Genomic DNA, 288,358 nt, shown 5'->3' with positions numbered 1-288,358 from the left:
GGGAAGCATGTAACTCACTCACTAACGGACAAGTAGTCATTTTGATTGTACCTGACAATGCTCCTCTATATAGCATGCTGTGGGATGTGGTGTTTATTTCTGCCCTTGTATTTTGTATCAGTAATAGAGATGAGCGAACGTACTCGGTAAAGCACTACTCGTCCGAGTAATGTGCTTTATCCGAGTACCTCCCCGCTCTTCCTGAAAGATTCGGGGAGCGCCGCGGAGCGGGGAGCTGCAGGGGAGAGCGGGGAGGAACGGAGGGGAGATCTCTCTCTCCTTCTCTCCCGCCCGCTCTCCCCTGCTCCCCACCGCAACTCACCTGTCAGCAGCGGCGCTCCCCGAATCTTTCAGGACGAGCGGGGAGGTACTTGGCTAAAGCACATTACTCGGACGAGTAGTGCTTTACCGAGTACGTTCGCTCATCTCTAATCAGTAAGTATTAATACTTTCTGTGATTGTGACTTGATATGTCCTTTTTTAAACTTAGATGCAGATTCACAAATAAATCACAGAAAACACATTTCAGAAGTTCATGTTCATAAAAACAGCTGAGGGCTTAATGCTAGCTTATCTGGTGGTCAAACTAATGGATGGCCCAATGCTATCTTCTTTGTTAGACTCTGCCCCCCATCCTGTGTCCTCTGGATAGGTCATGAATATTAGATTGGTTGGCGTCCATTGCTCTGAGCCCCTGCCCATCATCTGTCTGAAGTGGCCATGGTGCTTGGGTACGTGCCACAGCCACTTCACTGCATATAAGACACACCATCATAGATTTCATCACAACTGTGGCTGGTATAGTAGCTCAATCCATTCCCTTGAATCGGGTGTGCTGCTCTTAGGCGATTGAACCAATGAACATGACTTCGCAGGTCTGAGTAGAGACCACAGTGTTCACCTGAGCAATGCCTCTATTCCTTGTGGTCTAGGGCAGCAGTAAAATTAATATCTGTCTCCCAGGTGGTCTAGGCCATTCTCTGCTTTACTAGTTGTCTAGGGAAGCTTGGGGATGTAAAACCTCGTGTCAAGCAATGGCTTAGATTCTAGGATGATGTATAGCTGTTCTTGCTAAATTGCAGTGTGTGTTTTATACTTCTTTATGTGCATTTATATTTTCTGATGGTTTCTCTTCCTGTTTTTATAAGATCAGATAATTGAGACGTGAGGTATTAGAGAATATGACTGCTATGTGGCTTTTCAGTTAGACATTCAATCTGCAAGGCAATTGCTCAATCTTCAATTGCATAAGATTTGTAGGTCTTTCACAAAATACAGACATTTGTTTTAGCACTTATAAAACTTTCAGTCCTTTTTGCAAAAAGACAATCAAACAAGAACAATTTAAATAGCCAAATTCAAGACAAAGTGCCACTTTCAATGAGGATTACAGTCTTAGAATTATTCAACCCCATGAATAAAATCGTTTGGAAGAGCCAACAATTGCAAATCAGGTGTTATTTCAAACACACCTGACACAACTAATCAAAGGCTTCATTAGTTGCATCAGGTGTGCTTGAGATAAAGCACATTAAATACCTGGACTGGTTAGGGCTTTGTTGACTGGGACAGTTGAATGAATGTTGGAAATATGGTTAAAGGTATCTTCACACAAGGTGATTATCGCCTGAATTATCACTGGAAATAGCAAATTCATATAATAGTAGTCCTATGTAAACGCAAATACTGGACCGTGTAAATAGAAGCCACTCAATGTTTGCGTGACTCCTATTTACTATGAATGGAGGCGGACGGGTTGGCCCGCTCCGCCACCATCCACTTGAGGAACTATCCCTCTTGTGTAAACACAGGATGTTACGCCTGTCAGCTCATAGTTAATTTTGCCAGAACACCTTGTTCTGTCCAAAGGAGCCAGGGATAACATCTCCTGTGCCTTCTAGTCAGGTTAATTACCCTGCTATGTGTTTGAGAAGTGTGCTGGTGATTGACAGGTCTATCTACCTATTGGCTTCTCCAGCCTCCCTATATTATCCAGCTCCTGCTGCCTGGGAGTGATCGATTATTTTTCAGTTTGCTAGCCAGTCTGCTGAGTAGTCCAGCTGCTCTGTCCAGCTGGTAATCTGGCCCTGGTACCTTGTGCCTTTCCCTCAATGTACTAGCCAGTCTGCCTTTGTTTGTATCCTGCTTCTGTCAGCTTGTCCGTTAGACCTTGCTATTGTCTGCTTTACTTTCTGTTTTCAGCCAGGCTAGCCAGTCTGCCTTTGTTTGTATCCTGGTTTGCTGAGTAGCCCTGCTACTCTGACCTGCTGGTAATCTGGCCCTGGTACTTTGCGCCATTCCCTCAGTCTGCTAGCTTGTCTGCCTTATTTGGTATCCTGCTTCTGTCAGCTTGTCCGCTAGACCTCGCTGTTAACAGCCAGGGTTTTCCAGTCTACCTCTGTTTGTATGCTACTTCTGTCAGCTTGTCCGCTAGACATCGCTGTTATCAGCCAGGGTTTTCCAGCCTGTCTCTGTTTGTATCCTGCTTCTGTCAGCTTGTCTGCTAGGCCTCGCTGTTGTCAGCCAGGCTTACCATCTGCCTCTATCCTGTTTGTATTGTTCATGTTGGTTTTGTCTTCTGCCTTTCCTGTCAGTGCTAGTGGGTAGTATTCTCTTGCATAGGTACTGCCATCCCTGCCTGTCCCCTCTAGGAAGCGTAGGGTCTGAGTTGGTGGCCTGGACTTGTCCACCATCAGGGCTATCTCCAGGAAGGGACAGTGGTGTGGGTGTAGATCAGGGAGCCCCGCACCATGCGTACCTAAGCACCCCACTAGTTCCATAACACAGGAGCGATAGCCGGGCGGGTTGTCTGTGGGACGGCATAAGCGCCCAAGGTAATCCTGTGTAATGAGCATAAGGGCTCATTCACATGATTGTGATTTCGGCACATATTGCGGCTGCGATGCATGGCCACGTGCATGGAGTCAATGAAAGTAAACAGACTTTTATTAATCTATTCGTATTAGCGTGTAAACACCTTGTGTAGGTATCCACAAGGAAAAGATCGCAGCATGCTCCACATGCCATTTCTTCACATACCACGCAATGTGAGCCCTATTCTTTTCTATGTGCAGCATATGCAATGCTGTCCATACGCAATACATTGCATATGGGCGGCGATTCATATGAAACAGAGTGAGGAAATTGAAAAAAAGACAGAGTCACACTGCTCATGACTACAAGTGTGAGATACGCGGTCATGATCAGTATACTCGCTGCCACGTGCAGTGTCTGCCAGCATCACACAGACCAGTAAAACGCTGTGGGTGTCCCGCAGCATTTTACGGATACGGTCACATGTATGAGCCTTAAGTCAAGAGAGTGCTTTAGAAGGTTAAGGCAGGGTTCCCATGGGATGTAAATCCCGCAGAAATCTCGCAATTTGGCCGCACCGAAAAAACAAAAATGTTTTTGCTGGAACTATCTTTCCAGCCGGAATACGTCGGCCTCTGCATGGGCTCCTATGGGAGCTTAAGACAGCGGCCGGAGAAGGGAGGTGGGAGGGAGTTTAGCAGCGTGTCTACTAAACTCCTTCCCTCTTCTCTCCTCCTCTCTCCTTCCCTCTGGCTGTTTGCACGGGGAGGGGACGGGACAGGGGTGAAGCTAAGCTCTGCCCCGCTCCACCCCCTCCCATTGCTGGCTGCGGACAAGGAGCGGGTGCTTAGCTCTGCCCCCATCCCACCGATTCCCATTGCAAACAGCCGAAGGGAAGAAAAGAGGAGGTGAGCCAGTGACGGAGTGGGAAGTGGAGGCAATGGCATTGCTGCCTCAGCGTATATTCTCCTGGGCCCGTGCTATCTGAATGGGCGCACAAATGTTAGATTTGTGCACCCGTTCACGCGTTTTTACGGTGCCAGCTGGCGCACATAATAATGCCTTCGGTCGTGTGTAAAAGGTCTTAATGATACAGGATGTAAGTTTACATGCTGGCTGCCTGGTTCTTAAGGTGACAGGATGTAAATTGAGGTCCTGTGGATGGCACAGGCTCAGAAGCTGAGCCCCTTCCATCTGCAGCAGGAGCCAACTGTGACCAATAGCAGGCCTCACGCTGTTAAAGGGGTTGTCCCGAGGCAGCAAGTGGGTCTGTACACTTCTGCATGGCCATAATAATGCACTTTGTAATGTACATTGTGCATTAATTATGAGCCATGCAGAAGTTATAAAAAGTTTTATACTTACCTGTTCCGTTGCTGGCGTCCTCGTCTCCATGGTGCCGACTAATTTTCGCCCTCCGATGGCCAAATTAGCCGCGCTTGCGCAGTCCGGGTCTTCTGCAGTCTTCTATGGGGCTCCGTGTAGCTCCGTGTAGCTCCGCCCCGTCACGTGCCGATTCCAGCCAATCAGGAGGCTGGAATCGGCAGTGGACCGCACAGAAGAGCTGCGGTCCACGGAGGAAGAGGCCATCTTCAGCGGTGAGTAGAGAAGTCACCGGAGCGCGGGGATTCAGGTAAGCGCTCCGGTGAGCTTTCTTTACCTCCCTGCATCGGGGTTGTCTCGCGCCGAACGGGGGGGGGGTTGAAAAAAAAAAAAACCCGTTTCGGCGCGGGACAACCCCTTTAACCCCTTATATCTTGTGATCAATGTTGATTAGTGCATGTAAAGGGTTCACAGAGGGAGTGTAGTCCCTCTGTGATGTCATCGGCCCACCTCTATCATTGCAGAGGGTCGATATATTGCGATGGCAACCATGACATATGATTGCAAGCTATAATACAATGCAGCACAGATATACTGCAGGGTATTATCATTGCCATTAAGCGATTGTGTATTCCAGTGCCCTAAAGGGACATAAAAAGTGTGTAAAAGAAAATATTTTAAAAAAAACTGTAGTATGAGAAAACCTTTTGCACATTTTCCTTACTTTAAAATATACATAAATAAAAAATGCACATTTTGTATAGTCACATCCGCAACAACCTGTACAATAAATTGAATATACTATTTTGCCTGCATGGCAAAGACCATTTTGTTCATGTTGCTTTGCTAAAAAAGCAATAAAAGTAGTCCAAAAAGTTGTACGTACCCCAAAATGGTACCAATAAAAGCTATAGCTTGCCACACGAAAAACAAGCCCTCATACAACTCCATCAATGGAAAAATAAAAAAGTTATGGGACTTTGAATGTAGCCATGCAAAAAAATATATTTTATTGTGCAAAAGTGGAAAAGCCTAAAAAAATTTTTTTTTTTAATTTGGTATTGTCCTAATTGTACCAATATGCAGAAAAAAACTATCATGTCCCTTAAGCTGCATGATTATTGCTGTAGAAAAACTGCAAAAATTAATTGAGGCGTTTTTTCTCCCCCCACCCCTCCCCCCCAAAAAAATGTAATAAAAATATAGTACCAATAAAAACTACAAGTTGTCACACTAAAAACAAGGCCTCGTATGTTCATGTCGAGGTAAAGATAAAAAGTTATGGCTTTTTACAATTGAGGATGAAAAGCTTTATTCACACAAGTGTATATACGTGACTATTTAGCCATGTTTTCATACCCGGCCAATATATGCTACCATCTGAGGCATTGCTTTCAAATGCATTCGTTCACATGGGCCAATTATGTGGCGCGTAAAAACGTTGCACTGTAAAAAAAAAATGGAAAATACGTGACTGAAATCTGCGCCAGCTGGGTAAAAAGATAGTTCTGGATCTATTTCTTGACCGATATACGCTGGCGGCTCCCATAGACTCCTATGGGAGCTGGAAAAAAAGGGAGCTGGAGGCAGTTTAGCAGTATCTAATGCCGCGAAAAGCTTACAGGTGCCTCTATGTAGGCTTTTGGAGTCATTCCGAGGATTTAAGCCGAGCGAGGGTTTTCCGAGAGGCAATGTATTTTTTTGCCTAAACGTCTCGCCCGGTCATATGAATGGACGAGACAATGCTAATAATCTTTGTCCATCATCACTGAAAATTGTCCATCCATGTTAATTTATGGTGTGTACGTGCAAACATAAAAATGCATATGCGCCTTTAAAGAGGCCCTCAAGCCCAAAATAGGCCATGTCCCTAAGGCTTCATTCCCACGAGCGTATATCGGCCCGCTGTTTTCACAGCCGGCTGATATACGCTGTGATCTGATGCATTAAATTCCAATGCATCAGATCACATGGCCGTATTCCCATGATGTAAAACCGCCCGGCAAAGCTAATATAGCACTGTGTGTTTTTACGTCTGGCCCAAAAGATAGTCATGGAACTATCTTTTGGGCTTAAATATGTCTGCCTATGGGAGCCAATAACAGCGGCCAGAGATGGGAGGGAGTTTAGCAGCGTGGCTGCTAAACTCGCTTTCTCTGCTCTCCTCCCCCCTGTGCAGGCTCACCTCTTGTCTTCTCCCTGCTCATTCTGTACAATGGAAGGGGGAGGGGCGAGGCTAAGTGCCATCCCACCTCCTTTCATTGATGGCTATAGACAAGGGGTGGGACATGGATGGAGCTAAGCTCCCTCGCCCTCCTCACCCCTTGTCCATAGCCACCAATTGGAGGAAGTGGGGCTTAGCACTTAGCTTCGCCCCCTCCCATTGCAAAGAACGAGCGGGGAGGAGAGAAGAGGTGAACCTGCGATGGGGAGGGAGGGAAAACGGGCGACGCATATGCACAAGGCCCAATGCCGTGTAAACCGGCGCACAAACGTTAGATTTGTGCTCCCATTTATGAGCTTCTACGCTTCTATGCCCCAGATGGAAGCGCATATGTGCTCGTATGAAAGAACCCTAAGCGGTTAAAAAAAAGAACACATAGAAAATTGATGGCAGGAAATATCCTTAAAAAAACATTCCACCCTTGTCAATAATAATCCATAGAAACACATATAGGCACAAAAACCAGCCGGTGAACCACATATATATATATTTATACTGTATGCAGTCCATGTAAAGTCAAGCTGGCACTCAGGATTACGTTTAATGTAAAGTGTAGGTTTTGAACCACACATAGAGATAGAGAACTAAGAACTATTCATTATTCAGGCATTCTTGCAATCAACTAATTTTCCTTCTTTTTTTTTTTTTTTTGGTTTCTTGCAATTCTCTATAGCAAAAAGGAACACTTTACCTGAAATATTGCTCCATGAAGAAGCAAAAATAAGACGTTAGCACCCCCTTGTGGCTAAACCAGTGCTCAATAACAAATGACGATACAGATGTTGATCTAGCACCGTTCCTGGAACACTCATCAGTTGGTTTCTTGCTGGTTTATTTTTTAATTAAATTAACAATTACAGATTTTCTCGTCTCTAAAGAAATATGCAAGACATGTGTTGTAAACTGTTGAGAAAATTACATTCATAATTAAACAACCTGCTCAAAAGAAGAAGTGCGACTAATTCTCCATACTATAAATGCACATGCTAATGTAAGCCATAATTGCAGCTGCAGGCTATATTAACTTTCTATTTATGTTTTTCTCCAATGAAAACCTGGCAAAAGTTTAATAAGTACTTTTAAAGAAAGCGTTTTCTTCCATATAGAACACAATCGCTGTACTAATATATGTAGAAGCGTGTGATCACGTCCCCTTAGCTGGCATGAACCCTCGGAGGACTACAGTACAGTGACTGTATGTGTGGCGCAATCAGAATCTGCCACGCTGACCGGGATATTGCGTTACAGAAGAGGTCGTGTTCTGTCAGTGGGCTTTTTTTTTCCATTACTGTGCAGTATTATTAACAATCTGATTATAGTGTTGGCTCTAATTTATCATTTTTTAAATAATTCTAAGAATCCCTTTAGGGTAATTTATTTCTAGCGCTAATTAATCACAGGGTACACCGAGAATAACCTTGCCCTCAGGATTTGCAGGGCTAATGCATTTTCTCCTTAATAAAACAGGGGGTGCTCAGAGTCAAAGAAATGGAACATTAAGCCAAGAGCAGAAGGCAGGCTCTTTACCATTATTATTTATTAGTACATACAACAAATCCTAATAATTCCACAGTGATTAATGATTTACACTTGGAGCCTGTGGACTTGGAGCCTCCAGTAGGCTTCTTTCCCATGAGCGTATATTGGCCAGCCGTTTTCATGGTTGGCCAATGTACGCTGTGATCTGATGCATTGGATTCCAATGCATCAGATCACATGGTCGTATTGCCGCGATGTAAAAGTGCCCAGCCAGCTAATATAGTGCCGGGCATTTTTACGTCAGGCCCAACAGATAGTCCTAGGCCGGAAATACGTTGGCCACTGCATGGGTTCCTATGGGAGCCAATGACAGCGGCCAGAGAAGAAAGGTGGGAGGGAGTTAGGCAATGTGACTGCTAAACTCCATCACTCTTCTCTCCCTTCGGCTGATTCCAATGAGAGGGGGCAGGCGGCAGTGCAGAGCTAAGGTTCCACCCCTGGTCCACAGCCAGCAATGGGAGGAGGCAGGATGGGGCGGTGCTTAGCTCAACCCCGTCCCGCCCACTCCCATTGCAATCAGCCAATGGGGAGAAGAGAGGAGGTGAGGCTCAACGGCATGGCAGCCTCGGCGCAAATGCGCCTGGGCCATTGCTGTTTGAATGGGCACACAAACGTTAGATTTGTGCACCCGTTCACGAGTTTTTACAGTGCACATCATAAAATATATATCGGCCGGCCGTGAAAACAGCGGCCAATATATCCTCATGGGAATAAAGCCTTATGAAGTAGTTATGGCAATGAAGCAACTGGTGTTGCCAGTACCAGTGAAAACCATCGCAGCACTGTGCCAGGCAGTAATTGATCCAACTACAGAACAATTGCCCTCATTCCACATGCAAGCAAGATCCTTCTCAAAATTATACAGGAAAGACAGAGATCAGTAGTTGAAGCGGCGCTCCCCGATGCGCAGGCAGGATTCGGGTTAGGACGCGGCACCAGTGACCTGGTTGCAAATAAATTACTCGAAAACACTGCAGAATACGTTATCGCTATACAAATAGCAAGATTTATTTATTGTATTCTCAAGAGTTGAAAGATGAGACCCTCACTTGGTCCGACCGTGCTGTGATCTCACTGACTCCAGCAGAACAATATAACCAAACACCAACATACTTATGGTGGAACAATGCTCTTCTGCTACCACGGGTGGGGCATGCGGAATCCAGGTCGCCCGTGTGCACCCGGCCCTAATGTTTCTCCTGATATCAACCCTCATGTTCTGTGGAACGCCCATAAGACGTACAAAAGAGGCTCTTTTAATAGAGTGGGACACAAAAAAAGAAGGGACTAAAATTCTAAATCAGCTACTTGATAAAATTAAAGCTCTCGAAATCCAAAATAAACAAAAAACAATCCAAAAAAGAGCTTTTTCAATCTAGAGACAAACTGCAAAGATGCTTTCTCCAAAATTATGAGAGGAAATTAAAAAGAATCATTCAAGACCCAATATTACTCACAAAATAATAAATCTGGGAAACTTTTGGCTTCTCGCCTTAAAGCCCAACCCTGAGATTGTGGATCCTGTACTTGCTAGGTTGACATAATACATGGAATCTTACGAACCCTATAGACATAGCAAACAGTGTAAGGGGCTATTACTCAGCATTAGATCATTTAAAAGATGATCACTTTATGTTTCCAAGTGCAACACGGCAGATGAAAGAATTTCTGCAAAATATTAACCTCCCCTCTCTTTCTGATTCTTGATGCCCCATCTACAGTAGCAGAAGTGCTCAGAGACATCAACTCCCTACCAACTGGCAAATCACCTGGATGGACTTACAAATGCTTACTGCAAAACCTTTTGGGATACTCTATCTTCTCATATGTGCAAAGCCTTCCAACTACCGATTACCGAAGGCTCTTTTCCCAAAGAAAATCAACAAGCATTAATAGTCACCCTTCCTAAACCGGGAAAACACTCATATATCCCCCAAAATGTTCGGCCTATATCCTTACTAAATTACCGACATTAAAATTTATGCAAAATTACTGTCTTCCAGATTAGCACCTATTCTACCTTCTCTGATCAGGGATGACCCTAGTAGGATTCGAGAAAGGTAGAAGGCTCCAGAAAACACTAGAAGAATCTTAAATCTGGCTGTTTTTCTTGCTCTGTACACTGAAAAGGCATTTGACCGTATAAATTGGGCATGTGTTTTTGCTGCCTTAGCTAAAAAGGGGTTTAGGTACAACTTCTTTAAATCTATATACGCACCATACTCAACCCCCTTGGGGCGAATACAGCCTTATCATTCAAATTCGATATAACAAATGGTATTTGGTAAGGTTGCCCACTGTCCCCATTGATCTTCATGCAGCGTCCCGTAGGGTGACCCCGGATGCAGGGCATATGTTGAGGAGCTGGGAGGGCAAGATGGACACTGGTCACGGTGGCACTTACCATGCTCCCGGTAGGACGTAGCCGTAGATGTCTGCGCACTGGATCCATCTCACCAGGGCAACGATTGATGAAGGTCTGATTCAAGGAGTCTGCAGCCACAGGTAACTCCTCCCCTTGGGGGCTGTCTTGGGAATTGTACCAAATACTGTTGATGGGGGTAGTCCTCCCCCTACTTTGGGCACAGCCTAGGCGCAGGCCCTTTGGCGACAAACGTCTGGTGACAAAGCTTTGGTGGGAACAAGTGAGAGAGATGGGAGCAATAGCAGTTGGGTGCCATTTTGAGCAGTTTTGACAGGAACAGGTGGTGCCAACATTTAGAAATTCATGGAACTGTTGTATAACTTTGCACACTCTTCTTTTCTTTAGTACCTCTGCATTATTACAGGCAAACTGGTGTGGCACAGAGGATTCTACCCTTTTCGGGAAGCCAATTAGAAGTAGGCTGCTGCAGCGTCCCGTAGGTTGACCATGGACGCAGGGTATACGTTGAGGAACTGGGACAGCAAGATGGACACTGGTCACAGTGGAACTTACCACACACCCTCCCGGAGGGTCACACATAGCCTCATCCAGGGCAGCGCTGGGCCTCTTCCGGACATGCCTTGGAAAGGGATGCCCAATAAACTTGCAAATAGGTATAGAGGTTGTCACAGGTGATGCCACCATTCCGTTATCCACCGGAAAGACCCTCAGGGTTAAATAATTGAGCTGCAGACTGAAGTAACGTACCTCAGGTCCCTAAGAATGGTCAGGGCCTGGCAAAACTTTACTTCATATAGACACTGGGTGAAAGGAACAGTTTACACAGCACAGACATGCAGGCAAACAACATTATTATAGTACCTCTACACTGTGATCCCAAGACACATGACAGCTGTGTAAAAACAGTAGGATTAAAGTACCTCTACTCGGTGATCCCGAGACGCAGGATGGCCGCATAGGACCAGCAAGATTAAAGTACCTTTGCATGAGGATTTGGCCTTGACTCACCACCAACACGCTCATGCTCTCTCTCTCTTTTGGGGGTCACCACTCCACAGTCACTGACATACGGATATTCGAGAACCACTCTGCCTCCTCCATTCTTCACCACATGGGAGTTGAAGGTACCCCCATGCGGCTGGCACTCTCAATGGAACTCTCCAACTCGATGAACCAAAAGCTCAAAAAGCTCTCAGCACACCCAAAGAACTCATATTTATATCTTTACTCACACCATATGACGAGACAAATTGATACATTGCAAACATCTCCCAGTCTCTTGCAAACACTTACTCCTAATTAACTGCAGCTGTGCAATACACATAACAGAATGACAAGACACTTTTGCGCAGCGCACCAACACAAGACATTACATGTATGACCCTTTGGAGGAACCAGCAACATAGACTTCTAGCCTCTACGTTCATGCCATCCCTAGAACCACTGGTTTAATCAAAGGAATACAGATTAGAGATCACTCATTTAATATCGCTGTATGCAGGTGATATTATTTTGGTGCTAACAAACTCCTTATCTTCTCTAGAAAAACCCTTGGAGGTAATAAAAAAAGTTTAGACAAATCTCCTATTACGAGAAAAACACACAGAAATCTTAAATCTTGCCTGTGAATATATCAGTAATGACATATTACATTATCTACAAAGCAAGCACTTTTTTGATCAACAACACGAAGGTATATTTTACTTGAGCATAACTATATCCATTTATACAAAAAACTCTCTGAATATAATTTTGAACCAATGCTAAAAATATTACAGCGAGAATCCCACAGATTATCTAAATTTGAAATTTCGTGGGTGGAAAGAATAGCTTCTTTTAAAATGCTTCTGTTGCCAAAATTACTATATCTATTTCACACTCTCCCTATCGAACTACCACAGCTTTTCTTTAACCCTTTCCAATCCAATTTCCCGGCCACCAGGTGGGAAAGCATATTGTGAATTCCTTGGAATTACTCAACAGCAACACATAAAAATTAACTGTCATGCTAATTTTATTAGCAATTTTTTGAAAGTTAAAGCCCAATTAGACACAAGGATTATCACTCAAAATTCGCTCAAAAGACATCTTTTGAGCGGTAATCATTGTGTGCATTTACACGGGAAGGTGATCGTTCAACATTTGCTCAAAGATCAGTTTGAGTGACAGTTTTGAGCGTTCACTTTGTATAAGAGTGTAAATGAAGGCTCACGCTGTATGCAGAAGACAAGCGGGATAGCTATCTTCTGCATACAGCTGTTGTCTTCTCAGAGCGGTCAGCTGGTATACAAGTGAGCGTTCCGAGCAGGGTATGTAGGACACAGCTGGAGCGCTGTCTTCTGCATACTTCTGCTGTGTTCCCGGAGCACTCAGCTGGCATACAGCTGAGTGCTCCGAGCGGGGTATACAGGAGACAGCTGGACCGTCTGTCTCCTGCATACTTCTGCTGTGTTCTCTGAGTGAGATACCAGCTGAAACAAGTGGTATCCAGCTGAGAACTCAACGCGCGGTCCCGATAAGAGTCATCGTTGTCTGTCAGCTTGCTAAAAGACAACAATGAGCAAATCGTTAACAAAAACTGCACGATATCTGTGCATTAAGACTCAACGATTCTCGCTCAAAAGATGTCTAAATGGGCCCTTAAACATGAGGCAATATGTATAGATAGATAGATAGATAGATAGATAGTATTATGTATGTATATTACAGTATGCAGAGGAGAACTCCGATGTCAGACCTCTTTCCTTCATAGTGTAATATACATGTGCAAAAGAGAACTCTGATGAGGTACCTCTCTTTTTAGCTTAGTGTTAAAAACATGTGTCGGACCTCGCCCAACGTTGGAACAATGCAGGGAAATTTTAATGTCGGACGAGGTCCAACACTGGATTGGAAAGGGTTAAAAATATGAAATAGTTTATCTCAATTTATCTAGGAACAACACAGACCTCTTGTGGCTAGTACAGTACTCTCTAAAGATATATGGGTGGGAGGTCTTGACCTCCCAGACATTCAGGACTATCTAGCCACACGTATCTCAACTAGCTCCATGGTGGAGGTCTGATACCCAGAAACACTGGATCCATATAGAGCATTATGTAGGCTCTCTTGTCTTACTCTTAACCAAGACTCTGCTTGTAATCCCATTATGAAATTTGCCTCTATCGTCCTAGCTTTCCACATTGACTCAAATATCCCTGAAGGCATGGAAAAAATATCATGATTATGAGAAACCCTGGAGTGCACTTCTGAATGTTTCCATTTCTTTGGATTTGCTCCAATTTGCCACCCCCGTACTTGAATATATTGAAATTGAACTCAATGGGTATCTCCAACCTAGCACATTTATCAACTCTCATATCCCATTCGAACAACTAAAGGCCTATTTACACTGGATGAATGTCAGGCAAGCGATGCCCGACACTTTTCCCCCCACATACTCGCTCCCGTGCTGCTGCACAAGAGAGAGTATCGCTGGCTCGCTCACAGAAAAATACAAAAAATTGGGAAGTAAAGTGCTTGCATTATCAAATGTAGTCATACTGAGACACTGACAAATGTTGGGACATGTATATAGCCTCTTGTGGTGCAGAGTGCTAAGTTCTCGCTCATGACCTGAAGGTTGCCAACTCAAGGTCTACTCAGCCTTCCATCCTTCCGAAGTCAGGAAAATGATTACCCATTACTTGAAGGCGCTGTGGAATAAGTTGGCGCTATACAAATAGCAAGATTTAGTTTTATTATATATACACTGTATATATAGAAATGCTTGTGGGTAATACCCTTACACTCTTGAAGTTTCACTATATCTGGAAAGCATGTTCACCCTGTAACCACTATATAGCAAGCCGAGTACAAAACCTTCCTATCATTATTTAGTCAGTAAGTATTAGGAGCTATGACTGTAATATATTTTCTTTACCTGGAAATTATTTGCTTACCTCCCTATTTACAGCTGTATCTTTATTATTGTTTCATATGTAAAATTGTTTACATTTCTCTTTATAACATAATCCAGATAATATACAATATTTGTAATATTTGGATTACTATAATTGGCACTTATATCGTACTCGTTAATCCGCTACTTATATGCTGTATTTTATTGTGAAAATGAAAAAAAGGCAAATAAGGATTATTGAAACAAAAACTATTGATGGCTTATTCTTCCGCTAATTCCCAAGACAGTATTAGTTGGGTCCGTGTGCTGTCCGAGTCTACAACCGACTAGATTCTGATAGCACATAGATCCACAGTAGTCAATATGCCATTTCACACATTTGTTTTTTCACATGGACACACAGTTTGTATTAAAAAAAAATGGAGCAGGAACTATTCTGATTCAATTTGCAGACAAGACTAGAGATGAGCGAGCGTACTCGGCCACGCCCCTTTTTCGCCCGAGCACCGTGATTTTCGAGTACTTCCGTACTTGGGTGAAAAGATTCGGGGGGCGCCGTAGGTGAGTGGGGGGTTGCAGCGGGGAGTGGGGGGGGAGAGGGAGAGAGAGAGGGCTCCCCCCTGTTCCCCGCTGCTACCCCCCGCGCCGCCACACCTACCCCGCCCCCCGGCGCCCCCCGAATCTTTTCACCCGAGTACTGAAGTACTAGAAAATCGCGGTGCTCGATCGAGTAAATACTCGAAACGAGTACGTTCGCTCATCTCTAGACATGACTTGTCCATTCAAAGGAAATGGTACCATAGGGATGCCATCCATGTGCTTTCCGTATTTCACAGATCAATTACTTAGAGATGCAGGAAAATAATTAATTAGGGTTTGTTTCAATCAAGTAAAAAATGGATACACATATTGCATGGGAATGGCATACAGCACTGCACTTTGACGTGGGTCCAATAGGTGGCGCTGCAGAGGTATTGATCTATCTTCCTTATTTGCATATATTTCCCAGAGGAGCTTGCATGACCTTCTACATCTTCTCACTCACCTCCTAGGTGCTCTCGGTATTATTGTATCTTGAGGTCACCAACAAGTGCTGGTGGCGTCAAGATTGACAGGGGGGTGACGACCCCTGTATCTTTTTGGTTGCCCAGCTGGCAAGGCTATAGGTCCTGGAAGGCCACTGTACATGTGCTTAAAAGCCATACAGCGGCCCCTGCTGCAGCAACTGCTGCAAGGGGCTTACCGAGGCAGACGGCAGAACCCCACTCACAGTTTTACTAGAGTGCAGGCTACAAAGAATCACCGTGAAGGGTCTTTGCCCACAAGCGGAACCCTCCTCCCCCCACCCCCTCCGCATGTCACCTTCAGATCGTGGCCACAGGACGGAGGGCACAGCAGAGGGGGAAACCAATGTGTAAGCCGGCCGGTCCCACAGTACAGCAGTATGACAGCATGGATCCCAGTGTGGCACGGGACAGCAGCAGAAGCGTCTGTGGCACCGCCAGGACATGGGTAGTAAGTATGTGCGGGGAACTGCCGTAATGGAGCACTATGGCGGCAGCCTGCTCGGAGCAGGCAGCCAGTGACACAAAGGCAACACACTGCTGCAAAGCGTCACTGAGCCCTCATCCCGTGGCCGGCTGGGAGCCATCCCCCACACAGAGGGGAAGCCTGTGCATTGCTTGTTGCTGTCCCTGGTGGCTTAGGGTGAGGGTTTGCTTTCTTACAGCTCATAATGTAAGCCTAAATGGAAAAATTATCCTCACCCTAAGCCACCACAGCCGACAACAAGCAATGCACACTGTGCTGCTAGGACCCTCCAGGCTTGACCCAATCGAAAGCTAGGGGTGGGAGAGGGGCATTCCTCCTGTCAAACCCCTAGCTTCCGGTGGCATCAAGATACAATACTACCGGTGCTCTCCATAAGCAAAGATGATACCTCCATGTTACAGGCCTCTCACTAGCCAAGCCAAAAACCTACTGCACACTGATGAGGGCCAATCACCCCGAAAAAGCTGTCTGTGTATGGTTTTCTGGGTTTTGGTCAATTCCCAATCATTGCTATAAAGAGCTGTATAAAAAGGTCTGACATTGATTTGCAGGAATTCTGCCATCCAATAGGTGGCGCTGCAGAGGTATTGTTCCATCTTCCTTATTTGCATCAATTTGTTTTTATATGCTGTTTTTATTTTTAGCTTGTCTTGTGGTTTTATAATGCTCTCTGGATGTTTGAATAATTTGTCTTCCAGGCTTAATGATGTCTTTTGAAGTTTGGACTTTGATGAGTCTTCAGACTTTATCTGTGATCTGTTGTCCCGTTTTGCATATTGTTTTTTTTTTGTCCTTCACAGTATTTGGAGAAATGTTCTGTCCCTTAACACATATCTTATGATGGTCTCATGTCTTTTTCATGTCTTCATTGAAGTTAATGCAGAGTTTGGTTTGCCTTTCTTTGTTCCTTGTGTAATCATTTTATGTATATATAGTGTTATGTTTAATTATTATGTTGTATTAGACTTTTTTAATGTATACACTGTCACTTTAAGTACTTAAAGGGGTTGTCCCGCGGCAGCAAGTGGGGTTATACACTTCTGTATGGCCATATTAATGCACTTTGTAATATACATCGTGCATTAAATATGAGCCATACAGAAGTTATTCACTTACCTGCTCCGTTGCTAGCGTCCCCGTCGCCATGGTGCCATATAATTTCAGTGTCTAATCTCCCGATTAGACGCGCTTGCGCAGAAGGGTCTTCTCCCTTCTCTTGGGTCTCGGCACGAGCGGCGTTCTGGCTCCGCCCCCTTCTACGCGTCATCGCGTAGCTCCGCCCCGTCACGTGTGCCGGTTCCAGCCAATCAGGAGGCTGGAATCGGCAATGGACCGCACAGAGCTCACGGTGCACCATGGGAGAAGACCCACGGTACATCGTGGGTGAAGATCCCGGCGGCCATCTTGGCTGCAAAGAAGAAAGAAGCTACAGAGACGGGATTCGGGTAAGTAAAATTTTTTTTTTTTTTTTTATCACGTCCCTTGGGTTTGTCCCGCACTGAACGGGGGGTCTATGAAAAAAAAAAAAAGCCGTTTCGGCGCGGGACAACCCCTTTAAGTGATACGTATGATTGCAGTTGCACTTGCTCTGGCGCTGTAGGGATCTTATTTTAGTAGTTGCCTATTTGCTTATTATTTTTGTATTAGCAACGCGGCTTTTTGTATTTAGATTTTTGGCATGAATTTGTATGTATAACATTATCTTGTAGCATATCGCCGTGTTAGTGCTTAAGGGCTCCTGCCCACGGCTGGGTCAGATTCCGCCTGTCAAATATCGCAGTGGAATCAGACCCTGCGCCCCCCAGAGAGCCTATACTTACCTGTCCAAATCTCCGCAAGTGTCTCGTCCGGCGAGCATGCGCCGGCGCTGGGCAGTGACATGGATTCCTGCTATACTTTCGCTGTGCTCACAGTGGAAGTATCGCGGTACGGATGGCTTCCATTGACTACAATGGAAGCCGTCCGTGCGGTTTTCCGTACAGAATAGAACTTGTTGCAATTCTCCCCCGCAAGCGGAAAACCGCAGTTGATTTCCGCAAGTGGGCAGGGGAGAATCATTTAACATAGCAGGTCTATGGACGGACATTGCTGCAAAATTCGCGGTGGGTGTCTGGCCGCGATTTCTGCAGCGATAATCTGTCCGTGGCCATCAGCCCTAAGTGTTGATCTTGTTCTAAGTTATATGGCTGCCTACTGTACACACGTCGCTCCTGGCCTCATTATGTGGACTGCACATCCACAGGACCCAGTACTTCTACTTTGCGTGTGCCTGTTGTCATTTGAATGCCTGGGGTTGACGTAGGCACCCTGCCTGGACACGGGCCACATGTGCTATTAATGCAGAAGCGTCATCTTGATGGAAGTCTCAACATGTGGAACACTGTATAAGTTGGAAGCAAAGTTTTTGCGAAAAAATACGTTGCACCCTGGAAAACTATCGCTCAGCATAAATCTTCGGGATGCCTTCAAATTTCTAAACTGACTCCCCTTCTGTTTTTTTCCAGCTCCCATAGGAGTCTATGGGAGCCGCCACCGTATATTGTCAAAAGATAGTTATACTTTTACCCACCATATATTCGTCGCCACCGTATTTCGCTGTTTATGTTCCATTTTTTACTGTGCGACCTTTTTACGCGCTGTATATTCGCCCATGTGAAGGAATGCATTGGAAACCAATGCCTCAGATGGTGGTGTATATCGGTCGGCCAGAAAAACGTGCCGTATATGTCCTCGTGTGAATGAAGCCTGAGGAAGATATATGAAACGCACATTGAGGTGATATAGTACTCAGTCTTGTGGGTACGTGCGGGAATGTGGTTACTGTGTATTGACTTATAAATTATTATTTGGGTATTATGGCAAGTGTATTTTGGTGATTAATTCCCTCTCTGATTTGGCTGGTGTGAATGTATATTCTGTTATCCTTCTCAGGGCTCTTTCCCACGAGTGTAGGCATTTTTACGTGCACCCGCCGGCTCTGTAAACCACGTGAATGGGTGCACAAATCTATCGTTTGTGCACCCGTTCAGACAGCACGGGCCCGGGCGCCAACTCACCTCCTCTCTCCTTCCCTCCAGCTGTTTGCAATGGAACTGGGTGGGATGGGGGCAGAGCTAAGCCCCCACCCCTTGTCTGCAGCCAGCGATGGTAGGGGACATGGCTTGGTTCCGCCCCTGTCCTGCCCCCTCCCATTGCAAACAGCCAGAGGGGAGGTGAGAGGAGGAGAGAAGGGGGAGGGAGTTTAGCAGTCAGCTGTTATTGGCTCCAGTAGGAGCCTATGCAACGGCCGACGTATCCAGGACTATCTTTGCTGCCTGGCGTAGAAGCGCCCAGATCTATATTTCCCAGGCGCTTTTACGCCGCGTGAATATGTCTGTGTGATCTGATGCATTGGAATCCAACGCATTAGATGGTAGCGTATATCGGCCGGCTGTGAAAACGGCGGTCGATATATGCTCATGTGAATAAGCCCTTATTCTGTTGTGTTATTATTATGATTTGTGATTTCACTAAACCTTATTGTATGTGTGTTTGGTATAGTTCTTGCTCCTATCTCTATATGTCAATTTTTTATGTTAAAAATTGGAAAGTTTTTTGTAAGCTTTTTAATATTTAATTTTTGTTGTCATTAAAGGGGTTCTATCACTAAAAAAGAAAAATGCTATACTTATCTATTCCTCCCCCATCAGTCTACTTACCAGATCTACACCTCCCCCATGTTCTCCTGTCTCCTGCAGTCCAGGGGCTCACTTCAGCTCCAGCTGCCTGATTCTTCTCCTTCCTGTGAGGTTAAGTACATTAGGTTGGCAGTCTGCCAATATACGTTACATCACAGCTCACAGGCCAGCAGGGGGACTGCCTTTCTTCTTCAGAGATTGCTCATGCGAGCTGTCTCTGAATTAGATTACAATTCCTTCCTAGGCAGTGAAGCTACAGCACAGGGTTGTGACCTTCACTGACCCAGCAGGAAGGAGTTTGTGATAACCAGCCTTCATAACAAGCTGGTCCCAGCCTGCAGTGAGCTGACCTGGGGCACTGGAGAAGCACAACTGGGAGAAGATGTGATAAGGAGACAGACAGGGAAGGGATAGGTAAGTTTAGATAATTTTTCTTTTAATGACAAAACCCGTTTAAAAAAGCTTTATTCTATTTTTTTTTAGTCCCCATAGCGGACTTGAACTAACAATCATGTCATTGCTTATACAATATACTGCAATACATCAGTATTGCAGCATGTTGTACTTCTGTAGTCATTCTATTAAGGTGTGCCTGTGTCATGTAGCTAGAATTTTAAGACTCTGAAAGATATATTTATGGGTAAGCCTTCACTAAAACACAATTAGAATATGTATCATAAGTATAGAATTGGTATCTGTACTGTGTAACTTTCATGCAATAGAGGCTGCATTATAAGGGTTACTGAAATCATGAATAATATACTATTTGGCAGCTGTACATGATTGTTAAACAGGATCTGTCATGTCAGCAGGGCCGGCTGTATAGCTGTTTATCCTTTGTAAAGAGGTTGTCCCACTTAAAAAAAATGAAACAGCTAGCCATTACCTAAAACAACAAAAAGAAACAATATTGATCTCTTTTCTCTGTAAGCAGCGCTATGGCTCCCGCAGCTGCCACTATCAGTTTTGCTTCTTTTGTTGTGTTAGGTCATGGCCAACTGTTGAAACTTCTGAGGCTTCTTTCCTACGAGTGTATATCAGCCAACCGTTATCACGGCCGGCTGATATATGCTGTGATCTGATGCATTGGATTCCAATGCATCAGATCACATGGCTGTATTCCTGAGACGTAAAAGCGCCCGGCCAGGCCAATATAGCGCTGGGTGGTTTTACGTCGGGCACAAAAGATAGTCTTGGAACTATCTTTTGGTCCGGAATACGTCGGCCGCTGCATGAGCCCATGGCAGCGGTTGCAGGTGGCAGGGAGTTTAGCAGCGTGGCTGCTAAACTCCCTCCCTCTGCTCTCCTCCCACCCATTCAGGCTCAGCTCTGCTCTACTCTCTGTTGGCTCTCTGCAATGAGAGGGGGCAGGATGGGGGCAGACCTAAGTGTCAGCCTGTCCCACCTCCTCCCATTGCTGGCTGTGGACAAGGGGTGGGACGTGGGTGGAGCTAAGCTCCCATCCTCTCCCTGCCCCTTGTCCATAGCCATCAATGGGAGGAGGCGGAACGGGATGGCACTTAGCTCCGCCCCAGTCCTGCCCCCTCCCATTGTAAAAAGCGAGAGGGGAGGAGAGGACAGTTGAGCCTGCGATAGGGAGGGAGGAAAAAGGGGCAAAGGCATGGTAGTCTTGGCGTATATGCGCTGGGACCTATTCCGTCTGAACGGGTGCACAAACACTTGATTTGTGCGCCCGTTCCCCAGTTTTAGCTCTCCCAACATAGCGTATGCCAGCCGTGAAAACGATATACGCTTGTGGGAAAGAAGCCTAAAGTGGTACAACCGCTTTAACTCAATAAACTGATTACAGATTTCTCTTATTTCCTAAACTCACAAAGTAATATTTTGCTAGTCACAAGTAAATATGTTAGTAAATATAAGTAGTAAGTAACCAAAGATGAAATATTTGTATCTGTTCAGCTGAGTAGGTATCATTGCCAAGCATATGAATAAACCATAAATTAACATTTAACAAGTGCCTGTAAGTTACCCCAGAATCATTCCACTGTAGATTGTTTTAAAAGCACAGATCAAAACTAATTAAGGGGCTTTGTCTCACTGAACGACATAGCACACTCTACGCTTTCATAGGAAAAGAACAATTAAAGAAACAATTGAAAAGTAATTAAGAATAATGATTACATTAATTGCAGAACTCTTTACATAACAGAGTCCAAATGAGCTTATACACATTATAATGCACAGTCAGTGCCAGGCGAACGCTTTGAAAAAAATCTGTTAGATGTGTTGCTAGAAATTAAGGGAGTTAGCAAGCGAGTACATATTGTTCCTGAATGAATTTCTGCAGATCATGGTAGTAAGGAAAATTCCTTGCAGCTGAGAAATTTGCAATCTATCAATTTTATCAGTGCTGTCAGATGCCAGGCTACTTCTGCCTACCGCAACAGTGTTTTAAGCTTGAGAGAAATGAGAAGTGCAAGGTACCTGATGTAGCACCCCCCTATATGATGCTGGTAACATGCATGCAATATCTATAAATATCCCAACTAAATCTAATTGAAGCATTATTATGCATTTTAGTCAATGCTGCCGAAAATGTTTGGTCTGAGTTTACTATTATTTTATAAATCCCACAGCAGATAGATAATACATGCCACAGGGGCACACTCGGGGGGGAGGAATTAAAAATGCAGTAAAGTCTTTCTGTCACTACTTGGCAGCATTCACTATGTATGAGTTAATTTTTGAGTTCATTGACAGCTGTAAAAACTCCTTGTGAGCTCCCCCTAGTGGCAGCTGCATGAAGACAGAATTTTATCATGCTAGCAGATGTGAAGAAAACTGTCACAGCGTGCTACCACTGCAACTCACCACTCACTGAAGCCGTGGGTAGTCGCAAGTGTTCTCTCCAGCATGTATGCTGTTTCTCTCCCTGCTGCTGTGCCTCCTCTCTGCATGCTCCCCATAGGATCCTCACGCTCTAAGGCCTCTTTCACACGGGCGCTGCAATTTTCGTCAGCCCGCACCGCAGCCGAAAATTGTATGAATGAGAGGTAGCTGCGACCAAGTCATGACTGCATCTCCCAGTTTCTTGCCCATTCAGATGGTCAAGCTGCAGCCCAGAAAACTGTTAGCCGGAGGGAGACAGTTCAGCTCTGCTAAACTCCCTCACCCTTTCCTCCCTCTGTCCGGCAAGGGGAGGGTGGGACGGGGCGAGAGCTTAGCACAGCTGGTTGTGCTAAACTCGCTCCCCCTCCCTCACCAGCCTATGGGAGTTGCAGGCAAAGGAACGAGGAGGGACTTTGGCAAGACGAGCTGCTGCTGAACTCCCTCCCTCTTCCCTTTTCTGATGGCTCTCATGGGCTCCCATAAGAGTATATGGCAACAGCTGGTGTATTCCTGCAAAAGATGGGTAAGTCCCATCTTTTCCTGTTGCGCGTAAAAGCGGCCGGACGGAATGTGCTATCTTTTCCAGCTGTCCAATTTTACATACTGGAAAATCGCCCATCTGAATTGATGCGTTGGAATCCAATGCTTGAGGTAGTCGCGATTTTCGGCTGACATTTTATCTCGGCAAAATAGCCATGATAAAACACTCATGGGAAAGAGGCCTAACTCTGCCACTTAAATAGACAGTGCTGCTTTCTCTTAAATTAGGCACCCTCTTCCCATAGAGGATGCCTAACCCTTAAGGATCAAGAGCAGTAAATATACTAAGCAGCGTTTGGTTCTGGGCTTTAATCCCGACCGATAGCAGAAGTACAGCATACACAGCGAGGACCCAGAGGAGAAGGGAGAAGCAGCTTTAAACTGCTTCTGCCTTCTCCTTTCCAAGCTACATTATTTCCAATATGCGATCCGGCAATCACATGCCCACTGGGTGCCCTCTGTCACAAAAGAGCAGCAGGGTCCTAGCAGACTATTTTCACTACAGGGGGATGCTTTCTCCTGTAACTTGGGCTCCCAAGGATGCCCCAGCTACAGTGAAATTGAAAAAAAAAACATGTGAATGTCCACCAGAGGTCGTATATAACGTCATGGGGGTCATTGATGATAAAAAAAAAAATAGATACAAAGATGAGTTTAAAATAAATTTACAGAATAAACTAAACAAAAAACATACATATATATATATATATATATATATATATATATATATATATATATATATATATATATATATATATATATATATATATAAAAGAAAATGACTCACCGCCGACGCCAACCAAAACCATCGCTATATGTGCCCTGTAATCCAAAACTATACCAATTTTATACCAAAACGTCGGGAAAAAAAAAAGAGGAACCCATTCCCATACTTTATTTTAGTGTAAATATACTGATTTTAAAAATAAACAACTATTTTTCAGCTTTTTAACCCAAATAAAACTAAAAAGTGGAAAACAAAGTCAGTTAAATTTACCTAATTGCAATAAATGGTTAAGCGTAAAGACCAAAGACCTCCAGTGATATTAGATGTTAACCCATAGCTAGCATGTACTGTATGTCAAAATCACTTCTTAACCTTAGATTACCAGATGTAATAGGCATTAATACTTTTATAAAGTGGGAGAATAAAGTAAAATTAAGGCCTTGTTCAGACGAACGTGGTTTTGGCACACGATTAAGCTTGAGACTCAATAGCTGTAAATCATCCGTTCACGCTATTTTTAGTGCAGTATAGCCACCGGTGGCCCTTCCTGGTCACTCCGGCCTCCCAGTCACATTCTGTCTAAGCATATTACCACTGCAGCCCAACCCTTATAATGCTAAGGCCAGGAATTGGACACAACACTCATGTGCTGAGCCTGCGGTAGTAAAATTTCATACGTACCCTTCCTTACTCCCCCATTGTTGCTGTTTCACCCAGTTCTGGTCTTCACTTCTGGGTTCAGGGAAACGGATGGATCATGGACGGATCATGTGACGGATGCAGCGAATCATGACTCGCTTTAGCCGCTGAATAGCCTCACATGACCAAGTGTCATGTCATCATCACTCCCCTCCCAGAGGTGACGATCATCAGGGATCAGGTGTCGGCAAAACAGCAACAATAGAAGAGCAAGGAAGGGTGCGTATGTGCTCTGTTATTTTACTACTGCAAGCTCAGCAAGGTTTTGATAAAACGTATTTCCCTGGACAACCCCTTTGGGGGGGGACTTGTTATTTGTATAGCGCCAACTTATTCCGCAGTGCTTTGAGGTAATTTATTTATTAACCACCCCCCCCCCCCCTTCAGCAAGCAGGGTACTCATTTTACCGACCTCGGAAGGATGGAAGGCTGAGTCAACCTTGAGCCGGCCACTTGAACCACGCAGGGATTGAGCCTGCAACCTTCAGAGAGCTTAACACTAGAGTTGAGTGAACGTACTCTGCCGAGCTTGATGCTGATTTGAGTATTAGCGTACTCGATGGTGCTCGTTACTCGAACGAGCATCAAGCCGTGTTCAACCCCGCCTCAGTTCTTGGCTCCTCCCCATTGTGACGTGCCTGTTTTGGCCCCTCCCCGCCGCGATGCAGCGCGCGTCATTGGCTAATTTTTTGTCTGGCAGGCAGGGGAGAGAGAGAGAGAGAGAGACGAACCGAGAAAGAAAAAAAAAACCTCGGCACCTGGCGTCCCACATACAAAAATGCTCGCGTTTCCTATTGTAGTCAATGGGGTTCGTTACTCGAGTAGAGCTCTCGAATTTTACGAGAAGCTCGACTCGAATAACGCGGACTTGAGCATTTGGGTGCTCGCTCATCTCTATTTAACACTTTGCGCCACACCCTTTAAACCTGAAACCTCCGCCATGCAAAAGTGTATAATGTAGTATAAATTATGTAGAAATCTGGCATGGTGTGTGAAATCAGAGAAATGATGCTGTCTCTGTTATGAGCACCAAGACAATGAGAAACCCTTTCTTTACAAACCCTGCAGTGGCCACTTGTATCCCAAGCCATAAATTCTCGGAAACTCTGGAGACTTCTAATATTATTAATAACTTATAAAAGCAGGCACTTGATTCCTTATAGATTCCTCAACTGCTGCAGAGTGGGGCTCATGTCAATCACTGTCAGGTGCTACCCCATAAAGTGCCAGCCACAGTACCTCCATAGCAGCACATGTTACAGGGCCCCCATAACAGATCAATAACGTTGGTCTCAGGTGTTTTAATCGCTTAGATGCTGTGGTCATAGTATACCCCGTCAGACAATCATGGAGGGCCAATGCTTTACTATGGCAGCTGGGGCTCCAACAAAGATTCCCACGTCTGCCATAAGAATTTACCTATTAGGCTATTACGAAAGCAATAGCGCTTTGAAATGTTTCTTTACCAAATAGTAAATTGTGAGCAAAAAACACAAAAACAATAGCAGAACTGTAGGTTTTTTACTCTACCATCCAAAAAAAATTCTAAAAGCTAATCAAACAATTACATATACCCCAAAAAGAACCAATAAACAGTTCTACACTTCCTGCAAAAAAAACAAGCCCTCATAAAGTTATGGCTCTTAGAATGCAGCAACATAAATACAACTCTTACCCCCAAAAATTGTTTTTATTGTGCCACAGTACTAGAAATGTGAAGAAAAAAACATATACCTATTTATTGCTACATTCTTGCAGTATTGCTGCATTCTTAGTGACCCGTAAAGTTAACTTTAGATTTACTGCATGGTAAAACAGCCATAAAAGAGAAACAAAATATAATGGTGTCCTTGCTGTTTAACTTGTACTACCCCCAAAAATAAAATCTATAAAAGCTAAGCAATAAATTATTTGCACTACAGCTCATACTACCAAAAACAAGTCCGAACACAGAAAATAATGGGAGCAGCGGTGTAACTATAGAGGGTGCAGCGGATGCGGTTGCACTCGGGCCAGGAGCCTCTCTTCTCCATATAGGGAGCCCACTACTATGAATAAAGCATTATATTTGGGAGTCCTGTTACAGGTTTTGCATTGGGATCCGGGAGCTTCAAGTTACACCTCTGCATTAAGAGAAGTTGGGGGCCCCAAGATAAACTTCTGCACCCAGGCCCACGAGTTTCAAGTTATGCCTCTGCGTTAAGGGATCAAGAAAAGTTGGTGGTCCCAAAGATAAAATTCTGCACCCAGGCCCAGGAGCTTCAAGTTATGCCTCTGTGTTAAATTGTTACGAGAAATTGGGGGGCCTGAGGATAAACTTATGCACCCGTAGCCTTTAGCTACTCTCTTGAATGGGAGATATACCTTCTATAGCACTTGTACCTCCGACCCAATTGCTGACAGAGCCGTCAACATCCAGCCCACTGCAGTGAATGCAGGGGCTGTGATTAGGTGATCTATGGGGTTCACAAGTGGCGGACCCCATTGATCAACTCCTTATGACCTATCATGAGGATAGGTCATCAGTACTACAAGGGGTTATATATACGGAATACCCCTTTAAGCATAAGTTAAATAAAAATTGAAAACCCATTGTAAAGTATTGTTCCACCACTGATCCATCGATATGCGGACGCATTTGGTTAGATATTACATTTTAATATTAACAGAAAAATGTGACTGTTTCGCCCATGACATAAATTTTCTGACTTATCTTTGTAAAGTTTACATAAAATGAGGCTGTGTTTCTCATTTCCAATTTTTCCCTAACTAATCCTTGAACTAATGTCTCACATTTCTTTTCATGGCACGTTCCAGGCTGCTTATATTCATTAGGTCATTGCCACATGATTCCATCTTAATGACACTAAATGGCATCTCTAAGTAGTTTCCCTTTCACCTTAAACCATCCAAGACTCTAAATTGTATAGATTAAAAGGGTAACTGCTTAAAATGATCAGATGAGCAGACAAACACCAGCGCAATTAGATATGCTCTGTTTTCACAAAACACGACACAAAGGTAGTTTGAGTTTAAAATGTGTGACATATGCAAAGTCAGGAGAAGAAGAACTAAAAACTGTTCAAGTCGACTCTCCTACCACATGTCCCTGTGCTTATTTTCCTGACTTCTTCTTTGCCATTTAAAAATGTCCTCGTTTAAATTATTGCCTCTAATTTCATTCATTTTATAATGTTTAAAGCCAATTAAGAATGATGAAGATGCCGTTTTATCAGTAGGCTATACCCAAACGGAAAAGAAAAAAATCAGCCTGCTCATCTCAGCCGTGTTAGGACCCAAAACCTCCAAGGAATACAGAAACAAAAAAGGGAATTCAGCATGATGTGTAGATAAAACCGAGGACTACAAAACAAACAACTGCTGGTTCGGTCCAACGCTCCAGAAGCAATCAAATGCTTAAAAGGATTAACTGTTTCCAATCCACTGTCTGACGTCTTAAGACATTATGATTTAAGGCTGTACAGCTTGAATGTTGGAAGACGTCCGTCGGGGTTCTCTTACTGTATATTGCCAGCCTCTCTGCTGTCGGAGCCTATCCAATGTGACACCTCATGCAGTACTGGCTTTAGCCAGCAGATTGCACAGAAAGAGAGTAAGCCCCCTAGGCAAACCAGGATACAAATTGGATTGGAAAGGGTTAGATTCAAACTCCTATATTTGGCAATATATGCAACCAGCATTTGAAACACAATGGATGTTTCCCGACTTCCTCTTTTCCATACATGAGGTCCTTTTTTTTCTAATATGAGTTCTTGTATGTCCACAATAAAAATCAGTCGGGCCATTTACACCCAAAAGAAAATAAAGTCGTCACATTCACAAAGAATCCATCTGTGTTATTTTCTTCATTGGTGCTAGCCATATTCTTTAAAGGGTTTGGCAACACCAAAGACGGAGCGAAACAATTCAAACAAAGCAGAACTGCGGGAATATTTTTGGCAATTTTCTAGAAAGCATTGCTGTAAGAATTCAACTTAATCTATTAATGTACCCAATCCACCTTCAGATTTGTATTCATTGTCAAGGGTATCATTATTCTTATTCAGTCTTTATGCTTTAGTGCATTCCACATTTTGTGTGTATTTCAGTGCATAATACATATGTCAAAATAAAACAATACTGACTTTAACATGAACCACGGCACATTTCCATATTTGAAAGGAATGAACAGCAAGGAACATTGCATCAATCTTTAATGGATTGTACTGCTAGGATGCTTTACTCCCACTGACTTTTTCCTACCTGCCTGAGGCTGACTATTAACCCCTTCCCAACTCTCAGCATAAAATTGATACATATCATAAACCATAAATGTTTTAGCTATTGAGGCAGTGCCATAGCTTTCAAAGGTCAACTTATGTATGACGACTCATTTCTACTGCAGGTCTTTCATATTGTGTTTATTGTCAAGTGTTGAAGAACATTGGTGCACTTGAAATGCCCCTAAATAGTGGCATACCTGCTCACTGTCCCTTTTTTAAAATTCTAAGTACCCTTATGTGTCTAAGGGCTCACTAGACCATAGCTCAGAAGTAATTCTTTTTTCATTACCTAGTACATCTCTTTTGGGCTCCTTTGTTCCTTGCTGCCAGGACTGGCTGTGAGTGGAGATGCCAATGTGAAGGACTACAGTTCCCATAATTCCTCTCCCCTCTCACAGACGTTGCTTCTATTTACAGCTGCCTGCAGTGCTGTAATTACGCCATGTCTATCCTGCTGTATGTCTCGCTGATTCTGCATTATCTGCTGCCCAGCATGTGAAACACCATTGCTCTAAAGGCAGGGAGGGAGAAGGGAGAGCAAGAGCCAGGGGAGATGAGAGGTGAGCTATATGTGACATCCAATACGAGGGAGATAACCAAGTGTTCAGAGTACAGGAGTGTCACATTGTGATAGTAATTTTGTTACTTTTGTTGGCCATTAAAAGGTATCATATCTACAGGATTACTTGGTTTCTCTTACTGAGAACAATAACACTTTGCTCTACTGGTTAACACCTGACCAAAACCTTTTTTTTTTATTGTAATAGTTTGTGCTCCTGGGCAGGAGTGTGGATAAAGGTTCATGGGCCAGGGTGCAAAAGTTTATCTTGGAGCCCCCCAACTTCTCTTAGGTACTGGTGTATGTTGTCAACACTGGATGTCAGGGTTTGCCAGTCCTCAGTCGAAGGCAACTCCCCCAGTGGCTGATTGGCTTCCGCAGATGTGCCCTCCTGAGCTCTGGCTGCTGCCTCATACTCCCGGGACTGAAGCTGTGGCTGCAACTTCAACAGTGCCCTGCCAGTGTAAATCCAACAAATCAGCTTGCCGTGGGAGTTCCCTGTCACTGACAGCGGCCAACCCATGTCTCCACCCATACATCCTGTGGAGACAAGATACACCAGTACCCTTCTCTTAACCCCTTAAAGGGGTTGTCCCGCGAAAGCAAGTGGGGTTCAGCACTTCTGTATGGCCATATTAATGCACTTTGTAATGTACATCGTGCATTAATTATGAGCCATACAGAAGTTATTCACTTACCTGTTCCGTTGCTAGCGTCCCCGTCGCCATGGTGCCGTCTAATTTCAGCGTCTAATCGCCCGATTAGACGCGCTTGCGCAGTCCGGTCTTCTCCCTGGTGAATGGGGCCGCTCGTGCCGGAGAGCTGGTCCTCGTAGCTCCGCCCCGTCACATGTGCCGATACCAGCCAATCAGGAGGCTGGAATCGGCAATGGACCGCACAGAGCCCACGGTGCACCATGGGAGAAGACCCGCGGTGCATCGTGGGTGAAGATCCCAGCGGCCATCTTAGTAAGGTAAGGAAGAAGTCGCCGCAGCGCGGGGATTCGGGTAAGTACTAAACTTTTTTTTTTTAACACATGCATTGGGTTTGTCTCGCGCCGAACGGGGGGCCTATTGAATTTAAATAAAAACCCGTTTCAGCGCGGGACAACCCCTTTAATCCTGGGTCTTGTAATACTAAGCACTTTTTGGAGCACATCTCTGCAGGTGGGGCTGATTTGGCAGGCTGTTGTGTGGATTGCTCCAGCCAGCCAATCACCTGGGGTGCACATAAATACCAGCCCTGCCTGCTAGAGGGTGCTGGTCATTATTCACTTTTACTTCTATTAACTAAACCCGGGTGTTAGGATGCATGCTGTGCAGATGTTTGTTCTCTTGTGTCTTGCTCTGTCCATCTGGTTTGTGGTCTGCAATCATGTGTTCCTGTTTGGTTTATGTCTGGATTCCCCTCGTCTGTAGGGTGCAGACGCTCGGTCTGAACTATGTCCTGTCTGGTTTATGTCTGAATACCCTCCATTCTGCGGTGTGAGAACAAATGAATTCTCTTCCTCCTTCCTAAGGAGGAAGAGAATTCTCTATGGGAAAAACTGCCTGAAAAAAAAAATACATGTAAAAAATGTCTATATAAAAGGACACTACCTAAAAAGCACTTGTACAGAATGCAATGAAATCATGGTATTATTTACAAGGGTTTTTTATACCATGGCCAACCCTATTGCAAATACTGGGTGCCTCATATAAAGGTTTTAATGCTGATTTGCAGTGGAATTGCTAAGAATCTGGATGTTTGCAAATTTAGACATGTTGATTTTGTGCCAGATTAGTTTTTGGCGCTTTTTCATGCCACATGTGAGTCCACCGTAAAGATTTGCACAGCTGCTATTCATTTCGATCCGTTCTTTCAAAGTAAGTTCTGACTAATGCAACATGCAAATTAAAATGTATTTTTTCAAAATTACTTACCCAAGTCCAGTGGACCTCGAGTTACAATGGGCTCAGGATACAACATTTTCAATATACTATACACTGATCTTTCCTGGGTTATTGTGGCTTGAAACTAAATTCAACATACAAAATCACAGTCACTCCAAATTTGTCACGCATGCATTTTGCTGAAACATCCAGGCAATCGGCATGAATGCTTCACCAGTATGACGCACCGATCGGCGGTCTAGGAGACCCTCTCCACTCGATGACTGGCTCCTTTTGAATACTAGACAAGGACGGCTTCATTTTATATTTCTAGTATGCTATATATACTGTACCCTACCCTGGAGAAGCTCCTGTCAGTTATATAGAAAGTGATTTACATCTTCCTGACTTTTATGAGTCAAGGACTTGCTTTATCTGTGTTACTTACCTGCTTATTTTTCTGATCTCGTTATTTTATACTACTTTTGGTTGACATTTTTTTTAGTTATATTTTTATTACTGCAAATCGAACTATTGTCCCTAGAGTTATGGTCTTGACATCCCAATTAATATTGTTTGTGGAGGGGCGATTGTAAAACCTTTTACCTGTGATGGGAACAGATAACAAAATTATTAAAGGGGTTCTGTTACTAAAAAAGAAAAATTCTATACTTATCTATTCCTCCCCCATCAGTCTACTTACCAGATCTTCAGCTCCCCCACCTTCTCCTGTCTCCTGCAGTTCGGTGGCTCACTTCACCTCCAGCTGCCTGATTCTTCTCCTTCCTGTGAGGTTACGTACATTTGGTTGGCAGTCTTCTGCCTGCCCACCAATGTATTTTACGTCACAGCTCACAGGCCAGAAGGGGGAGTGCCTATCTTCTTCAGAGATTGCTCATGTGAGCTGTCTCTGAAATAGATTACAATTCCTTCCTAGGCAGTGAAGCTACAGCACAGGGACGTGACCTTCACTGACCCGGCCGGAAGTAATTAGAGGAATGCAGCCTTCATAACAAGCTTGACCCAGCGTGCGGTGAGCTGACCCGGGGGCACTGCAGAAGCTCAGCAAGGAGAAGATGTGTTAAGGAAACTGACAGGAAAGTAATAGGTAAGGGTAGATTTTTTTTTTCTTCTTATGACAAAACCCCTTTAATAATAATTATTAGTACTAGTAGTATTTTGGTGAGCAAACAGAATGTTCTAGCTAATTCATGCCAATGAGCAAAAGAACAAGAAAACAGTGATAAGAGAAGTAATGGTTCATTGCAGAGATTTCAAATGTGTCATCCACATTCACTGCAAGTGCTCATGGTGCATATCAATAGCTCATCAACACTTGGGTTTTCTGTGCCAATATATCATTGGCACAATTTTATTTTCAAAATTCATGCAAAATAGTCCTTCAGAATGTAGAAAGAACACTCAATTGTGTCACCTAGAAGTGGTTACTATGAAAGTCAATCTTTGACCCCTTGAAAAGCCTTGAACCAGACTCGGCCATCAGCCAAACCACTGACATCCATCTGTAGGCAAGACTGTTTTCACGTTGTTATTCCTTGCCAGTACTTAGTAAGGATTGGGTTCGCTGTGCGAGAGGCCTTGAGTATCGCCACTCAAAGTCCTTCTTCACACAAGCGTATTTGAAGAATCAGAAAAATCTTGTTCACAACACGCGGAGAATAGAGCCCATTGATTTCAATAGGTCCATTCTCATTTGTCTTTTTCTCGCCCACAGTTCTTATGGACACAAAAAAGTAGGACATGCTCTATTTTGTGCGCATTTACCCACCAAAGACCCCATAGAGTTATTTGCACAGGCCCATGTGAACTAGTGGTGCCTATGCACATATGTACAGTATTGTGCACTGGCACGAGCGCAAAGTATCCGCATTCACTGCACAAAAAAAATTGGATTTTGCAATATGCCCATGTGAAGCCGCCCTAATGGTGCACAGTCTCCTTGCAGAGATTCAGGGAGCATAGCATTAAAGATTGGCTGGAGCTATGCAAGGAGAAGGAGTACTTTCTGAGAGTCTTTGAAATTCAGTAACACATACTATATAGTACATAACATCTAAAACTTGTATGACTGTCAAAATCTGTGTAAAAAAACTCATTGTATGGCAGGTTACTATAAAATATTTTAGATTTTTTTTTTTGCTTTTTAGCCATATAGCTTAATCTCTCAATAATAAAAAAGGCAAGGATGTGCTTGAAAGACTTCTGCAACGGACAAATGCCCAAAGGATCTGAGAAGGCAATTCTTCATGTCAGTTTCTGTCAAAACAGTCACCATTCACAGATCTAAGGAAAGTCAGACATTTTCACAACCTTTTCTGTGTAAATCACACGGACTCAAATGGAATAAAGCATGAAGGAGTGTGATTTACTGCCTCATAAGTGTAACCCCCAGATGGGAAGCAAGGTGCTGGAGCAGCAGTGAATAACTTTCCGTAAGCCTAAAAGCCGTAACGTCTTATTCCTTAGAGATTTCCCTGGAAAATGTAAAAGCTGCCTAACACTGCAGGATGCAAAGAATACATTACAATACTAGAGGCTTCCTAAATAGCTTTGGGGGTTTAACTGGCTAGAAAGGGCATTTTCTATCTTCTGTTCACTTGGAGCTCAGCATTAGTAGGAGAACATTTCACCTAGATGTTGAAGATGATTAACTGTATGAGATATTACTAATGGAGGGATGAGAAGACGCTGTTCAAGGTAAAGAACATTTCCGCCAAGATACAAACTTTTCAAAAAAAAATTCTAGAAATGACCTTAAATAAATCCATAATGCAAGTGAATGTAGTCATCAAAGCGCCATATTAGAGAATAAGTCCAAAGCATGCTCTGGGCTGCTGTGAAAAGGTGGGAGAATTCTTTCCACCCTCGCCATACCAAAAGTTGTAACAAACATCAGAAGAAATAACCAATGCAGAAGAAAGAAGATCTGGACGGGGATGCAGAAGACCCGGACAGCTAAATAATTGTCCTCTGCTGCAGCCAGGGTGGGAGGCGGAATCCGACCCGCCCATGGACATTCAGCCTAAGGGTGGTTTCACATCGGCAAGAAAATCGCACGATTTTCACCTTATGCGAGAGTCAATAAAAAAGCAGGTTATGGAACCAATGATTTACAATGGTTTCCTTCCCATTAGCAATGTTATCACCCATGCGATGTTGTGAGAGCAAAAATTACCGACATGCTCTATCTCTCTGTGATTTTTTACATCTCCCATGTTTTCTTATGGAGCCTCCTTTTTATCGCAACGCAGCAAACTTGCGTTGCGATGCGATTTTAACATTAGAAAGTCCTATTGACTTTCACAAAAAATCATGGTAAAATCGCGATCAACAGCAATGAAGAGCAGCACTGACTCAATCCAAAATCACGATTGCCTGTGTGAAGCTAGCCTAATGTGTAGGACTCACCTGGTCTACTGGAAGGGGCTCCACTAGAAGGAAACACATACATCCCACCGTAACATCTGCGGGTCCAAGTAAGCCATTCGGTAACCACAACGTGGAATATTACCCTGCCTACATGGCATCCACTCTTGGAACAGCGTGGGGAGCTTCCAAGAATCCACCGGATCTCGGTGGATTTGTGTGTAATGGCTAAAACAGACGGACACATGCCCAAATACGTTCGCCGCTATGGAGCGTATTAGCCCATGAACCAGTCACAATTCTTATTTTTTACCGTTCAAATTTCACACAAATTTCACTAGAGCCCTAATGGAACAGCCTCCGACATTGGAGCTCTGTCCTGCATACTGTAACATACATATACAGAACAGCCTCCAACATCGGAGCTCTGTCCTGCATACTGTAACATACATATGCAGAACAGCTTCTGACATCGGAGCTCTGTCCTGCATACTGTAACATACATATGCAGAACAGCCTCCAACATCGAAGCTTTGTCCTGCATACTGTAATATACATATGCAGAACAGCCTCCGACAATGGAGCTCTGTCCTGCATACTGTAACATACATATGCAGAACAGCCTCCAACATCAGAGCTCTGTCCTGCATACTGTAACATACATATTCAGAACAGCCCCTGACATCGGAGCTCTGTCCTGCATACTGTAACATACACATGCAGAACAGCCTCCAACATCGGAGCACTGTCCTGCATACTGTTAGAAACATGTATCGGTCCTCGTCTGATGTCAGAGCTATGCAGGGAAATCTTAATGTCGGATGAGGACCGACATTGGATTGGAAAGGGTAAAGTCGAAATTCTGTAAGAGGTATTTGAAAATGGGTTTTCTAAACCAGACAACCCCTTTAAACCTTTGCAATCCAATTTTGGATTCAGGATTTCCTAGGGTTTTTTTTCTTTCTGCCATTATACAATGGCGCCACCTGCTGACTAGAGCCAGTACTGCGGTATTGGACATGTTGGAGAGGCCCCTGACAACAGAGCGGCCAGTAAGAATACCCTGCCGGACATCTTCCGACATTGGAGGCTGTACAGCCCTCAATCAGAATGTCTTTAGACGTCAGACAGTGGATTGGAAAGGGTTAAATAAATTCTAATAGCTTCTAAGCATGAATGGCTCCTGGTGAAACTGGGGCCATTGTTTGATTTGATTTTTCAGGCTTGGTTTCAACAAGATTCTTGTGATCAGTGAGATTCCGGCATGTTGTGTATAACATTCAGGATATTACTGTAGCCACTGCACTGTAAATCTTTTCATGTCTGCATTGTGGTAAAAGGGGATTAGTGCAAGAGCAGCAACCATGATCTCATTCTCATCAGCTTGTCACAATGAGTAAGACAACACAAGCGAGGATTGCTGGCAAGAAATAGGTTGGTCCGCTCTCAGTAGGTCATGGAAATGACTCAGATTAGTATCAGGACTCACCACAGTGTTGTAAGGAGAGATCAGAGGAATTTCTGCTGCAAGTGTAATTGGTGTTTTTTTTCCCTTTATTTGAATTATCTTCTTCTTTTGGAAGATTTGCTGGAATGAGGCTTATCAAGCGGTGTTCTCTCACATAATGAAGGATTTTAATTGACCCTGTTAAGGCTTTTCTACTTTTTTTTTTTTTACATTCACATTTTTTACTTTTCGTTTATCCCCGACTGCGATGTAACACAAGGGAGATTTGCTGCAGAAAAATCAGTTGGAATTCTGGAATGAAATGCACAAAGAATCAGATTTTGATGTGGATTTTGAAGCACATTTGACTGTAGATCTTACGTTTTGTAATCACAAGAGTGAGAAAATAGCTTATTCTGCACTCAGGGTAATCAACACGGAAAATACTTGGGTTCTTATAACAAGGGACTTACATGGTGCAATTTGTACAACCTCCTTTCCAGGAGCAATTGGTATAACAAACTGCTCAGTTGTAAGCCTTGAAAAAGGGATTGTCGTGAGTGAGTGTAACCGTATACTGATAAAGGGCAAATACCCTGAAACAGCTGTCTGTACATGCAGTCTGCCTTTGCTTTTAATTTCCAGTCATTGTTACAAGGCTTGTATAAAGAGTCTAACTTTGGCTTGAAGGAATGCTGCCTTCCAATAGGTGGCGCTGTGGAGGTATTATTCCATCTCCCTTATTTGTAAATTTTGAAACATGCACTCCAGCTTTGTTCCATCCTTGTTATCTCCTAATAAATTAATGGCTCTGGTTGTGAGCGCGGTCTGAATAATTCACATCTGAGCAGTATGTCATACCAAGCTCACATAGAAACATGGTTGTGAATAGAAAATTGCACTGCTCCATTAGATCACGTAAAGGCTCTTTTAGACGGAGCAACTATATTAAGAAAAACTTTCAGACGAGCGCAAGTGATAATTCTTCAGTCTAAGGGCTCCTTCACGAGCCGAAAATCGTGACTATCTGAAGCATTGGATCCCAATGCACTTGTGCATATGGGCGATTTTCCGGTGAAAGATAGCGCACATGGTGCACATTCTGGCCAGCCGCTTTTACACTGACCAGAAAAGATATGTCTGGACTAGAGATGAGCGAACGTGCTCGGCCACGCCCCTTTTTCGCCCGAATACCGCGATTTCCGAGTACTTCCGTACTCGGGCGAAAAAATTCGGGGGGCGCCGTGGCGGCACGGGGGGTAGCAGTGGGGAGTGGGGGGGAGAGGGAGAGAGAGAGGGCTCCCCCCAGTTCCCCCGCTGCTACCCCCCGCACCGCCACGCTTCTCCCTGCCCCCCGGCGCCCCCCGAATCTTTTCACCCGAGTACTGAAGTACTCGAAAATGGCGGTACTCGGGTGCGTAAGTACTCGAAACGAGTACATTCGCTCATCTCTAGTCTGGACCTATTTTCCCGCTACTTTTGTCAAACTCTTGCACCATGGTGCGCAGTTTGAACGGCCGGTGAGGAAAAAAACAAACCTCGTTAATGCCCAACTAACTCCATACCGGTGAGCATAGTTGCGCATACCGCCGTCTGAAGCTGCCCTTATACAGTGAATGTGAATGACTGAACGATTTCTAAATGAAGGAGGCAACAATGTATCTGTCTATATAAACCGGCTGCCCGAGTGAACTCGGACATTGTTTGTTCAAATGATATATTGTTTGGCATAAAAGGACCATATGGGCACCTTCATAGGGCATATGCCCAAATGCGCAACGTATTTGCGTGTGTGTCTGTGCATTGTAATGTACTTTTTTGTGTACACACACAGGGCCTGTTCATATGCGCATGCAACACCTCATCCCGTTTTAAATGGCTATATAGCCTAATGAGGACCAGATGTGTTCTTTTCTCTAAGGTTTTGCACTGTGTTTTGCGGATCCCTTTGCACCTTGCTTGTACCTTTGCTCACCTCCCATAGACTTCTATGAGGCCATTTGATGAGCAAATGCACACAAAATAGAGCACTTCTATTTTTTTGTGCCCGAGGGAAATGTGCATGCAAAAAAAGGAAATGTGAATGAATCCATTGAAAACTATGGATTCTATTCTCCACCTCCGTGTGGAGATTAATATATATTACAAAAGATCTACATAGTAATGAAGACAATAAGCACATCAAACCATCATGGACTAGCCGAGTACAAGAAGAGACGTGGCAGGCTGCGATTCATTAGCTAGTAGTCTGTCACAGCCTATGCTTTGTTAATAACCCTGTGTAACATATATTGATTGCTTAATTACATCAGTTTTCAGCTTAGTTTTCATCATGTTATTAAACAAAATGAAAATTGGCACGGTGCGATAATTAATGCTAAACCCTGCGCTGTGATTTATAGCGCCGAACACCAGCAGGTATAAAACAGAAAGCAGCGCAGAACGTCTAGCAATAAACTTACTGTCAATGTCTCATTCAGTCTCAGCGGCCCAATAGGTGTCAGGTAGAAGTGGTACGACCAGCATTCCAGAATTAGTTTGCGCTTCGTGGTAGATCTAGGCTCTGGATCCCAAGTGATCTATTGGGAGAGTGGGGAGGGGTGTGTAATGTCCGATGGTCCAGTAGAGGAGTGCTGTAATCCCTTGTCCTTTTTTTGTGCATCTGTGGCAAGTGTGTAATCCTTGTCCTCCAATGGGATTAAGAGGGGTGTCATCTCTCCTTAAGGAGAGCACCCAAAAAGTGTGTGCACACACCCAGGTGGTGAGTGAATTGGAGGATAGCATCGTTTCTCCTCAAGGAGAGCACCCAGAAGGGGTGTGAGAAGATACTTGAGAGGTGAGTGAGGAGACTTATATGGCCATGGATTCTCCTCTGGGTAATTTATGCAAATAAGGAAGATGGGAAAATATCTCTGCAGCGCCCCCTATTGGATGGCAGAATTCCTTCAAATCAATGTACGACTCTTTAACAAGTCTGTAAACCAATGATTGGGAATAGGAAACCAAGTCAGAAAACCATACGCAGACAACTGTCATCCAATAGGTGGCGCTGCAGAGCTTCCATCTTCCTTATTTGTATCAATGGGGATGGCATAATTTTATTTTTTGTGTGCGAAGGCAATGATTCTCCCTATAGATTAGTAGTGTTTTTAACATGGTGATACCACATTGGCAGGAGAGAGGTGCTGGCTTCTTTAAAGTTTCTAAAAAAGTTAAGTCAGAGTAGCTTGTAGACCTCTTTCTAATTCTACACGCTTTTCCACAGTGCCTCTTTTGTTCCAGCACCGCTGAATAGCCTCCGCGCCTGCTGCCATCATCCCCGTCCTTGTATTTACATGCATAAGAAGGTTGGATGCTTTGTTTCTAATTCGGAGGACTTGCTGAGAGGCATCAATTTGAAGCATCCATTGTCTGGCCCACTCGGCTCCTATTTGCAACACCTACCTTCCCAGTCTTTAACCTTGTCCATTGTTCTGTAGTTCTACAGAGAAGCTAATACAGAACATCTTGAAACCTGTTGCCAGCAAGAGTTCTCCTCGGGAAAGGAGTAACCTTGCTGATGCCGGATGACATTGTGTCTTGTCACTGGATAATAAGCCTACAAATACATCAACACCTCGTTATTCCGCCTTCATACAATTATACACCAGCACGGCCTTCTCGCTCCCCTCCTCTCTCCTTCTCTATTAATATTGTGCATTTACTTACCTAGTGACAATGTGGGACCTTCTGAGCCAACTTGGATTAGAGCATTGCTAAAGGGAATGATCGCATGGCAACCTTTATGACCATGGAATCATGTGTAATAGACATGTGCACTTTGTCCTCCGTTCAGCCGCTGTGCCATCTGCCTCTAATAGTGCGAATAATATCTCTAAAGAAGGTGGAAGACCAATAAGATCCTAAATAATAAAATGTGTGATGCTCAGCTTCCTTGGATCCCACTTTGTACTTAAAGGGGTTGTCCCGCGGCAGCAAGTGCATTAATTATGAGCCATACAGAAGTTATAAAAAGTTCTTTACTTACCTGCTCCGTTGCTGGCGTCCTCGTTCCCATGGAGCCGACTAATTTTCGCCCTCCGATGGCCAAATTAGCCGCGTTTGCGCAGTCCGGGTCTTCTGCAGTCTTCTATGGGGCCGCTCGTGTAGAATGCCGGCTCCGTGTAGCTCCGCCCCGTCACGTGCCGATTCCAGCCAATCAGGAGGCTGGAATCGGCAATGGACCGCACAGAAGCCCTGCGGTCCACGGAGACAGAGGATCCCGGCGGCCATCTTCAGCAGGTAAGTATGAAGACGCCGGACCGCCGGGATTCAGGTAAGCGCTGTGCGGGTTGTTTTTTTAACCCCTGCATCGGGGTTGTCTCGCGCCAAACGGGGGGGGAGTTAAAAAAAAAAAAAAAACGTTTCGGCGCGGGACAACCCCTTTAATTCTAAATATCCTCCGACCCTTCACTGAATTTCTGCAAGACGCACCTAAGGACTCACATAGAGATACAGCTTAATTTGCTACTGCAGATGTCTGCGCTATAACCCACATGTATATATGTGGATTTTGGTGCAGAATTTTGTGCGTCTTGCAGAAATATTACGCCCATGTGAAAGGTTCCTGAGGGTGATTTCACACAGGTGAGAAAATCACGCGAGTTTCGCCTGATGCGATAGTCAGTAAAAAAAGCAGATTATGAAACCAATGATTTCCAATGGTTTCCTTCCCATTAGCGATGTTTTCATTGGAAGACGCAGCTTAGTCTGCAGTTGCGGAGTTTTGCTTCAATACCCACACGTCTACATGCAAAGTTTGGTGCAAAATTTCCAGCACCTTTCAGTTCATGATGTGGAAATATTCTTCTCATCTGAGACCACCCTTAAGGTTGATTTCACATGTGCTGGAATTACCCGCATGATGTACCCAAATCTGCATCTTAATCCACTGCTGCATATTCCATGCCAAGACTCACAAGTCTCATTGCAGATTTTGATGCGGAATTGCCAGCAGAATGAAGCTTTTTAAAATACCACATCAAATCCCCAGAGGGCTGTACAGATTTTGGTGCTGGATTTACTGTGGCTTGCGGTGCGTCCTGCTGTTGCAGCACTCCAGCCACAGTCAGGAAGTGGAGCAGGGTTGGCGCCACAACATAAGCCCGGCCCACATGATTGCACCTTTGGCAGATGCCCTATGTCACTTGGCACTCGGCGCCAATGAGTGCATCTTTCCTGTCACTACAGAAGTTCTGAGAAGGGCTTGAGAAAGGCTTCAGGCGAAGCTGAAACGTCGCCAGTCTTTTTGCTATGGAGGAATAAAAAGTCTTCTTTATTGAAATACATCAGATGCTTCCTGGCTCTATTTCATATGCTGTGGGCGGTCCGTCCGTTCACCTCAGAAGTGGCTGACTGATGGAGCAGAGGGGTTATCGGTCATTTTGACCGCTCCTGCTCTGCTTCTACAAGCCACAGAAGAAGATGTCCTACGGAGGGGTCATGCCTGGCGATCGGTCCTGGCCAGGCAAGGTAAGTAAAAAAAAATGTTTTCATGTCAGAACCCCTTTAATGTTCCCTTCTTCCACTCCCTGCTACAATATCTCTTTTGGTGTATGAACTGATTAGTCGACAGGGAGCTGTCTCCCCTAGCCAGCCAATCAGCCATAATGGAAGTATATTTATTCTGGACCCGCCACCTTACCTTGTTTGGCAGCAGTTGTCTGCAGCTAATTACCAGTTGTGATACCTTTACTGTGAGGTTTATTCACCTTTGCCTAGCTGTTATATATACCAAGTTTTTCCATCTACTATATATCCTTCTTTCCTGTCCTCCAACTAGGGACAGCCTAGGTCCCCTAGATTTGAGATGTGGGGCTGTCCCTATCAGGATGTGTCAGGACCTGCGGCTTGTTAATGAGAACAAACCCATTTACATTAATCGGTTCTATTCTCTGAATATTGCGCACACTTTTTCCATGCGCACAATGAGTGGCGCAAATATGTCCGTCAGAAGCCACCCTTGTACACAGATGACAAACAGAACTTAGAAAAACGGACGCACGTAAGGCATACAAATAGAACGCAGACAGAGATATGGATTTAAAATTAGTTCGTTTTTCACGGACAGTAATTGGACACACTTGTCTGAACAACGCCTAATACAGACACGTCATAAGAGCCGACAGGTCCTCCTTAACTATGGGGTATGATATTTCAGAAAAATCGGGCGTGGGGAAGGAATCCCGCTTCCTTTAATTGCCTATGTGTGCCTTTCCATTTGATTGCCCGCTGTACTATATCGCACAGCCCTGCGTATGACAGATAGTAACAATGGCTGCAGATTCCAGTCGGTTTACGTTTTTGTTCTCTGCGCACTTTTTATGTGTGTTGTTCTCTAGACTTGGCACAGCGGACTTAACAGGTGTGAAAGAAATGCAGATTACAGTACACAGCATTCAGTTCTGCTGGATCTCCCCCCGCTGTGAATTATTGTCCATTGAATTGATTTGATGAGTAGGATGTTAAAATCCCATTTGAATTATGATTTCTAAGCAGATTGGTTTTATTGCCCTTGACAAAATAAAGAGAAACTATGATAGAGTGCACTTACCATTCAAATGTAAATCTCTGCTATGATTTAATGTGGATGTGGCAGACTCAGAATACTACATATCTTTTACATCAATCACCTTTTTTTTCCATTTTTGTCTTTTTGCCAATGGAGGGATTTACAGAAATGATTGATGAATTTGCTAGTAAATAAATTATTGTGGAGTATTGCCCGTTTTTTTACTCATCAAAATATGTTTGATTCCTCCATTAAATTAAGAAAAGCCGTAGATGGACAGGTTGGATTTAGGGAAAGCTATTGAAGCCCTTCCTAAAGTATTCAGCTGTCAGTATAATAGAAGTTCTCATTATATATTGAAGGTTTTTAATAAAAAAACAATTAGTAAATTAATGAAACGTAACCCTTTTTATTTATTTTTTCATACACTGTGAAGTCAAGATCTGAACAGCTGAGGATCCCGACATGAAGGTTGTGAGTTCAATCCCCGCTTGGTTCAGGTAGCCGCCTCAAGGTTGACTCAGCCTTCCATCCTTCTGAGGTTGGTAAAATGAGTATCCAGCTTGGTGGGGGGTAATTAGTAAAAAAATTACCTGAAAGCGCTGCTGAATAAGTTGGCGCTATACAAATAACAAGATTTATTTTTATTTTTAACACCCCCCAGCATGGCTTCTGGGCAGCAGTGGTGCAGCTAAAAAAGTATGCTGCACACCACTTCGACACAGCTAGTTAATTGACTGTTGCTGGCTGTGCGGTTTTGTTGCTGTTTACCTGCAAAATTGTGCAGACATTTGAAAATCAATTTGACATCATGCCAAACAATACCCCAGTATGGTTCTCGGCTGTACAAGTCCCTCTGTGGCCCTACTCTAAGGGATGTAGCTAAAGGCTCACAGACCCTGGTGCAAAAATTCAGTCTGTGGCCCCTCTGTACAACTTGTTTTCATGCCTGCTGGTGACATTCGATATGAGACTTTTCACTGCATTGCTGACTGTCGTAGGCTGCACACATGAAGTAAATTTCAATGAAAATCCACATAAAAAAAATCTGTGCAGCTTTCTGACACAGATTTTCATTTGTATAAAGTCACTGATCTGCCTTTAGATTTAGCCAAAAATGCATCGCTCATAATGAAACCAAAAATAAACCAGCTCACGTCAGAATGCACAAACTTGACTCTGTAGTCCCCTACCTTCTCCTTGTCCACTATTCACTCTGCAGTCCCATTCCCTTCTCCCTGTTCACTATTCACTCTGCAGTCCCATTCCCTTCTCCTTGTCCACTATTCACTCTGCAGTCCCATTCCCTTCTCCCTGTTCACTATTCACTCTGCAGTCCCACTCCCTTCTCCCTGTCCCCTATTCATTCTGCAGTCCCACTCCTTTCTCCTAGTCCACTATTCACTTTCCAGTCCTACTCCATTCTCCCTAATCACTATTCACTCTGCAGTCCCACTCCCTTCTCCTAGTCCACTATTCACTTTCCAGTCCTACTCCATTCTCCCTAATCACTATTCACTCTGCAGTCCCACTCCCTTCTCCCTGTCCACTATTCACTGTGCAGCCCCACTCCGTTCTCCCTGATCACTATTCACTGTGCAGTGCCAATCCCTTGTCCCTGCCCACTTCATTTAACAGTCCTACTCCTTTCTCCTTGTCCACTATTCACTCTGCAGTCCCATTCCCTTCTCCCTGTCCCCTATTCATTCTGCAGTCCCACTCCCTTCTCCTTGTCCTCTATTCACTCTGATATTCTAGAATCTAGACCATGAGTTCTGAAACTCATGTCACTAATGACTTCTTCCCATTGCACTTTTTACATCTATGTGCTGTCTGTGTGTACAACAGATAACAGGCAGTCCCAGAACAGGCTATTCACACATGCGACTTTGGTAACCTATCCTTAGTATAAGACCTTAATATTTGATACGTTGGGGACTCTAGATAGCATCACCGATCAGCTATGCGTTTACACATGGCAGAACTGAATGGGAACTTTGCTTGTAATACCAAGCCTGGCCACTGCAGAACGGAGCTGCTACCTGCAATACAGGGTCCTAATATGGACATTGCTGTTCGTATACCCTTATAAGTCATATGAACATTATAAAGTAGGGTGCCTTTTTTGGGATGCTACTCTATGACCAAGAACGTTCTGGCAGACTTTGTGCAATCCTTATTATACAGGACAACCATAAATCTGAATAGCTGTCCTGTAATACTACATTTCACCTGCAGTGCATGCTGAAATGGAAATGTCTGATTGTTCACCTTCTCCTCAGTTAAATTAGCTGTTTGTGGAGTGTCTGGAGTGGGATTGGGGCGATCAGCCAAGCACATCATTCTCAAAGTCCTGATTTGGTGTCAAAGGCTATTTATATACAAAAAACATTCATGGAAATGTGTATATTTTTTGAAAATGTTTAATAGAATTGGAGAATGTGAATGTATCAAGCAGATGCATGCTAGAGAACTGTATGATTTTTGTAGGAACCACTTTGGAATTGTCCACTTCCTCAATGCCAGCATCACTACTTTACAACTTTACTTCCTAAATAATAATGCACATAGTCAGCCACCGAGATCAGGCCTACACGAGTGTTTCTCATCCCCTGAAAGTTACTATTGGCAGTGAAAGTTATGAGGATTAGTGAAGAGAAGACGTTGGACAAGAGTGCAGTTTTCTGTGCCACTACATGGATCTGTAGAGATGCAACATGGCAGTGCAGATGCTGTACAATTGCTCAGAATACAGAGATTTATAGGCAGATTTTTTACAACTCCAAACTTTAAAGGAGTTTTCCAGGACTTGAAAAAATTGACAGGCTTAGAATTGTGAAAAAGAAAGAAAACAGACATATTCATCTACTCCAGCGGCTCCCTGTCCAGTGCCGGAGCCCTGATGGAACTTGGAAGTAGGCTCTTAATGGCTTCACCACTGAGGTCTGTGATTGCTTAGCAGTCACATGCACAATGTAAGACAGCCTGATGTTCCAGGTTCCGAGTGGCAGGCATCAGGGCTCCAGAACTGCACTGGCAGTATGCCTTTTTTTAAAAATTTTTAAGCTCCAAAACACACTTTATTTTGACAAAAACTGTAAAAACAACATTTAATTTTGCCTACAAACTTTAGATAGCTGTCATTCAACCAAAAGCTACTGCTCCTGACTCCCCCATATAAATGCATGCTCAACTTCCACTGGTTTCCATAATTTGCGAAAAAAGACGGAATAATAGTTGACTACATAATTGTGTTCTCCAATCAAGACAGAAATTAACAGAAACCAGGTCAAGCCGCGACCACCTCTGGACACTGTTTGCCTCATTAAAGTGACCCGCCGGTTTTGGAACACTTTTTTGTGCCTGGACCGGAAGAGGAGGGAAAATTACCTCCTGTTCTCTGTCATCCCTATCATCCGCTGGTTCGTTCAAAGTGGCAGTTGCAAGTTTCTAGCTAGCTAATGCACACTGTGTACTGCTCTCTGATAGGCCAGCACTGATCACATGAGCAGTTCCAGCCAATCACAGAGCAGGTATAGTGCATCGGCAGACTAACACCGTGAGGTTTAGGTAGTCTGAAAATTACGTTGGCCATCTTGGATGGCTGCAAACAGGACCCGGAAGCCAAAGATCAGAGAGACATCAGCACTGAGTCCCAACAGCAGGTAGTATAACCGCCTCCTCTAATTCTAGAATAAAATTTTGTCCCGAAACTGGAGTGTCACTTTAAAGTCAATGGTTTTGTTCTGGGTTCTGCTTGTATACTGTTTGCAAGTATTCAAATAGAACCCGCTGCTGAAAAGCTCAGCAGAGAGCTATAGCACAGACTGAACCTTGTTTTTTGCTTTCTGATGAACAGTTTATCCTGCTGGAAAATGCCTCTTGGAAGCCGCCATGAAAGACAACACATGTGGCTGCAGGATGTCCTGAACATATCGCTGAGCTGTCATTGTCCCTCGTACCACTCCTAGGTGTGAGCGACTGTCATATGCAATGGTCCTCCAGACCATCACATCAGCAGGGGGCAGTGTACTGCTCTACAGCAAAGGCAGGATTGAGGCGCTTACCTCTAGGTCTCCAGACACAAACACGGCTGTTGTCAGTGCCCAAACTAAAACTGAATTCATCACTGAAGACAACCTGGATCCACTCCATAGTAGTATAGTTTCTTCGTTCACGACACCACTGCAAACGGAGATGACAGTGGGTGGGTATCAAAGGCAGTTCATGTAATGGATGCTATGAGACCAAATGTCCTTCAGCCAAGTGCCTGGAAATAGTTCCGAGAGACACAGGGCCTGTCTGTGGATGGTGGACAATGAAATAGTTGGAACTGCTCGTGCTTGTTGGACGATCAGATGATCCTCTCTAATGGTGGTCTGTTGAGGGCATCCTGAGCCCAATCATCGTGTGTGCATGCCCTCACGCATCCACTAGTCCGAAAACCTCCTCACAAACCGGTCAGAACGGCCGGTGGTGACCATCCAGCTTTTCACATTCCCATAATGCGCCCATCTCAGACTCTATTACTTGGGCGAAATCTCTTGGATTTCATCATAGAGTTGTCAATAAGCTCTACACAAGCGGAAGAAGAGGTCACTACATACAAGTAGCCTCTGAGAACCTTTTATAGGCCGAGGGTGGAAACACTCTTAGGGCCTCAGGTGACAAGACCGTTCATCTAATCACACCACAACTCTAATCATTTGCATATCTGCCTGAGATGTAAACGCATGCCGAATTTTGCGATAAAACGACAAATCATCTATAGACAAAGGCAGCTCTACCGGTAGGACATTAACTCATGCTCTGTTAAAATACTGAAAAATCCAGGGACAAGAGCAAATGTCAGTTTAACCATAAATCCTTCTGAGAGCTCATACGTGAAAATAAGACACTACAAGGAATGGTCACGGAAAAGATTTATATATTAAATAACATAGATAGATAGATAGATAGATAGATAGATACATAGATATGTGATAGATAGGTAGATAGATAGATAGATAGATATGTGATAGATAGATAGATAGATAGATAGATAGATAGATAGATAGATAGATAGATAGATAGATAGATATGAGATAGATAGATAGATAGATAGATAGATAGATAGATAGATAGACAGATACATAGATATGTGATAGATAGGTAGATAGATAGATAGATTAGATAGATAGATAGATATGAGATAGATAGATAGATGGGATAGATAGATGAGGTAGATATGTGATAGATAGGTAGATAGATATGTGATAGATAGGTAGATAGATATGTGATAGATAGATAGATAGATAGATGAGATAGATAGATAGATAGATAGATAGATGAGATAGATAGATGGGATAGATAGATGAGATAGATATGTGATAGATAGATAGATAGATAGATAGATAGATAGATAGATAGATAGATAGATAGATAGATAGATAGATAGATAGATAGATAGATGGGATAGATAGATGAGATAGATATGTGATAGATAGGTAGATAGATATGTGATAGATAGGTAGATAGATAGATGAGATAGATAGATAGATAGATAGATGATAGATAGGTAGATAGATAGACATGTGATAGATAGGTAGATAGATATGTGATAGATAGATAGATAGATAGATAGATAGATAGATATGTGATAAATAGGTAGATAGAAAGATTAGATAGATAAATAGATAGATGAGATAGATGGGATAGATAGATAAGATAGATAAATAGATTAGATAGATTAGATAGATAAGATAGATAGATAAGATAGATAAATAGATTAGATAGATTATATAGATAGATAGATAGAAAGATAGATAGATAGAAAGATAGATGGGATAGATGGATAAGATAGATAAATAGATTAGATAGATAGATAGATAGATAGATAGATAGATAGATAGATAGATAGATATGAGATGGATAGATAGATATGAGATAGATGTGTGATAGGTAGATAGATATGTGATGGATAGGTAGATAGATATGTGATAGGTAGATAGATGAGATAGATAGATAGATAGATAGATAGATAGATAGATAGATAGATAGATATGTGATAGATAGGTAGATAGATGAGATAGATAAATAGATAGATGAGATAGATAGATAGATGGGATAGATAGATAGATAAGATAGATAGATAGATTAGATAGATATGTGATAGATAGGTAGATATGTGATAGATAAATAGATATGAGATAGATAGATAGATAGATAGATAGATAGATAGATAGATATGTGATAGATAGGTAGATAGATATGTGATAGATAGGTAGATGGATGAGATAGATAGATGAGATAAATAGATTAGATAGATAGATAGATAGATAGATAAATAGATAGATATGAGATAGATAGATATGTGATAGATAGATGAGATGAGATAGATAGATAAATAGATAGATATGAGATAGATAGATAGATAGATGAGGTAGATAGATATATAGATAGATAGATAATAGATAGGTAGATAGATATGTGATAGATAGGTAGATAGATATGTGATAGATAGGTAGATAGATATGTGATAGATAGATAGATAGATGAGATGAGATGAGATGAGATGAGATAGATAGATAGATAGATAGATAGATGAGAGAGACATGACTTTGTCCAGTTCTGAACAGGTGGAGACGCACATCTGAGACCAGAAGAAATGATACATTGTCTCTTCATCCAACAATACAGTAAGTAGATGGGGACAGGAGAATAGAGTCTGCATGGAGGGGGAGGAGGTGCATTGTGCTGTATTGTGACGTGAAATACAGTATCATACATAGGATATAGGTTTAGTAATATATTTTATTTGAACTCAAAACTATCAATTACCTGATATTTTTACTCTTTATGGAAAATAGGCGTCCTAATAACAATCCTATGCAGATAGTAAGTGTGAGATATATATATATATATATATATATATATATCAAGTATACATAGTTGTGTACACCTTTAGGTAATCAATGTAATCTACATATAAAAATGTAGGAAAATGTAGTTGCATGACATAGAGGTATTTCCTTATAAATCTTGAGTTGTTTATGTTGCCATAGTAACATCAGAAGGTGACCACCAATAGGATTACTGGTCGTTATTTTGAAAGTTGTCAGTTGTGTGCAGTCAGTTATATAATATACAGTATAATAATAACAAAAGCATCTCTCCCATGAGTTAGGCTGCCTTTACATCTGCGGTGGCGGTTCTGTTTTCCTGCTCCATTATGGGAGCAGGAAAGGGGAATCCCCTGACCGACCAGATCGGTCTTATGACGAAACCGAACAATGCCGAATGGACGCCATTGACTACAATGAGGTATGCTTCTATATCCTGTTAATGTTTCTGTGTACTGCATTAGCACATCAATATCTGCATGTATGATTGATGCCCACAAATGTATTCATGTTATATATTTAATGTTTGTTTGCATTGGTAATGTGTATACTTATATGAATATGTGTTAATGGTAATGTCCCTGTATTTCTGTACATTGTGTGTATAATGTATTTTTAATTGCTTGAGATAATAGTGTTATGTTCAGTCTAAGCTTTTTACTGTATCCCATTAATTTTTATGTGAATTTATTATGTGATAAGTAGATAGTTCTGACCCTGATGTGACTGACCGTACAGAAGAAGCAGAGTACAGGACAAGCTGCAATGGGAAAGCCTTTCAATTACACTCAGCATTGTCACTAAATAAGCAGAGAAGGATGTAAATGACATTTCTCTTCCCATCTGGCCTTCCAGGGCTCCCTATATTAACCCTTTACAATCCAATTTTGGATTCAGGGTTTCCTAGGGGGCTTTCTCTTTCTGCCATTATACGATGGCGCCATCTGCTGGCTAGAGCCAGTACTTCAGTATGGGACATGCTGGAGAGACCCCCCGACAATAGAGTGGCCAGTAATATACAGTAAGAATACCATGCCGGACGTCTCCCGACATCTGAGCTGTACAGCCTTCAATCAGAATGTCTTCAGACGTCAGACAGTGGATTGGAAAGGGTTAATGCTGTATATGTAGAACAGGAGATCTCCAGTGTAATTGGTCGGCTTTATAGGGCTTCTCTGGTTATATGTAAGTAGCATTTATATAGCAGATACATAACTGATCACTACATGCGCTCTAACCTTCTTATATCCTCATTGTTACCCTACAGACCCCTGAGTGCTGATCTCTGGATTTGGCCTGCAGGGGGCGCACAGTGTAAAGATGCTTCTAAGGATAGTTGAGGATGTTAGAAGTTTAGAACAGATCTAGTGACGGGTTATTTAGATATTCCTGGGGAAACACTTTACCTTGCAGTGTGATTTTACCCTTTACCTGTATAGTCACTCACATCAGTATTATCTGTCCATTGGTGTTATCATATAAGGTAGCATCCAGCAAGACTCCTACTGGAATGACGTACATAGTGTAGAATACAAGCCACCCACAAGTAAATAGATACAATGTGTGCAATGTAACAACTTTAGTTATTAGAAGGTTCTGCATCAGATTGATACATTATAGTGGACAATGTGACTCTGTGCTCTGACAGAGGATGACATGAGCCACATGGAGAAGTGACACATGCTACATCTGTATATCTCCTCTTCTACAAATCTAGTCTTAGTGTAGGGACCCATCTGAATGAGGTCGCCGTGACGGGGCAAGATGGGCTCGCACAATTTGATTAAAATGTGCGCCAAGAACCTCACATTTATACCTCTAGTCATTAATATGTAAACTGTATGGGGAAAAGTTTATCATTGGGATCTCTGCTCATATCAGAGTTATAAACTCACTTGGATGGAAACGTTGCCGGCAATACAACCCCAGGCCACTGCCATGTTGTGTATCTCAGGTGGAAGAACCTTGCGGATCAATAGTTTAGGCCTGAAAAACCTCTTAAAGTATTGACCTGTTTGTTCTTCCAGAACAAGTCTCCAACTAAGATGATAAAGCAGCAACATTTTCTAGTCATGTTACAAGCAGAAAAAAAATGAGTTTTTAATTCACAGGTTATGATATTTTGGCTCATAACATCTTGATAAAGTCTTAAGATATTGTTGACATGTCGTTGGAAGTTTAGGTGACGGTCCCTGTAAATGAATTATTATCATAAATCAAAAAGGCCACATGATCAGCTAGCTATGTCAGAAGTAAATAGCTAGTACTCATTTCTTCTGCTTCTGGGGAAATGAAGCATTATATGGTGCCCGTCCTGTTTGAAAGGTCCTTGAAAGTGCTCAAAAACTCAGATACCTTTATAACATGCTTTCTTTCTGTAGTAGCCACTAGGGGCAGCTTCTTATACATGAATGTATACAGCCAAGGGCATACATACCATAGAGAAAGACCATGTGTGCTATGGGGCCCTTGGACAGAGGGGACTTAAGCTCTGTTTATACTATTCTTTTTGCTAAACGCCATCGCCCTGACCAGAAAAGGTAGACAGAACTGTGCTCTCCGCTCCCCAGGCACCCAGTGCGGACACCCCTGCTTGCCATTGGCCTGCTGAGACCCGCCTCCATCTCCTGGTCTGGTCACCACCCAGAGCACCCCAGCTCTGTCTCACATCCCACAATGGCCTACCTGACCTCAGCACTCCCTGCCTCGATTTGCTCCCGTCTGGATGCGGCCCTAAAGCCCCGACCCGCGGCGAAAGACCAAATACCCACACCCTCTGCCCTGAGTCGATACCACGCTGTCGAGGCTTTGCAGACACCTCTATACTCACCGTCAACACCCAACACTTTCCCGACACCTTACAGTCTTCCCTGTTCCCCATCTCTCTCTACACATGCCCCAATCTGGCTGCCGCACAGTACCACAGCACCCTCAGACATGCCTTGGAAGAAGCAGCACCCCCGCGCGACCAGAGCTTTCTGATTTAGACCGCAGTAACCCTGGCATAGGTGTGCTGAATGGCTGTGGAGAAAGTCAAAACAGCCCGCAGACTTCCTCCACTTCAAATTTATGCTCAAAACCTACAACCTCGCCCTCCACCATGCCAAACGAGTTTATTTCATCTCCCTCGTCTAATTACTATTCCACAACCACAAACTATTTTTTGACACCTTCCACTCTCTTCTCAACCCCAAAGAACAGGCCCCCATGAAGGATCTCAGTGCGGGAGAGCTAGCCACCCACTTCAAAGAAAAAAATCTACATTTTTCGTAATGAAATCACCGCACACTACACGACTCCCCCAGTCTCTTCAGCGCTGCATCCATCACTCGTTCACTATTTGTACTTGAAGCAGCAACAGAGGAAGAAGTCTCCAGACTGCTTAGTGCTGCTCGCCCCACAACCTGTGCCAGCAACCCTCTCTCCTCACACCCCCTCTCCCCAGCTATGATTACCCATCTCAATACCATCTTCAACCTCTCCCTAACCTCTGGCATCTTCCCTTCCTCACTTAAACACTCAATTATATCACCTCTGCTAAAAAGAAACGGACCCTCGACCCGACTAACACTCACAACTACTGACCCATCTCAAACCTGCCCTTTATTTCCAAACTACTCGAACGCCTGGTTCTGGTCTGGTCACCACCCACAGCACCCCAGCTCTGTCTTTCATCTATTTCTGCCTCACACACTTTTTCTCTGAAAACTCTCTCCTCGACCCCCTCCACTCGACCGAAACTACCCTCACAAAAGTATCAAACGACTTCAAGATGGCCAAGTTGAGGGGTGACTACTCCCTACTAATCCTCCTTGACCTCTCCGCAGCATTTGACACTCTTGACCATGACCTCCTCCTCGCAATGCTTCGCTTCATCGACCTAAAGCACTCTACTTTTTCCTGGTTCTGCTCCTACCTCTCTGACTGCTCTTTCAGCGTCTCCTTCCCTGGCTCTACCTCCTCTCCGCTTCCCCTCGCTGCTGGGGCCCCCCAGGGTTCAGTCCTTTGCCCCCTCCTCTTCTCTATCTACACAGCCCCAATCGGACGAACCATCCGCAGATTTGCCTGTTAATACCACCTCTACACTGATGACACCCAGTTATACACCTCTTCCCACGAAATCTCAGCACCATTCCTCCAAAAAGTCACTGACTGTCCGTTTGCCGTCTCCTCCCTTTTTCTCACACTTAACCTCTCAAAAACCGACCTTCTTTCCACCCTCAGCAAGCCGACCTCACCCCAACATTTCAATACCAGTATCTTGCCCGTCATAATCCCCAGACAGAACGCCCGCTGCCTTGGGGTCTCACTGGACTCCGACCTCTCCTTCACCCCCTACATCCAATCTCTGGCCCAAACATGTCATCTGCACCTCAAGAACATCACAAGAATCCAGCCGTTCCTCACCATGGACACGCTAAAAACACTCGTTGTCACCCTCATGAACTATCGGCTCAACTACTGCAACTCACTGCTCATCAGCCTTCCCCGCACCAGACTCTCCCCTCTCCAATCCATATTAAATGCAGCAGCCAGACTTATCTTCTTATGTAGACATTTCTCAGGCGTCTCTGCAGTATGCCAGTCACTGCACTGGCTGCCCATACACTACAGAACTCAATTCAAACTCATGACGCTCACCCACAAAGCTCTATATGGCATTGTGCCACCGTACATCGCTTCTCTTCTGTCCGTACATCACCCAGCCTGTGCTCTCCGTTTCACTAACACATTCAGACTAAACGCCCCCCTAATCCTAACCTCACATTCTTGCCTCCAGGAGTTCTCCAGAGCAGCACTGGTCCTCTCGAACACTCTACCCCAAAACATTCGGACAATCCCATACGCATGGAACTTCAAATGCGCCTTAAAAACGCAGCTCTTCAAAGCATACCAAGTCTCCTGAACTAATCCCCCCCCCCCATACCACCTACAATATGCCCCCACCCCTTCCACTTTACACCTGGACTATGGTCCATCTATGACACCTCACATTTCTCCACTTTGCCTACCGTGTACATCTCCTACCCCTGTACCTCCTGCATCACCTTCTCATTGTGGTGTTTAAGCTAGTTGGTGCAGGCCCCTCACCCCTTCTGTTCCTAATAATTCAATACTACATGTACGGGCTCCTACCCACTTGCAGTTTTTTTTAATGCTGCGTTAAGGGCGAGCACCCACTGGCGTTTGCGTTTTCCGCGGGAAAAAAACGCAGCGTTTTCGCCGCGTTCCCCGCTTTTTTTCCGCCCGTTTTCCGCGGCGTTTTTCGCGGCGTTTTCGCGGCTTTTCCATTAATTTCCATGGAGAAAAATAAGGACACATATGCAACTGACAGCTCCTATGTTAAAAACGCAAACGCAACGCAAAAAAAACGCCAGTGGACAGGAACACATGTTATCTCTATGCCTGTGCAGGAAAAACGCAAAACGCAAAACGCAGGTAAAAAAACGCCAGTGGGTGCTCGCCCTAACGCTGCGTTTTTTAACGCGAATGTCAATGGGACTTTAAAATGTTAGAAACTCATCGCACAAAAATAGCAAAGCGCAAACTTGCTATACGTTTTTAACATTAGAAAGTCCCATTGACATTTCTGTTAAAAAACGCAAGTGGGTAGGAGCCTTAACTGTTTTATTGTAGCCCCAGTAGTACTAGTGACCCCCCACAGTAACCCCATTAGTAATAGTGATCCCCCACCAGTAGCCCAGTAGTATTAGTGACTCCCCCACAGTAACCCCAGTAGTAATAGTGACCCCCCTCACAGTAGCGCCAATAGTGATAGTGTCCCTCACAGTGGCTCCAGTACTAATAGTGTCCCCCACAGTAGCCCCAGTAGTAATAGTGACCCCCACAGTGGCTCCAGTAGTAATAGTGACCCCCCCCCCACAGTTGCCTCAGTAGTAATAGTGAACCCCCACAGTAGCCCCAGTAGTAATAGTGTCCCCCACAGTAGCCCTAGTAGTAATAGTGTACCACACAGTAGCCCCAGTAGTAATAGTGTCTCCCACAGTAGCCCCAGTAGTTGTAGTGTCCCCCTACAATGGCTCCAGTACTAAGAGTGTCCCCCACAGTAGCCCCAGTAGTAATAGTGTCCCTCACAGTAGCCCCAGTAGTAATAGTGTCCCCAACAGTAGTTCCAGTAGTAAAAGTGACCCCCACAGTGGTCTCAGTAATAACACTGTCCCCCACACTAGCCCCAGTAGTAATAGTGTCTCCCACAGTAGCCCCAGTAGTAATAGTGTCCCTCACAGTGGCTCCAGTACTAATAGTGTCCACCACAGTAGCCTTAGTGGTAATAGTGACCCCCACAGTGGCTCCAGTAGTAATAGTGACCCCCCACAGTTGCCTCAGTAGTAACAGTGAACCCCCACAGTAGCCCCAGTAGTAATAGTGTCTCCCACAGTAGCCCCAGTAGTTATAGTGTCCCCCTACAGTGGTTTCAGTACTAATAGTGTCCCCCATAGTAGCCCCAGTAGTAAGTGTCCCCCACAGTAGCCCCAGTAGTAATAGTGTCCCCAACAGTAATTCCAGTAGTAAAAGTGACCCCCACAGCGGTCTCAGTAGTAATACTGCCCCCCACAGTAGCCTCAGTAGTAATAGTGAACCCGCACAGTAGCCCCAGTAGTAATAGTGTCCCCCACAGTAGCCCTAGTAGTAACAGTATACTCCACAGTAGCCCCAGTAGTAATAGTGACCCCCACAGTAGCCCCAGTAGTAATAGTGTACCCCACAGTAGCCCCAGTAGTAATAGTGTCCCCCACAGTAGCCCCAGTTGTAATAGTGTCCCTCACAGTGGCTCCAGTACTAATAGTGTCCCCCACAGTAGCCCCAGTAGTAATAGTGACCCCCACAGTGGCTCCAGTAGTAATAGTGACCCCCCCCCCCCACAGTTGCCTCAGTAGTAATAGTGAACCCCCACAGTAGCCCCAGTAGTAATAGTGTCCCCCACAGTAGCCCTAGTAGTAATAGTGTACCACACAGTAGCCCCAGTAGTAATAGTGTCTCCCACAGTAGCCCCAGTAGTTGTAGTGTCCCCCTACAATGGCTCCAGTACTAAGAGTGTCCCCCACAGTAGCCCCAGTAGTAATAGTGTCCCTCACAGTAGCCCCAGTAGTAATAGTGTCCCCAACAGTAGTTCCAGTAGTAAAAGTGACCCCCACAGTGGTCTCAGTAGTAACACTGTCCCCCACACTAGCCCCAGTAGTAATAGTGTCTCCCACAGTAGCCCCAGTAGTAATAGTGTCCCTCACAGTGGCTCCAGTACTAATAGTGTCCACCACAGTAGCCTTAGTGGTAATAGTGACCCCCACAGTGGCTCCAGTAGTAATAGTGACCCCCCCACAGTTGCCTCAGTAGTAACAGTGAACCCCCACAGTAGCCCCAGTAGTAATAGTGTCCCCCACAGTAGCCCTAGTAGTAATAGTCTACCACACAGTAGCCCCAGTAGTAATAGTGTCCCCCACAGTAGCCCTAGTAGTAATAGTCTACCACACAGTTACCCCAGTAGTAATAGTGTCTCCCACAGTAGCCCCAGTAGTTATAGTGTCCCCCTACAGTGGCTCCAGTATTAATAGTGTCCCCCACAGTAGCCCTAGTAGTAATAGTGTACCCCACAGTAGCCCCAATAATAATAGTGTCTCCCACAGTAGCCCTAGTAGTAATAGTGTACCCCACAGTAGCCCCAGTAATAATAGTGTCCCCCACAGTAGCCCTACTAGTAATAGTGTACCCCACAGTAGCCCCAGTAATAATAGTGTCTCCCACAGTAGCCCCAGTAGTAATAGTGTCCCTCACAGTGGCTCCAGTACTAATAGTGTCCCCCACAGTAGCCCCAGTAGTAATAGTGACCGCCACAGTGGCTCCAGTAGTAATAGTGACCCCCCCCCCACAGTTGTCTCAGTAGTAATAGTGAACCCCCACAGTAGCCCCAGTAGTAATAGTGTCCACCACAGTAGCCGTAGTAATAATAGTGTACCCCACAGTAGCCCCAGTAGTAATAGTGTCCCCCACAGTAGTTCCAGTAGTAAAAGTGACCCCCACAGTGGTCTCAGTAGTAACACTGTCCCCCACACTAGCCCCAGTAGTAATAGTGTCTCCCACAGTAGCCCCAGTAGTAATAGTGTCCCTCACAGTGGCTCCAGTACTAATAGTGTCCACCACAGTAGCCTTAGTGGTAATAGTGACCCCCACAGTGGCTCCAGTAGTAATAGTGACCCCCCCACAGTTGCCTCAGTAGTAACAGTGAACCCCCACAGTAGCCCCAGTAGTAATAGTGTCTCCCACAGTAGCCCCAGTAGTTATAGTGTCCCCCTACAGTGGTTTCAGTACTAATAGTGTCCCCCATAGTAGCCCCAGTAGTAAGTGTCCCCCACAGTAGCCCCAGTAGTAATAGTGTCCCCAACAGTAATTCCAGTAGTAAAAGTGACCCCCACAGCGGTCTCAGTAGTAATACTGCCCCCCACAGTAGCCTCAGTAGTAATAGTGAACCCGCACAGTAGCCCCAGTAGTAATAGTGTCCCCCACAGTAGCCCTAGTAGTAACAGTATACTCCACAGTAGCCCCAGTAGTAATAGTGACCCCCACAGTAGCCCCAGTAGTAATAGTGTCCCCCACAGTAGCCCCAGTTGTAATAGTGTCCCTCACAGTGGCTCCAGTACTAATAGTGTCCCCCCACAGTAGCCCCAGTAGTAATAGTGACCCCCACAGTGGCTCCAGTAGTAATAGTGACCCCCCACAGTTGCCTCAGTAGTAACAGTGAACCCCCACAGTAGCCCCAGTAGTAATAGTGTCCCCCACAGTAGCCCTAGTAGTAATAGTCTACCACACAGTAGCCCCAGTAGTAATAGTGTCTCCCACAGTAGCCCCAGTAGTTATAGTGTCCCCCTACAGTGGCTCCAGTATTAATAGTGTCCCCCACAGTAGCCCTAGTAGTAATAGTGTACCCCACAGTAGCCCCAGTAATAATAGTGTCTCCCACAGTAGCCCTAGTAGTAATAGTGTACCCCACAGTAGCCCCAGTAATAATAGTGTCCCCCACAGTAGCCCTACTAGTAATAGTGTACCCCACAGTAGCCCCAGTAATAATAGTGTCTCCCACAGTAGCCCCAGTAGTAATAGTGTCCCTCACAGTGGCTCCAGTACTAATAGTGTCCCCCACAGTAGCCCCAGTAGTAATAGTGACCGCCACAGTGGCTCCAGTAGTAATAGTGACCCCCCCCCACAGTTGTCTCAGTAGTAATAGTGAACCCCCACAGTAGCCCCAGTAGTAATAGTGTCCACCACAGTAGCCGTAGTAATAATAGTGTACCCCACAGTAGCCCCAGTAGTAATAGTGTCCCCCACAGTAGCCCCAGTAGTAATAGTGTCCCCCACAGTAGCCCCAGCAGTAATAGTGTCCCCAACTGTAGTTCCAGTAGTAATAGTGTCTCCCACAGTAGCCCCAGTAGTAATAGTGTCCCCAACAGTAGTTCCAGTAGCAATAGTGACCCCCACAGTGGTCTCAGTAGTAATACTGTCCCCCACAGTAGCCTCAGTAGCAATAGTGAACCCGCACAGTAGCCCCAGTAGTAATAGTGTCCCCCACAGTAGCCCTAGTAGTAATAGTGTACTCCACAGTAGCCCCATAAGTAATAGTGTCTCCAACAGTTGCCCCAGTAGTAATAGTGACCCCCCACAGCGGCTCTAGTAGTAATCGTGACCTCCCCACAGTGGCGCCAGTAGTAATAGTGACCCCCACAGTGGCTCCAGTAGTAATAGTGTCCCCCACAGTAGCCCAATAGTAATAGTGACCCCCCCCCCCCACAGTAGCCCCAGTAGTAATAGTGACCCCCCCACAGTAGCCCCAGTAGTCACAATGACCTCCTGAGAATCATATACTTAGCTCCTCCTTGTCCCTTCTCTGCCGCGGGACGCACACATTGACGGCACTGTGTGCATCTGAACTCCTCCTCCCTTCTCTTCTCCTCCTGCAGAACTAAGGAAGAGAGGTCAGGGGAGGAAGATCCCGCGTGCACATACTGAAGTCTGTATGTGCACCTATAGCAGCGCCACTGAGTGATTACCAGCCCCGGAGCCGCAGCACACTGGCCGGTAATCACTATCGTGGCGAGCAGCCATCGGCGGGCGTGCCATGGGTTCGCCACCATGGATCTACAGGCTTTTATTTCTACAAAGTGTATATATATATATATATATTAGGTCTACTAAGAATGTATGTATATATGTAGAGAAGGAGAAGCTGTAGGTCTACAAAAAATCGTGAAAAGGTAAAATACAGGTTCTTGTGACTAGTTAGTAACCGAGACGCCATCCATCCGTCCAGCTCTCCTCCCTCACTCTTGTACTGTGGGGTCTCCTACATGCAGCACGTCCCCCCCAGCTCAATGCATCGCTCACACGACGCATGCGCCGGGAACTCTCGCGTCGCCAGTAATTACTGGAGAAGCGAGACTTCCCTGCGCATGCGCGGTTCGCTGCTGGGGATGCGCCGGGAAGTGTCGAGTCCCCAGCAGCGATCGGCGGTGAGCACGGTGAGTTCCCGAGAGGCGCTGGGACTTATGGTCCCCCCGGTCCCCGTGCAGCAGGACGGAGCTGTAGGCGGCTGTGCGGGGACACCCTGGGACAGGCCGAGGGGATTGTCATGGCCGGTCTGTGTGGGGGATCCATCAATGTCACGCTGGACAGGTCGGCACGGAGCCGGGACCCCCGCGGCGCGGCATTGTACGGGCTATGCCGCCTCCCCTGCTGGCAGCTGACCCCCGGGGTGCGATGTTCTGCAGCGGCCGCTGCTCCCATAATCCTCCCGGGGGCTGCAGACTATTCCTGCTTGCTTCCATAATCCGGTGTATTGGGCTGCGCTGGCCGGTCCTCGCAGACCCCTAAACCCGCTTCACGCCGGCGGAACCCGCACAGCATAAAACCGGCGGATCTCAATGGGTTCGTTCGCATTTTTGTATTTTGCGCATGTGAAAAAAAAAATAGAACGCGCTCTATAGTGCGCAAATACGCAGAAAATATCCAATGGGGGTGTGCGTCCGGAGAGGCGGGGGAACTGCGCAGGGAAATGATCACATCTGGAACTCGTTAGCCATTTTAATCGGCGCGTCTTTGTTTGCCGCACGCAAATGAGCGTGCCGCGTGCAGAAAAATACCGCCGCAATAAGGCGTCATTCCGCAAAAAGGCTGCGCTGAGGCGTACTCAAAACGCTCGTGCGAAGCCGGTCTGAGGGCGGATTCAGACTGACGCATGTGAAAATATGTCCGCCGCTGCGCAGCGTAATCGTGCATCGACCAATGATCCTTTTTTTTTTCCTGACTATGAAATCCGCGCTGTTGTGCGCAATTTTGAAAAAAGAAAAACCGTGAAGATCCGCCCGCCCTTCTCTCGCCTGAGAATCCCGCCGGCGAAAACGAAACCATTGAAATCAACGGTTTCGTTTCATCCCGTTTTGCGGCTGGGATGTTCACGGCCGCGAAACGGGACAAAATCCTGATTATGTGGTCAAGCCATTACGGCTTTCTTGCATGACCATGCTGTAGGCTGCCATGTTGCCGCGCGAAACGTGCGTGCAAGAAAGATCGCAATGTGTTCCACCTTGGCGTGTTTTGCGCACGAATACACGCCGGGATGGTACATGGCGATCGGTGGTTTGCAGCAAGTAGGACTCAATATGAGCGTACGCGCCTCAACATTTTTTGCGCACAAATTGGCGCATTCTACTGTACGTTTTGTCGCCCGCCGGGCAGGTTAATCTGCGCGCCGAAACGAGGCAGTGATTTGTAATGGCTGATTTAGTCTAATGAGCTTCCGATGTGCGTTCTAGCTGAGCTGCGGCGCGTATTACGCATCTAGCGCAGGCTTTTGCGCGGCCAACGTTAACTTCAACGGGGACCTTTGATGCGCAACAAAGTAGAGCTTGCTGGGTTTTTTTTAAGTTTTGCGCGCTCAAAATACGGAAATGTGACCGAACCCATTGAAATAAATGGCTAATATTCTCTGCGTATCGCGCTCGTAAATCCGCCCGTGTGGCGGAGCGCTGTTTTTAATCTAGAAAAAAACTTCGCTTATGATTGGCGCGAAAACGGATTTTCTCTCCTCTTAACCGCTTCCGCAACGGAGCAGCGATGAGAACCCGGATGTAAACTGGCCTTAAGCCTATGTCATACCAACGTATTTGCGCAGAAAGATTTTGCACGTGCAATATACGGAAAAGATGGCCGTGTATAAACCGCTGGCGCGGTATGAGCGAGTCGTGACGCCAGTTATCCGAGTTGTCAGTAGCTTTTATTCATCCAACCGAACTTGGTTTTGAATGATAAGACGCCGTGGATATGGCAGAGCCTGTATGGTGACCCTGCGGCGCTGTACTACGCAGGCACGCTCTGTGCCGCAGGATGGTGCCTTTACGTTAAACACCTTGGGTGTGCCTTTTTGTAACGCAGCATGCAGTGTAACAAGATGCCATTATTTTACGATCCTGAGAAAGAAGAGGCCACATTGTTGGCTTAGTTCTGTAACGTCTTCTCTGTGCTTCCCACGTAGCGCTGCTCCCGGCCTCCCGCTGCGCAGTGAACGCTAGCCGGGCCTCATCACACTCGGAGAAGCAGTTCCCTACATAGACTAGGCGGAAGCGCCACGGTGCAGAGAAAACATTTAGGGGAGCAAAGGGTTAAATCAGCATTAATTTTGGAGATCAGTGGGGATCCTAGAAATCGGACCCCTACTGATCGCAAAGTGATGTCATATTTTTGCCGTATGACATCACTTCATGAGATTGGATTAACCCTTAATAGTTATCCAGACAGAATAAAAAGGCTAAACGAGGTCAGAGTTCCGCGCAAACATAAAAGAAGCCGCACTCCCCTCACCGCTCCTGTTGTCCTGCTGGTTGTAGCATAGATGATAGCTCAGAACAGGGTCATGTGACCATGGCAGCTAATCGCGGTCTGAAATGAGCTAGTGATAACCTGCAGTGTCCCATCTCCCTGGTGTCAGTGACGTCATCGCTGGCTCACTGCAGCGAAGGGTTGGGCGAGGGCAGTATGGCCTCATATATATATACTCTGCTTGGATATCCCCTTTAAAATGTGCCTCCTATTATAAACCAATTCCCATAAGTCAGTAGTCTAAGAGATAAGAAACATTATAATATGTTATTACAGAACAAGGCCTCTTTCTCCACTCAACAGACTCTTCTCTTCCTCCCTCTGCCTCTTGCACGGATCGCTCTGTCTGAATGCGCTGATAGCAGAGAAGAGCTTCACTGAGGGATCAGGTTACAGGTGCAGCCCATAAATGTCTGTGGAAAGCAGGAGGAAGAGACTAGCTGCTACAAAGTCACTCATACCAGAGGCGTAACCTGAAGCTTCTGGGTCCCAATGCAAAATCTGTAACAGGGCCCCCAACTATAGTTCTTTATTCATAGTACTGGGCTCTATACGTGGAGAAGAGAGGCCTTATAGACCCCCTAAGGCTCGTGCTCCCCATTTCAATAGCACACTCTCAGAAGCAGACTTTTCTACATAGACTTCTGTGGGCAGCTCTAAACTGATCTCTCGGTGAAGTTGAAAATCCATCTCTGCCTTGTGTATAGAAGTTCCCAGTGACTTGAGAATGAGTGGAGTGTGCTGGGGGGCAGGAGGACATGAGTCTGATGAGTGGAGTGTGCTGGGGGGGAGGAGGACATGAGTCTGATGAGTGGAGTGTGCTGGGGGGGAGGAGGACTTGCGTTTGAGTGGAGTGTGCAGGGGAGGACGTGTGTCTGATGAGTGGAGTGTGCAGGGGGGGACATGAGCCTGATGAGTGGAATATGCAGGGGGGGACATGAGCCTGATGAGTGGAGTATGCAGGGGGGGACATGAGCCTGATGAGTGGAGTATGCAGGGGGGGGGACATGAGTCTGATGAGTGGAGTGTGCAGGGGGGGACATGAGTCTGATGAGTGGAGTGTGCAGGGGGGGACATGAGTCTGATGAGTGGAGTGTGCAGGGGGGGACATGAGTCTGATGAGTGGAGTGTGCAGGGGGGGACATGAGTCTGATGAGTGAGGTGTGCAGGGGGGGACATGAGTCTGATGAGTGGAGTGTGCCGGGGGGAGGAGGATATGCGCCTGATGAGTGGAGTGCGCAGGGGAGGTTATGTGTCTGATGAGTGGAGTGCGCAGGGGAGGACGTGCATCTGATAAGTGGAGTGTGCAGGGCGGAATAGGACATGAGCCTGATGAGTGAAGTATGCAGTCGGGAACATAAGTCTGATGAGTGGACTATGCAGGAGGAGACACGTGTCTGATGAGTGGAGTGTGCAGGGAGGGAATGAGTGATGGGTGTAGTGTGTAGGGGAGTGCATGAGTCTGATGAGTGGAGTGTGGGGGGGGGGGGGCATGAGTCTGATGAACGGAGTGTGCAGGGGGGACATGAGTCTGATGAGTGGAGTGTGCAGCGAGGGAATGAGTGATGGGTATAGTGTGAAAGGGAGGGCATGAGTCTGATGAGTGGAGTGTGCAGTGGGAGACATGAGTCTGATGAGCTGAGTGTGCAGGGGGGGCTCATGAATGATCAGTGCAGGGGAGGACATAAGTCTGATGAATAGAGTGCAGGGGGGGGACATGAGTCTGAGTGGAGTGTGCAGGGGAGGACATGAGTTTGATGAGTGGAGTGTGCAGAGGGGTTATGACTCTGATGATTCGAGTGTGCAAGGGGGGCGGACATGAGTTGAGTGGAGTGTGCAGAGGGGTCATGAGTCTGATGAGTGAAGTGTGCAGGGGGGGACATGAGTCTGATCTGTGAAGTGTGCAAGGGCAGGGGGTCATGAGTCTGATCTGTGGATTGTGCAGGGGGGGTCATGAGTCTGATCTGTGGATTGTGCAGGGGGGGTCATGAGTCTGATCTGTGGATTGTGCATGGGGGATCATGAGTCTGATCAGTGGATTGTGCAGGGGGGTCATGAGTCTGATGAGTGAAGTGTGCAGGGGGGGACATGAGTCTGATGAGTGAAGTGTGCAGGGGGGGACATGAGTCTGATCTGTGAAGTGTGCAAGGGCAGGGGGTCATGAGTCTGATCTGTGGATTGTGCAGGGGGGGTCATGATTCTGATCTGTGGATTGTGCATTGGGGATCATGAGTCTGATCAGTGGATTGTGCAGGGGGGTCAGGAGTCTGATGAGTGAAGTGTGCAGGGGGGACATTAGGGGGGTATTATGGGCTTTTATCCTCAGGATAGGCCATCAATAGTGAATCGGCTGGGGTCTGCTGACTGGGATACCCGCCGATCAGCTCATCCTCTGGCCATCTGTCAGTGCTGCAAGGCCGAATGTCATCATTGATGGTCAGGGCAAGAAGTGTAATAGATGGCTTTACTCCCATGATGCCTTCTATTGGACTTCAAGCTCCTCATTGCGGTCAGAACTGGAAATATAAGGGTAGGTCATCAATAGTAAGAGGCTGAAATACCTGTTTATGTGCACCCCCAACCCTACTAAAAGCACCCCCAAATGATACCCAGAAGGGCCCAGTTTGGGGCACATTTATATAATCCATGATTTTGTTTGACTGACATGACATCTGGGATAATTGGGTGTAGACAGCTGCTCTTTCTACCTGAGGGCCCTTAACACGGGCGTATTGCCGGGATCAACATTTGAGTGCACAATATGCAGAACATAGAGCGCATTCATTTCCACGGCTTCATTCGCGAGCGCGTATATAGCTGCACAAAGAAAATGCAGCGCGCTCAGCAGGAGAAGAACTCAGCGGGCACAAATAAAACAATGTGGCCATTTCAATGGCTGGAAGCCTCACTGCTTAGGTTTTTGCACCCGTAAGAAGTATAGTGAAAAAACGCAGGTGCATGCACAAATAATAGCATTCCGCAAAAAGCTACGCAAAAACGCTTGCAAATACGCTTACATTCGTGTGAAGGGTCCTAAGATAGACATATCCATCATGGCTGCAGTAAATTGCGCTGTGATCATGTCGGTAGGGAGAGGGGACGTGGCATCCCGAGTAGCACCTCTACTTTAGGAGCCTGCTTAGGGAATTGCACTGCATGCAGTTGTCTAGTATACGGACATTAGTGTTTTTAAGGCTGGAACAGTAAGAGATGTTTTCTTCCACTGTTCATGAGTTGCAGTCTGCATCCTGCAAGGAGGTCGTAGTCATCTTGCTCCTCCACAGGCCACATGCAGTAGTCCTCTCGCTTCTCTGGCAGGCTACGTGCAGCCGTCCTCTCGCTCCTCCGGCAGGCCACGTGCAGTCCCCTCGCTCCTCCGGCAGGCCACGTGCAGTCCCCTCGCTCCTCCGGCAGGCCACGTGCAGTCCCCTCGCTCCTCCGGCAGGCCACGTGCAGTCCCCTCGCTCCTCCGGCAAGCCACGTGCAGTCCCCTCGCTCCTCCGGCAGGCCACGTGCAGTCCCCTCGCTCCTCCGGCAGGCCACGTGCAGTCCCCTCGCTCCTCCGGCAGGCCACGTGCAGTCCCCTCGCTCCTCCGGCAGGCCCGTGCAGTCCCCTCGCTCCTCCGGCAGGCCACGTGCAGTCCCCTCGCTCCTCCGGCAGGCCACGTGCAGTCCCTCGCTCCTCCGTCAGGCCACGTGCAGTCCCCTCGCTCCTCCGGCAGGCCACGTGCAGTCCCCTCGCTCCTCCGGCAGGCCACGTGCAGTCCCCTCGCTCCTCGTGCAGTCCCCTCGCTCCTCCGGCAGGCCACGTGCAGTCCTCTCGCTCCTCCGGCAGGCCACGTGCTGTCCCCTCGCTCCTCCGGCAGGCCACGTGCAGCTGTCCTCTTGTTTCTCCGCAGGCCATGTGCAGCCGTCCTATTGCTCCTCCGGCAGGCTACATGCAGGCGTCGTCTTGCTCCTCTGCAGGCCATGTGCAGCCGTCCTCTTGCTCCTTCGCAGGCCATGTGCAGCCGTCCTCCCGCTCCTCCGGCAGCCGTCCTCCCGCTCCTCCTGCAGGCCATGTGCAGCCGTCCTCTCGCTCCACCGGCAGGCCACGTGCAGCCGTCCTCTTGTTCCTTTGCAGGCCACGTGCAGCCGTCCTCTCGCTCCTCCGGCAGCCATCCTCTCGCTCCTCCGGCAGGCCACGTGCAGCCGTTTTCTCGCTCTTCTGCAGGCCATGTACAGCCGTCCTTTTGTTCTTCTGCAGGCCACATGCAGCCACCCTCCCGCTCCTCCGGCAGGCCACGTGCAGCCGTCCCCCAGCTGCTCCGGCAGGCCACGTGCAGCCGTCCCCCAGCTGCTCCGGCAGGCCACGTGCAGCCGTCCCCCAGCTGCTCCGGCAGGCCACGTGCAGCCGTCCCCCAGCTGCTCCGGCAGGCCACGTGCAGCCGTCCCCCAGCTGCTCCGGCAGGCCACGTGCAGCCGTCCCCCAGCTGCTCCGGCAGGCCACGTGCAGCCGTCCCCCAGCTGCTCCGGCAGGCCACGTGCAGCCGTCCCCCAGCTGCTCCGGCAGGCCACGTGCAGCCGTCCCCCAGCTGCTCCGGCAGGCCACGTGCAGCCGTCCCCCAGCTGCTCCGGCAGGCCACGTGCAGCCGTCCCCCAGCTGCTCCGGCAGGCCACGTGCAGCCATCCCCCAGCTGCTCCGGCAGGCCAAGTGCAGCCGTCCCCCAGCTGCTCCGGCAGGCCAAGTGCAGCCGTCCCCCAGCTGCTCCGGGAAGGCCACCTGCAGCCGTCCCCCAGCTGCTTTGGGAAGGCCACCTGCAGCCGCCCCCCAGCTGCTCCGGCAGGCCACGTGCAGCCGTCCCCCCGCTGCTCTGGCAGGCCATGTGCAGCCGACCTCCCGCTGCTCCGGCGGGCCACATGCAGCCGTCCTTTAACTCCTCCGGCAGGCCACGTGCAGCCGTCCTTTAGCTCTTCCGGCAGGCCCTGTGCAGCCGTCCTTTAGCTCCTCCGGCAGGTCCTGTGCAGCCGTCCTTTAGCTCTTCCGGCAGGCCACGTGCAGCCGTCCTTTAGCTCTTCCGGCAGGCCCTGTGCAGCCGTCCTTTAGCTCCTCCGGTAGGCCCTGTGCAGCCGTCCTTTAGCTCCTCCGGTAGGCCCTGTGCAGCCGTCCTTTAGCTCCTCCGGCAGGCCACGTGCAGCCGTCCTTTAGCTCCTCCGGTAGGCCCTGTGCAGCCGTCCTTTAGCTCCTCCGGTAGGCCCTGTGCAGCCGTCCTTTAGCTCCTCCGGTAGGCCCTGTGCAGCCGTCCTTTAGCTCCTCCGGTAGGCCCTGTGCAGCCGTCCTTTAGCTCCTCCGGTAGGCCCTGTGCAGCCGTCCTTTAGCTCCTCCGGTAGGCCCTGTGCAGCCGTCCTTTAGCTCCTCCGGTATGCCCTGTGCAGCCGTCCTTTAGCTCCTCCGGTAGGCCCTGTGCAGCCGTCCTTTAGCTCCTCCGGCAGGCCAAGTGCAGCCGTCCTTTCGCTCCTCTGGCTGGCCACGTGCAGCCGTCCTTTAGCTCCTCCGCAGGCCCTGTGCAGCCGTCCTCTCGCTCCTCCGCAGGCCCTGTGCAGCCGTCCTCTCGCTCCTCCGCAGGCCCTGTGCAGCCGTCCTCTCGCTCCTCCGCAGGCCCTGTGCAGCCGTCCTCTCGCTCCTCCGCAGGCCCTGTGCAGCCGTCCTCTCGCTCCTCCGCAGGCCCTGTGCAGCCGTCCTCTCGCTCCTCCGCAGGCCCTGTGCAGCCGTCCTCGCTCCTCCGCAGGCCCTGTGCAGCTGTCCTCTCGCTCCTCCGCAGGCCCTGTGCAGCCGTCCTCTCGCTCCTCCGCAGGCCCTGTGCAGCCGTCCTCTCGCTCCTCCGCAGGCCCTGTGCAGCCGTCCTCTCGCTCCTCCGCAGGCCATGTGCAGCCGTCCTCTCGCTCCTCTGGCTGGCCATGTGCAGCCGTCCTCTCGCTCCTCCGCAGGCCATGTGCAGCCGTCCTCTCGCTCCTCCGCAGGCCATGTGCAGCCGTCCTCTCGCTCCTCTGGCTGGCCATGTGCAGCCGTCCTCTCGCTCCTCCGCAGGCCCTGTGCAGCCGTCCTCTCGCTCCTCTGGCTGGCCATGTGCAGCCGTCCTCTCGCTCCTCCGCAGGCCATGTGCAGCCGTCCTCACATCTCCTCTTCTCAATGCCGGATGCTGAAATCAGAACTATTTACAACATTAGAAACATTTTAAGTGCCCTTTCTGTAGACTCTCCAGACTGATGGGGAAGTGGTTGTGATCTTTCCCCTTGTAATGTGAGATATTAGACTGTGGTGCGAGTGAATGCAATCCATTGTTCTCTGGAAGCAGCCACCATTACTGCCAGGAAGTCCAGGAAAATATCTGCCACCGTGATCGCTACTTTATGTCCCAAGTCTCCCGTCCGTGTGCGTGTATCTCCAAATATGTCAGTGGCGTTAGCAGTTCTTTGTATAAAAAGACTCTGTCAACTTTATACAAGCTAATGCTTATAGCCAGAAAGTAAGTGACCCACTGATTCTGGGAATGTAAGGGTTATACTTACCTCCCCCATGTGTGTCAGCGCTGAAAGCCGCCGCTGAATGCATTGAGCGGCGCTGCTAAGTAGTCCATCCGTTTTAATTTTAAAATGGGCGGACTACTTAGCGCTGATCAATGTATTCAGCGGCGCTGCTCAGGGAGGTGATGGGGAGTCGGGGAATGTACTTTTATACTCGCTTGTTCCTGCTGTGTTTGAAGTCGGCGCCGTCTGGTAATCTGGTTCTTTTTATACCGCTGTGTACACGCATTTACATATTGTAGTCTATGCTGCAGTCTGGAGGTGACGGGGGTCCTTTAAGTACCCTTCCAGCCGTATATTCGGACTATGTGCTATCCGTGTATTCCCCATTATAGCCTATGAGGTATTCATAAGATCGGTCATTCGCATGGAGTGATGGTCCGTGTGAAAAATTTTGCTGCATGTCCAATTCTTGACCATTTCCAGGGACCAGAATAAGACTCGCGGTGTCCATACGGATTGGGCGTCCGCAGGCTGCCTGAAGGGTGTTGTGCCCAACTTTTTCAAGTACAACTTGCATCCACTCATGTGAGGCCAACTTTAAAAAGAACTTGTTACCAGTCCTGAGGAGGGCAAAACACTGGCAGACACAGGGCAGAGGAGAGTTTATTCCCACGCTGTATGCTAGTAGTTCGCAGACGGTCCGGTGAACGAGCCAGACCATCTCTGCTGCCCTCACTGCGCTGCATAACCCCGCTCCTGTCTCGGATCAGTGATGTGGATGATTTCTCCTATTATCCGCAATTATGTTCGGTCCAAATCTTGCGCATGCACCATACAACAGGCGCATGTGCAGAAGAGTCCCTCGAACCTGGATTAAGGGATCTGTGCATGCGCCAGTCTATAGCTGTGGTGTACACATGAGGTTCGGACCGTTCCGCCGATAAAGGCGAAGACCCACGTCGCTGATTGAGGGAGGGTCCAGATTACGCAGCACATTGAGGGCTGTAGAGGTGGTCCGGGTAGCCCACCAGGACCTATTAGCATGGGGTGCGGAAAACTTTAAAAGTTTATTCTACAAGACATGCTGTGTAGTATACTTAAATGGGCTTTGGAATAAGCTCTCCTTTGTTCCTCTGCGGCTTCGCAGGGTTTACTCTCCTCGGAACGGGTGACGGGTTTCCTTTAAGGAGCAGCTGGAGAGAGAATTTATAAGACACACATAGATGCACACAACTACCGACATGCTGCTTGGTTACATGGGTTTGATCACTGACCGGATAATGGACTTTAAAATTAAGGCTAATTAATCTCTATGACAACTGGATGGAGTCTGCCTTCTGATAGTACATCTTTATGTTTATGCTGTGTGCACTATTACTTTATAGTTGCGCTTGTGTTTGTTGCCTCCTACTGCTGGGCGCATCAGAGCCGGTGGTGGCGTGTGAGGCTACTGCGGCCAATTACATGGCCAGTAATGGTCACGATTTGCTTGGTTTCCAGCTGGACTGTCTAAATCAGCCATAATAAGATATGTCAACCACAGTTAACCTACTAAGGCCGCCTGCACACGAGCGTTCCGGATTCCGCTAGCGGATTTTCACGCGCGTATGGTACCTAAATGTGCTTGCGGATAGGTGCGGATGCGTGAAAAATCATGCGCGGATATACGCGGATGTGTTGCGGAAAAAAACGCGCAGAAAAACCAGCAGACACCCCTTATTGTAAACCCAACCCCTAGAGAACTGCCCATTCCTTGGAAAACAGCTTAAGGCCGGCTTCACACGAGCGTGACTGGCTCCGCCGCGGAATATTCCGCGAGGAAGCCCGTCACGGCGCCCCCCAGAGACCCCATACTTACCAGCGGAAGATAGCGTGAAGACGCTTCCCCGCCCGCCGCCGCCGCGTCATGTGACACGTCCACCGCGTCACATGACGCGACTGGCCGTGTCACGTGACGCGCCGACCGCGTCATTTGACGCGGCGGCGGTAGGCGGGAAAGCGTTTTCACGCTATCTTCCGCTGTGTTACAGCGGGAGATAGCGTGAACGGACGGCTTCCATTGACTGCAATGGAAGCCGTCAGCGCATACACCCACGGCAAATAGAGCATGCTGCGGGTGAGGACGGGAGATTTCACGGTGCGAAATTCCGCGGTGGAATTCCGCATCGTGAGCATTGTGCTATTAGATTCAATAGAACCTAATAGCAGCGGGCAACGCAGCGGATTTTTGCCGCGAATTACGTGGCGTAAATCCGTTCGTGGGAAGGAGGCCTTAAAACCAACACCCAGACTCCGTTTTGTCCCTCTTGCTTGTGCGAGCACTGTTAAATTATTCTGGCAACATGCTTTCACCCGGTGAGCAGATGTCTTTGTGGGCATGGTTGATCCATGTAACTTTTTTCGGGCGCTTCTCCAGCGTGACTTTATTTCAGTCACTGCAAAAAAATTCACAAGAGGAATTCATTACTACAGATTTTGCATTCTTACATCCTGCATTGGCAAGAAATACTACCTATCTCCCTCTACAAATGTGCCTGTGAAGCTCTGCTGTGTGTTGGGACGCCTCCTACCACGCCTACTTCCTGTAGTCATAGCAACCAGTGACTCTATCTGCAGCTGCACTGCGGATGTACTGCGTGAAAAAACGCACCCATTCACTTGTATTGGAGGCTTCACGCGCAGAATCCGACCCAAATTAGAACAGGTTGCAGATTTTTTCACGCGCGTGAAAAAACGCGATGCAAATCCGTCCGTCTGGGGACAACTGCGGATCCTCATAGGAGTATATTGGCTGCGGTCTGGGGCAGATAATGTGCCTAAAATAACGCGCTGGAAATTCCGTTCGTGTGCAGGCACCCTTACTGACAGTTTCCAGGTAGCAATAGAATTTTTTTTAGACCGCAGACAGCAACGTAACATTGTAATAACATGTAAATATGTAGTAAAAATAATGCTGAATGTGATGTTTATAACTATACATCAAGGAGGGGGTCATTACTAGACACTTTAAAAGCCAATTCGATGTTTCCAGAAGCCAAATTGATTTGTTTAGTAGCCAAGCAATTTAGGAATTTTTGTGGAAATCCATAGAAACCAACTTGTGCAGTTAAAAATTAACACATTTCTAGACATTAGGGTAAATTTATTAACGTCATCGTGCCTAGATCTTGTAAAATATGCCAAAATTCGGTGCATTTTTAGTGTATAGGGACTCATTACGTTTTAGGCCTGTTTATGAAGCAAATGCTCCAAAAAGTTGTGATCCAGTGTGTCTAGTCTGACAAGGGGAGTGGCTTAGTGAACAGAGGTGTGGCTTAAACTGAACCATATGCGCTAAAGCCTTAATGTAAACTAAAGCCCCATTTACACGCAAAGATGATCGCTCAAAATTCGCTGACAAGACAGATTGTATGACCGTTTTGCATAGCTACTAATGGGCATTAATGCCTATTGGTAGATTATTAGCTTCATTTGCATGTAAATAAAGCTCCCTTAGCTGTATGCAGATAACAGCAGGTGGTCTGTTATCTTCATACAACTCCAGTGTTCTCCTGCAGGACTGCAGCTGAAAACAATGTTATCAGCGCTCCCGTGGAGAACTCAGCGTGCGGTCCCTGCTATTAGCTGACTGGCCAAATGATGGTTTTTATGCTGAACTAATAATCAGCGTTTGGCCGAAAAGCTAGCAATGGTAGCATTTACACGCAACGATTATCGCTCAAATGACATCGTTTGAAGGAATTTTGAGCAATAATTGTTGCGTGTAAATGGGCCTTAAGGCAAGCCATAGATGGTATGAAGTTATATAATACCATCTGAAGATATCAGCTTTATCATCCAATATTAGTGACTATGATTTAATTTGGCACATTTTTAGGCTGCCTGTGTATATTACATGGGATTAGTAAATCTGCCCTTACTCCAGTCTGCTTTAACCCTTACATCCCCTTACTCAGTGGGTCACCTACTTTCAGCCCGTAACTTTAGCTTATAGGACTAAAAGTGGGTAAGAGAGTCTCTATAAATGCATGGATTTTTGGACTGGCAGTCCTTTTTACAGTAGGGGTTTTATTACTTCAATGAAATGTTGCCCCATTGGTTTTCTGCAGCTTCTGCATATCACTGTACATAGAAGCTGCATTCTGAGGGCACTTTTCTACGGGACTGCTGCAGATTCCCCGACAGTTGTCCCAATGACTATCACTCCGTGCATTCGTAGATCAGCGATAGTTGCTCAGCCGATGGAGGTGGAGGGGGCCAGAGATCTCTTCCGGTAAAACGACTGCATTCGCTTTGAGCAGGCATTTGTACCAAGATGAACGGATTCCCTGTTCACACTGAGCGAGAAGTCCCTCAGTAGTTGTTTCGTGTCAGTGAGCGACTAATGCGCAATTTCTTGCTCAGTACCCTGCGGGCTCCCACTTTGAATGGTTTTTGGGTTAATAGGGGACCTGTGTAAAAGTACCAATAGGAGATCTGTCCGTGTGCTGGACGGACAGCTTATGCCGCGTTTAGACCGAACGATTATCATTCAGACGAGTGAAACGGAAGGGCAATTGTTCAGTGTAAGCGCGAGTCGATGACTGAGCGATGAACGAGAGGCGTGCGGTTTTCAATGAACGTTCAGTTTCAGTCGGAATACAGATTAGCGCCGGCTTGTTCACTCATCGGGCGGTTTAAATGCTGATCGTTCAGTGATTCACGTGGGAATGTAGCGCACCTAACGATCAGTGATCGAGAATCATGCAGTGTAACAGGCTGCCCGCGGGCGGACCGAGCTGGTGATGTCACCTGCTTGTTCACCCGGGCAAACGAGAGTGGTGGTAACGAGAGTGGTGGTAACGAGAGTGGTGGTAACGAGAGTGGTGGTATTCTCGGCCTGGTAGTTTTCAGCCCTTATCTCTCCTCTTCTGGAACTTCTTATCAGCTCATTTATGACCACAAAAAAAGTTAATCTTTTTTGCAGTCATTCATTAGCTGATAAAAAGGATCGGACAGATAAGGGCTGAAAGGTAAGAGCCCCTTTACATGGATCACTTTATCACTGGACTGGATCCGAAATGGAATGCTAATCATTCAGTGTAAATACTGACTGAATGACAAATGATAACTCATTCGCTTATCACGCCTTGTTCAGTTTAGGCAGGCATAAAAGTCAAACATTGATCAACCTGTGTAAACAGGCAGTCCTTCATTTCTGTATGAAGTTCTTCAGTGAATGAAGGCTGAGCGCACTAGCGATCTCTTCCAGCTGCCTTCTTCCATTCACAGTAAACAGGCAGTAGTTCATCTATGAATGAAGTTCTTCAGTGAATGAAGGCTGAACACACTAGTGATCTCTTCCAGCCACCCACCTCCATTCACAGTAAACAGGCAGTCTTTCATCTTTGAATGAAGTTCTTCAGTAAATGGAGCGCACTAGGGATCTCTTCCATTCACAGTAAACAAGCAGTTGTTCATCTATGAATGAAGTTCTTCAGTGAATGAAGGCTGAGCGCACTAGTGATCACCTCCAGCCGCCTGTCTCCATTCACAGTAAATAGACAGTCATTCATCTATGAACCACTGGCTGTTTACTGTGAATGGAAGTGGGCAGCTGGAAGCGATCACCAGCGTGCTCCGCCTACATTCATGAATGACTATCACTACTGAAGGAAAACACAGCAGTGCTAATTGTTGGGATGACTGTAAACCGTGAAGTGCCTGACAGTTGCCCCGTGTATAAACGAAAAAAAAACCCCTAAGCTGGCACACTGAAGGATTTCCTATTGAAACTCTGACTGCGGTGTCTACATACAGTGATAGGTAGAAGCTGCAGAAGACAAATGGTGTAAATTTTCTCATAAAACTCCTGCAAAAATGATTATCAGCACACATTACAGTGAAAAAAAATGCCTGCCAAAGGTGATCATTGCCTTTAAATGATTGATGTTTCCTGTTATGTAATCTTTTAGTATTTTTAAGCATGTCCAGCCCTTATTGACCGTGATTCTTAAAGACTCGGGGAAACCTCTATAACACAATAGCAGCCGTGTCAGATTACATCCCCCTGTTAAAACATTTAAAAAGGGTTTTTTGAGAAATATAAAATCCAGCTCTACCTGCTATAAAACAAGTAGTAGTCATTTACTCCCCGCACCACTGCTCAGTCCTGCTCTCCAGTGTTTGTTAGCAGGCTACAGTTCAGCCAGCTTTACAGAACTTCACAGGCACCTTAGCCAATGGCGATGGAGCTTAGCTCTTGATCACTGAGCTCTGTCATTGGCTGCAGTGCCTGTGACATCCCATAAGCAGACTGGGGTATGTGACTGATGTTTATGGCCAAGAAGCTGGGTTTTATATGAAAAAAGATCTCCACAAACCCCTTTCAGCTATCGGGATGCTGGGATATTCTCTTTACTGCTATGTGGAGTCTTTTGTCCCATTGCGCTCCGCAGAGCGAGTCATTGTCTGCTGATTGCTCATTTATTACCGTCATTCGCACATCATGTACCGCAGTCATGACTTTGTCACTCTCTGATGATTTGCTTATCAGATTGTAAATCACTCTTGTCAAACGTCTTTAGAAATCCCTCATTTATGAATGGAAATTGTGCGCAGAAGAAATTTTTGGGGATGTTTCGTATTGACATGTTCTACCTGATAGACTTCTAGAACAAGGATTCACCTGACAGCCATTACAATAGTATCACCGCCTTAAACACAAATACGCCGTAACGCAGATAGGCTTCATTACAATGCCGTGCGCTGGGAACACATTTAGTCTGTATATGTGTTAGTAGGGTGGATGCGGGGAAATGGGATTCTTCAGATTAATGGAAAACAAAGATATTCCCCAAGGGCTCGTTCACACGGACGTATTTGCGCTCACAATCCATTGATTTCAGTGGGTTTGTTCACATCTCCCTATTTTGCGCACTTTTGTATTTCTGTAGCGGAAAATCAAAAACGCAGCATGCTCTACTTTTCTACGCATACGCACACCAAAGATACCCCTAGAAGTCAGTGGGTGGAGGGCGCAGAGATGTGTGATAAGTTACGTAATACCGCAGGAAAAAGAACACATCAGGAACTCATTAGACAAATTAGCCATTTCATGCTAATGAGATGGGCATGCCTTGCGGGGGAAAAAAGTACAGTAAAATACTCGGATGCGCACGTAAAAAAGTGCATCATTCCGCAAAAATACTAAGCTCATGCACGCACAAATACGCAGATCTCGTGTGAATCAGGCCTAAGGACTCGTTCACAATGCAGATTTTTTCATGCAATGTGCGAATGTGTGAGAAAATACGCAAAATGACCTCTTTTGTGCACATTTGCGCACCGCAAGAGCAATGGGCTTGCGTAAATGCGCAAGACATACGCAGGTAACCTGCATATTTGCTGCACATATACGCCCAAAGTCAATGTGATTTTGTGTGTATTTTTTTTGCGCGCAAACATGCGGACATTTGCGCACACAAATACGCACAGAAGTGGGCGAAATGCGCTTACGCCCGTGTGAGCCCGGCCTCATTTGAAGTTACTAAACTCTATATGTAATTGCTTGAATAGCAGTTCCACAACATTGGGCTGCTGTCTTATTTGTTCCAGTGTTACCTATTTTCCTGGGAAAGAAGGAATTTTGAATTTCCGACTTTTGTGGTGTCAATTTTGTAAGCGAGCAGCAGTACTGCTTTATCAATACCGGTTCAGGTTTGTTCCTCGGAGCAGATCCACTGCGGATCTTGGTGTGAAAACGCTACAGATTTGACTTTTTGGATAGCAAAACATTCCGGCGCCAGCAATTGACATGCTGCGAATTTAAAATCCGTACCGCATGTAAGTCCCACTGCGGATTTCCCACAGATTGTTTCTGCGCCATGTCGGTGAGAGTTGTTAAGAGTTTATACACGAGGCTTTGGGTGGTTTTACACGGGTCGAATGTCGAGCGCTTCGGCGCCACACCGCTGTCCCTGATTTTTTCTGTAATGCAAATTTCAAATTTGTGCATGGAAACATTTGTGCCGTATGAACTATGGGGCGGATTTCTATGCTGATGCGCACTCAAAGAAGCAGCATTCTTTCCGCAAAAATACGGCACTCATGTGCGCTCAAATACGCATACACTCATGTGAAGCTGGCCTGAGAGATACAGCTTTGTCTAGGCATTTGGGAAATTTTCTGATGATGACGCACTGAAAAACCCACAAAAAAACCTCATCACAACCTGTATTCTAAGGGTTACTTAACACTGGCATTCGCAAGAAAATTGTGGCAAAATCACATTTTTTCCTATAATTTTTGAGTGCCAATGCTGCTTTTCTCGCAAAAACATCGCTGCCACTTGCAATTTTCTTGCACTTTTTTTTTTATTCGCAACCTCGCATGAGCGAAAACCTCACAAATGTGAAGGCAACCATTGAAAATCAATGGTTTCATAATTCTGCGTTTTCTCACTCTCGCATCGCGACAAAATCGCACGTTTTTATCACCAGTGTGAAGGCGCCCTAAGGTAGATAAATTGTAGGATGTGCTTGTAAAAGAATGCTGTAGAAATAAAGCTGATTTGGGTATTAGTGTATCTTGACGCCACCAGGAATTCCTGGTGGAGTCAAGATTGACAGGGTGTGACGCCCCCTGTCTCTGATTGGCTGGACAGCTTTCTCGGCTGCAGGTCCTGGAACGCCAGTTAAGAATGTGATAGAAAAGGCATACAGCGGGGGCCGCAGCTGTGCACCTCTAGCAGTCAGTGGGTTCCCTGGCAGGGCGGACCAGAAGCCGGAACATCCCCCCCTCGCCTTGACTGCACAAGCGCAGCGCGCCTTAGGCAGCAGGGAAGCGCAAGGCAAGTTACTTTGGCGGGAGGGTCTGTGAGCGAGCAGTAATGCGGGCGGCGAAACGGAGTGGAGACCTGGCGGCTGGGCACGGAAAGGGGTGACCCGGCTGCCTATGACCCTATGGCTGAAATGGCGGCCAGGACCAAGCACACACGCTGCAGCGTGTGGATTTATTAGTGGCAGCGCTGCAGGCTTACGCAGAGGATTACTATTTTGCTTAGCCTTACCGCTGTAACATGGCAGCATTTACATGTCATCATGTAAGGCTAAGCAGAATAGTAACTCTCAGCGTAAGCCTTTAGCGCTGCCACTAATAAACCCACACTGTGGACTAGGGCCTTCGTGCCTTCACCCTAGCAGAAGCTAGGGGTGTGAGAGGAGCGTTCCTCCTGTCTAACCCCTAGCTTCTGGTGGTGTCAAGGTACACTAATACCGCTGATTTGTTCATATATGAATCGACACACAACAGCCAGAATAACAAGAAAAGATAGAAGAACTCTTCAAGTTTTTATTGCACCTTACAGATCTTCAATGCGGGCGCCGTTGGTGACTCGGAAAATGTCAAGTTGGTAGTTCAGTTCTGCCCAGACGTGTCCCAGCATATGCTCCATTATCAATTCCATTGTAGGGCAGATGCATTATTTTAGGTCATCAACGGCGCCCACATAGAATATCTGTAAGGTGCAATAAAAACTGGAAGAGTTCTTCTATCTTTTCATGTTATCCCGGCTGTTGTTTGTCAATTTATGTATGAATAAATCAGCTGTACTTTTGCACCATTCCTGTATTTCCTCCATGAACTGCTGGCATCATCCTCTGCTGTCCTGATAGTTTGTTACAATGTATCAGAGGACTGTCTAGACTCGAGACTCGGCTGTCATCCGAGCTAGGTCTGGAAGGCTTTTAGCTTCTGGTTATTAAGGCATTTCTATTTACTGCCAGCAAAAACAAATCCTGAAAATGGTGAAGAATTACATGATTCCTCAGTTCACGGCGATTATGACTTATGTAACCCCTTTCATGGATGGAATTAAGTACGGATACACATTTGTAAATGCCATTTATTATCTTCATTGAGCCGTTATTGACGATGACGTTTTTGAATATGAAGTCAATTACTTGGTAACACTACAGCTAGCCATGCATGGCGGTGGGATCTATTTATTGCATTAGCGACGCCTCGCGGCTCTTAGAAAGTACCAGAAGACCCAAGATCAGTTGGGCGAGCGGGAACTGATTCTTACAAATACATCTTGATGTAATGTATATGTTTTACATTATTAGTATTTGACAACCCGTTTTAGATTACTGTCCGAATGTAGTGGTTCGTCCTATAAATCGTACCTGAATGAGCCAAGAACGCGCTCCCCTTCCCCTCCGATGAACTTCAAGGGACTTTAAAAATACATCATGTATTTTTAGATAAAAAGGAACCTGTAAATCAGCGGTGATCCTTCTACATAAGCGGTGATAATATATCATTACTAGTACGTCAGTAATGCCTCGCTGCACCGCATGTCAACTCATTCGATTGCTTTAAGAGCAAGATTTGGGATATTTTACCATTTCGAATCAGTTCTTAAAATAGCTTATAAATCTCACTTGTATCATTAGGCTGCTTTTATTACATGTGTCATACTCAATGGGCTTAGACAATGACTGTGTTTGTGGTACAGGCTGTTTAAAAAGATTTTTATTCTCTTTCAAAAATGTAATATATGATAATATAATATGTAATAAAAATCTGATAATGTGTGGCAGAACCTGAACTGAGCGCATGGAGTCCCTGCCGCTTCATACTGTGGAGCTATAGGCACTCCGCTGTCTGCGCCTCTGTGTGACTTTGTATCATAGATCTTTTCTCGGTGCTGTTGCATTCAAAGGGGCTGACGGAAATAGCCGAGTATTAGCGGTCGGCTATCGCCGGTAGTCCCGTTGAAGATGAATGGAGCGGCACTGCGTATGCTCAACGGCTGCGCCATTCAATCCCCTCCTCACTGCAGGGGGTGCAGCGAAGAGGAGAGAGGATGGTACAGGACTACCGTTTTCAGGATCGGTGCGGGTCCCAGCTGTGGGACCCCCAGCGGTCAGAGTTTTTTTAATCACCTATACTATGAAGAGGTAATAAAAAACGATTTTTGGAATACCTGTTTAAATATATATAGCGTCATGGAAAGTTTAACCCCTTAAGGACCAGGCTGTTTTGTACCTTAACCCCTTCCCGCTCCAGGACGTACCGTTACGTCCCGGGAGCCTGGTACTTCCCGCAAAAGGACGTACCGGTACGTCCTGGAGATAGCACTGGATCACATAAGATCCCGCGCTATCCCGCAGCGGGAGCCGGCTGTCAGTCATAGCCGGCGTCCCGCTCCAACAGCGGGGGGACATCGGAGATGCGCCCGCCGCTGTTAACCCCTTCCCTGCCGCGATCTAAGTAGATCGCGGCAGGGAAGGAGTTCACAGAGGGATCGCGATCCCTGTGTGTCTCCGGCCGGCTCTCGCGATGTCATCGCGAGAGCCCGGCCTGTCACTGGCGTCCTGTATTGCCTGTGCCTATAATCGCTGTACAAGCGATAAGGCATGGCAGAGCAGTAGCTCTGCCATGCCTTATGACAGCGATCATAGGCACAGTGATGTAAGTCCCTCAGAGGGACTCAAATAGTATAAAAAAAAGAAAAGTGTAAAAAAAAGAAAAATGTAAAAAAAAAATGTAAAAAAACCCCTTTTTTATGCTTTTTCTAATATTAGCATAAAAAAAGGGAAAAAAAACTAAACCCCACATATTGGATATTGACGCGTCCGTAACGACGTGTACAAAAAGTTGAACACGCTTTTTATTTTGTACGACAAAAAGCGTAAAAAAAAACGCTAAAAAACAGAGGCAAAATGCTAATTTTTAGCATTTTGCCTCACAAAAAATGCAATAAAAGTGATCAAAAAAGCCGTACATTTCCCAAAATGGTACCAATAAAAACTACAGCTCGTCTCGCAAAAAATAAGCCCTTAAAGAGCTCCGTACATAGAAAAATAAAAAAGTTACATGACTTTGAATGCAGCTATAGAGAAAAAAAAAAGATTTCCAAAAAAAAGGGTGTTTTATTGCAAAAAAGTGTAAAAACCTAAAAAAAAATAACAATTTTGGTATCGTTGTAACCGTACCGACCCGCAGAAAAAATTTAGTGTGTCATTTATGCTGCATGATTAACGCTGTAAAAAAAAAAAAAATCTATGGCAGAATTGATGCGTTTTCTCTCCCTGTTATCATTAAAAAAAAAATAAAAATTTTTTTACGATATTGTCTATATACCCAAAAGTGGCACCGATAAAAACTACAGATCGCCACGCAAAAAACAAGCCCTTATACGGCCGCGTCCACGGAAAAATAAAAAAGTTACGGCTTTTGAAAAATGGAGATGGAAAAATACCAAAAAATCGCTTGGTCCTCAACGCCAAAATAGGCCGTGTCATTAAGGGGTTAAAGGGGTTGTCTCGCGAAAGCAAGTGGGGTTCAGCACTTCTGTATGGCCATATTAATGCACTTTGTAATATACATCGTGCATTAAATATGAGCCATACAGAAGTTATTCACTTACCTGCTCCGTTGCTGGCGTCCCCGTCTCCATGGCTCCGTCTAATTTCGGTGTCTTCTTGCTTTTTTAGACGCGCTTGCGCAGATGGGTCTTCTCCCTTCGGCTCCGCTCGGCAGCAGCGGCGTTTTGGCTCCGCCCCCTTGTGCGCGTCATCGCGTAGCTCCGCCCCCGTCACATGTGCCGATTCCAGCCTCCTGATTTTTTTTAAACTTTTTTTTTTAACTTATGTATGCAATTATTCTTTTTAATGACTGTGTCCTATATGACGTCATATAAGACCTCTGCGGGATATTCACATGTTTTTGTCCTTTTTCTTGTTTGACATTTTTCCACTGTAGCTGGGGCATCCATAGGAGCCTCAGTTACAGGGAGAAACCTCCCCTGTAGTGATATTAGTCACTGGGAGAGCTGATCAGGGTATTATGGGACCCTTTAGCTCTGCTGTGCCAGAGGTCACCCAACGGTCACGTGACCCCCGGGCTCGTGTAGTGAAAGAAAGATTTCCAGTTTCACTTTTTTAGTACACAGCACTCATTGAGCACTGTGTACTAAAGAAAGGAGGAGGCATAAGGGGTTAAAACCCACTTCCTCCTCCTCCTCCAGCTTATCAGCTGTGACTAATAGCTGACAAGTAGAGATGAGCGAGCACCGCGTTATTCGAGTCGAGCTTTTCGTAAAATATGAGAGTTCTACTCGAGTAACGAACCCCATTGACCACAATGGGAGACTTGAGCATTTTTGTATGTGGGACGCCGGGTGCCGAGCTTTTTTTTTTCTCCTAGGTTCGTTTTTCTCTCTCTCTCTCAAAAGATTTGCCAATGACGCGCGCTAGGGAGGGGCCAAAAACTGGGGCGGGGCCGAACACGGGTTGATGCTCGTTCGAGTAACGAGCATCATCGAGTATGCTAATACTTGAACGAGCATCAAGCTCGGCAGAGTATGTTTGCTCAACTCTACTGACAAGCCATCCTGCTTCCGATTGATTACAGAAGCAGGAGGCTTTAATCCCCGCCGTAATTTTACATACGTCTGGGCTTTAAGCCCAGGACCAAGCGCCGTAAATTTACAGTGCTTGGTCCTTTTAATGGGTTAAAGGAAAATCACAAAAATGTAAAAAATTATGTTTAACAAAGACTCATTTTCTTATTACATTCCCTTTACTATGACGTTTCTCGAATCTCCCATGTGTTGAGGAGGAGAGTTATCCGGTCTTTGTCAGTTGCTGTGTAGACAGATAATCTGCCCATGTAGACAGATAATCTGCCCATGTAGACAGATAATCTGCCCGTGTAGATGAGCACTGACCGACATGCTTATTATGGGACAGCACTTGTTACTATGGGCAGATTATCTACCCGTGTAAACCCCCCCCCCATCCCTACAGGCATCCACTGTCACAGTGCTAACTAGCTACTGTAGTAGTAAACGATGCGAGATAACAGCGCTGCAAGTAAAGGCTGTCGGGGATGAGTTCACTGAGAACAAACATCCTGTAGCAAAGCGAGCTTCATTCAGAGGCTTTGTTCTCATTAGTCAGGGTAACATAATGTCACATTAAGTTTAGAATACTTTTTCCAAACTGTTAAACTTTATACCCACTATCTAAATTCTTCACCAACTTCGGCAACTTGCTTTCCTTAGCAATCCGCATCTTCCTTTAAAGTTATATTACCCAGAAACATTCTAATGAGGTTCTTTAGCATGCCGTAGAACATCGCTGCTGTAAACTGTAAGTGCGGAATAAAATGTCAGCCATACGGCTTCTTGTTCCAGACCCATTGATTTATATTTCATGATCTAACGCTGCAGTTCATGTTAAACACCACAAAGCAGCTAATCTCTTCCAAAAATGGGCTTTCTGTATAAAAGTAATATTCCATTTTTTTTATTCTCCACTTCCACGACTTTCAGATATCTGATCACAAGAGCGGATTTCTTTTAACAAACCCCTCCATGTTATAGTAACTTATAACGCCCGCGTCTTTTTAGAGACTGTGATTTTATTTACTTATTTTATGAGGCAACGTCAATGATGTGTGACCGGCGGCAAATAAAATCTTCATAGATGCCAACGGAATAGTCGAATCAGAAGACAACCGTAATGGAAAAGACAAATACTGTAAAGTCTATTGCCTGGTAGATAATAAAAGCTGGTACTTGCTGGTGGATTTCAGTGCTCTTAGAGGGCTGCTAAACTGTGTTATGGGGCTAAAGCTGAGGAGTTCGGGAGCTGCTTTTTAGATTTATCGGGTTCTCCGTTCCAGTGCTGTGCCCCCTAGAAATTGGTGAACACGCACAGAAGACTGATGGAAGAGCACATACGTATAGCCTTGTGAAAAGACTCAAGCTATATGATTGCACTGATTTCTGGGGGCACAGCGCTGGAACAGGGGGCCCGGTGTGAAAGGCAGCTATCCAGGTCCTCCGTTGCCTCACCTTTGAGCTCCATAATGTAACGATGCCCTTTAACGTCATGATCCGAGGTCGATAAACGTATCATTCTAGTTTACTCCTCACACAATTTTGTAAAAAAAAATCTTGTTATTTGTGTAGCGCAAACTTATTCCGCAGCGCTTTTAGGTAATTTATTTATTACCCCCCAGCAAGCTGGGTACTCATTTTACCGACCTTGGAAGGATGGAAGGTTGAGTCAACCTTGAGCCGGGTACCTGCACCATGCGGGGATTGAACTTGCAAGATACATACATACTAATCAGAAAGAGACGTGGGTGGGAAATTTAGGACATCACTTTTCTCTATACTGGGTTTGTACTTGATAAGCAAGTCAAGGGCAGCAGAGCCGGATCAGGAGTTGTCTGGAATGTAGAAGAGCTGAAGAAAGTCTTGTGCGGCGGTTAGGAGAGCTGGAGAAGTGGTTGCGTTACATACAGAAGAAAGAGTTTGCAGGATATAGACAGACGAGTCTGGTGTAGTGAACTATGAGTGTAGTCAGCTATGTGACTGTCGTGGCCAAAAGTTTTGAGATTGACACAAATTTTGGTTTTCACGAAGTTTGCTTCTTCGGTGGTTTTAGATCTGTGAGGGTTGGTTGCATCAAACTTTTGATCTGAGAACAACAAGACTTGATCAAGTAGAAAAACGTTGCACCGACACGACTTAGACAGGGATCTTGGTTCAAGTTGATCCCGCAAATTTTGGTGGATCAAACTAGTTGAACTTAGTGTAGTAGCCGAAATCCAAGATGACGGACTTGACTGATAGCTTGAAAGGCTTTTCCTGGGTCGTGAAATCACATACAGATTTGCTGCTGGTAGCGGTTAAAGGGGTTGTCCCGCGCCGAAACGGGTTTTTTTTTTTTTTAAAACCCCCCCCCCCCCCGTTCGGCGCGAGACAACCCCGATGCAGGGGTTAAAAAAACAACCCGCACAGCGCTTACCTGAATCCCGGCGGTCCGGCGTCTTCATACTCACCTGCTGAAGATGGCCGCCGGGATCCTCTGTCTCCATGGACCGCAGGGCTTCTGTGCGGTCCATTGCCGATTCCAGCCTCCTGATTGGCTGGAATCGGCACGTGACGGGGCGGAGCTACACGGAGCCCCATTCAGAAAAGAAGAAGACCCGGACTGCGCAAGCGCGGCTAATTTGGCCATCGGAGGGCGAAAATTAGTCGGCACCATGGAGACGAGGACGCCAGCAACGGAGCAGGTAAGTATAAAACTTTTTATAACTTCTGTATGGCTCATAATTAATGCACAATGTACATTACAAAGTGCATTAATATGGCCATACAGAAGTGTATAGACCCACTTGCTGCCGCGGGACAACCCCTTTAAGGTTTCACTATCGTTATGAATGCTGGGAAGATCACCTGACCACAGTCACCCAATCGCCATGCACAATACATTTCTTCTAGGCTCAACCTTTGAATGCAGATCAAGTGAACTTTGTTTTGCAAATCTTAGATCAAAAAGGGCCCGTGCAACACTTTACCTTACACCAAAGTCTACAGCTAATTGCATTTTAACTCAACAGGGATTAACGGCCCTAGAGATCGAAAAACACTGAAGCAGCAAACTTCGTAAAAACCAAAATTTGTGTCGGTCTCAGAACAGTTGGCTACCCATCATTCTGTGCTGCAAAATGAATGGAAGGGAATTGACACCGGGTCAAACGTTGGCATTAGAGATGAGCGAGCGTACTCGCTAAGGGCAATTACTTGAGTGAGTATTGCCTTTTGCGAGTACCTGCCCGCTCGTCTCAAAAGATTCAGGTGGCGGCGGGGGAGAGCGGGAAGGAACGGAGGGGGGGGGGGAGATCTCTCTCCCTCTCTCCTCCCCGCTCACCCCTGCTCACTCCCGCAACTCACCGCTCACACCCCGCCGGCACCCGAATCTATTAAGCAAAAGGCAATACTCGCTCGAGTAATTGCCCTTAGCGAGTACGCTCGCTCATCTCTAGTTGGCATCTTTGACTCCGCTTGACTAAATATAATCAGGGGTTCCATATAGGGTTCTGGCTGAGTGCCATTTTGGGCGATACATATGGATCCCCGGGATGGAAAGGCTGGGACACACTAATGTAGCATGAGTATCGGAGGGCTGGACAATGTAATAGTCATGTAGAGCGCCCCGGTGTATTCCCGTAACTACTACTCAATCAATGTACATTAAAGTCAACGGTGGTATGCTTCAGCTAACGCCACTCGTTAGTGGTAATTTGCTGGCGTTTTGCCATTTAAACTGTGTATAATCTGTGGCGTAACTGGTAGGGACATCCCAGGGACTAGAATTCCCCTGACTTTCCTGTTTTCTTATTAGACTTCTCTCTTTCTAAGGGACCAGAGAGGAAACAGCAATTTAAGATGATCGTTATACATTAGTAAGAGTTCTTAAAGGTGAAGCCGCATTTAACATCTTTGCATCTACAAAGTAAACTTACAACCCAGTTAATTCTGCTTATATAGAGTAAGTGTGTTCTGAGACACAAACATGGGGCCTATGTTGAACCACCTAAAAGTAGTTGTGTGGGACTTGAATTCAATGTGAGCTGTGCCTGTAGTGCCAATGTGGGCTGCTACAATGTTGACGGCACTGTTTCCGACTCTGTCTACACTGGCAGTGGGCCCAGCTGTCAGCTGATTGGTGGAGAGCCTGAGCCACGGACCCCAGCCAATTAACTATTAATGACTATTCGGGGGATTACGTCATCAGTAGTAAAAGCACCCCTTTAAAGGTTGATTATGTAGCAGATGGAATATGCCCTCCATTCCTCCCTCTTGATCTAATGACGTTGGAGTTCATCCCGGCCGGGGGATATGTTTGTGCATAGTGAGCCAGAGATACTGATTGCAGTACATGCACTAGGTGCTCTTTTTTATTGGGAGGGGGTAAGGGTGCTGAGCAAAAATGTTTCACTGTCTAATTATACAGGTGCAATAAAAAGTAACCTACATGATCCATTAACCTCTACATGTAAGCATTTTAGCGTGTGTGTTACAATTACATAGAGGGGCTTATTTACTATTCAAAACACGGCCGTTTTCTGGTGCAATTTACTCCAGAATGCTCTCTTACATGCTTGCTGCACATTTATTATGTGTTTTTAGACAGGACAGGTTTTTTTGCTTTGACTGAAAAAGGTCAGTGGCCTAAATTGTGCAAAAAATTGCCTCAAATTTTGCAAAAATTTTGGCACAATTTTTGGTGGAAACTAAGTCAACCAATAAGTGGTCTAAACTTGGGCTAGACAGTCTTAAAATAGACAGATTTATCATTCTGGGATTGCATTTTAAGACTGTCTAGTTTAAGTTTGAACTGTCTAAGTCCTCTATCACACAGGCACTGCAGACATGCATTTGATCGTGACACTGGACGGCGATTTTCTAGCGCTGTCTGCTCTATCTTTGGCCGTTCAGCGCACCTTATCACCCATCACAATGAAGGGATGTGCTAAAACCTGCTGTCAGCTGCAGGGAGCTGTGGACAAAAAGGAAAGTAAAGTCACGGCAAAGCAACGCAATTCCCACGTCTGTGTTTGAGAAAGGCCTTACTCTTAGACAGTTTTAGTAAATAAGCCCCGTTGAGTATAACGATATTGACAATTATATCTGCTCATAAAGCTGCCGGTACACTTCAGACAGCTATTCTTCCCAGCTTTGTCAGCAATACGTATGCTTGGCTTTCCAAAATTCTCGTACACTTCAATGAAGGGAAAGTCGCATAAGAGCTGCCACCTCTCCACTGAAGTATTTGGGGAACTCGGCATCCAGCAGTTGGCAGGCGGGTCATCAGACCACTGTTTTCCCAATAGATGAGAGTACTGGTGGTGGGCATTGCTCTGAATATACCCTAAGGCCTCATGTCCACAGGGAAAATCAGGCCCGCCACGGATTCTTCATGCAGAATTCCGCAGCAGTTCCCTCCTTTCCCGCGGACATGAGGCTAAAAAGTAAGCATTACTTACCTGTCCGGACGCTGCGGATCTGCCCTCCGTCGCGGCCGGATCCGCCGAGCAGACAATCTTCTATACCTCATATTAGCAAATTGCTTGAAATCATATGTAATCTTTTTGACCCCAGTTGAATAATGTTGTATAAGCCCCCCTGTCCACAGGCGATTTTTCACTGCGTCTTCCGCGGCAATAATTCGTCCACGGGGAACGCAGTGAACACTTTCCATAGACTACTATGGAAAGCGCAGCCCCCTGTCCACAAGCGGAGAATCATAGTGATTCTCCACTCGCGGGATTTAAATCGCAGCATGCTAAGATTTGCCGCGATTCTCTGTGGTGAACCTATCTGTCAGATAAGCTCAGCGCGGAGAGCTGTCAGCGGCAGCTCCTGTGGCGGAGATCTGCTGCGGGATATCACTACGCCCGTGGACTGATCTGAAAGGGGCTGAGCTACATGTAAAACGTATTCCCTATCCACAGTGTAAGTATCTGATCGGTGGGGGGCTACTGCCCCAATCATGAGAACGAGGGTCCCATGTCACTTGGTTTGAATAGAGCCACGATCATGCATATCTGTTGGTTCATTCATCTCTATCGGGCGGTTGGCGATACCAGAGCGCTGTATTCGGCCATCTCTGGTCGTCTCACAGAGATGAATGGAACGGCGGCGGATATGCACAAACAAATGGGGGGCACGCTGCTCCTCTTATTGTGACCACCAGTCAGATCCCCATCGATCTGATACTTGTCACCTATCCTGGATGAGTTTAAAACTTGGCACAACCACTAAGTTACAATACAGAGCTGCATTCACTATTTATTTTGCTTCAGAGCTGAAATTTCCCAGCATTTATTTTTGTCTTAGCATTATAAAATAAGATCTAAGCTGTTAGGGATCCATAAAGCTTGTTGACTGTTTCCAGCGGCAATCGGCAAAAAGTAATGCAGTTTATATTGTTTTATGTAGATGTCATACCTTCATTGGTTGCCCACTAGAGATGAGCGAACGTACTCGGATAGGCACTACTCGTCCGAGTAATGTGCTTTATCCGAGTACCGCTGTGCTCGTGCTGTAAGATTCAGGACGCGCTGCGGAGCGGGGAGCTGCAGGGGAGAGCGGGGAGGAACGGAGGGGAGATCTTTCTCTCCTTCTCTCCCGGCCGCTCTGCCCCGCTCCCCGCTGCGACTCACCTGTCAGCAGCGGAGCGTCCCGAATCTTTGAGCACGAACACAGCGGTACTCGGATAAGGCACATTACTCGGACGAGTAGTGCTTATCCGAGTACGTTTGCTCATCTCTATTGCCCACTCCTTGTGTTGATCATCATACTTTCATTGTTATCTCCTGCCCATGCTAAAGATAAAGAACCGATATTAAAAAAAAAAAACTAAATTAAAAAACAAAACCAAATCAGATTTTTCTAAGAATATTTTTGGTTGTTAACGTTTAATGTACTTTACCTTGTAGAACCTCAAAATGTCAACTGAAGGTCAAAGGGTAGACGATAGTCCCAGCACTAGTGGAGGGAGCTCCGACGGAGACCAACGAGAGGGCGTTCAGAATGAGCAAGAGCGGGAAAAGGTGCAACCTAAGAAGAAAGAAGGGAAGATATCCAGCAAAACCGCGGCCAAGCTGTCCACGAGTGCCAAGAGGTAGAGTACTCCCCATTAACCCTTCGAGGGAAAGAACCCTCCCGAAAATGTCCCTTTTTTTAAATTGTAGAATTTGAATTTATGTCTCGTAAGTATATTTCACGCAAAACTCAGTAGTCTTAAGTGCATTTTTAACCCCTTAGTGGCCTAACTAATTTTAGCCCTAAGGGCTCATTCACACGGACATATTTGTGCCGCGTATTATGTGCGCAATTTGCAATGAAGAAAACCCATTGATTTCAATGGGTTCCCTCACATGGGTGTATTTTTTCACAAGATGTTCGCATGAAAAAATATGCAGCATGTCCTTGGTGCGTATTATACACCACAATACACCATTGCAGTGAATGGGCCAGCCCAAATACACAGTTAGTACCTGCATATTCACTGCCTGTTTGCACAGCCAATACATGGGCCCTTCTGCGTACTTTTTTGAGCGCGAATATGCGCCCTGTAGTTGCGTACATGAAAACCCACAGGAGCGGGCGTAAGTGATATTCAGATGTGTAAATACGCCTACCTGTGTGAATGAGCTCTGATAGCAAGTAAATCGTAACCCGTTTTGTGTTCCAGTTTTATTTTTTGTCAGTGTAGCTGTAGGACATCTTGTTTTTTGCGGGATGAATTCTGGTTTTTATAGGAACCAATTTCTCGTACGTATAATGTATTAAATGACTTTTATTACGTTTTTTGCTGCAAGATATTGGAAAAAAAACATTGCCTTTTTGGATTCATATTTATGGCTTTCCCCATGTGGTATAAATATTACGTTAACTTCCTTCTATGGGTTATTAGGACTTTAACACCAAATTGCTAGAGATTTTATTATGTTTCGCTACTTTTGTACAATACAATTTTTTTCAGCCAACAAAGCTGTATGAGGGTTTGTTGTTTGCGTACAACTTGTAGTTTTTATCAATTCCATTTTGAGGTATATATGACTTTGACATTATAATTTATTTCTGTTTTGAGGAAACAAGATGAACAGAAAACTGCAATTTCGCCACTTTTTTTAAAGAGTTTATCGTGCTGAATAATGAATGTAATATTTTATAGTACGTGTTGTTAAGGATGTGGTGCTAACAATTATGTATAGTTCCTATGTTCTTTTTTAAAAATATTTAAAGCTTTACATAAGGGGAAAAAAGTTTTTTTTTTTTTTTTAAATTTTTTTGCTGACAAAACATTAAGAAGCCGCAGTCAGCAATAACTGCATCATCGGTGGGATTAAATGGTGTAATAGAGTGATTAAATGAGCAAGTCCTTACCATTTCATACCTTTTCTGAGAAAAAAGACCCCCGTATGTGATAGTCAGAGAGCAAATATACTCTCTGATTGATGGCGGGTGATAGCATGAAACTTCTATGTCACCCCTCCCTTGGGACAGGGAGAAATACAGGCACATCATAGATCCACTCTGTGGCAGTCTCATCCTCACTCCCCCTCAGTTTTACATAAAGGGGAAAAAAAGTTTTTTTACAATTTTTTTCCTGACAAAACATTAAGAAGCCGCAGTCAGCAATAACTGCAGCATCGGTGGGATTAAATGGTGTAATCGAGTGATTAGATGAGCAAGTTCTCACCATTTTATTCCTTTACAAATATACTCTCTCATTGATCGCGGTTGATAACATGAAACCTCTACGTCACCCCTCCCTTGGGAGAGGGAGAAATACAGACACATCATAGATCCACTCTGTAGCAGCCTCATCCTCCCTCCCCCTCAACTCTGCATACACTGACAAAAACATAAGAGCTGTAAATTCAATATTCCCGACCCCACTTCAAACAGCTGTAGCTCCGTTTATGTAAGGACTATTGACATGTTGTTGGTGTAATTTCCCAGCAAGCCAAGAATCTTAGCTTTAAAGGAACACCTGAAGCATGTTGATAGACCTGATAAAACTGTGATTGGTTACTATGGGCAACAAGGACCTTCTTATGGTAGACAATTTTGATAAATTTAGCTAAATAAATTTTTTACGTTTCTGTTTCCATTTATTTCAAATTTCTGTATCTGAGTGTCATTAAACAGGAGTTATGAGGGTTTCACATCAGGAAGATCATTTGTAATAACCCTGTATTAGTGAATGAGTAGTTAGAGCGGAAGGTAAAGTTCTGTTATTCTCAGCATTATGTATCAATAGCAGTTTTATCGTCATTTGTTAAGAAGTTAATTACAACATAATAATCAATATGGCTGCTCTTCCTGTTGGCATTTCTTTAGAAATGACGGCCAAAAATGAATACAAAAATTCAGATATCTTATGATTGTTGAAAAGAAACAATATTATCCAACCTTGGATACTAAATCTATTTACTATTCTATTGTGAAGGTAAGCTTCAGGCGGATATTCCCCTTTAAACATCATTGACCGACGCTGTTTTTTTTCCCCTAAAGTATATATATTTTATTACAGATAAAGCTGCGGTTGTGTCCTCGGAAGCACATAGGTACAGCTGACCTGGGAGGCGAGTAGTCTGGCGCTTGGCATGGGCGACCTTGTAGCTTCTTGTACTGTCATCTGTCTCTTGTCACTCCTCAGTGGTATAGGATAGAATTGGCCTGTCCACAGGAACCCCTTCTGTGCGCCGCACACTGCAGTAATGGGCAGACTGTCATGTATATTTATGGTTTGCTTGCATTTTAATGTCTGAGGTGACTGCAGTTTTCGAAACCGCTTGTGACAAGTGTGACGGGTGATCAGAATGCTTTCCGATGCAGTGGCGTATATGCTGTCAGGGAACCTTTTCTTCACATTCTGTATACTATTCTCACTTTGTTATTGGGCATGCTTTAGAGCAGCTAAACCTATGGGCTGACAGTAGGTGACCCTCTGAGTCCGGTGTTATACTTACCTCCCCTGTCGTTCCCCTGGTGTGAGTGCTGAAAGCCATCGCTCAATGCATTGAGCAGCGTGCTAAGTAGTCCGCCCGTTCCAATTTTGTATGGGCGGACTACCTAGTGCTGCTTAATGCATCGATCGGCGGCTTTCAGTACTGACACTGGGGGAACACTTACCTCCCCGGACTCAGTGACTTAACTACTTTTTAGCCCAGAAGCTCAGCTAATAGGACTAAAAAAGGTAGGTGACAGAGTCTCTTTAACTGGTGACTCGGGGGCAGCTGACTCACCTCTGTTTCTATTTCCAGCTGTGAAAGTGATGCAAAGTAGCAAAAAGGAAAGAGTAGCGTACTGTAGGCATGAGATACTCTTAACGTGCATGTGTTGAGTGTCCTAACCATGTTGGGTTCATGGGCAATGCAACGTTATAAGTTTGTGTTGCTACAATGTAATGATAAACACAAATAGATGATATATTTACATCCTAAAGACCTCCTCTTTGAGAAGACCACCCCCTTATCCAGATCAGATTTTCTGTAACACAATTTCAGTTAAGCCATACCATACAGACCAACAAGACCACCACCATAAGAGACCACTTTTCAATCTCACGAGATTTTACTTGAGGAGATTTGGCCCTGTCAATTGCGCATGCGCCAGCCGGCCACCTCCTGAGATTTCAGCCGTCCTGTGGATGACATCCACTTCAGTCTGGTAGAGGGGGCTAAGTTTCAGAAAGAGATGCAACGGTCTGGCCCGCCCATCGGACTAGTGGGTCCTCATTAACATACAGCACGGGAACTTTTTAAAGTTATTTTCCAGGGTCTGGCGCCTTTTTTTGTTATACAAGCAGAGGATTTGGAGGCGGGGAGATTTCACCTTCATGTTGGATTGGACGGTTTTACATGCTAAGAACTGCTGACACGGTCCCTTTAAGAACAGAATCCAAAGGGATCCTGTGTTTTGTAAATGGCAACAGGATAGGTAAGCTGTTGTATTCTGAAGATGGCAACATGGGATGTCTTTTCTGTAGCTGGAAACCCATGCTGATGGATGGATTTTGGTCATGGATTTTGCTGTGGATTTCACCCTGTGCATTAGGGCTAGGCAATTAAATCAAATTAATATGTTTAAGTTGTTGATTAAATGCCATACAATTTCGATTTTCCTCTGAATCGTGAAATGGATATTAGCTCTGCCTCTGTGGGCAGGGCTAATATTGGGCCAAGGGGAAGTGGCAGTGGGATGCGGAGTACAACCAGTGGTGAAGGCCAGGTGAGCAGTGCAGTGTGTCACTGATGATCCAGGGAGTGATACTGCAACTAAGCATAGAGCTGATATGCATGACATCTCTGCACCTTTCCTCCAAAACATCACCGACTGTCTGTCCGCTGTCTCTAACACTATGTCCTCTCTCTACCTAAAACTAAACCTCTCTAAAACTGACTTACTGGTGTTTCCACCCTCCACTAACCGACCTCATCCTCACATCTCCATCTCTGTGTGTGGCGCCACCATAACTCCTAGACAACATGCCCGCTGCCTTGGGGTCATATTCGATTCTGATCTCTCTTTTACCCCCTACATCCAATCTCTCGCCCAAACATGTCAGCTGCACCTCAAGAACATCCCAAGAATCCGCTCTTTTCTCACTGTGAACACGCTAAAAACGCTCACTGTTGCCATCATCCACTTTTGGCTCAATTATTGCAACTCGTTGCTGATCGGCCTCCCCTGCACCAGACTCTACCCCCTCCAATCCATCCTGAATGCGGCAGCCAGGCTCATCTTCCTCTCCCGCCGCTACTCGGACACCTCTGCCCTGTGCCAGTCACTGCACTGGCTGCCCGTTAAATACAGAATTCAATTTAAACTCCCTACCTTCATCCACAAAGCCCTCCACAGTGCAGCGCCCCCCTATATCGCCTCCCTCATCTCAATACATCACCCAGCCCGGGCTCTACGCTCTGCTAACGAAACCAGACTAAGCGCCCCTTTAATTCGAACTTCTCATTCCCGCCTCCAAGACTTCTGCAGAGCAGCACCGGTCCTCTGAAATGCACTACCAAAGGCTACCAGAGCAACCCAGGACTCGCAGAACTTCAGGCGTGCTCTAAAAACACCTCTTCAGGGAGGCATACTGCATTCTTTAAACAAACCCCTCTATACTCCACCTGATAACATGCTCCCTGACCTACTGACTGCAATCCCTGCTAGCCATGATAAACCGCTCCTGCAGTCATACTGTTTCTGCCGTCACATGGCTAAATGTCTGACAATTGTCTGTGTATAGTATCCCTTACTCCCCACCCGCCATACCGTGCACATCTCCAGCCCCTTTACCTTCTGTATCACCATGGGGTAATGGTACTTGTAGTATGTAAGCTCGTTGGAGCAGGACCCGCAACCCCTACTGTTTCCATCAACTGATTACTATGTAACCGTGGTTCTGTAATTTTTGTACTTTTGTCTTTCTGTATCCCCCCTGTCTATGTAAGCGCTGCGGAATATGTTGGCGCTATACAAATAAAGATTATTATTATTAATATATGGCAGTTGTGATGGGGTGTGTGTATAGTACATGGGGTCTGGGATGACTGAGGGGTTTGCATAGTACATGGGGGCTTGGATGATTGGGGGGTTGAATAGTACACGGGGACTGGGATGACTGGAGGGGTGTATAGTATATGGGGCTGGGATGACTGGGGTGTGTGTATAGCACATAGTCGATGGGATGACTGGAGTGTGTGTATAGTACATAGGGGCTGGTATGACTGCGGTTTGCATAAAACATGGGGGCTTGGATGATTGGGGGGTTTGCATAGTACATGGGGGCTTGGATAATTGGGGGGCGGTTGCATAGTACATGGGCGCTGGGATGATTGGGGGAAATGTATAGTACATGGGGGATGGGATGACTGGGGGTGTGTATAGTACATGGGGGGTGGGATGACTGGGGGTGTGTATAGTACATGGGGCTGCGTTGACTGAGGGGTTTGCATAGTACATGGGGGCTTGGATGATTGAGGGGGTTGCATAGTGCAAAGGGGCTTAAATGATTGGGGGGTTTTCATAGTACATGGGGGCTGGGATGATTTGGAGATGTGTATAGTACATGGGGGCTGGGATGACTGGAGGTGTGCATAGTACATGGGGGCTGGGATGATTGGGAGATGTGTATAGTACATGGGGGCTGGGATGACTGGAGGTGTGCATAGTACATGGGGGCTAGGATGATTGGGAGATGTGTATAGTACATGGGGGCTGGGATGATTGGGAGATGTGTATAGTACATGGAGGCTGGGATGACTGGGAGATGTGTATAGTACATGGGGGCTGGGATGATTTGGAGATGTGTATAGTACATGGGGGCTGAGATGACTGGAGGTGTGCATAGTACATGGGGGCTGGGATGATTGGGAGATGTGTATAGTACATGGGGGCTGGGATGATTGGGAGATGTGTATAGTACATGGAGGCTGGGATGACTGGGAGATGTGTATAGTACATCGGGGCTGGGATGATTGGGAGATGTGTATAGTATATGGAGGCTGGGATGACTGGGCGGGTGTATAGTACATGGAGGCTGGGATGACTGTGGGGGTGTATAGTACATGGGGGCTGGGATGACTGGGCGGGTGTATAGTACATGGAGGCTGGGATGACTGGGCGGGTGTATAGTACATGGAGGCTGGGATGACTGGGCGGGTGTATAGTACATGGAGGCTGGGATGACTGGGCGGGTGTATAGTACATGGGGGCTGGGATGACTGGGCGGGTGTATAGTACATGGAGGCTGGGATGATTGGGAGATGTGTATAGTACATGGAGGCTGGGATGACTGGGAGATGTGTATAGTACATCGGGGCTGGGATGATTGGGAGATGTGTATAGTATATGGAGGCTGGGATGACTGGGCAGGTGTATAGTACATGGGGGCTGGGATGACTGGGCGGGTGTATAGTACATGGAGGCTGGGAAGACTGGGGGGGTGTATAGTACATGGAGGCTGGGATGACTGGGCGGCTGTATAGTATATGGAGGCTGGGATGACTGGGCAGGTGTATAGTACATGGAGGCTGGGATGACTGGGCGGGTGTATAGTACATGGAGGCTGGGATGACTGGGCGGGTGTATAGTACATGGAGGCTGGGATGACTGGGCGGGTGTATAGTACATGGAGGCTGGGATGACTGGGCAGGTGTATAGTACATGGGGGCTGGGATGACTGGGCGGGTGTATAGTACATGGGGGCTGGGATGATTGGGAGATGTGTATAGTACATGGAGGCTGGGATGACTGGGCGGGTGTATAGTACATGGAGGCTGGGATGACTGGGCAGGTGTATAGTACATGGGGGCTGGGATGACTGGGCAGGTGTATAGTACATGGAGGCTGGGATGATTGGGAGATGTGTATAGTACATGGGGGCTGGGATGACTGGGCGGGTGTATAGTACATGGAGGCTGGGATGACTGGGCGGGTGTATAGTACATGGGGGCTGGGATGATTGGGAGATGTGTATAGTACATGGAGGCTGGGATGACTGGGCGGGTGTATAGTACATGGAGGCTGGGATGACTGGGCGGGTGTATAGTACATGGAGGCTGGGATGACTGGGCGGGTGTATAGTACATGGAGGCTGGGATGACTGGGCGGGTGTATAGTACATGGGGGCTGGGATGACTGGGCGGGTGTATAGTACATGGGGGCTGGGATGACTGGGCGGGTGTATAGTACATGGGGGCTGGGATGACTGGGCGGGTGTATAGTACATGGAGGCTGGGATGACTGGGCGGGTGTATAGTACATGGGGGCTGGGATGACTAAAGGTCATGTCCCATTCTTTTACAAGCAAATCCCTGCGAGACATCAGAGACATCAGATCTTTGTGGTCGGGTTGCAAAGCTGCTTATTAACTGTTGGAAGCTGATGAAACGCTGCCGGTAGCTAACGATAGTAAATAACCCCCACATTATAGGAAGCGGTACGAGTGAGCAGATGTTCGCAGGCAGTCTGCAGGGTGTGTGCCGGCTAAACTCAATGTCTAGCAACCAGCTCCAAACACCAGGGGACTACGTGTTTTCTATGAAGCGCCTTGCTACAGCGTTACCATCGTTGGGAAGTGTGATCGCCCATCATCAGTGGAGGAAGGCAGCGCACTTGGTTTCATTAACGGTGTTTTTTGTAATAGAAAAAAGAGAATTAATATTAAAAGTAGCATAAAATGACAGGTTATTTCCGCAGCGTGTATTACTTCAGCACCGCTTCACGCCGTATGCAAACAGAAATGTGATCCGGTTGTCTTTTATATCTTGGAGATGTACGGGGTGTATTTATTTTAATCATTTCATCAGCGGGAGGCGTGTATCCAGAGGCGGCTGCTTTCTGTAGACTGTTTTGACAAGCGAATACACACAAATGCTAAGAAAAATAGTTATGTTATTTATTTTCTGCATTTCTTTTATTCAAGAAATTCATTTTTTAAATGTTTTTCCGTTATTTTATTTTTTGCTCGACTACCACTCCATTAAAGCGGATGGAAAACCTTACAGGCTATGTGCATTTCTGTGAACCATTTTTTTAAAGCAGTGTGACCTTGATGACAAATTTGGCCCGCTGCACTGACAGCAAGCTGGATGATCGGGTGATCGCCGGGGATTCTGAGTGGCAGGTCCCCATAATGAACTATTGGTAATCTGTCCTGAAAATAGGTCATCAATAGAATTTGCACGGCAAACCCCGTTAATTATTGATGATCTCTTCGCAGGACTCCAGGCATATGTTGATATTTTACCCTACAATGGCTCCTGTAGACTCTAAAGCCAGCCATATACCGTACATAACTGCTATAATAAGTTTTGGGCAGCAGTTACCGGTTTTCCCGAAAATAATCCCTAGCCTGATTTTTCAAGATTTTCGGGGAGGCATGAAATATAAGCCTTACCCCGAAAATAAGCTCTAGCTGCATTACGTAATAAATAAAAGAATACATTACCTAGCAGGCTCAGTCCAGGTCCCTCCCGTTGCTTTTCAGAGCTCCGGCGCAGTTCCCACAGTCCTCGGCCACCGATAGAAGATCTCTTCCTGGTTGCGGGATTCATAAATCTGATTGTTTTTTTTTAGCACTGCTCAGCTAATCAATGCAGCGCACGATGAACAAATGTGACAGCTGTGATTGATTTATTGAACTCTGCATTGTTTGGCTGAGCAGGGCTGGAGGAACCAATCAGAGCCATCGCTTCCTGGAGGCACGATTTATGAATTCGGTAAGCAGGAAGTGATCTTCTGCAGGCGGCCGAGGACTGCAGGCATTGCATCTGAACTCTGGAAAGCAGCGAGAGGGATCTGGGCCGAGTCTGCTAGGTAAGTATAATAAGACATCCCCCCCCCCAAATAAGACCTAGTACCTCTTTTGGGGCAAAAATTAATATAAGACAAGGTCTTATTTTGGTGGAAACACAGTATTCATTCTAGTTCTCCATAAACATGCCTGTTCTGCTTGGCTAAATGTTCATGTAGATTTCTGTGGCGGGAGAAGGACTTCTTACCTTCTGATGCTTTAAGGCTAGAACATAAGAATCAGCTAAAAAAATAAAAGTAAAATGGATGATTTTCTTCCTGAAAACAGATTCATAAGGAATCCGGTAATCAGTACTGTTGTATTATGTCGACACCGGGTGGAGGAAGGGGATGGCCGGACTCAGTGACAGGGAACCTTCCCGGGCGCGCCCCCCTTCAGCTGAAGTACGGGACTTACAAATGCGGCGGCTGGACGGCACTTCATAGAATCGGCATATGGAATTTGATTGCAGCAGCCCGGTGCAGCTGACTTGTACACTTTAAGACACAAAATATTGCGTACATGGCTGCCTGCTGCATACACAGGATGCCCCATTCCTTCTGTTTGGATGGTTCGGCTTCTTGGAGGCGGCGGGGAGTAGCTGGGGTAAGAAGCCCTAGGAAGGTTGGCAGCGGTAGTCGCTGGAGCGATTGCTGCGGCCGAGGGGGTTAACGGCAGCATAAAAGTGTTATGAGCGGTGCGGCAGGGAAAAGTGTAGGGCACATGGAAGTCAGCCCTGGACACGGTACCGGGGGGATGGGCTACAGCGGCCGCCGGTGAAAAGGCATTGCAACCCAGCTACACATCTTGCAGACATCGGAGTCCAGTGGTGACATCTTGCAGCTGCCACCCCACAGTGGGTGTGAGCGCTGCATCGGGGGAACAGAGCCTATCCTCTGGGTTGATATGTTAGCTGCCTGCCCCATCTCATTAGGATACAGGAGGTGAGATGGGCGTGCAATGGAAGCTACGTGTGACTGACCCTGCAACCGGCCAAGCCCTTTGCATTGGAAAATCACTATTACTGACAGTGCCCAAAACAAGGTCTCCACACCATACAGCTGGTGGAGACATAATACAATAGTACCCCGATAATCAAACAATAGAAACAATCCTCCACCATCATCATCATCAGTTGAAATGGTTGTGAATATATGCTGCTAAGCTCCACAATTCATCCAAGTACATCACCGCATCAAGCGAGGAGCGTCAGTAGGAAATCCGAAGAAGATGTGGCCTTCCTCAAGGGTGTGAGAAAGGCCATACCATGGCTGGGATGTATATATGTGTATGTGATATAGAATAAAGCTAATATTCTATTGATTTTCCTCGCTTCCCTTTGGTGCAGGGGCATATTTTAGATACTTGGATAGAATACAACATCAAACACTATTCAACTGTCTCCATTTATTTTGTATGGGAGACATTTATTGCATTATTTTTCAGTACAGTTGCTACAAATCTTTTAATGTTTCCGAAGTTCTAAGAAAGTCCTAAAAAAAACTGCCTCTAGCGATTTGTGTCATATACATCAAACAGCTGCAGCATCCGAGCGTCCTTCCCCAGCGTTGGCTTATTAGTCATAGCTGTAATACATGTTAATGTCTAACAATAGGATTTTATCTTCCACCAGCCGAAGCAGATGCATGCGAGGTCAGAGCTGAAACAACTGTTTTATAGCAGCCTGTAGTATCGGAGACATTTATCAGGAGGATTGCCACATTTTAAGAAAAAAAGTCTGACAGATTTTAGGTAACAGCAGATCTAATCTCTGTGACATTATGTAGAAATTTGGCTCCTTGCCTCCGTAAATCATTGTAGCTTGAGATCATTATCTGGTTTCTGATAAAAAACAAACAAACATTAAGTCACAATTGTAAAACAACAAACAAACAAAGTTTGTGTTTATTAAGTGGAGTTGTGTTCTGTTACTGGGGGATGGAGTCACTGGGTATTTTCATGCTGATCTATGCCCACAGTTTGCCGCTTTCTCCCTGATGTGATGATGATGTGATTGATTAGATAGAAAATTCTGAGGGCAAAAAGCACGAAGCAGCTGGAAGCATAAACCGCTACCTGCTGTGCCATTGTCTCTTCATTTATCATCCTTCATATGTTGCTGGAGAATTTCTCCAGGCTGCTGTATTCTACCTAGGTTTTACGATGTGCAGGGCATAAATGAGATATATATGTAACGTCTAGTTGAACATCTATCTATATTTATATGTATACACTAGCAGTCAAAAGTCTTAGAACAACTCTATTTTTCCAGTTTTTATTGATATTTACACAGTTTAATGACTCAAAGGTACTTTCAAATGAAAACACGGAACAAGTAAATGGTATTATTGTATCTTGTCACCACCCGAAGTTAGGGTGGTGACAAGATACAGGCTGCTTGACAGGCTGGGCACGCCCACAGTTTTTTATTGGCTGCAGGGCAGCCTCCCCCTGCTCGCGCTCTCAAGTCCTGGCAGTCACTAAAAGCGGTTTGTCCGGCGGAAAGCGCTGGGTGATACTGAAGAAGGGGGCCAGCAGGGCTGTAGGGGAGTGGGGACACTTTAGAAAGTCTGGCCGATGCCACACCGTTCGTTGCCGCTGTCTGCTCACATGTGTGCTGGCAGTGCAGGAAGACTGTCAGGGAAGGCGTTCTCACGGGCTGATATGAAGGCGCTAGGCCGGCAGGGAAGCTGCGCCGGACACTGAGGCAGCGGCAGCACAGCATCGGGCACTGTACACCACAGCGCTCGGGAACAGGGAAGCTGTGGGGATGGCTGGAGGGGAGCGGGGACACTGCTGTAAGACTGCCCCATGCCGCTCCCTCACTGTCCGTGGCTCTCTGGTGCCACGTGTGCTGCCAGGGCAAGGAAGCCGCTATCGTCGCCGCTGCCGGATTACAACTAGAAGCCGCTGTGCTACCAGGGAAGCCGCTCTAAGTCACTGCCAGGACCTGAGAGCCCGAGCAGGGGGAGGGAGGCAGCCCTGCAGCCAATTAAAATCTTTAAACTCAATTAACTCTAGATTTTTGACTCTTCAAAGTATCCACCTCCTCTTGATCATGGCTTTCTTTCTGCAATTGTCTTCAGATATTGTTCAAAAAATTTCTTCCCAAGATTATTACAGAAGTTCCCACAAATGTGCTGCCCTTGTAGGTTGCTCAATGGGGTTTAAGTCTAGAGAACGTGCAGGCCGTTCCATTATTTGAAGCCTACCAGCTTCTTCTTGTCTTCTCAAGTAGTTCTGACATAACATAGAAATATGTTTTGGATAATTTTCTTGCTGTATTATGAAGCCCTGACCAGTTAGGCGTACACCAGATAAATGCTGTTAGTCTTTTTTGCCCAGTGTGCCAGTCACCCTATGCAAGTTGCTAATTCTGGAACCAGCAAAAGAGCCACAGACCATCATGCTTCCTCCATGTTTGACAGTTGGTGTCTCACACTCAGGAACTGTCCTTTCACCTGCTTGATGGCATACAAAACCCTGAGTGATGTACCAAAAGTATCACATTTTGACTCATCAATATATAAGACCTTCTTCCACTCTTCAGTAGTCCAATGGAGGTGCTGCTTGGCCCAAGCAAGTCTTTTTTGTGCTGTGAGGCGCCGATCACGCAAACTGTTGACTCTCAAAAACTTGTCATCTGATTTTGTAGTGGCCTATGGTCTGTCAGACCTCTTACTGTCAGAGTTTCTTCCAGTTTCCAACTGGTGTAGAAAACTATACTGACTGCTACCTTGGCTTTCTTGGCAATTTCTCTGTAGGACAGACCTGCACTTCTAAGGGTTATAATTGACTGCCTGCTTTCTTTGGTTAATTGTCTTTTTCTTGCCATTATGATAGCAATGTGCCCTGTCCGGAAGAGCAGAACTGTCAAAATCCTGCCCTAGAGGGTGTAATGCAATATGTTCCAACACTGGCTATATACAATCAGAGGGTTTGGAAGTAAACTACAAAAGTTAAGACACCTGTAGGAATAGTTTGCTTCCAATTTCAAACCATAATTTGCCTTCTGTGCTTCCTGTGCTGCTGAGCAGATCTCCTTGACGTGTTCCCTGAAAAGCCCTTTTAGTTAAAATCATAAATTCAGACTAGTGTTGGTTTTCAGATTAAAGTATCATAATTAGAGATAAGCGAGCACCAAAATGCTCGGGTGCTCGTTACTCGAGTCGAACTTCCCGCGATGCTCGAGGGTTTGTTTCGAGTAACGAACCCCATTAAAGTCAATGGGCGACTCGAGCATTTTTGTATATCGCCGATGCTCCGCTAAGGTTTTCATTTGTGAAAATCTGGGAAATTCAAGAAAGTGATGGGAACGACACAGAAACGGACAGGGCAGGCGAGGGGCTACATGTTGGGCTGCATCTCAAGTTCCCAGGTCCCACTATTAAGCCACAATAGCGGCAAGAGTGCCCCCCCCCCCCCGCACTGTCAGCATAAAGATCGTTCTCCTCTGCCATAGCTGTAACAGCTGTGGCAGAGAAGAACAATGTTAGCCCATTGAATTCAATGGAGCCGGCAATACAGCCGGCTCCATTGAAAGCAATGGGCTGCCGGCGAGCGCAGGATGAGTTTTCGGGAAGGGCTTAAAAATATAAGCCCTTACCTGAAAATTATCCTAAAATGTGTAAAAAAAAAAAAAAATGTATACTCACCTTTCCGCTGAAGCCGGAGTTCAGCCGCTTCTGGCTGGCAGTTCTCCTGAACTGCTCTCTGTAGTATTCAGCAGCCGGGGATTTAAAATCCCCGCCTGCTGAATGAGCTGCCTCTGATTGGTCACAGCCTCACCAATCAGAGGCAACTCTCACTCACACCCATTCATGAATTCATGAATGGGTGTGAGTGAGAGCTGCCCCTGATTGGTCCCTGCGCTGAGCTAATCAGAGGCAGCACTCACCCATTCATGAATTCATGAATGGGTGTGAGTGAGAGCTGCCTCTGATTGGTGAAGAGGCACCAATCAGAAAACTCAGACGCCTTCAGGAACGGTTATCACAGCAAAAGTAGTGATCACTCATTCGGATTCATGTCTTGGATATCCCTAGTGGGATTTGTGGATGATTGATTTTGCATCCTCTCCTTACTAACTTTGACCAAGTTGGGAAGAACCCCCCCCCCCCCCCCCCCGACCCCACCAAATGGGCTAAATGGGCTTCTGCCTTAATCGGGTTTTTTTTGCCTTCCTCTGGATCAACAAGGGGGGTGGAAACAGGCTGAACTGGATGACATTGCCTTCTTTCAGCCTAACATACTATGTTACCATGTAATATAATTTGCTGCACAGTGACTATTTGTAGATATTTAGCTATATAAGTCTATATACCGCCACATAAAGAGGCTTTCTTCTTAGTAGTCTGGGAGCCCTGAGTAGACTCCCTGTAAAAGTTTAACGACCTCCTTATGAACGATCTCCCGACTTTTACAGATAGAGAAAAAACCACAAAGAAGCCTGATAGATTTGTAAATAATAACAGAACAGCGCTTACATTCTGAGCGGTTTATTTTAGGCAATTATGTTATTAGTTGGCAGTGACATTATAGAAAAAATACCCGGAAATGTGAGGGTGGAGGTTTTAGCGAGAGCATTGTTATAGGATTAGCGCATTACTTCTAATTGTGCTCATTCGTTGTGCTTCTCTGGGAAGAATATTTGATACTCTCCGCTTCCATTATGCATTTTCTGCAGACCGTAGCGTTTTGATTCATTTCAGTGAACAGTTAATGTATGTATACCAGTATATTACTCCGACGAGCAACATAAATATTACATGTCTGTGTATATGGAACACAGACGGCTTCATTTAGAGTACTACTCAATATTTTAGAAGGGATGCGTATTCTATACAGTCCACCGTCATTTAGGGGGTTTGTGTTGTTTCCTCTTTAGTGATTAGAGGCGATGTAATCCAGGAATGTACAGGTCTATTGCCTGCAAACTACAGGGATAATAATGGTTTAGAAATCTTTAGGATTTCAAGCAATTATCTGTATGTGTAAATGTTGAACATTTTATGCAAAAAAGTTATCAATTCTTTCGGTTGTTCACACTATAATCGTTGCGTGTAAAGGGGCCTTAAGAGGCTAATGGCTTCGCAGACCTTGGGGACATTTACCCCAGAATTCTGGCATAGGGAAGTCATAAATTTTGGCGCAAAAAGTTTGTGAATTTTCTGTGTCAGCATCAGCACTTTTGGGAAGTGGGTGGGGTTTTCAGAGAGGGTGTGGCCAGAAAATGGCATCAATTATACATAAATCTGTGCCAACTTCTACCTGGCATAGATTTCTGTGTCAGCTGAGATGCACCTAATATATGAAGAGGCATGCGCTTCTTCATATATTAGACAGTACAATAAGGGGAGGTTTCTGAGATGGCAAGCTGCCTCCCAGTTAAGAAACAAGTCATCAGGACAGCGCCTCTGCCAAAGGGTAACAGATAGAGTAATTCAAGCCAGTGACTAGGAAAGGGTTAACCTGGCGTGACCGGCACAACCTAGGAAGGTTAGTCATTACGCCTCTGGTCCATGTGGGCAAAAAATCCTGCCAATGGTGAAGAAGTTGCCCTGTCCAAAGGAGAGCTGGTACAAGCAGAAATCTTATATCCCAGGCTGAAGTAAAGAGAGGATAGTTAAGGAAAAGGTCTCCTGCGCTCAGGGTTTCAAAGCACCATTGATAGGAGTGCCACTAGAGAGAGGGCAGGGTGGCACCCACAAGCACCCCCCTCAAAGTCCCGGAAAACTTGACGGTGGCAAATCAGAAAGGTGACACACTTAAGACATGTGCTTGATAAAGGAGCAATTGTTAAGCCCCGAAACGCGTTGCACCTTCATGTACTTTTTTTGTGGCTTGTTTAGGAATTAAATTGGACCTCATCTAACATACGTCATTGAACTGGACTCTCTATCACCTCTCTACACGGTCATGTTTTCCTGGACTTTGAAGGGGGTGCCTGCTGGTGCCGCCCTGACCCCCTCTCTTAAGTGTCATTCCTATCAATGGTGCATTTGAGCACAGGAGTCCTTTTCCTCAATTATCCTCTCTTTACCTCCCAGTTAAAGCGACCCTTTGGTTTCAGGACAGAATTTTGTCTGAAAACCAAAGGGATAGCAGAAATTCACGGATTCCGACTACCGTTTTTGGTTTTCCAAGATGGTGACTGCAATTTTTTAACTACCTAATACGCACTACTCTCTGTTCACTAGCACTGATCACAAGATCCATCCTGGCCTATCAGAGAGCAGGGATAGTGCACTGGTAGTCTAACCCTAGCACTGCACTGTGGGGGTTAGGTAGTCTAAAAATTGAATTAGCCATCTTGAACAACCCGAAACAGGGCCTGGAATTGGAGGATTGGCAGAGAAGAACAATTGCATATAATATGTCCTCCTCTTGTACCATCGTTCTATGCGATGTGATGAACAAGGAGGCTCCATAGGTAAACATGGGCTACAAAACATCGCAAATTGCGGCTGTATAGAGCATGCTGCGATTTTTTTTTCTAGTAACATAGCATCAGACAAAACATCGCTAATGTGAAGGAACCCATTGGAAAGCATGGGCTTTACATACATGCGTTTTATAGCGATGTCGCATCGCTACGAAATTGCGCAATTTTGTAGCCAGTGTGAAAGCAGCCTCAATGTTCATTTCCCCAATTTTCAGCCCATGTAAATGGAGCTTGAGAGTACGGTTAGCCTTAAGATGCATTTAAGAGAAGGATGGGGGTCGGGGGGGACAAACCTTTGCCTGATTATTAAAGTGGTTTTGTCATTTAAAAAAAAAAAATCTATACCCTCCTATTCCTCCCCTGTCAGTCTCCTTACCAGATTTTCTTCTGGCTGGCCGGCTTGTTATAAAGGCTGCATTCGTCACATTCCTTCCTACCGGGTCAGTGAAGATCAGGTCCCTGTGCTGGTGTTCACTGTGTAGGAAGGAATTCTAATCTATTGCCGAGACAGCTTGAAAGAGCAGTCTCTGAAATAGATCGTCACTTCCCCTGCTGGCCTGTGAGCTGTGACATAATGTACATTGGCTCGCAGGAAGAAGACTGCCAACCAATGTACGTAACCTCACAGGAAAAAGATGAATCAGCCAGCTGAAGGTGACGTGACTCCACCGGACTGCAGGAGACAAAAGAAGATAGGGAAGGTGAAGATCTGGTAAGTAGACTGATGGGGGAGGAATAGGTAAGTATAGAATTTTTCTTTTTTAATGACAGAACCCCTTTACTTTCACCAATAATCAGCCTGTTTAAATGTGCAGAAGTTCAGCCGACAACAAGCGAACATTTGTCATGCTTAGTGAATCAGCGAGTCAGTTGTTAGCCCATGAACAAAATTGGCCTTAAGTCCCTCTTCTCCCTTCTTTTCTTAAATCTATCGCTGTACATGCACAAGCACTTATGACAGGAAGGAAGGGGTTAAAAATGGATATCTCCTGGAATAGATCGTCCGTCTGTTTTTGTTCTTTGTTTGTTGTTTTTTCCATGCTTTTGCATTGCAGTATGGGACTCGCAGCGCAGCAATAAAACTGCAGGTAGTTGGCGCACGCTCCGCAGAGACTTGATCCAATCTCCCAAATCTAAGACCAAGGATCGGGGTAGAAGCAGTAATCAGTGAAAACGGTCCATTTATTCATCCATTGCAACGTTTAAGTTCTCAAGAGAGAAACGGCTCCTGTGAGAGCTGAAAAGTTGTGGTGGGTGAATAAATGGGCCGTTTACACGGAGGACTTCTTCCATCGCCATCGTTGGTTGCACAATAATGGAAGAGCTTCAGGGCGATGGATGTGGACCATTACTGCCTGCAGGATGCTGCTGCTCCCTCAGGTTATCTTTGCTAGATAGGACCAGCACTTCTAGTGCTTTTTATTTACTTTTTAGTTATTTTTTTTACTTCAGTATTTTAAAGGGAACCTGTCACCAGTTCTGAGGAGGGTAAAACACAGAAAAACGGAGAGCTTATTCCAAAGCTAACTATGTTACAATAAACAAACCAGCATACCTTGTAAAATTGGCTTTCAAAGTTTCCTGCACTCTGTGCTTAGGCTTCCCTCACACAGGCGTTTTTCAACCCTTCGTTTACTGCAGTTTCAGCAGCGTTTGTCAGGTGTTTTGGCTGCGTTTTCAGCTGAGCGCTGCCTCTGATTTGCTGAGTGCTGTGACCAATCACAAGCAGTGCTCAGCTTTCATTCAATAAATGGCTGAGCACTGCCTGTGATCGGTTGAGTGCTCAGCCAATCAGACCCAGCACTTTCTGGAGGCGGAGATTTTTAAATCCCCGGACAGCAGAAAATGCTTCAGAGCAGTGCAGGGAGCCAGCAAGGAGCCCCGACAGCGGCAGAGAAGTGCTCTGTATATTTTTAATTTTTTTTTTACAGTAGCCAGGGATGATTTTTTTTTAGGGAAGGGCTTATATTCAAAGCCCTTCCCCGAAAATCACTGCAGGGGTTGTCGGCAACCCATTGCCTTCATTAGGGCCGCTGGCAGCAGCCGCGACCTCATTGAAGGCAATAGGAGAACATCGCGATCCTCTGTCAGCTGTCCCCTCGGGGATGAAGAAATCAAACCGCTCTGGTGCAGCACATCTCCAAAGGAACAAAATCATCGGGCGACAACAAATATCCACTTCTTCTCATATAATGTCTGCGGCAGTGGTGAGGCGAATAATATGGTCTTACCTCTGTGGTTCACTATAGGATCCAGGGAGGCATAAATATTCATTAATGACTTTATTATTGGTTTTCACTTGTTCATTTATCATTACAGTATTAAAATAAGTTAAGTTCTCAGTAAAACGGCTTCAAGCAGTAAATATTTTAACGTTTCCGAGGTTTGAAATGCGGTAATTGCAGGTGGTGAGGAACCGCGAGGCTGTATTCCTTGTGACACATTTCAGCCAGTACCGGCTACTGTGAATGACTGAACATCCGGAACCCAATATTTATTCATCGTTACATGATAAATATACACAGTTTATGACGGATAAATATTTGCAGAGCTCCCGGTGACGGCTTTGTTGCCAGTACAGTGTGGCAGTCTACCAAGTCAGCGCCGCAGTGTTGTGTAAAGAATGGCGCGTGAGCAGGGGGGGCGGATAACGTGATCCAGCTGTTGGACCGGAGAAACTTTAACACCATTAAGACTGAAAAGAAAATCCAGCTACTGTCATGGACACAGTAAGGCCGGGCTCACACCGCCGCCGCGCCGGAATTCACCGGCAGTCAAATACATTGCCTTAGGCTGTTTCGCTCACATTTGCGTTTATGCATTGCGTATTATGCGAGCAGAAAAAAGATCGCGGCGTCTTCTATTTAGCCATGTTTTACGTGCAGAAGAGCCCATTGTTCTCTATGTGTGTGTAATCAATGCTGTGAATGCGCAATTATATTGCCTATGGGTGTTGTTGATACACGCCGTAGCGAAGCGACAGAGCGGGAAATGTGAACAAAAATCAGGTAGACTGCGCACGACAGCGTTCGTGGGATACATAGCCATGCGCTGTATAAAAAAGCTGCCATACGCGGCAAAAAAAACGACTCCACAACGGTAAAGCCCTACATGATTCACGCGGGGTTTTGCGCGTACGGTCGTGTCAGCCCGGCCTAAATGAAAGGATAAACGGTGATTTTGGCTCCTTTCTGCTGAACTTCTCCCCTTATTCTACTTTACTTGTACTTTTTACAATAACCTCTGTAGAGGCACATTTACGCTTTGAAAACAGGTCCATGCGTATTCCTATGCGTTAGACCGAACACAGCAGGGGCTGAACTATCTATGTAACAGCCATAATGGCTACTGTTGGACCTACACCTCAGGGGTCCTGGGCTCCCCTACAAATGCAGCTAGTAAGTGGGGGAGGGCTATCAAAGAAAAAAAAAAAGTCAAGATACTTCCAACACTCCGCTATATCCTCCTTCTGATTAGCGCGATCATGTGCTAGATGGCACACATAACCCCTGACCTCAGCAGTCACGTGTCTTGGCGCATGACCACGTTACCTGGAAGGGAAGAAATAAGTAGAGCGGCAGGGTGAGCGAAAGAAGTGAGTATATTTTTTTGTTTTTTTTTCAGCATAAAGGGGGCAGTTTTGCTAATGGGGTAAGAAAAGTTACTACTGATGGAAGCATAAGAGGCATTATTACTGTTAGAAGCATAGGGGGCATTACTACTGATGGTAGCATAAGGGGGCAATACTGTTAGAAGCATAGGGGGCATTGCTACTGATGGAAGTATAGGGGGTATTACTACTAATGGAAGCATGGGGATATTACTACTGATGTAAGCATAGGGGGCATTACTACTGATGGTAGCATAGGGGACATTACCACTGATGGTAGTATAGGGGGCATTACTGCTGATGGTAGCATAGGGGACATTACCACTGATGGTAGTATAGGGGGCATTACTGCTGATGGTAGTATAGGGGGCATTACTGCTGATGGTAGTATAGGGGGCATTACTGCTGATGGTAGTATAGGGGGCATTACTGCTGATGGTAGTATAGGGGGCATTACTGCTGATGGTAGTATAGGGGGCATTACTGCTGATGGTAGTATAGGGCGCATTACTGCTGATGGTAGTATAGGGGGCGTTACTGCTGATGGTAGTATAGGGGGCGTTACTGCTGATGGTAGTATAGGGGGCGTTACTGCTGATGGTAGTATAGGGGGCGTTACTGCTGATGGTAGTATAGGGGGCATTACTGCTGATTGGGGCATAGAGGATGTTACTACTGATGAAAGTGTAGGGGGCATTACTGTTGATGAAGCATAGGGAGCATTACTACTGATGGAAGCATAGGGGACGTTACTACTGATGGAAGCCTAGGAGGTGGGGTATAAGCAGGTACTTGTAACTACCACTACATCGCCGTCACCCACAAAGCTCTCCATGGTGCCGCGCCACCATACATCTTCCTCCGGTCCCTACATCACCCAGCCCGCACACTCCGATCCGCTAACACACTCAGACTAAACACCCCTCTAATACGAACCTGACATGCTCGCCTCCAGGACTTCACCAGAGCAGCACCCATCCTCTGGAACGCTCTACCGCAAGGCATTCGGACAATCCCTGATGCACTAAACGTCAGGCATGCCTTAAAACCGCACCTCTTCAGGAAGGCATACCAAACCTTCTGACCTAGTCCACCTGCCCCTCCCTTTGGCTCCCCACACTTTCCACCCTGCCTATCGCGTACAACCTCTACCCCTGCACCTCCCTACTGCCCCCCCCGTTTGCTTCCTAATAACTGATTTCCACATGTAACTCCTATACTGCCTGTGTTCCCCCATGCCTTATCTCTCCACCTTGTACCTCCTATATCAGTCCCACCCCGTTTGTTTCAAACTGCATGTATATCACATGTAATTGTTGTATTGTCTGTGTTCTCCCATGCTTAAAGCGCTGCGGAATAAGTTGGCGCTATACAAATAAAGATTATTATTATTACATTTTGGGACACTCGTGACCCTTTGATCATTTGGACCCCAAAGACTAGATACTTATCCTCTATCTTCAGGATAGAGGATAAGCTAATTTCGTGGAACAACCTCTTCAAGCGCAGCCCTATATGACGGGATTCTTTTTTACTTTTCAGAATTCAGAAAGAACTTGCGGAAATAACACTGGATCCTCCTCCAAACTGCAGGTAAGTCACATGTTATGTTGTTTGCAGAATGCTGCTTATGATGGTCATGGTAACGTTGCCCAGCTTTCGTCTGCCTAAGGCCACATAACACCGGTAGTGGATTATGTCGTTGGTCAGAAACGATGGCGGTGGTATTTCACTAATATGGAGCTCAGAGGGAGCCTTATACCGCCATCAGACCAGGAACGTTCTTCTGTGGGTCATGAAATGATTGTGTCTGGAGGAGTCCATTATTATGACCTTTTTTTATATCTATTGTTAAAATCGGTCATTGTTGGTCTGATCATAGCACTAATCAGTTGATGTGAACCCAACGTAAGATGCCAGAGCTAGTCGCAATTCAGTGTCTCGTCTAGTCTGCAAACTGGTCATTGAATTGGTATAAACTTTCACTCGTCCTACTGCATGGTTGCCCGTTTGGTCTGTTATTGTTTTATATACATTGCTCTTTTAGATCACTATTATATGTCACCTCAGTGATATTTTCCTCCTGTCTAAGTTTACTTTATTTGCTCTTTTAATATATTGCAAATGTAATAATTGGGGCAATGCTATATTAAATGTTGGCTTTCTGGAGTAATGGCAGTAATGGTATAGTCAGATTAATATGACAATTCTGCATGTAGAGTTGGTTAGTGAGGATGCAGAAAGACGGATTGGTTTGGTGATTTTGAAAAGCTGCTTGTTTGAAGTGTCAGGTTCACATTTGACTGAACATACAATTTTTTAAATATAATTCTTGATAATTCAAGTAATTGACTGCAGATTCTTAGTGTAGTCAGAACCCCTCATTATCTGTGCTCAGTGGTCTGATCCAAAATGCACCCTATAGCTGCCAATTGGACTTCATCACTGTGGAACAGAACACTTCATACAGAGGGGTTCTGACTACACTAAGATACAGTTTGTGAATTAGAATTGTATATTGTTTATTGCTTTTTGCTACAGATTGCAATGCAAGGCAGCAAGGAGATATAAGTTGCAAATGACTACATTTTGTGTAGATGTAGAGAAAAATCCCGAGGTACCGTGTTACTGGAAAAATCTCAATAATGATAAATACTAGGGATGAGCGAACGTGTCCGTTACGGACACATCCGCACCCGGACACCGGCTTTGCCGAACACTGCAGTGTTCGCGCGTAAGTGTCCGGGTGCCGCCGGGGGGCGGGGAGATGCGCGGCGGCGCGGGCGGCAGTAGCGGGGAACAGGGGGGAGCCCTCTCTCTCTCCCTCTCCCCCCCACTCCCCGCCGCACCCCCCCGCGCTGCCACGGCGGCCCCCGAACTTTTTCGCCCGAACACTGAAGTGTTCGCAAAGTTCGGTGTTCGGGCGAAAAAGGGGCGGAGCCGAACGTGTTCGCTCATCTCTAATAAATACTCTTGTGTAAAAAGACAATAGTATTATAGAGGCAATGCCTTTATTGGCTAATCGGAAAAAATGATATATGCAAGGTTTTGAGGATATTTAATGCCCCTTCATCAGGGAAACATATTTGTACACAACAGATCAGAGATGATGTGATTAACTTACATTTAAAACAGGATAACGAATGGAAGGAAAAGCACAGCAGTCGTCCAATGATAAACTAATCGAACACTAAACGTGCTTTTAGATGGAACAATTATCATTGAAACGAGCGAAAGTGAATGATAGTTCAGTTTAAATGTGAGCGAATGGCCGATATCGTTCACTTTTCGTTCGTCGTTCATTTTATGCAGCATAAAAATCATTGTTTACTCGTTCGCTCACCGTTCGGTTTAATCAGCGCTCGTTCAGTCCTTCCTGTTCACTTATCTTGCGAATGTGACCGATTGAACGATTCTGAGTGATTTCTCATTTGAACGAGCCAACGATGTATCTGCCTGTCTAAACAGAGCACACGAGAGCGAAGGAGCTAGAGGGGACATCTGTCACTCATTAAAATGATAAATCTGTCTGTCTAAAACAGCCCTAGGGTTTGTGTAGAATGTGAAAGAGGGGGAGGTGATGATTGAGGATGTCACCAATTAAGCTGATGGGTGTGAAGTGTCCAGTTACGGAGGCATATAGCCCGGGGTAATGTTGAGACCATATCCTAATGTCTGGAAAGTCCCCAGCAGTTTAAAATCACATATTTTTCTGTCCTTCACCTACCAAAACGTTTAGATCCATTAAACAGTGATGCCCCGGACTATATGTCTACGTAAAGGGACACTTCACACCCATCAGCTTAATTGGTGATGTACCCTATCATCATCCCTCCCTCTTTCATCTTAACCCTTTCCAATCCACCCTCTGACGTCTAAAGACATTCTGATTGAAGGATGTACTGCTCTATTGTCAGGGGCCTCTCCAGCATGTCCTATACTGCAGTACTGTCTCTAGCCAGCAGATGGCGCCATTGTATAGTGGCAGAAAGAGAAAGTCCCCTAGGAAACGCTGAATCCAAAATTGGATTGCAAAGGGTTAATGTCTATTTACACATAAAGATAATCTTTCAAATGATTGAAAGATCGGCGATCGTTTTGCATAAAGCACTAATAGGCACTAATGCAAATGAGCCTCCAGGAGCTGTTGCAGAACTCAGCAGATGGTCTGAGCTCTGCAATTAGCTCTATTGTTCAACCAAAGGCTGCTAAGAGAATACAATGTAATCTCTAGCTTCCATGGAGATAACAGTATATGGTTTATTTTCTCACATGGGCTGTGGAGAGAATACAATGTTATCTCCTGCTTCCAGAGTGCAGTCTGAATGATGGATTTTGAACACACCTAACAATCATTGCTCAGATAAAAAGTGCACAATGGTAGCATTTACATACAACGATTATTGCTCAAAACCAGCGCTTTAACTAATTTTGAGTGATAACCGTTGCGTGTAAATGGGCCTTTACACACAAACCTCAGTTGTAGAACTAGTTCATCATTAGTCCAATGCTGTGCTATTCCTGTCTGTTTTACATGTAAACTAATCACATCGTCTCTGATCTGTTATGTATAAATATGTTCCCTCTTATGATCTGATAAGCCTGATGAAGGGGCTTTAAATTACCTCGAAACCTTGCATGTGTAATTTTCCTGGTTAGCCAATAAAGGTGTCGCCTCTATAATACTTTTGTACTTTTTGATACAAGAGTATTAAACGTTTACTCAATTTTGTGTAATAAGGGAAGCCTCGCTTTAAAAAATAAATGTCTGTTTCGGCTTACCTGTTACTTTGCTAGATTCCGAATCCTGTTTTTGTCGATCCACTTTATATTTGTCCTACATTTAGTTGATATTGTGTGCTTTTAATGTCATTAAAGTGAAGCTCTACCAAGAGCACTTGACTGTTCGTATTCTTCATTCATTAACCCTTCCTTCCCACGAGCGTGACGGGGTCCGCCGCGTAATATTACGCAGTGAAGCCCGTCACGGCGCCCCCCAGAGCCCCTATACTTACCTGCGGGAGATAGCGTGAAATCGCTTCCCCGCCCACCACCGCCGCGTCACCGCCCGTCACCGCCCACCACCGCCGCGTCACCGAGCGTGTCACGTGACGCGGCCGGCCGCGTCATTTGGCGTCAGATGACGCGCGGCGGTGGGCGGGAAAGCGTTTTTTCACGCTATCTCCCGCTGGTTACAGCGGGAGATAGCGTGAACGGACGGCTTCCATTGACTGCAATGGAAGCCGTCAGTGCGTACAGCCCGTCCTCACCCGCAGAAAATAGAGCATGCTGCGGGTGAGGACGGGAGAAATCGCGGTGCGTAATTCCGCGCTGGAATTACGCATCGTGAGCATTGTGCTATTAGGTTCAATAGAACCTAATAGCTGCGGGCAACGCAGCGGATTTTCGCCGCGAATTACGCGGCGGAAATCCGTTCGTGGGAAGGAGGCCTTATTAGGGTGGTTTCACATCTGTGTCGGAACCTCCGGTTAGTGGTTCTGTCGCAGATCCGGCACAATATACTGGAAGCCAGGCAGCGAAGCCGAAACCAAACGGACCCCATTATAGTCAACAGGGTCTGTTCGGCTAAGATGGAGCGATTCGGCCAAAGGGATTCCCCTTCCCTGCTCACCCAACGGGAAGCAGAACCTCTGATGCAGGTGTGAGACCACCCAAACTCTCTCAAGGTTGGAGATTCATCTTCAGACTACAGACTGTTAGTAGATTGCAGAGTACAAGCTATTGTAAAACATCTATGTCTGCCAATAAAGTCTCCCGAACAACCCCGGAGACTGTGAACCTTCTGTCTTCAGTAATAATAAATTCTTTGAAGCGACTCTATAAGTGGAGCTTCGCTTCATCCCTGTCAATTCTCAGACGTGTAGCGCTATGAACCTTTTGTTGATCCCCTTTTCTTGATTTTATTCGATATGCTTTTCAGATGTTTTCGAAACTTTGATTTTGGCATCTTAGAAGCAAAAGTGAGATTAATTTTGTGTCAGTCGCGTCGGCCTTTGTCTCCGGGAAATTGGCAGCGGTAGCTCCAGAAGAACGTGCTTTTATGTTCTCATTCTGCGCGGTCGGTAAATAAAAACTATTGACACTTATTCCGAGCTCTAAATAGACAACTTCCATACGGGAAATGACCTTTTTAGTAATTGCCTTTGATTCATATTTCAGTCTGAGTGGATAAACACTCGTTCCTTAGATAAATCCTCATTTGAAGAGCGCCTACAACGTGTCGGCTTTCAGCAGCCCACATTCTTGTAATAACGGGTAGACGGATAATTTACACAGCCATCTCCTAAAGACGTCGGCAGACCTCCACAAGGCACAGTTCTTGGAAGAAAACACCGCGTTTTTCTACATCAGTAACACCTTTCGCTGCGGGCCGAAAGGTCACGATGAAGCGTCTGTACATATAAAGATGGGACTCGCGGCTTCTCGCTGTGTGATAAATACAAGGTTCCCGGAATAAATTCTTATTTACGTAAATTTAGATCAAGACTGCATATTTTTCTGCTGTCTGGTTTACAGGCTTACTTATTCTGTTGCCCGTACGCGTTAGATAGGAGGCATTAACACTCTCAAAATAGGCAGAACTATTGACTTTTTGGGTACTCATTATAACTTTATTGGTTAATGTAGCAACATTTTGGACTTTATGTTCTTTATCTAGGACCTTTGCCTGTAACAAGGGGGTTTTGGCTAAGGGGTTCCTGGCATGCCCGGCTTCCATAACCCTCCAGTGCCATGCAGTGCTAGAGCCACATTATTTCACTAACGAGATCTTGTGGCTCAGGCATTGCACGCTACCCCAGGGGGTTATGGGAGTACTGTGGGCAGCATGCCAGGGGACCCCCTGTAAGGAAAACCGCCAGATTGCTTTGGGCAATTGAGTCATTTGCACAAAATACTAATAAGGTAAAAAGAAAAACTCTTCTTTTTCAACAAGGTACAGTATATTGGAAAAAATTAAATAAAACATATAGGAAAATCCCCAAATATTAAACAATATAGATGCTCCTCTTAAAGGGGCATTCAGGTTACGGGATGTTATTCCAGGTTTTCACGCATTCACTGGATCGGTAAAAACTAATAGATCAGTGGGGTCCCACTGCAGGGTCCACTGATCCTGTTTCACCTTCCCTCCATGCTGCAGCCCCCCCGCAGTGAGGAGAACCCTGGATAGAACAGTGGTCGCACATGTGCAGTGCTACTCCATTCATTTTCTTTGGGTCTACACCAATAGCGCTCTGCTATTTCCATCAGTCCCATTGAAATGAATAGAGTGGCGGCTGCACAAGTGTAACCTGCGCTCTATTCAGTGACGTCACTGCGGGTGGGAGTAGTCACCCAGATGGGAGGACAAGAGAAATGGGACCTCCGTGCTCAGGATCGGTGGAGATCCCAGCTGTTGACCCACACCGATCTATCAATTTTCACCCATCCGACAGATGGGTAAAAACTTAAAAAACAACTCTCCCGTAACTGGAATATCGCTTAAAATAAATATTCACATTGAAATTATTCAATGGAGTCCTTTGGTGAATACATTTTAGTCATTGATATATAGTCTCAACTGCCAGGGAAAGAAAGATGGTGACTTGGAACTAATACTGTGACAAAAAGTTGTATGAGATCAGGAGAAACGATGTCCTCCTTTTTATTGGCTCCCCAGAAACAGCGCCACTCCTGTGCCTGGTCATGTCTGGTATTGCAGCTAGGCTGCAATGATTTTAGGTGGCTGGGAGCTGAGCGCAGGGAACATTTTTACCTTCAGGAGTTTTTCTTGAAGTTAGAAAGTAATCTGAAAATCCTTCTTCCGCTAAACCCCTTGTAACGCGTTCCAGCTGCGTGTAGGTATAATTGATGGCAAAGTGAAGCGCCTGCAACAAATCTATATATACTTCCAGCTGCAGCGGCACAAATACATTGTACCACATCCTACTTGTTTCCTAAGCAGTCAATTATGCATGGATCGTCTCGGTTCTAGTACATAGAATTCTGCGTATTTAAATGTAATGTTACCTCAGATGGCTTCCTGAGCCTGGCAGCGCATCAGGGAGCTGTCACAGCGGGCAGCAGCACCTCTAGGTGGAAAGTGACAAGTCATCACTTGTCAGGCGCTTCTCTCTGGTTAGCGATGTAAAATGAGGCTTGTAAAAGTGAAAGTGATGATGACATATCTGCTGCATCCGTAAGCAACTTATCGCGCTTTCATTTCTGCTACAAAATGAAATATAATTGAACTCGGTAATTGATTTGGTTAGAAGAAAATATATGCAGCGCGGTGGGAGCCGGGTGCAGCTGCATCAATGAAGAGATATTCATTAAAGGGCTAGTGCCAAGACACACAACCTCGTTGAGAACGCCCGCTTCTTGGCGATCAGCTGATCGCCCCGCTCCCCGGAGAAGCTACATCCAGTCTAACACGACAGAAGGTTTGTTCCTTCTGAACGATTCTCCGTCCCGGGACACGGGGGGTTCTGAGCAGGGGACGTTGCTCTATGAACAAGGGAGGCCATCTTGGTACACCTTTAAGGCTATGTTTACACAGCGGAATCCAACTGGGATTTTTCTTTATGGATTCTGCTTCTAAAAGCCAAAATATGCACTTTTGCTATAGATATGCAAATGTAAGGCCGCGGATTTAGCCTCTCAGCACAAGTCCGTGTGATGTTTTCAGCAGCTCTTGGAGGTACTGGTTCTCCTTCTGGGGATTCAGCTGGTGTAGGGTGTCTTTAAGGCAATGCTTTCTGGGAAAAGTATGCATATTAGTTATCTTTCAGAAGGAAGCTAAAGAAGCTACCCATCAGACATTGAATTATATTGTAGTTACCTATAGGCATTAGAGAAACAGCTTTTTTCTTTATGGGGGAGAGTCGATTTGCATATTGTTAAAACTTATATATGTAACCACTCTGGTGATTTTTTTTTTTCTGAAACTCCTGACCTCTTTCTTCTCAGGTGGTCATGTGATCATGTGATCTCAATTCTGACCATCTCAGATTTACTTGGGTTTATGTGCTCAGTTTCTCAGTCTGAAACTGCTTAGAGGGGGACACAGGCACTTCTATCACAGTTATTGATGATGATCACACAACTTCTGTCACATGGTTATAATAAAGGAGATCACAGCTCATCCTCCTGATTGTATTTCTACTATCTGTAGCTTATTTAGGTGAATATAGAAGGTAATGATAATTTAACTGTCCACTCAGCAGACAGAAATGGTATAGCCTCTAGCTATGGATCATGTGATTGAGGTGAAAGTGAAAGCAAAACTCTCACCATGCAGACGGTGCCTGCTAAGCATCAGACCGCAGGATGCACTGCATGGAAGTTATGCAATCTATAGAGAAGATTTCCAGAGTGTTACAGGCAATTAGATGAAGGGGCGGAGATGAAAAAATATGTTTTTTCTGCAATGGCCCTTTAAGGCTTCATGCCCACGGCCGGGTCAGATTCCAACTGTGAAATCTCGCAGCGGAATCAGACCTGGCGCCCCGCAGAGACCTTATACTCACCTGTCCGGATCCGCTGCGAGTGTCTTGGTTGGTGCGCATGCGCAGTGCAGCACATGACGCGCCGGCACTGTGCTTCGACGCGGATTCCCACGATACTTCCACTGTGCTCACTGCGGAAGCATCACTGGACGGACGGCCTCCATTGACTGCAATGGAAGCCGTCCGTGCGATTTTCTGCACAGAATAGAACATGCTGCGATTCTCCCCTGCGAGCGGAAAATCGCAGTTGATTTCCGCTCGTGGGCAGAGGAGAATCTTTTAGCCTAGCATGTCTAAGGACAGACATTGCTGCAGAATTCGCGGCGGGCGTATGGCAACGAATTCCGCAGGGAAGATCTGTCTGTGGGCATTGGGCCTAAAGCTGACAAACCCTTTAACGGAGCAGTAAATGTAAAGCATTGTTGTAGACATTGGATGTGAAGGCTAATACACACTGCTGTATATAAGTATAACATATCACACATGCTATAAAGGTTATAGACCCTTTTGGCGGGTATTTTTTTTTTACTGAAATGTGTGTATTTTGGGCTGTCATCATTTTTGGCGCAGGGTTTGACTAATGTTGCACCTTTTGTCTTCTGCAGGTTTTCCATATCACTATATAGATACTGTAGCTTAAGCGTCTGACATTCATCCTTTTACATGAGACGAATGGCAGGCGCTGGAGCTTTCGCCCGTCCGCCTCCATTCACAATAAACAGGCTGTCATTCATAGATGAATGATTGCCTGTTTACACGGCCAACTGCCGTCTGATTTGTATGCCTGCAGAAACTGAATGACGAAAAAAATTCTGTTTGTAGTTCAGTTATAGGCGGCATTCACACTGAAAGATTTATCATTCAGATTCCTGCGACCCAGTGAGGGTATGAATGTTAATTGTTCAGTGTAATAGGGCCCTAAGGCCTAATTCCCACGAGCGAGTTTCCGCTGCGTGTCATACGGCGGAAATCCGCGGCGTTGCCCCGCAGCTATAAGGTTCTATTGAACCTAATAGCTCAGTGCTCACAGTGCGGAATTCCGCCCGATGAATTCACCTGTACTCACCCGCGGCACGTTCTATTTGCCGCGGGCGTATGTGCGGATGGCTGCCATTGCAGACAATGGAAGCTGTCCGTCACGCTATCTTCCGTTGTAGCACGTGACGCTGCCGGCGCGTCATGCGACGCTGCCGGCGCGTCATGCGCTGTACTGCTCATGCACGCCGGTATGGGATGCAGGCAATCAGGCAGCAGATCCGGACGCGAGTATCGGGTCTCTGGGGGAGCGCCGTGACAAACTCGGCTGCGGAATTCCGCTTGCAGAGCCCGTCACGGCCGTGGGCACTAGGCCTAAGTCTCGATGCGAGATCTATCCTTGAGGCTGGACTGATGGCTTACGCCCCTTTTACGAGGCACAATTGCCATGCAAGTTGCTCGGGCGGTTTGTATGATAGCTGTGCAGTGTGAACACATGCAATCGGAGAACGATCAGCAATAAATCAGGGATCGGATCTTCCATGCAGACCTAAAAGTGATAGTTGGTCTGCTGCCACATTGTTCTATGTAAACATGCAGTCATTCATCTATAAATGATGGCCTGTTTACTGTGAATGGAGGTGAGTGGGATAGAATGATCTTTGGACCTATCCACCTCCATAAACTGAGCCGTGATCGCTCCTTTATAAAGGCACAGGCACTATCACCGCTAAAGCCCCATTTACATGGGACAAATGTTCATTTACATGGGACAAATGTTAGGCAAACTACGTCTGACACTTGTCCCTGTGTGTACTCGTTCCCGTGCTGTTACACAGGAGCGACTCACAGAGCGGCCAGCAGGGGGCTGGGCCGGCTGGAGGAGATTTCACTTCTCGCGCTCCCCCGCCCCTCTCCATTCACTTAACACAGCGGCCGTTCTATACTGAAAGGATGCTATTTACGCTGAACGATCATTCTTCAGGATTTAATGCCGCCTAAATGATGAAAGATAAGCTGAGCGATGATCGCTCAGTGTACATAGCAGCTGTTCAGTACTGAACGGCCGCTGTGTTAAGAGAATGGAGAGGAGAGCGAGGAGAGAAATCTCCTGCAGCCTCTCCGCTGTGAGCCAGTGATACTAGCTCCTGTGCAGCAACATGGCAGTAAGTACATGCGGGGATGAGTGTCGGAATTGTTTGGCCGACATCAGTCCTGTGTAAATGGGGCTTAAGACGGCTACTGCCACTGAAGTGCTGGACAGTCAGCCCGTGTAGAAGGGGCTTTAGCTTCCCCTGCTCTCTCTTGTGCACATTCTTGTCTTTACAGCAGTTTATGCCCCCCATATTAGTGCCGAAGAGAATACAGTATGAAGTCTGAGCAATCTCCACTCTGATTGGAGGAGACGGCCGCCGTAAGAACATCATTATTAACTCTTCGGCATTGTCCTCTTCCATCTCGTTGAGCGATTCGGCAGGCTTCACGCTCAGAGGTGTCCCAGTTTCCTTCTTTGAAGATAACCTTTTTCTGTTGTTCTTGACCCAGCGTGCCCCGGTGTGCAGCATGCTAAATATACCAGGCAGTATAAACTCTGCACCACGTCACGCCGGCAGATTGCTGGAAACTGAAAAATAGCAATTCCAGCATTCATTTTTAAAGTTAATTTCAGGGTGTTCACCAGGTGCGATAAATAACAAAATATATTCACCGTCTAGGGGTGGTTTAAAAAAAAAGAAATAAATAAATTTGGTATTTTATTCATTTTTTTTATCCATTTAAAATAGGTTTTTGTGGGAAAAATATATATTCGTTGCCTGGATTTTTTTTTCCTTTGAATAAAACTGTATTGATCTTTTTTTATATTATTTTTAGTCCCTGAAGGGAACTTGAAGATGCAGTCTTAGGATAGTACACTGCATTACTTATGCAGTGCATTCTGCTCAGCCTATGACAACAGCGCACTAGGCTCTGCCTGAGGCAAGGTCTGGCAGGCTGAGTTAGGCATCTGGCTGCCAAGAGAACCCATTGATACCTCGCAATCACGTTTCAGGGTGCTGATGGGTGGCATTTTTACCATCCAATACAAAACTGTCGTTGTGTTAACCCCTTAGAGACCAGCCGATTTTGTGCTTTAAACACCGAGTGATTTCCATCATCACATTGCAAGAGACATGAGTCGCTGACATAGCCGAATGAGGGCTTGTTTTTACTGGGACAAGTTGTAGTTTTTTATTGGTACCGGATTGAGGTCCATGTGACTTTTGCATTGATTTTTATTGTATTTTGTGGGAAGCAAACAAAAGAAAAATAGTAATTCCGGCATAACTTTTTAAAAACTATTTTCATGCCGTTCACCATGCGAGATAAAAGAATATTTTCATTGTCTGTCGTTGCGAATGCAGTAATACCTATTATGTGATGCCTTTTTTTTTTAACAGTTTCTTGGTATTTTATCCATTTAAAATTTGGATCTTTTCTTTAAATTAAACTTTATTTCGTTTTTCGACACTATTTTTTTAGTCCCTGAAGGGGACATGAAGATGCAGTTGTTCGATCGCTAGAATAGTACACTGCATTACTTACGTAGCGTATTCTACTAAGCCTACGGCAGCAGCCGATTAGACTACAGGAGGCGGGGCCTAATAGGCTGAGTTATATGGCAGACATTGAGACCTTTGTCAGGCTTCCGGCTGCCATGAGAATCCTTTGGGACTTTGCATTTGCATTGCAGGATACCGACGGATGACAAAAGGTTTCCCCTTCCTCTGTCATCTGCTTACATGCTGCAGGTGCTATTGAGTGTGGCATGTAAGGGGTTAAACTGCCAGGATCTGAGGTTTCTGGCTGTCAGTAGTCGGCTAAGCCACTGCATTAAATAGAGGTATGTGCAGGTTTAAAGCCCATTAATGAGGTCAGTAAAAAGCCGTATTTCTGTCTCTAACGGGTTAAAAGGGATTTGTCATTGCATGTCTAATTCTACGTTGCAGCCTTAGATGTGCTCCAGAATGTAAATTACAAGCTTATTATCGCTATAGAGCGCACCTTGTGACCGATGGTCAGCTCCTAATTTTAGTTTACATGCACAGTAATGGCGGTGCATCCTCTTCCGGCCTGCGGAGTCATTCCCCGCTTCTATGCCAGTGCTACTCCTGCCCGATTCCCCACTTTACCGAGTAAAGTATTGCCCGTATGCCCAGAGGATCTGAGATGACCGCGGGTTCAGCAGTTACATCACTAGTACATTGCCCTGGCCGGAAGTTAAAGGCCTGCAATGTATCAGCGGAAAAGGGAAATTTGCTGTTCGGCGCTGTAACGCGGCTGCTCTGCAATCTTGATCACCAGCTTACATCAGGAGGCGGTACACAGTTCAGGGTTTTTTACTGGGGGGGCAAGAGGTACATTGGGATAGACTACTTTACAATGGGAAAACTCCTTCAAGCACATTAGCACAAGAAGAGGTCACAGCCTCATGTAAAAAACAGGCAATACTTGCGAAACAATATGCGACGCGTTTCGGCGTACTGGTCGCCTTTCTCAAGCATAAACAGAATAAACAAAACATGGTATAAATAGCACAAAAGTTAATTACATACCCTTTACTGAAGGTCACTGGAAGTGTGCCTGCTTCCAATGTACAGCGTCATTTTGGCGACGGACGATGACGTTTCCCTCGAGAGTGACACGCTGTAGAGCGTCCTGGGACCGACGTCAGAGGTCTAATCTGAGGTTGACCGTTGAAATATTTAAAATCGGTCCTCTCTAATGATAAGCAGCGCAGGATTACTGCTTTTTTCTTACTTTTCCTTTGTATTATCCGACCTTCTATGAGGAACGGAGTTTGGTAAAACCTGCAGCTCTCCAGTGATTTGAATTCAGTGGATTTTGGATTTATCTATAAAGCAAATGCTATATGCCTACCGGGACACTGGGTGCTGACATGACCACCTTAGGGTGACATGTCTGGCACCAGGTGAGTCGTTACATCTTACTATACTGATTGCCGCTCTCCTTGACTTTTATTTCTTCAAGCACATTACTGATCTGTATTTGAGGATGCTTTACATGTAATGGGCGCTGTGAGACCAGATGTCCTTCAGCCAAGCGCTTGGAAATGGTTCGAACTGGCACAGGGGCATGTAACAATGGCACAACCTGCCTCTGGATGGTGGACAATAAAATAGTTGGAGCTACTTGTGCTTGTCGAACAATTCTCTTTTTGCTAGTGGTCTGTTGAGGGCGTCTTGAGTCTGGTCTCCGTTTATGCGTACCCTCACACATCCACTGGTCCCAACACCTCGTAACAGTCTGGTCAGATGCTCCTCTCTACTGGTGGTCTGTAGGGGGGTCCTGAGCCTGGTCACCTTGTGTGCCCCTATACACTGGTCCCAACACCTCCTAACAGTCTGGTCAGACGCTCCTCTCTACTGGTGGTCTGTAGGGGTGTCCTGAGCCCAGTCACCTTGTGTGCCCCTATCCACTGGTCCCAACACCCCCTAAGAGTCTGGTCAGACGCTCCTCTCTACTGGTGGTCTGTAGGGGGGTCCTGAGCCCGGTCACCTTGTGTGCCCCTATACACTGGTCCCAATACCTCCTAACAGTCTGGTCAGACGCTCCTCTCTACTAGTGGTCTGTAGGGGGGTCCTGAGCCCGGTTACCCTGTGTGCCCTTAGATATCCACTGGTCCAAACACCTCCTAACAATCTGGTCAGAACGGCCCGGTGGGGACAGTTCATTGATACGCCCATCCAGCTGCTCACATCCCAATGTTACGCCCCCTGTCAGACTCTAGTAACGGGGCGAAATCTCTTCTCTGCGTGATAGAGGCGTCTAGTGGTCAACAAGCTCCTACACACAAGGAGCCTCCAAGAGCCTTTTATAGGGCGAGGGTGAAACCACTATTAGGGCAAGACCGTTCATCTAATCACACCACAACTCTCATCATTTACATATCTGCCTGAGATGGACCTGCATGCTGGGTTGTGCCTCCAAGCAACGTATACTTATAGGGGCAGGATTTTTTTTTATACAGGGAGTGTACTTTTTGTAGGATAGTGTAAGTAATATAATGGGATTGACCTGCCTCAGACTCGCTCCCTGTTACTCCATGTATAAAAGTTGACTAGTTTTATAAAGTTTAGTAGCTTTGTAAATCTGTTCTTATGGTCACCACCAAATGGAGATCCTAGAGCAAGCATCTCTGATTGCGTTGTGCGCGTTTGTCTTCCAAAGTCCAACACCTTCATGTCTACCAATGGCATTGGCACACTATCCATTTAAGGGCCATTTATAAGACGATTATCTCTCAAAATTTGTATAAATGTACAAAAATGAGCAGTGTAAATGCAAAAAAAAAAAAAAAAAAAGGCTCACTATTCGTTATCATTGACTTTCAGTCAACATAAAAACCATCGCTGAATTGCAGGATTCTCGTTCCGTGTAAACGCTCGCTGCTCAGCGCTTCACATAGAAGGTAAAGTGCTGAGTGACAAGCCTGCAATCCAGCGGTGAACTCTGCCTGTCTAACGCTCTGCACGAGTGCTAACGACCTAGCAGTGACATCAGCACTTGTCTAGAGCAGGGGTCCCCACCTCCAGTCCTCTGGGACCACCAACAGGTCATGTTTTCAGGATATCCTATGGTAAGAACACCTGTGGCAATGTATGAGGCATCGGCAATAATTACATCACCTATAAAAACATGACCTGCTGGCGGTCCCTGAGGACTGGGGTTGGGGAACACTGGTCTAGAGGACTTTTGTTCCATGTAAATGGGACATTACCCATATATTGACAGAATGGAAACAAACTTGCTCAAAATAAATGACAAACAACATAAGTAACATTTTGCCACTATTTTGAGAAATCAGAAACCAATCAGATCCAATTAATTAATACTGCGGTCAAAATTTCTGCTCAGCAAAAATCCCTTTTAGCTTAATGTTCCTGAACGCTAAACAAATACAATAGCCAGCATTGATCGCCTGTAATATGTAGGCGTGTAATTGGCGCAACCGTAACCAATATCTGCCACAAATGTAATTATAGGATCTAATGAGTGCATGCGTTTAATATGGGAAGGATTCATGCTATTATTAGTGTTTATCACGCCGCTGGTTATATGAGTGATTACATTGTTTATGCAGGTCGCAATAAGAACCATCCTTCTTGTATTTTACATTTACAGCTAGCAATAAATTAGGGTGCAATTTCAGAAATCTGTAGACTCCTTTATGGAATCGCTTAGTAAAGTGAAATGGCTCCATTCATTTATATTGTGTATAAACAGACTATAACCTTGTGCTTTACAGTCGGCTTTGAAGAACACTACAGTCTGCGGATAAGTAGTTCGGCGCGCGGCGTCTCTTCATGTGGCGAATCCATGTTTATTTTGATTGCAAACGGCAAGTGAGCCATTCTTGTTTATGCATTGTGATAGCGGTCCGGGGACGGCGGCGTATGTGCTAGGATCATTTTAAAGGCGATGCTTACATGATGCCATTAGTGTCAGCTCCCGTCTACAGAGCGAAGTAGAAAGTGCAGGCTGGAGTTGAACTAATGCTTGGCCTTGTGCCATGACCATTGGCTCAGATAAGGATTGACTGCGAAAACAAATGGCAATCTGCAGGTGGTTGACTCGGAGTGTTGAAGCAATCAAGGAACGACTGCAAGAATGAAATGTTCAAATGCTTGGAGTAGTAGAAAGTCACAGCAGTGATATACCGCCTGACAGTTCCTACTGGCTCAGATTGTAACATCTAGCTCTGAATTAATGGTCTCTATTAGTGAAGAGCGTTAACTACTAAAAATAAAACCACCTGTGAAAAAGCCTGTTCTATGTTCTCTTGTTTTATGTATTTCTGGGAAAGATGAATGACAACTAGTTTGGGTGCCAAGTAATAGTGCCCCTCTGTGCTTCCATGAAGTAATAGCATCCTTTTTTGTGCTCCCAGAATGCATTAGTGCCCTCTGTGCATGCCCCCACAAAGTAATGGTGCCCTCTGTGCTCCCACAAAGTAATAGTGCCCTCTGTGCCTCCACAAAGTAATAGTGTCTCCTCTGTGGCTCCACAAAGTAACAATACCCTTCCATGCATGCCTCCACAAAGTAATAGTGCCCCCTCTGTCTCCTGCAAAGCAATAGTGTCCCCTCTGTGGCCCCACAAAGTAATAGTGCCTCCTCTGAGCATCCACAAAGTAACAGTACCCTTCCGTGCATGCCTCCACAAAGTATTAGTGCCCTCTCTACCTCCACAAAGTAATAGTGTTCCCTCTGTGCCTCCACAAAGTAACAATACCCTTCTGTGCATGCCTCCACAAAGTAATAGTGCCCCCTCTGTCTCCTGCAAAGCAATAGTGACCCCTCTGTGGCCTTACAAAGTAATAGTGCCTTCTGTGTGCCAACACAAAGTTTCCCCTGACACTTCCAGTACAGTTTCGTTCATTTTTCAAGGATTCTGAATGACAAACCAGTTTAATCATAAATTGACACTTTCCTGCTCCAATATGGATATTTGTAATTCAAGTATCTAGAAAAGCTTGACAATCAGCCATGCAAGACCATATTTACACGTCCAAGAAAATCACACAAATTCTGTGCATTTTCACCACTCTTAGAACTCATGTAGTGTATTACCCCATTATGGGTTCATTTACACAGGCGACTTTCCTCTTTCACCAATAGTGCAAGACGGAAAGACTGAAGCACGTCCTATTTGCACACAAATGGGGTGTCTGCATGCTGTGTCAAGTGAGTTGCGTTTGAGAAGCGTTGGTGTCCTATTTTTTTTTCTGTTTTCACATTACAATATTGGGAGTAGCCTATGCTGTGCGCTGTGTTCTACAGACACTACACAGAGAATAACAGTGATCCTGCTTTCTATGTGTCTCTTACACACACATGGACATTACCTCATCATGTAGGAGTGTAGAGAAAGATTTAGCAGTGGCATTGGCTCTACTTGCAGCCTCCTCCCGGAGTGTTTCTTCCAACCCCCTTCCGTCTGCTCTACCATCCTAGCCTCCTCTTACAATCGTGTGAGAGCAGACAGTGAACAGCACATAATGCCAGGGGGAGAGGAAAATGGGGTTTTGTTTATTTTACTATGCCATAGGCTGGGATACGTGATGGGAGGACTTTTTGTTTCCAGAGCAGTTCTGTTAATTATTGATGCCGTCTCATTTACTGCGCTAGCAAATAAAATCCTTCTACACGGAGAGCTTCCATGATTCACGATGAGAAAGGTGAGATGTCATACACGGCCATGTGTCCCCTGCATCACCAAAGCAAAGGTTCATTCCAAGGCATTTGGTGCCATTGTGAAAGGACACAAAGGGCAGCTTATCTCCTCTCCGCAGTTCGCCATCAATGTCTCACGCTACTTTGCACCGCTTTGTGTTGTGCACATAAGCGTATCATTTGTAGAACTGCGCCATAAAGCTGCACATTTACATAAATTGCATATTATAAGGAAATGAAGACACGGGATCCTCCCGCGTGGGGGCCAGCTTAACAGTTCTCGCTTATTTAAGGTGTTTGTTTTATATATACCCTCAGATGTAAAATGTAGCCAAATAGAAATCACATGAAGTAGCGAATAATGGAACACTATTATTTCAACACAAACGACATAAATGTAATAAAAAATGGAATTTACCTCTCATCTAATTGCTATAAAAAGTGTTTCCAGTCCTTGTATTTGCCATTATCTAAGGAGACAACGATCGTACATTGTGCTGCACCTATTATAAGTAGAGCAGCGCGAGAATCCCCAAGGGACTTGTATCAGCCGAAACCCAAATAACGCTTAAAATGTAACATAAAAGTAGTTGCCGTGTAACAATCCAATATGCTTTCTAAGAAATGTTATCTGGGCGCGTTAATGAATAATGTCAGCTGAAGAGCATATGTGGGACACGCAGGTTCACTGCTTCATGAGTAAATCACGGATCACATGTCAAAGATCATTAAGCCGAACGGCTAATGTCTGCTTAAGACATTGTTCCAAAGCTTTTACATGCATTAAGCCCAGCAGAGGTGATGAGTTCCAGAAACCGCAGTCAGTGGCATCTGGGTTCATTCACTGCAATGTATTCCACCCACTAATATACCCAGCCATGTCCTTGATGAAATACTACCTTATTAACATGCATAGATGCACTGGAAAATGCCCACATCAACAAGACGAAAGCAGAAAAAAATTGATTTTTTTCCAGAGTAGTCTGAGAATATCATGATGCATTTTAAGTATTTCCAATGCCTGAGATTAGAAAACAAGGTCTCTGGTTTTTCTTTGTCTTCTTCAAACAGCAAAACTTTTGTACTCGGAAGTAGTTTTACAGCTCGTCTCCATTCAAGGTCCAATAGCAGACAAAAGTGATAATGATTGGGGGTGGGAACACAGCACCCCCCTTACGTTCTGCAGGTAACCACATAGATTTAAATAGGACCTTTACAATTGATGATCTAGCCTCAGGATAGGGAGGAGACACTAATTAGATATTAGAAAAAAACTTTCAGACAGTGAGGGGGATCAATGAGTGGAACAGGTTGCCACTGGAGGAGGTGAGTTTTGCTTCAATGGAAGTCTTTAAACAAAGGCTGGACAAATATCTGTCTGGGATGATTTAGTGAATCCTGCATTGAGCAGGGGGCTGGACCCGATGACCTTGGAGGTCCCTTCCAACTCTACCATTCTATGATTTGGTTGGTGGGGATACCCACCAATCAGCTGATTCCCGACACTGCTGCCAGTATGGACAGTGCTTAAATTAGATAGCACTGTATCTATTGGTCTGGTTGTACAGGCAGAGCTTCAATTAGAGCTGTGCCTCCAGTACCAAACCGGGCCACTGCAATGTTGACAGCACTGTCAACTTCCAGTGGTGCCTACAGCGACAGCAGTCCAAAGGATTAGCTGATCAATTGATCACTATTAATGACCTCAGAAGTAAAAATCCTGGAGAATTCGTTGTAATGGGTGGGTGGGCACCAGAAAAAGATCCTCACAAGTTGGCATCTAGCCTAAGGCTAGCACTAAAGGCACCCATTATTGTTGGGTGGCATTTCACAATATGCCAGGTGTCTACTTTCAGAAAATATATGGCTTTGGGGGTATAATAGGATTTTTTAGTATTTTAATTCAGAATTTTGTGATGTCAAAAGTGTGTAAATGTCCTGATAGCAAAAGGATGAAACTGCAGACCCCTGAGTGTTGTGGCCATAGGAGGCGATGAGAGCGGGAAAGAAGAGACCTCACAGGCTTGTAAGCGGTTTCTGACTGTTGACCGACCTCTATGAGTTGCTGGATTGTCCCTAGCCCCAGGATTCTGTATCTTTAGGCCCCCTGCACACGGGCAGATTTGGAAATCTGCAATCGGCACCCATGCGGATCTGCTGTTAAAGTCTCCCATAGGAAAGAACCAGCTTCCACAGTTCCGTGCACACATGCAGATTCCGCATGCAGAAAATAAGTTGCAGCATGCTCCATTTTAGCGTGGATTCCGTGCGGACGGGCTCCATTGATCTTTATTGAAGCGTTCGATCCGCAATTACATTGTGGATTTGTAGGCGGATACTTCTAAGGTTGCTTGGAGACCAGGCAGGGAGGTAGGGGAAGACACCGTAGGGCTTGTGATTTTTTTCCCCCGCGTGGACGATCCGCTGTCCATCCGCGCAGAAAAACTCTCTGCAAGCATTTTCAATTCATTTCCACGGTGAATCGCAGGTCTTCCGCGCTGGAATCCGGACGTGCCGTGTGCAGGCGGACTTAGATTTTGACTTTGAACAAGCTTCCCATTGAGTTTCTTCGAGGCCATGATATAAATTCCCATCATGTAGCTGCTCGGCGGTTAATGTGCCATCATACACGCGGTAATGGTTTATGGGGTGATTTCGGTGCGGATAATTATTAAACGTTTAGCGGCGCTGCATTTGTTTTGCTTGTCTTTTATTAGATCTCATCTTGATTCCCATTCGAGGCTCCAAGATGTGCGACTTAATGTTTCTTTATATTATCTGAAATTCCACATCTGCTTGCTTACGGAGCCTCCCTCAGCAGGTGCGCGGATGAGAGCGCTCTACAAATTGCCGCCACGCTCCTGTTTATCGGATCCGGTTACGTGCTCGCAGCGCAGTCTGGTCTGATCACCGCATATTAATTGAGATACATTTTCGGAGCAATATCTTTTATCTATTTACACATCAAGCATCGCAAAACATTTGTTTGCCTTTCAGTTCAAGAAATCGTTCTTCTTACATCGGGAAATGTTTCTGATTACACCGAGGAGTTCAGAGCCTTATTTGTACACAAATATCACACGGAATTCGAATTTCCTGATTGAAATTCAAGCTGGCGTGATAAGTCCGTCTGATATTAAGAGAACACCGCTTCCCGTTATAGGAGCGCATTCCATCTAGTACAGTAAATAAGCGCCTGACTTTCCTCTCCCCTGACTGCTACTTATCAGGTTAAATCGGATTTTTGGGAAGTTCATAAACGTCAAATCCGCAACTAAGTGTTATGTTGGCACGGTGGAATCCGATGTATACCGTATATACCCGAGTATAAGCTGAGTTTTTCAGCAAATTTTTTTATGCTGAAAAAGTCCCCCTCGGCTTATACTTGGGTGAGGGGAAAAAAAAAAAGACCCGCAATACTCAACTCCCAGCCGACGTCTGTGTTCCCGGCACAATAGTCTCCCGGCAGTGTGGCAAGATGCTTGAGAATTCTCCCTGCTGTCCTCTCTCTGCTCGGCTTTGAATTCCCCTGCCGTAAGTGCTGTGATTGGATCGAGCGCCAGCCACTCACAGCCAGCTCTCGATCATTCACAGCCATTCAGTGAATGACATCACTGAATGGCTGTGATTGGTTTATCGAGCTCTGGCTGTGATTGGTTAGCACTCGATCCAATCACAGCGCTTACTTACGCAGCGCTGACGGCGGGGGAATTCAAAGACGAGCAGGGAGATGACAGCGGGAAGAATTCTCAAGCAGCTTGCCACACCTCCGGCGAGACGCCGGCTGGGAGGGGAGTATTGCGTTTTTTTAAACCTAGTATATACTTGAGTATAGCTCGGCTTATACTTCAGTTAATAAGTTTTACCAGTTTTTTGTGGTAAGACTTATTGACTCGGCTTAGACTCGGGTATATACAGTATTTTATTTTTTTTGCATGGATTCTGCTTCTAAAAACTGAGGCAGTAATTTGCAGCTAAATCCTTTTCAATAAGCAGATCTGTGAGTGGAATCCCCTTTGCGGATTCCATGCGATAATAACTGTACACAGTCAGTAAGCATTTACACGTAAAGATGGTGGCTCAAAATTCGCTTGGATGAACAAAAGTGTGTGGTAATCATTACGCCTAGACTCAAAGCCATCGTGCACTTTTTGTTTGTCGCTCAGTTTCAGCCTACATAAAAATGGTGGTTCGCTCACTTCGCGTTACGTTTAAACACTCCATGTATCACATAGGACTGTGAAGCACTGAGCGAGGAGTGAATGATTTTCAATGATGATCTGCCTCTCCAAACATTCTGCACGAGCGCGATCATCTAGAGGTGAGGTCACTCGCTCGTGCACTCGTACAAACAAGAATCGTCTAGTGTAAAAGGGGGGTTACTGTACTTTTTAGAAGCTTTTGACATGTTAAAGAGTACTAAGACCCCCGCTGAGGACTCATATGACATGTTTGCAGGGCTCACCCAAGTGCTGGGCCCCCTTCTGTTGTCTGTGACTGTTCTCAGTAAGAGAAACCAAGTAATTTTGTAGATATGATACCTTAATTTAGTGGCTAAAAAAAATACATGGTGTTGCAGCAAGCTTTCAAACCTTTTCAGGGTTCTTCCTCAAGCTTAAATGGAATAGATCAGAAAAGGCATTATATATATACACCCATGGTTTAACGTGCACCTATACATTTCTATTGGGATATATTTCCCATGGTTAGTGCTGACCCACTTTTTCCCTTTTTGTACACCCACACACACACATATCACAGAACAGAATTGTTTTAAGTGCAAATTAATCGGTACCATGTCTGTGCCTTGTCATATGTGTGGGTGTGTATATGTATATATATAATATATATATATATATATATATATATATATATATATATATATATATATATATATATATATATATATATATATATATGCATGCCTCTTCGGATCTATTTCATTATGGCTGAGGAAGAACCCTGAGTGGGTTGGAAAGCTAGCATTAACATTATGTATTTTTGTCATTAAAAGCTATCATATCTACAACATTACTTGGTTTCTCTTACTGAGAACAATCACGCTTTGCTCTACTGGCTAACACAGTACCAAACCTTTTTTTGTCTTACCTTCTGCTGTCTTACCTGCCCTGTTGGCTCTTCTCAGCAGCTGCCGATAGACACATAGACTTCTAGCAGTATCTCTTCAGCTGCTAAGAGGAGCCAACAGGCAGCGAACACCACGAAAGAGGCACAGCACTCGAGTGAACACAGCAGCCACTTCATTTGAGTGATTAGTGGGGGTCTCGGTACCCGGACCCCCACTGATCGAAGCTTTTGACATCTCACTCTGACGTGGCAGAGGCTTCACTGGGCCCGGCCCTCATAGAAGTTTGAGTTTGCAGTCTCTTTTATTATAAAGTCATCGTGCCGAAGTGGTGGCTCAGTAGGGGCATCGTTTAGTCTTTAGGTGTTTATTATCTGGGCTTGTTTAGTATATGTATAGTATAATTGTTTGGATTGTAAATATAATCCTCTTAAATCACAAGTGGGTTCTTGAGGTTTTCCAGTAGCCACATATAAAAATAGTCATGTTTTATGGAAAAAAACAGCCCAACTATTAGATATCGCTATTTATTGACATTCCAGCCTAGTTAACCATTCTGCTCGGATTGTTCGTGAATGCCATATGAGCTGGATTAAGCTAAACAGATACACTCTATGGGGGACATAATGGGATAAATCCCTCTCCATGTGAAATGTAAAGCCATTAAATGTCGAGTAGGAATTCTGTGGTCTTATAAAACCTGAGACCGCAGCAGCCTGGTTACATCCCGGCCACAATACTCCGCAGACAAGTCTAAGATTTCAGAATGAAATTGGATTTTGCTTCACTCGGCATGAGCAGTAGATTTAGAAAAGTGCCATAAATCGAGCTTCTAGTCAAAAAAATTACATTGTAATATATTATTTTGGTTTATATAGAAAAATATAAAATCTCTGGCACTTGTTTTGTTTTTTTCTTTTTGGATCTCCCAATAGTATCTAGCATGGCTTTGTAGAACCAGTGATACCCTGCGGACACCATGTACTCAGCAGTTTACCCCATTCTAGGTGACTATGGGATAGCTCTTGTGTTGAGCTTGGGAATAACATCCACCTAAAAAGTCAGAAACAGACACGTTAAAGTGCAGAAACAAACACAAAAGTATAACTTGCCATCTTAAAGGGGTTGTTCGAATTCAAGGCGATTTTTTTTTTTTACATTGATCTAGGCCTGTTAAAACAATAAAAGCAGAGGTACGGTTTATACCCAGGACTGTAACAAGGGGGCATCCTCTACATCTAGAAGAAAGAAGTTTCTACACCAACATAGGAGGGGGTTTTTACTGTAAGAGCAGTGAGACTATGGAACTCTCTGCCTGAGGACGTGGTGATGGCAAAATCAATGAAGGAGTACAAGAGGGGCCTGGATGCCTTTCTTGAGCGTTACAATATTATATGTTATATGCATTAGTAACTTCAGAAGGGTTGTTGATCCGGGGATTACTCCGATTGCCAGATGGGAGTCAGAAAGGAATTGGGTAAAATTGGCTCCTACCTCATTAGTTTTTTTTTGCCTTCCTCTGGATCAACATTGAGGGTAATAGGCTGAACTGTATGGACATATGTCTTTTTTCGGCTTTACATACTATGATACTTATGCTGTCCTCTGCCCCAGCGTTGCAGCCTTGTGGTCCTATTGGTCTTTGTTTTCGAAGGCTAACACCTGACCACTTGAGCTAATTAGAGGCAGCAGTGATCAGGTATTGTTGTACTGGCCTCATGGCCCCCAACATCTGAGTGGTGATGTCAGGAGAAGGGCAACTGGCTGCTATAGTGGTCAGGTGGTAGTCATTCCAAAACAAAGACCGGAAGGACCATGGGGCTGCAGTGCTGGATTGTCCGAGCAGTGGAGAGGTCAGTGCCACTACTTTTGTTGTTTTCACAAGCCTGGATCAATTTTTTTTAAATTGCCTTGCACCCGGACAACCCCTTTAACCCTGTGGGTCTGTCTGATACGTTCTCTCTTGTAACAGATCTCTTGCATATAATGCCAAGGGCACACAGGTAGACAAATGAATGTAGTCCGAGACTACGAAGTCCTTGTGCTTAAACCGGTTGGCACTTTGTTGTGCTATGTAGTATCGGCGCTCATTCACAGTCAGACGTCTATCAGACACAATTATCATTACCGCGCTGCTGACTCACTCTGAGACGCTCGGGCTGCCAATACATATTTCTGTTCCTTTGAAGGGAACTTTTCAAACATATTTAATATTCCTCTGTAGACTGTGCATACAGCCCTAAGACACAGCAGTGATAAAATGCTATTTCATTACACAGTCACCTCAGGTCTTTATATTCCCTTCTCATAAGTGCAGCGCCTACCGCTATAACTAAGGGGTCTGAATGTTTGCAGAAGTATTCCTGCTGTCATTTAAAGGGGACCTTTAACCTCTGGTTCACTTGCAATGCATCTGATGCATTATGGAGTATACACAAAGATTGGAAAAAAATGGACACCCTTCGGGTCCTGTCTCTTGGAAGAAGCTATTTGCTTTGGGCGGATGGCTTCCTCCTGGGAAGGCAGCTGCTATCAAGCTTCAGGGTAGCGGCGTAATAGAGCATACACTATCAAGTCGTTCAGCCAGGGACAGGACGTCATGTCCTGGGTGGAAGTTGAAGATACATTAAAGCAACGCTTCGGGCTTTCCTCTTACTGCGGCTCATTTGCTTCAGTATATGTTACAGTTGCCTGATGCTCATCTTTGGCTCACTGGTGGTTTATACTCCATGCTTTATAATCATTCTGTCCTCGCTATAAAGCGCTCTATGTATTGACTTCCTGGTGGGTATTGTTTACACACATTGGCCAATTAGAGGTGGCAGAAATGCAGGAGGAGGCGTGGAGAAGCAGGCTGAGCCAGTAATGAGACGGGAGGTGTGTCTCTTTGAACCAATCATAAGGTGGGGTGTGTCTCAGACTGCCATACTCTTTTATAGATACTGTAGTCACAGATCTCAGCTCTGTGCTAATGGAGTTGAGCTAAAAAGTAGCCAGGTAGTAAGTACTAAAGAACATAAATAGAAAGTAATTAATTTCCCCCGTAGGTAGTTCCTTACATACCAATTTTATACACAAGCGTGGACATGCACTTGAAGTGTCTCCTTTCTGCTTTGCACAGACTGTCCAGTTTAATTTTGCTCTAGTATTAAAATATTTGAAGAGCATTCAGTAGCCCATCTTAGTATTACTTGGACGCATGGCTCCATCATGTATGAAGTCTGTAAGGTTGCATGGGCTGGTGTGACAGTATTTCAAGAAAATCAGGCTTACATTACACTTGGAAACCTGCGATTTTGAAGCGTGTGCGATGCGTTTTGGGTGAAAAATCAGCATCAGATGTGTTTTCACGCATGTGAAAAAAATTGCATGTAGTTCAGTAGTGAAAATGGAAAGAAGACATCACACATGAAAATCACATTTACATGCGAGTGCGATGTTTGTTTTTTGCTGCCATAGGAATTAAAGGCCGACTCTTGCAGCAGAATAGCCCAAAAATAGGACATGCTGTGATTTTTTCTTTTTGCATTGCATTGCCAGTGCGAGAAAAAAAAATCGCTTGTGTAAAGTAACCCATTGAAAATAATTCTGCTCTGTTCACATGCGGATTCTGTCCATCCCCCAATGTACATAATTTGCACCTGAAACCTGCCTATGTTCACACGGCAGAATTCGCCACAGAATTTCTCATGAGAATTCCTCCTTTAAAAAACCGCAGTAAAATCCACCGCGTTCTGCCACAGTTTTTGTCATGGATCTGAACATAGATTTGGGCCGATGCTCCTCCATGCGGATTGTCAACCAGAAGTGACGTGTGAGGTCTTTGTGACAATCCGTGCGTAAACTCATCACAATTCTGATCTTTCAACTGAAGGAGTGAATCCTATTGGGTGGATTTTCCACTGCAGTGTAATCCACACGACTTCCGCTACAAGTGAACGGACCCTTTCAGGCTGGGTTCACTCGGGACGTAATTGACGCCGAATTTCCATGAAGACTTTCTGCACGGAAATTCCACCTGCAAATTTTTATCCCGTGATTGGCCAGCAAAGTGGACGAGATTTGCAAAAATCTGGTCCACACGCTGCGGCGAAATTGACATGTCGCGCGGAATTCAAAGATGCAGCATGTCAATTCTTTCCCCTTTTCCGCGACAGCCGCTCTGTGGGGAGGGATGGTCACAGCGGAATGCAGAAGGCGCAGCCAATCCAAAACCCACGGCCTTGCATTTCTCTCACGGTCATTCCACAAGATTTCTGCTGGATTTCAGTCCCGTGTGAACCGAGCCTTAGAGGGATTCATGAAGCATTCCTTCAGACCTTAAAGATCCTGGGCCCCAATGCAAAACCTGTAACAGGGCCCCCAACTATAATGGTTTATTCATAGTACTGGGCTCCCTATATGGAGAGGAGAGGCCTTATGGGCCCCCTAAGGGTCCTGGGCCTGGGTGCAACCGCATCTCCTATAGTTACGCCCCTGTTCAGAGCACATGGCGCCATAGTGGTCATCACCCACCGTTCTGCTTTCAAAGTGTCTTCACTAAAGTTCTGGCAGCTATATTCATGTACTGCGAAGAGCAGTATGTGAACTGGAGCACAAGATCCCCCTAGATAGCATATTGCTAGAAAATGCATGGAATTATGGGTGCAGTAGACTGATGTATGATGTGTCGGAGGCGGCGGTGCAGCGAGAGACGAGTAGCATCTACTAGACACATTTACTGCCCTTTTTATTGATGAGTGGGGCATTTCTCATATTGGGGCAGTTAGTAATGAAGTTTGATCCTGAAATGATTTAGATGGCTTCTAAAGCCCATCCATCCATCCATCGATCTGTCCGTCCGTCTATCTGTCAATCATCCATCTATCTGTACATCCATCCCTCCGTCTATCCATCCATTCATTCGCCCATCCATCCATCCATCGATCTGTCCGTCCGTCTATCTGTCAATCATCCATCTATCTGTACATCCATCCCTCCGTCTATCCATACATCCATTCTCCCATCCATCCATCGATCTGTCCGTCCGTCTATCTATCAATCATCCATCTATCTGCACATCCATCCCTCCGTCTATCCATACATCCATTCGCCCATCCATCCATCCATCAATCTGTCCGTCCGTCTATCTATCAATCATCCATCTATCTGCACATCCATCCCTCCGTCTATCCATACATCCATCCATCCCTCCATCCACCTTTTGCATGCAGCGTTAGTGAGCTTCGCGTTTCCTCTTGCTTCCTTCAGCAGACGTTTCTGGCCTACTGTATTATTATGGGAAGGATGAATGGCTAAATGATGTTATTGGGAGAACGGTGGCGGCGGTGGCGGCGTCTCACGCCTGTGCTGGCAGGCTGCCAAGTTCCCTTTAGTAGTGAAGCAGAATATTTACCTAGTGATAAAGCAGCATTCAATTAAGAAACCTACTGCGATGGTTTTATAAATAGCGTTTGGAAAACCCAATGTTCTCATCGGTGTGGAATAATATCATCTTTATTTGTACCGCGCCGTGTGCCTGTTCTTAATAATCTGAAGAGCGTCGGGACATTTATATAGGGATTTTCTCAATGTACATGGAAATAATATAGGACTAAAATAATGGATTTTACTGTTGCTGGAGACACATTCAGCACTTGTTTAAATACAGTAGTAGCAAAAAAGAAGTCCATGAAGGGGGGGTCAGATGCAGAAAAAAATGAGTACAGAATTCAGGTGCTATTAGAAAAGTACCGTTTACATTGTAATAGACTATCTGCAAGTAGATCCTGGCAATTATCAGGAAAATGTATGAAAGACAGACAGATAGATAGATATTAGATAGATAGATAGATAGATAGATAGATAGATAGATAGATAGATAGATAGATATGAGAGATAGAAGATAGAGATAGATATGAGATGAATAATAGATAGATAAATAAATAGATATGGGATAGATAGATAGATAGATATGAGATAGATAGATAGATAGATAGATAGATAGATATGACATAGATAGATAGATATGACAGATATGACATAGATAGATAGATATGACATAGATAGATAGACGATAGAGAGATAGATATGAGATGAATATTAGATAGATAAATAAATAGATATGAGATAGATAGATAGATAGATAGATATGACATAGATAGATAGATAGATAGATAGATGGATAGGGGAGAGAGAGAGATATGAGATGGATATTAGATTGATATGAGATGTATATTAGATATCAGATGGATATTAGATAGATAGATATGAGATGGATAGATATCATATAGATAGAGAGATTTGAGATGGATATGAGATGGATAGATATGAGATGGATAGATAGATATTATATAGATAAGGTCATTCTCTTTAATATATTCATGCTTGTACATTTAAATGGGTATTCCCATCTCAGACTTAGCATATCCACAGGATTTGCCATAAAAGTCTTATGGGTTCGGTTCCCACTCCTGGGACCCACACCTATTTTGAGTCTGTCCCCCATTGCCCCCAGCTCCCTGAATTCGGTGCCCAGGGCTGATTCGCAGGATGAAAATAGCTGAGCGCACTGTTTCTGTAAGTTCAATAGAAGGCAATGGGCGTTAATTAAACAAGATTAAACAATGAGTTATGCTGCTTCTGTAACACAGGGGCTGTGGACCCAGCGTTGCTTGCTGTGTTAGGGCTCTTACCCACTTGTGTTTTTTTGATGCTGCGATATCGCTGCGTTTTTTTTTTAACGCGATTGTCAATGGGACTTTCTAATGTTAAAAACGCATCGCACAAAAATTGCAAAGCACAAACTTGTGACGCGTTTTTAACATTAGAAAGTTCCATGACAATCACGTTAAAAAATCGCGAGTGTGCAGGAGCCCTCATGTTGTTTTCGTAATGTCTATTAACTTTTAAGGGATTTACAAAAACAGCGTCTTTTAGCTGAGCTTGGCATTGCCCATCATCCCAGCCACCTCATAGTCATGCCGTTCCCATCTTGAGGCATGTTTGGCTGAGGTGGGAACAGCCCTCTAAGGGGTGCTTTCACACTGCACCTTGCATTGGCCATCAGAGGTATAAATTGGGGAATACTCTGACTTTTATACAAAAAAGGGCATCGCTCAGTGAATGGAGGCGAAGCGAGCCAGGGATCGTTCTGGTCCGTCTGCCTCCATTCACAGTGAACAGGCAGTCAATCATAAATGAATGACTGCCTGTTTACACAGCCGATACGTGTTCCGTTTTCTGCATGAATAAACTGAATGACGAACGAGAAGTAAACAAATTCTCATTCATTGTTAAGTAGCGGCACGCTGGAACCTGAACGACTTATCGTCCCGTGTAAAAGGGCCATTTGACTGGTAACATTAAATGGAGAGTTTGCTTTATCACCCCACTTTTATCCTGACAGATTTGCCTACTCCTCCTTTCTCTCTACAATTCTTTCATCATTACTTTTTAACACTTTCAGTATTATTTTTTACTATTTATGTAGTTGAAGAACAGTTTAGGGTTAGTTTTCCCTTCTTTGTTAATGAGTCTCTCTGTCTCTTTGCTGCTTTTACCTGCTTTTTACATCATTTATTTTTATCCTTATAGGTTTTTAGTGCTTCTTTGCTGCCTTCTTGTTTTAGTCGTTTAAATGCTTTCTTTTTGTTGTTTATTGCCTCATTTGCATCTATTTAGCCATGCAGGTTTTCTCCTATCATTAACTCTTTTTATTCCATGGAGGTATGTAGCTCTCTCAGTGAATATTTTAAATGCTTTTAAACCTTTCCCATTTATTGTCTCTACTCTTATTTATGAGGACATTGTCCCAGACAATAAAGCTAAAGGCATCTTTAAGCTGATCGACCTTTGCCTTCCTGAAGTTCAGTGTTTTTGTGGCTCCTTGACAAAACATCCCATTGAAAGACAAGTGGAAATGTGTCTTATTATCAGCACGTTTTCCAAAGTGCCTCCCAAATTGCACCTTTGTTATTCTGTCAGGTCTATTGATTAATATTAAATCCAAAATGGCCGCCCCCTCTAGTTGGGTCCTGTACAAGTTGGGAAAAGTAATTACCTTTAGTTATTGACAGAAACTTGTTTCCCTTATAAGATCGTCAGGTTTCAGTTTTCCAGTTTACATCTGAATAGTTGAAGTCATCCATAATAATTACCTCATTGTGATTTGCCGCTTCCTGTATTTGCAATAGTAATAGACTTCAGTGGATTCATTTGTTTGGTTGCTTATAGCAAACCCCTCTGGGGGATTTCATTGTTTTTCCCTCCATGTACTTTTACACATAGAGATTCTTCCCTTCCCTTTTCCAGTTTTTAGAATTTCTTCTGAACAAACTATAAGCCTGTAATTTAACCACCCAGTCAGAGCTTTCACCCAACCATGTCTCAGTTATTCCCACTATGTTATACTTTTCTTCAGACACTATTACTTCCAGTTTGTCAACTTTTTATTCGTCAGACTTCTATCATTAGTCACGTGCAGTTTATGGGGTTTTGGTTATTTTCTATTTTAAGCATGATTCAATTAACTGTTCTGCCACTTCTAACTGTACTAACTGCTTCTATTGTTCCAAAGCTATTTTCATTACTTAGTCCAAGGTCACTATCTTCTCTATCTTCCCCTCTATCTTTGTAGTTGCCCTCCACCCCCAGTCTCTAGTTTAAAAACTCCTCCGACCTTCTAGCCAACAACAAAAGTCTGCCCAGTTCTCCAGGAGCCTACGCCCTTTCTTTCTACAACAGCTCTTGAACCACTTATTTACCTCCCTAATCTCTCAATGCTTTTCTGGGGCGGCACAAGTTACAGTTGTTATTTCAGAAAATACTACTTCAGAGGTCCATGCCCTAAGCTTACAGCTTAGGTCCATGAATTTCTTAAGGACCTTTCATCTACCGCTAATGATGCCAATATGCACCATGACTGCTGGGTCCTCACCAGCCCCTCACAGTAATCTGTCAACCTGATCTGCAATGTGTCAAGTTCGAGCGCCAGGAAGACATCCCTGTCTTTGTGATAGATTGACATATCAATTAATTGAGTCCCCAACTACCAGGACCTGCCTAGCTTGCCCTGCACTCCTATCCCTCTTCTTACTGGAGCAGATATTCTCTTGACAGACTGAGAATGTATCCTGCTGCAGCATTGATAACCCTCAAATGGCATTCCACTCATCCACCAACTTTTCTAAACTTAGTGGGGTGTGCCCGATCAGGACACATTCTTCCATATGCGCTTCCTTCAAACTATCACCCAACTAGGTGCCTGATCATCCTGCAACTCCATGCTACCATCCACCCCCACATGTTCCACAGTGACCTTCCACTCGGTGAGTAGCAAACTTCTTTCTATGTTGTCAGTGGATCTCCGTCTTACAAGCTCCTCACTAAGATCTAGGATCTGGACTTTCAAATATGCAACACGCTCACATCTCGTACATCAGTATGCAACCTCCATTGGCTGTTCAAGGACTGCAAACATGACTCGAGATGTGCACTGGATAGCAATGTCAATCCGGGAGCTCATTCTAATTAATCGGGATAATATAAATAAATTGAATCAAAGTAATTTCTGCAAGTGAAAAATAAGAGACAACAAATAAATTCCTTTTTAAAGTCCCTGAATGTAAAACCACTTTATTTTAAGTCACACACTTAAGACAAAGCACACTTAAGACCATGACACACTCACACGCTCCCGTATTTGTTTTTTCTGCTTGCTTTTAAAGCTCATAGCTGCAGTAATGATTGTAACTATATGAATCCTCTGCTAATGAGTTTTGGAGCTGAACACTTGAGGACTGTTTAGTGACTTGAAATGTCTTTATATCTAGTCTCTGATTGATACTTTTCAGTTGTTTGAGGTGTTCTCTTGTTTTGCTTGTCTCCTTTTTTTTTTGTTGTTGCAAGAATTTTATTTATCAGTGGTGGGACCTTCTAGATGAAAGTATATTTATACCACTTAGGTCGGGGTCACGTGGTCGTAATTAGCTATGGGCCACGTGAGAGAGACATGCACGCGATGACAAGTACACAATGACGTGCGTACTTGCTGCGTGCCACCAATCCGCTTGCACTATCTTGATGTGTAAAATGTGCCAAGATAGAAAATGATGTAATTGTTTTTTTAGTGTGTATGTTACACTGCTCGTCTGAGCGAAACATGGGAGTATATAGGAGTTTGGAACTGCATATTACTCACGCAAAAACCGCACGCCTAATATGCAGTAACCATACGCTCGTGTGAGACAGCCCTTATGTGTGTTTTTGACACATACCCACAACAACTGCCCTAAATGTACAGACACGTAGCATTTCTGTACAAGGTGCAGCAAAAGGTTTTCCATTGCTTTACATTCCCAGCTTATCCAGCACCTCCATTCCAGACCTCCCTGGCTGCAGTGATGGTGTGCTCATATAACCTCAAGCCTGTTGCATCTAATCACTGGCCTCTGGGGTCTTATGGGATGTGCTGCTGAGGTGATTGACTGAAGCAGTCACATGGGTATATAGACACCTCACCACTGAGGGACCGGATTACTGTTTTTGAATATTTTGTTCAACCCCTGTATTTTGCCTCTCCTACAGCTACATGCGTCCTTCTTACTATTAGCAGTGTTACTCTTGAAATATTGTCTGCAGTGTCAACACCTTCATTGCTTTCTGAGCAATTTTTGTAAATTCCATTTAATGTATATTATTATATTGCCTTATTTTATTACCGCCCAAGCTGTTCCCAAACGCAGATCTGAGCAGACAGCATCTCTATAAAATAAAAAAGGACGGGGAACAATGCCTGGTTCTTCTTTATTAATGTCTTGGAGCAATGTGAGTAATGCTGATATAAATTCTTCATTATTATAACTCAGCACAGTGCTTGCCAAATATCTGTTTCTGTTGGTAATGAACTTTTAATTTTGTAAATGCCAGGAAGCTGACAAAGCAATGTGAGACATAGACTTACAATCCTTACCTCTAGAAAGTACATGGATACTCAGAAGGAATTTCGCACCATCTCACGGACGCAATGAAACATAGAATTGGGTGATTACTTATATGATATATCATTTGTTTGGTAACAGTTCTACCAATAATAGTTTATTTAGATCTGGGTCATTTTTAGAAAAACAAACCAGTAATTATTAGGAAATTATAGTTCCAGTGTTTCTGGTGGCACAATGTGCCACACAGCTCTGCTACATGGTACATCCATTATGATCCCCACACACAGCTCTACTACATCCATCCATCCATCCTGACCCCACACATTACACACACAGCACATCACACACACAGCTCTACTAGATGTATCTTGATCCCCACACAAGACAAACACAGCTTGGCTCCTCCCACAGCAGCGATGTCGCCACAGGTCCTTTAGCTCACTGGATCTCTGTGGTGGCGGTAGGTTGGTGTCTTCTGTCAGGACCACTGAGATAATAGCAGCTTACTTGTATTCTCATTGTGTTATGTTTGTCCTCCTCTTCCAAGAGCCCTAAGACCCCCTGTCCACGGGCGTTGCGGTATCCCCGGCGAATCTCTGCTGCAGGAGCCACCCACCGGGAGCAGGAGCCTGCAGACGAATCTCCACAGATCAGCCTATCTGTCAGATAGGCTGACCACAGAGAATCCCGGCAATTCGCAGCATGCTGCGAATTGCCGACCTTGAGCAGAGAATCGCAATAAGGGCTGGCCCTTTCCATAGAAACCCTATGGAAAGCTTCAGACGGCGTGATTTGCCGGGGAAATCACGCCCGTGGACAGAGTGCCTAACTTTGTTGTTCTTCAGGTTCTGTATTTTATATATGTTATAGGACCTTTGATGATGTCACCCGGGGGCGGAGCATGAGGAGCACTCACATACTCACTGACAAGTGGTCGTTAGTAGTTTGACAAAAGAAACCTATTAACACTGACAGTCTTGGATGATGCATTTTCTTCATTTCAACTTAAAAGGCTTTGTGTCATGAATGTCCTAGAATGGCCATTCATTTGCCATGAAATGTCTGAGCAGAAGAGGCTTCTGTTTAAAGGGGATCGATTTCATAAGCTCTTTTTTAACCTTCATTTTCATGTAGGTCGACATTTAACTAGTAAGGGATCATGACCTCGACCACGTATCACACACGCGTTGCAGACTGTTGAAAATTGACATGGACTTAGGTTGGGTATTGCCGTGGTCTTCCAGTAGAAACTCACCATGAACTGAGCAATATACACCGAATGACAACTTTATTAGCAACGCCTGCCCTTTCATGTTTAGAGCTTCCCTGTACAAAGATTCATCCTAACTAGAGATGAGCGAACATACTCGTTTCGAGTAATTACTCGATCGAGCACCGCGATTTTCGAGTACTTCAGTAATCGGGTAAAAAGATCCGGGGGGTGGGGGGAGGTGTGGCGTAGCGGGGGGGGGGGGGTAGCAGCGGGGAACAGGGGGGAGCCCTCTCTCTCTCCCTCTCCCCCCCACTCCCCGCTGCAACCCCCCACTCACCCACGGTGCCCCCCGAATCTTTTCGCCCGAGTACGGAAGTACTCGAAAATCGCGGTACTCGGTCGAAAAAGGGGCGTGGCCGAGTACGCTCGCTCATCTCTAATCCTAACATGTTGCATAAAATCAAGGGAGGAAGTTTTCTGTGGATGAGTTTCAGTGGGAATCCATGGAAAAATCGAACGATTTGAGCAACTTCCAACAAGGCCGGGTCATCGGTGCTAGACTAGCCGAGGCCAGGATCTCGAAGTGGTGTCAAGATTATACCGAGAAAAAGCATCCAGAAGATGGGAATCCTGTGGATGCAAACAACTCTTTGTCGAAAGTGGTCAGAGGAGGAGGGCAAGAATCATTCTGACGAACAGATAGTTCATAGTCAAGGAAATTGCAGCCGAATACAGCGCTGGGGCTCCAATTAACGCAGTCAGATGAATTCAGATTTTTGTTGCACCGTGCTGATGGGAGGTCAGAATTTAGCGCAGGCAACATGAACCGATGAATGCTTTCTGCCTGGTGTCAGCACTTTAGACTGCTGGAGGTGGATTAACCCTTCCCAATCTACTGTCTGACCTCTGAAGACATTATGATTTAAGGCTGTACAGCTCCGATGTTGGAAGACATCCGTCGGGGTTCTCTTACTGTATATTGCCAGCCTCTCTGCTGTTCAAGCCTATCCAATGTGTCACCCCATGCAGTACTGGCTTTAGCCAGTATATAGCGCCATTGTATAACGGCAGAAAAAGAGAAAGCTCCCTAGAAAAACCAGGATACAAATTGGATTGGAAAGGGTTAATGATGCAGGGAACGTTTTCTTGGCACATCCGGGGTCTTTTGATACCTTCAAATGAACACCAAAACTAATTTATGTAGTTCTGGCGGCCCAAGGAGGTCCAACACGCGACTACCTGGGTGTTTCTAAAAAGGTGGCCATTCACATAGTAACGAGCCGTCATTGTTTCATAGACTAATACTAGTAAAGGTGTATTCACATACATCAAGATACACAAAACTTGCACATAAATAGTCTATATACACGTTCTATTTTTCTGCGAGTCTGTAGAAATCTTGCACATCATTTACAATAGGTGAGGAAAAAAATTGCATCGCACTCACGTGTACATGTGAGTTTTAGGCCGGCTGCACACGAACAGGTCGCATTCTGCATGCGAGAGCCCGCAACAGAATCCGACCAATCTGTCACCAATCACGAATTCCACAATGCAAATCCGTTCGTGTGCAGGCGGCGTTCTACAAGTGCAATTTTTACCTTTTCCCTATTGAAAATGTTTGCGATTTTCACGTGTATGAAAAATGCGCGTCAAAATTGCATGTTCAGCGATGCAATTTTCTCGCAAATCGCACTGCCCTCACAGTTAACGTCGCAGCTTTACAAGTTTGAGCTTCTCATACCGATATCACGCTCGTCAGTTTGGATGTTCCCTTACACAGGTGAATATGTCATTTACCTCTCAAGGGAACTGGTGGATTTGGGATTTTGTGTTTAGAGGAAATTGTGTTATTACCAAGAAGAGGTGCGATGGAGCTGCTTATTTCCCTTTCCGTGCCAACATCCTCCTCCCTAAGTGCAGCCGCAGTGAACAATTATTCCCCCCAGTGCAAAATAGCTTTATTGGCCAAATATGCGCACCTTCAGCTGTTTGCAAAAGGAAAACTCAAGCAAGAATAACGTAAATATCGCAGCACAATTAATACAAGTGATTTCTCCAAATTCAACACAAAATGCCACTTTTAATGACTACTGCAGCCTCAGAATGATTTAACTCCTTCATGACCAGCGTCTTTAGTACTTAGTAGAAGACCTTTTGCTTTTATGACCTGTAAAAACGCATGCATAGCCCGACACCGGCTGCTGATTCTGAGGACTCCTAGCCCATTCCTCTTGGACAATGGCCACCAGTTCACTAATATCCTTGGGTTTGCATGCCTCAGTCACCGTCTACAAATCCAACGAGTCAGACCACTGATGGCCGCCCCAGAATCTTCCAAGACTACTTTTGAAACCAATCCTGGGCGGACTTTGAGGTACGCTGGAGATCATTGTCCAATGATACCCAAGTTCCAGCTATCTCTTCTAGGATTTCCTGATACGTGATTATATTGCCCTCTGGACTCTGCCAAAGCAAAGCACCACTGAGCCACCGCCATGCTTCACCGTACGTAGCGGGTTCTCTTCTCTTCTACCTGCAGATATACTGCTAATCCATAGGACCAAAAAGTTCCAGTTTTGTTTCATTGCACCACAGAACAGAATCCCCAATTTCTGTGGCTTATTAATATTGTTTTGAGCATATTAGATGGCTTTTGGGTCAGTAGAGGTGAACATCTTGGAGTTTGGCCATGAAGACCATTAGTGTTTTGCATGCCACTTGAGCTAACTACACACAGGTTAGCGCAATATCAGGTTAAAGAACTCGTCTGGATATCGTGCTCGTCAACCTGCATTTTACCGGTGGATGAGAGGCATTTTTCAGGCAAAATCACCTTGCTTTTGTGAATTTTTGGCTCCTCTCACGCACGATAGCGGGTCTGAAGTGTATCCCATTGATTTCAATGGGAAACCTCACATCGCATGGCACGTGGGAGCCACGCAATGTTTTTAAGGTCCCATTGAAATCAATAAGTGATGCGTTTCAAGGAGCCTGAAAAATATAGAACATGCCACAATTTTTCTTCTCGCAGCATTGCGGTGAGGAAAACGTCGCTCACGTGTATGACTCCATTCAAAAGAGTGCAGTTCATATTGGCAAAAGTTTTGTGCGTTACGAGATTAGCGCTTGTGTGAAACCGGCCTTACTGTACAAATTGAAACCTCAGTGTCTGCTTCCCCCAAATGTTGCTGCAGGTTGTTTGCAGTCACCTGAGGGTTTTGACCACCCGCCTCTTCAGGTGGCAGCCGGTGAAACCTTCCTCCAAGTGTTGCTGCCACATGCAGGTAATGTAGCCAGGGTTGATCTACAGTGCTTCCAACTGTGACTCTAGGAGCATTCGGTGCCTTTTTGTATACTTTCGTTTACTAGTCCTTGTTTATGTTGGGCGATAATCGTTCTGTGTCCACGTGGCCAGCCATTGACATTCTATGTAAAAGCGGGTTTCCATGCCCACGAGCAAAAAACAATAGCAATTACCGTCTCGCGCGGGAGGGGGGGAGGGCAGGGGTTGAATCGCTGCATGCTCTATAATAGTCATTAAAAGGGGCATTTTGTGTTGAATATGGAGAAACCACTTGTTATATCAGTTGTGTTAAGCGATTTAACCCTTTCCAATCCAATTTGTATCCTGGTTTTCCTAGGGGGCTTACTTTGTTTCTGCTGTTATACAATGGCGCTATATGCTGGCTAAAGCCAGTACTGCATGAGGTGACACGTTGGATAGGCTTCCAACAGCAGAGAGGCTGGCAATATACAGTAAGAGAACCCTGACGGGCGTCTTCCAACATCAGAGCTGTACAGCCTTAAATCATAATGTCGTTAGACGTCAAACAGTGGATTGGAAAGGGTTAAATTATTCTTGTTTGATTGTTTTCTTGCAAACAGCTGAAAGTTTGTAAAAGTGGCCAATAAGTAACTTGCAATGAAGGTTGAATATTTTGATTGCAGCTGTATATTACATAACAAGAACCACCTACAGACAGTCTGCCAAGGTCTGAGCAAATAAAAAGAGTTTGTGACTATCTGCTCCAACCTGCTGCAGTAAAAAGAGCTGAAATGGAAGTAGAGCTGTAGAAGATCTGGGCTACCGGGAAGCTGAGCTGGCTGAACATACCTCGGCGGACGGCCGACTCTTCTGAATTAACCTTCATGTATTGTTTATAAGAAAGTTGCAACCTTTCGTTACTCAGTGGGCTGTTTCATGCATTTGCATGTGGAGCACACGTGTTCTGTGCAGAGAGCGTGTGGTTTGTGGTTCGCGCACCTTCTGTGTCCGGAGGATGTTTTCGGCGGTAGTCAGTACAGAACATTGTCTTACACCTGCTAGCGCCGCACCGCTGATCCTTGCATTGATTTACAAACAGTCTCAAAAATAGAAAGTGTAGTACTATGTAGTCCAATGCTGCCTCTTCCCGCTTCCTCCAGCTCTCTGTGTGTTGCTGGCCACATATTTGCATAGGAATAATACCTGTTAGTACAGGAATACAATGGTTATGACACATCTTGCCAGACCATCATGCATGCCAACCGGTTAACATACTAGGAGAATATAGCTTTGAAGCCATGTACTATTCTAGGTCATTGACCTAGAAGCCAGCAACCACACATTTACTTCTTTGACTCACACTATGTTTATCAGTATGATATAATATATCAGGATAACTATCATTACATAGACAGTTGTGCTTCCTGGTTATTTGGGGTAAAGTATTTGGTAATTCTTTGAAATAATTTCAGGTTGTAGAATTGATTATTTGTATCATTATAATGATTTACTACTCGAGTATACAGAATATTCATGCCTATATAGGACAGAATTGCTTCTTCCTTTTTAAAAAGTCTTCTGTAACATAGTTGCTTATATGTAGAATATGTTTTCTGCAGGTATTTGCTACAGTTCTTTTAAGGGGAACCCGTCGCTTCTTATAAGCCCCATAAACTGAGTCATGGTGCTAATAGGAGAGGGGACAAGGAGTTCAGGGATGTGCTTTTCATGCTTAGCGGGCTGCTCACTCCTGCAGCGTCACCAGTGGGTGACTCTCCTCTGAAGGCTGTGCACGCTCTCCCACTGTCCTCTACAGGAGCAGGCGCAGCCAGCAGGGTCTCTTTAAAAAAAATCTGTATTATAGAGCCTGTGGAGTCCCCTTTAAAGGGATTTTCTTTGTTGTGTTTTTTTGTTTTGAGCCCCTGTGCCTAAAATGATATAAAATCTTTATATAGTCACCATGGCACAGAAACACCGTTTCAGCGCACTGGTGCCACGGCTTTTCACACGTGACATCACCAGGACAGAAGATCCAATGAAGTCTTGTATACTTGTCACTTGAGTTTCTAATGTAGAAGCCCCCAGTAGGTTTAGGAGAATTCCCGTGTGGCCTGCTATTGGCTGCAGCGGTGGTAAGCAACCCACATGACTGCTGCAGAGCAAGTAAACAAAGGCACCGGAGTGCGGGAGCAGCACGGCAATGGGGAGGTATTTATTTTATCTGTAACGTCCCCCTCTGCCACCAATGTCTCTGTATACCAGAAACCCCCTATAACTTTCTCATTCTCCGGAATTAATTCGGCACGTAGACCTTACACTCGTTCTGTGGATCCATTCTCTCTACGGTCTCCTTTCTATTTCACCACAGTGGGAGTGGATCCTACAGAAGGAACAAAGACAATTTATCAAAGGAAATTTGTGCAAACTGTTCTATTGCCTTTTTTAGCATCTGGAGGAAGGAAAGGATCAGACACGTTTTTCTGTGTAACAATTGGCGTGTTAAAGAGAACTTATCTGTCCTGACCCATAGTGAGCTGTACTGGGAATAGGGATTAATACGAGGGATGAAGAAGTATGTAGACTCACCTGTAAAGGTACGAGCGCATGAGGCCGGTGTGCAGCAACTTATGTGCAGAAGATCCACTGCATTCCTGCAATGAAATCCATGTACGCGGGTGACTGGCAGCCAAGTGAGACCCTTCATTGGCCAACCACTGATGGCATTACCACCCACACTGCACTGATAGTTTCTGTGCTTTCATTATTTTGTGTGCCTGTGTGATTGCTCTCAGAAAGAGAAACTAAGTAATCTTGTAGATATGATACCTTTTAATGGCTAACAAAAATACATGATGTTACAGCAAGCTTTCAAGGCTACTTGGCTCTCTTCATCAGGCTGGGTATTATGCAGTTACAACTATTACCCATGGATGAATGAGACCTTAATTCACATTGTTCTTATCTTCTTATCTTAATGTTTACATGTGTCAAATACAGAAGGATGTACTGTACAAAGTATGGGTTATCAGTGCTCTTAGGAGTACCCATTGTCGTGCTTGACGACAAACACTTCGTCCCGATCTGATGTAAGAGTTGTCCTAAAAGGACGACTATACACAATATATAACTTAGAGAATGGAGATGAGCAAGCGTACTCGCTAAGGCAAACTACTCGAGCGAGTACTGCCTCATGTGAGTACCTGCCCGCTCATCTCTAAAGATTCAGGTGCCGGCGGGGGAGAGCGGGTAGGAACGGGGAAGAGATCTCTCTCTCACTCCCCCCCCACCACCGCTCCTCCCTGCTCACTCCCGCAACTCACCGCTCTCCCCCGCCGGCACCCGAATCTTTAGAGACGAGCGGGCAGGTACTCGCATAAGGCACTACTCGCTCGAGTAGTTTGCCTTAGCGAGTACGCTCGCTCATCTCTATTAGAGAACTAAAAGTCAGAATAATGAACAAATTGAGAAAAAGAAAAATCTAAACCCAGCATATTAATACGAGCAAACCCTACCTAAAAGTGGGGCAAGCGCCCTAACAAGGGCAGCTCCACGTCCAGAACCTAAGGCAACCATGTCTGTCCCTAGGTAATGACGAGGGGGGTGACAATTAACAGATGTTGTTCACAATTAACACAACAGTACAAGGGAGCAGATGTTATAGAGCCAAATGAACTCCACCAGGCAGATGAATAACCAGCACCTTCTGAGAGGAGGGGCTGGAATAAATGCACTACAATAACGGTTGATTGGCCAGCTAAGTGATCCGCCTCCCCACCAACCAATTAAACCCCACAGCTACTAGCACCAAATGGCCCCCTGGACCCACCCCTCGGTTGCGCCCGGTGTACCGTAACACCCAGACTGTAACATTGCAGTTTTGTGACTTTTTGTGCTATTAATATGAAGCAAAGGCCTGAAGCTTAACGAGTCACATGTCGTAAGACTCTGGCAGACTATGAGTTACTAGCACAGATTCCCATAATGATAGCGGTGGTTTTTTTGCCCGTTCCACCTGGCCTGGTGCACCATGTTTGCTTATTTATATGTCTGCTCCATTGCCACAAACACATCTGTGTCCCCACAGCTGAGACCTCTGCAGACTGTTCTCCGAAAGGACATTAGAGGAGGCAGATGAAAGCTCAGCGTCTTCACGGAGTGACCTTATCTTGTTTATGGCTAATTATAAGTCTATAGATTTCACACCAGATACTGCTACTGGATTCGCAGCTGAGCACCGCTTTGTATTTCAGAACCCGGACGACACTCTGCTCTATTAATCACAAGCTTTAGAAGAATTACTTTGCATGGAGTCAGCCCCCAGAATACATATCGGATTAGTGTGAAATTACGGAGATCTGCAACATTCATAATGAACATGCAGTTATTGATATAGCCTATACGCTTGTAGTCGCTTCCACAATCCGGATCTTTTTCACGTTGTAGATATATATCTAAATCTACATCTATCTATCTCTCTATCTCTCTATATAGATATAGTCTTATTAATGCAGCTTGCTTTGTTATGTTAGCCATTCTTTACAAGGCACGACTGTGTTGTTTAAGCGAGATATTATTATACTCGCCACATTTTTTGATAATATGTCAGTTTATCGCTGAAGGCTACGTTGAAGGTTGAGGTATTGTCTTCTATTTCTCTATCCAGGATTCATCTTCATAAACTAGAGCTTGATTGTAGACAGATAATAGTTATTTGTAGTTTAAAAGCAAAACTGGCACTGAAGAACATTTTTGTGTGTCATGGGAGATCAAACCCCTTCTTATTGTCATCCCGCGACCGATTCTCTTTTGAGACGTTTCTTCCGTATCCTCATTTAGGTATATTGTACTGTAGAGACACCAATAATGTATAAATTAGCCGCTGCCTTTCTCAGCCTGTGGGAGGGCCAGCTTGCTTGTCTTCCTGTTTCTAACCCTAGTAGTTTGCATAAGTGGTGATGTTGGTCTACATTCACATCAGCATTTTGTTTTCCGTTTTTCTGTTCCGGACGAAAACTGAAAAAGGAATCCAGTAAGTCTCCATTGATTTCAATCAGATAAAGACAAAGCTCACCTCCATGCCAGGTATACGATTTTTTCTTTACGTCAGCTGATCTCCTTAGTGTATGGAAGTGGTTCTAGTCAACCACAACTCGATCCAGATGGCTAATCGTTTACGGAAAGAAACAATTCCAGGGAGCTTGGACTTTGTGAAAAAACTTCACAAAGTCCAAGCTCCCTGGAATTGTTGATTTCAATCAGACTCTTTTCTTTCACTTTGCTTCCACTATATCTGGTTTCTGTTTTTTACAGAAAAAAAAACTGAGCTGCAGGCCTTTTTTTGCTGACCAAGGAAATGGAATGTCCTTTTTTTTTACATTAGTCTATGGAGGATTCCTTTTCATTGATCCCTTTAATACAACTGTGTATTAAAGAGATCCAAAATATTTCCTTGTAAGAAATACGGATCCTTTAATAATGGATAAAGGAACGGTAATGCGAACCCAGCCGAAGCCTGATCAGGATTGCTGTCATCCCGCTTGAGGTCTGAAAAGAGTTTTGATAACTATTTATTACGTCTCACACGTGTGAATGAAACGCTATAGGTGCCGTCACAGACACTTCAGTCGCTTATGACTGCCATTGGGAACATGGCGTCTACGAAAAGGATGAAATAAAAAACTGCATGTACCCTCCTTGTGACTTGAGAGTCTGGAGCATGACTAGTATGGCTAGAGAGGGGTGCTAGAAATATTGGGCATGGCACACCTCACTCACCTCCTAGGTGCTCTCCATAGGGAGAGATGATACCCTTCCCGACCCACGTCACAGACCTCTCACTAGCCAAGCCAGACGCCTACTGCCCACTGATGAGAAACAATCACCCCGAAACAGCTGTCTGTGTATGGATTATGGCTTTTGGTTTCCGATTCCCAGTCACTATTATAAAGACTTGTATAAAGAGTCTGACATTGACTTGCAGGAATGCTGCCTTCCAATAGGTGGCGCTGCAGAGGAATTGTTCCATCTTCCTTATTTAGCAAGAAGTCTTGAGGGCACTGTTTCATTGAGCTTTTCTTTGTATTGCCTTGAGCAGTATTTCCCAATCCTGTGCTGGAGGAACCACACCAGTCATGTATTGAGGATGCCCTTGCACTGGTGATTTAATTGGTTTCTCTAGATCTGTAATTAGCACATGTGTTCTGTCTATGGGAGACTGGCCTGTATTGTGCCCCTCCAGTGAATCTGCTACCCTGTATGAGGACTATCCCATGATCACATTTTGCAGTTCGCTGTTAGTTCTCACGGAACATAAAAATAACAAACAATAAGTCAATTTAAAAAACTTCTGACATACTTGTTCTGGCCCCCACTGCTGCTCTTATGATTTTGTGGAGCAGAGTGATTACTGCTGGAGGTCATACAATCATACAATCTTTTTCCTATAGAGAATTCTTTGGAAAAATGCCTGACATAAAATACATACCTAGAATGAAAAAAAAGGGAAAAAACTGAAAAATGCTACTTATAACCTTCGGACAGGTATGCACTTATTTGGGAGAAAGCAGACATGTTTTCATAATCCTGTAAGGTTCCCATACGGCAGGGTGTTCGCGTCTGTATTATACCTGCATCATCTCCATCCCACGTGATTCTTCTGTATGGTTTAGGAGGTCAAACATCAGCTTTGACATTTGTGTTGCGTTTTCTGCTATTTAAAGGATATGTACATATTTAAACTCCTTTTTTTATTTTGTTCTTTAACCAGTGTGTCTTTGAAAATGAAGACTTTTTGTAATAGGTTTTCATTAAAAATTCTGTTCCTTTGGTTTCTAACTTGCACTGTTTTCCAAGGCCCTGCAGATTGCAGGATTGACAGATTAGGAAAATCTGTCAGTAAGAGTAAACTGATGGCTGCTTCCCAGACCCTCTCCTAGCTCTACTGAGAGGACAAGCATGCTATGAGGGGGCACCTTACACAGCAAGGGATTTGTGAGAAACGACCACTCAGCGGCTTTCTGCAGTGACAGAAAGAAATCATCAAATAGTCATTTGTAAGTTCATGTGAGTCTTCCACGCAGGGGAAAGAGCAGTCTTTGGAAAGATTATATGCCATTGTTTATTACAGTCACCCCAAGTTCTAAGTAGTAAAAGAGGCTTAAAAAAAACTGTGTCTGGAGGAAGAAAAGTTATTACAGAGGGCTGCATGACAATGTTAGGGCTAATGCGGAATAACACAGTTATTAGGTTTAATTGAACCTAATAACTCAGTCCTCACATGCGGGATTCTGCCGCGGATTTACGCCACGGGAAAAAAAAATTGCAGTTTATTCTATTTTACTGCATTTTCCCGCGGCTGGAGGTCACAGCCTCTGACAGAGGGGAGGAGAGCTGCTCAGTGCTGGAAACGCCCCCCAGCCGCAAATCTACTTCAGTAGAGGACAAAGCAAGTATTATGTTTTCTTTGTGCATCAAAATGAAAAATCAAAGCAACAAAACAAATAAATGCTGATGTTTTCCTCCAGGGACTCGGTAAGATCGTGTGCATTGATTTTTCATGCACAAAGGTTTCCATGTACTTTAAAGCAGGACATATAAGCCTGTTTGTTCCAATAAAGTAGTATCCTGTAGGTATTGATAAGGTTCTCCAGATCTTTCACCATGCATTTGCAAAGTCTTCAGACCCGTGTCACTGTTTTATACATTTTGGTATGTTCAAAACGAAAAAAAAAAAAATCACCATCATTTTGCACTGAATACCTAAAATGACAAAGTGAAAACAGAATGTTAGAAATCTTTTGTCAATTCTTTGTAAACATTAAAAACTAGCATTTTGCATTGATTGACCTAAGTATTCCCACCCCGTACTCGGTACTTAGTTGAAGCACCTTTGGCAGTGATTACAGCCTCCAGTCTTCTTGGGTATGATGCCACAAGTTTTGCACACCTGATTTTGGCCATTTTCTGCCATTCTTCTCTGCAGATCTGCTAAGGCTGTCAGGTTGGATGGGGGGACGTCTGTGGACACCATATTCAGGTCTCTCCAGAGATGTACGATTGGGTTCTAGTCAGGGCTCTGGCTGGGCCACTCACATTCTCAGAGTTGTCACTAAGGCCTCCTTCACACGGTCGACACGGCATCGCCGCGAGAAAATCACAGCAATATCACATCACTGCACCGTGCAATATCGCTGTGTCTTCTCGCGGCAATACCACGATTTTGTAGCATCACATGCAAGGATTTTCCGGGGGGTGAGAGGGGAGGGGGATTGAAATATAAGCCCTACCCCGACAATAAGTTGTAACTAAAGGGGAAAAAAAAAAAGCATATATCACCTCTCCCGCGCTGTCCATGGCACTGCTGCAGCTTCTCCCCAGGTCCCAGCACTGATCTTCGTCTTCATCTTCTGGCCGGGGATTGAAAAATCCCCAGCTGCTGGAAGCGCTGGCTGTGATTGGCTGCCGCTTAGCCAATCACAGCCAGTCCCCGAAGAATGGCTGTGATTGGTTCAATCACCGTGCAATGCGATGCAACTGAGAGGAAGGCTCCATAGAAAAACATAGGCTACAAAACCTCATGAGTCGCGGGCATATCACAGGACACGTGAGGTTTTGTGTCGTTTTGTAGCATGCTACAAAACACCACATGTGTGAAGGAACCCATAGGAAAGCATGGGCTTCACATACATGCGATTTGTAGCATTGTAGCAACACTACAAAATCTTGCGACTTTGTCGCCCGTGTGAAGGAGGCCTAAGCCCTTCCTGTGTTGTCCTGGCTGTGTCATTGTCTTGTTGGAAGGAGAACCTTCTGCCCAATTTGAGGTTGCTTGCTCTCTGGATCAGGTTTTCTTTAAGAACATGCATTTCTCCATTCAGCTTTCCATCCACCCTGACCGGTCTCCCTGTCCCACAGCATGATGTTGCCACCACCAGGCTTCACTGTAGGGATGGGATTGGACAGGTGATGATCGGCACCTGGTTTCCTCCAGACGTAACGCTGACAGTGGAGGCCAAAAAGTTCAATCTTGGTTTCATCAGACCAGAGAATCTTGTCCTTTTAGGTGGTTTTTGGCAAACTCCTGGTCGGTTTTTATGTGTCTTTTGTGGAGGAGTGGCTTCTTTCTGCCATAAAACCCAGATTGGTGGAGGCTGCAGTAATGATTGACCTTCTGGAAGTTTCTCCCTTCTGCACACAGGATCTTTGAAGCTCAGCCAGAGTGACCATTGGTTTCTTGGTCACCTCTCTCACCAACGCCCTTCTCTCCCAATTACTTAGTTTGGTGGGTCGGCAGCTCTCGGAAGAGTCCTGGTGGTTCCAAACTTAAAGGGGTTGTCCCGCGCCGAAACGGGGTTTTTTTTTTCTCAACCCCCCCCCGTTCGGCGCGAGACAACCCCGATGCAGGGACGTACAGAAAGCTTACCGGAGCGCTTACCTTAATCCCCGCGCTCCGGTGACTTCTATACTTACCTGTGAAGATGGCCGCCGGAATCCTCTTCCTCCGTGGACCGCAGCTCTTCTGTGCGGTCCATTGCCGATTCCAGCCTCCTGATTGGCTGGAATCGGCACGTGACGGGCGGAGCTACACGGAGCCGGCATCCTGCATGAAAGGCTCCATAGAAGAAAGCAGAAGACCCGGACTGCGCAAGCGCGGCTAATTTGGCCATCGGAGGGCGAAAATTAGTCGGCACCATGGAGACGAGGACGCCAGCAACGGAGCAGGTAAGTAAAAAACTTTTTATAACTTCTGTATGGCTCATAATTAATGCACAATGTATATTACAAAGTGCATTAATATGGCCATACAGAAGTGTATAGACCCACTTGCTGCCGCGGGACAACCCCTTTAAGAACTATGTGGGCCGCTGTGTTCTTGGGAACACTTAGTGCAGCAGAATTGTTTGTAGCCTTCACCAGATCTGAGCCTCCACACAATCCTGTCTCTGAGCTCTGCTGGCAGTTCTTTCCTTCTCCTGGTTTGGTTTTGACTCTGATATGCATTGTGAGCTGTGAAAGCTTTTATAGAGAGGGGTGTGTCTTTTAAAATTATGTCCAATCAACTAAATTTATTACAGGTGACTCCAGTTGAGGTGTAGAAGCATCTTAAGGGCTTTTTCACACAAGTGTATATTGGCCGCCGTTTTTATGGCTGGCCAATATACGCTACCTTCTGATGCATTGGATTCCAATGCTTGAAATCACACAAGCGTATTCCTGCGGCATAACAGCGCCTGGCCAGGCACTTTTACGCCAGGCAAGAAAGATAGCCCTGGATCTTCCTGGCTGGAATACGTTGGCGCTGCTATAGACTCCTATAGGAGCCAATGACAGCGACCAGAGAAGGTATGTGGGAGGGAGTTTAGCAGCGTGACTACAAAACTCCCTCCCCCTTCTCTCCTCCTCTCTCCTCCCCTCTGGCCGTCTGCAATGGGAGGGGTGGGATAGGGGGCGGATCTTAGCTCCGCCCCTCCCATTGCTGACTGCAGACAGGGGGCGGGGACTTAGCTCCGCCCCACCCCCTCCCATTGCAAACAGCCGGAGGAGAAAGGAGGTGAGTCTGGGGAGGGAATATATAAGCCGAGCCCGTGCATCACATGGTAGCGTACATCGGCTGGCCTTGAAAACACCGGCCGATATACGCTCATGTGAATAAGCCCTAAAGTTGGTCTAGAGAAATTGGAGGCCCCAAGTGCTATATTTCAAGCATCATACCGAAGGGTCTGAATCCTTATGTCATTGTTAGAAGTGTTAGAAATCTTTGTGAATTTTTAAAAAAATGGAAAACTAACCTACTATTTCCACGTTGTTATTATGGGGTAATGAGTGCAGAATGATGGGAAAAACGCAATTTGTCTTTTTTTTTTCTGCACAAGGGCACAACATAACAAAATGTAAGAAAGGGAAAGAGTCTGACGACTTCCCAAATGCCTTGTAAATTGGGATGAGCTCCAATTACCAGCCATGGGCTAGAATGCCACTTCCTATGGAATCAGAAGCAGCCTCTCTCTTTACCATCTTGGCCAAGACCTTTAATCCTTAACCCCTTAGTGACCAAGCCTGTTTGCGCCTTAATGACCAGGCCAAATTTTGCAAATCTGACATGTGTCACTTTAACATGGAAAAACACCAGAAAGGTTTTGCATATCCAAGCGATTCTGACATTGTTTTTTCGCCATATGTTGTGCTTCATTTAGGCGGAAAAAATAGACCGATAGAAATTGTGTTTATTTATTAAAAGCGCCAAAATTGGGAAAATTTTGAAAAAATCGTCATTTTTTCACATTTCCAACTGCAATATCTTAAATATGTGCAAACATAATATAGAAATTTTTGCTAAGATTTATATTTCCACCCGTTTACTTTATTTTGGGCGCACATTGGAAAAACTTTCGTTTTTTTTTAACTATTTAGGAGACGTACAAATTTAACATTACTTTTTAGCATTTTGAGGAACACTTTGTTTTCCTATACCAAGCCGAGATTGGAATGGCTCATGAGTGTCAGAATAATAGATACCCCCCCAAATGACCTCATTTTAAAAACTACACCCCTTAATGTATTCACTGAGGGGTGTCATGAGTATTTTGACCCCACAGTTTTTTTTCAGGAATTAATTCAATTTAGAGGAGAAAAAGTAAAATTTCATATTTTTGCAAATCTGTCATTTTAAAGACATATTTTTTTCCTATAGTTTACATGAAAATCAGGATTTACACCCCAAAATGGATACCCCTATTTCTGCCGTGTTCAGAAATATACCCATTGTGGCCCTATTGTTATATCTGAGTCCACAACGGGGCCCAAAATGAAAGGAGTAGTCAGTGTCTTTCAAAACAGAAATTTTGCTTGAAGTCCTTTTAGGCCCCATAGCACACATGTAGAGTTCTTGAGCGCCCAAAACCATAGAAAACCCCCACAAATGACCCCATTTTGAAAACTAGACCCCTTAAGGAATTTATCTAGGGGTGTACTGCATATTTTGACCCCACAGTTTTTGAATGAATTCAAACCAAGCAAAAGGAAAAAATTGTGATTTTCGTTTTTTCGGCAATTCTGTCATTTTAAAAACAGCTTTTTTTGTACAGCACACATATGAAGGAAGACTTGCACCCAAAAATGGATACCCCTGTTTGTCCCGTGTTCAGAGACATACCCATTGTGGCCCTAATCTTATGTCTGGATACACAACGGAGCCCAAAATGAAAGGAGCGACCGGTGGCTTTCGGAACACAAATTTTGCTTGAAGTCCTTTTAGGCCCCATTGCCCACTTGTAGAGTTCTTGAGCGCCCAAAACCATAGAGAACCCCCACAAATGACCCCATTTTGAAAACTAGACTCCTTAACGAATTTATCTAGGGGTGTACTGCGCATTTTGACCCCACAGTTTTTGAATAAATTCAAGCAAAGCAAAAGGAAAAAATTTGGATTTTTGTTTTTTTGGCAATTCTGTCATTTTAAAAACAGCTTTTTTTGTACAGCACACATATGAAGGAAGACTTACACCCCAAAATGGATACCCCTGTTTGTGCTGTTTTCAGAAATATACCCATTGTGGCCCTAATCTTATGTCCGCATGCACAACGGGGCCCAAAATAAAAGGAGTAATCGGTGGCTTTCAGAACATAGATTTTGCTTGAAGTCCTTTTAGGCCCCATTGCCCACTTGTAGAGTTCTTGAGCGCCCAAAACCATATAGAACCCCCACAAATGACCCCATTTTGAAAACTAGACCCCTTAACGAATTTATCTAGGGATGTACTGCATATTTTGACCCCACAGTTTTTGAATAAATTTAAGCAAAGCAAAAGGAAAAAAATAGGATTTTCATTTTTTGGGCTATTGTGTCAATTTAAAAACAGTTTTTTTTGTACAGCACACATATAAATGAAGGCTTTCACCCCAAAATGGATACCCCTGTTTGTCCCGTGTTCAGAAACATCCCCATTGTGGCCCTAATAGACTTACAGGACCCATGGCTAGGCCTACAATGAAAGGAATACCCGTTGGATTTCAGGTTACAGCTGAATAAATTCCAGGCCCCATTGCCCACTTATAGAGCCATTGAGCGGCCAAAACTATAAAGAACCCCCTCAAATGACCCCATTTTGAAAACTAGACCCCTTAACGAATTCATCTAGGGGTGTACTGCGTATTTTGACCCCACAGTATTTGAATGAATCTAAGCAAAGCAGAAGGAAAAAGTTACGATTTTCAATTTTTTTGGCAATTTTTTCAATTTAAAAACAGTTTTTTTGTACAGTGCACATAGGAATGAAGACGTTCACCCCAAAATGGATACCCCCGTTTGTCCCGAGTTCAGAAACATACCCATTGTGGCCCTAATCTACTTACAGGACGCATGGCAAGGCCTATAAAGGACGGAACACCTGTTGGATTTTAGGGCACAACTGAATAAATTCCAGGCCCCATTGCTTATTTGTACAGAATAAAGATTGACTCCCTAAAAATCCCCCCCCTCCCCCTCAGCGCCCTTTTTGGCGTTCGCAAATCTTAGATAAAAGTAAAAATGTGAACTGTGTAGTATTTCCGAAGACAGGGGTAATTACGGAGGCTGGTTGAATGGGCCCATGGGGCAATAAAACCGGGTATCCCCCCCCCCCTCCTCTCATGCTTTTTGGGGGTATTTCGTGACCTCAGTGGCAGGTATGGGGTGTAAAAAGTGGCGTTCCGTGAGTCTCCGTAAGCTTGATGAGGTGCGGCGGTCTCACACAGAAGGCGCTCAACAAGGTGCTCCTGGAACTGCAGGAAAGCGAGCGTTCCCGGGGCTTCTTGTAAAATACGTATCACAGGTAGCGGTCTGAATAACGCCGGGCTCACGCGGGTGCAGGCGGAATCCGCTTGCGGAGGCCCACAGCGGATCCCATCTGTGAGCCCGGCTGTGACCCTGCGTACGGCTGCGTAATGTACTGCGCATAACTGCCTACTCACACAGGCGGTCATGCACAGTACACCTTTGTTTGTATTTCCCGCACCATCGCTTAGCGATGACGCGGGTACCCGCAGCCCGTATACAATGTAGTTGCGTATGGGCTGCGGGTATATCCATGACCATGGAGCACAATGGGCTCTATGTTGCCGATATCCGCAGTAAAATAGAACCTGCTGCGTTCTCTTTTCTGCGAGTGGATTACACAATTCCAACCCGCTAATGTGAGCGGAATTGTGTAATCCGATACGATTGATCTGCGTATTACCACGGATCAGACGCATGCGGAATCCGTCATTCCTATCCGGTCATGTGAGACCGGCCTAAGGTAGATCTCTACCTTTTTATCACGTGACCGGGGACCGCTCAACGAGGCCCCTGGTCACTGCTCCAGGCTCTCTGTGACCGTTGGTCGCTGGGAGCAAGGAGATTTTAAATTTCCTGGGCTCCCTGACTCCTGCGCATGTGTCCGGCTTTTTGCCGGCAATCGCATGTGCAGAATCCTGGAAGGTCCACGGAGGAAGATCGCGTCGGGATTCAAATACGCAGGCCTCCGGTAAAAAGATTCATCTCCTCTCACCGATCGCATCAGTGAGGGGAGATGAAACTTCAAATTTTTTTTTAACTTTTACGTGATCGCCATTATTGGATAATGGCGAACACGTGACCAGGAACTGCTCACCGCGGACCCCCATTAAATCTCCATGCTCTTGGCTACGTTTTGTAGCCAGGAGCAGGGAGAATTTAAATTATCCTGGCAATCCACAGCTTTTGCGCATGCGCCCGCCATTTTGGCGACGGGCGCGTGTGCAGAAGCTGTGGTAAGGTCCGCGGATAAATCTGGGGGCCTTAGGTACGTACTTTCATCCTCCCTCACGGATATGATCCATGAGGGGAGATGAAACGTACGCTTTTTAAACTTTTAAAAACTTTTTTTTACTTTTTTTTTTTTTTACTTTTTTACACTTTTTTCTCACTTTACATGATCACTGTCATCCATTGGATGACAGTGATCATGTCCCCGGTATAATCTCTCTGCTCCCAGCTACACATGGCAGCCAGAAGCAGAGGGATTTTAAATTTCCCGGGGCTCGAGCCCGTCTGTTCACGCGCCCGATGTCAATCATCGGGCGCGCATGCGCAGACGGGGATTCGGGTCCCGGGACATCGGGACACCGCTGAGGACTGGGGGTGAGTATTTTCACCTCCCCTCATGGATCCGATCCATGAGGGGAGGTGAAACTGACTTTTTTAAAACTTTTTCGCGATCGCCGCTAACCATTGGATAACGGCGATCGCGGTACCGGGGACCGCTCACCGCAGTCCCCGCTGACATCTCCTGCCTCCCGGCTACCTACAGGAGCCGGGAGCCAGGAGATTTTAAATTTCCCGCGCCGCCGGGCCTTCTGCGCATGCGGCTGACGTAATGCCGCCTGGCGCGCATGCGCAGAAGGACGGCTGCGGGGCCCGGAGCATCGGGACAGCGGGGAGCCGTGCGATGGACCTCGGTAAGTAGTTTCAGCTGCTCCGATGGATCCGATCCATCAGAGCAGCTGAATATGTCACTTTTTTTGCAGTTTTGTTTACTTTTTTGCGATCGGCGCTATACATTGCATAGCGCCGATCGCAATGCCGGGGGGGGCTCCGAACAGCCCGGGATGACAGCTCCATGCTGTCAGCTACCTGCGGACACCGACAGCATGGAGCTGTCACGTCCACATCCCGAGGGGCACTATTCTCTGCAGGAAGCATGTTTTTACGTCCTCAGAGAATAGAGCCCACTTCGGGAGGACGTAAAAACACTATGGGCTGGTCGTTAAGGGGTTAAGATGTGTGAACAGCAGCTGCATTGTAGTAGGTCATAGTAGCATTCTGACTAAATGAACCCATCGTTCTTGAAAAGCATGTATCTCCTTGATGGACATGGGCCCATGTAATCACAGTTCCACCCACATCCATAATCTACGGGACAACATTTACTTCTGTAATTTACATTATTTTCTCCACGCTCCGAAATTCACCATTCATAATTTATTTGATTACATTTTCTTGTAATGATTCGAATCCTTTTTTTCAGCGTTGGGCTACAAACAAAGCCGGCCGGCTGACAAAGCTCTAATAATACTTTGACCATATCAAGCATGCTTCCCTAATAATGTCTGACATTATCAGATTGATTAACTCCGCATGGGGCCTTCATCAGATTCAATGAATGCAAGCAGCTGCACTCCCCGAGAATAGGCAAATACAAATCGGATCCTTGCAAGGTATTTTCTATCGCCTTTATTAGGTGAATTATCGTTATTTCAGACACAATAGTTATAGCTTCTGCTGCAGGGAATTTATTACAGCCTGGAAGCCGCTCCATTTCCTTTAAATTGACTGTTTTAAGTAGTAATGACTGCAGGAAAAATATTGCCGAATAATTGCAGTGTGGTTCTCGCTCGGCGCTTCCTGTAATGACACGGCTTCCTCTTTTGTCTCCCCTCTATGATCTTTTTATTGCCTTTTACAGCTTTAGAACGTTGGAAATGTTACCATTTGATTTCAGACTTTGCTACAACTTTTAGATATTAATGCCTGAACATAACTGTAATCATGTCGATTTCCGGAAACTATTATATGTTTAGTCGAGATTTACTGATTTTTAACGGGATGTCTGATTTAAAAGCTACCTTTTTTCACTGATGTAACGTGTTTTAGGGAGGGGTGGTAGCAGGATTTTGGGAGCCTCCACCAGAGCCGGGTGCTGGATATTCTTCTCTCCAACGCGTAGCATGCAGAGAATAGAATCCATGGACTTCATTGGGTTTATTCACATGCAAGTATTTTCCCTGCACATTTTGGTTGCAAAAGAAAATGCAGCATACGCTATTTTCTTGCAGGAAGGTCACCATAGAGGTTAATAGGGGGGTGCGCTAATACGCAAGGCAATGAGTGATACGCTGCGTAATTCTGCTAGAAAAAGAACAAATCTGGAAGTAATTAGCTATTTTAAGTGGTGCAGTTTGTTTTCCACATGCAAATGAACATGCCTCAGGGACGGAAAGGTACAGTAAAATACGCCAATACGTGCGCAAAAGAGTATAGTTCATTCCCCAAAAAACGCAGCGCACACAAATGCACATACACTCAGGTGAAGGAACCCTTAGGGCACTCTCACATTTGCGTTCAGAAAACGCAGTTCGAAATCGCAGCATTTTTTCCGTGATGTTAAGCGCCGTTTGACAGCGATTTTTTTAATGCACCCCATCATTGTGATGGGCGATGAGGTACGTTAGAAAGCAAGTCACAGTGTAAGAAATGCTGTGTTCAAGGGCAGGTCTGAGAAACCCCACGGGATGCCACGCTAATTGCGGTGAAAAGCGGTATGAGAGCGGCCATAGAGTAGTTTTGTATAATCTATACTGGCTGGAAACAAACCGATCCAAAGACAGTAATGCCTTTGAACTTCAACTGATGCCAGAATCCTTGAGATGCGATATCATAGATCCCTTAACCCTTTCCAATCCAATTTGTATTCTGGTTTTCCTAGGGGGCTTACTCTTTTTCTGCCATTATAAAACGGCGCTATATGCTGGCTAAAGCCAGTACTGCATGAGGTGACACGTTGGATAGGCTCCGACAGCAGAGAGGCTGGCAATGTACAGTAAGAGAACCCCGACGGATGTCTTCCAACATCGGAGCTGTACAGCCTTAAATCATAATGTCTTCATACGTCAGACAGTGGAAAGGGGGGTTAAACACAGTTTACTTCCTGTCAAAGAAGACATTTGTCTGTAGAGTTTAAGGCTATAGCTACATGCTGATCCTTGGTAGCAGAATGGCGCCACCTAGTCGCACCTACTTAAGATTTTTTTCAATGCAAGACATATATTTTCTATTCCTTAAGAGCCATATAAATGATGCAACTGTCCGTTCGTAGTGAAGAACAAAGCCTCGTAAACTCATCTACATTTATCCCAGCCTGCATTCCCAGCTTCCGGGGACAGGGCCATGAATTCTGCATCTACGTTCAGCTGATCCTGGATAGTAGGTTTTCCTTTAGCTGAAATTATGGGAATACTGGATTAGAAACGGAGTTGTATCACACATGCAATTAGTACTAATGTAGAATTCTTGTAGTTGGGGCAAAACTGTGAAAACCAATGTAATACTTTTGTTGCTGTTACAAAAATGGCAGCAAAAAGTTGACCCAAAAACAACTTGAATAAACCCTTGAGACTTATGCAATGATAGATACGGCATATATCTTGGGCTCCGGTATGTGGAGCCTGTATAGCTCCTTTCGTATTGGAGCCATATGGACATCGAGGGCAGAATACCTTTGTATATACAGAGTGCATGGTACATGTGAAAAACCTCTGTATGCTTCCATTTGAGAGCAAAAGCCATATAAAGTATAGAAAAAGGTTCATGCAGCTCTATGAAAGCCCTAATATGGCTCCAAACAGACTAATTTCTACTCAATTCTTTCTATAGCCTTTATAGATTCTAGTGGAGAGGAATATGTGACTTACTTAACCTTTAAAGACGAAACTACCAATGGTAACTGCTGCTTAAAGGGATTGTTCAAAGACACTGTTCAACAGTAGTTTCTGTTCTGATGGACTTTGAATCATCTCTAAATGAATGGCTGTCATATAATACTACATTTCCCTTGCATCTGGCCAAGGCTTTTCCCTGCAGTATCAGCTGCTTGCTGGGGAGTGTTGAGAGTAGTCCCCAGGGTAATCAGGAGTTCACCCTGGGGACCGCATTCTGAAAGGGGTTGTTTCTGATGAGACAAGCCTTTTACCATATTTGTCAACCCTTCTCTTGCATCAGGAAACCTGCAGTTTCAAGAAGTATCAGCTGTGTAAATGATTTAAAGCATGCGTGAGTTTTCAACACGTTTTCTAATATATTACAGGTTCTCCTTACCAACTTATTTGCTGTTTTTCGCATCCTGTTTTATGTTGAAGTTCTGAGTTTCATGTGGTATTACCCATTTTTCAGCTGTCCTGCTGTTTGCAATCCACTTTCAGGCAGAATGTGTAGGAAGCCTAGCATTCTGCAAGTAGTTCACTGTCCTGTACTTCCTTGCCCTCATTTTCCATGCTGCATTGCTCTGTCTTTGATCCAATCAAAAGGGAGGCAGTATTTGAATGCCTGACCCTCTTCTTTCCCAGGACAATTGTACGAGTTGGGACCTTAAGTGCTATTTTGGCCAAATGGTTAGTAAACCAATATAATGTGCACACATGTGCTGCAATAGCAGGAGAGGCAGAGAATGTGGAGAGTGCAGACACTGTGTAAACAGATCTGTCAGTCTGTAAGTGCAGGAAGCAGCCTGTAAAGACAGCCTTTCTAGAGCGCTATGATATTACAGGATACAGACATTAAATAACCAGCGGGGGTGGTCTTGGAGTCAATCGTTGATCTAGGGATTATTCTGACTGCCATTATGGAGTCGGGAAAGAATTTTCTCGCCAATATGGGCTAAATTGGCTTCTGCCTCACTGTTTTTTTTTTTTGTTGGCTTCCTCTGGAACAGCAAAGAGGGATGGAAACAGGCTAAACTAGATGGACATTGTCTCCCTTCAGCCTAACATACTATGTTACCACAGCTAAGAAAATGTCCCAATTACTGCAGACGCTCAATACCTAACAACAGGCAGTGGATTGCAGAAGAGCTGGAAAGGAGACCCTAGTGGCAGTCACTTCACACTTGATTTACATTGGTAAAACAACATTTTTAATGAAAGTATTCCACAAGATTGCTGAGACAAACACGGAGATGAGTATAAGTAGTCTGAAAAGTTAGTTCGCCTTTAAAGTGTCTTCTAACTAGAGATGCCCTTTTTTGATGACATTCCATCACTCCATATTGAAGCCCTGAGATATACAGTTTTATCTGCAAGTGTCTATCAAAAAATTGGTAACAAATGAAATGCAAAAAAGAGTTTGTCCCTCTGCCAGGGTCATCATCAGGTTTCTGCGGGAGATCATTGTGTATTCAGTGCGGATCGTGTTTTCAATTCCAGTAATTGAGATTTAGAAATATTTGTGCAAACACTTTCTTGAGTTTGTAAGTTTGCCTGCCAACTAAACACCCAGTAATGTGTTGAAATAAGTAACAAGAGCCGTAGACATTCAAGTGGCGTTCAAGTTCTGCTGGTGTTGACCGGACTATTTACACCCGCTAACTAAAACTACTCGGCTTTTATATATATATACTGTGTGTGCGGTAACGTTACACTCCGGCTTGTGTTTCCAAAAGAGCAACTCATCAAACCACAATTACGGTGAAGCCTCACTCTACGGGCGAAGGGCAGGAAAGTATCATTCTTTATAGCGTTCTACCTGCTTGGGATGTTGCAGGAAGTATTTTGTGTATATTCATTGGCGGTCCAGTATGAACACTGAATCTACTTAAGAACACTTCTCTGTAATCGAGTTGTTTTGTTAGGCTGTTCACTTACCAGTAATGACCCATTAGTCTTATGTCATTTAGCAGCACATTGATGGAAGTAAGCCGCCAAGTTAAACACTTTTACCTTATTATTTTTGTGTAGGTTTTCTGCTCTGATTGTTCCTAGGACCACACGTTCAGCTCCCGGCTCTCTGGTGTAATGCATTACTACTCCTGTTTGGTACAAAACCAAATCTAACAGAATTTTCTCTAAAAGGAACGTGTCTCTTAGATTGTTTTTTAACCTTTTAAGAACCAAGCACATAAATTTACAGCACTTGGTCCTGGAATTTAAAGCATCTTCTTCTGCAATTAATCAGAAGTAGGTCGGGCTGTTAGTGACACTTGAAAACCCTCAAGGAAAAGAGGTTTTTAACGCCTTCTGCCTACTCCTTTCCTAAGTACATAGCACTCAATGAGCGATATGTACTAAGAAGTGAAAGCATAACTTCCACCACGCAAGCCGGCGGTCACGTGACCGCTGGGATTGCCTGCCACAGCAGAGCTACAGGGTCCTAGCAGACCCCGATCAGCTCTGCCAGTGACTATTGTCACTGCAGGGGATGTTTTCACTGTAACTAGGACTACTATAGATGCAGCTCCTATGGATGCCCCAGCTACAGTGGAAAAGTGTGTAATTAGAAAAAACAAAAACATGTAAATGTCCCCCAGAGGTCTTAGGCCGCCTGCAGACGAGCGGAAATCCCGCCGCGGGATTTCCGCCGCTGAAAGTCTGCATAGGAGTGCATTACAATACGCACTCCTATGCAGACGGCCGCGGTTTGGCCGCGCGAAATCTCGCGCGGCAAACAAACCGCGGCATGTTCTAATTTCCTGCGGGGCACGCACTCACCTGGCCGCCGGCTCCGGTCTGCGCATGCGCCGGCTGCGCGGCAGCCGGCACATCAAAGGGCCGGGGCCGCCAGGCGCGGGTGAGTACGCGCTCGTCCCTGCAGGCTCTGGGGTCGGATCGCGCGGCGAGATTTCTCGCTGCCGGATCCGACCCGCTCGTCTGCAGGCGGCCTTATGTGTAGTAAAAAAACATAATAACATAAATAAGTAAAACAAAACTACAGAATAAAATAAAAATAACTTCAACGAAAACTGTCGTCGTATGCGCCCTGTAATCCAAAACCACACATATTATATATCAAAACGGACGAAACAAAATGAGGAACCCATTCCCATACTTTTTTTTAGCCTGAATTTACTAATTTTAAAAAAAATCCTATTTTTTGCTTTCTACCCCTATTAAAAATAAAAAAAACTGGGGGGAAAAGTCAGTTAAAAAGATATTTAAAAAATAGCCCTGTATGTCACGGAAAAAGAAAAGCAGCAAAAATTATTTTTGGTAGCTGTAGAAAAGAAAATAGGGCAGATAAACCACCACATGGGTAAAATCCCTAAAAAAGTGCCCAGTCCTTAAGGTACAAAACAGCCTGGTCCCTGGCGCTGCGGCAATCTGCCGTGTCCTCCACGCTGAAATATCCTCTTTTTCTGGTGACAGTGCTTTGAATACCCAGCCTCCAGCAAAGTGAGCGCTGTGATTAAATCGAGCACCAGCCAATCAGAGCTGGTGCTTGATCATTCACAGCCATTCAGTGAATGACATCACTGAATCGCTGTGATGGGTTCATTGAGTGCCGACACTGATTGGCTGGTGCTCGACCCAATCACAACACTCTCTTTGCTGGAGGCTGGGTATTCAAAGCACTGTCACCAGAAAGAAGAGGATATCTCAGCGCGGAGGACACTGCAAACTACTGCATCACCACCGGAGACCAGCAGTGTGAGGCATCGGTACGCTGCGGACTAGGTAAGTATAAGCCCACCCTCAAAAATAAGACACTGTGCCTCTTTTGTGGCAAAAATTAATATAAGACAGTGTCTTATTTTGGGGGGAAAACACTGTATATTGATCCTTATACCTGATGCAGTGCGATAGAATTAGACAAAAATATGTATTGTTAGAGCGTCTACACATTGTATGTATAAAAGGATTCAGAAATTGATACAAAAAGTTGTATAAAATTTGAATATACAGTTGAAAGAATAACTTTTAAATGCTAGAACTGAAATACTTTGTTAAAATGATCTAATGACCTACACGGATTCAGCCCCGACACCCCTCCGCTATCACAGGGGACTCGCTGGGTAGAGGTTCCCATCGCACGCGGCCCTTTGCATACATGAGCCTCGTGTCTAATCTGCCCTTCATCCCTGATTTACTCTGTAATCAGAGAAGCCCCAGTTTTGTATTCATGGCTTCTCCACAATGAACACGTGCTCCCGTTTTGGTTCTTAATCAGTTTATGGAGTATTCGCAGGTCTTTCTTCTACTATAAATGAATGGCTTTGAATCATTGTTTGGGTGGATGTATTGACGTTTCCTGTAGGTTTCCATTACAGAGACGACTAATGCATATGGGATCAATGGACAGAAACCAATTCTATTTGCTGAAGAGGATGCATTGCTTTGCCAGCATGTCTCACGCGACACCTGACTTATTACATGGGTTGTTTTCAGCTTTGAGGTTCTCTTCCTAGACAATTAATTTCCAACCTGGAAAACCTTTGCCTAAATCATGTCTGGTCGACTTTAACTGCTAAATAATTTGTAAGGGGGTTTTGGTAACTTCAGTGCCTTGCCCAAGGCTTATATTGGCTGTAATAAGTGTTATATTATGCTTGTTACACGATCAGTTACACTTGTCCAGACGGTTAATCAATGTAGGCTTAGAAATCCTTTAAAAGTATATGAACTGCTTGCGTCTGAAATGTTAACAAGGAGAACTTTAGATTGCCTTTTTGTATTTGCTAGAAGTTCTTCCTAATTATATCAGTCATAAAGGGGTTCTCCACTTCGGAGAATCTGTACTTCTCAGAACGGTCCCTTAAAAAGGGTTGTGCCAAGTCACAAAGTTATCCACTATCCACAGGATAGGGGATAGGTTTATGATTGGTGGGGGTCTGACAGCCAGGATATAAGAAAGGAAGCTCCAGTTGGTCCTTGAGCAAATGGAGTAGAGGTTGCACCGTAGCGCTGTTCACTCAAGGACCAACTGGATCCCCGTTTTCAGGCTTGATGGGGGGTCCCAGCAGTTAGACCCCCACAGGATAGGGGATAGCTTTATGATCGGTGGGGGTCCGACAGCCAGGATACAAGAAAGGAAGCTCCAGTCGGTCCTTGAGTGAATGGAGCAAAGGTCGCACCGTGGCTCTGCTCACTCAAGGATCGACCGGATCTCCGTTCTCAGGATCGATGGGGGGGTCCCAGTGGTTAGACCCCCTCGATCATTAAGCTATCCCCTTATAACTTGGCACAAGCCCTTTCAAAAAATAACTACATGTCTCCCTTCTATGATCCCTAGCAGTAAGCTGTAATCTGTGGGGAAACCTGGTAATAAAAGTTTGGCATATTTGTTAGATACTGTAGCCAAACACTGACAGCTGGCTCCCCCATACACACACATCTTGTCTGAATTTGTAAGATTGTAAGAGTTCTTAATGCGGAGAGTGGAAGAAGCCATATATATATATATATATATATATATATATATATATATATATATATATATATATATATATATGTATATGCCACTGCTAGATACTTTTGCCAGTGTTTTAACTCCCTTGAAAACAAATGATCAGGCATATTGAAATCCAGCTGCCTGATCCTTCTCTCCTCTGAAATCTGCCATCAGGAGGGCCCAATACATATTCGCTTGCCCTAATATATTTGGCCAGGTTCGGTGTTTAATTTCCCTGTGGAGTGGCACAGGAATTACCAAGAATTACACCATGCCCAAGTAGATCAATGAAAGACAGAGAAGGTCTACCAGAGCAAGAGACACTTTTTGTAACTCCTTTTCAAGTTAGCTAATAAATGAGGATCCTGAAGAGTGGGCCCCATCCCCAAATTCCCTAATAGGGTTTAGGAAAGTTGGTTTTTAAACTAGACAGCCCTTTTAAGGGTATCAATTCCTTAATATTGGGTTATATTGTTAGTTGCTCCTCTTGACAGCATATTTCCAATTAAACACTATTATATTCCAAAGTAGCTTGAGTTGGTGATACTTTTCCAAAATCTGATTTTTTTCCCCAGAACACTTACCCCCCCTATACATTTTTTTCTTACAATTTTTTGCATCCTTATCTTTACCATCATTACTAGAGATGAGCGAACACGTTCGGCCCCGCCCCTTTTTCGCCCGAACACCGAACTTTGCGAACACTTCAGTGTTCGGGCGAAAAAGTTCGGGGGCCGCCGTGGCAGCGCGGGGGGGTGCGGCGGGGAGTGGGGGGGAGAGGGAGAGAGAGAGGGCTCCCCCCTGTTCCCCGCTACTGCCGCCCGCGCCGCCGCGCATCTCCCCGCCCCCCGGCGGCACCCGGACACTTACGCGCGAACACTGCAGTGTTCGGCAAAGCCGGTGTCCGGGTGCGGATGTGTCCGTAACGGACACGTTCGCTCATCCCTAATCATTACATTTTAGTATTTTGTAGTTAAATTATTTCCCCTTCTTGAGGGTAAAAATATTTCATTATATCATAAATAGTGTAGATTATTTTGGATTCATATCTTTTCTTTGGGAAGTGCTGAGGACAGTCTTTCTGCTAATATCGCAGACTTTTTGTCTTTCTAGCGCTTTCCTTCTTGATCCTCTTTATCTTTTCTCCTCCCTCTTTGATGTTCACTATACCTTGTTGTCAGCTATTGTGTTGTAGAACATTTTTTTAGATGTTTTGTGGTCAAAAGCAATTCTAATAATAATAACGCCAGATTAGGTAATTACTTAACATACTGAATAATTGTAATTATCTATGTCCATTACTCTTTTCCGCTCAGCGCTTCCCGCTTACCTTTTGCTTTCCTCTTTGATTTGTTTTTTATGCAGCGCAATAAAGTATGCCAAAAAGTTTCAAATAATACACCGATGCTGTCATTGGGCATGGGGAACCAATCCAGCAAACGGTGAAGTTTAAGGTAGTACGTTATAACTACAGTTAATAAAATCCAAATAGCAACGTAGACCAGAAGAATTTTGTGGGGTTGGACGATTTTTTTTTAAGCCCCAAAACTGTTGAGGCTGCAGGAGACCTAGCAGCATGCAAAACAAGAAAAGTAGAGAGAACACCGAAAGAAGCAAGAAAGAAAAGGAAAAGAAAGAAGAAGAAAAAAGAGGGAAAGTTGGTGTGAGTGCCTGTGAACAATGAAAGGAACTGAGAAGAAAAGGAAGAGTTTAACCCTTTCCAGTCCAATTTGTATCCTGGTTTTCCTAGGGGGCTTACTCTTTTTCTGCTGTTCTACAACGGCGCTATCTGCTGGCTAAAGCCAGTACTGCATGATGTGACACGTTGGATAGGCTCCGACAACAGAGAGGCTGGCATTATACAGTAAGAGAACCCCGACGGACGTCTTCAAACATCGGAGCTGTACAGCCTTAAATCATAATGTCTTCAGAGGTCAGACAGTGGATTGGCAAGGCTTAAAAGTATCAAAAGATCTCTGCCTGTTAATGGATAATGATACTTCTTGCAAACGCTGTATATATTATTACTTTATTATAGAAAAAAAAAATACACAAAAAAGTGACCACTTTTGTCTGTTATTTTTAACTTTTTCCTTTTCGATAATCTGTTTGCTTTTTTTTTCTTTCTTTAAATCAACCTAGGAAAAACAGCAGATAAGAGAATGGAGCCTTAATGCGCCAGATCGTTATTAGTCACCAGCACAAGTTTCATAGTACAAATTTTTGATATGCTAATGAGAGGAAACTTTTTGTTTTTGATGTTTTCTGAATATAAATCTATTCCTTTACATGAGTAAACATGTTCTTGTATTTGCTGTATCGACGCTTGGTTAAGCATAACCTTAAATGATGTAGCAGGAAATTCACTTTTTATTTGCTTTTTGTTTTAACCCTTACTAAGAGGTTGTCAATTAATGTTTGAACAGAATTCAAGACTCTTCACAGGCAAAATACTTTAACGGGGTTATGAGGAATTCATTTATATAGTCTCCAATGCCAGCATTAATATTTGATTGCCACAAGACAATAAACAAGGGAAGGTGGCAAAAGCATTGCCCTTTTGGAGATTATTTACCAAAAACCCTTTTCAGAACTCGTGTAAGAGGATATCATCCTTGCACTGTGATTCCCTAATGTGCAAAAGTATCAGTTGTGAGGAAACACGAGCCCTGCCTGTCTTCTGCCAGTGACACAATCTGACGATTTAACAGCTCTGGCCAGAATTCCCCTTTGACAGAATAAGGGGATTGATTATGCTTGACTTTGCTGAAACGGCACTTCTGGAGAATATAAAATATCCCTTATGCGTGTGCCCTCCTCATATGGAACGTTCTGTGGAGAGCGGAAAGAATTTAGTTGGTAAAATTCAGTACATGCAACATTATTTTTTTATAGATTTTTTTTATTTAGTGACTTTCAGTAGATGCAACACATTTTATTTTCATTTATTACGTTGTGTTTGCATACTTGTGTGGACAAATATTAGAGCGGTTGCCCCACGATAACCTAGCCGCGGCTTGTTCAATTCGACCACTGGAGATAGTTGAGTCGGTGGTGCACATGCACAGCCTTCAGGATGAGCCGCGGTTGGGTTGCCTGCACAATAGGCAAAACCTGTCGGTAGACTACGCCGTTAAAGAGGAACGCCATAAATAGTATTTTAACCGTGCTGATGTTTTCTTCCGACTCAACTTTAAATATAATACCTGGAGATGAAGCTGGCCAATCGGCAGCACTCTTGTTCGGCAACCGCATGACACCGAAGTCTCTTTGGCATAGGATCAGTGCAGAAGAGGCCTCGGGCATTGTATGGTTGCCTCGCAGCAGTTCCACCTTGTCTGCTGGCTGGGTCTCCTGACTGAATTTTAATTCTGAGAGCAGGAGGTACAGGTGGTAGATCAGGTGGTGACAAGATTGTTAACAGCCCAGAGGTATGCCGATTGCGTGCCAGTGTAATGATAATCTAACATTAGAAGGCAGATCTTCTGGAAAGAGGGAAAAAATATATTGTTGATTTGCCAGTTTATTTTTTCCCTTCTTTTATCTAATAGTAATATCTAAAGTTCTTTTTCTTCTCGTAAGTTCACAAGAGAACTTTCAATCCAGTCGCGAAACAAGGGTGCAACTCAGGCGGTCAATAACCAAAGTCCATTTGCAAGTCCAGAGGTAACGTTCAGAGGCAGTGAGCAAGGCGCATGCACTCTGCCCACAATAGACGTAAGCTTTTGGGGCTCCTTTCTCAGGCATACGTGTTGTGGGGCGCACCATCCATATTGATGCAAGGACTGATTTACATTCGTCTGTTAAAAACACATACAAAATTGTATTAATACTGAAGAATAGAATAAAAGTCAAATACTGTAAATCCATCTTCTCGTTCACATCTATAGAGGAGAAGGATTGGATTTACCATTTACTAGTGTGATACACTTCAGTGAGGATTTCTCTCCATTCATCCTGCAAACGATTGTTGAATTCTCTCAAAGAAGATGCGGTTTTCCAGCGGAAATCTTGCAACTTTTCAGTGCTGCCAAGCCACGATTTCCGTCCCGCGGGAACCCAACCTTACCGTGCGATTATTCTACACTCTCTGGGCTAGCTAAACCCTAATAGCAATACTTGATGACCCAGAATATTTGTATCTTTTCAGTGACAGAGCTATCTGAGGGCTTGTGTTTAAGGGAAGAGTTGCAGTTTTATTGGTAGCAGTTTGACTTTTAGATTGTTGTTTTTTTTGTTTTTTTTTGGGGGGGGGGGTTCTGTGGGGGGCAAAGAAAAGAAAAATAGCAATTCTGGTGTTACTTTCTAAAATTATTCCTATTGTGTTCACTGAGCGGGATAACTAAAATGTTTCATTGTTTTGCAAGGGGCAGGGTTGGATTCTGCTGAGGGCTCCGGCATGTGGAATCTGACCCGTCCGTGTGAGACCGACCTTATAGAGATTACAAAGTGACAACCAGATATAAAGATGGTAAATAGTATTTATTTATAGGAATATGTCCCAGTGGATAGGAAATATTGTAGGACATTGTAGTCCGGAGCGTCCGCTGTTATCAGGGTGGCCACTCTATGGAATTGGCGCTCCTTACATCTTCTTACTGGAAGTCCTGGTAGTCCTGATCCAGGTCTTCGGTGTTCTCCAGTCTTGGACCATCTTTGAGGTTGTGCGAAGTTTATAGTCCTTCATGTTTGATGAGATGTTAGAGCTGATGGTAAAACTAAGGAGAGAACCAAAGGCAGAGATTAAAAAGGGAATTCTGTTTCCAGCTTGGACAATAACGGGGCTTTAGTATCAGTGCAGATCCCTTACCTGGAATAGAAGATGTTATTGCTTCCAGTCAGCTGTATAATTTCCAGATGGTATAACTGCTTCAGCTGAAGCAGTCCTCCCGGCACAAGGGGCAGCGGGGGGTCGAGGCGAGCCATGGCGAGATGCAACCATGATGGTACTTGTGGTCGCAGGGAAGGACGGTGACCTCTTCCCCGATCTCGAACTCGGTCATGCAGATGACACAAGACTCAGCCGCCTCCTGAGATGTTATCACCCTTCTTGGAAGGTTTTCTATCCGCGTCACTCTCCAGTGAAAACTCATCCATCCCACCGGCAGAGATGGATTTTGGGTGGGTGGTGGAATTGGTGTAGATGGTCTTACCACATCTCTCCTTTGCTGCCCGATGACAATGGGGACTGGATGGTATTCAGGAGGGTGGTGCACTGGAGAGTGATGCCCAGAAGGGTGATGTACAGGAGAGCGGCTGGCAGGAGAGGGCTCCATGAAGACGGCTCTCAGAGGGGAGCGGCTTCGTCCCTGGATGTTACTGGGTGGCGAAGCCCCTCTAGGCCGTCCCCCTCTCCTCGCAGTGACCGGTCTGCCACGATGTCTCAGCCTCGACGTAATTATATCACGACCTATAAAGAAATGATAAATTATTAATTAAAAAACACAATTTTTGACTTTAAGCCTGGACCCTGCTGATGCTATGGGGTTTAGGCAGAGGAGATACCAGGCATACATTGAAATCTTACCCAGCAGACCCCGGGATAACTCCTCCCAGAAAAGTGTCTATAGGCAAGGAATGTTGCCCCCCTAATATTTCACTTACCACGATTTTCTGGTCGCTCAAGCCATGCATTATTATCCTCAATGAGCTGACGCAGCTCTCTGGAACTCATATTGATGATATATGGGAAGAATCGCAGGTAAAATAATAAGAAGGACGTACTAGCTGTATGAAACAATCTAGCCCAAACTTCTGGAACCAAAAGTGGCACTGATGTCAGGGCGCTCACAGGTTATATAGCCGCATGACATTCTAGAATCATTATGGCATCCTAAGGTGATTGTGATGACAGCTCTTCTACTAAGGAGCCCCACACTCTGGTCATGGCTCTATGACATCATCGGGCCAGCTTATCCAGGTTATCCACTGGGCCCTGGGAAGACTCATACAATGTAATACCTGGCACCTCGCTCACGCCTTAGGCCCAGGGATGAGGCTGCAGATAGCTTTCCCTTAGGGCTTATTCACACAAATGATATTTTCATGCGAGGTTTGTGCGGTGCGATGTGCGCAAAACTCGCATGAATATGAAATCTATTCTTCTGCATGGATTCATTCACAAGAGCGATCTTCTCCCCGCAGGATCACTGCGCGTTCCATCCAATCCTCACCCATAGGTTTTAATGGGACCTTAAAAGCCATCGTGTAGCGCTCTCATGCTGTGCAATGTGCATGGAAGTGCAATGTTTGCTATTGAAGTCAATGGGAAACACTTCCGATCCTCAACAGCGAGTGAAGAACGCAATTTCACAGAAACCATGCAGTTTTTAATAAAAAATGCATCGCTATGAAAAACGCATGTTGGCAAGCGCGATATTGGCAAACCTCCGTAATTACCCCTGTTTGGTGACATAGCTTACATTATTACTTGTATCTAAGATTTGGGGAATTCCAAAAAGTCAGAAGAAATTAGATCTAGTGATTTTGAAAACACTTATGCGGACTTGGAGAAAGATTTGGATGCCAGAAAATGATACAATTTGTTATTTTAGTGTACTTTGCCTGAAGTTGGCTACAAATTGCCATGATTTAGCTGGAGGGCCGCAGTTTGGTTCTCTCCTCTCGCCATCAGACTGATCATCATCATTTGTTATTAGAGTCATAAGCTGCCGGCTTATCCTATAGCTCAGCACAACGTGTAACAATACCTTCTACCTAAGAGGTAAAGCCGCACTATAGTGGATTCTAATGCAGGTTGGTAGTATTCACGGACTCCAGTTACATCAGCCTGCAGCACCTACATCTTATTTATAAACAAATATACAAATATGTGGATTTACCTTTTGTTCATTTTATTAACCCCTTCATCATAACTCCTTTATTTATCCATCGATGTCGCTGTATGAGGGCTTGTTTTTTGTGGGACGAGTTGTATTTTTCAATGGTGCCATTTACTGTACCATATAATGTACTGAAAAACGTATAAAAAATTCTAAGTGGAGTAAAATAATTTTAAAAAGCCATTTCGCCATTTTTGAGTGTGTCCAGTTTTTACGGCCCACAAACTGCAACAAAAATTACATGATATCTTTATCCTATGGGTCAGTATGATTACTGCGATACCAAACTTGTATAGTTTTTTTTACTGTACTACTCTTTTTTTTTTTTTCCAAAGACATTTAATTTTTAAAGTTATTTTCTGCCGCCATCTTCTGCGCGCAATAACTTTTTTATTTTTCCGTCACCGTAGTTGATCGAGGGCTCATTTTTTGCGGGATGTCCTGTAGTTTACGGTAATCTCAATTCAGAATACATATACGGCTTTTCGATCGCTTTTTATTGCATTTTTTTGGGGAGACAGGTTAACTGAAAAAGTGCATTTCTGGCGTTCTTTATTTTTTTTTTCAGACGACGTTCATGGTATGGGGTAAATAATGCACTACTTTGATAGATCGGACTTTTACGGACGCGGTGATACCAAACATGTATTTTTCTTTTATGATTTAAATTTTTTTATTTTAGATATGGCAAAAGGGTTCGATTTAAACTTTTAATCCTTTTTTTTTTTGCAATTCATAAAATTTTATTACGTTTTTTTAAGCCCCATGGGGGCTTAATAGATGGGTGCTGTTCATATTTCCTGATCCGAAGTACCAGTTCTTCCCAAAGATGTTCAGTAGGGTTCAGGTCTGGGCTCTATGCAAGTCGGTCCAGTCGTGAAACATCCATATTCTCAAACCAATGTAAAACAGCATTGGATTTGTGACAACCCACGTTTTCTTTTTGAGAGTATTGCCCTGTTGTTGGCAATACAGTATTGTCAAGAATGTTGGGGTTCAATGTACTTAACTGTTGGCACAACACACTCAGGCAAATAGTGTTCCCCAGGCATCCTCCACACCCGGGTACGTCCATCTGATGTCAAGATGGAGTAGTGTGATTCATCAATCCATGAAAAGTTCTCCTGTTCATCAACTGTCCAATAACGATACTTCTTGCACCGTTGTCCATGGGTCAATGCTTCTGCTTTGAGAGAACTCGCCAGACATTTGCAGGATGAATGGAGGGAAATACCAGCTGAAGTGTATCAGATGTTAGTAGAAAGCATGCAACAGAGAGTATCTGATGTCATTAAGACCAAAGGAAGCCCCACTAAGTATTAACATATATAAATAAACACTGCTTCTCATTCTTGCTCAGGGGTCCAATTACATTTGATAGGATAGTGTTAACCATAGATTGGACAGTATTTAATATATTGATAGTTTCAAATCCTGCATAAAAGCTAGAGGTGGTACAACTGGGTACTGGAGCTTCCATGCCCGCTCGTATCACATCTTACATCCAAAATAGAGGCGGTACAACAGGCTACTAGAGCCTCCATGCCCATCTGTATCACATATTGTTTCCAAGCTAGAGGTGATACAACAGGGTACTAGAGCCTCCATGCCCATCTGTATCACATATTGTTTCCAAGCTAGAGGTGATACATCAGGGTACTAGAGCCTCCATGCCCATCCGTATCACATCTTTTATCCAAGCTAGAGGCAGTACAACAGGATACTAGAGCCTCCATGCCCATCCGTATCACATCTTGTATCCAAGCTACGGGTTGTACAACAAGGTACTAGAGCCTCCATGCCTGCCCGTATCACATCTTGTATCCAAGCTAGAGGCAGTACAACAGGGTACTAGAGCCTCCATGCCCGTCCGTATCACATCTTGCATCCAAGCTATGGGTTGTACAACAAGGTACTAGAGCCTCCATACCTGCCCATATCACATCTTGTATCCAAGCTAGAGGTGGTACAACAGGGTACTAGAGCCTCCCTACAAGCTGTCAGTTCCCCACAATAAATTCTCCCTTTGCTCTGATATTGTAATCACTTACATCAACATTACAGTCACACAGACAGTGTCATTCCATTCTGGCAACTCCTTCTAGGATTGTTTTCTTTAACAGTGAATGAGTATAGGTTCTATAAATCTAACAAGTACTACTCTATCATAACTGAGTGGAAAAGAAGCAATATTTGCATTTATAAAACCGCTGATAGGGAATTACTAAATTGTTAAATTATGAATTATTGTCCAATTTGAAGGTCTTTTAGGGAAACATTACTTCATGTCTGCTGCTAGAGAACAAGAGACTAGTTTCCTCAACTGACGTCATTCCATAGTGAATGTGGATAAAATGGCGTAAAAATCAATAGATCATCACTCCGCTACATAAGCTTAAAGGAAAGTTTATGAAACTCAGACTAAAGGTCAAAGAATGTAGATCTTAAAGACGGATCTTGCTCCAAGTGCTTTAGTAGATTGGGTTCTAAGAGCAATTCATAGAGCTACGCATATCAAATAGAGATGGAAAATATTTCAGTATTTGAATTTTGTGTCTTTCATGTGCCCGGATCCAATAGTTCTTCAGAGTTAAGTTGCTTTTAGTTAAACAGTTTTCAAGACAAAATGTAGTACAAGAAAAATGATGGAGAGAATGGCAGGTTACCGAGCACAATTAGGCAAGTAAGGTCACTGTAGGCAGCGATACGTTAAAACGCTGTGGATGCATACTTGTTAAGAAAGGACCAGAAAGAACTAGCCAGTTGGAACTAGAACAAGAGGGCACGAACTGGAAAATGTCAATAAGGTAGGTGTCAGGATGTAGATACGCTTTGCCACACACCGTTTTGACTTAGCGCCAAATCCAGATGCAACAACTGAGGAACACCGGTCTTCACTCTTTAACCCCACCAGTCAGGATGTGGGCTTTGCTGCCGGGTCCCCAGGCCATTACACTGGAAGTTGTTGTAGGAACATGGCAGGTTACAGTACTACAGACCAAGGCACAGCACCCGAGGGTGTCAACGGAGGCAAAGTCAGACAATCAGGTTGGGGCAGGCAACATAACTTCAGTATGAGGAGCAAGCCTGAGGTCAAGGCAGACAGGAGACAAAAGCATGGTCAGAATTATAAGCCAAGGTCAGGAGTGTAGAACACAGTGAATTCAGGAACCGGAGAATCAGAACCTTGGGGATAGAGCCTTAAGCAAGACCAAAAGTTGAAAACCTCAGACACCCTCCAGAGGGGGAGGATATCTGATATAGCCAGGGGGGTACCACATGATTGGCTGGTGAAGACTGTTGTGGTGTGTGCTGGCCTTTTAAGACCATGGGCAAACATGCATGCCCTCCAGGCTGCTGACAAGAGATCGGGAAGACGCCAGAGCAGGACGTCTACTGGAGGAAGTGACAGGATTTGCACTGTGACAACCAGGAGAGGTATATTGGCGACCGTGGCTGTGAACTATAACAGTAGAAATATGAATGCAGCTAGTTTATCTAAAATTCCACATTACAATCAACCAATTTAGTTCACAAAATTGACCAGACTAATTTAGTCCACTTGCATATCGAGAATTGAAGAGAGAGGTTTCTCAGAAGCCGTGGAGAGGTGAGAACTTCAGAATTCAGGCTGCAGGGAGGAACAGGGGGGACATGAGATTCCTGTTCTTGGGGTCGGTAGAGGTCTAAGTGGTGAGATCACCACCAATCAGACTTTTACCACCTATCCTCGGGATAGGTTATAGATGTCATTTTAGTGCAACCCATTGAATTCCCTTGCAACGCCACCACAGAGAAAGTTAGACATTACTCAGTGCCAATTCCAGTCAATAGATGGTCTGTGCAATGCATGTAGGTTGTCTACAGCAAGCTACGCTCGTAATCACTTTCTACTCTTGCCATGAGATGGTGATCCTCCATAGAGGGCCCATCTATAAGCTCCCTCATAGTTCCTCTTATGGTATTTGAAAAGGGATTATCTAAACTGAACAGTGATTTAATGTGATCACTATTGTACCAATGGTAGACTGGAGAAACGGATTTGACTTAGGGATATAATCAGTATTGATGCAAGGACTGATTTACATTCGTCTGTTAAAAACACATACAAAATTGTATTAATACTGAAGAATAGAATAAAAGTCAAATACTGTAAATCCATCTTCTCATTCACATCTATAGAGGAGAAGGATTGGATTTACCATTTACTAGTGTGATACACTTCAGTGAGGATTTCTCTCCATTCATCCTGCAAACGATTGTCGAATTCTCTGCTGACCTGGGGCACTGGAGAAGCTCAACCAGGAGAAGATGTGATAAGGAGACTGGCATGGAAGGAATAGGTAAGTTTAGATATATTTTTTTAATGACAAAACCCCTTTAATTCCATTTTTTTAGATTTCAGGGGAAAATGTAGAATTTGTTCTTAATTATGTGATACTAACTCCAATACCAATTACCCTAAATATCTCCCAGGGTGCAACATTATGATTGGTATTCAGCAGATCCAGCACTTCCCAGGTTCTATCGCTTTAGGATAAGAGATATTTTGTGCAATGCCCCCTGTAGGGCTGCTTGTGACATTGGGATGTATACAGAGGTAATTTTGTGGGCTCTCTTGAGTTCTGCTCGGCTTTAATTATATTTATATTTGATGGCTAAGATCATTTGGGGAATTTGTCCTATGTACTTTGTGTAGTAACATGCATTAGACTTTAAACTATTTAGGCAAAATAATTACACAAAATATACTTTATGATCCACAAATGATAACGCAATTACAATTAAGCGGAAACACAATTATGCTTTCAGTAAACACTAGTTTTATCCATCCGGGATCCAGGATAATTTTCACCTGGTGATATTGTTACAAAAACTATTATTGTGCATTTGGGCAGAAGCTAATGTGTTAAGCCAATTACAATCCCGTATCATGCCGCTGTAATCAAACTAAGCTACATTGCTAAATCCTGGTTAATCACCCTGTGACATGTTTCCTTTTATGTTAACATTATATGTTATTCCGTTTACTGGATAATACGAAATTTACTTAGATTTTTGTGGTTGGGGCATATGAGCATTGAACTTACGGAAGGTTATGGCAGATGTGATATTTCAGCTCAACTTCAGACTTACGGAAACTCTAAAGTCTCCTTTTAGAACCATTATGTAAGAAAGCATATTTGCTACTGATGTCCATGGCTTATAAAACTCTTCTATGGGGATCTCCGTCGCCCATGGTGAGCCAACATTCCCGATTTCAGATAAGAACATGCTGGAGAACTTGTTTCTACTCTTAAGCTCCTGTGACCGTTTAATCCAGGTTAAGTGGAACCACAGAGTTTCTCTAAGACAATTTAGACTCAAGTGTTAAAAAAGGCTCCTTAATGCACAGTTCATCAAATGTAAGGACATTTTTGGTATTTTTTAACCTTTTCCAATCCACTGTCTGACTTCTTCCTACATTCTGATTGAAGCCTTTGCAGCTCTGATGTCGGAAGATGTCCGGCAGGGTATTCTTACTGTAGATTACTGGCCGCTCTGTTGTCGGGGGCCTCTCCGGCATGTCACATACTGCAGTACTGGTTGTAGCCAGCAGATGGTGCCATTGTATAATGGCAGAAAGAGAAAGCCCCCTAGGAAACCCTGAATCTAAAATTGGATTGGAAAAAGTTAAAGTGGCTGTTCAAGTTATTGCATTTCTAATTAAAGGAGTTTTCTGAGTTATTTTATATAGTTTTGGGCTCCCCGTGCCCAAAATTATATAAAATAAATCTACTCCGCACTGTGACAGCAGTCCAACGCCATGGCATCTCACACATGACATGACCTGGCCATAAGGCCTGTTGATATAAGGTAAACCTGACACATGGGATTCTATTGCGGTCTCCAGCACCACAGCTCCGGGTCTCCTCTCTGATATATAGTTTAAGTCTACGGGACGTCACAGGCTGCTGCAGACCATCAAATAGCTTGGTGTTCAATCACTGGCTGCAGCAGCCTGTCAATACGTTGTTTAAACATGTTTGAAAATTCAGTCCTTTTAAATAGAATAATTTATGTAAAATATGCTGAGGAGCAACTGTATCTTCTGTTTCCCCAATTAGTAATTTTGCATTGAAAGCATTCTAAGAAACATTTAAAGGACAATTGTTATCATAGACCTCTCGTATATCCACAAAATGTGTCCTAAATCTCTGATAGATGATGGCCCATCCTTGTGAGATGAGGGATTTATAGTGAGGCGACTGTAGAATTCTCTAAAAGTTACTTAAGTAAAGCAGTTACAGATATAGCCCAGCACACTTAGGGGAAAGCCAGCGGCTTGCCATAATGATTATGATCAGAATATCCCTTTAATGAATTAGAGGGGCTTTCTAAGTGATTGTTATATTGGTGGCAGTGTGTGGTGGTGGTGGTGGTGGGGAAATGCTGTATTTTATATTTAAGAAAAGTACAACCAGTACTCACCTACTGCGATGCGTCCCTGACATGCACTCCAGTCCTCTGATCTACTATTTACTTCATCTGCTACGGTCAGGTGGGTTTCTCACTTGACCACTGCAGCCATTAGAATGCAGAACAGGGACATCAGTGCATTTCATTAACCTGCTGGTGGCTTCTACATTAGAAGCCCACGTGATAGGTTACAGAAGACCTGGTGACATCACCTGTCAGATGCCATGGGGCCGGACCAACCGCTCCGGTGAGTGTATAACTTTTATATAGTGTTGGGCATAGTGGGCCTAAAACTATATAAAAAATATAAGTTAGAAAACCCCTTTAAAGTAGGTTAGAAACTTGTGAATTTCAGATCTTAAAGGATTAATAAATCAAAGGCAACCCCTTTCAAAATACGGCCCCGGGGATGAACAACTGATCACTCTTGGCACCCTCCCGAAAGGTGGCTCAAGGTCTGTTAGAATGGGAGCTGTTCCTACAGATGAGCTCCCTGTTCCGACTCATAGAGGGGATTACCAAGCAGGGAACTCTACTCTGTGATGTTCATATGCCCTAATAAGCCATGTGATTATCTTCTTGGGACAATGTCTTTAGGCCTATACATTTCTGGAAAAACAGCTCATGAAGTTACCAAAACATTGCTTACTTGGCGATAAAGGTTGAACTTTTCCTACATTCGAGTTCCATGGCGTCCATATCTCTTTGGCTCAGTTTACCGGGAACTGGGTGTTTAATACTGCAGGCAGCATCAATGAGGCTGTGTCACATGTCGCTGATTTGGTGCGGATATGAGGCAGATTTCACTCATTCAATTGAATTCAAAATGAAGGGGTGAAATCTGTACCCAAAATCTGCAGCAAATCAGCAACATGTGAACACACCCATAGAGGTTAATTTTGTTGTCTGAGACAACCCATTCTAGACTGTAGCTGCCCTTCCCAGCGAGCAGCTAATAGCCATGGGTCTGATCCTTGCACCCTTAGCAAATGCTGGGGTTTTTTGAGGAGGCGTTGTTTGATCAGACATTTTACTTCAGCTGAAATGCATTTTTGCATGGCAGCCATTCAGATGAATGACTGACCCAAGTCCACCAGAGTGGGAGCTGCTCTCGGTACATAGCTTTCATTAGTTGATCATAGAAGGGGAACCCCGAGCAGCAGGACCAATCTCTATGAGGTCCATATACCCTAATTTTCAAGAGGCAACCACCTTTAACTACCATGGTTGCGTTGATGATCTGTTGACTATGCCAACACACCTATGCCGAAAGTTGATCATATTTAATGTGTAGGGTTGGTATTTGTGTATTGTGGCTTTTCTGATCCCCCATATCATAACCGTGGATTATTTATTATAGTATAACAGCTTTTTTTAATTGTTCTACTGTAAGTCTTCTTGTCTGAAAATAAGACATTAGTCTTTTACATGCAGAGGCTTTGGATGGTAAGATGGTGATACCTTTCTATTGAAATGTCCGTCAGATAGGCTAACCTGTCATTTTTCTTGCCTTTTGGAGCAGAGTATAAGGAAAAATTCATAAACTGGTTCGTTAGGGTCATTGTTTCCCTTTGATTTTGAATGATTCACATCCAATCGTTGAGTCCCACCAAGAAAGACAGTTGGAAGGGCTTATCTCCGTTGCTTATAACCGAGGTTATGAAGCTGCCTGCTATCATCTAATCTGATAGTTTCTGAAAATAGAAATTTTAGAAGTGTCCATTAAATTTTCCCCTGCAGTTTCCTTGTATGCTTTGAAATGGAATCAACACGGAACCCTTTTGCTTTGGAGATGGAAGAGTCAGTAGGTCTTCTACTGCCAGGAAATCTTGGAAGCCAAACAAGCAGGAAAATGGTGTTTTTTGGACTTTTGCAGTGCTGTTGTGGACCTTGTAAAAATGTAGATTTCAGAGCTACTTGATTAATTACTGAATAATTTTTCGAACTACACTTTAGTAGATAACGAGGATCAGACACAGATGATGAGAGGTACTTTTGTAAAAGTGGGGATATCTGTTTCATAATCTTGACTAAAACTTATTTGGCCTATTTTAGTAGTTTTATGTTAAATGGCTTTCTGTTCTTAGTGATGGCATGTAGCTATGATGCACCTTCAGTTTCTGATTGATGTGGATCTGATCTTTGAGACCTCCGCCGATCCTGAGAATCAAGAAGCCCCAGTGTTGATTCAGCAATGTGGCCCCTTCACAGTTTCAGTTTGCAAGCTGTTCCGGGGGCTGCAATATAGACCATCCCACCAAACGTATCTGGATACTACAAAGTAAATGTGGGCTTCTATGCCCCTACATAATAAGATTCCCTCCCCAAAGTAAAATGCTGCCCTTCTGTTCCTATACAATTAATATGTCCTTTTGTGCCCCAAGAAAGTAAGTGTACCCATAAAGCAAATGCTACCTCTGTGTGCCCCAACAAAGCAAATTCTGCCCCTATGTACTTCAACAAAGTAAATGGGACCCTCTGTGCCCCCACAAAGTTAATACTGCCTTTCCGTCCCCCCTTCCCAAAGTAAATGTGCCCCACAAACTCCAGCCCTAATTAACTCATTTACTCAATTTCACGCTGGCCGTCACAGTACAGCAGCTTGCACAGCCTAACTCCTACCCCGTCTCCCGCTGTCCAGTGCTTTAGGCCCCCTGTCCACGGGCGTTGCGGTATCCCGCGGTGGAGCCGTCGCCCATGAGCAGGAGCCAAAGATGAATCTCCGCCGGTCAGCCTAATCTGATAGATAGGCTGACCGCGGAGAATCGAGGCAATTCACAGCATGCAATGATTCTCCCCTCGTGGACATGGTTTACCACCGGTGAAATCACTGCCATGGACAGGGGGCCTTACTGAACTGGGCCAGAGACAGGGGAGCATGCAAACTGTGATGGAAAAGAAACTCCAGGGGACAGGAAGTCGGTGGCCAGAGGAAGGCTGCTGCACACTGCTAAGGACTCACCAATCAGTGTGCAGTCACATGATTGGTCAGTTCCCGGGTAGAGCCCAGCGAAAATCCTCTGATCCTCGAGGGCCAGTCTAATGCTAAGTTAAGGTATAAGAGAGGGTCTGTTCCAGTGTCTATAAAAATAATACGTCTGATAATATCTGGGAAATTACTATTTTTGTACATGTTGACTTCTTTGGTTCTCCAGATACTTTACCTTGATCCTTGGATTGTGTGGGCCTTGGAAAGAAGATATTTCAGGATCTCAGATCAGTAATAAAGTGGTACTTTGTGTTTTCTTTCATATACAGTCCAATATAATATGTACACTTGTGTGAGTGCGTTATGTACAGAACTTGGGGCGTTGGTTTACAGTGTCTATATTGTATACAGGAGTCAATTATTATGCTACGCCATACATTGGACAGGAGACAATCTACTGTATAGCATAGTCATCGCGGTGTATGAAATAAGCCCATGATGCACTCTAAATCCAATGTCAATGTACTTTCCCTAGCTTAATAATGCAGCTTATTCTCAAGCACAAACATAGCTTTTAAGAGTTGTAAAGCCAATCTCCCATCCCAGACCGTCCCGTGATGTTGCCGCATGCTGATATATAAAGTCTCCGAGGCATGAACACTGTCTAGCGCACAAGCCAAAAGTCTGCAATCTCAACTTCCCCTGTGTCTCTGCCCCAAAAATAAAATGAGTGCTGCAGACAAAAGGAGAAATAACAACCAAGGGAACATTTTCTTCTGCCTGCTACGAGGGCGCTTCAGCAAATCAATTCACATTTGTTTTTGTCCTTTGGCATTGAACCTTTTACTTTTTGGCTGGAAGAGCGGGATGTTATTTGTGAAAATGTGCTTGTTTTTTTCTCACAGTACGGTCAATTATACGACTGGCAAACTGCTGGCCGTGTTACCTAATGGGTGTGAAGTTGCCAAATCCAAGATGTGCCATTTTACAGTACACTGATTCTCTTTCTGTGAAGTTATATGCGGGTGTTGTATAAGTTAGCGCTCCGTAATGTAATGCTATGAGTTCACACAGTAACCTAGAAGGTCCCCGTAGTGCTACTACTGTATAAATGAACTCTTGGATTTTTGTCGTTGTATCCATGTAGCTTTACTTACCCCCACGGCTGAACGGCTCAGTCTCTGGATGGAACCAAACACCGCGGATAGACCCATTGACTATAATGGGGTCCATCCACTTTCCGTCCAGTTGCCGCTCCAAAAGCCTCAAAACTTGCGTCACTTAGCGGCTTCGCAGCATGCTTTTTCATTGCAGCCGGCTCTCCCATAGAGAGGAGTGAGGCTGCAACGAAAAAAAAAGAATTGACATGCTGCGTCCCAGGAATCTGTGCCGGCTTTGCCGCAACGGATTGTCCACCCCGTATGGACGAGATTTTTGACAAATCTCATCCACATGGCTGGCTAATCCCGGGATTAGCGGCTGCAGGTGCGTTTGCCGCAGTGAACCCAGCCTAAGTCTCCTCACACCTTGTAAGTGCTCTCCTTCGTGAGCCTCGTCTAGGCCTCTCACTAGCCAAACCAGTAACCTACTAAACACTGATGAGGAGCAAAAAACCCGAAACAGCTGTCTGTGTATGGTTATTCTGGCTTTGGCTTACAATTCCCAGTCATTGTTACAAGACTTATTTAAAAAGTCTAACATTGACTTGCAGGAATGCTGCCTTTACAATTGGTAGCACTGCAAAGGTATTGTTCTATTTGCATATTTCCCAGAGGAGCATGGATGTCCTTATAAGTCTCCTCACTCACCTTCTAGATGCTCTCCTTAAGAAGAAATGATATCCTTTCTGACTCATGTTTTTTTTTTTGGCATTTCCCGGTAATGCTTCTTGACTTGACTCTCTATTTGAGCTTTTTGATGTCTTTGACATTGGTGAGGGTCTTGCCCGTTCTCCCTTTGTCTTGTACTGCCTCCATTCTTAAATAAAGAATAGAAAAGAACCCTCTCTAGGACATTATATACAATATTTTTACAAGTCGATGCCACCTAATAACCGAGCACATAAAAGGAGTCGTGGCCAAGAGTTGACTTTCCAAATGTCAATGGAGAATTTAGCAGGTGTTGTTTTATTAGCTTTTTATGACCTCTCTAAAAACCATCTCGTAGCATGTGAGCCCCACGCCGCTAAATCCCCAGAGCCAACATATGCTACGTGGATTTACAACATAAATACAATATAAACCCTATACAACTGGAAACAAAGGATTCCGTGATTCGAGGGACGAATGGGGCAAACTAGGGTTATCCCCAATTATACTGTGGTCATTCAGTGACTGTGTAACCTGGCATTGAACCAGTCATGCCACCGCTCCGTGAACAGTTTAATGGATGGCACACCTGAAGCTCTCCGGCATGGAACGCTCCAGTGACCGTGACGGACGGCGCGCACTCGCGAACATCTTGTGGAGTTAGGAGGGGTTCGAGTGGTGTCATTTAATCTGCGCTGGATTATTAAAGGGAGAGCATGGGGGCCGTAATTGGTATTTAATGCAGAATTGTGCTGAGCAACATTTATTGTATCTACCAACTGTCTGCAGTCAGTGTGGTTAAAAAGATAAAGAGCGCTTTTAGCTGCGAGCGGCCGGCGCTAGCCTTGGCAGATCTAGTGTCATTTTCCACTCGGTTATTCCTACACTGACAAGATATGGCAATTAGAATATTGTCTGCCATTATTTTCTCATAAAGTCTGCAGATTCTCACCCGCACCGTCTGAGCAATGTGTCAGAATAATATCATGTGTTCCAATAATTTGACCTTAAGCCTTATTTTCTTTTCTCCAATGGAAAGGAATTCCGTAAAGTGCATTACAAGCCGCTGCCTCTGAAGTTAAGGACGTTTTCACGGTAGACACAAATGCCTATTATTTGGCTTGTGTCACCTTGAATAAACATTCCCATTCAGTAGTGCGTTTACAAGCACAAATCTATAATAGCTCAACCATGTCATACATAAACGCGCTACATTCTTTGTCACATAATATCGGTGGTTACTGTTGCTTTCTCATGTTGTCGGTGTTATTGTTGTTGTTTGCTATTTTATTGCTATTCAAACCGCTACCTTTACTACAATACTACGGAATCCCATCACTACGTATAGACCTTGTATTTTAGCGCTTTCTGGGTTCTTTTCACTATGACATGAGCGCCAATGGGCTGGCTCTAGTTTGGCCAAAAACAGCAATGTGTTGGCTTCCAACATAAGAGGAGCTTGTCGGTGACCCCAGAGATGGCCGTAACCTGCAGATAATGGTCATCCGTTGTCGTGTTTCAAACACGTACACTATGCTACCAGAGCAAGAATCAAAAGTAGCATGTATTTACATATGTTAATACGTGGCGGGGCTCCTTTGGCCCTAATGATATTGGATACTCTCCGTGGCATACTTTCTATTAACGTCTGATACACTTTAGCTGGTATTTCCCTCATCCTGTGAATGTGTGGCGAGTTCTCAGAGGAGATGGACATTGCTCATGTTTCTTGACCCAACGTTCCAGTTCTTCCCAAAATGTTCAGGTCGGGACTCTATGTAGCCAGTCAAATTGTGGAACATCCATATCCTCAAGCCAACATAAAGCAGCATTCGATTGGTGACAAGGTGCATTGCCTTGTTGGAAGCATTGCGGACCATTCCCTGAGTGTTGCCGCATTGTCGGTAGCAATTATCGTCTAGAGGTTCAAGGTTCACCTCCGTGTTTGTGGCTCTTGCCACTACAACCAATGGACTGATACCATGCCACGTAAAACATCCCCAGACCATAATGGAAACCCCACTGTACATAACTGTTGCCCCAGCAGATTCGGGCCAAAGGCGTCATCCACACCCAGGTGCGTCCACCTGATTGGAAATAGAGAGGTGTGATCCATTACTCCACTAAATGTTCTTCAGTTGTTCAACTGTCCAATGACAATGCTCCTTGTAGCATTGTAGATGGGCGATGCATAGTGTGCCGTTTCCATGAAAGATGATGGCCTTACACCTCCAGGGTCTCCATATTATATATATATATATAGCATGGTTTAGGACCCGTGATATGCTAATAAGGCCCCCCTCACACAGATGTTTTTTTCCACAATTCCCATGGTGTTTCCAGCGCTATGGTAATCGCGGTATAACGCTCTTATTGTTTTTAATTGAACCTCTCAGACAGGCACTCAATCGCTTTTCGAGCAGCGTCTATTCTATTTTTTGGCGTTCAGCGCACCTCATCAATAACAGGGAGCGCTAAAAGCAATGCTGCGGCCGAAAACTAAAGTACGTTGTGGCAAAGCGACGCAATCGAAATTGCGGCACTTTGCCAAACACCTCTGTGAGGGAGGCCTCGGACACAATCCATTCTACGGATAGGCGTTTCCAAATACTTTTTTTTACACCCAGTACTACTCTAATTCTCTTTGCGCCATGTGATACCGTGTTTCCCCGAAAAGAAGACACTGTCTTATATTAATTTTTGCCCTGAAAGAGGCACAGAGTCTGTGCGATGTTGCAGGGGAAAAAATCGCGGCATGCCTTATCTTTCTGCGTTTTGCGTTTGAGAAAAAAACATGTGAGAAAATCGTAAGTGGGCGCAATGTTTTTGCAAAAAAAGACAGCACTGACTCTCAAAAATCGCAGGAAGAAAGGTCCCGATTTTGCCGCGAGCGTGAAGGAGCTGATTAATACCACAACCTGAGATGTGGAATGCGATTTACTACTGACTGTAACTTTTAAGTTAAACTACATTTGGACATGTTCTTGGGAGTTCCCAGCGCCCCGTCCCTCTCCCGTATATCAGGGCTTCACCTCTACCAGTTACGGCTATATTACGCTAAAGATAACTGAATACCCTGATTGTGAATGTTATTTTATTTGTATCAATTTGGAAAGAGACATATTTTATTCTGTTCTTCATATATCTAAGCAAGAATTTTATCAGTTTCCGAGGTAAAAGGTTGAGGTTGAGCAGAGGGAACATTTTTCTTCCATTGACTTGAAATTAAAGCCTCAGCCTGTCAGCCCACATATTTTCTAAATTGAGATAGTGAGTGAAAAATGCTCCGGTTGAGTTCAAAGATCTTCGGAAGCCGGCAGAGGTGTTGAAATGTAATTGCGTCCCGTACCTGCAAAGACGGCAGAAATATTTCACTGTTCGGAAGCCGTATCTGTGAAGCAGACAATCCTGTAGAATCCCTCAGCAATGGAGGTGCAGAAACAAGTCCCAAGCAGTCACTTAGTAAATGGCTACATCTTGTATAAGAGAGGGATTCCGGAACATTCTTTTCTTAGAACTCTCCATTGTGTCGTTCTTATTCCTTCTAGAAATGTATGAACAAACTGACAACTCGGTCTTACCAGTTGCGTGGGGTTTCCCTATACAGTTTGTCACACATTGTGTAGGGACACGCCCCTTTGACTAGGAGAATCGTAACATCCAGTTGTCAGCCTTATTTATAAATTTCCAATAGGAGCGGAACGGTACTTTGAAGGGTTCTAAGAAAAGATGCTGCAGAATTATTCTATTGAGAGCACAATTATTTGCTAATGTAGACATGTCAAGTCCTCTAAAAAAGCAACTCTTATATTCGCTGTCAATCTTCATAAATCCTCAACATCAGGTTTTCACAATGCTTCTAAGCCAAGTACCCCTTACTCAGATAGGTTGTATCAAACGGTACTGGTGCATTATGTCTCCACCGAAAGTATGGGTGGAGACATGGGTTGGCCATCCTGACTTATAGGGAACGTCCAGGTGATGGGCATAGCACTGAAAACCCCACTGTCACTGTGGCTGCCCTGCGCTGCCAAACCCTGCTGCCACCGTCCATGCGTCCGCTCCCAACACCACTCTCACTGCCGCTGCCCTCCACTCTCAACCCCGCTCTCACCGTCCGACCTTGCAAACACCGCTGTCGCCCTCTATGCCATCACTGAGCACCTCCAAACAGCCGGCGCTTACTCTGGTCCGGATGAAGGCTGTAACAGCAGCTGCAAAGTCCACTCACCAACTCCAGACAGCCGGGGCTCATTGTGGTCCTAAAGAAGACTGTACCTTTAGCTGGAAGGTGCGCTCACCAGGTTCAGACAGCCGGGGCTCTGTGTGGTCCGGATGAAGGCTGTAACAGCAGCTGCAAGGTGGGTTTCATGGCCATGCCATCAGTCTCTCCGCCGGCCTTCGCACTGTGCTCCCCACTGCGCTGTCACTCTGTTCCCTGCCAGACTCCAATGGAGCCAATCGCCAGCTAGGGGCATGATGAGGGCATTACCTCCAGCTAAGGCTGGTCAACCTCTAGCTTCCGGTGTAGACATAATGCTCCGGGATGTGTGTATTGCAGGTTGAGAATCTAGGACCATAGATGATATTTTCTATAGAACAGTCAGTATAGAGTATGGTATATAGCTTTCTGGCCATACATTTTGTGCCAAGTATGGGAAAGGATCTTATTGGGGAAAAAAATCACAGGGGGGAAATTCTCTAAATGTTTAGCTTAGGAATTTTTTCCCCTGCTTAGTCCTAAAATGATCCCATCTTGTTCTTGGTAATAAATATGTTTCCCTTACTGATCCGTATCACTTCCCTATAAAGGTGGCTCATATTGAACTAAATAATTAATTTGTCTTCACTAAGCTCCCCCTAGTGGTGGCTGCAGCCATTCAGATTTTTTACAATTTAACACTATGGCTGTGCAATAGTGTGATGCTCTGTATCAGGAAAAATAGCTCTGGCTCTTGCAAAGATGTATTACAGAATTAATTAGCATAGAGTTTTAGACCTAGTTAAAGAATTCTGGAAATATATATTGTAATCATTAGGTGCATAGGGACCATTAAGTAGAAAAATGGTTACGTTTACTGGACAACATTCCCCCTATAGAGCCCACTGTGCTAAAATAACAAAAGGAGCAGTACTTACCCACCCTCTGTCGTCATCCTCTGCCAGTGTTTGTTGTGGCAGATGATGCCACTGGAAGTCACCTGACCGCTGCAGCGTAACTGTTTTGAACTCCTGTCATCATGACACCCAACATGTGAGCGCTGATGCCAGGAGAACAGGTGGAGGTCGAGTGACATCTGGTGAAACACAGCAAACACCGGAACCATGGCGGGCTGCAGAGGACGGGTAAGTACTACTACTTTAGTTATTTTAGCACAGTGGGCCCTATAGGAAGAATGTTGTCCGGTAACTGGACAGCCCCTTTAATGGCAACTTACCACCTTCTATCCTATAACCACGTGTGTCCAGAAAGCTCAGATCCACGATGCTGTTTGGCGCACTCTTCACTTTTAATAACTTCCTTAGCTGTTCATGTCTCGTCTCTAGAGAAACTGGCATGGAGAGTACACTAACGTCACTACAGCTTCCTTAACAAAATAGGCTTAAGTAAGCATTCACCTACCTCCTGACATTAGGGCATGAATACGTAACATTAGCGGGGTGCGAAACTGCAACTACCGTGTTTCCCCAAAAATAAGACTTACCCTGATAATAAGCCCTACCCTGATTTTCAGGGAAAGTGGGGGGGGGGGCTTGAAATATAAGCCATCCCCTGAAAATAAGCCCTAGCTACACTAGGTGAAAAAAAACAGCAATACCGACATAGCTACTGGCGTCTTGGTCCCTCACGCTGGTCTCCCCGACTCTGCGGCAGGCTGCTGTGTCCTCTGCGCTGACAGGGAATTTTCTTCTTCGTAACCGGGCTTTGAATACCCCCACCTCCAGCAAGTGAGCACTGTGATTGAATTGAGCGCCAGCCAATCCAAGCCGGCACTCGATCATTCACAGCCATTCAGTGAGTGATATCCAGCATCGGCTCTGATTGGCTGGAGCTCGATCACAGCGCTCGCTTGCTGGAGGCAAGGTATTCAAAGACCCGTTACCAAGAAGAGAATCCTCTGTCAGCGCTGAGGATTACACTGCAGCCTGCCGCAGCGCGAGGAACTAAGCCGCCACTGGCCAGGTGAGTATAAGACATGGGGCAAAAATTAATATAAGACAGTGTCTTATTTTCAGGGAAACACAGTATGACCAGTTGGATTTTCATCTGACGTTGACATCAGTAGTTAGAAGACAATCCGAGGAAATGTTCTCATATACTGAAATGGACTGCAGACTGATTTTTTTCATCAGATTTTCATATAATTGTAAGACGCCATCACAACTGTATCACTTTAGACTTGTGATTTCTGTATGTCCGCTACCTTGTTACCGCCATCATGCTTAGGTTTCTAATAGAAACTAAAAGGTCCCTTCACTTATAATTGGGAATTTAAATTGCTTTCCTGCCTTGGTCTGGACAGTTCTGCACAAATGTGCTGGGTTGTCAGCCCTGTTTGACCCCTCTGAAAATCAACTCTTGTCCATAGCGATGTCTTATATGTGGTTATGTCACCTTAATTTACTGATTACCTCGGCTGCACGGTGACACTGAATGGATGTGACAGCTCTAGGAAGGAGCTGCGGGCACTCTCCTCTCAGGCTCCCTTCTGAAGATATCATAGCTGCTTGGGAACAGTGGTGAGCATGAGATCTTATCGTCATTAGGGGAGCTTCGTCATTTCTTTCAATTATTTACAAGATCTTATCTCTGACTTCATGCTATCGATATAGGTGTATTCCATATTTGTCTCGCCACGTTGTGTCTGGTCTTGCAAAATTAACAAAGTAAACCTGAGAAAACAAATTCTGCAATATGTAATTATTACTGGACTTATTTAGGATATGGCATTATGGATTTAACCCTTTGCAATCCAATTTTGGATTCAGGGTTTCCTAGGGGGCTTTCTCTTTCTGCCATTATACAATGGCGCCATCTGCTGGCTAGAGCCATTACTGCAGTATGGGACATGCAGGAGAGGCCGCTGACAACGGAGCGGCCAGTAATCTACAGTAAGAATACCCTGCTGGACGTCTTCCGACATCAGAGCTGTGCAGCCTTCAATCAAAATGTCTTTAAACGTCAGACAGTGGATTGGAAAGGGTTAACACCCATATCAACTATGTGAGAAAATAACAGCCCCCTAAACATACAAGAGTTTAGAGAAGTTTAAAACTTATCCCTTATCCACAAGATAGAGGATAAGTGTCTGATTGGTGGGGGTCTGACTGTTGGGACTCCACCAATCATGAGAATGGGGGTCCCATGTATCCTCAAATGATTGGAGTGGCACACAATCTCTACGGGATAGCAGGGATTGCAGTCAGTAGAACAGGGAGCATGTTATCAGGCGGAGTTTGGTTTAGGAGATATAGTATGCTTCCCTGAAGAGGTGCGTTTTTTGGGCACGCCTAAAGTTTTGTGTGTTGGGGATTGCCTGGATAGTTTTGGGTAGCGCGTTCCAGAGGACTGGTGCTGCTCTGGAGAAGTCTTGAAGGCGGGAATGAGAGGTTCGAATTAAAGGGGCTCTTAATCTGATTTCGTTAGCGGAAGGTGGGGGGGCTGCAATTTAGGACTGAGAAGAAAGTGAAAAGTGTCGGAGAGTCATCTAGGGTTGTGAGATAGTGAGGAGACGAGAGAGGTGAAGTAGATTTGTTTGGCATGGTGGAGGCCGAGTCTGTAGGTTCTGAGCATAAATTTAAAGTGGAGAAAGTCTTCTGACTTTTGCGACTTTCTCCACAGCCGTTCCGCACACCTAGAGCACCGCCGGATGAAGCGCGTTTGAGACGTGAGCCAGGATTGTCGCGGTCTGCATCGGGGGCCTTGGTTTATTTATTTATCGGTTTCCAATAATTTGATATTTGTTGAACAATTTGAGGCTATTAGGGACGTTCATACACATCGGCTGTTTTCTGTTGGTAACATTGTAATAACCACGGCCGTCTAGAAATGCCAAATATAGTTTACTGCACCGTACATTTGTGTAGTTTCAGAGAATTTAGCTAATAAATTACTAGAAACTGCTAATTTAATTTATGTTAACAAGCCATTTAAGAGTACAGTTTGCAAACTCCATTTGTAATTAAAGATGTGAAAGCCTTGAAACTATAAACCGAATGATTTGTTCTCGTGTAATAAACCGAGCGCTGCTGAGCGCGGCCTGTCACTGCCTAATTATTCCAGCCGCTGTGTCCATTACTGGGGGATTTCTCTTGGCTTTAAAAGTACTCAACTCAGTCACACAAGAGCAGTTGCCCCCGTGCCGCTCATACCGGCGCTCTATATCATTGTCACAAATTGTCTGTCTGAAATCCATTGACATTTTTTTGGGTTATTTAAAAAAAGTTTTTTTGTAATTTTTAAGGCATCCAAAGTGGAAATATTTACTCTTCCGTTCCCTCCATGCCGCTTCTACATTTTGTTAGAATTGTTCTTTTAAATGGGCTATTAGTATATAAGTACTTTTCATTAGGGCCTTATTCACACGGGCGACACGGCATCGCCGAGAGAAAATCGTAGCGATATCGCATTGCTGGTCCGTGCGATTTGCTGCAGTTGCTCGTGGTAATTCTGTGATTTTGTAGCGCTAAGCTGTAGATGCAGAAAACAGAATTTAAAAAAACAGTATACATCACCTCAGAAATGCTGCCTGGGGCTCCGCTGCATCTTCCTCCTGGTCCCCGGCACTGATCATCTTCATCTCTTCTGGGCGAGGATTGAAAAATCCACCCCTTCTGGAAGCGCTGGCTGTGATTGGCTGACGCTTAGCCAATCAGAGGCAGTGCTCAATGAATGGCAGTGATTGGTTCATTGAGCGCTGGCTGTCATTGGCTAAACGTCAGCCAATAAGAGGCAGCGCTTCGAGGAGGCGGTGATTTTTCAATCTCCGGACGGAAGAGATGAAGAAGACCAGTTCCGGGGAGAAGATGCAGCGGAGCCAGACAGTGCTTCTAAGGTGATGCATGTGGTTTTTTTTCTTGTTGTTAGGGCTTAGATTATAGCTTTGACAGGAGGATTTTGTACTGTCAAAGTTGCATTGCAGCGCACGAAAATCGCATTTTCATACAATTTGATGCAACAGAGAGGAAGGCTCCATAGGGAAACATGGGCTGCAAAATCTCACAAGTCGCGGGCATATCGCGGGACCGGCAAGGTTTTTGTGTCGGGATGTCTCATGCTACAAAATATCACACATGAGAATTAACCCATAGGAAAGCATGGGCTTCACATACATGTGATTTGTAGCATTGTCGCAACGCAACTAAATCGCGCAACTATGTCACCAGTTTGAATGAGGCCTTAAGGAAAGAATATTTGCCCAAAGTTTTTTTTCAATTCTTATGCAATTTTTGTACACATTTGCTGCAAGTTCATGACAGTAAATAAATGCTGGAGGTTTTTTGCAATTGCGAAAATTGCAGCAAAAAAAAAAACTTAGTATACTGCAAAGCAAAAGAATAGGTGACCTCCGTGGGAGGGGGAGTGGGAATTAAAGGGGGAAGGGAAGAGGAGAGAAGTGAAGCACTGGGAAGAGGAGTTGGGAGGGAGAGGGTCAGCCACCACCCACCAGCCAGGAGTGTGTATTCTGTGCATTGTGCTGGCTCGGAGGAAGAGCTGACAGACCTCGCACAGTGAAACTTGTGGAGTGTGCAATGACCTGCATATCCAATAATCAGCTACTCTACCCCAAAAATGTATTTCATGCATGTATCACTTCAGCTTCAGTCTGTAATCAGTCCACGTTCAGTTAAAAACTGATCAGGACTCTAAACACAGTAAATATGTACAAAATGCTCTCAAAAACACCACATCTGGAGCATGCTATGCTTTGGGGAGAAACAAAATGCATGTGGGTCAAAAAACTCATTGTGGCAGGTCTAACAATGTGTGCGCACCAGTTTGAAAATGTATCAGTTTTCCTCGAAGACCATATTTGTAAAGCTTCTGCAGACGTTTTTTCCGACAATGCTTCATGCCAATCACTCACTAATCTCTATTTTCAGAGGATTCTTTAATTATTGACCTGCCATTCCCGTGCTCATCGTCATGTGGCCCCAATATGGCGCCCTATTTAAAAGGACGGGGGGGGGGGGGGGGGGGGGGATCAGTTAATAAATCTTCCCCATTGTGTGTTAAAGTTTACAGAACGATCACAGTAAAGCTGCGCTGCGAACACACAGGATGGATGATGTATACTCACTTAGGAGAGGGGAGTGTCAACCTCCCCCCTCAAGGATCCGAGATGGCTCTAAACAATTGTTAACTCCGAAAACCACCTCCACCAGAATCGAAAGTTGCTATCTCACGATCCGATATCAGGAAATAGTTTTTATTATTTAACAAACACAAATAGGTCCCTTTTCAAGGGGACCTGGCATATACATACAACACGTTTCGGCTGTTGAGAGCCTTTTTCAAGTATATCCTGCCACTCATAGATAGCTGACTTAAAGGGGTTGTCCCGCGCCGAAACACCCCCCCCCCCCCCCCCGTTCGGCGCGAGACAACCCCGATGCAGGGGTTAAAAAAGAACACCGCACAGCGCTTACCTGAATCCCCGCGCTCCGGTGACTTCTTACTTACCTGCTGAAGATGGCCGCCGGGATCTTCTCCCTCGGTGGACCGCAGGGCTTCTGTGCGGTCCATTGCCGATTCCAGCCTCCTGATTGGCTGGAATCGGCACGTGACGGGGCGGAGCTACACGGAGCCGGCATCCTGCACGAGCGGCCCCATTGAGAAAAGAAGAAGACCCGGACTGCGCAAGCGCGTCTAATTTGGCCATTAGACGCCGAAAATTAGGCGGGCTCCATGGAAACGAGGACGCTAGCAACGGAGCAGGTAAGTGAAAAACTTCTTATAACTTCTGTATGGCTCATAATTAATGCACGATGTACATTACAAAGTGCATTAATATGGCCATACAGAAGTGTATAGACCCACTTGCTTTCGCGGGACAACCCCTTTAAATATAAAACTACTAAACATACAATTACAATCACCTGGAAGAGCCACGTTGTATCGGGCGGAGTATACATCCTGGCATGCGTCCCTACATCATCTATCCTGTGTGTTCGCAGCGCAGCTTTACTGTGATCGTTCTGTGACTTTTTACCCCATCACTTGTTGATGGGGGCTTTATTCTTCTCTTTGGCTGCAGCTCTCCATTTGTTTGGATATCACTCAGTGTGGATTTGGCTCTATTAATCTCTCGCATTGGACTGATCAACATGGAATTTGTCCCAAGGCGCTGTCCTATCTTTTTGTCTTTGTCTGTGTTAAAGTTTAAAGTTTTTTTTTATACAAAGTATCAGCTGGGCATTTTTATTTTCTATTTTTTTTTTTTTGCTTACTTTTTTTTTGCTAAATTAATAAAAAAAATACCCCCCAAACCCCGAACTGAATGCTACCTGTGAACGCAGCCGTAAGTAGTTTTCATATCTGAGCCACTTGTTGTAACCTTACATCGAGAAGGCTCCTATTATGGTCAAGAGCCTGCGCAAGGTATCTAGTTAGACAGCTGAGGACATGAAAGCTATATAATCTTCTTGGCATATGAGTAATAGCAGCTACTTTCCATCCGAGGCTGGAGGGTCTTCTTCTGACACAATAGTTGTAGGTTGGACAGATTCTGGGCTTGGAAGATGCCGAAAAAGTGTGGGATTAAAGCTGGACGACAAAACCTGCAATTCAGCTCCACTTTCCTTGTTTTATAGCTACTCTGCTGATCTACAAAAGCTTTTAGGCGGCTTTTGGTGACTTGGGTTACATGCTCGTGTTTTATTTTATGGCTTGTTGACCGCTAGCTAGACTATGAGAAACTCTTTTGATAATGGGATTGTATTTACAAAGCTGGAACCAGTAATTGAAGCCATCATAGTAGTAGGAACATTCCCCGGACATATCCCATGGTCACTGTGCCATGTATTCTATCAAAAACATGCTTTCCTTAAGTGTTGTACTTGGAAATATTAAAAGATTGAAGAGTCTATAGTTATGTATCCATTCAGTTCGATCCATGCCAGAATCGGGCATCTCTGAAAGGTAGAACTCAAGTATGTTAATTAGTGTAATTGAGATCAACAATTGGTGTAGTGGGCAGATAGTAATGCTTCTTCATACATATCTTTAGGGACCTTTCACATGGGACAGAATTGTCTACAGATTGTGCAGATTTTTTGAGCTTTTAACTCTAACACCACAGGATGCATGTAAGTTTACGTCCTGCCTGGGGGGTACTTTATGTAACAGGACATAAGCCATATTTACACAGAACGATTAGCGCTCAAAATGTTTTCAAACTATGTCTTTTGAGTGATAATCATTGTGAATGCTACCATCATTTGCTTCTCTGCCGAACGATGATTTTTAGTTCAGCATAAAAACCATCCTTTGGACGGCCAGCTGATAGCACGGACTGCATGCTGTGATTCTCCACAGGAGCGCTGGTAACTTTGTTTTCAGCTGCTGTCCCCTTAAGAAATTAATGGAATTGTATGCAGATAACAGACCAGCTGAGTATTTTGACCCCACAGTTTCTTCTCAGGAATAATTGCAATTTAGACAAGAAAAAAATAAAATTTCATATTTTTGCAAATATGTAATTTTAAACACAGGATTTTTTTCTAGAATGCAAATGAAAATGAGGATTTGCACCCCAAAATGGATACCCCCCTTTGTCCTGTGTTTAGAAATATATCCATTGCCATTGTGGCCCTAATCCTCTGTCTGTATGCACATCGGGGCCCAAACCAAAAGGAGCAGCCGCTGGTTTTCAGAACAGACGTTTTGCTTGAAGGCGTTTTAGTCCCCATTGCCCACTTGTAGAGCCCTTGAGAGGCCAAAACGACAGAGAACCCCCACAAATGACCACATTTTGAAAACTAGACCCTTTAATGAATTCCTCTAGGGGTGTACTGCGTATTTTGACCCCACCGTTTTTGAATGAATCGAAGCAAAGCAGAAGAAAAAAATTACGATTTTTATTTTTTGGCAATTTGTGTAATTTTAAAAATAGGGGTTTTTTTGTACAGCATACATAGGAATGAAGACTTTCACCCCAAAATGGTTACCCCCTGCAGAGCTGTCATTCCCAGAGGATGCATGTTTTTATGTAATCTGGGAATTAAGCCCAGCAGGCCAGGATGTAAAAAAGCAATGGGCTGGTCACTAAGGGGTTAAGGCTGAAAAACAAAAAACAGTGGCAGAATTGATGCTTTCTCTCCCGGCACTTCAAAAAAAATGAATAAAAGTTTTACAATACATTATATGTACCCAAAAATGGTGCCCATGTAATCTAAAGTTCGTCACACTAAATAAAAGCAGCTCATGTGGCCACAGCGATGGAAAAATAAAAAAATTATAGCTTTTGAAAATTGAGATGAACATCCCCCCAAAATAGTTGCGCACCTTGGGCCTGAAATAGGCCACTTCCTTGAGGTTATCTACATGTAATGTAAAAATGGGCTGCAGGTACCCGCATCATCGTTAATCGACGGCGCGGGAAATGCAAACCAAAAAAAAGGTTGTACTGCACATTACCGCATATGTGAGCTCGCGGCTATATGCAGCACATTTTGGGGCTGTACACAGGGCGACGGCCAGAATTCGCTGCGAGCCTCCGCAAGCAGATTCCACATCCGGCCTTACCTTTCTCAGTTAGGCTGGGTTCACACAGGGCGGATTCCCGTCGGAAATCTCGTGGTTTGGCCGCAGCAAAAACCGTGAGATTTCCGCCGGGAGAACCGCCCTGGTTTAAGCCGCGGCGGCTTTGAAGTGGCCCGGCCGCTCGCTTTTCCTCCCATAGAGGAGAGCGCGGCCGCGACGAAAATAAACAAAAAAAAAAAGTAAATAGACATGCTGCATCTTCTGAAACCGCGGCTGCAGCCGCGGTTGCAGCCGGACTTACCGCAACGGATTGGCCATCCCGTGTGGACGAGGTTTCTGAGAAATCTCGTCCACATGGCTGGCTAATCCCGAGATTAGCGGCCGCGGGCGGGTTTGCCGCGGTAAATCCGCCCCGTGTGAACCCAGCCTTAGGGTTTTTGGTCTGTATATTAAAAACATCACAATTTGGTGTTTTGTTACATTTCGTGGAGTTTTAGAAGTTATATCCTTTTTTACAGATTTTTTTTAAGCACATGGTGAAAAACAACAAAGAATATCATTAGAGATGAGCGAGCGTACTCACTAAGGCAAATTACTCGAGCGAGTATCGCCATTTTCGAGTACATGCCCGCTCGTGCCAAAAGATTGGGGGGCCGGCGGGGGTGAGCGCTGTGTTGCGGGAATGAGCAGGAGGGAGAGATAGAGATCCCCCCCTTCCCCCGTTCCTCCCTGCTCTCCCCCGCCGGCCCCCGAATCTTTTGGCACGAGCGGGCATGTACTCAAAAATGGCGATACTCGCTCGAGTAATTTGCCTTAGCGAGTATGCCAGAAATCTGGTGTAAATCACGTCATAAATTCCTCCCAAGTCTTTCTTTTTCTGAAATGTTTGTTTTTGTTTTGTTTTTAAAAAAGCAACAGAAAATGTGCATGTGATGGTTTTTAATGACACCTGCGCCATTTACAAGCATTTTTTTGGTGGCCTTTTTTTTCCGGGCACAAACGGGTTCTGTGTTTGGCATTTTTTCTCCTAGTGGAAATATTTCTGTGCTCCCTAATCGGATAGAGGTGTAAACCTGCCAACCGTATGCCATATAGGCACGCTTGGGTATTAACTTGCCTAATAGAAGTCCGCATACAACATTTTTGGCCCTGAAGTCCTGCAAGGACCTTAGCAGAGGATACGGACATAAAAATCACACTTGAGCCCGAGTTCTCGAGGGGCTCCAAAGACCATACGTCACATAAGAAAGTATGACATTAGGCCAGCATCACACGGGCATATGTGCACATGCAATACGCAGAGAACGCAAATACAAATAGAACGCATTGATTTCATTTTGTATTTTGTGCGCATTTCGGTCATGCCAAAAAATCCCTGCAGCATGCTTTATTTTCCTGCGCACCAAACGTCTCCATAGAAATCACTAGGGATGCACAAAATACGCTAGGAGATGTGTGGAACGCATTTCAATTAATGTATATTTTTTGCTACACACAAATGCGCATGCATTGTGTGCGGAAGCAGTATAGTAAAATACGCCGAGGCACGTGCAAAAAAAGCTGCACCCATGCGCGTGCAAAGGCACATGCTCATGTGTAAAGCGCTGCGGAAACGGTTGGCGCTATACAAATAAAGATTATTATTATATATTATTATTATCATGTGTGACGTCGGTAGAGGGGGCCCTGTAGCAGCTTTTGGTATAGGGCCCCGGCACTACACATTTAATCCCTCCGGGCTCTCAGTAGGAGCCGCGTCGCGGTCGGAATCCATTAAACCGCCTTAAGTGCTATTCGGCACCAATAATTAAACTCCTGTCTTGTTAAGCTGCTCATGAAGTCCGCCAGTTGTTGGCCAAATGCTGGTTTTGCCGGCCGCTATCCTTCCCGACTCCGCCATTAAGACGCTCGTTCTTCTTGTTTATTGCCCGCGTACTCTGTATATAAACATGATTATTGCCGCCATTCCCAGGACCTTAGAGAGATTCTGACAGATCTAGGGATTGCTGAATGTCACCTTGTCCACCGCCGTCCGTCCACCGCGTTGGGAGGGTTCGCACTACGGGGACAAGAGAGGGTTAGTGATTTTATCAATCCCCGGCTGCACAAACAAGCAGGTTGCAATGGAAGGCTGTAAAATAATCATGAGCACAAGTCTATAACGGCTACAAATTAGCGAGCGCGCTGCGATCCGTAGGACGGCTGCATGTGTAATGCCTTTCAAGTCAGAATTAAATATGCTGATGAAAGTGCCCCGGCAAGCCGTACGGCGGCTGAAAGACAATGAGATCATTCTGACAAGTGCCATTACCTCAAAACCCGGCTTACTTTCCACAGCACTTAAATAACATTCATTATCTCCAATGAAAACACGTATCCAGTCACCTCCGAGGTAAAGTCAAACAACCAATTATAGCTCTTAAGCATTATGACTGATGGCGCGGCGGGATCTCCGGAAGACGTCTGTCTGGGCCGGGCATCGGGAATTCGCAAGAAAACTAGCTATTATGGGGACTGGATTTAGGGTCTGGTATTGTTTCATGGGGTATATAATAATGACGTGGGAGAGCACCAACAAGGGGAGGAGACTTATGAGGCCATCCATGCTCCTCTGGGTAATATGCAAATAAGGGAGATGGAACAATATTTTGCAGCAAAGCTGCCTTCCAATAGGTGGCGCTGTAGAGGCATTGTTCTATCTCCCTTGTTTGCATATCACCCAGAGTAGCATGGATAGCCTTATAAGTCTCCTCAATCTCTCACCTTCCAGGTGCTCTCCCTAAGGAGAAAAGATAGCGTTCCTGGAATAATACCTGGGACACATGAAGGTAAAACACTTTGTAGTCATTAGCACAAGTTTTTAAAGGGGTTGTCTAAGAGTTAAAAAAGGCAACAAAACCCAACAAAATACATGTCTCTAAAGGTTAGTTTCACACGGGTAATCGCAATATTGCCGCAAGAAAATCGCAGCAAAATAGCAGGCACTTTTTGAGCGTCAGCGATGCTTATTCTTGTGAAAAATCGTGCATTGCATTGCTGCCGACCGCAATTTTTACAGTGCTTTTTACAATGTTTTAGTAGGCATTTCAAACGCTGTACTGAGCCTCCATTTCATTTTTAGATGCGTGTTTTAGCGCGCCAATCGAATGCTGTGCTATTTTAGTGCGTTTCAGTGCTTTTTAACGCACCACATCACGCATTGCCATTATTGGCTGTGTCAAAAACGCCGTGGAACAAGTTTGAAAACGCTACTTAAAAACGCTGTATAACGTGGCATTTAAAAAAAAAAAAAAACGCCTGTGTGAGACTGGCCTTAGGCCTTAGTCAGACGGGCGTTTTTTCGCGCGATTTGCGGATCGCATGACGGATGCGCATCCGCAAATCGCGTGACCGGTGCGCGCAAGTCGCCCGAAAATCGCCCGAAAATCTGCTCCTAGCCGCGTTTCATTAGAAACGGGCCGGAGCTGTCCAGCGCATTGCATTCAATGGAGACGGCAATACAGCCGTCTCCATTGAAAGCAATGCGCTGCGGGCGAGCCCGGGATGAATTGTCGGTAAGGGCTTAAATATATAAGCCCTTACCTGCAATGCATCCTAAAATGTGTAAAAATAAAAAAAATATATGTACTTACCTTCTCCCGGCAGCTGGAGCTCCGAGCGGCCGTCCTGCAGTGGGTGTGAAGGGGGTGTGAGTCAGACCTGCCCCTTGATTGGCTCAGCGCTGAGCCAATCAGAGGCATGCCTCACTCACACCCATTCATGAATTCATGAATGGATGTGAGTCAGACCTGCCCCTGATTGGCTCAGCGCTGAGAGGCAGCAGTCACTCACCCATTCATGAATTCATGAATGGGTGTGTGAGTGAAACTGACCTCTGATTGGTCAGGCTGTGACCAATCAGAGGCAGATCATTCAGCAGGCGGGGATTTTAAAGCCCCGCCGGCTGAATAGTGCCGAGAAGCAGTTCAGGAGAACTGACAGCGGCCGCGGCTGGACTCCGGCTGCAGCGGAAAGGTGAGTATACAATTTTTTTTTATTTTAACACATTTTAGGATGAATTGCAGGGAAGGGTTTATATATTTAACCCCTTCCCGACAATTCACCCCGCGCACGCCGGCAGCCCATTGCTTTCAATGGAGCGGTTGTATTGCCGCTCCATTAAATTCAATGGGCAAACATCGTTCCTCTCTGCCACAGCTGTTACAGCTGTGGCAGAGAAGAATGATTTGTCTTCTATATGTTCTCAATGGGGTCGGCGCTGCTGCCGCCGGCCCCATTGAGCGCATATACAGAAGAGAACAGGAATCGCAGATCGCAGATAGGTGCGATCTGCGATTTTTTGTTCTATAATTTATCGGACGAGCGCATAAAAAGCGCTCATGTGTCCGATACCATTGCAAAGCAATGGTTTTAAAAAATCGCCGGACGCATGCGCATGCGCAAATCGCGCGAAAAAACGCCCGTCTGACTGAGCCCTTAGTGCGAACATTTTAGGTGATTTATGCTGCCCTGTGATTGCAGAACATGACAGCTGCTGAAAAGCTGAAGGCAGCACTACGTAGGTTAATATAATGATGAGAAGGATCTCTGAGTAAGCGCTTATTCACACACGATAATTTCACGCGAGTTTTGTGCGATGCACACAGAACTCACACACGTATAAAAATCACTCACAATTTGCAGCATATTCTCTCTTTTGGCATTCCCTTGGAACACCGCATCCCTTGTTTTTAAGTAGGACCTTAACCCTTTGCAATCTAATTTTGGATTCAGGGTTTCCTAGGGGACTCTCACTTTCCACCATTATACAATGGCACCATCTGCTGGCTAGAGCCCGTACTGCGGTGTGTGATATGCTGGAGAGGCCACCTGACAACAAAGCGGCCAGTAATATACAGTAAGAATACCCTGCCGGACGTCTTCTGACATCAAAGCTGTACAACCTTAAGGCCGCCCGCACACGGGCGGAAATCCCGCGGCGGGATTTCCGCCGCTCAAAGCCTGCATAGGAGTGCATTACAATACATACTCCTATGCAGACGGCCGCGGCTTGGCAAAATGTTGCGCAGCAAACAAACCGCGGCATGTCCTATTTTTGTGCGGGGCTCGCAGAGCCTCGCACAGATACGTCACTGACCCAGCCGCCGGCTCCGGTCTGCGCATGCGCCGGCTGCCGGGCAGCCGGCACATAAAAGAGCCGGGGCCGCCGGGCGCAGGTGAGTACGCGCTCGTCTCTGCAGGCGCTCGGGTCGGGCCCCGCGGCGAGAATTCTCGCCGCCGGATCCGACGCGCTTGTCTGCAGGCGGCCTTAATTAGAATCTTTTTAGACGTCAGACAGTGGATTGGAAAGGGTTAAAAAACATCGCATGACACTCTTATGCCATGCAATGTGACGTTTTCCGCTTACGATTCTAAAATCGCAATTTCACAGAAGCAATGCAATGCCATTTTTGATTTTAAAAAATTATTTGCATCGCCATAAAAACCGCCCGTTGGCAAGTGTTATATCACGCTCGCCTGTATGAATGTAGTCTAAAAAGCAGAATGAATCTTGACAGGACTCCTAGGAGGCAGTGAGAGTCCTGCTAACCCCGTACATACAGGCTGATTGACAGCATCTTCTGTATCGGTGTGCACAAAGAAGGTATTCACAGCCAATACGCATTGTTAATTCCGTATGGGCTGCTGGTAGATTCCCTGGCAAAAAGCAGCATTTTGCGATTTTTTTCTTCCGCTCGCAGAATACGCAATTCCTACCCTCGAGTCTAAAGGGAAAAATCGAAAGTACCTGCCTTTCAGTGCCTGTGATTTTTCGCGGATCATCCGCGCCAATTGCAATCGTAGAATTTGGCCTTGGGGAGTTTTTCAAGACAGTTACTAACTCTCTCCAGACCCCTTCGCCCGTGCATCTCTCGGACTCCCTGCCAGACTCTGTTAACCAGCTTCAGCATGGCCGCTTCCACCAAGTACTGTGCACTGCTGTGATTGGTTGCAGTGAGCATTGTGTACACTGGACATTAACCCGTTAACAGAGCTAGCGGGGAGAACAGGCAATGCTGAGCTGGAGAGGTGGGGTGGCATGCTGGTAAAAATTTAAAAAAAAACAAAAAACTGGAAAACCTCTTCAAAGAAAATGGTAAAAGTTTTTACATATAAAAAAAGACAAAACTGCTGGAAATTGTAAATTACTTTGAAGATAAAGGAGAGGAGCTTCTTCAGTATATACAGTGTACCAGGAAATAACAGGGAACCGTCTACAGGTATCCAAAGGAGCAGAAAAGAGCCGTAAGAACCTGCAGTACCGTCATGCTCTGTAGAGAGGCGCGACTAGACAGCCAATCCGTGCGTGTTATACCAGGGAGATCAATGATAATTGGATGGCTCTTCCAGCCAATCAAACGACGCAGAATCAGACTGTCTGTAATATTGTATGTTCAATGTGGTTTCAAGCTGCACTGGCCAAGGAAACACCGTTCTATGTAGAGGCCATTGGAACTTGAAGTATCCCGGTAGGAAGAAAATAAATATTGTAAGCTCGGATGTAAATGACAAAGAATAACCTATAGTGCGTAGAGCTCCAAAGATTGCCCATGGACACCGAGGAGCGAAAACCGTGAAAGCTTCAGAAGAGAATGGCTGATATTTCATGTCCAGTTGTATTTAATGTGGAAGAGCGGAGCGGAGCTGGTGACAAGGATACCGATCATGGCTTATATCGGAGTCAGCTGACTCAGACCATGGCAGTGCTGTAAGAGAGATGGCCCCCGCGGCACAAACCTATTATCTTCTTCAAAGGAGGAAAGCAAAATTGCCTCCCTAGCTGAGGTTCTTCTGCAGTGATTGCTCACTGTGGCTAGCGCCTTGTCCGTCTCTGTATGTGGTAGGCAATCTCAGCGCCCGGGACAAGAATGGATGGACTTGTCGAAAACTGGATGTTGTCTTCGCTTTATTATTGAACATGAGATATTACAAAATCGTTCTTTCCACCCTTAACTAGGGCTGATTCGTTACTTCTTTAATTCTCACCCTAAATTATTAATATATATTTGTATAATAATTGGCATTATTTATCTGAAACAATTTAATTAGAATGATGTAATAATTTATTAAAATTCTAAGCTATCCCCTATCCAAAGGATACGGAGTAATGTGTTGATCAGTGGGGAGCACCAACCAAACCCAAGAACTGGAATACCATGTCCCCCGTCCTCCTCGCTTCAGGTTAACGGTACCCCTCTCCCCGCAGTGAGGAGGAGAATGAATGGAGGACTGGTCGTGCAAGCGTACTGGCACTCCATTGATTTTACAGTAGGGCTGCAGAGATTGCCAAGCGGCAAGACATCAAGTATTTCCATCAGCGCCAATGAAACGAATATTCAGCCAGCTCTCCATTCATAGTAACATCACTGCGGGTGGAAGCATCCCCACAGGGACATGGGACCACCGTTCTTGGGTCAGTGAGGTCCCCACCCACCAGCACAGGACGAGTGCCGGACGAGGCCCATTTACACAGGAAGAGTGTCGTCCCTGTGTCTCTGCGCTCCTGAATGGAAGCTGGCAGAGCAGGTTGGTCACGGAGCGGCCAGCAGGGGAGCGGGGCAGTACAGGAGATTTCTCTCCTCTCGCTCCCCTGCCCACCTCCATTGAGATAACACAGTGGCCGTTCACTACTGAACAGCGGCTGTTTAAACTGCACGATGCGCGACGACCAAGCACACTGTGCTAGCTCCCTGCAGGAGCACGGGAGTGTGGAGTAACAGGGACGAGTGTCGGGCATCATTTGCCCGACACTCGTCCTGTGTAAATGGGCCTTTAGGATGCTATAATAAAAGATTTGTGATTAAGGCCGCTTGCTTCCCTGCACCATACTGCTATTCCAGGATAGCGTCCGGTGTGCGTCAGCTGGTTTCACTTTTTCTGTTACTTATCTACATTCACATGGAGTCCGACACAGTCTTATGACAGTGTTGTACTAAAGGAGCGATATAGGCTCCATGCACTGCCACCAACCTGAATATAGTAGGAGGTTCTTTACTGTAAAAGCAGTGAAACTGTGGAATCTCTGCCTGAGGACGTGGTGATGGCGAAATCACAAATGAGGTCTGGATGTCTCTCTTGAGTGCAGTAAGATTACATGTTATAGTCACCAGATTACCAGAGAATGATTGTAGATCCAGGGATCATTCTGATTCCCAGATTTGTCAGGAAGGCATATTTTTCCCTAAAATAAGGAAAATCAACTTCTACCTCATGTTCCTTTTTGCCTTGCTCTGGATCAACATTGCAGGAAAGTAGCCCTAATGGATGGACACATGTCTTTTTATAGTCTTACAAACTACGTTACTGCCTCTTTAAAGGATAACCGCCAAACGAGCCTGCTATTGTAATTAGAGACCTTGGTTATGGGAGGGAGTTTTTGCTGCCCATCACTTCATTGCCTGAACCACCTGCAGATGATTCTGGGCAGCGTCAGCCGGAACCGTGGAAGAAGCTCAAAATTGGGAAGTAAAAAACAATTAATATCTGTTGGTGCAGCTCGTAAACACAATCCGCAGGCGGCCCCACGGCGAGCAGCAGGATAGCAAGCGCTCTCCCGTCTCCGCTTGTATCTGCAGTCTGCTTCATAGTTGACTCGGGGTCAGAGGGATTTTATTAAAGAGCAAAATGATTCGGTTTTTACATTGAGTATAACAGATTTTAATACTTTTTATTCATTCCTTGACAAACTCTTTAACCTTTTATATGCCAATGCTCCCAAATAGGATCATAACTTTTCAATTTTACCATTTTTGCAAAAAAAAAAGTGCGGCAGGTAAAAGGTTAGTTCTGATATTTGACAATGATTTGTAATATTTAAGAGGGGCTGTCCCACAGGCTCATGTGCTCGGTTCCACTAGATAGTACTACGGTTGGTCATCTAATGTAGTACGCCATTTGTATAGGAATCGATTGGCTACTATGGACACTTTTGCTTGCACATGAGCCTCCTTTAATTTTTACCCAGGTTTTGTGGTGCCTATTTAGAAAAACTAGAGCAAAGATAAAGTGAAGGGATTTCTGTCATGTTAGGCGGTGTTCCTAAGGGTAGTGTGAGATAAAGTTAAAAACTACATCGAAACCACACTTGAAAAACCACACACAATTTTACCAAAATTTGGAAAGGTTTTCAGTAGGGTTGTGGTAAAGACAACAGCAACATCAAAAACTGCGTCAAATCGGGGCAAAACAACATGGGACTTTTTGGGTTCAACCTTATTGCAGGTTAGAAAATAAATGATAGAAAGGGGATTTGTTTCTGTACTTTCTTTGGCTTGTATAAATACCCTGCACTGCCTATACTAACACATCGATAGCTGGTAACACATCAACACCCAAGCGGTCGGGTTAACGTATGAATATGTAATAAATACTTAGTATTCTTTAGTTAAAGGGGTTGTGCCAGGTTATAAAGCTATCCGTTATCGACAGGATAGGGGATAGCTTTCTGATTAGTGGGGGTCCGACCAATAAGACCCCATTGATCTCAAGAATGGGATCTGGCCGATCCCCGATTAATTGGGTGGAGGTTGCGCAGGTGTGCCACTGCTCCTATCTCTTCAATTACAGCGCCAGAGATTGATGAAGCACTTGAACTTGGTAATTTCTGGCATTGTCTTGAGTGATGCAGAAAAAATATATATTTTCCAGAAAAAGGAAGAAAACGTTAAAAAAATATATATAATTTTGGTATTGTCGTAATCCTACCAACCCGCAGAAAAAGTTATCATGTTATTTATACCACATGGTAAAAACCATTACAAAAAATGGTAGAATTGATGTTTTTTTACCCTGCCATCCCCAAATAATGTAAAGTTCTACAATATACTATATGTACATCTATATGGTAGCAATGAAAACTGCAGCTCAGCGCGCAATAAACAAGACCTCATACGGCCATGTTATGGAAAAATAAAAAAGATACTGCTTTTGAAAAGTGGAGATAAAAAGTCCAAAAAAATCGTTGTCTCTGTAGGACCAAAATAGGCCGTGACATTAAGGGGTTAAGGCATAAAATTACCAGTAAAGGCATTATTATGTCCACTGGTTATGGCCAATCCGGTCAGCATCCTGTTCTACCGGTACAGAATTATACATTTAGGCACAAGAGTCACATAACATGTCCATGAACAGAGGCAGATTGATGATTTCCACGGAGCACAACAATATTTTTTCGCTGCACAGAATAAAGCAAATTGGGTTTTTGCTGATTTTCTTTTTTCCACTGTAAATAAACTAAGTAGAAGAAAGAACAACTTATTCAGAAGCGTTGCCACCTTTCTGACTTACTGAACTGAAATGCACTTAATTGAAGCACGGAGGAGGTGCGGAGGGCTGACAGACCTATCTATTATGAGGCTTGTGTGACTCTTCTACAATTGCAGGCTCCTCTCTGCTCTTGTCTTTTGCTACAGTGGGTAATTGCAGAACACGGCTGTCAAGACCCGCCAGCGCCGAATGGTGTAAAGCATCTCCCCAGCACATACTGACGTCTCTGTTATATTTGGAGGCGCTCCAGGGCTTTGTACAGTTCTCTCTTTATTGAGAGTCAGCTTGCCGGCATCATTCACCTGTGTAATAAATGCATTCTTCTGAGGTTGTATTTTATTGACCATGTGTTTCCATTAGATACATTTTAATTCTGAAGACTCTATTCAACTTTGAGACAAGTGACACGTAAAGTGGCGCATTAAAGTGACATGTAAAGTGGCGCATTAAAGTGACACTCCAACTACCATAGCTCTCTCTAGAAAATGTACTGGTCCGGCAGAAGGCTTGGAACAGAGTTTTTTATTCTTGCTATGCCTTTTCTAAAAAAGAATGTCCAACCTACAAGATTCAGCATGCAGTAAAGCACTGTTTCCTGTTTTTATTCCTGAGCCGAAAATGTTATGTAATTAACGAGTTTGTCCCAGAATCGACTTTTATTGCCTATGCCCAGGATAGGCGATAAAAGTCTGGTTGATGGGGGTTCTGCCTCCGAGGTCCTTATTGATTGCAAGAAAAGAGGTGTGTTTCTTTTTCCTCCTCACTGCACCGCCCCCACAGTTAGGAGGTGCTTGAATGGAGTGGCATTTGAGCTTGTGCACTGCTGCTCTCTTCAATGTTATCGAGCTGCCGGAGATAGTCAAGTACAAGTTTTGCTATCTCTGACAGTCCCATAGAATTTAATGCAGGGTCGCCACTCTATTCAAGCTCCTCCTCACTGCGGGGGTTGCTATGAGAATGAAAGTGGGACAAGGGACTCCCATTCTGGGGATTGGTGGGGGTGCCAGAGGTAGGAACCCCACTGGTCAAACTTTTATCACCTATCCTTTGGATACAGTTGGTGATACAGTTCTGGGACAACCCCTGAAGAGCCACATATGAGGGGTGAGGCACAGGAGAGGAAGTCTACTTCACCCGATGCAGCAGCATGCTCTTCGTTGGCAGGGTGTAATCCCCAGCCCACTGCAACAAAGGGCAGAGGCAACTGTTTGACAGTAGTCCTACATCAACTCCAGAAACAACATTAAACCCTTTAAAAACACAAATAATTTATGTAACATTGGTTGTTCAAACATACACACTTAAGGTACTTTTACACGGAGCAACTATCAGTCAGGTAATCAATCAGAAAAGTCATTAAAGCATACACATGACAGTCGTTCATTTCCTTTTGCACAGAGTGATTATTGTTCATTAGTTGTTTGCTGAACAGCAATCAACTTTGATTAACCAGTGACTATTTTTTGGTAAGCTCAAATGAAGCAACAGGCAACGAAGCTCGTCACCTTGTCGGTGGCCATGTTTACACTGAACGACCATTGTTTGAATTCACTCTTTTGAGTGATTATTCTAATAGTCCCTTGTAAAGGTATCTTCACAGCAGGTTTCCTTCTATACATCCGAGCTTTAGGATAATAAAAATAAAATTTGGTACCCCCTATCACTAATTCAGAGACCATAAAAGTTTAGTACCCCCTAACACTAATTTAGGGACCATAAAACCTTCACATCTTTATCAGTGACTATTTAAAGGGGTTGTCTCGAGGAAGCAGTGAATTTTTTTTTTGCCTAGTCCCCCTAATTAAGCATACATTACTAAGCCCCCCTGTAAATGACTTTTCTAGCTGGTTTGTACTTACAGTTCCAGCGTTTCAGCAACTTATAAAAATTTTCCCAAGATGGCCGCCAGCTCTTTTCCCATCGCTTGCTGTAGCCCGACGTGCGCGCTCCCGAGACGCTACCAGCTGTGTCTCCCTGACAACCAGACGCCCCGCAGCCGCCGACCGGACCCCTGGATTGAACACGGCCGACCAGTCACCCACCGCCAGGCAGCAGGTAACCGGCGCAGCCCCCCCATCACAGCGACAGTCCCCCCCATCGCAGCGACAGCCCCCCCCGACACAGCGGCAGCCCCCCCCATCGCAGCGACAGTCCCCCCATCGCAGCGACAGCCCCCCCCGGCACAGCGACAGCACCCCTATCGCAGCGACAGCCCCCCCATCACAGCGGCAGCCCCCCGGCGCAGCGACAGCCCCCCCATCGCAGCGACAGCCCCCCCCGGCGCAGCGACAGCCCCCCCGGAGCAGCGGCAGCCCCCCCCTCCCCCCCCCGGCCCATCACTTACCTGGGCGGCAGGACGGCGGGACAGCTGGGCGGCTTCTTGGGACAGCTGGGCGGCTCTGCACCTTCCTCTAACAGAGGATGGTACAGAATGGCCGCTCCAGCGTGCTCCCGAGCAGTGACAGCTCGTCTGCGCATGCGCAGAAGAGCTGTAGCGGGGAGCACACTGAAGTGGCTCGTGCTGAAAGGAGAAGAACGGACTGCGCAAGCGCGTCTAAAAAAGCAATCTGCCAGCGAATTTAGACGGAACCATGGAGACGAGGACGCTAGCAACGGAGCAGGTAAGTGAATAACTTCTGTATGGCTCATATTTAATGCACGATGTACATTACAAAGTGCATTAATATGGCCATACAGAAGTGTATAACCCCACTTGATTTCGCGAGACAACCCCTTTAAGGATGTTTGTATTTCTGTTGTGGTATTCTTTTAAGTGCAAATTAATCACATCCATGTCTGTGCCTTGTCATAAGTATGTGTATATAAATATGAATGCCTCTTAAGATCTATTTCATTTTAGGCTGAAGAAGAACCCTGCGTTGGTTCGAAAGCTCACATTAACATCATGTATTTTTGTTAGCCATTAAAAGGTATCATATGTACAAGATTACGTGGTTTCTCTTACTGAGAACAATCACGTTTATGATCATTTCGAATGCTCAGTGTTTGTACTAGCCCGACGACGATAATCTTACCTGCTGGTGGCTCTGTAACATGCAATTTCAGGTGAAACATTTGATCCCAAGTATTGACTGATGTAAATGAATGCACCCATCGAAAGTTCAGCAGACTTTGCCAGCACTTTGTACATGGAAAATAAAAGTACATCTGTGCAACACACTTACTGAACCTTTTCGCATGGCCTCCTACCTAACATCAAAGAATGAATATGTTTGCACCGTATAGCTTGGGCTATTAGCATAGGCTATGTTCACATCATCACCCGGACAAACTAGGGCAGCATTGTGCGCTACTTTGCCAGGTAAAGTGCCAAACACTATTATGTAAACCTGACAGACCCCATTATGGTCAGTGGGCGCCATTGATGTCCGTTGTTTTCAGAGATCTTTAGTTATATGCGTTCGTTTGCTTCTAGGACAGAACAGAACAGCGGAAATAGCCTTATGCACACAGATAAATAGCCAATTCTAACCCATGCAGAGGAACACCTAGTATGTGGTGCCTTGTGATAACAGACACACAATGAGCGCTGGACTGAAGCCCAGCCAGCCAATGGATATGTAGACGGCACTATATCTTTGGGGCATAGTTCTCTTTACTATGTTGAAGCCATTTATTCAACATAATGAAGGGGTAAAAGTCGATTTTTGAAAAGCCTCTTCCTTTCATGCATCACGGTAGTCCTTGAAGGGGGATGATGATGTTAAAATGACTGATTTTTTAAGTGTTGTGGAATATGTCGGCACTATATTACCGCTATTACTACTTAGTCTTTGGCATTGAAGTGACAGCAATGTTATAGACTAAAGAAATAAAGATAATAGCACCTACAGTATTTATCATGGCATATTCCTCTTCGTGATCCTGTTCTGTCCTATAACTCCATTAACCCTTTCCAATCCAATTTCCCTGCGGCCCTCACCCCCACCCCTTCACCTCCCCCACCGAACACTCCCCAGCTCTTGTTTATTTTCCGGAGCTCTGTCCTACATACTGCAACATACATATATATGTAGAACAACCTCTGACATCAGAGCTCTGTCCTACATAGTGTAAACATACATATATATGCAGAACAACCTCTGACATCGGAGCTCTGTCCTACATAGTGTAAACATACATATATATGCAGAACAACCTCTGACATCGGAGCTCTGTCCTACATAGTGTAAACATACATATATATGCAGAACAGCTTCTGACATCGGAGCTCTGTCCTGCGTAAAGTAACATACATATATATGTAATAAGCTTCCGTGTGTAGTGTGTACTGCTGTGCGACAGCAAGCAGAATTTTGATTCCAGCTCTGTGGTTTGAAATAGAATACGCTGTACTAATATCGCATAGGCAGCCATGTTGCCGCTCACACAAATTGCATATATCACATGCGCACGAAAAACTCACAGCATATTCCAACTCGGCGCGTTTTACCTGCCAAGACAGTACATGGCAGTGGGTGGCCCACAGCCCGTATGCAATGTAATTGCATTCTGGCTGCATGCCATGCGCGTATATCTCGCAGCCCGCCCGCTGCGACATATGCTCGTGTAAGCCTGGCCTAATACTAAACAGGATGACATTTTTTTGCATTTATATCAATTTATTTACACTATATGCCTTTCTGTCCGCAAATACACCATACATTTGCGCATGCAAAATACGCACCACGATAGGACATGCCGTGTATTTTTTCATGCGTACGTGAATGAACCCTTGATATGAAACATTTTGCGCTTAATATGTGAACGCGCCCTAAACGGAGCGTGGAATGCAGTTTTTTTGCATGCCTCTATATAACAAATACACATGATTATACCAAAGGGTTACAGAATTCTGCATCCTCAGTAGAGATGAGCGAACGTACTCGGTAAGGCCGATTTCGCAATCGAGCACCGCGATTTTCGAGTACTTCACTACTCGGGTGAAAAGTACTCGGGGGCGCTGTGGGTGAGCGGGGGGTTGCAGAGGGGAGTGGGAGGGAGAGAGAGAGAGCTCCCACCTGTTCCGCGCTGCTACCCCCCGCTCCACCACGCCTCCCCCTGCCCCACAGCGCCCCCGAGTACTTTTCACCCGAGTAGTGAAGTACTCGAAAATCGCGGTGCTCGATTGCGAAATCGGCCTTACCGAGTACGTTCGCTCATCTCTAATCCTCAGCAATAATCAAAATGATGAAGAAGCGACAATTCTACAACTGCTATTATATGACGTCTTCATGAACTTGTAGAAGGTCATTAACAGTATAGGTCAGTCCTTCCACATGCTAACAGACGATTACCAAAAGGGTTGCAGTGATTTTGCTGTTTTTTATTATTACACTGGCGGTTTGTGCTTCCACAAAAACGTTGGCCGCCGTCCAACACTGAAGTTACTCACTTAGCAGGTACGTCCCTCGGGGGATCGCTAATAATGGAAGCTGTGTGTCCTACACTGTGGGATTAAGGATACAAAAGCCTGGAAATTTTGCCAAATTTTTTGCCTGCTACGTTCTTTCCACATTCTTTGGTTTTTATGGAAGATTATTTCCACATTGTTGATTCGCTCGGATATTAAGTATATTGGAATCATTCAAGGGAGTCTACTAATATTAGGGATCTGCAAATCCCAAATACGTTCTTAGCAACCTTTACAGTGGGGAGCAATGCAATAATAGGCTTACAACTCAACACGTATTTGAAATGATGAAGTCATCGGGCCGAACTGTAGAGGAATATTCTAGCAAGTAATAAGAGTCCTATAACGAGGGGTTATTTGGCCGCTACTCACTATATACGGTCTGACGTTCTCGGTCTCGCAAGTGAGAACCTCTGTATTTATAAACTTGGACAGTTAGGATTGGATTTTTCAGGCCGTGGCCAATTTACCGAATCTCGTACAAGAAAGAAATCTGTTGACAAAGCATTGAATTCCTCTGTATAAATGGACTCCGGTGCAGCGGGTCATGATCTTTTCTGTCTGATTTTTATGGAGTATGACAAAAAACATCTGGATGAAATTAAAGGTATATTGAATTTCCAGGAATGACTTGAACAGGTCCACTTGTATTTAGAAGCATTTTATTTCATGAAGAATAGGACCATGCGACGCGTTTCGGAGTATAGTTGTCCATTTTCAAGCACATAATTACAATGACTATACTCGAAAGTCATCTATATGACTTACATACACTGCATCCTTGGATTACAAGGGGGTCCAGGCATCCATCAGACCACCGCTTAAGTATGTGCCTGTTTTCCTCATTTGAGCTAACTACTGATACTATTTGGAGACGGGCAGTTTTCTTGTGTACATTTCTGCATTACTGAGATCCCTGGAAGCGTCTTGAACCCTCCATGCTTGCACCCTCCCATTGTCGATGTCCTATTGACAGAGTGTTAAGTCCATTTTTGTCACATCTTTGGGCCTGCCAAAAAGATCAGACCGCCTACATCAGGTGAGTCCTCCCTAATTTATTCCCTAGCTGCTACTGTCTCTTTCCAATCCCTGAGGACGCTGTCTTTCTTTTAAGGCCTCCTCCACACGGGCGACACGGCATCGCCGCGAGAAAATCACATTTGTAGCACCACTTGCGAGGATTTTCGGGGGAAGGCTTGAAATATAAGTCCTACCCAGAAAATAAGCCTAGCTGCAATAAAAAATTTTTAAAAGTATACATCACCTAGAAGCGCTGTCCAGGGTTCCGCCACAGCTTCTTCTTGGTCCCTGGCACTGGTGTTCTTCATCTCTTCTGGTCGGGGATTAAAAAATCCCTGCCTCCTGAAAGCGCTGGCTGTGATTGGCTGACGTTAGCCAGTCACAGCTAGCGCTCGATGAATGGCTGTGATTGGTTCATCGAGCTCTGGCTGTGATTGGCTAAGCGTCAGCCAGTCACAGCCAGTGCTTCCAGGAGGCAGGGAGTTTTCAATCCCTGGCCAGAAGAGATGAAGAGAAACAGTGCTGGGGACCGAGAAGAAGCTGCAGCCGGGCTGACAGCGCTTCTAAGGTGATGTATACTGTTTTTCTTATTTTTGCCTGCAGCTCGGGCTTTGACAGTAGGATTTCCTAGTAGCATCCTGGGGTTATTAAAAACCATAGAAGCCTTTCTACTTCTTTTGCTTCTACCACATGAATGAAATAATACATCTCTGCACATGAATAGATCATTCAGATTTTACATATGAATGGTTGATTTTGTTAACAATGAACAATATTTTCACCATCCATCATTGAGCATTTTCCTCTTTTTTTTTACAATGGGCCATTAGCATTATTAACAGTGGCAATCGTTGCGATCTGAATGATAATGGCTTTTGTATAACCAGGCATTTAGCTTTCTACTCTTGTCACAGTCATAGGAAATTCAGGCCTGCAAACCTACAGGCAAAACAATCAATTTCCCGTCGAGAGGTTGGGAATGGCGGAGTAAATCCGTAGGAGAGATGTCACCCCTGAAGCGGTTAATCACGTATGACCTTGAAATCTGCATGGCTGGTTAAATGCTCACATTTGATAATGAATGCATATTGTTTTCGTGCCCCTTTTGAAGGTCATTTAAAGCAGTATCCTCATCGGGTTAAAGATCACATCTAGTCTGTAATTTTTTGGAAGGCGGTTTTATGTTAATATTATGACATGCAGATCTCTTCTCATTCTCTGCATGCGAATTGCTCCCTTTTTGGAATAAATTAACATTTTTGCGCTCATGGTGTCATTTCCTCAGTTAATTGAAATGTCATCATAGAGCTCAGGATGGGGCAAGCTGTCGAACAGTTATGTACATCAGGAAAGCATCTTTTATCTCCGCAGATCCATTCATAGAGCAGACAGGTCTTTGTCCTCCAATGCGTTTCACTAGGCTACTAACCCAACAATGGAACCGGAATCTATAGATATACGTACAGTGTGAGCGCTTGCTTTACGGATGAGTGCAAACAGGTGTTGTTTGTTATCAGCCGACACCTACTGAGGGCATGCTGGCTGCAGAGTACCATCAGGGGGGTTGCCCATCTCGGGGCGGAGGTTCCGTCGCAGATGTGGTACAAAATACCAGAGGAAAAAGCGCTGCGCTCAACAGTAAAATGCCAGGAAGCTGGGCAGAAACTAAACGGACTCTATTATAGTCAGTGGGGTCCATTCAGTGCTATTCAGTTCCATCAGAAGACAGGGATGTTCGGCCTTGGGATTCCCCTTTGTTGTGGAGATCCGACGCACATGTGAAACCACCCTTACTTTTCTCATGACGTGCTTATTAAAGCTATATTGTACTTTTAGTTATCCCAAAATGTGCAGCAAAGAATAAATACAATAATCGAAGTTTAACTTATTAAAAGTGCGTATTCAAATAAAGTAAGTCCAGCATCGGTTATATGTGACCTATGTGCTTTTAAGGGGAAGGGTTGCCTACAGGCTATGAGGATGGACTTTTATGCCAAAACGCGTAAGCCACTCTGGCTGTGCTTTACTGTTGGACTTTTGCGCCTGGAACGAATAAAGGATACATTTTAGACCCGCAGCACGCCTCGGGTGGGATTTCTTTTGTTGGATCCATATTGCCCATGCTTCTGATATTGCCATGAGCCACGCTTCAACCAGCAGTTGGCAGTCAGATCGGCGTGTATGATATTAGGTTTCCTTCCATCATCATGTGTTCAGCTCTGCTGGATCATTTTTGTTACCGCACCCAGTGGTTGCAGATTATTAGGGGTTAATTCTGCTGCTTGCTCTAAGTTAGCCTTCACTAATCTACCTGACTATATTGCTTTGCTATTCCAGGCCTTCAATACCAGTTAACATTGCTGCTAATCAGGTTCACCTCCCAGTGTTCCTTATCCCGCTTGTTTTTGCATTTCTGCCCACCATTCTGTTTTTGTTGTCCTCCGGGTTCGACCCTACTTTCTGCTTGTAGCATCCTTTGTCTTTTTCTTTGACTACTTGGTATTGACCCCTGGCTTGTTCCTTAGCACCCCCTGATCCGCGCTCTTCCCATCTGCTCAGTAGTCGGCAGTTGCTCTGCAAAAATATCCAGTGGGCTCTTTGTAACCAAATCGAACACCCCCTGAATGGGGCAAGGAGGCAGACCAGGAGCCCCAAAGACAGGGTCCATTTGTGCGATGGCTGTTGCATTTTTACTGTATTTTATGCATTTATTTGCACAAAAACACACGCTAGATAGTTCCCATTGATGCCAATTACGCTAATAAGTTCAATATATGCTGATTTAGTGCGCAAGAAAATAGAGCATGCGCTGTGGTTTTTTTTTACGTGAATGAAATGTGCGCAAAATATGCTTGTGTGAAAGAACCCATTTAAATCAACGGTCCTATTCACTGTCTATCAGGCGTGCAAATCGCTGTGCAAATACGCCCGTGTGACTAAGGCCGTGGCAGAGCGACTAATCAGATCACTATGGCCTATATAGTTACAATGATCTGATGAGGCCATATAGCTATAAGCTGACCATCAAAGGACTGAAAAACTCTTTATCCCATTACCCCACCCCCTAACCGGCCCAAAAACCATGAGAGAGAACTAGAGAGTATAAGGGGAGAAAAAGTCTTGTTTTATGCAAAAAGTTATATGATACTTTAGGATTTGGAATCCCTGGGACAAAACAAGTGCTGCGTTTAGCTTCAGAGTTCGTGCGTAAGGGTGAATTTTTCCCCAGTTTGGCACAAAACTATAATACAAGAGGTGCATGAACCCTCTAATACACCTTTTTATATTCCTCCTTGTGATGTACATAGAATCTGCACAATATTGTCCCCTAAAAAGAAATGCTTCTAGTTGAGAATAGGTGGGAACATGGCGCCCCCAGAGGCTCCAATGAGCAAGTGCGGGCTTTGTCTCGCAACACCCAAATCTTGCACGATTTTCTCGGCCTAAAGGTGATTAATAACTAATAGCTTCTATCTATTGCATCTCTATTATGTGTGATCTGTACATTCAGCAGTTGACCATTTCATACAGACTACCCCAGCTCCAGGAGCATAAATACATACGGAAACCATTAAAAATGTTTTTACAAAAATTCTATTTTTTTTTAATCTGCCCTCTTCTGTTCCTGTCTGCTCTTATATTTATGATAAACATCCTCTACGCAAATTGAACTAAAATAGGAACATTTGATAGTATTTTTCTGGTATTACTTTGGCCTAAATGTATTAGATTGTAACTATCTACATTATGGAACAAAGGGCAAAAATTTATGTATATAAAGGTTAATTAAAAAATGGATTATTTAAAACGTTCAGGCGTAATGTCAAACAAATAAAGTAGAAAAACTAGTGTCATTTGAAAAGCTGAAGTTGTGCCCAGGCGCCGATGACCTTGATCAGGAATGGGTCCATTAGCTGTGCATTGGAGTGATGAATTAGTCGTGTCTCTTGATGGTGTTTAATGTACAAGTAATGTTTTGTTACAATGTATCGGGAAGCCGTTGCATATGTAAAGGGGGGCAGGCTACAAGGTGAACCCTTCCCTTTGACGGTTGCATTAAAAATCATTAGTAAATCATCATGCTAATCTCCGGCTTCTTTGTCTTGCTCTTGCCGATAGCCTCATTAATCATGTGGGTATTAGTCAAGGTGGGGGGATACAGCAGACCCTGTAAAGGCACATTTAGCGTTAACATAGTTTGCTAAGAATAATGAACAATCCGATAATGTTCAGATCATTAAGTGCCCCATTTACAATCGTTTTATCCAATATAGTTGGTTTTCTGGGGGTTGAAAACGGTCAATAAAATTCTATTTACCACACGGGATTCGTCAATCCATCGAATCCTATAAAACAATTTACGGAAATCCACTTTGAAAGAAGAAGATCTAAAGTATAAACAGCAGTATGATGTTGTCAGGTCTCAATTACATGAAACAAGTCTTCGGCGTTCTGTTTGAGTCTAATGAGGAACGAACAACGAACCAAGAGAACTTGAGGAACTGAACAGAAGACGGGAATCATGTTAGACTAGGGCCGGTCTGAAACGAACGGATTTGAATTGTGGATTCCACGATCGTCGTTCGCGCTGAACATCCACGGTAAAACATGGGCATTGAAAGGCATATATTTTCGAATCTTCCTTCATAATCGCGGGTACAAATCACGTATTCCGCGAGAGGAAGAAAAATCGCAGCATGCTGTATTTTTACGTGGATTCCGCATGGACAGTCTCAATAGATGCCTATGGATTGCGTATGAGCGGCAGAAACGCTCGCAACTTGATAAGAGAATAGATAGACAAGCCAGAATTCCGGCTGGAGGGGAGAGATACTCTGCGTGGATGATACTCTGTGCATATCTGTACATACGAGTTGAAAACCGCACGCATCCGCGATCATTCGCAGTTATTTTCCGCAAAGGATTGCAGCTCTTATGCTGTGGAAATCTGCATGGGGAATCCGACCCGTTTGTGTGAGCCTGACCTAAGGTAAGTAAGCTTCTGAATTGGCAAAGGAAAAGGAGGTCTGGGTTTGTCCTTACTTAAAGAGGTGTTTACTGTTGAGCTGTCCCTGCCGATCCTTAAGTCTTTTACACTTAAAGGGGTTTTCCAGTGAAATGCTATTGATGACCTAATGTATCATCAGGATAGGTTATCAGTAGTTGATCAGCTGAGAGGTCGCATGCTGTCAGCACCGCAAATACACAGAGGTCGGAGTGGAAGCTTCCGCGCCGACCTCTGAGTAGTGGCTGGCACTTGTAACTGCAGGCACAGCTCCCATTGATTTCAATGAGAGCAAAGCCTGCAGTTACAAGCACCGACCACTACATGGGAGGTTGGAGCAGAAACCAGGAGGCCGTGAATTGGATACCTTTATGTGTGCTGAGCACCTGTAATTTCATGAAGCTTCTATACTACCTTACACAGAAAGATCCGGAGCATGATTACTGTTGATGATGACCATCCTCTATTCCTCCCGCTTTGTTCATGTGTATGATAGTACAACAACTTGCTTACCTCATGAGAGCGTTAGAGGTTTGGGGCATCTGTGTACTACAGCTCACACTCAGCTGCAAAGGTGGAGATAACTGCCATCACAGTCAATAGCAAGCGCAACATTTAACTGGTCAAAGGGAGGGACGAATGGGTTATCGTGGCACCCAAGGGCCTAATGAAAGTCTGCCGTCTGAGTACTCCTATTAGGCACTACCAGAGTCAGGGCTTATTAGGACAATGCTGAGAAGCACAATACACTGTAATACAGAGGTAATGCACTATATTATACAAGTCCTTGCATGGTTAAATCCCCTAGTGGGACTATAAAAAAAGGGTAATAAAATGTTTACAAAAATACAATTAATAAAACAAATGCCAAAAGCTCAGTAGATCAATTTTCCTATTTATTGCATAAAAATCTAATTAATAAAAAAATCATAATTGGTATTGTCGCATCTGTAAAAAGTCCAGACTAGTAGGGCTCATTCCCATGACCTTATGCGTACAATTCTTGTGGACCATGCTGCATTGTACCGGCCTGTGAGAAGCGCTGCGCATGACAGTGTAACTCATGCATGCTCTATTTCATAGAGTTCCATACGCTACCCGTTGAAAAGAATAAGGCCCCCGCTGTGTTATATGCAGTGAAGTAGAGCATGCTACGCAGGTATCTGTACACAGTGCTTACACACTAAGGTGAACGGATTAATGAAAGTCCATGTACTTTCAGTGACTCCATCGTGTATCATGCAGTCGTACATCGCGTGTGTAATCCGTAAATCACGGTCATGTGAATGAGCCCTTAATATATTGAGTTATCTATTGTATCCCATGATAAACACTCTAAAAATAAATAAATAATGCCAGAATCTCATCCTGATTACATAGTTACCCCCCAAAAATGGAATAAAAAATGTTCAAAGAGTCGTGTACACCCCTAAATGGTTCTAATAAAACTACAGCTCCACCTGCAAAAAACAAATCAGTACTTAGGTCTACTGACCAACAGGTTGGGAAAGTTCTGGGTCTCAGGACATAGTGAGCAAATGTTTAAGTTTTTTGTAAAAGTAACTTAAAGGGGTTGTCTCACGAAAGCAAGTGGGTCTATACACTTCTGTATGGCCATATTAATGCACTTTGTAATATACATCGTGCATTAAATATGAGCCATACAGAAGTTATTCACTTACCTGCTCCGTTGCTAGCGTCCCCGTTGCCATGGTTCCGTCTAACTTCGGTGTCTTCTTGCTTTTTTAGACGCACTTGCGCAGATGGATCTTCTCCCTTCGGCTGGTCTTGGAAGCATCGGCGTTTTGGCTCCGCCCCCTTGTACGCGTCATCGCGTAGCTCCGCCCCATGACATGTGCCGGTTCCAGCCTCCTGATTGGCTGGAATCGGCACGTGACGGGGCGGAGCTACGCGATGACGCGTACAAGGGGGCGGAGCCAAAACGCCGATGCTTCCAAGACCAGCCGAAGGGAGAAGATCCATCTGCGCAAGCGCGTCTAAAAAAAGCAAGAAGACACCGAAGTTAGACGGAACCATGGCAACGGGGACGCTAGCAACGGAGCAGGTAAGTGAATAACTTCTGTATGGCTCATATTTAATGCACGATGTATATTACAAAGTGCATTAATATGGCCATACAGAAGTGCATAGACCCACTTGCTTTCGTGAGACAACCCCTTTAACAAAAAAAATCTCCATATATTTGGTATTGCAGGAAGCACACTAACCTGCAGAAAGAAGCTAAGATGATGTTTCAGCACACCATAAAAACAAAACCCCAAAAGCATTCCTCAGATTTGCTGCCTTTTTTTTTTCATTTCACCACACACACAAAAAAAGATGCTTATTATATCAAATGGTGCCACTATTGACCCTTTCCAATCCAATTTTGGATTCAGGATTTTCTAAAAAAAAAAGGCTTTCTTGTTTTGCTGTTATACAACAGTGCCATCTGCTGGCTAAGGCCAGTGTGTGTTTCGCCAGAGAGGCTCTGACAGCAGAGTGTCTGTCAATAGACGGTAAGAATACCCTGTCGGATGTCTTCTGACATTGGAGCTGTACAAGCTTCAATCAGAGTGTAGGAAGACGTCAGGCAGTGGATTGGAAAGGGTTAAAAGTTACACTCATTCCACACAAAAAAACCAAGCGCTCATATGGTTTTGCCCAAGGAAAAATAAAGGTATGGCTCTTAGAAGGTGGGGATGAAAAAAGCGCCACCAATACTGGCTATGGTGAGAAGGGGTTAAACACAATGTATCACACCAGTTTTACAACAGTAGGAGAATAGTAAAAACATTTCCCTCCTAATAAATAATACATCTGTGCTGTAGTTTATTCATAGCCCAGGGGAATGGGGGATTAGAAGGCTCAGAATTTTGAAAAGAAGCAGGAAAACAAATAATTTTTTAGTATTAATACATTGAGGGTCTTAGCACTAGTCCTTCGCAAGATCAAAAATGGCAAGCACATTTCGACTCCTGTTTATCTGTGTTGAGGTTGTCGCAGTTTTATTTTTCCAATTTTTACTCCGTCCAAATAGGATAACTCTGCCCCCAGTACCTTCTTGTTTTATTAAGAGGTCGGTACAACCCTACGTATCAAGAACTCTTTCCTTGTAAGCAATGTCTTATTATTGAGCAGACCAGCTAAGACTGCATTATAAGGCAATGCCCATCTCAGACTGATGTGGTGCGGTTTGTAACTCTGCCCTCATCTGTATGCATTATGTAGTTACACACCATCCCTCACATTCACTCATCATCACCATAGTGTCTACAGGGTCGGCCACGGTAAAGTAGGCTGGCACCACACTCTTATGAAAGCTGTCTAAAAGAAAATCTACCTTTGATGCCCATTAGCAACCAATCACAGTGCAGCTTTCATTTCTTATACTGCTATGGTAAAATAAAATGCTGTGCTGTAATTGGTTGCTACAGGCAACAAAGATTTTCTTTTAGGGTACATGCACACGGGCGTATCAAAAGTTGCATCCGAAATTCTGGGGCACAGCTTGCATCGGGCAACACTCAGCACATCCCGTCCATGTGCTGTCCAATGTGCTGAACACAGCACCGTGAGCCCTCTGAGTCAGTGCACGCTCTGGGTGCCCCTCCAGCCGCATCTGGCAATGCTTGGGCAGTGCACCGTGCAGTTGAGGTGTGTAAATCTCGCTTCGTGGCGCATGTGTGGGGAAGACGCGGCCAGAGGTGCGGATGAAATGTGTGTGAGATTTCAGCTCTAGCAGCACTGAAAAGGGGATGGTAGCGAACAAGGGGGAGACGGCGGGTTTAGACTGTGCCATGCTGACTCGTAGGGCTTATGGCACCATCTCGTTGCCTCAAGGCAGCGCATCTGCATAATCAGCGCAGAACCTTCAAAGCAAGATTTCCTGAAAATGTAAAAACATATATTTTTTGTATATAATCATGTCTGTCCTGCTTGTCAGGAGCCATATCATCTCCTCTTAAGGAGAGCACCTAGGAGGTGAGTGAGGAGACTTATAAGGCCATGCATGCTCCTCTGGGAAATAAGGAAGGTGGAACAATACCTCTGCAGCGCCACTTACTGGATGGCAACATTCCTGCCATGTCTGACCCTTTATACAGGTCTTTAGAACAATGACTAGTTATTAGTATTTATAGTACCAGTGTTTCTGGTGGCGCAATGCGCCTCTTATAATATAGTGAATGGCATCATCACATGTAACTCACTGAAGGACCTGTGATGACTGTTGGAGTTGGTCACAATATTGTAGGAACTGTGATGACCTCACCGTCATGTGATCAGGGGTGGAGCATGTAACTCACTCAGTCACTCACGGACAAGTGGTCATTAGTACTGTGATTAGGAATTGAAAATCCTGGCTTGGCTGGTATAAAAGGTTAGACATTGATTTGCAGGGATGCTACCATCCAATAGGTGGCGCTGTAGAGGTATTGTTCCATCTTCCGTGTTTGTCCTGCTTGTGTTACACTGCTTAATGCGATGGCAGCAGATCAAAATGGATTTTCCATGTCATTGGTTAATATATATGTTAAATGGAGGCCATAAATGTGACGTGAACAGAGCTTATATAGGTTCATTACTCATTTCTACTGTTATAGGGCTTTTTTAAAAAAAAATTGTCTTACGGGTCTGTTGAGAAGGAGACAAGTTCTAGAATGCCCCATCCTGTTCGGTCTCCTAGGGATCGAGGAAGATCTATAGGTTGTTCTGCATTCAGCTCCATCCAGTTCTCCGGGTTTCTTTTGCAATCCGGATGAACTTGTATTTAAGTGTCATGAGTTTTAACCCTTTCCAATCCAATTTGTATTCTGGTTTTCCTAGGGGCTTACTCTTTTTCTGCTGTTATACAACGGCGCTATATGCTGGCTAAAGCCAGTACTGCATGAGGTGCCACATTGGATAGGCTCCGACAGCAGAGAGGCTGGCAATATACAGTAAGAGAACCCCGACGGATGTCTTCTAACATCGGAGCTGTACAGCCTTAAATCATAATGTCTTAAGACGTCAGACAGTGGATTGGAAAGGGTTAATTGTTTTAGTGGAACTAGTGATTGCCCATTCACATCTTGGGCACTAGTTAATCCGCTCCCACTGATATCCATCCAGAGCCGTGTAGGTGGTGGTCATTATTCATTACTTGGTTTGTTCTTTATAGCTTCCCCAGCTGCGCTTTATTATTCAAAGGTTAATGCAAACCCAGACAGATTAACCCTTTCAGCGGAGACGTCTGGAATACATTGGTCAGTAGAACCTTCAGGTAACGACCAGCGTTATTATGTATATCTGCTAACGGGAGGCACTGATTGCTTTCATTCTCCCAACAGTTATAATCATGATTTAGGCATTAAAGTGTTCCTGTCATTCCAGATGCATTTTCAGGATAGCCATTGTGTGTGTAATAATAGTATTTGGGATCACATTGTCACCTGCACGTTACACCGATTTTCTCCTCGGCATTTTCTCTAATTGTCCCTTGCACTATAACCGATGACCCCCACACTGAGGAGCACGGCTTTCTGTCTGCCAGCCAACACTTCTGGGCCATTTCCTAATGGACTGTCTGAATATTCAGATCCGTGCCATTTAGACTACTTTCACACACAACAGTAACCCATTAAGGACCAAGCACGGTAAATATATGGCACTTGGTCCTGGGCTTTTTGACTGCTTCTATCTTCTCCTTCCCAGGCTACATAGCGCTCAATGAGTGCTATGTACTAAAGAGTGAGAATTGAAGTGTTACTTCCACCAGGTGACACAGTGATCACAGGGTGCCCTCCGCCACAGTAGAGCTGCAGGGTCCCAGCAGATCAGCTCTGTTAGTGACTATTGTCACTACAGGGGGAGGTTTTTGCCTGTAACTGGGGCTCCTAGCGATGCCCCAGCTACAGTGGGAAAGTACGAAATTAAAAAAAAGCGAAGACTATGTGAATGACCCCCAGAGGTCTTATATGACATCATGGGTGACATAGATGGTAAAAAAAAATGGTTACAGAAATAAGTTAAAAAAAATTTACAGAATAAAATAAAAATATATACATAAAGAAAATGACCCAAAGCCGACGCCAACCAAAACAGTCGCTGTATGCATCCCAAACTATACAAATTATATATTGAAACGTCTGAAACCAAATGAGGAAGCCATTCCTGTACTTTACTTAAGCGTAAATATACAAATTTTAGAAATAAGCTATAAATTTAAAAAAAATTTTTTTTAGCTTTTTACCCTCAATACAACTAAAACATGGAAGGGGGGAAGTCAATGAAAAAAAAGATATTTTAAAAAGCCCTATTTATCACGGGGAACAAAATGCAAAAAAAATAATTTTGCTAGCTGAAGAAAAAAAAATAGGGCAGTGAAACCACCACATAGTATCATAGTATTTAAGGCCGAAAAAAGACATTTGTCCATCCAGTTCAGCCCATAACTCCCCAACGTTGATCCAGAGGAAGGCAAAAAAAACCAATAAGGTAGAAGCCAATTTTCCCCATTTAAGGGAAACAAAAATTCTTCTTGACTCTTAATTTGGCGATTAGAATAATCCCCGGATCACCGACCCTTCTGAAGTCATTAATGAGTATAACATGTAATATTGTATCACTTCCAGGCCCCTCTTGTACTCTTTTATCGAGTTCCTCATCAGTACGTCCTCAGGCAGAGAGTTCCATAGTCTCACTGCTCTTACAGTAAAGAATCCCCTTCAATGTTAATGTAGATGGGTAAAATCCCTAAAATGTGTCTGGTGCTTTAGGACCAAAACACCTTGGTCCTTGAGGGGTTAAAATGAATTAAAATCCATTGTGAAATTTCCAGGAACAAATAGGGCATATTGCATGATTGTTAATCCACAACAAAACCCGAGTCCGCAGCAAAGTTTTTTCACTGTTTGTGAATGGAGTTTGCTAAAACCCTAACATTGTATGTAGCTGCAGAACATCCATGATGGGACGTTCCACAACTAGTATGCTGTGTGAGACCTCAGATTGCTAGCAGTCACATCCGCCATGACATATGGCAAGTAGCCAGGTGAGTTTTTATGACATTGTAGCTACAAGCAAGTCCTGCTGGGACCGGCTTTACTAGAAGGGGACCTATTCAGCAAGCAGGAAAGCTCTCCTGCTGAAGACAACTGAGTCTGTGCAGGCAGGATCCCGGGCCGCTAGCCTGCCTAATCCTCATACACCTCTGTGAGGAGCTAACCTCACTTACAGTTCCCACGGGTTTCCAGTGAGTGCAGGGCTTCTGAGCATCCAGAGGTAGGGCGTTAGTCAGGTATAGGGGGACAGAGCTGTCAGCTATGTGCAAAAAGGGACAAAGTTTCATAACTTTACGTACAGTTTTCAGGTACATTTCAACCAAATACATATACCCCATATTATGAATGAAAAGGACACTGGCTACATTTGCCCAATCTTATTGGCCTGACCTTTGCTCTAGGGTTCACTTACATGATATTTCAATGGGTTCGTCCACATTTCCGTATTTTGCGCGTGCAGAAAAGAAACAGCATGCTATACTTTTGTGCGCTTTCGCACACCAAAGGTCCCCATAGAAGTCTATGCAGAGTGCACAAATACATACGCAAGGAGATACGTGAAAAACAGCGCAATTCTGCTAAAAAAAAGAGCACATCTGGAATTCATTAGGCTAAAAAGCCATTCATAACGGGGTGTGTTTGTCTGCCACGTACCAATGACCAGGACCTGCGTGTGCAAAAAGTACAATACAATAAGCCGATACGTGCGCAAAAAAGACTCGTCCACAGCAGAAATATGTTGCAATGAGTCACACGCAGTGCACATACACCCGTGTGAAGCCGCCCTTAGGGCAAACTCCCATGGGTGTATTTGCGTGCACAATACGCAGAGAATCAAACCCATTTATTCCAACAGGTTTGTTCTCAATACTCGTTTTTGCACGTGCATAAAAAACGTAGCATGCAAAGGCCCCATAGAAGTCTATGGGAGGCGTGCAAATGTATGCACAGTAATTACACAATTAGGGAAAAGAACACAACTCAAACTAATTAAGCTAAATAGCCTTTTAAATCGGGGTGCAGCTATGTTTCGGACCCATGTGAAAAGCCCTTGCAAGCGCAAAAAGTACAGTAATATGTGCAAAAGCGCGTCAACTGCGCAAACATGCTTTTTTTTTTTGCATATGCCGGTGTGAGTTGGCCTTTTTACTAAACCCCGCCCACATATATAAACCCCGCCTTTTTTGTAGGGTGCCACAGTACAGTCAAAGTAGATACATTTGGCGAGTATTCATTAGCGACAAATCTTTAAAGTCCAACATATTTCTACATTGTAACGGTAACGATTGGATCAGACATAAGAGGCGGATGCTTTGGGCTTTAGTGATTGCCGCTACCCCGTGTCTGTTCCGCCGCACCGCTCCCACTTCTGTCTCCTCACATCGGAGAGCGGGGGAAGCAGTACAGCCATCCAATGCATATTATTTAAAAAGCACTTTGGGGATTTGACTCTTAAAGCTGGATTCGGTCCTTGATTGTCGTAGCTTTTAATGCTGATCAGGCTACATCGTGCGCCGCTCCTCTCGCCGCGCCTCCGGAGACCTGCCATTAGCTGCACAATATGAATTGAAATAACATCAGCAGTTTAAAGCAGATTTGTCTTTCGAGCTTTAAGTAAGACGTGAACGCGGTCAGGGCTGGATCTCGCTAAATTAGTTCCCAAGGAAGCTACTTGACTTGGGCGTCTTCATTTCCTTGGCTTGAAAGGGAGCTGACCTGTCAGACAGCGCATTTTAATTGGGCATATTTTTACGACTCCAGTATTATGGGGAACCGGAAGGATGGTGATTGGCCTGTTCTTGTATATACTTAAAGCGGAGGACCCCGCAGAAAGCCGGCATGTATTTAACTCTATAAGGGCTCGCTCACACCTGCATTGGGGCTTTTCATTTTTGGAACACAAAAATTTAATTAAAATGGAATTAAACATTTTTGTTTTTTCCCCATCGATTTTAAACAAGTTTGCAAAAAAATGAAAGCTTTCAGTTTGCTTTAATTCTGTCATGTTTCCGTTTTTTTTTAACAGAACATATAGCGGTGCAGACTGTGTTATTTGTTCCATCCCAAAAAAATGGGGACATAACAGAAGCAAGCATTTTTCAGATTCTGCTTGTATTTTATTAAGACGTGCCTGTTGCATGTCTTAGTAGGCAAAAATACATGGCAGGCTGCCATAACAACCGAACAGGTGTCCACAATCTCTTTACCTTACAAGCCATTCGGGACCTTTAACCCTTTCCAATCCAATTTGTATCCTGGTTTTCCTAGGGAGCTTACTCTTTTCCTGCCGTTATACAACGGCGCTATATGCTGGCTAAAGCCAGTACTACATGAGGTGACACGTTGGATAGGCTAGGGCAGCAGAGAGGCTGGTAATATACAGTAAGAGAACCTCGACGGACGTCTTCCAATATCGGAGCTGTACAACCTTGAATCATAATGTCTTCAGATGTCAGACAGTGGATTGGAAAGGGTTAAATGCTGTTCAGGGCGTCTAAATGCCACGGGCAGAATTGAAAGCAGCATTTAATTGGTCAACAGCTGCGGTCAGAGCGATCTCCGATTACAGCTGCTGCAACTAGGTGTCATTTGTTGTTGACAGCCGGCCATGTATGGAGTGGGGTTGGCTCTCAAGACTGCCCCGTAGAAAGTCAGGTGAGGAAAGTCAAGGACATCCAAAATTCCATGAAAACTTTTGCTTTATTATACCATGTTAAATCAGTACAAGAGAGGAGCCATGGTGCAGCGATCAGTGCTTACGCGTTTCAAACCAACAAGGTCCTTGTTGACAGCATAAATGACTAAATGGTCATAAAAACAGTACAGCATTTAAAAACAAGTTAGGCCAATTACAAATGCAACGATTTGCATATGTAATTGGTACATATTAGAGTAATTTGCATACTATATCAGTAGAATATGTACTTGTAATAAGGCAAAAAGTTTTTATGGAGTCTTGGATGTGCCAGAACTTCTTCATCGGCCTGATTACCGATAGTGGTGTTGTGCGCTCCACCTACATCATGGCTGAAGGACTATTGGGAATCCCAGCATGGTGAACTTTCTTAACTGGTCCGTAGAAACTCCGCTTACCTCTACTGTACTTGTACATTGGATCTTACCAACGGCTTAAAGTAAATGTACACCTGTGAGCACCATATAAAGAGGTATTTCAATTTGATTAAGTGAAGCATATCGCCATTACCTCCTGACTGTTGAGGGTCCGATCTCTGGGACTCCCACTAATCTTGAGAATAAGGGTGCTTCAGTGCTGATTTAGTGCTACATGCCCTTCTTGCAGCCAGGGACTGCAGCTTGGCCCTTTCACTTGCACGTATGTACGGCTGCGGTTCTCTCCGCAGTAGAACTCGCTTTAAAGTTTGTAAAAGTGTACTTCAAACTTTTTTTTAATGAGTTTTTTGCCATTTGTCATAAAACATTTCCTACAAAAGGAAACTATCAGTATTCTTCTACAATCTATATTAACCCTTTCCAATCCACTGTCTGACCTCTGAAGACATTATGATTTAAGGCTGTACAGCTCCAATGTTGGAAGACGGCCGCCGGGGTTCTCTTACTGTATATTGCCAGCCTCTCTGCTGTCGGAGCCTATCCAACGTGTCACCTCATGCAGTACTGGCTTTAGCCAGCATATAGCGCCGTTGTATAACAGCAGAAAAAGAGTAAGCCCCCTAGGAAAACCAGGATACAAATTGGATTGGAAAGAGTTAACACTTGAACTAAACGAAACTGAAGTGAACGAGCCCTAAAGGAGACATGGATCAAAAAGACATCTTATGTAAATGATCAAATATTAGTATCTTCTTCCAGATGGATGCTGATACAATGTATAACGGATACGATGACAAGTTTATCCCTTTTTCTCATCCTAGCAGCTTATCCCTCTTTAACCTGCGCACGGCGCCACTTTGACATTCAATTGTTGTTGACAATCAACTGCGTGCGATCTCCGGCGCTACATCAGCTGTGTCATTGCGGTGACGGCCATACATTATGACCATTACTTGAATGTTATTGCGAGAGACAGTGAAGGGTACACAGTCTCATTTTAATCTGGCTTTCTGGGAGGCTGAGGGGACTGTCATTGTCAGCGTATGTCTTGCTATATATCAGTGTCACTCTGTCAGCCGGATCAAAGAGCGGATGACATTACATTAACATGGTAGGAATAGGCTATCGGAGCTGTCACTTCATTGCTTCCAAAACCCACCAGCAGAATCGTCCTTCGGATACTTATTCATCGCGCTTTAATGTAACACAGTGGAGACTATTTGGCATTCGCCTCCCATTGTCAGTCCGCTCTAATGTCAGGGCTTCATTTTTTGGAGAGCTGATAGAAGCAGACTGCCGCTTCCCGTATTCAAGTAGCCATTACAAATATTGGCGAGTTTGTTTCTCTCTGTACTAAGAGAGGTCCTGCTAAAATAGTCAGGTGTCTGCCCTAATCCCATTCATACTGGATCTCTGCTCGCAGATTAGGGATGACTTTGGAATAAGTGCCGGACAAAATGAAATGCGTATATTCCTGATACGAGGCGTACTCACGTTCTAAGGTCTCACAATTTTCTTCCTAAAAAACTACTTACCCCGGGCAGCTGGAAGCATTGCCACTCTTGTTTTATTCAACTGATGATGAATGTCAATGGGTGCCATTCAACGCAAGTCAATAAGATAGAGAATTGCACACTGTCCTTGGAATGTGAACATTTAAAGGGCCACTCCGGTGATTAGTTTGATTCATTCATTATGTAGCTATCCCCCCAGTATATGTAAGTGGGATAGTGTTACCTTGGTCTCCCAAACCTCTTTTTCCTTAGATGGTTATGTAACAGAAGAAGCAGTAGTTACCAATCCTCTTCCTCGGCGATCGAGAAATGCTGCCCCGCAGTCTTCACAGTCGTTGTTTAGGAATGGATACCACCTGACTGCTGCAGCAGTCTTGTGTGGTTCTCTTAGAATCACCACTTGGAGCCATGATGCCAAGAGAACGGCACTTGACTGGCAGGTTTTGATGCAGAATGTCCGCTACAGACATTCCGCAGCAAATCCGCCCCGTGTGAACATAGCCTTACTGTGGTTTCACATCTGCGTTGGAACCTCCGGAGATTCCATAGCTGATTCAGCACAAAATACAAGCAAAAGCTAACAGACACCATTATAGCCAGTAGGATCCGTTCAGCGCTGTTCGATTACGTCATAAGACAGAGCCATTTGGCCAGGGGGATTCCTTTTTCCTGCTCCCCGAATGGAGCAGGAAGCCGACCCCCCCCGACGCAGATGTGAAACCACCACTTTTGTAATCATGGAGGCACATAGTTCTGCATAGGAGATGCATACATAAAGCAATAGATTTTTTTGCATATTTTTCATTTATATTTTCGAAGCCCGTGTTCATTCAGTAGGAGATCTTTAATTAAGATTTGCAACATTTGCTACAAGTCCATGCTTGTTTTATATTCAGTTGTTTACAAAAACGGCAGTCAAACAGCGTACAGATTGTGCAATTAAAATCATTATTAACTTCGATGTGTTGTATATTGTTTGTCCTTCTGTTCTGTATAATTATAACTTTTAGGTTTGGGATTTGACAGGATTTTATGGTATTTTGTGTTTTCTTTTATTTCATAGTGTTTTACATTCAGATCATCTCTTGGATATTGTAAGGATCAGAATGAACCATTTGAATGTCTTTAATCAATAATCATTCGATTCATTAGCCAATGTACGGCTCATTAAGCCGTTTACTCTGAAGCAGTTGGGTCAGAGGTCCTGCGGCGGAGGATCCGGGAGCGCCGTGCGTTCTAGACTGACTGCAGCTTTCATTAGAGACGGGAAAACACCCGCGCTGCCAAGATCTTGTTTTTGTGCAATTCCAACTTGAAGCTTTGTGTGCTCGGATGTTTGTTTTTCCTTTTTACTGTGAATTACCTGTGTTTGTAGCGCATAGTTTTAACAGCTGAAGCGCATCAAGACGTGTTTTACCTTTAATAGCTACTTGGCCGAAAACTGCTTAAAAGTAATGTTTCTGCGTGTGTAATTGTGAAGGATGTGGCGCACTACTGGTACGTGTAAAGACACTCTTATTGCCTAGAAGTAAGAACTCACAAGTAGTTTCACTTACAGGTTGAAGAATTAGGCCACTCTCACATTTGTGTTCAGAAAATGCCACTCAGATTTGCGGCATTTTAACCGCGATTTTGAGCAGCGTTTTTTAATGCAAGTCACAGCGTTTGACAGCGTTTTTTAATTCACCATTGTGATTGGTGATGAGGTGCATTAAAACGCGCAAAAATAGAATAGACGGCGCTTAAAAATGCCTGCAAGGCCCCATCAATATGCCAGCGGTATATCACGGTTAGCGCGGCGTTCAGAACGCCGCGGTAATAAGCGGCACGTATGAGAGTGGCCTTACAAGATGTTTTGACCAGCAAGTGTTAGCCCAACACACTCATTAACGGTGAGCCTGCATATTAACAGTAACATAGTAGGTTAGGCTGAATGAAGACAATGTCCATCCTGTTCAGCCTGTTTTAAGCCCCTTGTTGATCCAGAGGAAGGCGGAAAAAAAAACAATAAGCCAGAAGCCAATTAACTCCGTTTTTGGAGGAAAAATTCCTTCCCAACTCCATCATGACTGTCATAATAATCCCTGGATCAACATTTTTTAAACTCCTCTATGGATTTTTGTCATCACCACATCCTTAGGCAGAGAGTTCCACAGACTCACTGCTCTTACAGTAAAGAACCCCGTTCTATATCGGTGTAGAAACCTTCTTTCCTATAGATGTAGAGGATAACTAGTAATTATTCACATATGCTAATACTTAGTGGGGCCTCCTTTAGGCCTAATAGCATCATATACTCTCTGTAGCATTCTTTCTACGAACATCTGATAAACTTCAGCTGGTATTTCCCTCCATTCATTCTGCAAATGTCTAATGAGTTCTCTCTAAGAAAATGGATGTTGTTCATATTTCCTGACCAAAGATGTTCAGTAGGGTTCAAGTCGGGACTCTGTGCAGCCAGTCCAATCGTGGAAACAGATATCCCCAAACCAACATAACAAATTGAACACTGATTTAAAGATGCGTAGTCCTGTTGGAAGTATTGCTGTCCATTCCCAGAGCGTTGCCACATTGTTGGCATTATTGTCTAGAATGCCAAGATACACCTCCGTGTTCATGGCTCTTGCCACTGCAACCAACAGACTGAGTCCATAACTGAACCTCCACTCTACTAAACAGTTGGCACAACATGCGCAGGCTCAAGGTGTTCCTCAGGCATCCTCCGCACCCAGGTACATCCATCTGATTTGAAGATGGAGTAGCATGATTCCAACAGAACATTCTTCCATTTCTGCTTTGTCCAGTGACGAAGCTTCTAGAACCACTGTAGGGCGACCGATGCAATGCACTTCATAATGGATGGCTTTTGTGCAGCGGCATAACCCATATATCCAGTAACATGTAGTTCGCAGCACAAACTATGGCTGGCACCTCCAAGGGTATGCATCTTATTGGGCATGGTTTAGGGCACGTGGCATGCTAATAAGACAGGATCCATTCTACTGAGAGGGGTGTCCATACACTTTTGGTAGGATAATGTAGACTTCGTAGAGGCTACAGTATTGTATAATAGAGGCCTAACTAGGAGCCCTCGGGCCCCGATGCAAAATCTGTAACCGGGCCCCCTATCTACCATGTGCCATTTATAATACTGGTGTCTTGGTAGGTAACAGGGGCGCCTCTGGGCCAGGTAGCGACTGCTACCTCTGTACCCCCTATAGTTATGCCCCTGATACATCTGGATACTTTTTCTATTTTCCGTGTATGTCCAAGATGGTTTACGTACAGCTGAACGGGACATGATTGTGTAAAATTTAAAGGGGTTTTCCAAGGGGGAATACTATTTATGACCTATCATCAGGATAGGTCATCAATAGTTGATCAGCTGGGGTCCATCGCTTGGGACCTCAACCGATCACTGAAGCGTCACGGCTCGTGTTCATTTCAATGAGAGCCTCGCTTGCAGTTACAAGCGGCTGCCACTTCACTGGGGTCGGAGCTGAGATTTCTGCTCCAACCACTGTGTAATTGTGGCGCTGTCAGTGGGCGTACAATCAGCTGATCGGTTGGGGTTCTGAGTGATGTACCCTTGCTGATCAACAATTAATGACCTAGAGTTATTAATAATATGGTATTACCCCTGGAAAACCCTTTTTATTCTTCATTGTTGGGTATTTTATGTTCAGTTATAATTTTTTTGCTGTGTTGTGCAAGAAAAATTACTTTTTAAAAATTATTTCACCATTTCACTTTTTTACAAAAACGAAGTTGATAGAAGTTCAGGTCTTTTTCTTGGGTGCAGAAGTTGTACTGTCAGAAGTTCCTTTGCCGCTCTGAAGAGCGTAGTGCAGGAAATATGATCATGTCAGGCTGGGAAATCCCTGAAGAGCCGGCCTTGTAAGAGGAATGTGCTGACACCGATACAGTCCGAGACGTCTGCGTGCGCTCAGCGCTTAGTGCAATATATTTACCACTGATGGAGTAAATGCCGCAGAATATGTACTCTGATTATGTGTGCATTCACGGCACGCGCCTCCTGGGAACCTGCGAAGAACCCAAAGGGTGGAGGAAATACGAAAACCGAAGAAGTATTACAATTAGTTTAGCTGAATGTTTCACATCTGGGATTCCATAGTCATTTTTTACGGAATCTGTGCATCAAGCCGCACGGATTGGAAAGCATTGGGCGTCCGCACTTCATATAACACCTGCGGATTTGTTTTTATTTGATTTGCGAATGCCACGCACGGATAATAAATCACAACATGCTCCATTTTACTGCGGATCACGCACGGATGTTCTCCATTCATCTCTATGGGAGCTTATGATCCGCAAATACATTTACGGATTCACCGCCGATTTGAAGGTTAAAATCATTTAGGGAGGTGAGGGAAAGGCCAGGATGTGGGGTGGCGGATTTTTTCCGTGCGGATGATCCGCAATGCATTCACATACATCTGCTGGGGAAAAAAAACACAATCCGCGATCTCCCACAAGCAATAAAAAAATAATTTAATGATGATTCGCGGTGCATCCGCCGCAGAAAGCCGCATGAAAAATTCACGCATGCTGTGGACATGAGGCCCAAGGCCTCATGTCTATTTGCACGCACAGTATCCATCTGCTGAATCCAGCAGCAGAATTCAGCTGTGCCCGCTGACATGGGCAAAAAAAATACATTTTCTTACCTGTCCAGATCCAGCGCGGGGCTCCTCCGCGCTGGCCGGATCTTGTTTCTTCTGCACGGCCAATGCGTTCAGACGCGCCAACCAATGTGGTCACCGCATGCGCAGCACATTTTTAAAAAAAATCTCCTGCTTTCCTGGTGTTCTCCAGCACATCCACAGTAACAGCTGCGGGTTCAATGGAAGCCATCCATGCGGGAATCCGCAGAAAATGGAGCATGCTGCGATCTCTTCCTGCACGTGCGATCTGCACGCCGGAGGGGGAAAAAATCACATCTGCATGCTTTAAATTGTTTTGCGGATGCTAATACATCCCTATGGGCGGCTTGATTTGCGGACGCCACAAATCAAATGGACCTTAGTGTTATATTTACCTTGCGTTGCCCCCTAACCCCATCCCCCACTCCCCGCCTCCATTCCCATTCTTCTTATGAGAAAAGTGGAGTTATTCTACAGTTTTATTACAGTTTGTAAGGAGGGGGGATCATGTACGGAGGATGGGAATATTTGAGTAGGATTGGTGAAATATCCAAGATATCTAGTATAGAAGGTCAAGCACCATCTATAATGATCACTCGGCACGACTTAGATGCCAGAATTTCTGTTTGCAAGAATTCGCGAAGCCACAAGTGCATCTTTCTGTACGGACCTTGTGTCTTACCATTATATGAGTTCATCAGATGTTCTCGCTACTTCCAACATTCACACATCCCACTAAACTCAACATTCCTTGTGTTTTTGCAGTGCTGGACCCAAAGGAGATAACATATATGAATGGAGATCAACGATTCTAGGTCCTCCTGGTTCTGTATATGAAGGGGGTGTTTTCTTCTTAGACATCACATTCTCACCAGACTACCCATTCAAACCACCAAAGGTAAGTGACTCCATATCCTCACTTACTGTAGACTATATCATGTTCTTCTGAACTGAAGGTCAGCGCAGCGGCTTGAATGATGATCTCATGTGCCTGGAGGAAATCCCAGAGCGTGGCTGGATCCACTGATGTCACTCCGGCACCAGATACAACACGCAATTATATTGATTAGAACGCCTCCAAGGTTGTATAACATGCCGAATTTGTAACCTGCTGTACTTCCGGTCCGTTTCAGACCTCTTTCTGATGTCACTCCTGCGGGCTCACTGTATAGATCAGCAGCTTCACAACCTTTTTAAAAGGGGATGTTAGCGCTTTTTCCATCCAAGGCATTGAAAGGGTAAAGTGACCAACAGAGGCGAGGATGTTAGAAAAGTACTATTGGATAAGGAGGCAGGTACGATATCCTCGAATTAAAGAGCAGGGTGATATAAGGCGGCTTTCACATCTCCACCAGTGGTTAAATTTTCCTGTTCCATTTGGGGAGCTGGAAAGGGGAATCCCCTGGCCGAATGGGTCCATCTTAAGATGAAACCGAACAGCCCCCGATGGACCCCATTGACTATAATGGGATCTGTTCGGTTGCTGCTCAGCTGACCGGCATTTTAGATGTGAACCCGGCCTTACGCTACATTATTAATTATAAGCTTTTCCACCTGTTTCTTGAATGCTTTTTTTTTTGATGTTTTTAGCAACTTTGGGATTGAGTTTATGGAATAATGTAACGGTGTTTATTTTGCATATTAATCATGCCAGTCTGTGGTTTGAATAGCCATGATTAAGGACCAATGTTTGAAACATGTAGGCAAACTCATTAGTTTCATATGTTCACTTGTTAACATGTTTTTCTAATAAAAAACAGTTTTTTTGCTGATGGTTTCTGGCATTGGAGCTGCACTGCCTGTTGCCAGTCTATATCATAGTGTCATTGTCACACAGCTGTAAGGACAGATAATCGCTATATAATCTGTAAACTAATTTAGAATTACTAATCTTGGAGGTAGGATGGTGCAGGATAGATTAAACCCGACCATACACATGAGATAGATGACCGCTATCTTCCCGGACTCCACCGTCTACGCTCCACCGAATGACCAGGTTGTTTCAATGAGGAGAGGGAAATAAGCTTTTAGCTATGTGGGCTTATTTAGGCTTGTGGGGAAAAAAGTCATCCATGAAGAGTGGAGCCTCTAATCTGAGATTCAGGAAATCTACGACCTACAATTCAGGAAACCTTTACGGGTGTCGTTAATTATCTCTTCACTTAGGACAGAAGCCAAGGATGAAGAACAACATTACTGTCATGATCTGTACAAGCAGATGAGCAATAAATCAGAGGGAACATATTCGGTAAAGGCGGAATCAGCAGTATTACAAGTAGGAAGAGAAGCTGACACGTTGGAGAATTTGTGCCGAGACAGGATTGTTGTTCTCTTCCTACGAACGTTGTTGGCTTTGGAATGTGCTTAGGCTGGTTTTCTGGTTGCTACTTATCAGCAGTCTCATTTTCTTGAGCAGTAAGAAATGGACATTGAAAGCATAATTATAGACTTTCCACAGTGAGTTGATGGAACAATTAAGGCTCAGTTCACTTCCCTTCTTTTCTTACCTTTGGCGTCGGTGTCTGAAAATTACCCTGACGTTTATGTAGACCATATGGCAACCAATGGATTTGCAAGAAGATAGAGGTGCGAATTCTGCACCGCAAAACCGAAGCATGTGGATATCGGAAAGGCTAGGACAGTTTTCAATTCTGCAGCACGCTCATTATGTTGGGGATCAAGAGGAGTATACTTTCTCCTTGTGGAGACTGCCAAGTAGGCGTGAGACTTATAAGTCATGCAAGGCTCCTCTGGGAAATGTGGTATGCAAATGAGAAGTGGTGCAATGTCTATGTAGCACCTCCTTCAATGCAAGGCCTTTATGTCTCTTGAGGAAATGTTGTAGACTGTCATCATGGATTTCACCCTATATAAGGTACAACAACACAAAAAATGCTGATTTTATGGTGAGAGCCACCTTAAAAATATTTTCGGCACATATGAACTCCATAGATTTCCATATAGAGTATCACTCATTGAAATGCATCCTTGCATTGTGGAAAATTTTGCGGAATCTCTTTGTGCACACTACTGAATATTTGACAAAATTAGGCTTCCAGCATTGTCAGGCCCATTAGACCCTATGGCTATTGTTCAGCATCGGAGAATTTCTGTGCAAGGCTTCTGTAAATATATTATTTCTTTATATGCTGTGTAAGGGCGAGCACCCACTGGCGTTTGCGTTTTCTGCGGGGAAAAAACGCAGCGTTTTCGCCGCGTTTTCGCGGCTTTTCCATTCATTTCCATTGACTTTCATGGGTGCATTAGGAGAAAAATAAGGACACATATGCAACTGACAGTTCCTATGTTAAAAACGCAAACGCAACGCAAAAAAAACGCCAGTGGACAGGAACACATGTTATCTCTATGCCTGTGCAGGAAAAACGCAAAACGCAGGTAAAAAAACGCCAGTGGGTGGGCGCCCTTAGGGTGGTTTCACACAGGCAAGAAAATTGCACGATTTTCACGTGATGCAAGAGCCAGTAAAAAACAGATTATGAAACCAATGATTTACAATGCTTTTTCTTCCCATTACCGATTTTTTTCACTCATGTGATGTCGGGAGAGCAAATAATCGTGGCATGATCTGCCTTTCTGCAAAGGGGTTTTTTTTTTTTTTTTTTTGATTTTTTTTTGATTTCCTATGTTTCCCTACAAAACCTCCTTTTTATCACAACGCGAGGCGACCTTAACATTAGAAAGTCCTATTGACTTTCCCTTAAAAATCGCGCAAAAAGATAACGAGCGGCAGCAATGATTTTGCAAGAAAAAACGGCGCTGATGCTCAAAAACTGTGGGAAAAAAGACGCAATCTTGCGGAACCAGTCTAAGTGGCAAACACTTTCTGGTGTAGCAAATGGTGTTTTCTGCTGGCAGCACAACCCACAGTGCTCTGCACAGTTTTTAGGCCATTCAGATATCACCTCACTTCGGCTCCTCCCCTGTCGCAGCACGGCTATGAAAATTACGTGAGCTTCGTGCGATGCAAGGCATGAATATTAGCCCCATTCTTTTGAATGGAGTCATATACATGAGCGTTTTTTTTTTTACCGCATTTCGGTACGGAAAAAAATCATGGCATGTCCTATCTTTGGGCATTCCCTTGGAACACTTCGCCCTTTGTTTTCAATGAGGCCATAAAACACATTTCATGGCATGCACGTGAGTTCGATGCGAGGTTTCCCATTGAAATTAAGGGATTGCAACTGTACTGGAGAGATAGGAGGCATTTTTGACACACCAACACCTTGCATCTGCAGGGACATCGTACGAGCGCGATATCGGGCGGAGCCTCACGGCCAGATACCATGCTCAATCGTGTGAAATTAGCCTGAGAAAGAGAAACTCCAGCTGCAACCCCTCACCTCTATTAACAACTGTGGACAATTGATTCCCTAAATAGGTTACACTATAGGATGGTTTCACACCTGCATTGGGGATTCCGCTCTCCTGCTACATTTGGGGAGCAGGAAAGGGGACTCCCCGCAGCCAAACGGCTCTGTATCTGGATGGAACCGAACAGCGCCAATATACCCACCCATTGGCTATATTGATGCCTGCCCTCTTCCGCCCAGCTGCCCGGCTTTTGGGCAGAAGGAAAAGTCCTATATGCGCTATTTTGAACCAGATTTGTGACGGAACCTCCGGCCGAAGGTTCCAACGCACATGTGAAACCGGCCTTAACAAGCTTAACCTTTTCCAATCCAACTTTGGATTCAGGGTTTCCTAAAAGGCTTTCTCTTTTTGCTGTTATACAACGGTGCCATCTGTTGGCTTAAACCAATGTGTGTGCCAGAGAGGCACCGACAGCAGAGTGGCTGGCAATAGATGGTAAGAATACCCTGTCGGAAATTTTTTGACATTGGTACTGTGCAAGCTTTAATCAGAATGTAGGAAGACGTCAGACAGTGGATTGGAAAGGGTTAATATATTCACATGTTCTACTGATTAATGTAGAGAAAATTCTAATGATATGCCATCTTATTAATACTTCAGCCATTGTCTGTCTACATCCTTTGTTACTGAAAATGGAACTACGTGCCGTGAACCACAAGAGCGGGAGAGAATGTCCGTAAGAATGACAATGGTGATACATGTGGCCGTCGGTAGCGGGCTCTTATTCATGTCTACTATGTAAGACAGAGATGGATGTGCCGGCTTCTAAAGGCAATGAATTACTTGTTAGCTATTCCCCTTCTTCACTGAAATACTTGGAGCCGTCATGTGCCGCTTCACAAAACAGTGGAATGCCTTTATAAATGTTGTACATATTGAGGCCAAGCCATTCTTCGGAGCCAGACCATATTTTAGAAATGACTCTTTTCTTGGAGGCGGAATAGACCGTTCCTTATGGTAGACTCTTACGTCACAAGTTGTATTTTGGCAGTATGTAACCTAAAAGAGTCCCTCTTAGGACGCTGAGGTTTACTATGTGCTGCAGTGTTTACGAGCGGCGGCGTTTACGCATATGAATCCAGTTTGGGTTATTTGACCACATTTGAAATACTTCAATTAAATCTCTTATTCCATTGATGACGTGGGAACAGGACAATCATTCCCAACAACCTCTCGGCCAATCATACGTCTGTAAATCCTCTTCTGCATGCAGTGTGTATCCGGTTATCCCGCTGCTTAGTGTTTGCTCAATTTTTGTAACAATGTGTTTATTTAATGTTATTTTTGTTCTTATACATAGTTGCTTTCAATATTCTGCTGGTTGCCTTTGGAAGCAGACATAATATTACCCTACCGCTTTGACATGTGACTTCAAGGGACTCTCCGGGATCGGAGGGAGGGGAGCAGTAAATAAATAAATCTTGGTATTTGTATAGCACCAGCTTATTCTGCAGCGCTTTCAGGTAATTATTACTTATTACCCCCCACCAAGCTGGTTCTCATTTTACCGACCTCGGAAGGATGGAAGGCTGAGTCAACCTTGAGTCGGCTACCTGAACTTTCCGGGATCGAACTTGCAACCTTCAGGTCGTAGGTGAGAGCTTACACTCTGCGCCACACGAGGCTCAGTAGTATTACCTACCACCATCTGTGTGTGGCATTCTGGTGCAGATCTGCTGGTTCTTCGGCTCTTCTTCAGGCTTTCATGATGGCCACTTTGCTTCTATCGCTACCCCATTCACACTGTGCATCAGTAGCTTAAGACACTTCACTGTGCTTTCAGATTGGCCAGTGCTGCTCACATGAACAGCACTAGCCAATTAGAGAGCAGTGTGTAGTGTCTTAGACGACTGATGCACAGTGTATATGGGGTAGTGATAGAAGCAAAGTGGCCATCATGGAGAACCGAAGGGAGGTCCGGTAACTGGTGAATCCACATCAAAGTGCCCCAAATAGAAGGTGGCAGGTAATGTTACTCAATTTTGCTGTGTGTAAACCTTCTTTTGATTGAAAAAAAAACATGCAGAAAAAGGATGTCCCAGCATGCAGTTCAGGTGAACTAGTCCTAGATTACCACAGGGTTCTGTAGGGACCTAAGTTTGGCTTACCTGAACCGTGTGGGGTCCGGGCCTTGCAGCCATAACACACGCACAAACACTAAAATGTAGCCAAGCGATTGATTCTTAATACTGAAAAGCGTAACCTCATATCATGATAGTGCTAAGTATGCAGGCATGAAAACATCAGATCTATCAGCAGCACCTTGCTGACAGTTTCCACTTACGGCTCATCCGCACTGGCATTGGCCTCAGTTACATATGTATGTTAAGCCTCATGCACATGGGTGGAAATCAAAGCGAGCATCCGCCTCCGGATTCCGCAGCAATAACCCTCCATAGCATGCAATGCAAAAATGATTCTTCATACACGAGTGGAAACCAATTGCGGTTTCCGCTCGCGGATGCAAAATTGCAGCATGCTCCATTTTCCTGCAGTTCCCGCACGAACAGCTTCCATTGAGTCAGTGGACGCCGTCCAACCCGCTACCCGTCCGCAGTTAACATTGTGGATGAGCCGCGGGAAAAGCAGGAGTTTGGAAAAAAATCCGTTCTGTGCATGTCTGATGGTGAGCTGCGCGGACCATCCGCAGTACAGAGAAGCCCGAAGAAGACAGGTCCATGCGGACGCTGCCATACGCACTCACAGGTACGCAGGGTCACCTGCCGTGGTCAAGGCCGGATTCCGCAGGTGGAGGCCTTTCTCTGTTCCATTTGAGGAGCAAAAAAAACGAAATAAAAGCAGAATTAAACGGTTCCGTTTTTCTCCCCATTGAGTTTTCTTTAAAAACGGAAACATTTCCATTTGTTTCCATTTTATTTCTGTTTTTCAAATGGAACCAGTAGCGCAGTGTTTTTATTTCCGTTTCTCTGCTAATCAAACGGAAATGTATAGCCAAAGCGAACGCCAGTGCGGACGAGCGCTGAACAAAGGCTGGTTTCTTTCTATGTTGCATAGAAAAGGACATTCAGAAATCTGTGAAAAGGGCAACAATGGGATGAATATATATGACGAAGTTGCTACATTTACATCCTCTAACTACAAGGTCGGTAATAGAGAATGTTTACATTAATGGAGGCAAAGCATTTTGGGACGTGGTCTTCATTTATTCCAATGCTTTCTTCTTGAATTGTCCTTGTAAGATTATTAATCTGAGCTTTCAGCTGCTGGCAAGCGGTATAACCAGTCATTAGGATCTGTAGCGGGATAGTGTCATGGTGCGGCCCTACCGTTTAACTAATGCACACCTGAGATTGCACTGACGGAGCACAGATATCGGAGCCCCCCGCTCCACCTCGCTGGATTCAAGGCAACCATTAGTCAAAGAGAATAGCCAGATGACTACATGAAAAAAAAATGCTAATGTCACCAGTACCCCTAACTGTCCCTTTTGGTTGGATGGCGACATAGTAGAAGCTCACCATGGCGGTCACCAACCTTTTGTGACTTCTTTTTCTTTAAAGATTCCTACAGCTGTTACAAATGTCTTTTTCTCCCAGAGCATTGGCTGGACTAGATACTATTGTATCAGAAGAGAGGCTATAAAAATGGGAGCAAAATACATTTGTAACAGCTGTAGAAATCTTTCTAGTAGTTTGCTACAATGTATCCATCCCTGGCTGTTTACTCACAGGGTAGACTGGATACAATTGTATCAACTTCCCAGTTGAGCGCAGGAATCGCTATATACTGGTTTAAAGCCTATGCATTTAATTAAAGGGGTTATCCCAAAATACTTTTATCCCAAGAACGGGGGTCCCATGTTTCCTTGTCCTTCTCATCACTGGCTAACTGCACGGCCAACAGCGAGGAGGAGATGTAATGGAGTGGTGGTCAAACCTGCACTGTGGCTATCTCTAGTAGTCATATTAAAGATGAATGGGGTGGCACCACACATTCCATCCATCTTCAATGCCTGGGTGGGAGGAGGTGTAGTTATCTGGTATTGAGAAGGAGAGCATGGGAACCCTGTTCTCTGGTGGGGGCGTCAGCGATGAGACTGTCATCAATCAGACTTTTTATCACCTATCCGTTGGCAATACTCCTTCAAGGCCTCATGTCCACGGGCAAAATTGAATTGCGGAATCCCTGCCGATGATCCGCAGTTCGATATGCCCATGGACAATCACTGGGCATCTGCAGGTAATTAAATACCTGCGGATGTCCCTTTATCCCGGCGTGCAGATCGCACGCACAGGATTAAAATCATACCATGCTCCATTTTCTGTGGATTCCCATACGGACGGCTTCCATTGAAATCAATGAAAGACGTCCAATTAGCGGCACACCCGCAGCTGACACTGAAGATGTGCCACAGATCCGTGACAAAGCAGGAGATTTGGGGGGGAAAAACACTGCACATACACTGTCTGTCCTAAATTGGGATATCTGGCCACCTTAATTTAGCAAATTTATCAGAAGGGCACTTGTAGCTTAACCCTTTCCAATCCAGTTTGTATCCTGATTTTCCTAGGGGGCTTACTCTTTTTCTGCTGTTATACAACGGCGCTATCTGCTGGCTAAAGCCAGTACTGCATGAGGTGACACGTTGGATAGGCTCCGACAGCAGAGAGGCTGGCAATATACAGTAAGAGAACCCCGACGGACGTCTTCCAACATCGGAGCTGTACAGCCTTAAATCATAATGTCTTCAGAGGTCAGACAGTGGACTGGAAAGGGTTAATACATTTGGAACATGCTGGGCATGTTAGCCTCTTCTTTATCCCAACTTACAGTTGCTGTTCATGTGCTCCAATAATTTACAACAAAACTGGTGTACCCATTTAGTAAATTTTGGCGCATTTGTGACATCTTTGCCCCGTTCTCTTATAAACGTTCTTGCAATAGTTTTGTCATGTTTTACTTGGTCATCCTCCCTCTTATCTTTAGTACAGTTTTTGTGACTGGGTATTGTCATCCATGGGTGGATGGTTCATCAGATGTTGAATATTTGAATTCTATAAGGCTCTGTTCAGAGAAGTTGTGGCTTCCGTTATTATTGTGCCCGGGCATCATAGAGTAGGTTCTTTTGACATCCGACAGATTTCATTGACCTATAATGAGGTCTTTCATAATTTTCATCCTTTTGACTGAAAGCATAGCGCTACATGTAGTTATTCTTCCTTTGGAGCTTTCAGCGCAAATGGGAACACCGCCTTAAATTGAAATATGAACGTACAGTAGTCCGATGCAAAGAAGCATTTCATGGTTTGCTCTACATTTGGAATTGCCCTTTTTTACCCTGTTCTGCTTTGCTCGTGATTACTATACATGAAAACATTTTTGACGACTACTCAAAAACCAGGTGTCACCCTTACAAAACGTTGGCTACAACTGGTTAGTATGGGAATTCCTCCACTTTTACACCAGTAGTTTGTGAAGCGGTGAGCGCATTGGTCATACAGCATTATGGTATATGCTAGCTTTATATTAGCTACTATAGCAACGGTCTTCGTATGGAGCAATCAATACCGTACTGTATATAACACTTTGCGCTAAGTTCAGAATATCCGTCATTTTCACCCTGTAGATACCCCTTTGCTTATCTTATAGCGCAGTGATGATATTCTGGCCTGCAGATATTCTTGTTTTATGTTCTCAGCCCCGGTACATATGACAGCTGTTAGAAGTTAGTTTTCTGGGAGCTGTAGGCTACATAACCTTCAGGCATTATTAGTTCAAGTCTGTCGGAGTGAAGAAAAAGGTTGCCTTCTATTCTTCACCGAATCCCAATAATATCGGAGCCGAGAAAGATCACTGAAGCCATTCTCTCCTACTGATGTCAGGTGGGCTGAGCGTATTGTATTACACCCTGTTAAGACAAACGTCTGACTTTGAAATGGTAATGAAGCGTTGCATATAGAATATAACTTATCATTAGAATGTGCAGTGCTTAACCCCTTAATGACGCGGCCCTTTTTTTTTCCATTTTCGTTTTTTTCCTCCCCCTTTTAAAAAAACGTAACTCCTTTATTTATCCATTGATATCAATGTACTGAAAAACTTTTTTAAAAATCCTACGTGGGGTAAAATGAGAAGAAAAAAAAAAGACACTCCAGCATCTTTCGGTGCATCCTGTTTCTACGGCGTGCAAACTGCAACAAAAATGACATAACTTTATTCTATGGGTCAGTGCGATTGCTGCGATACCAAACTTGTATAGTTTTGCTTTACTACTTTTATGTTTTTTTCAAGCACATTTAATTTTTTAAAATTATTTTCTGCAGCCGTCTTCTCCGCACAATAACTTTTTTATTCTTCAGTCAACATAGTTGCGCAAGGGTTCATTTTTTGCGGGTCGGCCTGTAGTTCCTGTTGGTATATTTTGGAATGCATACGACTTTTTGATCGCTTTTTATTGCATTTTTTCTTGGAGACAGGGTGACCAAAAAAATTGCATTTCTAGCGTTCTTTTTTTTTTTTTTTCCTGCAGGCTAAATAATGCATTATTTTGATAGATTAGACTTTTACGGATGCGGCGCTACCAAATATGTGTTTTGTTTTATGATTTTGAATATTTTGTTATAAACTAGCTTACCCGTCTTGCGTTGCTGCAACCAATCACAGCACAGATTTTTATTGTACCTCAGCAGTATAAGAAATAGCAACCAATCAGAGCGCAGCTTTCATGTGACCTGAGTAGTATAAGAAATAGCAACCAATCAGAGACAGCTTTCATGTGACCTGAGTAGTATAAGAAAGAGCAAGCAATCACAGCACAGCTTTTATGTTCCCTCAGCAGTATAATATATAACAACCAATCACAGTGCAGCTTTCATGTAACCTCCAGTAATATAAGAAGTAACAACCAATCACAGCGCAGCTTTCATGTAACCTCAGTAATATAAGAAATAACAACCAATCACAGCGCAGCTTTCATGTTAACTTAGCAGTATAAGAAATAGCAACCAATCAAAGCACAGCTTTCATGTCACCTCATTAGTATAAGTAGCAACCAATCACAGCACAGCTTTCATGTTACCTCAGCAGTATAAAAAAATAGCAACCAATCACAGCTCAGCTTTCATTATACTTCAGCCGTATAAGAAATAACAACCAATCACAGTGCAGCTTTTATGTTCTCTCAGCGGTATAAGGAATAGCAACCAATCACAGCGCAGCTTTCATGTTACCTCAGCAGTATAAGAAATAGCAACCAATCACAGCGCAGCTTTCATGTTACCTCAGCAGTATAAGGAATGGCAACCAATCACAGTGCAGCTTTCATTTTACCTCAGCAGTATAATATATAATCACCAATCACAGCACAGCTTTCATGTTACCTCAGCAGTATAAGAAATAACAACCAATCACAGTGCAGCTTTCATGTTACCCCAGCAGTATAAGGAATAGCAACCGCAATTCTTTTGCAAAACGTTCGGCGGATGCATCATTTTCTGGTTGAACACGCATCCTGTTGCTCGTAATGCCTTTTTCTTTCGTGCTTGAGATGGAAATCGAACGATCTACGACTGGGGGGCATAACTGTAGACGACGCTCGCACATGCGCCACCTATTGTAGGATGGATGTACTATGCCAGAAACCTTCGCAGGAGTGTACTCAACAGCTTCCCAAAGTTTCATGGTGATTGGATGAATGGTGTAGAAATGCATAAAGGACAAACAGACAGACAGACAGACAGACATTTATATATATATATAGATATGGCAAAAGGGGGACGATTTAAATTTTTAACATATATTTTTTTTACAATTAGTACAACTTTATTGTACTTATTTTTACTTTTTTTTTTTTGTCCCCCTAGGGGACAACAACTTGCGATGCTTTGATCACTCTTGCAGTATGATATAATGCCATAGCATTACATCATACTGCGATTGGGCATGCAGTCTATCAAGCCCATGGAGATGGCTTGATAGGTATTCTGCCAAGATCACACTGGGGTCTTTCAGAAGGACCCCGGCTGCCATGACACCCGCACGGCTGCCTAAGATCCTATCGCAGGGGGCCATATGACACCGCCAAAGATCATTTGGGGGATTTAAATGCGGCTGTCAGAATTTCTCTAAAATTCTAAGAGAAACAATTTTTTGAAAGAGTGGAAACAAAATGTTTAGGAAGATATTTTAGATTTTCGATTTCCCAATTTTTGATTATATAGCCAGTTAGTCATAGGCGGACCTTCATTTTAAGGCCCTATGCATCGGACCTTCTCAATGGGCCATGCCTACCACTGTATTAAAATACAACAGTGTGTGGAGATTTTGGTATGTGGAATTCTCAAAAAACTCGGACATACATCCTAAGCATGCAGCATATCAGTTCAGTCGTATATATGGTTTTGTTTTTTGCTCGATTTTCCATGCTGAAAAGTATATAATGCTTAGCTGTATTCTGCCTTTGTAGTGTTGAGGGAAACAAACCAGTAGCACCCTGTTTCGGGTCAAACTTTGCTAAAAGTTCGGTTCAGCACGAACCAGAACCAAGTTTTTAGGAACGTTCTACCTGAAACAGGGTTCTAATGGTTCAGTTCACTCATACTAGTCCTGTACACTGGTGTATAACAGTGTCTAAGAGCCATAAAAGTCCTCTATAACACTCCCAAGGTCTTATACAGGGCTGTTATGGCTCTTAGACAGTGTTATACAGCAGTCTTAGAGGTTTTGGTGAACCTGCGGTTCAATCCGAACTAATCTGGACTGCCTGGACCGAACTAATCAAAGGTTTGTTGATCACTAATCATTTGTAATGTCAGTTGTAAATCAGAATTAAATAGCCATTTTTTATAATTTTGTAGGTGACATTTCGGACGCGAATCTACCACTGCAACATTAACAGCCAAGGTGTCATCTGCCTCGATATCTTGAAAGACAACTGGAGCCCGGCACTAACCATTTCTAAAGTCCTCCTCTCCATCTGCTCGCTGCTCACAGACTGCAACCCTGGTAAGATTGTTTCAGCAATAAAGTTAAATGCCACAAAGTAGCTTTGAAATCTGCCATCAATTTTATCGGTTTACTAACGAGCCATTGAAACATGACAGAAAATGGCACCAGTGGACGACGCTCAGCTGAGGCCCTCATGGACTGTTAAAATTAAATGAAATCTGTCTGCTGCTTTGAACCCTATTAGCTAAGCTTTGGGGTTCAAAGTAGGTGACCCACTGAGTTTGGGGATGGAAGTTCTATATTCACCCTGCCCATTGTTCCCCCGGTGTGAGCACTGAAAGACACTGCTCAATGCATTCAGTAGCGAGCTAAGTAGTCCACCCTTTCTCATTTGACAATAGCCGGACTACTTAGCAGCACAGCTCAATGCATTGAGTAGCGGCTTCCAGCGTTGAATTGACAGCGCCATTTAATAGTTAGGAACTGTTATTGGAATCATCTCTGACCGTGGCTGGGTGTCGGCTATCAAAGTCAGCCGACAGTTGCTGTGTATATATATATATATATAGCGGTTTCGGCTTCTGAGGCTGCTCCATAAAATTACACCCAGCATATGCCATGCATGTATGGCGCAGGTCAGGAAGGGGATGAAGAAGATCTACTAGCATGTTTAAAGGGGCCTAGTTTTAACGACCACCCTTCAGTAGCCATATAAGGGCATTCTGAGGTAATGGGGGAATCTCCCTTTATAAGCCAAAACAAAGACATAGGTGTAAACTGTCTCATATGCCTCTTACTCCTCAAGCAGTCATGTGATCTCAATTTTGATCATCTCAGATTTACTTGGCTTTTTGTATTCTCAAACTAGTCAGTTTCTTAGTCAGCATAACTCCTGTGTGATGATATTACATGGATTGTACCACACAAGCTCATCAGAGGGGGACACAGACAAACCTGTCACTGTTACTATCAATAATGATTAGAGGCTCCTGTCACACAGTTATAATAGAGATGACAGCTCATTCTCCTTGTTGTATGGTCTGTAGCGTTTTTAGGTGAATATACAGAGAGTAGTGATAATAGCATTGTCCTACCAGCAGGCAGAGATGGTATAAGCTCTTGCTGGTCATGCAATATTGTACTGATGCATCATGGCATTGATGGTACAGCATAGTGAAACAGAAAGCAGGGAGAAATCACAACATCAAGATGATGCCTGATAAGTATCAGACAGGAGGTAGTACTGCAGGGAAGTGACTGCAATATACATAGTAGACATCCAGAAGGGTGACAGGCAATCACAGGGATGTAAACGTGATTTCACCAGAGCGGCTCTTTTAACCCTTTCAGAACAGTAAATGATTCAATCAAATTTGTTAGCCATTTAAAAGCTATGGGACAAATGTGTCCGTTGGTCCTCAAAGGGGTAAGGCGCCAAACATTTCCAGGAGGTACTGTAAACAGTAACGGCATCACCTTTGTAAGGTTACCGGTTTTCATGCATACTCTACTTACTACACCTGTGCTTATTACCTGGGACGGTTCTCCGTATCCACAGTAGGGATCTGTAGCCACAGAAATGCATTTGTTATTAAATGAGCTTGCATCCCTTGACGGATCCCCTTTAAAACTGCGAATAGTACAGCAGCGCGCTGCGATAATGCAGGCAGATAATCCCATTGTAACAAGAAGGACCTCAGGAGCAATTTATTAATATAACAGCACTCTATTGTAATGGCGCTTCCGGGAGAAATAATAATGGGCACCAGGAGGTTGTAGTGCGCGATTGTGTCGTCTATGTACCTCTGTAATTGTATTGGACTACTGTAATATGATAAAAGGCTCGCGGGAGATTTATTACAATGTTTACATGTCTGTCTGTGACAAGCCGGAGCCGTGGAGAGAAGAAGCGTTTCTTCAATTCACCCAGTTACATGTATTTCATGTTTATTTGCCGCACGCCCTTGAATTGTAACACGATCCCAACGACACGAGGTTTAGACATCAGATCCGAGGACAGATAAAATACAAGCATTGACCCTTCCCAGATTGCGGAGCTGCAGAACATTGTAGGAAGGCCATTACCATATGAATGCCGCCCGCTTTATCTGATCTAATTGCTTTCTTTCAGAAGCTTTTACAAGGGCTTCCAAGTGAAGCCGGACCTTTTGTTTCTGCTACATGGAGAAGTTACTGCTTCCCCTTTAACAACTGAAAAGGCCATTAAGTGATTTCTGTTCTTCTTGGCAAACTTTCCTGTTGCCTTTGAACAAACAATTGGGGGCTTTAAAAAAAAAATCTACAAAGGCCAACAGTGACATTGCTTAGAGCAACTGACTAAACTGTAGATGCCGTTATCTGTGCTGCAGGTTACATACTCGCTAAGCCATAATCTAAGGGGAACACAAGTTTATATTGCACTAGTACTCATACATGTCTCAATTGTTAGGAAAGTCTGGGGGGGTTGTGTTTCTGCTTGTGGAGAGCACAGGAAGTCTTATAGGCCATGCAATGTTTTCTGGGTAAAGACCATGCAAATGAGTGATGAAATCCTCCTCCACAGCGCCACCTAGAGGAATAGTAGCTACTTTATAAGCCATAGGTGGCGTGTGGAGGATGATTCCATCACACATTTGTAGAAATATTATGAGACAATTGATCTTTAAAGTGCTTTCACATACAGCGTTTTTAGTAAAAAAAAATAAAAAAAAGCATTGTTTGTTTGCAGCATTTTCGTTGCCTTTTTTGTCACTTTTTTGCAGTTAAAAACCCTGCGGTCGGATGTTTGCTGTAAATCAGTAGGCGAGTTTGAAATGAGATACAAACACTGCAGCTTTTTGGTGGGGTAGTTTTTGGTTTGACATGTTCTCTTTTTTTTAGGTTAGTGGCATTTTTTTTTTAGCAATCACAGCCGTTTTGTTTTTTTTCTGGCATTTTTGCATAATCTATAGGAGAAAAAAAGGCAGACGAAATATACATGTAAAAATGTGTGGAGAAGAAAAATTGCCGTTCAAATGCAATCTCTAAAACAAAATGTACCAATTAAAAAAAGTTGCAGGCATTTTTTAGTCCGCCTGCACGCGAATGGATTTGCATTGCGGAATCTGCGGCCGGTATCTGCACCGCACTTCCGCAGCAAATACCGTTTACAGCTTGCTATGGTAAACGGCTTCTTCCTGCACACTCGCGGAAATGAACTGCAATTTTCATGAGCGGAGGAAATATCGCAGCATGCCCTATTTTTGTGCGGCTTCCACATGGACGGCTTCCATGGAAGTCAATGGAAGCCGTACGACCCGCGGCCTGTCCGTAATTGACATTGCAGACATGTCGCGGATTCCACGTCATCGTCTAGCAATGATACTAGGGGAAAAAAAAGATTTGAAAAAAAAATCTGTATCTGATGGCGAGCCACCGGCTCCATCCCCAATACAGATGAAGAAGGAAGAAGGTGCGTGCAGTCACCAGCTGGGCACAGGGCCGGATAACGCTGCGTTTTTATCACTTGGTGCTTTTTTTTCGTCCATGACATTTTAGGTTTTCTAGTTTGAAAACACAACATGCTGCGATTATGGCTTTTTTTTTAACGGGCGTTTTCTCGTGTAAGAGGAAGAAATTGCCTGAAAAAAGGTGCATATTAAATGTGTGATCGGAAAAGCCACTTGTTAACCGCGCTGGAAATTCATAAGCCACGAAAACTGTGTGTGAAGGACGTCTGAAGGTGTTTTCGAGGACTTGGAAAATCCTAGATAATTGCTAATAGCTGCGGCACATATTATTGACACTGTGTAGTCCGGGGAGACGGACTATGAGGTTTGTAATGGAGGTGTGAGAATGCTGATATAAACGCACACCGTGGTCCCTGAGATCTGCTGCTGGGGACTAAAATACTAGCAGGGCTTGGGAAAAAAATCTGGGATTAATCTGTGCTTTCAGTAACGCCGTGTTCTTCATCAAGCCCTGGGAGGACTGCTGTAAATAGGGACATTTGATGGACGTCCTTCATGGCGCGTTGTTTCCTCTTCGTTGCTAAATTGGTCACCTGCTTAGTGCATGTTATAGGGACCCTTCACGCTTCTCTTAGCCGGTCAGCAATTCCCCCGCACTCCGGCTGACTTATTCATTAGGCACACATGTGAGGTCGTCTAATCAGCAGGGGGTAGTGACAGAAACCCTGATTTCAGCAGTCTGTCATTTATCGATTGGTTTATTAGTTTTGCACATCTTACTTTTGAAACTTTGCAGGGCTGGAGAGAAGTCCAATGAAGCTCATGTATATTCATCTCTGTGCACTCGCCCCGACCTCCTCGTCCTTCTATATGCTGACTGGCAGGTCCCTCTGTATGCACAGTAAAATAGAGGACCTTCCAATCAGTATTTGGAGGGAGTAGGAGGAGTGTGCATATGTAGAAGCTTTATTGGCTGCACATCCGTTTAGAAGAATGTCTCCAGTGGGGTACAACAAGGCTCTGTCCTGTGTCTAGGGGTGTTCAACATTTTTATAAATGATCTGGAGGAGGAGATTGAGGGGAAACTGATCAAATTTGCCGATGACAGAAAGCAAAGAGAGAAAACTAACACTAGGGTAGAGAGGAGTATTCCGAAAGATCTAGACAAACTTGAAAAGCAGGCGGCGACTAACCAGGGAGAAATGCAAAGTCCTACATCTGGGCAAGGAAAATGAATGGGAGGAATTGGGCTAAGGAGTAAGTAGCACATGTGAAAAAGACTTGGGTATACTAATAGATCATAGGCTGAACATGAGTCAACAATGTGATGTAGCAGCCAAAAAGGCAAACACAATTCTGGGATGTATTAAGAAAAGTTGTTACCATGAGGCCAGTCAGGGACCGCGGGTGGCCGGGGCGGAGACTCCTGAATATAGTCTGGCAGCTGCTGATAGTAGTTCGCAGTTATTGGTTCCATTCCCTGTGTGTCTGACTTCGGTTCTGCTTCAGTGGAAGTTACCTTGTCTCGATCCAGCTCTGCCTGTGTTCTGTGGTTTTCCTGTCGTGTTGGTTTATTCTATCGGCCTAGCCTGTCAGTATTAGTAAGTTGTCATCTGCATAGGTACGGCGGTTCCTTCCTGTCATGCCACTAGGCAGCATACGGTCAGTGTTGGTGGCCTGGACCTGTCCACCTTTGGGCTACCTCCAGGAAGGGACATTGGCGTGGGTGAGATTCAGGGAGTCCCCCGCCGTGCGTACCTGTGCACACTACTAGTACTGTAACAGAAGTATAGAGTCTAGATCACGTGAAGTCATTATTCAACTCTTCCTTTAGTCAGACCTCATCTGGAATACTGTGTCAAGTTCTGGGCACCCCAATTTAAAAAAGACATAGACAAACTGGAGCAAGTTCAGAGAAGAGTTACCAAGATGGTGAGCGGTCTGCAAATCATGTCCTATGAAGAACGGTTAAAGGATCTGGGAATGTTTATTCTTGCAATAAAGAAGGCTGAGAGGAGACTTAATATCTGTTTACAAATATCTGAAGGGTTGTCACAGTGCAGAGGGATCAGCCCTATTCTCATTTGCAGAAGGAAAGACTAGAAGCAATGGGATGAAACTGAAAGGGAGGAGACACAAATTAGCATAGTAACATACGGTAGTATTCTAGGCTGAAAAAAAAGACATGTCCACCCCTTGTTGATCCAGAGGAAGGCAGAAAACCTCCAATAAGACAGAAGCCAATTTACCTCCCCCAAAAAAATTCCTTTCCAAACATCATAATGGCAATCAGAATAATCCCTGGATCAACATTTGGAAAGTTCCTACTTGACTCCAAGACCGGCAGTCGGAAGATACTTGGATCAACAACCTTAATGGTTAATTAATGTCAATATCCTGTAATGTCATAGTGCTCTAAAAAGACATCTAGTCCCCTCTTAAACTTCTATTTGCCACGGGAGGTGGTGAGTTCTCCTTCAATGGAAGTCTTCAAACAAAGGCTGGACAAATATCTGTCTGGGATGATTTAGTGAACTGACCAGATGACCCTGGAGGTCCCTTCCAACTCTACCATTCTAGGATTCTATGGACTCCTCTACAGTCCAGCCCTGCAAAGTTTCTAGGGTAAGATTTGAAAAGCCATTAAACCAATTGTTATAAATGACAGGCTGCTGAAAACAGTGCGTCTATCAGTATACTCTCCTACATGCAGGCGAGGTGGCTGTGGGGACCTGAGAAGTAACCTTTAAAGGTGTTGTTCCATCAGGGCCACCGCTCTTCTAAATACAGACCCACTGATGATCAACTGATGTCCATGGTTCTGGCAGCTGAAAACCCTGGAATCTTAGTGTTATAGGGTGATTATTAATTTGAAGGGGCAAGCATCTAATACAGTGTTTCCCAAACGCCAATCCTCATAAACCCCCAACAGATCTTGATTTAAGGATATTCTACAGAGAGAATACTTGTGCAATACTAAGGAAATCCTGTAAACATGACCCGTTGGGGTCCCTGAGGACTGGAGTTGAGAAACGTGACTGTTTTTTGATCCAAGCAGGTTATACACATGCAGAAGCTGCTGATAGCCAACATCCCAACGACCTATTAATCATGCATATTACACGGCGCCTGTCAGGTCCCGCATGGTGTTCGGGCTGAGAGCACTACGGTACACTGAGAGGCACGCTGATTTCAGCGGTCTGTCACTTATACTGATCGCTTCAGGAGGTTTTAAAAACATACTTTTCAAAGTTTGTAACAAGCCGCAGGGATAATTCCGGGGCGGCTCATTAATATTCATATATCCACCGCTCACCCTGCCTTCCCAACCCACCTGATGCTGATTTACAGGTCTCTCCGTACGCACGGTAATACAGAGAAACCTGTAAATCTGCTGCAAAAGGCAGAAGGAGGAGTGAATATATAAATATTAACGAGCCACACCGGACTCATCACTGCAGCTCCTTGCAAACTTTCAAATATAAGTTTTCAAAACTCTTGAAGTGATGAGTATAAGTGGCAGAGCGCCGGAATCAGTGTGTCTGTCACTTTAATGTAGTGCCCGCGTCCCAAGCGCCATGCTGACAGGTGCCCTTTAAGTTTGGACACTTACGGTGGCTTTACACTGGACTTTACAAGAGAGGTAAAAATATATCTCTAGGGACATTCGTTCCCAAGTCGATTATATACGAACGACTGTGGCTTTACATGAGGTGGCTTTAAATCAGCCAGCGACTATTTTTCAGGTGAGCTGAAACAAAATGACTAGTGACTGGTGAGCAAAATACTGCTTGTCATCCTGTTGGTTTACACGGAATTTTAAAGCGATTATTCGGCTGATAGTCGCCGGGTGTAAAGCCACCGTTGGGCATGTCTGTTCAATAGGGACTTAAAGGTACCTTTACATAGTGCAGCCATACTATTTCAGGAAAGGGATTGAAGCGAACGAATGACAGTCATTCATTTGCTTTTACACGAAATGATGATTATTCGTCGGCTGTTTGCTGAGATATCGTTCATAGAAGGGATCTCCATGCAAATTCGTCCGCAAGTCATTCAAATACGAACAGTTGGGACTTTACACCAGAAGACTTTTTGATCAATTTTGAATTTGCTCTTTCGGGCTGATAGTCATCCAAGTGTAGAGGTATCTAGGAACTTGTCGCCCTGGCACCACTTATCTCAGGAAACATGTTAAGATCAGACTGTCTCCACTGACCGGAGATCCTGGGGGGTTTAGAAGCTGTGATGGAGAAAGGGAGTAGAGACACTTGGACATGTTTCAACAATTGCGCTAGTGACTTTTGCCATATTTGGGAAGAACTTATACCATTTTCTGAAGCATCTGCCAACAGTTCTGCCCTTTTTCTTTTTTGCCGTTAAAAAGGGGATTTTATGATTTGCCTATAATGTATCATACCTGTCCAAGTGATACATGATGTGCAGAAGCTCTCATCACCTTTAGTTATATAGCATATTAGGCAGACCTTGGTATTGGGTTCTATACCCATTGGGGCTCACACTCTATAATCACCTATCTGTATGTTTTTGGAGTACCTGGAGGAAACCCATACAAACTCCATGCAGATGTTGTGAGTTTGGTGAGGTTGGAAGCCAAGACGGCAGTGCCACAGGGCATTAGTGCTAACCACTGAGCCCACTGTCTTGCCCCATTGAGTTCTATAAAAATACAGCATTTTACAGTGTATCTGGTGAATGTCGATGGATTAGACAATCCTCCAATTTATAATTATTGATACACAACACCTCTAAATATTCACCAAACAACATAGTACTCTCGGGTACAACAGAGTTTAGTGTATCATTGAAGATTCTCGTAACTCGCTGCTTTCTTATACATATAGAAAACTGTTTTATGCATATATGCAAGTTTATTGATTAAATCAATGTCTTGCCACTTCATAGAACCATCGTTGTGGAACCTCAACGGATGATTGATGGAAAAGTGTACGATGTACAAATAAGAGGGGCGGCCCCATCTCAGGCCATTCACTAGCACTCCTACTGCACCCTGATGAAGGGCAAATACCCTGAAACATCTGTCTGTACATGGAGTCTGGCTTTGCTTTTAATTCCCAGTCATTGTTACAAGGCTTGTATAAAGAGTTTGACTTTGGCTTGAAGGAATGCTGCCTTCCAATAGGTGGCACTGTGGAGGTATTATTCCATCTCCCTTATTTGCATATTACCCAGAGGAGCGTGCCTGGCCATTTGAGTCTCCTCACTCACCGTCTAGGTGCTCTCCCTAAGGAGAAAAGATAGCGTTTCTGACCCTTGTACGACGTAAGCTTGTGTGTTTGCTTGAGAGAGATAGCTGTCGATGTAGATGATGTGAAGCATGAAGTTTATTGTAGACACTATGGTGATGATGAGTGAGCATGTAGTTTGAGGACAGAGTTGTTTTGTTTTGATTACAAACCGCACCTCATCAGGGTAAGAGACATATATTTTAGATACCGTATTTTTCCTTTAATTACTTGATGAAAAGTGTTGGTCCGCAGGAAAAACATGCAGCCACGTCTCTATCGGACGCAAACGTTAAAAGTTGAAATTTCTGCAAGTATGATGTCAATTTGGCCCCAATTCTGGTGGGGTACTCCTGTGACTACTGGGGAATAAGCGGAGTATAGAACATAACTGACCATTACAGTTATGGTGCCGTAAAAAAAAACTTTCCATATTTGATCAGTCTAGAACTTGCAGTTTGATTTTCAATTACTTAATGGTATTAAAAATGTTCCGCTCTCTAACAGCCATTTTTATTATCCCTCTCCCTCCAGTTACATGTCTTTTTATTTCATAGGCAAACTTTAGTAATCACACAATAATCATTATATATGAGGCTGTGTGTGTCAGAAAAAATCCTAATGTGGTAATTATCAGATAAAATCCCATCCAGTTTAATATAATTATGGAAATATATTTAATAATTAGCATAAGAGGCTTTCACCGTGCAATCTTAGACACTTTCCCGAGATCTGGCAAACATGGAACAGTCAAGCATAGCTCTTAAATAGTTTTTAAGTATTTGCTGTAAGTAAATTGCGCCTCAGGGTAAGATGCACATTAACGAGTTGACTTGATTAAATATTAATTGCATTTATGCAATATCTTCAAACCTCAGCACAACTGAGGGATAGACATTCACTGACTTGTGGACCCGATTAGTATCCTTATATTTACTATTCAATCAAGCTGCCAGTCTATAGAAAAATGCTGTGGTAACTGTAAAGTCATGGGAAGAAGAGGGTTCTTAAAGGGGCACAGGGGCAGATTTATTATTAGCAGCTTTAATTCAGCTGAAAACCAGACCAGGCAAGCAGATGATACACCAAATCGGTCACAGTGGCTCACGCTATGTGATAGAGTTGGAACATCTTAAAAGACACGTGAGATACATTTTCTAACTTACGTCACTTCTTCATTGATTAAAGATGGCCAGATCTAGATCATTTAAAGCTTCCGATCATCTAATGTGTACGGGGGCCTTCCAACTCTTCCCCAACAGCAGCTGCCAAAACCTTTTGTTATAAGGTGATAAGCTGCTGCCATAAGGGGTTTCCTGGTATTTATTATTGATGATATATCCTTAGGATAAGGTCATCAATAGTTGATCAGTGGGGATCCCCAACAATCAGTTGATCCTCTGGTCCACTGACGGTGCAGTTCAGCCAGACATCCACATTGGGGTTGTAATAGAAGTGTAACGATCCGGTTCAAGGTTGGAGTTTCCTTGTTGTAAATTGTGCGGATCAGTAGCATGGTCAGGAAAAGCCAGAAGTCAGTACACGGGTACGTATCAGTTCACAGTACAGAGAAGCAGGTGGATAGCGTAGTCGGGGAAAGCCAGAGGTCAGTACACAGGTATGTCATTTTGTAGTATGGACGAGCAGGCAGATGGTGGAGCTTGATTACAGGCTTGGAGGCACACCTAATCATTTAACCAGTATTGGAGTTTCTGCTGATTGCTGGGTAATTCATAATGCTGCTGCATGCTGCTACATGGTGTCCATAAGTAATTGAACCACATGCAGAAGTGATTAGTGTGATGTATACAGTTTTGTTTTAGCCTGGAGCAATCCTCTCCCTCTTCTTTCTCTGCTCCTCTTTCTTCTACTCCACTTTCTCTTCCTCCTCGTATTCCTTCACCTCTTCCTCCTCCACTTCCTTCTCTGCCTTCTCCTCTCCCTTCTCCTCCTCTCCCTTCTCCTCCTCTCCCTCCTCCTCCTCCTCTCCCTCCTCCTCTCCCTCCTCCTCTCCCTCCTCTCCCTCCTCCTCCTCCTCCCCCTCCTCCTCCTCCTCCTTCTCTTCTCTTCCATCTCTTCTTCCTCCTGGTATGTGTGTGTGCTGTTATTTGTGCAGTCTGCGCGGGTCCTCTTGGAATATGTCTATAATTTTGCTGAATGCAGCGACTGCATTAATTCTTGTTACCAGAAAATTCCAAACTCAGGTGTAATCAAAATGATATGATCCTTAATAATATCTGCCAGACCGAGTGTTTGATATATCAATTCCCTTATCTAGGGCAGCACAGTCAGTAATTCAAGGCCTTTGCCGACAACTTTCCCTCGTTTGACTGGTCCAGTACTTCATTATTATTATTATTTGCAGTAGGTCTTGTGCTTCACACGCTGGTAAGATATGTGCAAACCTTGAACAACACTCATTAGCTGCTCTGTTACACATTTAATGATGGCTCAGGAAACCGAGGTGATTAACAAAGAATGTATTATAAATCTACCGGATCATTTCAGTAGTGCCATTTTCCTGCCTCTGATATCCTCAGTATACGGCTGCCTTTATGCATGTGAATATTTTATAACCGACGCTCAGCAATAAAAACAGATGTAAAACGATGACAGTATTGATCTGAAGATTGATAGATCTGACCTGACCTCAGAGTGATTAATCTCTTACTACTTAGGAGATGGCCTGCAGGGCAGCATTAAGGCTGCTAATATGTGGCTTATGCCTTTTAAAAGTTGGCTTCACTGCACTGCATAGTTATCAATGATTTAGATGCCCTCACTGGTCATTTGTTATATAGCAGGTGCCAGATTGCCACTTTTTCTACTTAATGAATAACATTTAAAGGAAATTGCAATTAATGGAGTAATGACCCTGTGTACTTTTCTTTTCTGGTTAAGCGGGTGTCGTTCTTAATGGGATGTTGTAGATGTGAGGAGTTTGCTGCATAGTGAAACATATATTTTATATGGATTCTGTGAACGTACGTTACACTGTATCAAAGTGTTACCCACAATTCCAAACAAGCGTGTGTAACAAGCCTAATCCTGGGAGCGTTCAGATGCCTACCAGTCCGTAGGTGGTGGGAAAACCCATGAAGTCTTCTAACCGCATGGACTGATTGCCAAACATATAGCTGTACCGCCACATCACAATACCGGTTAATATCCATAGAATGACCATGCCTAATCCATATAATAAAACAGCACTTTCTCAGATTATCTTTGGCTCTATCCACACTAACGTTACCGCTTTCAATCTCTCGGTCCGTTTTTGGAGCAGAGAAACAGAAATAAAATGGAAATAAACATTTCCATTTTTTTCTCCATTGATTTCATTCAATTTTCAAAAAAACTGAAAGGTTTCAGCTTGTTAATGCTACGTTTCTGTTTTTTTAAATGGAGCAAATAACGCAGTCTGCAACACTATTTGTTCTTTTACAAAATGCAAACACAATGGAATGGAAGTTAACTGAAACATTTCTGGTTTTTTTGTTTGTTTGTTTTTTAAACCCCACTGAAATCAATGGTAAGAAAAACAAAAAAGTTTTTTTCGCGTTTTATTTCCATTTTTTATGCTCCTAAAACAGAACAGAGAGACGGAAAGCCCTAAAAGTCGTGTAAACAGAGCTGTAGTCACATAGAAAAAATTATAAATAAATCTTATTTGTATAGCGCCAACTTATTCCGCAGTGCTTTCAGTTTACCGACCTCGGAAGGATAAAAGGCTGAGTCAACCTTGAGTCGGCTACCTGAACCAGGCGGGGATTGAACTCCCAACCTTCAGGTTGTGAGCAAGAGTTTACGACTGCATTTCTGCAGCCTTAACATGCTGTGCCACATGAGGAAAAGATGGGTAAGAAATATGCAACCCAGGTGAAGAGTAAAAGTATGAAGTTAAATACATTGGTATAAAATAATGGATTAGGTATAAATTAAAACGTGTGGGGAGGAATACATATAAAAATAACCCACAAGTACCAAAATATATAAAGTCAAGAGAAGGCCAAAACATTGAAAATAAATGACATCATCATACTAATAGTCAGAGCTAAATCAAACCTAAGGATATAGTGCATAAATTACATACAAACAACAGGTACTGGTTATGGAAAGTCAGCAAATTCATAAAATGCATGACAGATATTGGTATTCCTGTATATAGAGTACTACCTAAGGTAAAAAAGTAGTACGAGGACTCTCTCCCCCCTGCTCGTAGTACGAGCAGGGGGGAGAGAGAGATCTCCCCTCCGTTCCGCTCCGCTCTGCCCCGCAGCTCCCTGCCCGCCGCCGGCACCCGAACTTTTCATCTCGAGCGGGCAGGTACTCGCTAAAGGCAATGCTCGCTCGAGCAATTGCCTTTACCGAGTATACTCGCTCATCTCTACATATTATATATATTGTTCTATTATTACATATGTATCTAACAAATGAAATGTAGCTAACTAACTTCCCATTTATAAACATAGTTGACTAAAAGAAGTTTCTCTCTTTAACAAAAGTAGATACAGTCTGTTCTTCTATCTATATAATCCTCCTCTATGTAATAATCTCCCATATAGTAGCTGAGGAACACAGTGTAACTGGTTCCTGAGGAGATCCCCCATTGGCCCCCTCACTCTCTCTGTCTTCCTGTACCTTTATGTACGTAACTTGCATAAATGAAAGTAAACTATACTTCCGTCTTTCTTTGTCTGATGTTAAAAGATAAGAGGAGCCAATAAAGGCCCATTTAGACGGGACGAATGTCAGGCAGATGATGTCCATACTCGTTCCTTTGTGTCCACGGGAGATCGTCGCTCACAGAGCGGGGAGGCTACAGGAGATTTCTATTCTCGCGCTCCCCCGCCACCTCTCCAATGACTTAACATAACGGCCGTTCAGTACTGAACAGCTGCTGTTTACACTCAGCGATCAGCTCATCATCCATCGGTTATGCTGCATAAATGATGGACGATGAGCTGAACGATGAGCATTCACTGTAAATAGCAGCCGTTCAGTACTGAACGGCCGCTATGTTAAGTCAATGGAGAGGGGCGGGGGAGCGCGAGGAGTAAAATCTACTCCAGCTGCCCCGCTATAAGCCAGTGATACTAGCTCCTGTGCAGCAGCACGAGAGCTAGTATATGCGGGGACGAGTGTCAGGCATCGTTTGCCCAACATTCGTCCCGTCTAAATGGGCCTTAATTGTTAGCTTTTAATAAGCCTGCCTACTCAATATATAAAGCTCTGGATGTGATGTAATAAGAGAGTCAGAGATTTGTGAACAACGCAAGGTTCCTTCTGACTGGATTGCGTCGACACAAATAATTTGTACGTCCCTGGGTGTCGTATCAGATGTCGCCTCGTACATCAGTAGGGCAAATATAGGTTTAATATAGTTATTGGTAGAACGCCTTAATATAAGAGAGGACACGATGGGCCAGCAAATCCATAGATAAATGAATAGGTGTACAAAATCGATGGTAGTGAGATGTGTAGGTTAGTAGTAATGGGAGGGGGACATTGATGCGTGAAGAGTCAGAGAAGGATGGGAAATGTTCAAGATGTTATTGGAATAAACTCCCATAATGTTTCGTGTGGTTGAGCACAAAAACAATTGCTGAAGTTCTAAAGACGAATTTGGATTTGTATGTAAAGGGATTATACAGGATTAGAAAAATATAGCTGTTTTATTCAAAAAGCAACAAACCGCTTGTGACATTGTAACTGAGTGCCTTTCACTTCAATAAGGCTGAGCTGCCATATCAGACAAACCCATGGATTGGTTTTACACTGTTTTTTGGGAGGGGCCATGTTTTTTCTGATCTTGTAGAACCCTTATAAAATAGTTGTTCCACCGTTAGACATTTTTGTCTGTTTAGGAGAGCAAGAATCCTTTGACCCATTTGTGCAATTTAACAAAGCCACTGGTGGTGCACTCAGGAGGTCACGAGATGGGGCTTCTCCTGGATGTCCTCTGTATCACTAAAGTAATTTAAGGATCCTTTTAGACAGCTCAATTTGAGCCAGATGAGTACCAAATTGAGGATATCAATACCTGTTCATAAGACCCTCACATGAATCAAAAATTTCAGTTGAGCGTGAGTTACTGTAGAATCGTTCATCCCCCTATCATTGCCTGTAGCACATTTCCTGCTCATGGCCCTTTTACACGGGCTGACATTCATTCAAATGACTGCATGAGCGCTGACATCACCGCTAAGGTTGTCAATGCTCATGAAGAGCATTTCTCACACACACACACACCAAGCTGGGTACTTATTTTACCGATCTCAGAAGGACCTCTGAAGGCTGAGTCAACCTTGAGCCGGCTACCTGAACCACGTGGGGATTAAACTGGCAACCTTCAGGTCGTGAGCGAGAGCTAACACTCTGCACAACACAAGGCTCTTATTTGTTTGTTTGAATGAATTTAAGTGATAATCGTTAGGTGTAAATGGGCCATTACGTCTGAAGATGTTTTGCTAACAGTGATGACCACAGAGAAGTTGCAACTACCCAATGAACAACCACTTATTCATTTTTTGGTTCATCATTGACACTTTTATACGGGATAATGATCATGTGAATGAAAGTTTGTTCTTGATCATCTGTCCATGGAAAAGACCCTTAATAACAAGTAACTGTCCATCAGTACCCAGTAGATGTTGTGGAGTTGATATAAGATGGAGTTTATGGTCTACCAAGTAAATATCTCCCGTTTTTGACACTCAAATGACTTAAGTGTAATGTAATTGGTCCTGAAGATACCACCCAGTAAATGATCGTTATTTCCGTCTTTTACTCGTAATGACATCTATACCTTTTGTTTGTCTTGCAGCTGATCCTCTCGTTGGAAGTATCGCCACTCAGTACATGACCAACAGAGCCGAGCATGACAGAATGGCCCGACAGTGGACCAAGAGATACGCTACATAGGATTTATTACAGTGGACCTGAGCAAGCACATTCACTAAGTGCATCAATAGCTTCTTTTTTTTTTTTCTTATGTTTTTTTTTGTTGTTTTTTTTACATTTTGTGGCAAAATACTGTATGTCCTTTTTATTAAGACTTTGTTAACTTGAATTCCCCCGAAAGTATGTGGGGTTTTTAGTTTCTGTGTATGAATTGTTGGATATGTGATAGTATAGAGCTTTGTTCAAAAGCCTTGTATCAATATTTGTGTTTTTTTTAGGAAGATGGGGAACTATAATTTAACTTTCAGTTACCTCCTCTCTATATTTGCTTAATGTTAGATTTGATTTTTTATTTGATTTTTTTTTTTTAATATTTTTTTTGTACCTAAGTCTTTCATGGTGGGTGCATGCTCCGGGGAGGGGAGGGGGGGTGCGGGGAAGAGTGTTTTATAAATAACATTTGGAAGAAAGAATCACTGTGCAAAAAATATGCTGTATTTACCCACTAAGGACTTTCAAAATGAACAAAAAGGGGTGTTTTGGGTTATTTAAAATTGCTTGTAAATTACTTTAGCAGGATGTGAAGCGGTTAATGTACACTTGTTTTATGAAACACTCAATAAAAACACTGCAAAATATGCATATTTCCTGGGACTGCCGCCCTGAACACAACTTCTAGAAACGTTGGATGCCTGCAAGCAGAGGTCTTAAGTGGAAACTTATGGAAAGAAAAGTATTTTTTCTGTGTGTAATGTACATTAGTGTCTTGCAACCCAATGAAAATAAAAGTGCCAGATGTATTTGTTTCATGAAAGGTCATCCAATCCTCTTGGGATGTTCAGAAAAATTAATTTGCAAACATATTGAATATTTTTAGGACCATAAGGACAAGGATAGCTTGTATGGCTTTCGAGAAGGGGATCTCCAATGCAGATATTGACCGTAAGATTGGCCTGGGTCTCGAGAACGGGATCTCCGATGCAGGTATTGACCGTAAGATTGGCCTGGGTCTCGAGAACGGGATCTCCGATGCAGGTATTGACCGTAAGATTGGACAACTCTAGAAGCAGACTATCAAGGCATAGATTTCTGAAAGGTTATCTGTCAGGTCTACATTTACACGCTTAGAGTTACAGTAATTCTTTTACCAAACTTGCATTGCGTGACACTTCTTACTACGGTATTCATATTTGCTAATCACATGAATGACCTTTCACCATAGCCTGGTGAAGCTAGAAGCGTCTATTGTCACACGGTGCAATGACTTTGGGCACAAGTCAACAAATATTCAAAGATGTAAGCTCCTTAAAGGAGATGTCCCGAGGCAGCAAGTGGGGTTATACACTTCTGTATGGCCATAATAATGCACTTTGTAATATACATTGTGCATTAATTATGAGCCATACAGAAGTTATAAAAAGTTTTTTACTTACCTGCTCCGTTGCTAGCGTCCTGGTCTCCATGGTGCCGACTAATTTTTGGCCTCCGATGGCCAAATTAGCCGCGCTTGCGCAGTCCGGGTCTTCTGCTGTTCTCTATGGGGCTCCGTGTAGCTCCGTGTAGCTCCGCCCCGTCACGTGCCGATTCCAGCCAATCAGGAGGCTGGAATCGGCAGTGGACCGCACAGAAGAGCTGCGGTCCACGGAGGAAGAGGCCATCTTCAGCGGTGAGTAGAGAAGTCACCGGAGCGCCGGGATTCAGGTAAGCGCTGTGCGGGTGGTTTTTTTAACCCCTGCATCGGGGTTGTCTCGCGCCGAACGGGGGGGGGGTTTAAAAAAAAAAAAACCCGTTTCGGCGCGGGACATCTCCTTTAACTTTGTGCATGGCCGGAAGAAAAGAGTTTCATACAGTGGTGCTTGGAAGTTTCTGAACCCTTTGGAATTTCTCATATTTCTGATCATATTTGACCTAAAACTCCATCAGATTTTCAAACAAGTCCTAAAAGTAGATAAAGAGAACCAAATCAAACAAATTAGTCAAACATATTAGACTTGGTCATTTATTTATTGAGGGAAATGATCTAATATTATATGTCAGTGAGTGGCAAAAGTATGTGAACCTTTAGGATTAGCAGACAATTTGAAAGGTCAGGTGTTTTCAATCATTGGAAGACAATCAGGTGTGAGGGGGCAACCTGGTATATTTAAAGAACAGGAATCTATTAAAGTCTGATCTTCACAACATGTTTGTGGCAGTGTATCATGGCACCAACAAAGGCGATTTCTGAGGACGTCTGAAGAAGAGTTGTTGATGCTCATCAGGTTGAAAGGGTTTACAAAACCATCTCTAAGGCCTCATGCCCATGGCTGGGTCGGATTCCGCCTGCGAAATATCGCAGAGACCCTATACTCGCCTCTCCGGATCAGTCGCGAGTGTCTCGCCCGGCACGCATGCATAGTGCAGAGCGTTATGTGCCGGCGGTGACGCTTATTCTTGCGGTACCTCCGCTGTGCTCACTGGGGAAGTATTGCGGGACGGATGGCTTCCATTGACTGCAATGGAAGCCGTCTGCGAGATTTTCTGCATAGAATAGAACATACTGAAGTTTTTCCCCCATGAGCGGAAAATCACAGTTGATTCCCGCTCGTGGGCGGGGGGAGAATCGTTTACCACAGCATGTCTATGGATGGACATTGCTGCGGAATTTGCAGCAGGTGTCTGACCGTGAATTCCCTAGCGATAATCCATCCGTGGGCGTTAGCCCTAAGGGCTCACTCCCCAGAATGCAGTTAGCCTGTACATTATGCACATATTTCTCACGCGTGTAATATGCAATGCGAAAAGCCTATTGATTTACATTGAGCCATACAGACCTGAATTTTTCATGAGTGAAAAAAACACCGGATGTCTTATTTGGGTGCGTATCATAGTATGGTGCATAAAATACGTATGTTACATACGTATTTCTGTGTATTACGTATTACACACGTAAATAGTACACAGGCTAAATATGCTTGTCTGAGTTAGCCCTAAGAGTTTGGACAGATTGTGTACAAATGCATAGGCTAAATACGCTTGTCTGACTGAGGTCTAAGAGTCCGATAGCCTACAAATGGTAGAAATTCAAGATGATTATTACCCTCCCCAGGAGTGGTCAACAAACAAAGAGCACACCAAGAGCGAAGTGTATAATAGTTTGTGAGGTCCCCAAAAGAACCCAAGGTAACCTCTAAGCTGCTAAAGGCCTTTCTAATGTTCATGAGTTTACCATCAAGAGGACACTGAACAACAATGGTGTGCATGACAGAATTGCAAGGAGAAAGCCGGTGCTCTCCAAAACTAACATTATTGCCCTTCTGCAGTTTGCTAAAAATCACCTGGACAAGCCAGTATTCTATTGGAATAATGTTTTGTGGACAGATGAAACAGAGTTTTTGTCTTAAATGAGAATTATTGTGTTGGGAGAAAGCAAAACATTGTATTGTAGCATAAAAACCTCATACCATCTGTGAAATACGGTGGGGGTAGCATCATGGTTTGGGCCTGTTTTGCTGTATGGGCCAGGACGGCTTGCCATCATTGATGGAACAATGAATTCTGAATTATACTAACAAATTTTAAATGGAAATGTCAGGACATCTGTCCATGAGCCGAATCTCAAGAGAACGTCGGTCATGCAGCAAGACACCCACCCAAAGCACACAAATCGTTCTGGAAAAGAATGGTTCAAGAAGAAGAAAGTTAACGTTTTGAAATTGCCAAGTCAAAGTCCTAATCCTATAGAAATGTTGTAGAAGGACCTAAAGCGAGCGCTTTTTGGGAGGAAACCCACCAACATAAGAGAGTTGAAGCTGTTTGTAATGGCAGAATTAGCTAAAATTCATCCAAGCCGATATGCAGGACTAATCAAGAGTTATTAAAAGCATTTAGATGCAGTTATTACTTTACAATGGGGCCAAACCAGATACTGAAAGCAAAGATTCACATATTTGCCACTCGCAAACGTGGTATTTGATTGTTTTTCTCAATAAGTAAGTAATATTTTTGACTTGGTTCTGTCTACTTTTAGGAGTTGCATGTGTCACATTTGTCCTGGACTGCTGACAAAGCCATGGATGATATCGTACCGGAGCAGTCAGGACAGACATGTATGCTTTCTACTAGGGTGGTTTAGATGCAGCAGCAGATCAAACAAAGGGGTACCGGTCAGAGTGGGGATAGCTAAACCCCTCCAACAGAACCCACCTCGAAGTGGAGCACCCATCCCAAAAGGGACGCCCCAACTACTTGCATAAAGTCAGATCAGGGAGATACCAGAGTACAGAAACTCGGGACGAACCGTGACTGACAACAAATAAAAGACAAGAATACGAAAAAAACAGGGACCCAGAAGACAGGAGCCAGACAACTAAACTGAGGGTGCTGACTAGACCAAAAATACAGGAATATAACCGGCACTTCCAGCCAAAAAGAGCCGGGATATATAAGGAAAGGGCAGAAGCTCATTGGCTGTCAGAGCTGTCAATCAACACAGCACAGCAGCTGACATAATTAATGAACCAACTGGTTGGCTGACAGAGCTGTCAATCAACTAACAGCAGCATGGCTTATTAATAGAGATGAGCGAGCCTACTCGGCCACGCCCATTTTTCACCCAAGTACCGCGATTTTCGAGTACTTCCGTACTCGGGCGAAAAGATTCGGGGGGGGCGCCGTGGGTGAGTGGGGGGTTGCAGCGGGGAGTGGGGGGGGGGAGGGGGAGAGAGAGAGGGCACCCCGCTGCTCCCCCCCCCCCCCCCCGCTCCACCACGCCTCCCCCCGGCGCCCCCTGAATCTTTTCACCTGGGTACGGAAGTACTCGAAAATCGCGGTGCTCGATCGAGTAATTACTCGAAACGAGTATGTTCGCTCATCTCTACTTATTAACTTTAGTTAGACCAGGATATATTAACCCTAACTAGTCAGGATAGAACCAACTGCAGTAAAGGTGTGCTGGCAGTGACTTGACAGTGTGAATATATAATGTGGTTTTAGGTTAAATATAAGCAGAAATATGGAAAATTCTGAAGGGCTCACAAACTCTTAAGCATGACTGTGTAAACATGTTTTGTCATGGGATACACAAGGTTCAATGACTTTGGGCACAAGTCAGCAAATATTCGAATATGTAAGTTCCTTAATTTTGTATGTAGAATGAAAAAAAGATTTTATTTACCATATTTATCTCCCTGCAATCACGGACAACCAACATTTTTTACGGAGACATCGGAAAAGCATAATGAATGATATAGATTATAGATGATATATGTTTCTAGCTCAGATACTCATTACCAGTACTTACTGCGAGCTGTAAAATGATGATAATTACAACCATAATAACTTGCTCAATTACCGCCGGCCTGAAAAAAAAAATAACACATCAATTTATTTTTTTTACCAAACTCTAAAAAAAAAGTCTTCTTTTATGAATTGTTCAGGAATTTTTATTAAATGAGCTGAACTTGAGGGATTTAGCTTTGTTCGATCTATAGCCACTTATACATACACTGTCCACTGAATGGCAGCTTAATTAGGGACACCCATCTAGTAGCGTGTTGGACCTCCTTTTAATTTCAGGGCCGCAGCAATTCGCTATGGCATAGATTCCACTATTCCAGGTGTTGAAATCATCCTGCAGGAATATTGGCCCATGCGGACAGGAAGCTTCTTGTAGTTACCACAGATTAGATGGAGGTTCCGACCAGCTGACAGGAAGGATTCATGCTTCTTGCTGACCCTCCAATCAGCATGGAGTAACAGAATTTGATTCTGGATTTATCTGACTTGATGTTTTTCAACTGATCTGTGATCCAATTTTTGTGTTCTTTTGTCCACTGGAGTCTCGTCTTTTTCTAAGCCATGACATTTGAGCTGGTCATCTGCTATTACAGCCCATCTCTGCTAAGGAACAACGAGTTGTACATTCTGACATAGTGTCACGTCTCAGCACACGGTTAATTATTTGCCAGCACACCTAGTTTCCATAGGTTCTATACAGACTAGGCAGGGTTAACAGCTTCTGTGCTTACTAGTCCAGGTTAATTAGTCCTGCTAGTGTCTGTACTTATTTTCTTCTTTCTTGTCTGTTGTATGTTTCCTTTATCATTCTGATTTTGTTGTATCTGTTCACCCCTGCAGGGCTCCCTATAGGGACAGTCAGGGCCCAGGAAGAAGACAGTGGGGCCGCCTTTTATTGAGGCGATTACTCCGCTTTTAGGCAGGGACCCTTCATCTCCCTGTTAGTTTAGGGACAGGCTTCCACCTTCCTGGAGTTGTCCTACTGTGCACGGTGAACTACAACTTCATCCACTGTGAGCGTCACCCTGCGCCCGTGCGGAGTGTAACTCTATGCCGCACAGTTGAGATATACAGGCCTTCACCTTGCTGCAGAGGTGCTCTCTGTCCGTTCTGCATCTAGCCACCTGTACAAGCTAGTTCCCACGTCCATCTTGGCTGCCTGTTCTTGTTGGCAGTACAGGACGAACGTGACACATATTAGTTGGAGCATCAGCATTGTATTGGGCTGCATTCTGCTTGACTGTTCACGGTAATTTCGTCAGAATGATTCTAACATCCTCCTCTGACCCCTTTTGTCAATGACAATTGTTTACATCCACAGGACCCTCTTCTACTGGATGTTTTTCCTTGAACACACCATTTTTGGTGGCATGAAAAACCCCACAAAGATTGACAGTTTTTGAAATACTGGCCCCGACTATTCGAGCACCGATGACCATGCCTCATCACTTAGATCGCTTGAGCCTCCCATTCTAATGGGGATCCATGCTCAAACTGATCCATATGAAACTTGCTGACTTGGTTTTATGCTGTGCTCCAGGGTCATTTCCGTAAAAGGGTAGCTCCAGTCTTGAAAGGGCAGGTGTATCTATTAAAGTGACCATTCAGTATATATTCCTATTAATGCATATCAGACTCTTTTCATACTACAATTTGCCACTCATTCCCCCGGTCTTGGGTTTACTTTTTTGATGCCAAAAACGGCCTTGAGATGGAAACTTGGACCATAGGATTTAATGGGTGAAACAGAGAGCGCTCCGGTCTCCGTTTCAGAAGGTTTCCATCCCTGTTAGTTCTTTCAGTTGGATAGAAAAGCGCTGTGAACAATGCTTTTCTATCCCGCTAAAAAGACTGATGGGGAAAGAAGCTTTGTGAAAGGCAGATCAAAGTAAGCTCTGTTTCACACATTAAACCCTATTGTTTTGTGCATGTGTCCATTTCAAAGCTGTTTTCGGCATGAAGAGGACAAAAACCCAAGATGAAGGGAGGGGGGTAGAAAGTTGCCGTCTGAAAAGAACCTTAAAGTAATGAAAAATCACATCAATACAAGTAATTCACAAGCGCTGAAGACATTTCTTGAAGGCCTATAAGCTGGAAAAGGCAAGGCTTCGCACATAATTAGCATTTTCTTATAGACTTCTAGAAACATATGTAAATGTAATTCCATGCTCTCAGCATAGAACCGTGCTGTTTCATAGCTCATCATCATTATGAATACATAATACATTTGTGCCACTTAGGATTGCTTCATTAATGAGATTATAATGATGATTATTTTGTCTTTTGCTCTTCTCTATTTATGAAGTAGCAACATATTAAAGGAAAACGACCAGATATTAGGGCCCTTATTGTGTAACAATATGTAAATTCTTGTCGGGAGCCACCAGAGGGAAATATTACCGACATCCCACGAGATGCGGGAGTCGTAAAATAGTGAATAATTACAATAGGGAGCTCTGATCGTGGTCAGAATTTCCCTTAAGGCTGGGTTCACACAGGGCGGATTTGCCGTGGAAATTCCATCCGGAATTTCGCCACGGCAAGTCCGTCTGCAGTTGCTAATCCGGCCAAACTGCAAAATTTCTGTCGGGATTCCGCCATGTGGGAACCCTGCCTAAAAGTGACACTCCACCTTTGGGCACCATTTTTTTGCATGTAATCTAATGAGTTCCAAAATCCTGTGAAGATTTATTTTATAGCAAATATTTCTACAGGTATAAGCTTTGTTTTTCTGTAGCAGAGCTTCAAAACCCATTGTATAGCTGTTACCATACAGTGCGGCATGGGGTCCCGCGGTCGGCGCGCGTCGCTCCGGCGTCGGCTCCAGCAGCCTGGAGCCCTGTGTCGAGGTCATCCCAGCAGCTTGGGTTGGCCAGTGGGCGGCGGCGTGGGCGTGCCCGCCCGTAGGGTGCCGCCCGCACTCCTCTGTGCTTCTTATACAGCAGTGGGTGGAGTTGCCTCCTCCCACTCTCCGCCCCTGGGCGGAACCTTGTGGTTAAAAGACTGGCAGTGAACTGAGCTCATTGCCAGTTATTGGTTCTGCATGCACCTAGCCAGTCTGTCTGCGGTTCTCCTCAGCCAGTCCCTAGTTGTCGGTCAGCTCCCTCTGGTCCCCTATTAATAAGTCTGTTTTTGTTGGTTCTGTTTGCCTCTAATCTAGTCTGGCCCAGTCAGTACTAGTTGCTATCCTGCACCCTGCCAGTTTGCCTGTGAGTTCCATCTCCAGCCTTGTCAGTTTGGTTGGTCTGATTCATCTGCCTCCTCTGTCGGCACTCTGTTCCCCCCATTAGGTAGGTTCCTGCTTGTCAGTCGCCAGGTCCCTAGCCAGGGCAGGGACCGCCGTCCAGTTGTCCGCCTGGGGTTAGCCAGGGCCGAGGCAAGTAGGCAGGGACAGTGGGGGTGCGGGAGATCAGGGCACCCCAACTGGCGCTCTGGGGGGCAGAGTGCCGTAACATAATAACTGGCCCTTAAAATACTGTTTTTCTTTTCATGGCGGCGATCAGCGCCCTCGCAAACCAGCTGCAAGACCTGGTGCCGGTGATCCGGGATTTGTCAGCTCGCATGGTGGCCCAGGAGCAGTGGGCATTGTCGCAGGAGCAGAATGCCGTTACCAGTCCCGAACCCAAGTGCCCTCTTCCCGAGGTGTTCTCTGGGGAGAGGAACAAGTTTTTTGTTTTTCAACAGGCGTGTCGCCTGTTTTTTCGGATGCGTCCCCGCTCTTCCGGCTCGGAGGTCCAGAGGGTCGGGCTCATAATGTCCCTGCTGCGGGGCTCTGCCCAGACTTGGGCCTTTTCCATTCCCGAGGGTTCCCCCTCCCTGCATTCGGTGGACTCCTTTTTTCAGGAACTTGGGGGCATCTTCGATGAACCGGACCGAGTGGGGTTGGCGGTTTCTCGGTTGCTGGCGCTGCATCAGGGGTCGCTTTGTGTGGAGGATTATTGCTCCAATTTCAGACGCTATGCGGGTGATACTGCATGGAACGATAGTGCCCTGAAAGACGTTTTTATGCAAGGTCTCTCAGACGCGGTCAAAGAACTGTTGATCTCCCATCCCGTTCCCGGGTCCTTAAAGGAGGCTATGGAGTTAGCAGTGAAGGCAGATAGGAGGCTCAGGGCTGGGAAGCAAGATAGACCGACCCATAGAGTCAGGGAGGTCATTTGTCCTGTTCCCTCCCCGTCCGTACCAGTCTCTGTTCCCGAACCTATGGAACTGGACCCGCTGGACCCCAAGGAGCGACGCCGGATTCGGTTATTACATAATCTCTGTCTCTACTGCGGGAAAGCTGGACATCGGGTGATAACTTGCCCCTGGAGGCCTCAGCGTCCACAGTCTGAATCGGCAGAAAGACTTCCAGTCCTAGGCGATTGCAGGGAGGGTCGCCTAGGACCTCAGGTACGTCCTAGACTTCTGATACCCTGCCAGGTTAGATTCCGGAACTTCTCCCGCCTAGGGCAGGCGTTTATTGATTCCGGAGCAGCTGCTAACCTGATAAGCATGCGTCTCGTTGAGCCCCTGAGGGCTGAATTTGTGGTGCTGAAGACGCCAATTCGTTTTGCTAGCATTGATGCTACTCCTCTTGCTTCGGGCTTGGTTCGATGGAGGACCCCAGTGTTACAACTCATGGTGGGGGGTCGCCATTCGGAAGGTCTATCATTCCTGGTGATGGAGAAAATGTCGGTAGACATGGTACTAGGGATGCCGTGGCTGGCGTTGCACAACCCCCAATTCGATTGGGCCACTGGGGAGCTAACCCAGTGGGGGCCGTCCTGCCATAGCCATCGCGCTCCCCCTCCCCCCTGCTCAGTCGAACAGAAGAGGTACCGGTCCTCTGGAAATCGCAAAAGGAGGGGTCGCACGGGGTGCCATAAGTCTTTGTCGAAACCTGTTGTCTTTTCGGTGATGCCCACCTCCGGTCCCCCGCCGCCCACCCTGGTCTGTGATGAAGTTGAACACAAGGCCCAGGTGGTCCTGGATTCTTGCCGGGGTCCAGGAACCGTACAATATTTGGGGGCCCGGAAGAGCTTTTTGGAGTATGATAGCTCAGATGACAGTGATTTTAAAGTTAGAGATGCCTCAGATTTTGAAGGCAGCGTCATTGGTAGCGAGGATGGGTCAAAAGACAGTGGCGAATGGTTGGACATTGACTCGGAAGACGACCTGAAACATGACGATATGTCAACGGTTGGCCCTGAAGGAAATGGGGCAGCCACAGACTACCGAAGTCATGGACCTGAGGATCAGTCCATGGTGTCCGCTCAGGAGGGTCACATTCTCGGGTTGGTACAGCGTTTTCACAGCCTTTGCCTGGATAAGCCTGGTCGAGTTTCCGGGGGCCCGGAGGTCCCCCGTCAGAGGGGGGGTAATGTTACCATACAGTGCGGCATGGGGTCCCGCGGTCGGCGCGCGTCGCTCCGGCGTCGGCTCCAGCAGCCTGGAGCCCTGTGTCGAGGTCATCCCAGCAGCTTGGGTTGGCCAGTGGGCGGCGGCGTGGGCGTGCCCGCCCGTAGGGTGCCGCCCGCACTCCTCTGTGCTTCTTATACAGCAGTGGGTGGAGTTGCCTCCTCCCACTCTCCGCCCCTGGGCGGAACCTTGTGGTTAAAAGACTGGCAGTGAACTGAGCTCATTGCCAGTTATTGGTTCTGCATGCACCTAGCCAGTCTGTCTGCGGTTCTCCTCAGCCAGTCCCTAGTTGTCGGTCAGCTCCCTCTGGTCCCCTATTAATAAGTCTGTTTTTGTTGGTTCTGTTTGCCTCTAATCTAGTCTGGCCCAGTCAGTACTAGTTGCTATCCTGCACCCTGCCAGTTTGCCTGTGAGTTCCATCTCCAGCCTTGTCAGTTTGGTTGGTCTGATTCATCTGCCTCCTCTGTCGGCACTCTGTTCCCCCCATTAGGTAGGTTCCTGCTTGTCAGTCGCCAGGTCCCTAGCCAGGGCAGGGACCGCCGTCCAGTTGTCCGCCTGGGGTTAGCCAGGGCCGAGGCAAGTAGGCAGGGACAGTGGGGGTGCGGGAGATCAGGGCACCCCAACTGGCGCTCTGGGGGGCAGAGTGCCGTAACAATAGCCTTACTACTCCCATTGATCTTAACCCTTTCCAATCCACTGTCTGACATCTAAAGACATTCTGAATGAAGGCTGTACAGCTCCAATGTTGGAATACGTCCGGCAGGGTATTCTTACTGTAGATTACTGGCCGCTTTGTTGTTCGGCGCCTCTCCAGCATGTCAAATCCCGCAGTACTGGCTGTAGCAAGCAGATGGTGCCATTGTATAATGGCAGAAAGAGAAAGCCCCCTAGGAAACCCTGAATCCAAAATTGGATTGCAAAGGGTTAATAATAAATCAATGTGCCATAAACTTCTGAGCCCCCCTAGTGGTGGCTGGAGGCAGACATTTTTTCAATTAAATCTATGACTATGGAAAAGAAAGTGGATGAGCTTGGTATGAGAAAAATGTAACAATGGCCTCTGTAAAGATATGTTATAAAATTAAATAGCACAGATATTGGAATAATATAATGGAAATGGTATGGCAAGTGGACTCTCACTTGATGGCCCTCTTACACGGGACGATTATTGTTCAAATTCCCACGCCCCTTTTGATTGACTCTCTGCTTACTGTGAATGGAGGCGAGTGGGGAAAATACGCTCCTTGGCCCGCTCTGCCTCCATTCCAGTAGCACAATGAACCATGCCAGAGATACTCGCTCCTGTGTAATAGTACAGGACCAAGCATCAGTGCAACAGGTGTTAAAGGACTTAAAGGCACTATTCTCCAAAAGAAAAGTACACACCTCTTTCGGCATTGTTTTACACGGGAGTAAGATAATTAATTTTGGGGCAACATTATATTAGTTGAATCAACTTATGAAAAATAGAATGTGTTTCTTTTCAGTATATAATGCTTTTAAAATAAATGGACTCTGGTAAAATGACAAAACCTCCAGAATAAAAGGGGTTTTCCTACATTTTTCAAAATTGGTCAGATAAGTACATAAAGGGGGGGGGGGGGGGGGGGAACACTCACATTTTTATGGGTCTATCTCTGAAGGTTCCAGAAGCTCTTGTAGCTGTCAAGTACCATTCATCATTCACTTGACTGTTGCAGCCAATCACAACGATCATGTGCCATCCATGCACACATGACAACAGAGGACAGTTTTCCATTGGCTGTTTCTGAAGTCCTTTGGGACTGAGCATCAATTAAAGGTCCACAACCTGAAAACAGATCCTTTTTCTAATATCAGGCAAACCCAGTCGAATAAAATCTACACGTTTGTAGCATGTCTTTCCAAAAAGTGATATTTTGTCCTGGTATTGCAAAAGTTCTAAAAAATGTTTAATTTCATGTGCTGTAAACAGTATCATTGTGGTAGAGATGAACCTTTTTTGGTATGAGTAGGGTAGCTTAGTAATCATATGTAGTGTTTGTTAAGCCACTTAGAAGGTACTGTACAAAGACAAAGCTTCAAATGGTAATTCGGATGACTTAAGGGGGGTCCGTATGGTGTTTATCAAAATATTGTCACTGATCCCATTACTGGTTATTGAGCAGTGATATTTGATGGAGAGGAGGGTTTTAGAGTTACAAATGAACTGGTGACATGCAGGTACAGAGTCACTTGTTCTTGGCCCAGACCCTCCATCCTCTAGAGTAAATCTCTGGGCAGAGGTTCCTACTTGGGAAAATAGACCTAGTAGGGTTATTCAACATGACAAGAACATTACCACCTATCTCAAATGCAAGTTTTCAAGTGTCCACCTGCACTATATCCAAGAGAAGGGTGGAGCGACTCCTATTAGGGTTGTGATCCTAATATTCAGAATAGGCCCTTCACAGAATAGACTTGCTAAAAGTAACTATTTATTATTTCAATTTAAAACCATATAAACATGGGGCACATGTAATGCCAGAGGGAGAGATATACGTCAGGTGTGTTTATACTCACTCCCGAGGTAGAAAAACATAACTAATACTCAGACAATCTCACATTGAACATGAACGTTATAGCCACGATGTTCAAATGGCAGATAAGGAGCATGTAGCAGTCCTTGCTGTTCATGGATAATTGCCATCCAATAAGGGATACATATAGATCTTCATAGACTTCTTCTCCTACGTAATACCTACATGGCTAGAATACTTGAAGTGTCGCTAGTCTGATAACTGAATTTACGCGACCACTCAAGCGTAGATACACATAAAGTGCAAAAATTACTGAAACACCAGTGTATAGTTCAGTAACCTTTGAAGATGAGTATCATGAATATGCCATTCGCAGATGTTATAGCATTTATAGATGCCCAACGTTGGAGGTATTGGATCTCCAAGTGGACACCTTAAATATATTGGTTTCACTTCAGGCTCGACGTACTCGACGTTGAAGATATTAGGTCTCAATTTATACGTCCTGGATGTCTTCAATTTTTAATATTCTAATTTCGACGCATTTCCCCGCTGATGTTGGCGGATCATCAGGAAAAAATTGGGGGGTGGGCTCATTGGTAAAACTTAAATATGAGGAGTGGTTCCTTAAACTGGTAGTTGGCTCAAATTCAATGAGAGACATAATGGAATAACTAATCTTTTCTATATAAGCAATAACACTTTTGGTTCAGCTAACTTCTTTTAGTGATCAGTGAGCAAACAGTCTGGTAGTAACCATTTGTCTACCAGATAGCATTAACTCCAAGATTGGAGCCGGTTGTCAATGTGTCACTCTGAATAAGCGGCATATCCACAGAATGACACAGTCCAGGATATCCCTGTCAGGGAGTCCTGCACATGTAATTCTGAGCAGGACTAAATTCCCCCACTTGCCCACTGTCCATATAAGTTAAAGTGCTAGACCCAGCTACACCTTTCAGTTACTTTCTTAAAGGTGTTCCTACTCTGCACGTTGATACGTGGTCAGTGAGGGTTAAAAATACAGGTGCTGGTAATGCATATGAGGAGAGTAGATAAGAGTAAAATAAGAAACAGATAGGGCCTCTGGCCTGGATGGTAGGTCAGGGCAAAACATTGATTATATTATCGATATTACGGCCTCTGTGAATCCCTAATATTCAGAATAGTTTTTTTGTAGAATGGTTAGTAGGGTGCTGGCAGTCCAATAACTGTCACCATAGGTAATGGGGGTAAGACGTGCTTAATTGTAAAAAGGAGAAGATGATGAACTCCAGGCGCAACCCTTGTAATGTAAATCACATAAAAGCAAAGGAATTAATCGAATTTCTTCCTTATTAATTAAATGAAAGCCAGTGCAAATAACGCATTTCGGGGATGTAGCCCCTTCTTCAGAAATGGTTGGAAAGAATACAGGGATGTTACTAGACCATAGAATGGTAGAGTTGGAAGGGACCTCTAGGGTCATCAGGTCCAACCCTCTACTCAGTGCAGGAATTCATGTCCTGTACCTCCAGGAAAGAAGAAATGGGAGTTCAAGACATGAAACGCGTTATTTGTGATGGCTATCATTTATTTAGTAAAGAAGATTTTGGGTTAATCCCTTTGCTTTAATAGGCTTTACATTACCCACGGTAAATCATTTTCTCCTTTTTACAATTAAGCACCTGCACTATATAACTCCTTAACATCATGGACATTAATAGAGTTGAGCGAACGTACTCTGCCGAGCTTGATGCTCGTTCAAGTATTAGCATACTCAAGCGAGCATCATGCCGCGTTGGACCACACCCCAGTTTTGGCCCCTCCCCACTTCTGACGTGTCAGATTTGACCCCTCCCCGCGGCGCACGTCAATGCTACTTTTGTGGCTGGCTTGGGGAGAAAAAAAAAACAAAACTCGGCAACCGGCGGGTCACATACAATAATGCTCGAGTCTCCGATGAAAGTCAACGGGGTTCATTACTCAAATAGAGCTCTTGAATTTTACGAAAAGCTCGACTCAAATAACGAGGACCCGAGCATTTTGGTGCTCGCTCATCTCTAGACATTAACAAATACTATTACTGGGCTGTACAAATGATGATCCTGCTACGGTATTACTTGTTTATCTGCGACTATTAACTGAACTTGTATTTCATGCACTTCCTGCTCATCCCGGCCGCATCCACTTTTTGTTTCCATTCAAATGTTGAGAGAAACATTAAAATGTAGCCAAAAGATCTAAGTATTTATTACCTGTATTGTGTATGGAGTGAAAGCATGAGACATAATGGCATCATAAAGCTTAATGGTGAACGCTTCCCAAGACTGATTCAAAGGTCCATTGTATCAGAAAACTATGTAAACCAAGGCAGCAAACCAGGTGAAAAAAAAAAATTTTATTCACCCATGCAGGCGAATAAAGGCTTTTACACTCGGAGCGCAGAACAGGTACAGGTTCAGCCAATAGCTGCAGAGCAGGAATATATGTCAAAAAAAGGGGGGCCTTGTTTGGGTAACTTCTACTAATTTTCCTTTAAGTACTTGGCATTGTAAGCATCTCTGATTTTGCCCTAGGTGGCATTTGGCTTCTGCCGTCACGCATTTGGGATTGGGTAGTTATCGCAAAAAGTCGATGGTGGCGAACAACACAAACAGTGTGAGACTAATTTTCAGAATTATATTCAGTCATTACAAAGACTTTGGAAAACCCTAAAAAAAAAAATCGCCATGGAAGTGAAGACGTTTCCCTATTTTGCGCAAATGAGGCCATTGTATCTGTTGGCACTTGTGTGTTATGTCATGTATTTTCCCATAGGCTGCATTCATACAGGTGATTTCCACAAACGATTTCTGTGTGTGGCGAGATGCAGAGAAATCAGCTTGGGAAGAACCCATTATAGTGAATGGGGTCATATAGATGTGCGATTATTTTCCTCTCACAGTGATAGTGCGAGACAGAAAAATCGCAGAATGTTGTATTTTTCGGCGATTCTGTTCCAGAGTTGTCCATTATTTCCTATCAGAGCAAAAATTGCATCACATTGGCATGTATTGGAACAGCATGCAATTTTTTCATGTGCATGAAAATTGTAGTGCAGCCGTGAGTTGTTTTTTTTTTTTGCAAGACGCATCACAATCATACATACAATCGAGTGCGATATTGTTTGGATTTTTTCAGACTGATATTGTATTCGCTCATGTAAATACAGCATAATAGGGTTTCTCACATTGGCTTTATGTGTTACTACATGTATTTCATCTGCCTATAAATTAAAAAATGTTGATATAAAAACCATTGCAACCTTGGTGGAACATTTCTGTCTGGATGAGACTTTGCTTAGACATAACCTCAAGCTGAATCTGTCTTGACAGTGAGTGCTTCTGCATGCTGTACTATAAATGGATCTCTGACTTCCTGGAAGGTACGTAACACAGAAACTAGAATTATCCCAACTCAGCGCCATTACAGTCACATCATCAACTCGCCTTTTCCCTCAGACAAAGAAGAGAAGAGGGGGGTGGAGCGACTTCTGCTAAGAATATGATTTAAATGATGATAGAAAGAAATGTTAGGTGCTGCCGGTCCAAGTTCCACCACCGTATATAACGTGGCGCAGTAATTTAATTTGCAGAAAATTTTAAAAACATTTCTTCCTGCACTCGGAGGAGAAGAATGACAAGTTACCTCCAAGTGCGGAAACCATCAGTTCATCCATTCACCACAATTTATTCAGCCATTTTCTGAGGAAGGGACTGCATCCCCGAAACGTGTTAATTCTGGCTATTTTATTAACTAATAAAGAAGAATCGGATGAATCCATTGCCTTAATGATCTTTCAAGCGCTGCGTCTAGGGTCCATGTCTTTTTAACTTTCTGCAAGTTTTCCCGCAGACGACATTGCTGTTTGCTTACGGATTACGTTACAGTTATTAAAAAGTGTTGGCTGACAGACAGCTTTTCAGAGCTCACTTTCATTTAAATATAGTTATGTAAGATGCGGTAATCCGTAAATTATGTGTAAACCAGAGAGATTTTTACAGTAGTGTGAAC

At 44.6% G+C, this 288,358-nt stretch overlaps 1 protein-coding gene across 1 annotated transcript; it reads left to right on the top strand.

Annotated features, from left to right (window-relative positions):
- The first annotated feature begins 59,671 nt into the window (after positions 1 to 59,671).
- On the top strand, positions 59,672 to 271,573 carry LOC136586736 (ubiquitin-conjugating enzyme E2 E2). The gene is made up of 6 exons (XM_066584931.1): positions 59,672 to 59,735; positions 88,888 to 89,072; positions 110,858 to 110,908; positions 242,996 to 243,128; positions 255,442 to 255,589; positions 271,072 to 271,573. The coding sequence occupies exons 1-6, from the start codon at positions 59,688 to 59,690 to the stop codon at positions 271,167 to 271,169; spliced, it is 663 nt and encodes a 220-aa protein (XP_066441028.1). The 5' UTR covers positions 59,672 to 59,687; the 3' UTR covers positions 271,170 to 271,573.
- Positions 271,574 to 288,358: the final 16,785 nt, after the last annotated feature.

Source organism: Eleutherodactylus coqui, chromosome 12 (assembly GCF_035609145.1).
Source record: "Eleutherodactylus coqui strain aEleCoq1 chromosome 12, aEleCoq1.hap1, whole genome shotgun sequence".
Lineage (NCBI taxonomy): Eukaryota > Metazoa > Chordata > Amphibia > Anura > Eleutherodactylidae > Eleutherodactylus > Eleutherodactylus coqui.
This window is presented reverse-complemented; position numbering and strand designations above follow the sequence as displayed.

Bases quoted from the DNA above. Each gene is read 5' to 3' on its own strand.
- LOC136586736 (XM_066584931.1), top strand. From the start codon at position 59,688: ATGCGCCGGGAAGTGTCGAGTCCCCAGCAGCGATCGGCGGTGAGCACG. The intron at 89,073-110,857 runs GTAGAGTACTCC...TTTACTTTTCAG, and splicing joins CTGTCCACGAGTGCCAAGAG to AATTCAGAAAGAACTTGCGG. The intron at 255,590-271,071 runs GTAAGATTGTTT...TTTGTCTTGCAG, and splicing joins GCTCACAGACTGCAACCCTG to CTGATCCTCTCGTTGGAAGT.